At 46.9% G+C, this 243,793-nt stretch overlaps 1 protein-coding gene across 1 annotated transcript; it reads left to right on the forward strand.

The window, feature by feature from the left end:
• The first annotated feature begins 14,986 nt into the window (after positions 1-14,986).
• Positions 14,987-237,886, forward strand: PAPPA (pappalysin 1). Its single transcript, XM_070430787.1, has 22 exons — positions 14,987-15,809; positions 47,066-48,128; positions 69,052-69,197; positions 73,674-73,967; positions 81,265-81,457; positions 87,182-87,303; positions 94,812-95,310; positions 113,948-114,076; positions 119,305-119,396; positions 144,235-144,428; positions 174,685-174,798; positions 175,725-175,860; positions 177,956-178,169; positions 185,760-185,928; positions 186,159-186,342; positions 194,406-194,616; positions 195,517-195,688; positions 204,118-204,265; positions 209,023-209,132; positions 219,090-219,161; positions 221,965-222,063; positions 232,271-237,886. The coding sequence occupies exons 1-22, from the start codon at positions 15,398-15,400 to the stop codon at positions 232,376-232,378; spliced, it is 4,881 nt and encodes a 1,626-aa protein (XP_070286888.1). The 5' UTR covers positions 14,987-15,397; the 3' UTR covers positions 232,379-237,886.
• The last annotated feature ends 5,907 nt before the right edge of the window (positions 237,887-243,793 follow it).

Consider the following 243,793-nt stretch of genomic DNA (forward strand, 5'->3'; position numbering starts at 1 on the left):
TCTTTAAACAATAGCCAGAGTGATCCTTTAAAGAAACAAATCTCATAACATCGCCCCCTTATATAAAACCATTCATTATCTCCCACTGGTCTAAGGATCAAGTTCAAGCCTGCTGAATGTCTTATAAGGGCAGTTCTCCATCTTTTATATCATTGATTGTGCACATTACACTCTGGTCAGCCAAACCAACTGCATCTTTCAAATTGTCTAAGTCCTTCCACAGGACCTTTGCACATGCTGTTTCCTCTGTGTGCAAATGCCAGCTCTCTCCCTATCTGATTAAACATGTTTTCTTCCTCTTTGAAAATTTCCCTAACTTTTTCTTTCTTCCCCTTTCATCTAATTAGAATTAACCATTTATTTCTTTTTTGTTGTTTGTTTGTGCATATTTTATTTTCTTCTACTATTTTTTTCTTTATTGATTAAGGTATTATATGTGTGTCCTTATCCCCCCATTGCCTCCCCCCACACCCCACTCATGCCCTTACCCCCCTGTTGTCTGTTGAGGTACCATAGCACTCCACGTGCACCTGTATCAGAGCAGTTTGAACACTTTATTATACTCCTTTATTTGAGTTTGTTTTCCTCTCTAGTTTTTTGAGGGCAAAGACTGCATACCAGTCACCTGACATACAGTATTTTTAAAATAAGAAATTGAACCTGGACAGACTACCACATGGTATTGTTTAAAATCAGCAAATTTGATGACCATTCTTAAGCTCTTTTATTCTGTAAAGAAGTTCACAGCACTGAGTATTGAGCCAAAGATAAAATCAAGCAAATTTCAAAATTTACCCTCTTTCTTCAAGTAACTCCCAATCTCCGGACAGGAGCCTGCTAATTAGACTATGTAATTAGTGTCATCATGAAGACCTGAAGAATAATCAAGTGAGGTGAGATTTTTCATTTTCCCGTGCCATCTGGGGACATGGACAGCATGACTATCAAAAGCCACATCGTGCACAAAACATTTGTTCAGGCAAGAGATAGTCCATTGATGTATCTGTGTACTAAGGATGAGCTGCTGATCTTTAAGGAAATCTTGGCTCTCCCCACCGAGGTTCAGGGGGTGGTCAGTAGCCAGTGCTACCTTCCTCCTCTGCGGAAGCTGCAAGCCAGTGGTGGTCGGTCTCATCCTTCCCACGAGGGACGAGGGACATCACCATGAAATGGGAGGATTCAACAAGCATATTCAGTCTTGATGGGCTGCCATCTGGAGCTGTCAGACTTCTTTCCCCCAGGCAATAAAGGTGTTGTTTGAAGCTTATTAGTCCAGAAAAACAACAATAACAAAAGTATATAATTACCTCAAAAATGTATCTGGGTGGGGTGTGAGTTGCTGTTACATATGCATAACTTCCCCAGGAATATGAAGGGTATAATAGTCACTCTTCAAGGACAATGAATACTAATGAGTACTTGAAACACAGTGTGCTTATCTGGGTGGCAACCTGTTTCTCTGCATTGTGGAGATGTAGAACTCCTTGAGTTGGAAGCACCCAGAGCAAGGGAGCATCATTGCAGGGGTCCTGGAATTCCTGATAATGTCATTATCATGATTGACAGGCAGTGGGCTTATGCATTATCCTAACATTTCTAGGCTTTAAAAGTGTTTCATTCGTTCACATATCTGACCAAAAATATTCAGCTGAACTAGTGCCATCACAGGAATTGTGATAGAGTGGACTAGTGCTTTGGTAGGACTCGGGAGACCTGGGGTCTTGTTCCAGCAAAGGCCAGATGCAGTGGCTACCCCCCTATTTCTCCATTTTCCCGTCTCTAATATAGGGATGGGAGCTACTGGACAAGAAAAGCTTCTGTCTATTTCTGCCTTTCATGGCATCTTTGTTTCCATGGGCTTTACTAGCTCAACTGTATCTTTCTCTGCAATGACACTGTCATGGAATATTGTAAGAAAATCTTCAGAGAAAGTACATTAAACATCAAAATTTCCATACTGGTGAGATCAGAGATATATAGCCCTGAGCTCTGTGGCAAGTATAAGGAAGATACTATAATCAACCTTAGGAAGGTTCCATGCTCATCGTCACAGTCATAATGTCCCAAAAGTAATGACAGCCACATCAAGCAGGTCATAGAAAGTAACCTCAGAACTACTGTGGCCGTAAGGGATTAAACAAGCACACTAACTGTACTTAAGTGCACCAGTTGCCATTGTGATCTGGATCAAGAGTGTTAATGTTGATTTCCTGGCCAGCATGGCTTAGTAGTTGAGCATCAACCTATTCATCAAAGGTCACTGGTTCGATTCCCAGTCAGGGCACATGCCCAGGGTACAGGCTTGATCCATAGTGTGGGGCGTGCAGGTGGCAACCGATCAGTGATTCTCTCTCATCATTGATGTTTTTATATCTCTCACTCTCTCTCTCCCTCTCTCTCTCTCTCTCTCTCTCTCACTCACTCTCTTCCTTCCTCTCTGAAACAAATATATATATATATATATATATATATATATATATATATATATATATATTTTAAAAGAATGTTAATGTTGAGAATAATCCTATCTAGTTTTATATTATGATCAGAAAACTTTTAAATTCGTGCACAGCATCTCTTAGTGAGTAAAGAGAGCAAGATACCTGGGTTGAGTCCTCATTTGATAGATACAACCTGTGTGACTTGAGAGAGAGGCTGTGAAGTTCACAGCATGGCTTTCGGCATAGTGAGTGCTCAGGGCATGAGACCTGTGTGGTAGGCAGGAGGAGGAATAGTTAGACCAACGTCCCAACTGGCTCATTTACCTAGTCCGCTGTGGAGGCCGGTTGTTCTCACTCCTGAGCCCATGCTTCGTTTGTGTAATAAAATAAGAAAAGAGGACACAGAGAGAGGGGGTGGAAGGAGAGGGAGAAGTGAGGAAAGAAGAGGGAGGGAGGAAGGGAAGGATGGTAGGAGAGAAAAGAGGTAACAGAAGGAGGGAGGGAAAGAGGAAGAAGGAAAAGAGAAAGAAGAACAGAAGAAAGGAAGAAAGAAAGAGAGAAGGGAGGGCAGGAGGGAAGGTAAACAGAAAGAGGGAGGGAGGGAAAGAGGACGAAAGGATGGAAAAGAGAGAGAAAGGAAGAAAAGAAGAAAGGAAGAACAATAGAAAGAAAGGAAAAATGAAAGAAAGACAGGCTCAAGTTTAGTAGAATTCCTTGCCCGTTATCCTAAGTAAGCAGTGTTTCATTATTCAGATCTGAATGTCAGTACCTACTGCAAAAAGATTCATTATCATTATCAAACTATTATTTAGCCACCCTGGTAACGGGGTGGGGTGGGGTGGGAGGGAATACAAACAGGTATTTAAAGCAGAGTGTGTAGTCTGGGCAGGGAGTTTGGAAGCCATGCTAGTGGACAAAGCAAGTACACAAATCAAGTGTGCTTGCTAAGAGGTTGTCTCGTGCTTGCTAAGAGGTTGTCTCGCTTTCCTTTCCACTCGCCTGGCATAGCAGACACACATGATGTGGCAGAGAAAACGACAACTTGAAATCCAGCAATTAGACATTCATTTGCATCAAGTCTTAGCTTCTCAGGTTTCCTTCCTTAGTCCCCCAGGAGTCTAAAAATTTTTTAAAAAGAAAGAGAGGGAGAAAGAAAAAGTTCCAATGAAAATAAAGAATGTCATTTTTCTTTTCCCCTTATGAAATATAGTCTGAGGATGAATGAGTCCATTTGGATAGAGTGGGATCCCTTAGAACAAATATCTGTGGTTGGAATTGCTTCTTTAAAAGTTGTGTAACTCTGTCTATCGTTCCATGGGTTTCGAGCATTGGCAATAGGCTGGTGCAGCGTGAGATACAGACACCTAAAGCAGACAGCCACGTCTCTAAGCACGTACTCTGAGTCAGGTTCTGTGCCAGGGCCTTCAGTGCCCTATCTCATTTGTGCCTCGCATTAACACTGCAAAGTAGGTGATTTTAAGCCTGTTTATAGATAAGGAAACGGAGACCAACAGAGAGGTGAGGTAATTTGCCCAGCGGCATGCATCTAGTAAATAACAGAGCCAGAAATTCAACTCATGCTCCAAAGCCTGTGTCCAAGACACAAACCTTGTCCAGATCCTTACATCCTGCTTGGCCAGAAAGGGCATTGACGTAAGACTGCAAAGCCAAGGAGCTGCTCCTGTAAAGGCTGCTCCTTCGTATCATTTTAGAACCACATTCTGCTAAGTGAAGGAGGTATTGTTGTTTCCATTTTTCAGATGGTGAAACTGAGGTGCAGATGGATAGAGGAATTGTCAGAGGGATAACGGTGGGACAGCTGCTCAGGACGTCAATGAAGTTTTCCTCAGGAGTTGGTCTTGACATTGAGGTAATGGAGAAGTCTGGGTTTTTATTTTTCCTTTCTTATAACTAACTGTGGAAGCCCAAGGAGGGAGCAGTTAGGAGCAAAATTTCATTTTAGGAGCAAAAGTTCAGTGGTTTTGGCTGAAATTATCACACAACCTCCCATGAGTCAGTGAGCCTCTGAGTCTCAGGCTACCTGTCCAGAAAGTGTGACTAAGAAATGTGCTTATGTCCAATGGGTGTAGAAAAGATTTTATGAGTGAAAGCTAAACAAAGTGCATTGTCTTAGAAAGTACCCTAGAAATGTTACTTATTACATCATTACCATCATTGTCATCATCATCATGTGCTGTTGTCTAGCAGCAAAGGGAACCGTGTTAGCCAGTCAGGATGGGGTATGCTCGCGCATCAAGGTGCACACGAGGAATCCTAGGCTCAACCCTCTTGGCTGTTTCACCCTGGTTCCGTCACAGGACCCCTGAGCTTCATGCTCCTCATCCCTAAAGTGGAGCCAGTCGAGATACCTGCTGTCTCACCTGCCTTTCAGGGCGGTCCCAAATTTCAAATGAGATGATGGAAGAGAAAACCTCTTCACAAAATCTAAAGTGAGCTGTGCATAGAAAGCCTCTGTGCTGATAATTCATCTTTCAGTATTTTCTTCTTCTTTTCAATATCAAAATCCACACACAATATGCCTCCATTGTAAAAGGAGAAGCCAAGCAAGACAAAGTAAAAGTCCCCTGACTCCCTCTGTGTGCTTGCCCTGGGCTCCCCATCTTGTCCATCAGAGGTACCAAGTGTGTACCATTCCAACCCGCTTCTGTCACATTTGTTTTTGTTTTCGGTTTGTTCTGTTATTTTAGTTAATGTCTTGCCTTTCCAATGAGATATGTGGCTGAGTGGTTGAAGACTAGGTTCAGAACCCAAACTGCCTGAGTTTGAATTGTGGCTCCTTCATATTTTAACTGTGGATAAGCTGTTTAGTCTTTCTGGGTCTCACTGTCCTCCTTTGTGAAGCGAGGGCATTGATTATACCTAACTCAGGACTTTGTTGTGAGAATTGAAATGGGTAATGCAGCAAACAGGTAACCAGCCCCTGGCATCTGTGTTCCTCAATGTGTGTTCATTACTAGTATAGTTAGACAGGTAAGCTCATGAGGACATGGGCCATAGTTGAATCCTTGGCACTTAGCCCAATACCTCGTACCCAATGGGCACTAACAAATATTTCTTAAATTAGTAAGAGAACAGCATGCTCATTTTCATATTGGGAGGCTAAGGACTGTGGAAAGCTTAATAGAAAGGCGATTAAAATAAGAACTTGTACTAACTGAGCATCAACTCTGCACAGAGAAGTCCTGTGCTTAATGCATGCTGACTTATTTACTCCTCATGGAAACCCCAAAGGACAGGTGTTATTATCACTGTCCTTGCTTTACTGGTGAGGGAACTGGAACATGGACAGGGTAGGTCTCCTACACAGCCACATGGTCAGGATCAAACCCAGCCAGTGTGGGCCCAACATGAGCATTCTTCGTTCCTCTCCAGTCTTCAGAGGGTTTGTTAACTGGGTTAGCGTGAAGACCCTGAGTGACTTGGGCCAGTAATAACTACACAGTGTTTTCCCACTTACCTTTCTGGGCCGAAGTGCTTGCTCCTCTCCCCTCTGGGGGTAAAGTTAATGATGTGGGACATGAAGACAAGGTCATATTGCTTTTGAGAACATAGGAGCCCTGTGGCCCAGACAGTGTCAGAAAGATGTTGAGACCACTTGGTGGATTGAGAAGCCTGGCTGGCCAAAGAGCCACCTCTAAACTTAGAGCCCATTTGACTTCAAGAGGCAGCCCACCATTCTTAACTGTGCTAAGCAGTACTGTGGAATGACTCCAGGGTGCTGATGAGAACCAGGGAAGAACTGAGTGGGTGGGAGTCTTAGGAGTCACATCTTTCGGGGGGTTTAATTGGATTCCCGTTGGAATCAGGATGATGATGACCAGCCTTCTAAAATCAGAAGTGAATTATTCACATGGGTCATGTTCAGAATCATTTAACAACTGGTAGTTCCCAGTTACCACTCCACCAGGAAGAATATTGGCCCCAGAGAACAGAGTGAACAATGGCCCTACAGCACGGCCTTCCCAGAGCATATCTGCTGGCTACCAGTCCAGGAACTAGATAGTTTTCTCTCTCCAAAGAAAGGGACAGATTCTCAAAAGGAAAGGAAAAGGATTTGTTTAAGGCAACACAGGGATTTACTAGTAGTGGCAGAAGTAAAAACAGAACCTGCACTCTTGGCTCCTATAAGAGCCCCTCAATCAGCCTCATTTAACTCATGGTCCTTATTAACCACCACAGGAACAGATCCAGTTGGAAATTGGACATTTCTGGACATGACACCACACACACAGTAAAGTTAAACGTCTCCTTTTTTTGAGGAGCACAAGAGTTCTTCACATCTACCAGGGCCATGCTCAAAGGCTATTGTTGTTGCTATTATTATTAACTAGAGGCCTGGTGCATGAGACTCGTGCACTGGGGGAGGGGTCCCTTAGCCTGGTCTGCACTCTCTCACAGTCTGGGACCCCTCAGGGGATACCCCCCCTCAGGGGGGCATCGGGCCTAAGCTGGCAGTCAGACATCCCTCTCGTAGTCTGGGACACCTCGCTTCTTACCGCCTGCCTGCAGTGGAGGCGGGAGAGGCTCCCACCACCGCCACTGTGCTCGCCAGCCGGGAACCCCCTTGCTGCTTCTTACAGCAGCTGGGCTCGCCTTCTGGCTGAGTGGTGCTTTCTCTGTGGGAGCACACTGACCACCAGGGGCAGCTCCTGCATTGAGCGTCTGCCCCCTGGTGGTCAGTGTGCAGCACAGAGACCAGTCATTCTGCTGTTCTGTTGATTTGCATATTACGCTTTTATTATATAGGATTCACTATTTAAAGTTAGTGTTTTCATATGTCGTCCAAGTGAGTCTGCATCCTGTATTCTCCCAGAATTGAATGGCGTTCTCTATCAGTGTTCAGCAATTTGGTTGACCTCACTGTGGAGGGCTGACCACTGTTGGAGCCATGAGTGTCAGGATAAACTTGTGACACTGCACAATGAATCTCCAATTTTCTGGATGGAATTTTCAAATGTCTCATTGCTGTAGTTTATCCTAAAGCTTAAGAACGTAGGCTAATGCCCTGACAGGTTTGGCTCAGTGGATAGAGCGTTGGCCTGCGGACTGAAGGGTCCCGGGTTCAATTCCAGTCAAGGGCATGTACCTTGGTTGTGGGCACATCCCCAGTGCGGGGTGTGCAGGAGGCAGCTGGTCGATGTTTCTCTCGCATCGATGTTTCTAACTCTCTATCCCTCTCCCTTCCTCTCTGTAAAAAATCAATAAAATATATTTTTTTAAAAAAAGAACATAGGCTAAAACTCCTTTTTTAAAAAAATATATATTTTATTGATTTCTTTTTTTTTTTTTTTTTACAGAGAGGAAGGGAGAGGGATAGAGAGTTAGAAACATCGATGAGAGAGAAACATCGATCAGCTGCCTCCTGCACACTCCCTACTGGGGATGTGCCCGCAACCAAGGTACATGCCCTTGACCGGAATCGAACCTGGGACCCTTGAGTCCGCAGGCTGACGCTCTATCCACTAAGCCAAACCGGTTAGGGCTAAAACGCCTTTTCTTCTTTGGAAAATGGAAGTAATCATATTACCTGCCTCTTAGGGTTGCTATAAAGACTGCATGCTGCAATGTATAAGTACTCACCACACATAAGCAAACAATACATTTCAACTACCAGTGACAATGATGATAATTTGAGAGGGAAAAATTATGCTAGACAGCTAACCAAACCTGCCAGGCACAGAAATTGATAACTGATAAATAATTGTCAATTGAATAAATGAGTTATCACCATCTGCAATAAGAGCGACATCATAGCAGAAATAATATTGGTTTGGGAACTAGGAAACCAGGGAATTCTCACTTTGGAATGGTTTCGATGTGTGACTTTAGAAGAATCCCCTCCCCTCTGTGAGGCTTCAGCTGTAGGTTTAATAGGTTGTAAAGCTGTTTCTACTTTAAGAAATATATATGACAGTAGGCTGGTGCAGCACATACTAACATCATCCCCATGTGCCACGTAGGAAGGGTTATGTTCACATGACAAGGTAAGTAGCCACACAGGCTGTGCATGGGAGCTGGCTGCATGGCTTGAAGACAAGATGAGAGAGAGTTTCAGAGGATGGAGAGATTAACTCTGACTGGGGGAGGGCATGAGTAAGGTTTTCTGAAAGAGCCAGGACTTTCTTCAACTGGGTTTTAAGAATTCAAAGGACCCAAGCTAAGGTGAAATGAAAGAAACAGGGCATTATTCTGGAAGTTACACATAGCAAGGAGAAACAGAGGTCCCTAGGCATTCGCCAAGTGTTCACTGAGTTTCTGTTCAGCATGAACCATAGGGGGTTAATCCCATGGGGGATATCAAAAGGCAGAAGACTCAGTCTCACCTTCGAGAAGCTTAAGATCTGGCACAGAAAGGAAGACAAGGGCATAAATCCAACAATATAGGAGACCCAAACAAGCTAAATAATCCTCTGGGAATGATTTATTTTCATGTTTAATAAAGAATAATGTTATGGAGAAGGTGACATTTGCACTAGATTGGAAAAAAGCACAAAGGTTAGAGATTTGGTTTGGAGGTATATCTTCCAGCGAGGTGATTTGGGGTAAAGTGCTCCCTCTTTCTAAACTTGAATGTCCTTATCTTTTAAAACAAACAGAGCAAAACCAACCTAATCGAGTGGTTATAAGACTCTGTGCCCTCATATTCATACATGGCATACAGAAGGTGCTCAACAAGTCCTGTTATTCTTCATTGGCATAGACTGAGTTTCATCAGAAACCATTGCTGAATTCATTTCCCAGGGAAAGATCTTTTTGAAAGAATAATTAATTGCATATCTTCAGTCTCAGTTGATATAAAAAGTGGCCAACTGGACAGTGATTCTGCAATTTCTGGAGAGAAAAACAAACACTACAGAGTTGAAAGCATTGTCCATTATGCGACTCAAGGCCTCATCTCAAAAATGCCACAAGATACATTTGTCCTAGAATTAAGCGGAAGGGGTTATCAGATGTTTTATTTTCTGTTCAATAAAACAAGGCAAAAGGAATGAAGAGAATGCCCACCATTGCCCATTTCCATTTCCGATTTCTCACAAAGCTTCCTCTTCCACAAGATTAAGGAGATATGGTCCTGAGTCCAATTTAAAACAATAGAAAGATTAATAGTAGATTAGAGCCAGGCCAGCCAGGCAGTTAAAAATGGGAACTTTGGAGTGAGATAAACTTGGGTTCAAATGTGTCATAAAATCCAACTTTACTGAGCCTCATTCTTTAAAAAGTCTGTATAATGGGGATAAGAAAAACTACATATAGTTTTGAGGGTAAATGAAATAATGCAATAACCATTCAAGATGTTGTCTCATAATAAATTATAGCTAATTATTATTATTACTAAAGAGTAAAAATAAAAGTGATAAAACTATGTTTTTCTACAAATGAAAAAGTGCAGTGTCAAGCAACAGTCTTCATCCTTAACTAAAACTCTACGTTTAAGAAATGCCTGGGCACCTGAGGTGAACAAAATGACACTCTTTGGAATGAATCAAAGGACCAGGGTTGGAATCTAGAAGCTGCTGTTTCAGTTCCCTAGTCATAAGCCTGCAGGAAGACTAAGAAAGGACTCCAATTCATTCCAGAACCACCCACTTGTGGACACAAAAGGTTAAAAAAATACAGAGGAAGACAGCTGGAGCTCACCAGCTCCACCTCCAGCCAAAGCAATTCCTAAGCTGGAACCCCTAACCCTACCTCAGACAGTGTGGCCACCGGCTCTTTTCTTTATGGCTTTGTAGAACAGGCAATTATTAAATTACCAATTTAATTTTTTTTTCAGATGGAGAGTAGAGATGCTAAAATATTCTCAGGGCTGCAAATAAATTTATGTTTTACTATGAGTTAAGAAGATAGAAGGATATACAGAATACTGCTTAACAATTCAGATAGACTGAGTTCTAACCTACCTCCTAGTCTTGTGAAAAGTTAAAAACTGAGTACAGTATCTAACACATAGTAGGTGCTCAATACAGGTGGATCATTATTACTCTGGCACAATTTTTATAATTGACAACTCTACTACATGTGTTAAATTAATAGAATGAAACTACTGTTGGGAAGGAAGTAAAGAAGCCAGTGTTTAGTTAACACCCACTGACATATGTACTAGTCACTATGTAACATGGTGTCCATCGTCTCATTTAATCTCCCAGGTAACCCCATGACATCTATAAAAATGAAGAACAGCTATCAAAAAGGTTAAGGGATTCTTCCTAGCCCCGGAAGCTAGAACACATAGTGCTAGATCCAGATTGGCTGAGCTCTCCACTCTTTGTTTGGTCACTGTGATTCAGGGTGTTTAGATTTTTTTTTTCTCTCTTGTAAAATAGAATGATTACTGGACCTCCTCTGTAGGCTCCTTAGGAGGATTAAATGGGATCATTGCTATAAAAAGCATTTAAATATTGCTTGGAATACAGTGCATACTCAATAAATATAAGCTGTTATTAGGATCGTTATTTAGCAAAGATAGGCTTTTAATCCAAATTTCTTCTACTCCCAAGTTCACATTCTTTCTAGTGACTTTCAACTTGGGTAGCCAATGAACTTCAGTGTGTCTGTCTGGGTGTCCACAGATATATCACTTGGGAAAGGCTGGCAAAATTACGTATTTATTAAAAACCTAGTATGTTCAGAGCATTAAACATATTGGCACCACAGAAAAAACTAAAGAAGCAAAAAACATACATTTTTACGTCTATATAAATGCACACATATGTGTAGATCTATATATGTGTGCATTTATATATACATATTTAATTAAATTTAATGGTACTAAACCAGGAGCTATGTGCAAAGTGCTGGGCTAAGCATTTGGCTATACACAAGTATGAATGCAAGAGAATCTTTGTCCGCACAGAAAGGGGAGACAAGCAGGTGTGTAATTAAATGTTAATAGTTGGTTTGGGGGATGTGCCCAGAGAAATTCAGAGGAAGTTCTAGGACAGCCCAGATGAGGGAGCCCTTCAGGCTAGTGGAGGAGCGATGTGGTGGCAGAAGTGGCCCTTGAAGATCCTTGCCCTGGAAGGGTTCTAATCTTGGAGGAGAGACATAAACAGGACACAGAGAACAATGCAAGATCCGATATAATCAAGTTCCAGATCCTACCAGCCAGACAGTGCCTGCCTAGGAATTCTGAGATGAGACTAATCTTTCTGCCTTTGAGTAAGAAGCAGGCGGGGCTCTGGCTCTAAATGGAAGCTGGTGAAAGCACAGCAGGCCATAGTATTTAGATCCCTGTGAAGAAAGAGAGGGCACTCATTTATTGAGCACCTACTATGTGTCACAGCACACTATCCTCAGGACACATCCATAATAAGGCCACTAGACTTGCTTGCTGGAGGTCATAGGAACCCAGGGCAGGGTGACTCTGAAATGTGTACTTTGAACCTCCCTCCCTCACTCAAACCCTCCCCAAACTTTAAGACTCCACTAGGTGTTACTCTTTTAACTTCCACTAGATCCTGACCCCTTCCCTGGCAAAACATCTTGTTTTTATTTATTACCAAGTAATAAGAGTGGAGGGACAGAACTATTTTTATTCTAAAAAAGTAGTTTTTAGGACAAAAATCCCCAGGAAGAAGGGACTCCCTGGGGTGGGGGGAGGGTGAGAGGGAATTGACCAAGTATGATTAAATGGGAATTATTGTCACACTACAATAATCAAAAGCTCCATTCCACTTCATATTTGGAAGCGACCTTAGGAATCGTCAACTCCTGTTCTTTCATTTCATGTAAGAGCAAACTGAGGTCCAAGATCTCACACAGCCAAGTCTCCTCACTCTCAGATGACTGCTCCTTGACTACAGATAATGAAAGATCAAGGAAGGGAGCAAAAGAGGGTTAGCAGCATGTGACATATCCCTTATTACATACATGTAAGTAAGTAAGAATGCCATGCATAGGCCAATGATTACGGTGGATCATGAACCAAAGGTTACAATTTACCCAATCTGTCCACTCAGTCACAACCAAACACACACATACAGAATACATTCATACATAGATACATACATGCATAAAGTAAGAGTGGCTTCCAAGACAGGTGGGATAGAATAATAAATGGATATTCCATGAAAGACCAGTCCAAGGCTTTGGCAATTGCTCCCAAATACATTTAGGGACTGAGTCTAGCGGCTCCAGTAGCTCCAAGACGTGGATCTCTCTGTCCCTTCCTCTTTGTGCTGCCACACGACATCAATGAAAGCCTGGGCTCCCAGAATGTTGTTTGTCTTTAAGAACATAAGAAGCTCTTAGTCCTTGACAATGGCAGTAGGTTAAATGGTGTCTATATAGCATGTGTATGGTTGAAGAGCGTATTTTTTCCTCAAATTATATTGTGAAATGCCTATTCCCATTTTAAAGGTGAGAAAGTAAAGGGCTAGCGAAGCAACTCAGGGCATAGCACTGACATGCGTTGGAGTGAGTGGGGACTAAGAACTATAGCCCTCGTGTTCTGACTTCCTGGAAGAGTTGACAAAGCTCCAAACGTCTAGAAATATTCAAAATCATTGTATACAATGACTTAGAAGCCCCTGGAAGAAATAGAGTTTCCAAATGACTGCCACAATTGAAGTGAATTAGTAGGCATCTTCCAACTTCTATTGGGGAAAGAGAGGGATTTTGTGAGATATAATTTATGTAGTTCAATATAGGTTTTCTTTTTTCCTATTTTTTAAATTGAATGGCAACCTCATGGCTTTTCTAGATGACTTGGCGCTGCAGAAACTGAAAGATTTGCTTAGGCAAATTCCTTATCCATAGCACTTCTTTTCACCCAGTCTCTGGAAACACATGTAGAATAGGATGCCATTTTCATTTTATAACTGGAGAAACTGAGTTCAAACATTCTTGGCCCAGGACTATATGGCATGTTCCTTCCAAACCAAGATCTGAATCTGGGCTCTCCTGTTTTCAGAATGGTGTCATAATCCCTGCATGCTGCATTCTGGCTTTTATAGAGGGGATGTCTGACTCACTTGCTCATTCTACAACTCTGCAGAGTTTCACAACCACTTATTCTCCACTGGTGTTCCCTCTCCCTGAAGAGTAGGAATGAGCCCAGCTCTCAGATAGCATCTGGAGCAGCCCTGAGGACCAGAGCACATGGGGAGGAAAGTGGCACATTGGTGGAGTACATTTCACCCCCAGGCTTCCAGCATGCTATCCACATGCAAACCTCACACAGCATATTTTTATCACTATACATTATTTGAACAGACTGGTAATAATGTGTAATCCACCACTGCTAACTCATTTTGACTTATTATACACTTGGATGAAAAAAAAAGGAAAGAACCGTTTTGCCATAAGGGGGAGCTTTTGAGTTCTATAAAGAGGGGGAACAAGAAGAACAAAAATACATTACATCTATGTGCCAGTTCAAAACAGTCCTACAAAGCAGCACATTGGTCAGATCCTTACCTGGGACGTGAACAATGTTAGAGAACCTGAATTTCTCAGGTTGATTTTTTAAAAAAACAGGCAAATTAATATTTCATTCTCATTTTTCAATATTAAACTAAAATAATGTCTAACAACCAACAGAATATTTTTTGAGAGTATTCGGGAAAAGTGAGAGACCTGGCTGTGCTGAGTCCACAGCTTCTGAAAGGCAAATGCCTTGGAAAATGCCTTTCCTCGGGGTTTCTTGTTCCGAATCCAGGAGGGCAGCTTTTGGACCTGCTGAAGCCAGCAACACAGGGGCTCAGGGAAGAAGGGGGACTTTCATCATTGCATAACTTCAAGGGAATTCTGAGAAGGAGAAAGGGAGGGAAGGATAGGAAAGGCAAGAGAGAAGGGAAACGGGGAGAGGAAGAGGGAGAGAAAGGGGGAGAGAGAGAGAGAGAGAGAGAGAGAGAGAGAGAGAGAGAGAGAGAGAGAAGAGGAGAGGAGAGGAGAGTGAAAGGGAGAAACAGCATTTAAAAAAAAAAAATCTGAGAATCAAGTTTCAAGACTCTTTATGTGCTATAGCGAAGGATGAGGTTTACCAGCAAAGTGCAAAGGAGATCCTGAGAGAAGAGAGAGGTGTTTTGTTTTTTTTTTCCTCTCCCTCCAGGAGGGGGAAAAATAATGATGAGGAGGGGGGATGAAGGAGGGGACAAACGCAAGCAAACCAAAACAAAAACAGGAATGTGTGTGTGTTTTGAGCAGGAATGGGGAGAGTTGGGAGGACCATAAGGGGGTGTGTACAGAATTTCATTAAATTGTTACTTTAAGATTGTCTTCTTAAAAAAAAAAAAAAAAAAAGAGGGGGGGTGGAGAAGCGGGAGCGAAGGAAAGAGGCAAACGGCAAAGTAGAGGCAGGCTGCGTAGCTTGGCCTCTCCAAACTGATTGATTAGTCATGATCCCCGCAGTTTTAACAGGGACTCATTCAATTGGGAAGGTGGAGCGCTCGGGAGCAGATTAGCATACGCTTGTTTACTCATCTTCTGAGAGATTTCCCCCCCTTTCCTTTCATTTTGTGAAGAAGGAGGGAGGGGAGGGGGGACCGGTGGGGGGAGAAGGGGGCTGTGGCTTGTGTTATAAAGGACGCAAAAAATAAATAAATTAGAGCATCTTTTGGGGGGAGGGAATTCAGCGGAGCAGTGTCTTAGAGGAGCTTTTTTTTTTGGTAGAGCGAGAAATCATATAAAATAAAATGAAATAAAACAAGGAGGAAGGCAACCAGCTGTTAAGAGGGGGGATAGGGCAGATAAAGGAGCGGGGAGAGAAATTAATTGCCAACCAGGAGGAGTTGGGCTGTATTTTTCAAAGGTGGGGGTAGTGGAGCACACACCTTGAGGAGGAAAGCGAGAAAGAAAAGAAAAAAGCAAGTGAAAGGGGGGGCTCGCCCAAGAAGGGTGAAGAAGCGAAGAAAGTCGAGGCGCCGAGTCTCCCAAAGCTGGCAGCTCCCGGCGGCGGTGCAGGGGCGAAGGGGGGGCGGGGGGGACCGTCGGACATGCGGCTCTGGAGTTGGGTGCTGCGCCTGGGGCTGCTGAGCGCCGCGCTGGGCTGCGGGCTGGCCGAGCGCCCCCGCCGGGCCCGGAGAGACCCGCGGGCCAGCCGCCCCCCGCGCCCCGCCGCCGGCCCGGCCACCTGCGCCACCCGGGCGGCCCGCGGCCGCCGCGCCTCGCCGCCGCCGCCGCCGCCGGGCGGTGCCTGGGAAGCCGTGCGCGTCCCCCGGCGGCGGCAGCAGCGGGAGGCGAGGGGCGCCGCCGAGGAGCCGAGCCCGCCGAGCCGGGCGCTCTATTTCAGCGGGCGAGGCGAGCAGCTGCGCCTGCGGGCCGACCTCGAGCTGCCCCGGGACGCGTTCACGCTGCAAGTGTGGCTGCGAGCGGAGGGGGGCCAGAGATCTCCGGCGGTGATCACAGGTAAGCGAGGGCGCCCGGCGGGCGCTGCTCCGGCCCCGCGGCCCCAGGGGCGCGCGGTTGCCTGGGCGCGGGCGGCGGGCTGGTCCGGGGCGGACGGGTGTGTCTGTGCGGGAGCCGCCCATCCGGAGGCGCGGAGGCACCCTGAGCGAGCTGCCAGGCTCACTTTGCCCCATCTGAGGAATGGGTGCTCTCCAAAGGTGTTGCCACCTAAACCCCGGGGAGCATCGCAGGGAGCGCTCCTGGAGGTCCGGAGACCTGCGGCCAGTCAGTAAGAGCTGCTCCCTGGGAGCCTGGAGCACGGAAGCCTTTTTCGGGATGGTCCAAAGTGCTGTCTCTGTTTGGGATGGAGGGGAGGGTGACCCAATTGGGATGCATGTGAAAAGAGGCTAGGGGACCATTGCTTTCTTGGACTTTTTAATCGCGGTAACCCCCCTTCACTTGACCCGGTTATCCTGAAAGACTGCAAGGACGAGGTTGTTGTAATCTCCTGGATTTAGAAGTCCTTGAAGTGCCCCAAAGTTGCTCTCTGCTTGATCTCTGCCTCTGGGATTGACCCGCTTCCTCCCAGCCAAACAACACACACATACACACACACACACTCACTCACTCACTCACTCACTCACACAGAGCCATCCATGTCTTCGCTTTTAAAGCCTGTTGCCTGTCCCTCGGGGCTGGGGCAAGACCTTCCTCTCGCACACCCTGCCAGTCTTCCCGGACTTGGCTGCTGAACAGGGTGCTTTTCTCATTTGGGACTTTGAGTTCTCCCTCCTCACCCTCCCTCTCTGTCCCCTTCCCGGTTCCATAGCAAAGCCCAGAGTGAAACCGGACACTCTTGGAGGGTTGCAAACCTTAGAAAGGCTCCAACATCCATACCCTCACAAAATGAGTCTGTGGCAATGCCTTTAATAAAACCGGGGGACCGAGGTAGGGTGGCGCTGGAGGAGAGAAGGAAAGTTTTGCCTCTTCTGGCTGGGAGATTCCCTTCCTGCACAAACAGCCTTGCCAGGTCCTGGGACGTCTTAAAGCCAGAGAAGGGGTTCCCCCTTCGCTGCAGCCAGGAACGTGGGGAAGCGTTTTTGCGATCCCACCCCCGGACACACACTTTATTAGAAGGGAAAGCTCTAAGCTCTTTGGCAGCTCTGCTCCTTTCTGTCTTGGCGTGGAGTCCCTCCCAGGTAGCTCTGACTGTCCTGTTTACATGAAGCCCATTTCAGGGGACCCCAACTCAACTACTGTGCCAAGAATGTGCCCCTAAAGCTCCCATTCTCCTACTACCAAACCAAGAGCTAGAAAGTGATTTCTCCCCACACACACACATCTGACGTCATCGGATGCTATTTTTTTCCTCCTTTTTCCCCAGGAAGGAGAGGGAAAGTGAGCTCATTCACGTTCAGCCCCCAAGCCCTCGTCACCCAGTGCGGGGTGTAATATAGGGTAGAGGAGAGACGTTATTCATAATAATGATGATGATGATGATGGTAATTCAGGACTGCGGTATGTTTACTTCTCTCTGGGAACATCGGAGAAGCGTAGAGCCTGCTGCTTGGAGAGGATTTTTAAAAGATAAGAGGATCTATTTTTTTCCCCGTGTTTACCTGTCATAACCAGTGATTTGGAAGGCTTCCCTTCCAGAGGGGAGAGCCCAGGGTTATACAGGTATCATCACTGAAAAGGCAGTAAATGCATTTAAACATATATGTAACACCTGGGATTCCTCAGGAGCGTGCTTGCAATTGTAATTCAGACAAGGAGCCTCTATCCACACGCGTTCTCCTGTGCACTCCGTCACTCTCTCACACAAAGATTTGTGCAGTAAAATACTTTAATTGGATGGGGGACGCTAGGTTATTATTGCTTGTATAAAATGCCTGGTCCATTTTATGTGTGGAAATAACATTCCTCTCAAAAAGGAAAAAAAAAAGGCACTGCTGGAGCGTAGCACCAGAAAACCAGGAGCTTTTCTCCCGAGGATACTGGTGGATTTTTTCCCCTCCCCTAGTTGAGTCGGAGCCAGATTTGGCGGTGTGTAAACACCTGGCGCTGAGCCAGAAAAGACTCATTCTGTGTATCCTCCACACGGGAGAGACTGTCGGACGAAAAAGAACCTGCTTCTCCTTGAATTAAAAAGCAAACAAACAGAGGTTCTTTGCAGAAGCACTTTTCCAGCTTCTCCCTTCCTGTAAGTTTGGGCTGGGAGAGGCAGGGCCCAGGTGGGGCAGCGGGGATGCAGGTGCGGAGCCATCTCCTCCTGCTGCTGGAGACCTAGGGCCCAGTGTGCTGCCTGACCTCCGCTGGCTCCCTGAGGCTGGGCGTCGCCACTTTCCTAGGAATCCCTGGTCACCTATCTGGAGAGAGCAGGCATCTCTCAGCGGGACTGCGCTGCTATTTCAGGCAGAGGGTTGCTGCCTCGCTGTCAGGCCAGGCTGCCTTACATCATTCTTTTACTCTTTGCTGCAGGATTTGACTGGGTTTCGCAAAGGTCTAATTTTACGGTGCAGTTAACCGGGTCTGTCGTCTGGCAGAGGCAGGCCTTGCCGCTCCTGGTAGGCGGGCCACGCTCCCAGATCTGCCTGGGATGCTATTTCTGCCCCGGTTCCAACTTCACTGACACCAGTTCAGACAGGCGCATGGAGAGGCAGAGGGAAGGAGCAGTTTGCTTCTGAAGCTCAGAAAACATGCCTTGTATTTTCCCAAAAGGGAAGGAGAAAAAAAAACATATATATATATATGAAAACATATATATTAATAAATATAAAAGGAAAGGCTTGTGCCGGCAAAAACAAAGCTAAAGTTAGAAAGTGCAGGATTCTCCAGATGACCCCTGACAAGGAACGGACTTTAGGCTTGAGGAATTCTTTAGGCTACTGGGATCAGGGTGCTTGGAGGCGCCAGTTCTCTCTTTGGCTGAATAGGAAGGCAGAGATAGGAACAGAGGAAGGTTGTGTCCTGGATGACAGGTCTTCAGTGGCAGGAACTGGGATTTAATCCCAGGCATCCTGACTTCCCGGCCTCATCCCCTACACCATATCTCCTACACCATGGAGAGAACGTGTCTAATGAACACCATCACCTCTCACCCCTCACAGACCCACCACCCAGACACAGCCTTCAGGCATGGCGATTGAGGCTGTCTTTCAAGTCCTGGGGTGGGAGTTTTCTGATGCATCCCTTTGTTTTTGTACCATATCAGGCAGGATCCAGACCCTTGCCCCTCATCCCCAATTGCCCCCTCCCCCCCCTCACCGCCCCAGTGCCCTCCAGTTTGAAAGAGAAAGAAAATGAAAACAATGGGTTCAATTTGCTCCATTGAGCAGAGGCCCTGAGCAGCAGTTAATCTTGTTAAAGTTTCTCCTGACCTGTTAGATAAGTGAAATGTGGACCCCACAAGTGCTTCCCCTCCTCCCAGCCCACCCCATAGTGATCCAGAATCCCTGCTCAGAGGAGAAAGGGATTTACCTGAACCCCATCCAGCAATGCTGCCCCCGTCATGCTTTCTCCTTTCATTCTAAATGTTGGATTGAGTTTGCTGGCTACTCAGAAGTCTTTTTTGTCCCTCCCTTTTACAGTTCCCACTTACTACTACCCCCCCCCCCCCCCAAAAAGAATTCCTGCATTTTCCCAACTTGAGAAAGCTAGGTTCTAGGAGTCCGTACATTAATACTATTCTCCCTGGCATTTGTAGTCACGGGGTGTCTAGAATATTGCAATGGTTAGAAGCCCGGTTTAGTAGTCAGGTTACCTAAGTGGGAATCCACCTCTGCCCCTAACTGGCTGTGTGACCTTGGGCAAACTAGTTGACTCCTCTGGGCTTCAGCTTCCTCATGTACAAAGTTAGGATAGTTTGAGTATCTGTCATTAAATGAGCTCATATGTGAAATGTGCTCAGAACAGGATCTGGTGTATAGTAGGTGCTCAATAAACTTTGTTCTTGTTATTCAACACAATTTTCCAAAGATCTCGGTCTTGGTTTTGTGGACTAAGGACACTTAAAGGCAGGAAGGAAACCAGCAGTTCCTGGGTGCCTTCAAGGTGCCAGGCGCCGTGCTAAGTGCTTGCTTTGTGCCTGCACTTTTCATTCTCACAACCACCCTGGGAGGTGGGCATTGTTGGCTCCCTTTTACCAAGGAGGAAACAGTCCCACAGGCCATCAGCTGGTCAGAGCATAGATGTGAACTTGAGTACCGAGTGCCTGTTTCCTCTTCAGCAGTCTTTTCTGGAGCGAGAGGGAATGACTGCTGTGTGTTCTCCTTCCTCTCTGCCTCTCTGTGTGCTGATCATCACCTACAGATTAAAGAGGATAAAGAATAAGCATACATCTCGCCTGGAACCAGGGTTTGACCTAGCAGATCTGATTTTCATTTCAAGCCAAATTATCAGACAGACTGGGCTTGGACTTTCTGTTGACAATTGGATGCTGTGTGAATTAAATCAAGTCACTTCATCTCTCCATCCCTTGGTTTGCTCATCTGTGAAATGGGCATACTAAGATCGGGATATTGCAATAAAATAACTGTGTAGAAAGTACCTGGCACAGTTCCAGCTCACATTAGGGACTCAGTCAACAGTAGCTGCATCTGGTCAATAACCACATTCTCTTTCCAGTTTGCTAGTTTGGTCTTCAGAAAATGGGGCCTGTTTGTGCCCAGGTAGGGCTCCTCCTTGTGAGTTGCTGGGGAGTCTGTCTAGAGTGGACAATGTATCTTGAGGAAGAGTTAGACCCCCTCACATCCCTTCCTTGCACTTTGATTTCCTCTTCTGTGACCTACTTGGATGACCCCTTGGTGGAGAGAGCCAGAGGAGGTCCAGAAGCACTGGACCTGTAAGCAGGAAAAGCTGATAGCCTCCAGGGAAAGCCTGCACCCCCACCCACAGGAGCCAGACCGTGCTCACAGCGGAGTCCAGGTCACAGATCTACTGTCACATGCTTCTTGCTCCTTCCTCAGCTTCCACATTCCCCCAAGCAGCCATTCGCATGGACAGACAGGGGATGGAAGCTGCATCGCCATGGCCCCTCTGTACAGAGGAAGGCACGCTTGAGGTGGGAGGTGTGGGGCTCAGGAGTGTGGGCTGTGCCTGGTCAGCCCAGGCACAGACTGGGTCAGACAGCTCATTGTGCAGCAGGGAAACTGAAGACCAGGTTCATACAGGAGCTAAGAGTTAAACTATGTTCATAAGCCACCTCCTCTTGAGTGGGCCAGGGAGATCCTTTGGTCCAATAGTTTCTGTCCCCGGTAGCACTTGGCGTTACCAGCTTTTACAACCTCCCAATGCCCAGGCTGCCTCCCAGGGTTTCTGATGTCAGGGCGTGGGGTTGGCCTGGGCACTGGTGGTTTTCAAAGTCTTCTCAGGTGGTGTGGAAGGACCTCAGTGGGGAGAACCACAGATTCAGTGTGATGCCTCCCTACTCTGCAGATGAGGAAACTGAGGCCCAAAGGGGAAGTAGTGTTTTCTGCTTATGGAGCTGGTTAGTGGCTGAACCTTTAGAGAAATCAGCTGTCCTGATTCTGAATTGCCAAACACCAGGAAAGACCCTTCTTCTGGTCTTAGTTCCCCTGCTGAGCCCAAACCCCTAGGTGCCCTGGCCCTGACATTACCTGTTTCCAGAGCGATTGCTGTGTGTGAAGCCATGCCCTCCCCTTCTGGCGTTGCCTTTAAAGTGTGAACATGTGTGTACGGTGTAACACATTGAGTTTCATGCATCTGATTTTAAATGAATCTTCCCAAGTGCTTGGGAGGGGGAGCCCCTCAGAACAGGACCAGGGGATATTAAAAAGGGAAGCTCAGCACTGAGGCATTCCCACTTTGCCTGGGCTAGTCCTGCAGGAAGGGGTATGTTCCTGTTATTTCACCCTCCCCCCTCCCTCCTGCCCCACACACTCACACCTGTGATCACTGTGAAACCAGCACTAGCTGCAGGACTCAGATGAGAAAGAGAGATCCCAGGTGCCCCAGGTAGGAGGACTCCCTCTACATGCAGCTGTGCCTTGTCTACCCGTGGCCAAGGGCTCCGAAACGCAGCAAATGACTTTTCTCCCCTCACCTGCCACACACTCCTTCCCTCATTTTCTTTGCCTCAGCATTCCCTTACCTTTCTTCTTGATGCTCTGCGGGCTTTGCCTCATACCCCGACAAACTTACCGAAAATACTGAGAGCTGACCTGTGGACTTTGGCCCCTTGGCTCCTTGGAAGATCTAAAACTGGGAGTTGGGAGCTCTGAGTTCATGTCCTGCCTTGGCCTCCTCTGAACTGTGTGACCTGGGGCCTCTGACTCAGCCACTGGGGCCTCAGGGGAGAGGGATTCAGGTGTGGTTACACTCAGCATCCCTATTTCACGAGTTGCCACAGGAACCAGGTGAGGCATGGTGGCAGAAGCTGTTGGCCAAGGTCAGAACCCAATCCACATGTCAGCAATAGTAGGAGGAGCCAGAGGTGGGAGAGGTGAGGGATTTGTGGACTCAAGGTCATTCCTGCACAGGTGCCTTTATTTCATTATCCACACTGCAAATGATAAACAGCGTTAGCAAATCTTTTGTTACCTGTGACTTCACTGGAATCCTTTGATGTTGGGACTTCACAGGTCTGCTGAATCCTGCCATTTATTTACTGTGTGGTCTTGACAACTTAACTGCCCCTCGCTGGGCCTCAGTGATCTCAGAATGCACAACGAGGAGTAGGGATATAATAGAGATTTTCAAATTGTGCCCACAATTTTATGAACCCCCTGTGAAGGTCTGTCTTTCCCACCTTCCCCACACCTTATTCTGCTTAAATTGTGGGAATTTCAAGATTCCATTTAAGGGAATGTGCAGGTTGCTTAGTTGCAGAATTTGAGTGGATATGGACTGACATTAGGAATGATTGTGGCTTTTATTGGGGGTGATAATGATAATGTTATATATTTTTAAAGATCCTAATCTGTTAGAAATGCCTGTTAAAGTATTTATGGATAAAACGATGCTACATTTGTTTGGTTTGTTTAAAATTTTCCAGAAAAAAATAAATAGGGTGTTGGGATGAGGGAGGGTGTAGATCAGTGATGGTGAACCTATGACACATATGTCAGAGGTGACACGCGAACTCATTTTTTTGGTTGATTTTTCTTTGTTAAATGGCATTTAAATATATAAAATAAATGTCAAAAATATAAGTCTTTGTTTTACTATGGTTGCAAATATCAAAAAATTTCTATATGTGACACGGCACCAGAGTTAAGTTAGGGTTTTTCAGAATGCTGACACACCGAGCTCAAAAGGTTCGCCATCACTGGTGTAGATGAAAGAAGATTGGTAACCTGATGACATCGTTGAAACCAGGTTGCAGAGATGTCGGGCTTCAACACAGTTTTGCCAGACTCTGTGTGTGATTGGAGAGTTCCATCATTAAAAGTTTTAAAAATGAAAAGAGTTCAGAGCCACAGGAGGAGTTGAAGTCTTAGGTCCCTGTGTGTTCGGTGAGCTGCTAGTTTTTCAAATACAGAAGTGGCACTTTGAGAGGATTGAGGACTCTTCCAAGATCACACAGAGAATAACTGAAAGAACCCAGTCTGGGCTGCAGAATTTTAAGAGATGGACCATCCTGGGAAAGCTGAGGGGAAGGGGAGAAAGGCGGGGAGGGGAGCCTTTGGAAGGACGTGTAGAAGGGCTAAGTGGAGCCTTGCTGGGCACTGACAGGCTTTTGAGGGAGGAGAGTCATTGCTGTATGGAATTGCCCACACATTGTGAAAGGTGTAGCTTTCTTGGTTCTGTGCATAATAATCTCCTAGGATCTGCTAGCCATTGTGTCCATACAGAACATATTGTGATGGCTGTGCACGCATGCATGCGTGCGCACACGCACACACACACATAGACACACAAACACACACGTTCCCACAAACCTCTATTTTTCATGGCTGGCTCATTATTTCTCTCCATCTCCAGCAGCCTGAGGAGTCTCCTAGGACCATCTCAAGCCCTGGGGGAATGACCTGCAGTTGACTGATCTCAGCAAGTGCTGACACTACCAGGAAATGGGGAAGGGCCTGTGTTTACTGAGCAAGTATTTTGTGCTGGTTGATCATAGGACTCAGTCAGACGGCCTGGGTTTGATTTCCTGACTCTCCCACCTGCTAGTTGCATGACCTTGGGCAAGTTACATAATCTCTTCAAGCTTTACTTTTCCCAAGTGTAAAATTCGGATGGTACCGGCTCCCAATTCGTAGGCTTGTTTTGAAGATTAACTGGGCCTCCATGTGGAAAAATGCTTAGTAATGGGATCTTGACCATGGGTAAGCACCCAGTAAACGTTAACTCACGTTGGTATTACGTGTGTCCAGCCCTTTCCACACGTTATTTCAAATTCTCTCAACAGCTCTCAGAGTTAGACATGTTTCTCTCCTTTGGCAGAGCCAGGTACTGCCTTTCCCTCCCTGGCCACTCAGGAAGGATTCATTGTGATCATCTTAGCATAAAACAAAAAGTAAAAGGAAAGACAAACAGAAGAAACATTTGATTGTTTTATATTACAAAATATGAAACAGAGAAGGTAAGAAATAGACATAAAAACAAGAGACAGAGTAAAATGTAACCACCCCTTCCCAGCATTTGACAAGTATTTATTGAGTGACTGCTACATGCCAGGTGCAGTTTTAGGCCTCGAGTACAGAGCTGTGAACCTCAGAGGAGAATGCCCCTGCCTTTGGAAGGTAGGGTGGGGTGCAAGGGGAAAGGTGAAGACAGAGTATAAGTGAATGATAAACCATATCACACAATGTCAGGTGAATGCTTAAGAAGGAAAATAAAGCAGAGGAGGGATTCTAGGGAACGTGTGGGGCTTCCAGGAGGAGTGAGATTTAAACGGGGCTATGGGGAGGCTGTGCTGAGCAGTGGCATTGATGATGAGCCCTAAGGGCAGACCCATGGCCATCCAGAGAAGGCCACATGCACTGGAGAAGGAAGAGCAGTGCACTGGGAGCTCGGAGGTCCGTTCCAGACCATCAGTGCTTTGCTTGATGTGTGACTTTGGGCACTTCTCTGTATGTCTTGGGCCACTTTTCCTCATCTGAACCATTTGGGTAGCAAGGAGCTTGTCTTTGTCCTAGAGAACCTTCTAGCAGACATCTCCTAGGATTCGATAATCTAATCAGGGTTGTCCAAAAACAAAATTGCAAAGTTGGCATTAATTCCAAGTTTCCTCCCTTTCTCGGTGCATTTTCCTCCACTAGGTGGTGCCTGTGCCTGTCTCCCTCAGGGGCCAAGTGCCCACACACTTTCTGCTTCCTCTCCCCCAACATCACTCATTCTCAGAAAAGGACATGGCATTCCTTCTTGTTAAGGTATCAATGACTGGGAACAACTTAGAGTGTTACTCTTCCAGAGACATATATACTTTAATATCACCCCAAAAAACTTTGACTTGAAAAGCCAAGTACCAATGGGTAGAATTTCAGTCCAAGACTGACTGAAGACATTATTTAGGGGATATTGGTACTTCCCAATGGCTGGAAGCCATCTCACCAATAGTATTGCTAATAATAGCTGCCACAATGCAAAACTCTCACTGAGCAACTTTCCCTGTGATCACCTACTTGGCTAATGGTGAGAGTGCTCGAATTTCATAATTCTTACTATACAAAGGCCATTCCAGAGAAGTTTTTGGACATCAGAGTAGGGCACTGGCCTTTTAGTCTTGCTTATCATTTTAATCAGATCATTTTATGAATTAAAATAGTAAGAGTCTGGAGTCTGTAGCCATCTGTTAGCCTATTTTCCTTCTGGGAATCCCCAGTACTGTCATCCATGAAGGACCTCTTGTTCCCTCCAACCCCTTCCTTTCTCTCTTTCTTCCTACCCCTCAGACCTACTGCACTGACTTTGGCCATTACATTTTTTTCTTCAAACAACAAAGAAAACTTGTTTTTCAGTATTATTTACCACAAACCCAGGGCCCTGGAAGAGTAAGAGACATGACCCTGTTTAAATTTTAGAGAACTTGAGAAGGTCTCAGGTTCAAGTTCATTTGTATAAGACAGAAAGTCCAGTAGAGGGAGGTTGCAGCTTGGAATTTAAGTATGTGCATTGGGGGTAGCATGTGACTAAATGCAAAACCCTGTTTCAGCCTCTTTTGCCCTCAGGAAGTTAGTGGTTTAACCTGTATCTATCACCTTTGTAGTCAAGGCATTCCTGTATCTGTCCCATGTCCATTTTCCCTTAATTCCTAATTCATGTTGCTCTCTAAACATGAAATCTTGCAAGACTGAATAGGAGCAAATGTGTTTGTATGATATTGGATGTCTTTTGGCTACAAAAGCTGATGAGAAAATAGAGAAAGATACATTAACAAGCCAATCAGGAACAAGTAGGCCTTGCTTCAAGAAATGCAAAATATACAGACAAAACATAATACATATTTTTTTTTTCATGTATGTTCAGAGACTCAAGGTGTGTGAGAAACACTCATCTAAGCCATTCATTTCATAGATGAGGGTTGGTGACTAGCCCAGAGCAGTGACCAGGCTGGGTAAGTTCTTCTGTTTTCTGAGTGTGAGGCTAGAGCTAGGTCTACTTTTCTCCTCACTTTGCACCCAGTCCCATGGAGTAAATATCATCTGTCTGCTGATGTGCATCATTTATCTCCAGATTCTTCTGGACTCCAGACCAATTCATCCAGCTATCCACCAGGAATGTCAACATGCACTTCTAGCTCAGTCAGTTTTCCTCCAAATTCCTTGTGTCCCCATCTAGTGCCACCGACTGTGGCTATACCATCCACAACATTCAATCAGTCATCTGTTCCTGTCTGTCCTGCCTCCTTGACAACTTTATAGCCTTCTTTTCTCTTTCTAGCTTAGGCCCTCTGTGTCTCTAGCTTTAACTCTTTTCCTAGTAATGTGGTGCCCATTTCTATGAGCTTCAACCTCTGCACCCTTTCAACCTATCCTTCAATATCCAATAGGCAGATATTTCTAAAATGCAAATTTGACTCTGACTAGAGGTCCTTCAATATTATGGAATTATTTGCAGTACCCCAGATAACTTGGGCTTTTATTCCACATCATTTTCTTCGTTTGGTGTGCCTCCTATATCCCCATGCACCATTTTTCAGAACACCTAAGCCTCTACAGGATTCTGCTCAAGGTTCCCTTCTTCTGGGAAGCCCTCCCTGATTCTTCTCTAAGTAGAATTTGTTCCCCACCTCCCTTATCCATCTGCCTCCATTGTACCCTCTACACACATATATCAAAAGACCTGGATTTCTTTCTGTCACATTTAATTGTGTGCATATTTGAGATCATCTCCACTTCTTCACTGCCTAGCACAGTGCCTGGCTTTTAAAGGAATTGTATTTTTTAAATTTTTTTTCTCAATGAATGCATGACTGCAGAAGATAACCAGCTAAATATCTAATGATTCTGGAAGAAAGAGCTCAGGAACCTCAGGCATGGTGCATTACGTAACCAAAGCACATGACCTACCCCGTGCGTCACACTCAAAAACATTACACAGTGGTTAATTCCATTTCCCCTTGAGCAAAGAAGTCAGAAGGGAAAAGAAATCTGGTCTTCCAAAACAGAGCCAGGAGGGAGCAGTGTATTTAAATGCCTCCTCAACTCATATTTCGGCCTTTCTAATCCAAGCCACATTTTAGCCTTGTGTCTACCCTTCCCAGCCCCTCGCCTCTTTGCAAAGCATTTGTTCTGTGTGTGCACTGCAGCACATAATTTGAAGCTTCCCTCTCAGATTTCTCTCTCTGCCCTTATCAGCTTCTCATTGGGCCTCCAGTGTCCTGGCTTCATATCTTTTGCTTGGGTTTTCATCCATTTCCCTTCTTCTTGATGGGAGAGGGGGTCTTTCCGTCTGCTTCCCTTGATCTTGTGAGGCCTTGGGATGACCTCAGGATCTGGAATCCTCTATCCACTGTTTATATACCCTTGAGGGGGAGAGTACACATTTTCAGCCATAATAACAGTAATAAAAGCAGCTAGCTTATAATGAGCACTTACTATGTTCTGGCACTGTGCCGAGTGCTACACTTTGAATCCTTTGAATATGACTTAGAAAGTTATAGGACTCACTGAAGGCCCCACAGCTAAAGGTTAGTGGAACTGGGGTTCAAATCTAGGACATTGTAACTTTTCTCTATCCACAGGACCTACTGCATCACTTGGAATGCAGTAATTGTCCTGGAAATGATCCATGATGAGAGGATGAATTATGAATGAATGAATGAATGAATGGTGTGTCCAGTCACTAATGCACTTAGAGATTGTAGACTGAAAAGGGAAGGGATCAAGGGGGAGAGGATGGAAGGGAGGGAAAGATGGAGGAAAAATCTGAATGAATATTAAAAGAGATTGGCTAAGACATTTCTGATATGCAAAATTAATTTGCAGGTGACTTTTGAGCAAATAGACCATTTACTTCCATGAGAGCATTTCCCATCTTTAAGTAGTCTACTGGGAGATACACACATATTTCAAAGATGCTCTCTGCCAAAAATGTTTCCGGATTTCTCTTTTGAGAAATTCTGGGGTGTGTTCTCCAGAATATGCCCAATGGAGACACATTGTCACCCTCTGGGAGGTCCTGGGTACATTCTGGGCCAAATCCGAGATGCGTGTAGTGATTGTGCCGCATGAACTGTGGGGTCCTGAGTAGAGGAAGGAAGGGTGACAAGGCTGACGTGCCATATGCTCTCCCTGGAGCTGATCAAGCCTCAGTAGAGCCAGTACTGAGCTCTCATGATGACTTCTTCTCAGACCAGCCCCGCTGGGCTGATTAGGTATCATCTGCTAAAAACAAGCAAAAATAGAATTTTGTTCATCCCTCCCCCAAATTCTGAAGCTGGAATGATGGAGTCTGCTTTATCCAATCTGCTCAGTTTACAGATAGAGAAACTGAGGTCTGGCAAGTTAACTTGTCAAACTATGTTAAGTTGAGTAAACTTAATCAACAAATTGGCAGCAAAATTGAAACTAGAATTCAGGTTTTCGACTCTCAAATCAGCGCTCTTTCCACTGGATACCTTCGTTTTTCCTTCCAGTGTGGGATGACAGTGGCACTGGGGCATTCACGTTGCTGAGCTTACTAGAATCCATCATGCAGCTAGCTGTTCAGTTGCTTTTCTTAAGCACTTCTTACGTGCCAAACCTCTGCCCTCAGCATTCTGGGAGGTTCAGAATGGAAACATATTAGGAGAGGTAAATCACCTCCCTCCTCCCTTCCCTCTCTTCCTTCCTTCCTTCCATTTGTCCATCCATCCATTTGCCCATCTATCCATTTGCCCATTCATTTAATTAGATAGTTATTTTGAAGTCTTTGTGTATTATATATACATTGAGCTGCGATATGTGGATTAAATAGAACAGGTTACAGGTCCATCCCTGAGGAGCTCCCAGTCCTAGTGGCGGAAGCAGACTGGTAAACAGATACATGACATCATGGTAACTGCCCTAACTAAGCAATTAATCATGCCCTAGGCAAGCACAGAGGCAGATACTCTGTGTTTTTGAATACATCATGTTTTTATTATGGGGCCCAGAAAGTGCTTTGAGATTTCAGAGGCATAAAAGGTTGCTCCCACCTGGAAGGTAGGGGACTTATTCATGAACTAGGTGGCACGGGTATGTATGTAGAATGTGTGCCTTCCCTTTCCTATGGATACGTCATGCACATCATTTAAATTGTAGAGCCACAGGTCAAATGAGAACAATGAACACTTTTTGATTCATGTCTCAGCGGAGGACATTGGCCACAAGTAGCTTTTAGGAGTATGACACTAGGAAATGATTGGACAGTTAATCATCACCAGTTCAACAGCCCCTTGTTTCTCGCCTCATTGCATTTATCACTCTGTTGTGATTGTCTTTGAGCTTGTCTGTTTCTTCCCACTGTTGTCCAAGCTCCTCAGAAGCAAGGACCACTTCTGTCTTTGTCTCTGCTTTATTCCCAACATTAGCACATGGCCAGCCCTGTGGGTTGGTGCTCAGTAAACTTTGTGAAAAGATATTATGGGCCCTAGGAAGGGCCAAGCAGTGACGGCAAACATGTTATGAATGGCATTGCCCATTAGATATGGTCCTGGTCTCTCTGAGCTGACCATTACCTGTGTGTATTCTTACTGCTTCTCCCCATCACACTCTACCTCCCTTTCTCTCTGCTGAGCCAGTGTAACATTCTGTTGCTTCTGAGTCCTTCTCCCCATGGTTTTCTCTCAGCTTCTCCAATTCCGTCCCTAGAGAGCTGCTGCAGAGCCATGTGTGACAATGTGGGATGCTCCCCCTGCAACCTTCATCTGGGCCATGCAGACCTCCCAGAGGAAATGAGAGCAGCACGCTGGCACAAATCATGTCTTCTGTGCTCAGGGTACCTCCCAGGGCCTGGTATATTGCAGGGGTTCAACCAATGTGTGTGGGTGGATTTCTGGATGAAGAAATGATGTAAATTGATGGTGCCTCTCATCTAGTCTCCTCAGTTCACAGATGGAGCATCCCATGTCCAGAGGAGGCAAGGAAATTATCCCAAATTCCATCCCCAAATTAGGGACAGAAAAGGACTGCAGTCCAGTTGTCTATTTCTTCTATCTAGCCATATTGTCCTGGGATTTGGGATCAGATCTCTTAAATTTGGCCACAAAGATTTCAGAGCATTGGATCCTGTAGTTGGATAGGACCCACACTATCTTTTTTACAAGTGGGAAATCTGGAATCCAAAGGTGAGGGAAATGACAGTGACAATACCAAGGCAAAAACCTGCACATGTCTCCATCTGACCAACAAATAGATACTATGTGATGTGCCTAGCACCTTTAGAGATGTAGCAGTGAGCAGATAGAGCCGGTTCCTCCCTCATGGACTCTGAGTTCTTGTGGGAAGAGAAAGACAATAAATGAAGATGGAAGGTGGGAGTATAATGATTGAGAGGAGAGAGAAAGGATATAAACCATGGCATAGGATAAGTTCAGGATGTTGAAGGAGCAAGTATACAAGCCACTAGGAGATGTGTGTCTGGAGATGAAGGCATACTGGGTCATGGAATCTGCATTTTAATCTAGATAACCTAGGAAGTTATTAGAAAGTTTCAAACAAGGAAGTTACCAATTGTATCTGGTGTCGGTTTTCCAAAGATCACTCTGACCTCTAAGGGGAGGATATAAAATGTGAGGACAAGAGTAGAGTCTCAATCATACCATTATCATGGTGTGAATTGATTGCTGAGATTATTTTTGATATGACTTGGTATTTTGTTTAATATCATCACCATCTATTTCCTTGCCAAAGCCATTACCAACTGAAATAACCTGACTAGCACTAATACTTTAGATCAGTGGTTCTCAGCCTTCCTAATGCCGCGACCCTTTAATACAGTTCCTCATGTTGTGTTGACCCCCACCCATAAAATTATTTTTGTTGCTACTTCATAACTGTAATTTTGCTACTGATATGCAGGATGTATTTTCGTTGTTACAAATTGAACATAATTAAAGCATAGTGATTAATCACAAAAACAATATGTAATTATATATGTGTTTTCCGATGGTCTTAGGCTACCCCTGTGAAAGGGTCATTCAATCCCCAAAGGGGTCGTGACCCACAGGTTGAGAACCGCTGCTTTAGATCAATGGAGGAGAGGAGAATTCCCTTGGTCCAGGAGGACTTGAAGAGATTTATGAACCCCAAGACATTTACTGTAAAACTTTGAGGCTGTGCACATTTTTCTGGGGAGAAAGTCCAAAGTTTTCATCAGTTTCTTAAAGGGGTCTGTGGTCCCCAAATGATGACTTAAATGCTGAAAAGCAGGGGGCACGAGAGGTCATTTCCTGACGCCTGCTCCCAGCTCTAAAATCTGAACACTCTAGCAGGTCTGTGAAAATGAGAATGTTGATGCTGAATTGTCAGATCAGCCTGAGGAATTGCACTTTCCTTCATCTGTACCCTTGTTGGAGTAAATAGAATTTGGGACATTTTTTCCTCTAAGGACAAGTTAGTTTATTCCTTAGAAATATAATCTACAACTTTGTTTATTCAAACTCTGGTCTCTGAGTTTCTCTTCTGAGTTTTAAAATAGGGAAATTCACTTCAAATGTGGCCTGAGGTGGTCCTGACCATAATTATTCACTGTGGACTTTACCCATGAATCTCTGAGTCCAAATATCCATCCCATTTCCATCCATCCAACCATCCACCCACCTACCCTATCTCTCTCCCTCCCTTCCACCTTCCCTCCGCCTTCCCTGTCTCCCCCCTTTCTCCATCACTCCCATTCATCCATCCACCCATCCACCCATCCATCCATCCATCCATCCATCCATCCATCCTTTCATCTCTCCACCCTTCCATCACTCCATGCTGTCATCCATCTACCTGTCCATCCATGTAATCTTCTGTCTACCGGCTCTCTACTAGGGCCGGGAGCAAGAGTTGGAAGACTACAATGCTTGTTCTTATGCTACTGTGTGTCCTTGAAATAATCCCCTGAGGAACCTCCCCTGAACCATTTGCTTCTGCTAGAGCGCTAGTATGGAATCCCACTTCAGAAGTTGAACACTACTTTGAAAAAACGAAAGTGGTCCGCCTGCAGTTATATGATTACAAGTTTTTACAGTATGCTCTGAGTCTGAGTCTAGACCACTGGAGGCTCCTTTAACACACTCATATTTTAGTTCAATAGCAGCTTCTACCCTTGGGTCAGCAGGTGGTGGGAGGCCAATCGAGAAAGTGAAATAGAGGCAGGGCTCTCAGAGAAAGGGCAAGCTTTATGAAGAGAGCAGAGAAGGGAGCTCACAGCCACTTGGCTCATGGGACTCTGCCCATAACCCCCAAAACCCTTGAGAGCAATTCTAAGCCTTCATGATCCATGTGTGTCCTTGGATGCATGATGTAGCAGGAAGCCCTCATGGCATGAGGTTGTTTCAGTTTCTGAAGCATTTTCGACATGTACCTATCATATTCCCACTCGCCTTGTAAAACAAGCATTTTCATTTAATACAGTGAGGTCTTTGTATTCTCAACAACAAACACATGGTCTAAGACTCGCGGACACAACCTGTTTTTTTCTCCAACACCCTCCCACCCCCAACCCCAATCTGTCGGCCCTTACAAAGCCCAGTGTCAGCAGAAATATCTGTTTACAAACAAAGGCTCCAAGAGAACAGTACCAGGAGCTCAAACAGACCTCTCAAACATGCCCCCAGCTCCGTCCTTGGAGTCTTTGTGAACAGTGTGTATCGCTGGCAACAGCTTTCGTGGAAGGCTTCCTGCCTTTCCATCCTTCCATCTGTCTTCATGTCTGGCTTCCTCTGTCTCCCTCTACTTATTAAAACCGTGAGGAGCCTGGACGCCAGAGGCAGTCGGATGCTGGCCTGGGCCTCATGGATATCTGGAAAACAGAGCCCAGGCAGAGAGTTACTTAAAAACAACAAGATAGACTCAAACACACCCCGCCTGTAGTGTCATTTGAAGCAGAAGCTGATTGAAGAAGGATTATTAATTGGGTGCATGTAATAGTCACATGGTGACCATGCAGCTCTAGATTATTTTTCTAGGTTTATCAGCAACTGGAGAGATTCTTTCACCACCATCTTGAATTTGAATCTACTATAGCTCCCTATTACGTACACATGACAATGATAATAGTCAACACATTTGGCACGTAATATGTGCCAGGCACTGTTCTGAGTACAATGCATGCCTTGATTCTTTAATCCTCACAATGACCTCCTGAAATAGGTTCTATTATAACCCCAGTTTTCCAGATGACAGAATCAAGGTCCAGGAAAGTTCAATGACTTGCCCAAGGTCACAAAGCAAGTAAGTGGTAGAATTAGTCCCAGAGTCCACATTGTAACCATTCCTCCACAAAACTCTCCAGATCAGCTCAGAATGCCTTAGCTTCACATACAACTTTCTCCTTATACATTGTTTCCTACCATAGCTTTCCTGATTTCTTATTTCTCAATGTCAGCACTATTGATGTTTTGGAACAGGTAATTTTTGTCCTGGGAGTTTGCCCTGTGCACTAGAGGATGTTTAGCTGCCTGCATCCCTGGCCTCCACCCACTAAATGCATAGCAGGCCCTCTTCCATGGTGTTGCTGCTCAAAAGTGTCTGCAGAAACATCACCAAATGTGCCCTGGTTGAGCACCATTGACGTACATGGATTCTTCTGGTTAAGTAGAATTATCTGGTGTTCCTACAACATATACTCCCACCTTCATGCTTTTTCACATTTCGTTTCCCCCTTGACCGTGCAATGTCCTTGACGACCTCCCCATCAGTCTTCTCTAAAAGACTTCTAGTCTCTTAGTTACTCGACATCTTTTATAGCCAGAGAAGAAACACTAGTCTGTCTGGGTTACTGATCTGCCTGCTCTTATGCTTTTTTGTTTACAAAATGGTCCCTGATTACCAACTTTCCATTTAAAATCCCCTAAAGCTTCCACGGGAGTCTTGAGTTAACAGTGCAACTTATTCCATGTATTCAGCAGTTGTTTATTGGGGTCTGCCTTGTGTTAAGTCCCAAGCTGGGTGCTCAGAGTATGAGGTCAAAGAAGGACCAATCCCTGCAACTCAAGAGTTTATGTGATAGACTGTCCAAGCTGGGAAGGAATTTAAGAGTTCCACTCTCCACCTTCTCCTGGTTGAGTAGATAGGGAAACCAAGCCCCAGAATGTAGGTGATACTTGATCAAGGTCAACTAGAGACCTAGGGCGAGCTAGGTCATCCTCCATCTGTGGAATAATATTAAAATTCTGAAGTCCTAGTGAGCACCTAAATACCATTTTTCATCTGGAGCCTTTAAAGAGCTCCTTTGAATTGAGTCGCAACTCACAATTTTCTAGCAGATAGCAAAACAATAGAAAATTAATATCTGAGTAGCCTGTCAGCCCTCTCTCTTCAAAATTTTGCTTACATTCCACACTTTTTGTTACATCTTAATGACTGCAGATGGCCACTGAGCACTGGACAGGGAGTCTTAAGACATGAGTTCTGGTTCTTTAAGCTGTGTGACCCTATATATCAGAAGGTCATGAAATCCCCTGCCAGTGATCTCCACTGCCATGGGATCTCCTGAAAAACCACCAGTGACTCCCTGTTGCCTATGGAGTAGACTTCAGATACTTAGCCTCAGACAGCCCTTGCTATTTCATTTCCCTCTATTACTCTGTGTCCCCTCAGTTCCATCGAAAGCAGAGATCGCAGCTCTTGGCCTTGGCACATGCTTCACCTTCTGCTAGATCTTTGTCCATCGTCCCCCACCAAATTCCTGTTCCTCTTGCAAGGCTCGATTACTGAGTTGCTCATTCAGGAAAATTTCCCTGAGCCTCCCTGTCCCAATCAAGGAGCTCTGTTTGCTTGTACCTGTGCTAGAACTTACTCTATCATGCTTTATTTATTTATAATTACAATCTACCACTCAGCCTCACGTGGTCAGATTCCCTGGCTGGGCAGCATAATGTGGAAGTTAACACTAAGTCTTGAGTCTGATTGCCCGTGTTTGGAATCGACCTCTGTCACTTGCCAGGAGTTACTCAGGCTTGAGCCCATTACTGGAGCTTCTCTGAGCCTCAGTTTCCTCTGTAAAATGGAGATAATATCGATACTTCCTGCTTGGATTATTGGTGAAGGTTGCCTGAGCTAATCCAATGCAAAGGGCTTAGCACAGTGCCTGGTATGCAGTGAACGCTTGGCACCATCAGCCGTCCTTGCCCTCCCTGCACTGGAGAGTCATTCCGCATGGCACCAGCCCTGCGAGGCCAGAATCTGCCTGTCTGGCCGTGTCCCTTCCTTATCACCCTTTCTCATCTCTTGCCCTGAAAGGCTCACCCCTGGCTGTGTGGGCTACAATGAGGTGATGGCAGGCTCACCCGAGAGAGGAGCTTTTGTTTCCAGAGCTCAGCCCACACTGTCTAAGATGTGTTTTTACATAACTTGCTATGGTCCTGCATCAGTTATGAAATTGACATCATTTGGCTTGCCCACGTGGGAACCTTCCCCACCCCTCTGAGTGCCTTGTGTCAACTACAGGTGCTCAGTGCTCCCTCCTGATGCTGTTTTGTAGATGAGGGTCTGAGGTCCAAAGATGGACCCAAAGTTGACACATCCATTAGGCAAAGTTGGCCCAGTGCCTGAAATCCACAGTATTTTTAGGGGCCCATAAAAATGGCTTGATCTCTTTTAAAATCAGAAGAAAAAAGTTAATAATACTATATAAGTAATAATGAATCTAGCTTCCTGATTATATAAATCTTTATAGCAGGGCAGTCATAAAATACAATTATATTTATGAGGGAATGAAAAAGTGGCTAAGGCCCATGAAAGTCAGGATGAAGAGGCATTTTCCCCAAACCAATAGTACACAGTGATGAATCAAGGCAAAAGTTCAGAAATCTTTTTCCTACCTTTTCAAAAAAGTCCCTAGACGTCATTTCATTTTCACAGAAAGGAAAAGGGGACCAGAGAGAGGTGCCACTTGACTCAGGTCACAGGGCTCAATCATGCCAGCACTCAGCCAAGTTGTGCTTTCCTAACTCTTTGTCACTTAGTACTTGACACAAAAAGTGGCCATATGAAGAAGTAAGTATGCAACCAATTAAACAATTTTTGCTTATATTTATCCATAGAAAACCTAAGGCATTGGTTAAGCACTTGGCTTTGAAGTCAGAGAGCTGGGTTCTCATACTAGTTATGTTATAACAAATCAAATGGCCTTTGCCAAGTCAATGCAACACTCTGATTCTCAGTTTTCTCATCTATAAAATGGGACCAAAAGAACTCATATCAGAGTAGTTGTAATAATTCAGAGATGAAGCGTAGTAAGTTCTTTGGCCTTGTACATGGCATGCCACAGATGGCGGCTCTGTTTCTTTCTCTTTTTTTCTTTATTGATTAAGGTATTACATATGTGTCCTTACTGCCCTATTGCCCCCCATCCCCCTCTCTGGTGCCCTCACCCCTCTAGTGTCTATATCCATTGGTTATGCTGGCTTGCATACAAGTCCTTTGGTTGATCTCTCCCCCTTCCCCCCACCCTCCCCTGCCTTCCCTCTGAGGTTTGATGGTCTGATCTGTGCTTCTCTGTCTGTGGATCGGTTTTTGTTCATCAGTTTATTTTGTTTCATTATATTCCACAAATGAGTGAGATCATGTGATATTTATCTTTCCCTGACTGACTTATTTCGCTTAGCATAATGCTCTCCAGGTCCATCCATGCTGTTGCAAATGATAGGAGTTCCTTCCTTTTTACAGCACCATAGTATTCCATTGTGTAGATGTACCACAGTTTTCTTTCTCAGCAGGTTCATGTAGCTCTGAATGGCATTAGAACAAATCAGAGTAGTGATCCTAGGGATACTGTAAGGCAGCAGTTCTCAACCTGTGGGCCGCGAACCCTTTGGCAGTCGAACGACCCTTTCACAGGCATCGCCTAAGACCATCCTGCATATCAGATATTTACATTACAATTCATAACAGTAGCAACATTACAGTTATGAAGTGGCAATGAAAATAATTTTATGGTTGGGTCACAACATGAGGAACTGTATTTAAAGGGCCAGAAGGTTGAGAACTACTGCTGTAAGAAGATGGGTATGGTAATAATAGGCCATCCTAATTGCATAGTATCAACTCCCATTGTATGTACATTGTATCAACAGGACTGGCCCTAGAATTAGGGAATAGCAGGTCTCTTGCCAGAGAGCATAGCCTGTGTCTAGTCTAGTCTATACCTCGGACATCCAGCTAGGACCTGATACATAGATGCCCCATGAACATGTGTTGAATGAACCTGTGAATAAAGAAATGGATACATCAGGCAGGACTTGGGGCTTTTAATTTGGGGAATAGAAGAGGCAGGGGTGACTCCATCAAAAGCCTCAGACATTTCCAGGGCTTTCCTGAGGTCAAGGGCACAGAATAACTCTGTGGGTTCCTGAAGGTCAGATCCTGGGCCACTGAGTGGAAAAGAGAGGGGGGTGATTTGGGTTCACTCTAGTGAGGAATGCCTGAAGGTGCAAAGGCCTTCTTCAGACTGCAGGTGTTCTCTGGGTCTGGAAATATGAACAGATGCTTGTGGAGATGTGGCATAGGTGGTCCCAGCAGGAGGTCAGGGGTAAAGGAGATGATTAGATGACCTCAAAGGGAACCTCCAGCCCTGACTATGCCTGATTGCATGAATGAGGAGAAGGGCTGAGGCTGCTGTGAAGAGTGTGGACAGTAGGATGCACTGGTCCTCAGAAATTGCTGGGAAGTGGTATCTTTTTCTCTGAGGTTTGAAGAGTGAGCAGGGAGAGCTTATAGGTCCTGAAATCATCCAAATGACTAACATAGGCTGTCTTCTCCAGGGCAGCGCCAACGTCAGCCCCACACAGTGCGGGGGTCAGCTTTGTGCTATGGCAACATGTGAGAGTGAACAACAACAAAGCATGAATCCTGCCCCTCCTCTTTCATCTTTGTCTTTTTTTCCCTCTCCTCCCACTTTCTTTTTTTAAGTCAATATGCACCAATTTCACTGACAACATGAAAAAGTGAGCAGGGAACATGTCTCTATTTCAGAGGACAACGTCAGAAAGGATAAAGTTTAACAACACAAAAGAGGGAACAAAACAATTGGTTCTAATTCCGAGAAAAAGCAACAGACATTTATGATGAATATTAATAAAAAGTGTAGCTGACATTTGTCCCCTGCTCTGTGCATGGGTGTTTGCTATCTCTCACTAAATCCTGAAAATGGCACTATGCATTACGTACTGTTGTGATCAGTTTTCAGATGAGAAGACTGTGGGAGAGGGGGAGGGATTTTGCCCAAGGCTCCATAGCTAACAAAGGGCAGCCCTGGGATTCCAAGGAATCAGACTCCGCAGTACACATGCTTAACACTTGTTATATTGCCAATGACCCCGTGCCAAGTCCTGGTGTGTTCATTATCTCATTAGTTCTCTCTACAACCATGAGAGGTAGATAGTATCATCTTCATTTTAGAGAGCGATGAAGACTAATATGAGGAGAGGTGCCCCAACTTTCAAGTCGCATAGCTAGTGAATGATAGAGGCAGCATTTGAATGCGCATTTGTCGGTATATAAGACCCTGACCTTCCTGTGTCCACACACCCTGCTTGTGTAGAAGCAGAGAAAGCAGGTTGGAGCATTAAGAGCCAGAGGGAACCACAGGTGACCCTTGAGGCCTCAAGAACACTTTGCCATCCCAAGCATACCCTATGGGTCTGTGTATTAATAAAGCTTATGGGTTTTAGGAATCCTTGGGCATCCTCTGGTCAATCTCACCTGACATCTGGAAAGCCTTAAATAGTTTACCAGGAAATATGCAGCATGTCTCTCCCTCATCTCTGAAAGCAATCTATCATGCTTTCAGGATAAGACTTTTTAATCCCTGCTATACTTGTGGGAAAACTGAGGCTCAGGGAGTTGAATGAACTCATCCAAGGTCACACAGCTCGTAAACAAAGGTAAGCAGACTCATGGAGTTGGGGAGTTTCAGATACTGGTTCTCAACAAGCAGAGAACAGACACGCACGCCACTGCAGAGACTCTTCCTACTGCTCCACACAGTCCTGCACTGGGGAATGGACCCCACACATTCACTTGCATGGCCAACACAGAGGAGACACCTGAGCTAATCTTGACCTTGCGGATTACTCCAAAGGGTCTCTTTTGATGCTCCAGCCTCTCTTACACCAGGAGACAGGGATGTCCGGAGCTCAGAACAGTTTGGGATAAGCCTCCAGCCAGGTGTAATTTCTTTTAAGCCTCCTCCTTCCACTGAGCCCACAATCAATCCTCTGGGCCAGGGTGGGCCTGGAGGGCTGAGGATGCTGAGGAGCAGTCCCTCAGGTACTGAGAGGCCTGTCTCAGTGATGTCCCAGCCTTTCTGGGGCTGCCAAGTCCTCCAGGGTCCCCTTGGTAGTCCTCCCCCCGACTGTAGCAAATGTGGGGACCATGGGTACACTTAACCCAAATCTGTCTGTTTTAATCACTGTCCTCTGGACAGATAAAAGCTTTCCGTGGGATTGCTCTCTCAAGCATTGCTCTGTGGCTTTGATACCAGCCATTAAATCACAGAAGGGAAAACAAAACAAAACACAACAAGAGAGGGGCCAGCTCCAACTTTAGCTCTTAAATTTTTTAGCCTCCTGAGAGAAACCAGACTGTTGACCTAAATTCCCCCCTTTCATCCCCTCATCCTCTCAACTCTGCTTGTCTTTCCCCTCCAGAGGTCCCACAGAGAGTGGACACCCTTAAATTGGAGGGCCTGAAACTGCCTTCCTTCCCTCCCTCCCCCTCTTCCATGACCTTACATCTACCCACAGTGAGAACCAAAGTTGGGATGTCTGAAGAACCTGGGATATCAGAGTTACAGGAAGTCTGAGACAAACAGGACCCCTGTGGCCATCTGGTATACCCCTCCTGTCTCACAGGTGGGGACATGCGGGAGCTCAGAGAAGGGAGCTACTCTCATACCTGAGTGGTGGTGGAGCTGAGCAAAGAACCTTGACCTTGGGCTAGGAGTTGTTCCCATTGGAGAAAAGCATCTGGAGTGGAGCTCTGGCTTAGTGTCGGTCTGGTTTTGATGCCACCGCTGTCTAGCTGGGATGCTTGGGGATGGGCTGGAGTCACTTAGCTTTTCTACATCTCCATTTCCTTATCTGTCAAAGGGATGTCAGAAAAGCCCACTTCAGTGGGTCACTCTGAGCACTAAATAGGACTAAGACATCTGTGCTTAGTAGAGAGTCTGCTACATAGAGGCTTCTGTGATCCGGTTTTCTTTCCTCCCATCTCCACTCTCCCAATGAGAGAAAACATAAAATAATGTAAACTTGATACACATTGTCATCCTTTTGCTAATTGTCTTCCCTAGACAGTGATTGGAGAAAGTCAAATGTTATCCGAGCTAATTTGGTGCTGTGTTAACCCATCCTGGGGATATATTTGAGGGCAAAAAATGCAGGATGGAGGCATAGCTGAGGCCCCACTCCTCTGTGGTGGAACTGAACTTGAAAGGGGGAATCTTGAATTCCAGTCTTTCCTACTGCTTAGTGCTGTGTGACCTTGGGCAGGTGACCTCACCTATCTGATTGTCAGTTTTCTCACCTGTAAATAGCATCCATTATACAAGGTTACTATGAGGGTTATATGAGGCACCTGGGCACCGAGCACCTATCCACCTGCTCAACATACAGCAGGTGTTTCAGAAATACACACTGGAGCTGAAAAACAGAAGCACCTGGCCCCTGGGACCACTTCCTGTGCATGGTGACCACACATGGCAGTTTTTCATCTTCCTAATGCATCTTGCTCTGCTCACAATAGGAACTGAGTAGATTGAGGCAATGTATCCTAACCAGGCAGTAATTCTGATCCGGGCACCAGGCACTGGAAGATGGCATAGATCTTAGAGAAATTTTTGTGGGAGAGCTGAGAAAACTCACAAAATGATGGTGCTTTCCTTTTGTAGGGTTACCATAACAGTGATACAGACTGGGTGGCTTAAACTACGGAAATGTATTTTCTCACTATTCTAGAAGCTAGGCATCCCAGATCAGATGTCCAGGTGTTGGTTTCTCCTAAAGTCTCTCTCCTTGGCTTATAGACGGCCGTCGTTTCCCTGTGTCTTCACATGGCTTTCCTTCTTTGTGCATTTGTGTCCTAGTGTTCTCTTCTTCTAAGGACACCAGTCAGGTTGAGTTAGGGTCCACCCTATGCACCTATTTTAACTTGATTACCTCTGTAAAGACTCTCCAAATAAGGGCACATTTTGAGGTACTATGAGTTAGAACTTCAACTATAAATTTTGGGAGGACACAATTGAGCTCATAGCAAATGGACAGGCAGCCAAGAGTATGACAACTGAGAAAAAGAACATTTCAGTATCGACCAGGGGTGGGCAAACTTTTTGACTCGAGGGCCACAATGGGTTCTTAAACTGGACCGGAGGGCCGGAACAAAAGCATGGATGGAGTGTTTGTGTGAACTAATATAAATTCAAAGTAAACATCATTACATAAAAGGGTACGGTCTTTTTTTTTTTTAGTTTTATTCATTTCAAACAGGCCGGATCTGGCCCGAGGGCTGTAGTTTGCCCAGGGCTGGTATAGACCCTGTAAGTTGGGAGAAACCTGGGTCAGGCACCATCAGGCAAGGAGGCTAGTGCTGGAAATCCAGATGCTGAGGCATTCTTCATTCCAGAGAGACAACAGGTCCAGGAAAACCTCGGGTCCCCATAAAGTGGGGTGAGCCAAGAAGGACAGCTTAAGCACTAGTCAAAAAGGACCGTTGATTCTTAGTCAGTTTTGGAGGCCCAGGCTGAAGAATGACACGGACAGCAGCCTGCTGGCTTGTAGTTCAGTTCAACTTGCTTGTGTTGGCGCTGTGGGACTTATAGAAATATTTTTGGAGGGGCCGTGCCTTCAGACAGCCCACACTTGGCGCTTCAAGCAATGACGCGATTAAGAACCTGAGCCTAGGAATCCTGTGGGCCTCTATTCCAAACCGCGTTGCCCTGGACCAGCCTCTTCCCCTCCCTGAGCTTCGGTTTTCTCTGACAAAAGGAGCAATGCTGATAGTTTTGTTGTGAAGATTAAGTGAGAGAATTAATGTAGTGCACATGGTACTTAGAAAGGTCTAAATAAAGGGTTCGCTGCTCTTTAAAGAAGCCAGCAATAGAGAGGTGTCCCTCCCTCCCTTTATTTTTTACTTCTAATAACAAACTATGTGGTGCATCCACAAGGCACCAGGCTCTGTGCTAGGTGCTGGGCATTTCACAATGAACCAAGTAGACACACATGGATGAAACAGAGACATTGGGTGAGTGATTGAGAAGTATGAAAGATTCTTCTGTCCCTGGGGTGGAACACAGTGGTCAGACAGAGCTGCCCTGGGGTAATGTCTTTAAAATGTGACCTTAGAGGGTGACCCCGAAGCCCAGAGGAGTCTCCCAGTCCCGCCCAGGCCGAGTTTTGGGGAGACATCTCCAAGCCTGCTGCCATTGGACTTGCCCCTTCACTCAGGTCTTCACCTCTGGGGTGAGGCTTAGGGGGTGGATGAGAAGAAAGTGAGGCAGTGACCATCAGACTTCTAGGTGGGGATTAGAAGCCCTTTGCACAGTAAGCCTACCTGCAGGAAGCAAGGGACACATTAGAGAGGCCAGCTGACCAGGGGTCCAGGGACCAGTGATTACTGTGGGAGCTGAGGGCAAGCCCCCTTCCTGGGCTGGGCAGTGGGCCCCACATACCTCCTGGGCTGGGGAATGGGCTCTCTCCCACCTTCACTGTCTGCTTGTACGTGATAACAGCCTTGAGCAGCGTGTGCTAATTAGATGTGGATGTGCGCACAATCGCCCGAGGCTTCCATCTTGCCAGGTGGGCATGCATCCCCTGGGATCAACCTCCAGTACTACACAGATGGTGTCAGCCTCAGACCAATTCTCACCATCTTTCACCATCTCTATCTTCCTGGAGAACCATGGGGAGAACCCACGGGAGAAAGTGTCGGGTACACCTGTGTCCTCCAGAGAGCACTGTTCCATGCCCTGTGTGGAGATACACAGAGGCGAGGGGACCTAGGCACATTGGAATCAATCGGGAGTGACGAGGCATCCGGTTCAAAGCAATACAGTTTTGAGGACCTCTGCTTACAAGGAACCATTCTAACAGAACAAAAGAGCTCTTAAATCGTGGTGGGGGTGTCATCTCATATGAATCCCCTCCTTTTTCAGAGAAAGGAAATGAGGCCCAGCAGCATGGGGTGGGAATGGTGACTTCTCCCAGGCAAGTCCATCTAGCAAGCTGAGCCCAGATCTCTGGTTCCAGGGCCCTGGTCCTGGGCTGGTGATTCACAGTGTCGCCCCCCTACCCCCAGCCACTGAAATGTGACTACTGTTGATGAAGTTATTTTCATACAGAAATAAGTCACTGTCACCATTATATCCCCCATCCCATCCCTATTGGAGTCAGTGATTTCCTTTCGCCACTCACACTTCAGGTAAATATTTCCCTCTGAACTTCTGAAGCCACCGCTTCAAGGTTCTCATTTCCCTTAATGTGTTTCCTCCTGGTTCCATTGAAAACGCTCTCTCTGCCTCCTGGGGCTCAGCCACCTCTTAGTCCTGGCTCCGTGTGCTCAGTGTCACAGTCTGGCCTTTGCTTACTATTTCCTTCATCTCTCAACTGCACATAGAGGTGCCCTGAGCCATGGTCCCAAGCCAGGAAGGTTCTGAACTGAGGGCACCCTACAGATGTGTAAACATTTTACCTTGCTAACCCTGCTAGCCGCCTTCCAAAGGCAACAGGAAAACCAGGGACTGAGAGCCCCTGGCAAAATAAAAACCTGCAGAGACAGAAAGGGGGTGAGGGGGAGAAAGGATCCCGTTTCAGATGTTCATTTCCTCATTAGAAGAATTTTCTGTTCAAGTGTAGGGCCTTTGTGTTAACCAGGGAAGGAGGAGATGGTGAGTTTAGAGGTGAGTGGGGAACACAAGAGTGGGGGCTCTAGGAACCATTGTTCTCCTTGTTTCCCATAGTGGGGTAACTTATTCCAAATCTGGGGTCAGAGCCTTGGCTTGAGGGGTAGGGGCAGTGCTAGGCCCACTGGGATTTATGCTTTCTGAGTAGGCTTGCCAGGGGATTGCAGGAGGACTGGTGCTTTTTTGAGCCTTCATCGTACTTGCTCTTGGTACATGGTCAAGATGCCCTTAGGGCACCATCTCTCTCTGACCTTTCTGTGTTTTACTTCTTGTCATTTTCTACTTTTCGCCCTTGACATCATTTCCTAGACCCTCCAGCATCTGAAAAAGGAACTGCCATTTGGAGAGCCACCTTGTGCCATGTGTGGTGTTTCTGCTATGGCTTTTCAGTATGACCATATACTTAAAGAGAGTTACAGATGAGGGAAGTAAGATCCACAGAGGTGGAGGGATTGGGCCCAAATGTACAGCTAGTAATTGCTATCATCAGAATGACCCCGAGTCCAGAGGCCCTACTCTGCCTACCCTACCGAGAACACACGCTGTCTTCTGATCCTTTCTGTCCTCTAGCCGTGGAGACATAAACCAGTGCTTTTGATCCCACTAATCATTCATGTGCTCATTCATGAAACAATAAGTGCCTGCTCTAGGCAAAGCATGGAGTGAGCTGCTGACAGAACACAGATGACCCAGACAGAGTCTTCCATCTCAAAAAAAGCATCCAGTCTGGGGTGGGACAGGGTGTGGTAGGATGACTCGAAAACCAGAAAGCACGTGTCCAGATTCCTAAAAGTAAAATGAGTTCAGAGAAGAGAATGATCATTCCTTACAGGGCTATCAGAGAGAGCTTCTTGGAAGAGGTGGTTTCTGTTTTAGCCATTGGGAATCTTAGAATCACAGGTAAACAGAGACCAAGCGTGTGAGGGGAATCTTCATTCAAGACCTTTCTTTACCAGGTAGAGAACCAAGACCCAGAAGAGATAGTTGAGGCTTCACCAAGGTTGCTCAGCCTGTGAGAAAAGGTTGACTTTGGGAGGACATTCTGGCCATTTCCTGAAGAGCTGTCAGGCAAAGTGTGGGAGGAGAGGTACAGGTGAACTGCCTGGCGCCAAAACTGCCATCTGTGTCAGCAACTAATGGAGAGATTTACACAAATTCTAAGGCCCCAGTGCCCACAAAGGAGTAAAGACTGTGTGGACCTCCTTTATTGATTTTTCTGGAAGCTCTCCATGCTCATTTGATGAGTGCTAATGGTAGATGCACACTCAGTTAAAGTGACCACAACAATTTTCCAGCTAAAAGTAGGCCCTGTCCTAAATGAGCATCTTCTATTAATTCTTGCATCCCTCTCTTTATCCTCCCACCTGGCCTCAGGTGTCAGCCAACATTTAAAATATACTCTCACTTAGAAAGCCCTCTTCCCCACCCAGCAGCCTGTCTGTGCCATGGACACTGGGTATATTCCAGAAAGGCTGGGGAGAGGGGGTTGATGAGTGGAAAGATTAGATCCAGAGAGAATCTGGTAAGTGACTTCTTGGGGTTCCCAGAGTAAGTCTAGAGATGTCCTGGCTTAAAACTTTCCCAAACACCTGATGAAACTTGTGCCATCCCCAGGCAGATGGTGTGGTTCAGATCCCCAGTGGCATTGATGAGGGAGAGGAAGGTGCTGAGGACTGTGAGTCCCAGGGTCTGATGGATCCAAGATCTGCTTACCAACCAGTTGGCCTTAAACTTATCTCTTTATCTTCTTTCACTTCCATGTGCTCCTCTGTTAACTTCCATGTGCTCCGGGAGTATTACATAGATTAAAGGAATCAATGCACACATAGACCTTAGCATAATGCTTGACCTGCCACAGAGGCTTGGTAGATTGTACTTATTATTGTTAACTATTATGTAGTGGTCCCCAACACCTGCTTATGTAAGAGGCTGCTCGTTTTATTTTTTAAAATATTAACTTTCGTGTTAGAGGAGAACAAGCTGAATTGAGTCTCAGGAAATTGGTCCGTGACTCTGTGTAACCTGACAAATGCCTTCCACTCTCTGGGTCTCGAGACTCTAAGCTGTCAAGTGAAGGAGTTGAAAGTGGTGATCTCTGAAAACCTTTCCAGTTCAGCCGGTCAGCATTGCTGCCTTTCTTTGGCATAAGTGTCAGGTCTGGCCAGACTCCTGTTAGAGATAGAAACAATGGCGTTCCTTGTCCCCACCTCTGCAGGCCGGCTTTCCCAACAATTCACTACCACCGAGCACTGGATGGCTGGCTGCTCATGTCTGATGTGCACTCAAAGTTACGGCGACCGTAGGAGGAGCTGTCCTACTAACTGAACACCTTCTATTCATTATTATCTCCCTCTGTTTCTCCTCTGACCTCCCATATCATTTCATACTTAAAATACCCTGTTAATTAGAAAGTCCTCTTTCCCATAGAACAGCTTTGCAGAGTCAAAGGTTTTTGGATTTGAATGATCATTATTGGTGGTGTTGTCATTGTTTTCTGTAGCTCAGGTACCCATTCTTCAAACAGAAATGTTTCTCTGTGTGTTCCATATGCAAAACCAATTAAAGTGCATCCACTTGGGTTACAGTTATGGTGAGAAGCCCCCAACCCAACTCCCCTGTCCTCTCATTTTCTCTAGCCCTTGCCTTGGCCTGGGGGTGATCCCAGAGGCTCCAGTAGTAACTGCCAATTTGAAGACGGTTGGTCTAGGACATCCTGATAGAAGTTTTATCGCAACAAAATAACGTAACCCCCTTTCTTTCCATCTTTTATTTATTCATCTTTCTTTTTTGGGGCCACATAGGGCTGTATGACAAGTGTTCTTATACCTCACGTGACCGAGGATGGGTCGTGGGCATTCACACCATCAGTGACCAAGGCAACAGAGACCCACGCTACTTTTTCTCCTTGAAGACAGACCGGGCCCGGCAAGTGACCACCATCAATGCCCACCAAAGCTACCTCCCTGGCCAGTGGGTATTCCTAGCTGCCACCTACGATGGGCGGCTGATGAAGCTCTATGTGAATGGTGCCCAGGTGGCGACCTCTGGGGATCAGGTGGGTGGCATATTCAGCCCATTGACTCAGAAGTGTAAAGTGCTCATGTTGGGGGGCAGCACCCTGAATCACAACTACCGGGGCTACATCGAGCGCTTCAGTCTGTGGAAGGTGGCCAGGACCCAGCGGGAGGTCCTGCTGGACATGGAAACCCATGGCCTCCACACGCCTCTACCTCAGCTCCTCCTGCAGGAGAACTGGGACAATGTGAAGCGCACCTGGTCCCCCATGAAGGACGGCCACAGCCCCCAGGTGGAGTTCAGCGGTGCCCACAGCTTCCTGCTGGACACCACTTTGGAGCCCCCTCTGTGTGGGCAGACGTTGTGCGACAACGCGCAAGTCATTGCCAGCTATAACCAGCTGCCGCGCTTCCGCCGGCCCAAGGTGGTGCGCTACCGCGTGGTCAACCTCCATGACGACAGCCACGAGAACCCCACGGTGAGCCGCCAGCAAATCGAGCTCCAGCACCAGCAGCTGGCCGAGGCCTTCCAGCCCTACAACATCTCCTGGGAGCTGGAGGTGCTAGAGGTGAGCAACTCCTCCCTGCGCCACCGCCTCATCCTGGCCAACTGCGACATCAGCAAGATCGGGGACGAGAACTGCGACCCGGAGTGCAACCACACGCTGACCGGCCATGACGGTGGGGACTGCCGCCACCTGCGCCACCCCGCCTTCATGAAGAAGCAGCAGAATGGGGTGTGTGACATGGACTGTAACTACGAACGGTTCAACTTCGACGGCGGGGAGTGTTGTGACCCCGACATCACAGATGTCACCCAGACATGCTTCGATCCTGACTCTCCACACAGGTAAGACCCGCTGGGCAGGTGGTGATGCCCAGCTGAGAGCTGAGCTTCCCCCATTTTATAGGCATGTGCCCTGAGGCCCCTGGGAGTCCTGGGAATTTTCCAGCTCACACGGCAGCCTTGTGACTGAGACCAGGCTGTTACTCATGTGATCTTGGGGACCACATCGAGCATCATCCATTACAAAAATGTGTTGACTGCCTACTCTGGGATAAGAAGGAACGGTCAGGACCCTGTCTTCTCAAAGAGCTCACAGTCTAAATTGGGTGGCATGAGCTGGGTACAAACAGCTGTTGAAGCGTACGTGGTAGAGTGGGCTAGAGTTGTGCTGTCTGTCCAGCCACCTGTGACTATTCACATGTAAATTAAAATGAAATAAAACTGAAAATACAGTTCCTAAGCCTCACTAGCTGCATTTCAAGTACACAGCTGTATGGGGCTCCCGTACTGGACAGAACGGTGTGGTCGGTTGGGCAGTGTGAATAAAGCCAGGGTCAGATCTCTGTGGTACTATTTCCTCACTTGGTGACCTCTTGGAAGCCACTTCCTCATCTGTGCAATGGGAATAATTATGGTGCTCACTCTGCTGAGCTGCTCTGAGGACTGAGAGAGGGCATGCAGGGGTGGGCAAAAGTAGGATCACAGTTGTTTGGAAAAAGCATGCAGGCTGTGGTCATAATAACACAAGAATCAGCTGTGTTTCACATACTCACAACCGTAAACCTCCTGTGCCCACCCTTGCATAAAGCATCATTTCTTGTAGTGGCTAGCAGGTAATATGCACTCATTGAGTGTATCTGTCATTCTTTGTATGATAAAGGGAGCAGGTGCTGTGGTCCGGGAGTGCCATGGGACATCACAGAGAAGACTCACTTGCAGCATGAGTGTTTGGGAAAGGTGCAGGTACAACTTGCACATCAGAGACTGGGCTGGGGGAGAAAGGAGGGCCCTTGGGGAGAGCCACTTCTTCCTGTCCTGCTGAGAAGAGGGTAGAAGAAGCGTCTTCTATCTAATGCCCCCTTAGCCTCTACCTTATGCTACCAACTCTCACCAGGAACGCAAAGGAGAAACCCAAAGGTGAACCCCTGGGTGATTTATATTCTACGTGAGACCAGGAAGAACTAGTTTCAAGCCAGAGAAACAGTCAGCATCCACTCTCCGATGTCCCAGATTTGGGCTGAACTTTTCCATTCTGTCCACACACAGGACCCTGGACCTGCTGATAGCCTGGGTGCATTTGCAGACCTTGGCAGGTTTTCTGCTGACTCCCCTCTTTATGTCTCTCTCCAAAGAGCAAGGGCCGCCCATGTACAGACAGAATATCTATGTGCAAAGGAATGACGATGACTGGCAGCAAGCCAGAGAGCAAGTCAGCTCAGCCTCCTGGCACCAGGAGGGCCCTGGACTCTCACCTTGGCTCAACACATGAGCAAGCCCATGTGGGAAGCAGCCGTGGTGTGTGGCCAGTTCCTTCCAGGTCATGATGCCCTTTCATCTCTGCTCTCATTTGGGCTTTGACAGAATTTGGCAAGGAAGACAAGACAGAGGTTAGTTAGCATTTGCATTTGATGGACAGGAAAAGAGAGGAATTTCAAGAGTGAAATGACTTGGTCAAGGTCATGGGTCAGGAAAGTCATTTGGTTAATTCACAAATGCAAGTCTTCCAAGATTAATGCAGTGTATGCTCTGCTGAGCTAGACTCCCAGAGGTTACCAGTGTACCCAGGCAGAGTGGGCATGGGGAAGAGCAAAGGGCCAGAAATAGGTAGAAGTTATTCACCCATTCATTCATTCATTCATCCATCCATTCTTGCATCCATTCTTGCATCTATGCAGCACATGTTTATTTAGCACCTACCAAGTCCCAAGAAGGTGGGTAGCCTGAACCCTCTTTTCCTGAAGGAAATTCAGGATTCAGAATGGTGAAGGGATTGACTCAAGTTCACTCAGCTACTCAATGGAGAGCTTGGATTTGAACTCAGATCCATGGACTCCAAAGCTCCCACTGAAGGAGGGTATTTTTAAGTCCAAGGAACAGTAAGTGACAGAGTTAAAGGACAGAGTTGGCAGGCAGGACAGCTTCTCTAAAGCCTTGGGAGAAAACTGTTGAGTGGGATTGGGTCAGGACTGAGGGCAGCCAGCCTTTGTGGAGGGCACACTGTGCTGGTGTCAGGGACCGTGGGGCTCCAGGTCCCAGATACCTCACCATCAGCAGGCAGAATTGGCAGGCTCCAGTGGCCTCCTCTTTCCTAAGTCATGGGACTGCATGCCCAGCATGCCTGTGAGTGGTCCTATGCCAGTGCTGTGACCACTCCCACCAGGGCCTGTTTCTTTGCTGGCTCAGAAAGTCGTGTGCCCTCGATGAGCCCCTCCGGGGCACAGCTATCTCCTGGCAGGTTGGGGGTGACAGCATTCTGGCGGAATCAGGTCTCCTGTGTGCAGAGAGAAACCTGTGGAAGTTTGTAGAGAAATTTTTACTTTGTGACTTTTCAAAACAGAGGTGGGCAGAAGAAATGACAGAAGGAAAGAAGGAAGGAAGACAGGCACCTGTGATACAGTGAAAATTAGATTGACATTATGTAGATAATTTATAATAAAGAGCTCAACTTAATTCTTGCCCAAAGTGATTCATTCTCATTCCCTCTCTTCTTTCTTCTCTCTTCTCTCTTCTCTCTTCTCTCTCTCTCTCTCTTTCCATATATATATACAAAATATTTCAGTTGCTTCTTCTCAATCTATAGTGAAGGGCCAGGTTTTGTTTTTTCTATATGCTACAAAACATACCTTTGTAATATACAGCAAAAGTGAATTGATATAAAATGAAATACCACAAGCATGGTGAAGCAGCGTCTGAGTTCTGTACATGTATCTAAGGGCTCACTCCCCATTTCTGTACTCAGTGTGCGATAGACTGGTGAGAAATAGTTGGTCCATTGCCTACTCTGAGTAGCCCCAATGAAATTTCATCATTGTGACAATTTATGTAGCGATTCTCCTGAGTAAAATAAGATCCACCCATAATGCAGCTGGGCACATTGGCAGACTCCATCAGAGAAGTACAATGTCTTTCAACACATTTAAACACACTTGTTATCTAATAGTCCTTGGGTCCCTGTGTTATAGGAGAGCATCCAGCCCTAGCAGATCTGGGGCTGCAGACTCAGAAACATCCTCTATAGAGGGAACTGAAGGCCAAGGCTCACATGGCCTCTTAGTGGTCATGTGGGGGTTAAGGGGGCTGTAGATCCCTGCATCCTGGTTATCTGCAGTGCACAGCTCCCCAGCGCTGCCCAGACATCCTTGCAGCCACAGAGAACTGCTCCTTGCCTTCTGTTGTCACTCTCTTCTTCCCAACTGCTCTAGAGAGCTTGGGATTACGAAGTGCTGAGAGAGTGGGTCTGGAGGAGAACTGGATAATGGCCTTGGGTTTCCTTGAGCCACACCAGCAGCGAGTTTTCTTATTAAGAGGCCATGATAAGCACAGCCACCTGAGGATGAGCACAAAGAAGGGGACTGGGACAGTGAGGGGACCAGGAGCCGTGTCATGTAACCATTTGAAGATGTTTGGCCTGGATAAGAAAATTCTCACAAGGACCACAGGCCTATGACACATGCACTTCAAGTATCAGAAGCCATGTTCCGTGGAAAATGGCGCATAATTATTCCGTATGGTTTCTAAGCCATGGATGGTACTGGAGTGTTTCAATCACAGGAGGCAGTGTTGAACTGAGTAACAGGCAAGGCCTTTTCTTATGAGAATGTTCCTTCCAGGGGAGTAATTCTCTGCAGGTGAGTGAGCTCCCCATCACCTGAGGCATGCACACGGAGGCTATAGCCAGGGTTATGGCAAATGGTGGAGAAGGTGGCCTCGATGGTCTTGGGGTTGAGTACTACACAGCCCAACTTTATGCTTATATCTTATTCCAAGTCATTTTAGGGAACCACATGGTGAGTGTTTCTGTCCTCTAAACAGGCATTTATTGGGCACATCTCCCTTTGCCAGCCTCTCTGCTATTCACTAGGGACGTTGGCAGCAATGGAGGCATATTCCTCACCATTGAAGGGCCTCCACTTTATTGAGGGAGTCATATTCAAACCTAAGACATTCTGAGCTATGGTTTTAGTGACAGACAGTGGCAGGAGACCCAGGAAGCAGAGATTGATTCTGTCTCGAGAAAACAAGGCAAGTCAGTAGAGCAGGCCTGATTTGAACAGGCATCGGGCAGCACGCTGAGAGGTAGAGATGCAGTCTGCATCAGTCAGAGGGTCCTGGCAGGAACCAGATTTCAAACAGAATAATTCAGGAGAGTTGAAGGAGGAGCTATTTTGAAGGAGAGGCTATTTACAACAGTATTGGTTATTTACAACAGTGTAGGACAACCAGCAAGGCCAGGGCTGTCACATTGGGGAGCTATTTCCATCCTTGGCCTGTAGGGTCAGGAGGAGGGAGTGGGCTCTGGAACCTAAAGAGAGTGGCTGCGTGGAGAGGGCTTTCTGGCAGCAGCCGTGACTCTGGGTAGAGAGGAGTGCCAGCCTGCCGCACTCTGGCCAGAAGGGCATCAGAAGAGGAGATTCTTCATGTTGTTTGCCTGTGCCTTCCAGTCTCCAGCCAGTGCTTTCCGTTGGGGAGCCAGACTGGGGATCACAAGGCAAAGGAATCTGTTTATGCAACTCAGAGAGGCCAGCCTCGCAAGGGCGCAGGGCAGGGTGGAGAGGTAGGGGAGAGGATGTGGATGAGTGGACAGAACACATCCAGAACACCGGGAAGGCCAGCCCATGCGGAAGGTACAGCGTGAGCAAGTGGGAGGGGAGAAGTTGGTGAGGAAGGACTTGGAGAATAAGAAGTCATGCAGTGTGGCTCAGGTCCAGGCCATAAGCAGAGAAGGGTTCTTCTCGGGGAAAACTCTACTATCACACTAAGTCCTTCCTCCTTGCCTCATTTCCTTACTTTATGTTCTTTCCTTCCTTTCTTCCTTCATTTTCTTTTTATTTCTTTCCTTCCTCCCCCACCCCTCTTCTTCTCTTTTCTTAATAGATAGTGTTGAACGTCCCTTTTGTGCCCGTCCTGTCCCACCCCTGCCCTTTTGGAGCTCAGCATCTAGTGCAGCAGTCACCAACCTTTCGGACCTCACAGACCGCCAGTTGGTGACCGCTGATCTAGTGGGTGAGACAGGCAGGTAAAGGTGCCGTTGCAATCACTGGTGTGAGAGAAGGATCCCACGTTGGCCAGGAGGAGCAGTATGTGTGAGCAGGAGAAGTCTTTCTCTCAGACTCGGCAGTTAGAGAAAGACATTCCGGTGAACCTTGGCATTCTCTGCTGTGGTGGACATGAGCCAGGAGGGTAGAGCTTCATCTGTAGCCACTAGAAATGTCCACAAACAAGTTAGAATGCACTTCACATGCCTTTTAACAAATAAAATGGAAAACCTGGGTGTTAATAGAAATCCCCAGTAGCAGGAAATCATGGGTCAGGTGACACTTTGGGCTGTAGGCATCCCAGTGCCAGAGGATATTGCAACAAATCCATCACATTCCTGGTGGGACCCCTCCAGTCTGCAGGCTATGACTCCATCAGGTGAACTTTACCTTTGTCCATGAGTATGTTTTCATGTGGAATTGGACACAGAGGAAAAAAGGGGGTTTCCCTTATATACTGGTGGCTTGTAGGGAACCATTATGTTTTCTCTTTTTGTTTATTATTTTTTTTCATGTAATGAGGGTATTCCCTGTATCCATGTTGTTATTATTTTTGGACCCAGATTCCTGCTGTACATTGCTGGAAATCTTGGAAAAGGGTACAATAAGCCTTAAGACAGTCTCCTTTTTAATATATATATTGATTTCAGAGAGGAAGGGGGAGAGAAAGAGATAGAAACATCAGTGATAAGAGAGACTCATTGATCAACTGCCTCCTGCACACCCTACCCTAGGGATTGAACCTGCAGCCCGGACATGTGCCCTGACCAGGAATCGAACCATAACCTCCTGGTTCATAGGTTGATTCTCAACCATTGAGCCACGCTGGCTGGGTGAGGCAGCTTCCTTGACTCCTCTGCTGGTATCTGTAGACCCCTCAGCCTCTCCCCCTGCCATTCAATGTTTCGTCTTCACTCACTGGGTCTCACTTCTTTGCTGGGATGACTGCATGGGACATATACTTCCTTCCTCCAAGTTCTTTCAAAATCTGGAAAAGTTGCATGGGACCAGGAGCTCTCAAGCTGAAGATCCAGTCCCCTCTTGCTATAGACGAGGAGACTGAGCAGGCAGAGGTGCGGCACTGACCCAGCCTCACGGCGAGAGTGCAGCTGAGTTGAGAGCAAGACCCCGAGTCCCGTCTCCAGGTCCCCAGGCACTTCACCCCCCTGCATTGTCCTGGTGTCTTAGAAGCTGGCAATCTGAAACTAGGAAAAATTCTATTTGGAATGGTCATGTTCTTACCCATCATCCGTATTTTGTTAAGACACTTGAGTAAACAGGGCGCTGTGATAAATGCCCCGGGGAGCCACGATGTAATCTCTGTCCTGAAGGCGCTTGTAAGCTGTGGTTTAATGACCTTTGTTACTGTCACTCCAGACACGGCCAGGCGGCAGATGATTAATTTCCAGATGAACCACACAGACGATAAGGCTTACGTGCGCCCTGAGAAAAGACAGGCTCACTGTGGTTTGGAGAACTTTGGAAAGTTTTCTGGTGGAGAAGCATCTAGTTGGCTTTGTAGTGCTATAGAAGAGGTGGGTGAGTCCTGGCCAGTTTTGCTCAGTGGATAGACCGCTGGTCCACAGACTGAAGGGCCCGGGTTCGATTCCAATCAAGATCACATACCTCAGTTGCAGGCTCTATCCCGGGTGTGCTGATCAGTGTGTCTCTCTCACATTGATATTTTTCTCTTTCTGTCTCTCCCCCTCCTTCCACTCTCTCTAAAAATCAGTGGAAAAATATCCTCTGTGAGGATTAAATAAATAAATAAATAAATAAATAAAAAGAGGTGGGGAAGAGCAAAGAGATCGAGGCAGGAAGGTGTGGGGAGGGACTGCAGATAGGTAGATACCATGATTTGTTCTTCAGGTCGTAGAGCCCGGAGAACCTGACTTACAGGATGCAGGAAGAATTGAGGGGAGATAGATTCTAGGCCTGGCTCGGCAGCTCCTTAGCTATGCAATTTTGGGCAGGTCTCTTAATCTCCTCGTGCCTCCGTTTTCACCTCTGTCAAAAGGGAATAATAGCAATATCTGACCGCCTGGATGGCATGATTGCCTTGAGGGTCACATAAAATAATATCCCACAAAGAGTTCTGGGAAGTTAACCAGTGTACAGATGAAAGAGGCCCTGGTTATTTTTTCAGCAACTTTTTTTCATTCTTTTCCAGAAATCATGTAAGAGAAATGGCTTGGAATTTTATAATCAGAATATCAGAGTTTATTTAACATGACTAATATTCATTAAAGCAATAACAGGAGTCAGGCTTAGTGGAGGGGAAAAAGGCTGCATGCTGGAGACTGATCAGGGTTTGAATCTTGCTCCCATTCTTGATCCATGGCCTGACCTCGGCCCATTTCTCAGGGAGAGTCGCTGGCTTGTCATCTCAAGAAGTGGGTGAGAGTGGCTCTCCTGGGACATGTCAGGAAACTTAAATGCAGTCCTTTGTGTGAAGCGCCTGGCACAGCATCTGGCGCATAGTAGGTGCTGGCGCAAGCTTCCTCCCTTCTGGATTGCACACATGGATCTCTCGTCAGCATTGTTTTTTTGGAGATGCCGTCCAGCAGCTTCATAAAACACGCCTAAATGGAACCACTACACACACTGAGGGCATGTGCCCAGATTACTTTCATTCTTAAAATACTATTTGTTTTTTGTTTTTAGGACTGTCCACAGAACTGACGTTTTTAAATAAAAACCACAAAAGTTATATCGATCTCATTGGGCTTGCACACTAGTTTATCTTGAAACTGACCCAAATGTCTAACTATGTTAGGGGATGTATTTCTGCATGGACTAATCCCAGGCACTATTAGGGGATTGGTTAGAATGGGTTGACATTCCAATTTGGTTGAAGTTCCTAGATTTTCCAGCCATCTCCAGCCCCCATACCTGCCTGGTCCAAACACACAGGCCCAGGCCACTGATGCACATGGTCTTGTTTTCTCTGGTTCCGTCTGGGCTCCCCTTGAGCTTGTCTTCTGAACAAAGTGCACCTTTGCTCACAGGTCCTATCTGTGACCCTGGTGTGCCTGTGACCTTGGTCTTTGAGAGTAGAATAGAGGGGTGAATGGAAAGTAACAGAAGAACTGCACGTGGCCCCTAAATTGAGGTTAATAAGGAGCTCAGCATAGTGACCAGTGAGAAGCTTCGGAGGACCAGTCATCTAGCAAATCCATAAGACTACTGGTTTCAGAGACAGAGCATATTTGAACTAGCTCCCTTAACATTCCTATGACATTGAACAAGTATCTTCCTTTATCGAAGACTCAGTAGCCTCCTGTAAAAATTGGGATGATAGTAACACATGTGAAGGTTTAGAGCAGCGGTTCTCAACCTGTGGGTTGAGACCCCTTTGGGGGTCGAACGACCCTTTCACAGGGGTCGCCTAAGACCATCGGAAAACACATATATAATTACACATTGTTTTTGTGATTAATCACCATGCTTTAATTATGTTCAATTGGTAACAATGAAATTGGGGGTCACCACAACATGAGGAACTGTATTAAAGGGTCGTGGCATTAGGAAGGTCGAGAACCACTGGTTTAGAGAATTCAGTGAAATAATATACAGTCCTTAGCAAACTCTCAAAATAGCAGTGCTGGTTAGTTTGGGGATTTTCCATCTCCAGGAAATCTTCTGACCTCTTACATACATGTCTCTTCATCTCCAGCCCCCCTTGATCCTGAGCCCCTCACCAGAGCCTCAGGACTGGCAAGGAACTTGGAGAAGACCGGGTCACTCTTTACCACCATGGGCCCCTTTTATTCTCAGTCCTTGCAAATTCCATTTTTTGAAAGCGTTTCTTTACCCCCAAAGCTCTGCACATATTAAAGGCTAATGTATCTATTTTCTCAAGAGATAAGCAGCACACCACACAAGTTAATGCCTTTCCAACAAAAGGCAAACGCATGGCTGGGATCTGAGGAAGGGGCTGGCTGAGTAATTCACGCTTGTCCTAGGGAAGGGGGGAGGGGGCCTAAGGGTGGGGAGATGCCCTAACCCCCTCAGGCCCACACTGAGCAGGGAAGGGATGGAGTGAGCCATATCCTGGCCGAGGCTCTTGCTGCTGCACACTCTGTCTTTCAGTTACTGATGCAAGTTGGAATCCTTTTTTGGGAACTCGCCAGGGAGGCCCCCCAACTTGCGGGGATCTGAGGTATCTCCCCTTTCACCCCTTTCCTCTATGTGTGTGTCCACGTCTGGCTCCCGGATGGATGGGAGCACTGGGTGCCCCTTTGAGGGCCTCGGCGGGAAGCGGTGGGGTTTTTCCATCTGGGTCGGGCATAGTCAGCACTCTCATTTTCCTCTCTACATCCACTGGTGACACTGACCACTCATGACAGCCTCGGCGCTCGGTCACATGCCCTCCCAGGTTGGGAACAAAGCAGAGGGGGTGTGAGGGAGGATTGAGAGGACAGACAGCAGGACCTTTTATGTGCATGAACCACATGTCCCTACATGGATCACAGCTCAGCTTATCTTCAAAACTCATCATTGGCTTATTGTCCACCTCCTGAGAGAATCCCCACACCCCCACACTCACTTTCTGAAAACATAAAACTAGTGTTTGCACAGCAGGGGGTGTTGCTTACAGGTTTGTTGGCGCAAGTCAAATAGCTTCTATTTCCCCATTGTTTGGCGGGGCCTTTTCTGTCTTTCTCCTTCCCTCTCTGCTTCTCTTAGGTTTTGCCCTGTTCTAGAGGTTGTTTGGGTGGTCTGGTGGTGAAGGGTGGAGGTGAGGGCACTATTGCCTCCATTTCAAGCTTCTGATGTTTGTGATCGCAGCCTTTCCTGGGTTCAGTCAGCCAGCCGCAGCTCTTAGCCTTGAGCTTGACTTCTGATTACTGACCTATTTTTATGGCCACAGAGGACAAGGGTGACTATAACTCCAAAAAGCATGAAGCATCTCAGAATCATACAGAGGTTGGAAGAGAGACACAAGAGAGAGCTCTTTTCCTGAGAATTCGTGCTATCAACAAAAAACCCAGTCTGCCTGTGGCTTGGCAATACCTTAGGAAGGAAGTGACTAGATATTGCCAGTAACTTCCTAGCCATCAGGGAGTAGCTTACTTCTTTTACTCCCAATTCTTCATCTGTAAAGTGGGTAGATTTGGGTAGAATATTTCCCAGATCTCTTCCTGTACAGACATTTTCAAATCAGACACTGTCATCCTGGTTCCAGGCTTGTGGGGGAGCTTAATATTGAAAAGATACCATCCAGGGAGGTAAGAGACGGGCTTGTCTCCCAGGGATTTGCCAGCCCCTATATCTTAATGGAGTGTAATGTGTTCAGAATAGCAATGAAGGAACAAATATGCTCTGTGACAAGTTAAAAAAAATCCTACTCCTTTGACTCAAGTGCCAGCGGTGGCCTAATGATGGTACCCCACCTCAGGCAGTCTGTGTACCCGCTCCTTTACTTACTCGAGGCCCCCAGGCCCTGAATGTGGCATCCTTGTTCCAAAAATCAGTTTGAATTTAATTCTCCTTTAGACAGCCTGACCTATAGTGTCATGCTTTTCCCAGCATCGTTTCCCCATACTCGAGCTCTGACTGTCACAAGACCCCATGAGACCTATCTCTTTTCTAACCCCGGGAGAAACCCAAATTTAGGGAAGTTCCTAGACTTGTTCGAGGTCATCCAGAGAGGTCTACATTTACTGTAAGGACTATGTAGTTCTAACTTTAGATCATTCTGTGATTTGCCTAAGGTTAGATGATTGGTATGGGGCCACGGTGCAGACTGAAAATCTAGAGGTTGCCATATTGATGATGATGTTGTAATTCTTGCTCTATTCTTCCCAAACATAATATTGTTCAGTCACTCTTCACATCTGTTCCATGGTTTTCATGGCTAACAAGTAGAGCCAAACTACACAGTCTACCTAGAACATTGCGGCTGCCACTGCTTATGAAATAGAGGTGATTTGTCTTAATTTAATTGTGCTCCAAGTGCAAGACAAACCGCAGGGCTGTCGGTGAGCTGTGTGTGTATTCTGCTCACTGTGGTCAGTGTATGGTTTATCAACTGTGGTTTTGATCCTCCAAGAGGCAAGTGAGGTGGTGAGAAGAGGCAGTTGGGGGCCCTGGAACTGTTGTGCAAGCAATAATTTGACGTGAGATCATCACATGGCTGTTCTGGTACTTTCAACACACCACCCCACTTCAGTTGTTGCTTCTTCGTACTTATCAGGGTATTCTTATTGCTTAATGGTTTCCTTGAAAATAAGTAAATTCTGAGAACCTGAGGCTATAAAACAAAGATTATGGTATCCCATGCAGAGATCTTAGGAAGTGGCGGATCACTTCACTCTGCGTGTATGTGCACCTACTATGTGCAGGTACAGTGCTAGGAGCTGGAATACAACAATGAACATTTCACAAGATAGTTGTGATTCTACCCTCATGGAATTCCCTGTAGGTAGGTCAGTAGCTCATTGGATCCATGCTTTATGGAGAGGTTCAAGGTGCTGAGGAAACACAGCAAATGGGTACTTGACTTGTTAGGGGTCAAAGTCACTTCCAGTCTGAGTCATGTTCACCAAGGGGTGTCACCAAGCTTGCCAGGAACCAGGTGTTCTGACACTCGACCTTCTGCTCCAGCCTCTCCAGAAGCCACTTCCAAAAAGGCAAATGAGAAAAATAGGAGCTGAATAGTTCCTAGTGAAAGGTATTAATTTTAAATGAGTGTCCTTTATTCCAAGATAATTTTATTCTTTTCTTTGGAGGGCCACTCCAGTATCCTTTATTTTATTCTACAAGAGACATCATACATGCTGGTGTGTGTGTGGGGCGGGGGGGGGGGGGGGGGATCATCTTCAAATGCTTTATTTATTTGTCAAAGTTAAAAATCACTATTTCCACCTCAATTTCTAAAAATGATCTAGAGGTCTAAGAGTCGGCACCTTCCTCTCCTCCCAACCGAATCCTCAAGATTCTGATCCCACCCAAGTCCTGGGCTTGGCATGATCATGCCCCGCAGTGAGCCACAGACAGTGATGTTCCCAAGAGTTGACCTTCCATTTGACTCAGCAGAGGGCACATCCCCGAGAGACAACACTCCTAAAAGGCCAGCAGTGGGGCAGGAGAGCATTGATGTATAGAATCTGAGACCGGTAAGGCGAAGTGTCCAGTGGACCGAGTCAGAACCCAGACCCTCATTCACCTCCCTCCCACCCCCACTCAGCATTGAATTGTCCCCCATGTGTAAATACTCTCCTACTCCTACTTCGATGTTCCCAGGGTATCTCCACAAGCCACTGCCAATTCCTACTTCTCCATTTCTTCTCTCCTCCAGTCTACCTTCCATGTTCCCCCAGAAAGGAAAGAAAGCTGTTTGGGAAACATGAACCAGGTCGTTTTTATCTTTATAACATCTGCCAGGGTCTGCTTAGAGCTTTCTGGACACTCCATCCTCCATGACCTGCTGTACAAGAACCTTCCCAGTGTGGCCCTTGCTGGCGCCTACAGCCTCATCTTAGGGAGTTGCTCCCCTGTCCCCAACTTTGCAGCCACCACAGAGGACTTGCAGAACCTCACTCTCCTCACACTCTTGCATGCCACTTGGCTTCTGGAGCTTCAGCCCTTTTCCTGGTCCCCCACACTCGGTCGGACCTCCAATCAGTGTTTATTTTCCATGTAAAAACCTCACTGGAATCTTACCCACCTTCAGAGAGGAGTCATTGCTCGGTGCTTCCATCACGTTCAGCACCCCTTCTACTGTAGCACACAGAAGATAAGAGACTCACAGTGAAGGATGTGGCCCGTCATAGCCAACAAACAGGGGTCACATCCCACCTCTGACATCTGTGAGTGGGAGCAGGGACTTTGGAAAAATGGTGTCACCTCACTGAGCCCTGGTTCTTCCTTTATAAACTGGGAATATCCACACCTAAAACATAGAGCTCTTATAATGCTTCAAATAAATAATGTAAAAAAGTACTTTAGCAGTTCCAGGGTCTAGTCGACTCCCCAAATGGTAGTTTTTATTAGTATTATCACATTATGTTGTGATCATCTGATTTGTCCCACTTCGTTCATAAAACTGCTAACTCTACAATGTGGAATTTGTTTGTATGCCCAGCTTCTACCTTAAAGCATGGTATTTGGTAGCATCTCGGTAAATTCTGGTGAAGGAAAGAGGAAAAGACTAAATGAATGATATGCAGGGATGAAGGGAGCTGGTAGGAAGGAGGAAAGGAAGGCTCACAGGAAAGGAGGGAGGGCAGGAGGGAAGAGGAGAGTAATGAAACCATGAGTAATTCAATAAATTAATAAAAGAATAATCATTTTTTCAATTGCTCTTTTTTGTGTGTTTTTTAAATTTAATATATTTTTATTGATTTCAGAGAGGAAGGGAGAGGAAGAGAGAGATAGAAACATCAATGATGAGAGAGAATTATTGATTGGCTTCCTCCTGTACACCCCCTACTAGGGATTGAGCCCACAACCCGGGCATGTGCCTTGACCAGGAATCGAACCATGACCTCCTGGTTCATAGGTCGACACTGAACCACTGAGTAACACTGGCTGTGCTTTCAATTGATCTTGGATTGGTGCTGTTACATTTTTTTTAGACTATGTGTCAAGCTTCTACAAAAAAGCTATTATTTTGGAAACCAATCATTCAGAATTCCTAGAATTTAATAAACTCTCCACGCACCCCCCCCCCCCCTTTTGCCTCTCCTTACAGACAAGAGAGGCATATTTAAGCATTTCTGACAATGAAAATAAGCAGGAGAATAAAGTCCAGATCATTAGGGCCCTTGGGATAAAAGTACAAAATCCAGGTTTTAGAACTGGTCACCGCTTGGAGAAAGCTTATAATTTGGAATGAGGGATATGGACGCAATAAACATTCTGAGGTTTATCTTGCTTTAATGACTTGTCTCGAGTGGCTTTGATCTTTACGTTTGATAATCACTTTCAAATGGCCTAGTGTGTTCTGAAAGTGGAGGAATGGGTCACGGACTTGAGATCCTCCCTGGAAATGACAGGCTGCATCAGGATTTGGAAATAGGCGATGTTCACAACACTCGTTCTGTTAGCTGTAGAAACAGGGCACCTGCCTGCGAGGAAGATAAACACATCGGTCCAGTGATAGGAACCAGGGTTCACTGAGGAAAGGACACCACAGGCCTTGGGATGAAGGCCTGTTCTCTCTAGCTCCTTGAGTGAGCTAAAAAGAGAATTGGGCATCATGGGGCCTCTCCATGGGGTAGGCACCCTTCTAGGTACTTTCGTATGTATTGCTTCCTTGAGTTTTTATATTCCCCTCTCTAGGTTGCATGTGAGCATCACCATTTTATAGATGAGAAAATTATGGTTCAAGAGAGTTGAGTCCCTTCTCTAAGGCCACACAGTCCCTTACGTAGGAGAGGGAGCATTTGAACCCTTGTCCGTCTCTCTCTCTTAAGGTGTGGCTTTATCTCTAGCAATCTGCTGCTTTTTTCTTTAACCTGAAAGAACTGTCCCCAGCCTCCAGCTTGGAATTCGCCCACTCTCAGCCAACTGAGGGCATCAGCACATGGCCGGCACCATTCCTGTAACCTACCTGCACTGATCAAGTGCCCAGGGGACAGCCCCGTGGCATGGCACTTCTCAAAGGTCTCCTTGGTGGCTCTCTCTTCTGCAGTGGGAAGTCAGTTTGCTTTTAGTGGGAATAGAACCTGAGGTGGGTCCGTCTTGACCTCGGCTCCCTGTGAGCCATACCACTGACCAACCATCTTTAAAATGTGAGAGCCCGTGTATTATGTTTCCAGAGTTGGAAAAACTTGAGTTTTCCGTGATTTATTTAAGGGATTTGTTGTTGTTCTGCATTCTGAATATAGTTCCCTTTTGCTTCTCTTTCAGCCAAACAGGCCCTGACAGCTCTCTCATTGAGATTATTACTGAGTTGTACCATCTCAGCCAGTGCATTTAGGAAATATGTTGTTGGCACTCACCAGTGAATGAGATGCATAAAGAAAATATTCTAATGACAGTTGAGTTGAGAGAGCTTTGATCTCCCTCCAGAACTGCTCTCATGGCTTTGAAATGCGGCTCTGGCAGAGGGGTACAGTCTGGGTGCCTTGGCACTGTGGGCTGGGCCCCTTGAAACCGACATTCCAGGGGACCTGCAACCTTCCCAGTGTGGTTCAGGTGCACGGCTGTGTGGGAAGAAAGGAGGCATCTCTCTTGAGAGGCTCAGGGGGAGGATCCAAGTTAGGAGGGACTTTCCAATTTAGCTCAACATTTCCCAAACTGTCTTGATTATGCTATTATTTGGGTTTGGGGTAAAAGCAGGGGTGGGGTGGGGTAGGGGAAGGGATTATGGTCCAATATGTTCGGGAACACCTCATACACTATCTGACTGACTCTTCATTTTGCATATTAAAGGCTCTGCAAATTCTTGCAATTAAGAAATATATGTATTTAGCCTCATTTAACAGAGCATGTCCTAAACCCATTTGACTCGGATACGTTTTTCCTTTAGACGTGCATCTAGTTCATGTGGGTTCAGCCTTCTTCAGACTGGGATTTGAAAAGCACTGAGCTAACTCACGTGCTCACAGAGCAGATGGTGAGCCTGCGCTACAGACTGGGCCTCAGAGTGTGGCAGCAACAGGCCTGGAGTTCAGGCAACGCAGGTTCTGCAGGAGGCCGCACTCCCTCCCTGCCCAACTTCCCAAGCCATGCTCTCCTGCAGGGACCTGTGTTCCCCCCGCCAGGAAAGGATGACTTCACCCATTGGTGCTGCCACCCAGCCTAGCGAATAGAGGCTTGTCCTTAGACCCTTCTGTGACCCTTGGGCAAGTTGGTGCATTTTCCTGAGCCTTGGGCCTCTCCTCCTGTTTTGAGATTATGCAATTTAAGAGAGGTGCTCAATAACTGCCAATCATTGGTAGCACACTCTCTCTCTCTCTCTTTGGAAGGGAAAGTTTAGGAGACACAGAGGGGATAAAGCTTTGGCTCCACCTGCTTCATGCTCATAGCCTGATGGGGAAGACAGGTGCTCACACTGTGAAGATAACACAAAGGAGGTTGATAATAGAATCACCAGAATACAAAGTCGGGGCCGGAGGCTCTGAGAAGGGGGGCATTATTTGCAGCTAGAGATGATGATGACGATTTTGGTGTTGCTAATAATTATCATTGGAATAATAATAACGATGCAATGAAAATAGCCAAGGTTAACTAATGAGTGCCTTCTATGGGCCAGGCCCTGTGTGAGGAACTTCCCCCGCTGTGCCTCTAGTCCTTCGGACAACCCTGTTAGGTGGACAGCATTATTCCATGTTACAGGTGTGTGGTCCTGAGTGGGTCCATGGAGCACATCCCCTGTATGCTGAACTTAGCGTGGAGGCTTGGGTTTTGGAAAGCTGAGACTCAGGAAAAGAGATTGTGGGGCAGAGGAGGGTAAATGGTGGACATGCTCAGGGAATGGGTATAATTGGGGAAAACCAGAGGTTCTCAGGTGAGGAAATAATGAGAACTTGAGTGGAAGGTTGTGGGAGGAAGAAAAAGGTTGGATGGTGGGGATGAGACACTGAAAGCCGAGAGTGAGGGAGCCACCCAGAGGCCGACTGTCAGTTCAGGTGTTGTCCAGAAGCAGAAAATAGGAGACCAGGACTTGGAGGAGAGTGCCAGCCAGGACTGAGCTGAGCTGCCTTCTTTAATGCTACTGCATCCCTGGGCGCTAACTGAGACTCAGAGAGGTAAAGCAGCCATGGACATAGCTCTGGCCGTCCGACTTGAATAGTATTGCCTTATAAATTAACAAACACACAGAGTTTTTGTATTTGGATTGATTTTTTTCCTGGGCTAATGGTGATTTTAAAAAAAATTACCAATTTATCTTATACACTCAGGGCCAACCTTCCCACAGTGGCAAAATGGAAAGATATGTGGCCATGAGCAGGTCCTTGTCCTTTTCTCATCCTCAGTCCCTGTAGACTCTCGTGGTCCTGCTCAATTTGACCTTCTGTGATTTCTCCTCCACCCATTGACTGAAAGGAATACACAGTATCTTAAAGAGATGGGAGGAAGCAGGTGGATACCCACATGAACTCCTGTCCCCAAGATTTTCCCCTGATACTTTTGGGAGACACCCAGCAAGGCTCCGAATTGGTGGGAAGACCTTAGCAAGTAGAGGAAGACTTTCAGCCCCAGAGCTCTTTTCCTTTGGGTGAGTCCCCCCAAAAGAGATGGAGAGAAGAGAGGCTAGTGAGGCTAGGAGCCAGGATGGCTACTGTAGGTTCTTTCTCTTTTGGGAAACAGAGGCTTCTCAAAGTATGAAAAAAAGAAAACCGACAGACAAGCAAGGGAATAACTCCAACATCCCACATCTCTGCCTTGGGCCAGAATGAATGCCACCCCCTAAAAAGATTGCTTCTGCAATTACAACTGAATAAACAACCAATTAAAATGTCTCCCCTAGCCCTACCCCTTCTCTTCCCCCTCTCTCTCTGAAGCTTTCTCAGCCTAGAGCCATGGGGCGAAGAGGTGACTTTCTCTAATAACATTTGTGTTCTCTGCCAGAGAGAACACTTGATGGAAGTGGACAAATCAATTATAAAATAATAAATAATGTGGAAAGGGCTGATCCAAGAAAACCTCAGCTTCTCTGTGTTTTCATTCTCCTCCCACACACGGTTTCCCTCTCCACCGTGGCCCGCAGTACCCTTGGAAGTGAGGGCGAGGCTGTGGGAAGTGTTGGCCACATCTAGAGTTGCCCTTGGCCTTGTCACTCTGTGATCTCCAAACCCCTGTTACTTCATCTATAAGATGGGGGTAAATAATGGGAATAGCTAAACACTCACTTCTTCATGCCAGGTATTCTAAGCCCTTTACACTTTCTTTTTAATGTCCCAAATCCTCTGAACAATTAATTCTATGAGATAGGTACTATTTTTGTTTTTGTGTTTTGTGAATAAAGGAACTGGTGTGCAGGGAGTCAAGTAAATTGCTCAGTTAAGATAATTGACCCAAATGTCAAGTGAAAGAGCTGGATTCATAGCCAGGGCTCTGGCTTGGGACGGAGCCATCTTGCCTACTCTGTGGCATCACATGTGCACAGAGATGGAACAGCATGTGGAGGTGGCATACAGCAAGTGCTTAATAAGTGTTGGTTTTCGTTCTTTGATCACAGAACAGCCTGGTTTGAACTCCTTATGAGGTTCCAGGCCAAGAAGCTGAGGATGGGACCTTGGGAGGAAAAGGGCACAATAGCAAGGCTTTGCATCAATATCTGAACTTGTGTGGCTGTCTTTGAAATTGGCCACCTCAACCATGTTCAGGCCCACGTAGATGCAACCTCTCCTGGCCCTGCCTGTGTCTACAATCCAAGTTAACCAGTTATTTGAAGAGCTGTGAAGATTATGGTTACATGAGTATTTGGTTTTATGAACTCTTGATGATGTGGGTAGATAGGAGGGCACTCGAGGTCTCGACATCTCTTATTCCCATCGGAGTAGAGGTGTAAGGTCATGACCCACAGAAATGCTCTGTGAAGCATCCAGTGTATTGATATGGAAACAGGGGTCTCATAGCAAGGAAGTGCTGAAACAGACTGTGACCTAAATATTTTGGCTGTTTTCTTTCCCAGTGTTAATTCAACTCCAACCATATGTACTGAGTGCTTCTCAGGTGTCAATTCCTGTGCTGAGGACTCAGTAAACAGAGATGAGTAAGGTGCATCCCCTGCCCTCCAGGGAGCCACAAAGAGTGGCAGATATAGACAGTGGTAGTGATTATTTGGAATGGTGTTAGAGTGCCTACAAATAGGCGGTGGATGAGTACAAAGATGGTAAAGAAGGTGGGGGTGATGTGGAAATCAGGGAGGTCTTCCTGGAGGAGAGGTCCCAGAATGGACTTTGGATTTGTTCATCAGAGTCCCTGTTAGAGGGAACGGCATGAGTAAAGGCACTGGGGCTGAAGCTTCATGGTGATGCCAGTGCACAGTGGGGGATTCAAGAGAGGGGACTGAGAGAGATGAGGCCAGAAGTGGAGACAGATTCTTGCAGGCCATGCTGGGAGCTTGGACTTTACTCTCATATTGGAAGGCCCTTCCAAGACAAAGGAACCATCATTATGTGCTCTACATGCCAGACCCTGTGCCAACCCCCTAGGAGAGACAACATTGTGAAAAAGGAAAACACTTTTTTAAAAATACATTTCATTGGTTTTTTACAGAGAGGAAGGGAGAAGGATAGAGAGTTAGAAACATCGATGAGAGAGAAACATCCATCAGCTGCCTCCTGCACACCCCCTACTGGGGATGTGCCCACAACCAAGGTACATGCCCTTGACCAGAATCGAACCTGGGACCCTTCAGTCCGCAGGCCGACACTCTATCCACTGAGCCAAACCAGCCAGGGCAGGAAAACACTTTTAACTGACTGTGTGACCTTACAAAGATATGAAGGTTCTTTAAACCTCTATCTTCTCCTCTGGAAAACGGGGATAATGCTGCCCACCTTGGTATAAATAAGTCTATGAAAGGAGATAATCCATGTAAATTCAGGCCAACAAACATCAAATATCATTATTCCTGGACTTTATCTCGCCTACTACTTCAAGCTGCCTGCCTGCTTACTTATTTATGTTTTTATTCATTTATTTATCAATGAATCACTGGATTCCTTTCCAGCCTTCCTCAAGAAGTGATTATCAGCTGCTCACAAGATCCCTAAAATACATGATGACAAATATAACATAGGAGCTGGAAGAGACACTGTGAGCAGAGAGCAGGATGCCTCTCTTTGTTCAGGGATGAGTGTGAATAATGTTTCTGTGGCTGATCCCCTGCTTTAGCCTTTCTGTCTTGATGGGAGAGTCTTCCTCTGCAAGGGAAGACATCTTAATACTGAGCACCTATGATGTGCCAGTTTCTCTCCAAAGACCATTTCTTTCTCTCTCCAACATGTGTTTGTCCCAAGTATTAAAGAGTTGACAGTTGTACTATGGGGAATTAAGGGGAGTTAATTCACTTTCCAGATATGTCAGGCTAAGCAGCGACCTCAAATACAATATCCTTCTGTAGTCTATTGTACAGACAAAGACATAGAGGCTTGCAGAATGCAGAATCATGTGATACAGGAGACAGCATGATGCCCCAGTCAAAGGATTATGTTCTTCCAAGCTAGACAGAATTGACCCTGAAACCCAGTTCTGCAGCTTTGGACAACCTGTTTAATAACATTGGGACACATGTTGCTTATCTTGAAAACCAAGTAACAGTGCCTCCTGGCAGGGTTGGTATAGAGATGCAAAGAAGGCTTCCTAGCACAGCTCCGTATATACCAAATGAATGGGCCAAGGTCCATAGTGAATGAGGAAAGAGAAGAAGCCAAGACTAGAAAATATGTTCGCTCTTCCATGGTCTGTGTTCTTGATCTGTACGTACTCACATTGTGTGGCCCTGTCACTAGTCAGTATAGCTGAGTCCTTAGGGACACAGATGTGGACCTTAGATAAATCTCAGTTCTGAACTGAACTCTGCTGGTTGTAAGCTGAGCAACCTTATCGAGCCTTACATGCTTAGGGATATAATTTTCTTATCTATAAAATGGGGCCATATCAGTTACCTTACAATATGTATTGAAAGAAGTCAATGAGGTGATGTCTATAAAGTGCTTAGCAAAGTGCCTGACACATAGTTGCTCTTACTGAATGAGCATTACCTGTTATGTGAAGAGTCACGTTTTTGAATGGTGATGACAGCCAAGGTTCTTTTTCTATTACAGAGCGTACTTGGATGTTAATGAACTGAAGAACATTCTTAGACTGGATGGAACTACACACCTCAATATCTTCTTTGCAAACTCCTCGGAGGAGGAATTGGCAGGAGTAGCCACTTGGCCATGGGACAAGGAGGCCCTAATGCCCTTAGGTGAGAATTAGAAACGTCTCCAGGAGGGAGTTGGATTAGCACAGGAATACATTTACTAGTGGTGATGGCGATCCTGATGGTGGTGGTGGTATGGGGATGGTGAACAATTTACTTTTCACTTTTTAAATTTACAAAACTCTTGAGCATTCCTTGTATCTTGTCAACCACTAAAATGCTCTGAAGAAAATAATACAACAGTATTCACCCTGTTTACCAGTGAGGAAACTGAGATTTAGAGAGTGAGTGGGGGCTTACCCAAGGTCACACACGTCAGTGGCAGAGCCATGTTTTGAATTCAGATTTATTAACTCCGTTCATCGATTGCTTTCAGTGTCCCCTGCCTCTCTGCCTCTTCGTTCATGCAAATATCTCCTCAGCCTTGTAACCACATTGTGCTGGCACAGCCAAACATGGGTTGGCTTGAAAGCCACCAGAGGCAAGAGAAAGCGAGTTTGTAAGAACTCCTTGTTCCTTCATGTTCCACCCACCAACACCAGGAACTCTTCTTACATTCAAATTATGCATGTCCATAAACAAGATATATGTTTATACACATCAATACCAAAGTCAGAAATGACAATGGTTTCTGAACCACGCACTGTGAGCAAACATTGGAGTTAGTCGATTTTTTAAATTTTTTTCCCATGCTCTCTTCCAGTTCACAGATATACACAGACGTGCATTTTTAACTTGTGCATATTTGAAATCATAGCATAAATGCAATTTTGTGTTCTTTTTTTCACAGAATGTTATGCTATCTACATTTTTCCATGTTGCAGCAATCTTCGTAATTACTTCCCACCCCACTTTTTCTCATTTAACATCACACACATCTTTCTGGGTTATTTCCATCTCTCTAAAGATGCCATTTGTAATGGCCACATGACACTCCATTGAATGAGGGCACTGCAGTGTCTTTAACCGTTTCCTTTTGGTGGAATATTCCCATTATTTCCACCAGTGAGTAGTGATGACTCAGTGAGTGTCTTCATCAGAAAATGCCCAGTCTCAGCAGAGTGACTGTGCTGGATGTTTCCTCAGGCTGCCTAGGCTCCCAGGGATAGACCCACAGTCCAGTAGCTGCATTTACACTATCTTGGAGATGAAGGACTCTGTAACTTCAAATAATGATGTTGTGCTGAATTAAACTCTAGACTTAGTTTGCTCTAGACAGCTCCCATTTTCCAGTTGTTTTTAAAAGAACGAAACCACTGTGTGTGCGTGTGTGTGTGTGTGTGTGTGTACATGTGTATGATGATGTAAATAGAAATAGATAAAAAATAAATATTAGTGATTTTTAACTGGGGAGGGGTGGATTTTATCTCCTAGGAGACACTTGGCAATGTCTAGAGATATTTTTGGTTGTTAAAATGGGGGGATGCTACTGGCATCTAGTGGGTAGAGGCCAGTGATGCTGCTAAATCTCCTGCAAAAGCCACAGAAAGGAATTATCTAGTCCCAAATGCAATAGTGTTGAGAAACCCGGAGGTTGGTGATGGGTAGACAGACAGGTGGATTCACAGACAGACAGAGAGGTATTGGGCAGAAGAGAGATTGGAACTTCGGCAAACTTGGGCATGATCAGCTTATACCACATGCTTCGTATGATGTCTGGGAATCGTGCTGGTCCAGAGCCAAAATCCATAGTTGTTCTCAGCAGGGAACAGATTCAGTAGGATGGCCTTAGGCAGGTCTCTTGCTTTTCCCAGATTCAGTTTCTTCAGATTTTAAATGAACAGGTTAGGCTAGATGGTGGCCTCCAAGGACCCTTCTCAGTGCTGAAATTTTGTGCTATTGGAAAAGCAACGAAAAAGGCCATGAGCAGTCTTAAAAGGGTTGAACAGCAGACTTCTAAAGTTAGAGAAAAGTACTCCTGATATTCCACGAATTTCAGAGACTGGCTCAGGACCAGGAGTACAGAAGGCTATAAATCCATAGCATGTTATAGTATTTCAGGATGATGTCAGGCTCCAGCTATTTCACCTTTTAAGAGAAGCAATGAAACAGGACTCGGGCCCTGTGCTATCGCTCTGTGCAAAGCGGTGCGCTGGCGGGAATGATTTAGAACAAGCAGAGCCCACCTGGACAGTAAGTCTGCAATCCTGTCCTTATCCTTGAAAGATACCTGTGGGGTCCTCTTCCCATTACCTCAGTGTCGAAGTTCCTGGAGAGACGGAGTCATTGACACTATTGTGGCTGTTTCTTTTAGAACTCCCCAGAGAGGCAAGGTCACTTTCCCAAGATCATACAGCCAATATGAAGCAAATGGAGGATTGAAACCCATGTCAGGCTAACTCCAGCTGTCCTTCAGGCTACCACCTCCCTGTTTTGAGAGAGATTGATCATAAGCAAGTTCTCTGAAGTAGCCCCAATCAAACCCCATTTATTAGAAATTATACACACACACACACACACACACACACACACTCCTGCTAGTTACACCATGATCCCTGGAAAAAGTCTTGGGTGGGAAGGGGATTATGTTTTGTATTATGATCGGCATAAAATAATTGAGAGAGATTTCCTGTCTCAGTTTCTCTTCCTCCCTGCCTTTGCCTGCCCCTTCTCACATACACACATGCACACACCCCCATCCCCACAGCCCTCTCATACATCTTTATCTTTGGGTTTGAAGAAGGCCCTGAGCAGTTCAGAATAGACCCCACCAGCCCCATGACTGAGCGAGCTCGCCCTCCCGACAGTTCAATCTGAGATAAATCTCCTGCTCGCCAGCACCAGGCCTGCCAGGACAGATCAAGGCTCTGCCCTCTTACCGTTCTTGCGTAAGATGCTGCTCTGCACTTAAAGTTACTACTTAGAGGAAGCTCAGACCTGAATTTTAACCTTCCCTTATACACACTCAGATAAAGTTTACGTATCTTTCTGCTAGTCTGCATGGGTTTCTCCAGTGCCTGAAATGAACATAGAAGGATGCTGCCCATTGATTCTATGAGACCTTTCATTTGTCTCGCCAAGCAAAGCAATGCTATCTTCTAAGACACACCGTGTGGACTATTGTTCCTCAAACTAGACCAGTGATGGCCAACCTTTTGAGCTCGGCGTGTCAGCATTTTGAAAAACCCTAACTTAACTTTGATGCCGTGTCACATATAGAAATTTTTTGATACTTGCAACCATAGTAAAACAAAGGTTTATATTTTTGATATTTATTTTATATATTTAAATGCCATTTAACAAAGAAAAATCAACCAACAAAATGAGTTCACGTGTCACCTCTGACATGCGTGTCATAGGTTCACCATCACTGAGTTAGACAGTGAGTAAGGCACTCATTGTTATGTCAGATGCTATACTAGCTGCTTACGTGTGATTAGACTTGGCAAAACTTCTTTTGTGGGGTCAGCATTCAGCAAATATTAACACACATTTAAGGAGATGCCATACTGTGGTTCCTGAGGTAGGCATCCACTGTAGAACTCAGATGAAGAGCCCTCACTTTGGATTCCAGGGATCAGGGTTCAGATGTTAGCTCCACACTGACTAGCTCCTGACCATGGGTCAGTCGCTTCCCTTCTCTGGGAATCAGTGCCTGTCTCATCTGGCTGGGAATGACTGTTATTAGACACAAGAAACACTCAGCAGCTGGCCTAAGGAGACATCATAATGCTCAAGAAATATTGGCTTTGCCGAAACCGGTTTGGCTCAGTGGATAGAACGTCGGCCTGCGGACTGAAAGGTCCCAGGTTCGATTTCGGTCAAGGGCATGTACCTGGGTTGCGGGCACATCCTCAGTGGGAGATGTGCAGGAGGCAGCTGATCGATGTTTCTCTCTCATCGATGTTTCTAACTCTCTATCTCTCTCCCTTCCTCTCTGTAAAAAAATCAATAAAAAATATATTTAAAAAAAAAAAAAAAGAAAGAAAGAAATATTGGCTTTATGGTCACTGTTATAATGACAAGTGCAACACAGTGCTCGCCTTCACGAACGTTCACTCACAGAGATGAGAGAGAAAAAGGAATGGGACTCAGAGATGGTCATTGACTTGCTCAAGGTCACAGAGTTAGTGCAGGCAGAATGAGCCCTGAAACCAAGGGGTCTCACCTTGAGGGCTTCATTTAAGCAGAAGCACGTAGAATACTTATCAACCTGGGTGTGACTTACTTCCTAAGAAAGAAATTGCAGCAGAAATATTTACCAGCCCAGAAATCAGAGGCCTTGCATTTGAATCATGCAGTCTCTTTTAAGTAGTTGGAGATCACTGTGGGTAAGTTGCCTCACTTCTGTAGGCATTGGTGTTTCCATCTGGAAAATGAAGGGATTGCAAAAATGACTTTTGAGACTCCTTACTACTGAATCAGTGATTCATATTACAAGTCACAACAGCGCCCAGGCAGTAGGAGGCATAGGGTGGAAAAGCCCGTGGGTACTTTGGGCAGCACCCCATTGATTGGGGGATTCCTAAACCAGGAAGCAAAGTGTCCAGCTTGCCTCATGCTCTGGTTTTCCCCTTGCAGGTGGCATCGTCCTGAACCCATCTGTCTATGGCATTCCTGGGCACACCCACACCATGATCCACGAGATCGGGCACAGCCTGGGCCTCTATCACATCTTTCGAGGCATCTCAGAAATACAGTCTTGCAGTGACCCCTGCATGGAGACGGAGCCCTCCTTTGAGACGGGAGACCTCTGCAGTGACACCAACCCAGCCCCCAAATACAAGTTCTGTGGTGACCCAGGGCCAGGAAACGACACCTGTGGCTTTCACAGCTTCTTCGACACTCCTTACAACAACTTCATGAGCTATGCAGGTAGGGCCCCATCTCGGCGGGATGCCTGGGACTATTCAGCAGATAGGGGCTCCAGTCCTGACTCAGCCTATCTTTGAGCAAGCTGCTTACCTACCACTGCTAACACATCTTCCCGACAATTCCTCATCCCAGGCCATCCGGATAATACTCCTCCCGGTGAACATTTCTACTGCAACTTCTTCCTTAGAAAGTAATTCACTCCCGGGTTTATAAGTATTCTATGTGCTTCTGCTTAAAAGAAACCCTCCAAGGTCAGACCCCTTGGTTTCAGTGCTCAGTCTGCCTTCACTAACTCTATGACCTTGAGAACCTCGAGTGTCCATGGGTGATGCTGCATTTGAAAGCCCCTCAGGAAGACGCACATTGGAAAGCCCGCGGGCTGGTACTCAGGACACCTGAGTAGAGGCCTGGCTCTGCCACTCACTCACCTGGTGCCTTTCAGCCCATCCCATCTCCTCTCTTTTCTCCAGAAAATGGGTTCTTTAGACTGTCTCTAAGGTCCCTCTTTGTTTTTCAGCTATATTTTTCTCAGCTCGTGGTTTTTGAACATTTAAAAAAAAAAAACCACCATAAAACTGTCACACCCTCCTTTACTATTTTATTACCTAAAAAAAGGAATGCTTTTAGTTTTGTAAGTACATAATGATTACATGAGATCGATACGTCTTTTTTCTAAGCACACGTGTCCTATCAAAACCCTTTAGTAACAGTATTACAGATTCATTCCTTGGGTTCTAGGATGCCCACACTTCCTTTTAGCATCTGTGAAGACCAGCTCTAGCCCTTGTAACATCTTTAGCAAATTAGAACAAGGCACCCCCTTCCTCAGAGTATAACAGCCCTCACTGCTGGCCCCTTTAAGCAACAGCCCTATGTAAGGCAAGAGCTACAAAATTACACAAATTCTATTATAATATTCAACTTAGGGCCTCTTTTCCCACTAGAACAAGGGAATTCTTTGAAGGTGCAGATTGTCTCTAATCCATCACTGTATTCCTAGCACCCAGAACAGGGCCTGTGTGCTTAATAAATGCTTATTAGGAAGAAAGGGAGGGAGGGAGCCATGGACATAAGGAAGTGAATAAATCCTCTTATAATAGGCCTATAAAATTGATGCTTATCAATAACAGTATTTCTACTTATAGGAAAGGTTATTGTCCATAAAGGACTTTAGAGTAGATGCCATCTTATTTCATTCTCACCAAAAATCTAAAGGGTAGGAACTATCCACATTTTACAGATGACAGTTCTGGGATGCACTGACGTTATGTGCCCCAGGTCATACATCTGACTGCAAGCACTTCTTCCCTTCTACAATGGTGCCACTCTTCACCAGAGACCCAGATGATGGCAGAGAGGGGAACTGAGAAACCTGGGTGGTTTTCCACCCTGCTCCACAGAGAGGCGTCAGGGACTGCCCTGGGTGGGGCTCTAGGCCTCTATTTCCACTTGAACCAGGGAAGACCTCCAAGTGTGTTTCATTTCTGTTGGCGTTATGCTTTGGATTACATGTAGAAAGATGACTTTGCTATTAACACGCAATGAGTTAGATGATTCCCAGGGGTCTTCCTGTTTTCCCATTTGGGCTGATGACCTCTGGGGGTCTCAGGTTCATACAGTCCAAACCTGAGGTCTCTCTAAGACAGCGGTTCTCAACCTGTGGGTCGCGACCCCTTTGGTGGTCGAACAACCCTTTCACAGGGGTCGCCTAAGACCATCCTGCATATCAGATATTTACATTACGATTCATAACAGTAGCAACATTACAGTTATGAAGTAGCAACAAAAAATAACTTTATGGTTGGGTCACAACATGAGGAACTGTATTTAAAGGACCAGAAGGTTGAGAACCACTGCTCTAAGAGATAGTCCCCACCTGGGCACCATAAAGAGTCTTTAGGTTTCGTTCTCTGAAAAGACCAGAGTGCTGGGTATTTCCTCAAAAGCAGATTCCCACTGGGTTCCACTCCCAGCCCAGCGGACATCCCACATCCAGTGCCCTGTCCCCTCACACAGCCCTGCTTACGGTCCATTTCTGCGGCACCTTTCCTCGGCCAGCACAACGCACATGGAAAATAAACAATAACATGAGTTTGGAAGTTTGCCGGCCTCTTAGGAGCCTAGGAGCTGCCACTAGCTATCAGACCCCCATAAACCAAATCTCTTTTTGTTCCCCTTTGTACAGATCTAAAGGGTGATTGATTTACTGTTGTTTTTCTAAAGGAACCCCTCAGCTCAGTGACCCATTAACAGCAGAACTAATTCACTGAGCTACGATAACAAACTTACACCCGCAAAAGCATATTCAAGGCAACCACGAGCTTTGAAATGTTTGTTTTCCTTAGGATCTCTGATAGATGAGGTGACAAAAGCAGCTGGATGAAGTTCAAAATACAGAGCAGGCTCGGGTTCTCAGGGCCTGGAGAGCAGGAGAGCGGTGCTGAGGGCCCTTGCAGTCCAGGCGAGAGGGTGGAGCCCCTTGGGATCAACTTCTTGGAGTCCTGCCTTCCCGGTGCTTCTTCCTCAGGCCGGGTCACTAGCAGGGTGAGGAGTCTAGGGCAGCGCCATCTGCAGAACGTTCTGCAGAGAAGGACGTGTTCTGTGTCTGTGCTGCCCAGGATGCTAGCCCTTAGTGAGACCGAGGAACTGAATTCTCAATCTTAAGTAATTGTGATTCATTTCAGTTGACATAACCATGCCAGGCTGGTGGCTACCGTATTGATCGGCACAGGTCTTCACTGATGATTGAGTGTCTGTGACAGGCCAGACACTGTGTGAAACACTTCATAGGTTTCTCTCACAGAACTTTCCAAATGACCCGATGAGGTCAGGGCTGTTATTATTGCACCCATTTTACAGATGCAGAGAATGTGGTTTAGGGAGTGTCGGTAGCTGGCCTGGAGTCACACAGCAAAACCAAGACAAGCTTTTCTCACTGGAAGGTTATCAATCAGTAATTACCTGGCTGTTTCTGATACTAGGTGAGGCTGAGAGGGTCCCAGTTGCTCAGATCAAGCTGGCACCAGGCAGGTGACGGGGAGAACCTAGTTGAGCAAAAGGAGTAAGGTCATATTGCCCTGGGCAGATAGGAAGGCAGCAGCCTGGACCCTCCTTCCTGAAGATAACAGGCCTAGGGGCCCACCAAGCTCCAGGACGCCCCCCACCCCCCGCCCCTGCTCCCAGAGTGTGGTAACCAGCCTTCTCCAACCTATGGGAGCCACTGTCTTGTCACCATCTTCCTCCATGTCAGGGCCCTTAATGGGCCATATGCTTTGCCCAGCCGCCCCATATCTAAAGAATATATCCTGAGGAAATAAATCAGTTAATGTGTTTAAAGATTTAATCAGAAGAATGTTCTTAGCAAGGTTCATTCTCCGAATATTAATTAGGCATTTACTATCTGCCAGGTGTAGAAGAAAAATGCTTATATGTGTGAAAAATGAGAAACAGCTTACAAGTCCGAAGGGAATGGATTGCTGAAATAAATCACAAGGCATCTGCAGGATGTACACTATGCGGCCACTAGGAGAGTGGCGGAGTGGTTCAGAGGGTGAAGTTCGGGGCATGGGACCGGACTAGAATCCTCCACGCACCAGCCTTTGAGCCAAGCAAGTTACTTCTCCTCTCCGAGCCTCGGTTGATTCATGGAGACCATGGAGAATAGTCACACCTTGCGTGATAGGTGTCATCATATAGGTGACAGGCATAGTATCATAGCTAGTGCTCAGTCCATGCCAGTTAGTGGGTCATTTATGAGTTATTTAATGTGAAAACAGTCACACAGTCACAGAGTCTTATGTATAGAGTAAGGTGTGTGTGTGTGTGCATGTGTGTATATGTTTGTGCTGAGAAATTTACATATTCATATCCATACACACATACGTATACCTGTAGACTAAATATTAATTCTGTTATCTCTAGGTAATGAGTTTAGGGTGACATTTATTTCTTTGTAACTCTTTTTTTACCATATGACAAATGTTCTGCAGTGAATATCTGTAACTTTCATATTCCTTTATTATTATTACTGTCATTATCATTATTGTTAAAACAACATACAGGGAGGGGCTTTTACAAAAGGCAACTCAGTTATCCATGCACTAGACCTGGGTCAGCTTGCTAAATGCCTTCTTCAGCTTTAGGGGGAAGGTGCTCTCATTATTCCCTATTATCCAGTGGGTGAAAATGAGGCTGGCAGGGGTCAGCATTTGCCCACCTTTCCGCAGGAAGTGGAGGAGCTGCACCCAGGCCCTGCACCTCCGTGCTCAGTGGCTCCCCGCCGCAGATGGAAACCAAGTTCCTTAGCAAACTCAGGGCACTCCATCAACATCGTGGGACTGGTGCAGGCTCCCAGCAGAATGCCAGCCCCAAATTCCTTTCCACTAGGGAACATGGTGGGGACAGAAGAACAAGATGTGCCGGTTGGTCCTGAGACCAGGGTAAAGTGGCTACAGATGTCAGGCGGGGAGGCACGTGGTGGTGGGAAGCTAGACATGAGCTAATTGAGACAGAGCATTTGTGATAAACAGAACCCTTTGGTACCTCACCCAGGATTCTGATAGCAGCTCCATCTCTAAGTTATGCACCCAAGACAGACTTTCTTTTCTGACTTCAACTTTAAATTGCAGAGGCATTTCAGTTTCCCTACCAGGTTCTATTTTTCAAATTCTCTTTTTTACTGACAGGCATGGAAATGACTAATTTTTATGTTATAAAAGGTAAATATTCTTCTTTTGGGTTACAAGAAACAAATCAGAGTGTATAGAGAAAAACTGCATTTCTCCATTCATCTTGACTAATGCTTTGTGTGCTTCTGCTCAAGGATGTGCACAACTCCATGGGGTGGGACTGATTTAAATAGCCCTCGTTTATACATCAGGATCCGAGATTTAAAGTTACTTCCTTTATTTGGAAATGATTGATTTGTATTCTGTTCTATGCTTAGGCGTAAGTTACACAGCTGTTTCCTTATTAATAGAGAGATGTGCTATTTCTAATATATTTACTATGCTAAATAACGCTTTAAAAAGTCCTGTATATATATTTACCCATATATGTTCGTGAATATATACCTATTGAATTCCTAAATGTGATATTGCTAGATCAAAGAGGACTATTTTACATTCTGTTTATTTCCTGCTCTAAGTTTTCTAATACATGTATGCATGTGCATGCACACGCACACACACACACACACACACACACAGGCACCCGATCATGTGGCAGTGAGCATGTACTAAGCATTTGTCATGCTTCTTGGTGCTCCACTCCCCTTACTCTTAGCTATGTTCTGAGATCAGCACTTAACCACCCACTCTACAGATGGGGAACTGAGGCACTGAGTGCATGAATGACTTGCCCATTTGACTCCAGATCCCACATGCGTTAATCTAACTATGCAGACATACTGCCTTAGCCCTCATGCCCTTCTCCTGCCTCTAGCTTATCCAGTGGCTTTCCCACAGCTTCCAGGATGAACGGCAAAGCTCTTAGTAACAAAGAAAATTGTACCCAATGATCTGGCCCTTCTCAGACTGAGATGTTTGAACTCTGTTCTCCAGGCAGTAGGGAGCCATAGAATGTTTGGTTTCCAAGGAGAAATCAGGACGTGAGAGAGATTTGCGCTAGTCATGCTTTTACAGAACTTGCTAAGGGACATCAGGCTCTTCTGCTTCCTTCAGGTTGTGAAAGACTTCCCCAGGGGCTGAAAAGGAGACTGTCACAAATTACTAAGGAGATCAGAGGCAGCTTCTGTGTATACCCTCCGTGCACCCCTGCCCTTTCCCCAAGCTGGATTCTCAAGGTCACGTCCAACTACCCAGCACCTGCCCAAACTTATTTTCTGTTTGTTTGATAAGAGAAGTGAGCTTATGCTGCAGGATTCCCAGTGGTGGGTTTATTTTAAGATCTGGCGAGCCCGTGCTCCTCCGGCTGGGGCCCAGCTGCGGAAACCCTGACCAGGCGGACACCTCTGGGAAGTGGTGTTTTTGGAAACCAAGCCAAAACAGTGCCTGGCCCTGCCCATGGGGCAGCTGAATAAAGCTGTTGAAGGAAGAGACAGGAGGCAAGCTTCTTCCTTGGGGGCTGAGTCTCGGGTCACCGCCTGCAGTCCACATCTTAGAGAAGGGAGAAGAGGATTGAAGGTCATTGCATCAAAAGACATTTAAGGGATTGTATTCCAGCCCCCTAGGCTCAGCTCCCATTTATCAAGCACCTGCAGGATGCTTTCCCCAAACAAAGTCTCACTTATGCTCAGAAAGAAGTTCTCATATTGATTAGAAGCCTGACCGTGGAGTCGAGATTGCCTGGGTTCGAATCCCAGATTTGTCTCAAGCTAATAATGGGAGAGCTCAATGCACTGTGCCTGGATCATACATGATAAGTGTCCCCATGTCAGTACTGTGCAGAACCTGTCATTGTCCTCATGTTCCCAGCAAGCAAACTATGACTCTGTGGTCTTGCAGCTCTGTCCCCTGCAGTCCCTCCGATTTTTTCCCCAGCCTTAGCCATGCAGTCTGATTGACCTCAAGTACCTCCTCCTTCAGAAGCCTCCCTGGCTCACTCTCCTTTCCCAACATGCTTCCTCCTTCTGTTCATTGGTGGTCACATGGCTTCACAGACTTTAGCAGCCTCATAACAACCTTGACTCATACAACTAACTGACCTTCACTTTAGCACTAGATGGGTGGCTCCTCCAGGGCAGGGGTGTTCCACGTTTCACCTTTCTGTGGCCCTTGGCACAGAGCAGAGAATATGTAATAGATGCTCAGAAGGTTTGCTTGAAGGACTCTCACTCCATCAGTGAATAGCAGAATGAATGAATGAGTGGATCAATGCATGTGAAGGAAAGAGTGAAGGCACAAGTGAGTGCATAAAGGAACAAGTGAATGAGTAAACAAACAAGTAAATGAATTAATGAATGAAGACAGTGAATAAATGGTGAGGGAGGGAGCAGATAAGGAAATGTGTTACATACAGACCAGTGCATTTGGGGCTCAGGGAAAGCAGCTTGTCCTGCCCTTGTCCTTAGCCATGACCTCTGGGCTATTCCCTGTCCGTCTCAGATGTGCTTTTTCAGTCCTGTCCACCCTCCCGTTCCTCCTGTTCCCCCTCACCTGTCTCCAGAAGTGATGACTACACTAATTTGTTCACAGACCATTAACTCTTGAGTGCTGGAAGAGGCCGGCTCTGAGTTGGCAAGGGCTGGGGTGCTGGCTCTCAGGCCTCCAGGAGACATCATCCTTCTGCATGCCCGCCTGTGCAGCCAAGTTCTTATCTCCCCCTTTGCCCCTTGCAGACGACGACTGCACCGACTCCTTCACGCCCAATCAAGTCGCCAGAATGCACTGCTACCTGGACCTGGTGTACCAGGGCTGGCAGCCCTCCAAGAAGCCGGCGCCGGTCGCCCTGGCTCCCCAGATTGTGGGCCACACGACTGACTCCGTGACGCTGGAGTGGTTTCCACCCATCGATGGCCACTTCTTTGAAAGGTGAGCATGGCCCGTGAAGTGTTGATTCCGCTTGCTCTCTCCTGCCAAGAAGAGGGAAACTTGGAAGGGAAGCGAAACTGGGAGGGAGCTTTGGCTGTGTTCTTTGTCTTTGCCCTCCGTCCGCGGGCGCCCCGGCACCTAACACAGTGACTGGTCCATAGAGGCACAGGATACATTTGAGGGTCAAGGAATAAATGAATGATGGCTAATATAAATTAATAAATAATAAAACATATTTTACATGAATGGAGTGAATGTTTAGCTTTATTTTAGCATTAAAAACCTGAAACCTTTATTAGAATCGCCTCTGGGATAGAGGTGCTGGTCTCATCTCCAAGAGCTCAGGACTTGAAATTGGCAAACACCTTTGTAGACATGTTATATGTGAAGGTGTGTGTAAGTTTATGTGTATATTCATACACATGCATATGTATAATGTAGATAGACATGTGCATATATCTCCACCTAGTATGCAATCTTAGACTGTGAGCAGTGTTTCTTTGTAGAATGAAAGGTAGAATTGTTGGGAGATCAGGAATGATAAGCTGAATCACAGAGTACCTCGTGCTGCTCCCCTGTCTTTCATTTTCTAGCTGTGTGGCCTTGGGCAAGTCACTCTCCCTCCCTGAGCCGTATTCTGCTCCCCTGAAAAGTGGGTCTCATGAGGCCTCAGTGCCTGAGGTGGAGACCCTCTCTCAGAGTGCCTTTCAGCATTGAGACCCACTGAGAACCTCTGGCTTCAGGGGCCTGGATTTTAGAGGGTCATGAAAACAGGCTACGATGTTCACATGTTGACATCTGTTTTGGAACTTAGCTATAATTTAGGACAGATTAGTATATCACAGCTCACCCCCGCCCCCTAGCTCTTCTTGGGGATGTTTAGCCAATTATGATGATAGCCTGGATGATGTGGGAAACAATAACCAGCTAATCATTAATTCCTATTACTCTGTGGTTGTGGTGACCTATCCAGTGCTTATTCTGTGTCGGATTCTGTACTGAATTCTTTGTATACAGTGTCTCATTCTATCTTCCCAGCCACTCTGTAAAAGAGAGATCATCTTCCCTATCTGCCAGGCAAGAAGGGAACTGGAGCTCAAAGAGGCTGGGAGATTTGACCAGAAGCCCATAGAAGGTGGTAGGAGTTGGAGTCCAGCTCCCATTTGACAGTGCCTGGTCTCAGACTCCCATGTGTGTTAATTAAATCCTTACAAAGCCCAAATTATAAAGGAGGTAGGTGTGTGTGTGCGTGTGTGTGTGTGTGTGTGTGTGCATTGTGTGTGTATGTATATAAAAAATATATTAGATCATGGCACCACATTAAATTGGGGCTCTAATTTTCCATCCTGCCATCAGTCCCTGAATCTAGACCCTTCATTCGGCAGCGGGGGGATGTGACCACAGGGGAGGAAAGGCACCCCCTATCCTCTGCAGAAACCCCTCCCCCTGCCACCCTCACTGGGAGCTCAGTGCTGGGTTTGGGAAACCTCATGTGACACTTCAGAGCAGGCTTTCCAGCAGCCCATGGATTTATTTATTTTTTCTGTGGCAATGAGAAGTATCAGGCTTTTGGTCCAGCCTTGGCCTCACTTCCACTTAAAAATGGAAGTTTTGTAAATGAAGCTTCCTGTGTATGTATTCAATTTGTATTTCATAAAGCAGTTATTGTCCATTAAATAAATACCATCTGATTGTTGGAAACCTATTGGAGGGTTAATTGTTGTGTAATGAGATATGGCTCTATTTCACAGTGCCCTCCGCTTCAATCAATATGTTTTTAATAACCAATAGTCAGTTGGTACTTGAGGCTCATACAATAGCAATTCTGTTCAGTCTAAGATTTCATAACGGAGTTATCATATGTTAAATTAAAACTGACATTTTAGAAACATGTCTAATTAGGGTTAACAGCTACGTAGATCATAGTCTATGGCTGAAGGAAGTCAGTCCACAGTTCAATAAATTGTCGTAAAGAAATGGAACTATGTATGTCACTTTCTCATACACACAGTTTATATTCCAAAAATTGGCTTAGTTTGAAATACACAGTCTTTGATGTCAGGTTGTGTGTATTCCGTCCCAGCCTCACCACTCTAGTCTGTGGGCCCTTGGGCAAGCGATCGCACCTCTCAGATTCTCTCTGGCCCTCTGATTTTCCATAAAAAGGTGCTAATCATGCCCTCTACACCTGGCATTTTGGGGGAATTTCAACAAGATGACCTCTGTGATATGCCCAGCATACACATTCTATGTTCAACAAATAGCAGCTCTCATATTGTACAAAGTTTTTCAGAGCTGCTTAGCTACTTGAAATGTTCTTTCCCTGCACCATCTCTGGTGTTTTCCGCTACATCCATCAATGCCAACCTCTCGCCCCTGGCCATCCTCATGTCCTCCTGCTGTTCCTCACATCTGTGGTCTCAGAGAATACAAGTGCTTTCCTTAAAACAACATGTTCAGATCCTCCCACAGCCTGTGTCCTCACACATGGGCAACTGAATAAATAATTCAAGGCCACCCCCCAGCTTTCCTAACTTCTTTATTTCTATCTGTCTTGCAAACATGTGTTGACTGGCTGGTTTTAGTTATCTGAACAATTGGCTGTGGCATATTAGGAAAAGCACTGAACTGGGAACCAGGAGATCGGGGTCTGAAGGCTTTGGGATCTTATCCATGCCTTCTTCCTCAGCCTGTGTTCCAATCTTGAAGCCGAAGGCTACTAGCCTTTCTCACCAGCATTCTTCTCCCAGATCCTAGAACACAGACAATCACTTGAGTGACTATTTTCTCAAATCTCCCAAGGATGTTGCATGGCTAGTACCATTCTAGATGCACAAGAGAGAAGTTACTCCATTATGTACAGTGGATGCCTGAGTGAATCACTGTCCAAATAAGACTTTATACAGTAATGGAAATACTCTATAACCTGCCCTGTTGATATGGTAGCCATTAGCCAACTATGACCATGGAGCACTTGAAATGTGATGGCAGGTGGGATAGAGGAACTGGGTTTCTAAATTTGTTAAATTTTAATTGGTTTAAATGTAAATAGCCACATGTAGCTGGTGGCTGCCATATTAGACAGCATAGACTTGGAGCTTAAGCACTGACTCTCAAGGTACCCAGATATGAAAGGGGGATCTCTTTCAGCATTAGTGTCCTATATTTCTATGATTTTAGTGTGTGTGTGTGTGTGTGTGTGTGTGTGTGTGTGTGTGTATCTGTAGACACAGATATATGAAAATCAAATAAATGCCAAAGGTAAGAAACACGCATATACACTCCCTGGATGAATAGGACACTGCCTGATTTTGGTAAAGGCCACAAAAACTCTATGGCTTTCCAAGCTATGACCTTAGGATGATTACTTTGTACTCATGAACCTTAGTTTCCTAATCTGTAAAATGGGAACATTACATCTAATATCCTGATCCTTCAGTGGCCAGTGTCTAGAACTTGTACAGCACTAGCCATCAGATGCTGTTCAATGACATCCATTGAATGTATAGGTTAAACAATGAATGAACATGTGAATCGATGGTTGAATATGAAGGAATATACTTCGTGGAGCTCTGTGAAAACAAGGCACATTGCTGTCGGGTATATGATGGTTTATTCATCATCGAAGTATTTATTGGAAACCTAGGATGTGCCAAAAACTCAATGAAGTGTAGGTGACTATATAAATATAATCCAGAAAAAAAAAATGAAGAAACAGAAAGAAAGACTCATTGTCCATTTAGGTCAGTGTGGTACCTGATTGTGGTACCTGATTCCATCCCGGGACATTTGTAATCTCATTGTCATCAGAGGCATTCACGTGACGCAGAACTGCTCTGCATGGACTGTGGTCACTGTAACGGAACTCTGCCCCCTCCATAGTGGTGCTGAGCAAGTCTCTCTCTCTTCAGTCCTCATTCGTTTCCTATAAGTTTATTTGTATAATTGTTATTATTGCTAGTCCACATTCAGAATATATAGAAAATTCATAAAACCAGAAGGAATAAAAATAGGGGATCATCCTGTATTCCACCACCTGGAAATTACTTCCAGTAATATCTTGCCATGTTAAGTTTATTTGAACATTGAAATGCTGGCTATAAATTCAGTTTTGAATATGACTTCAGTTGGCTGTAGATTCAGCTTGGAATATACCTTTTTCACTTAACATTATAGTTTACATTTTCCATGAAATTCCATCATCTTTATAAATATTTTTGGAATAACTACTTACCATTTCATTGAGCAAATTAACCTTAGGTTATTTAATCATTTTCCTATCTCTGAATATTTAGTGTGCTTTTAAACTTCCTATATGACTGTATAAAAATATAACCTATATGTATGGTTTTAAAACCATACATATGTATGTATAAAACCTGTATGTATGGTTTTATATTTTCAGTGATGAAGCTGAGGATGTAAATTCTGAAATTTGAAGAACTAGGCTACGTTAGTCAGGAATCTTAGCAACATGTCTAAATGACTAGTATTTACCAATCCACCCATCTATCCATCCATCCACCCAACTACACTTGTTGACCACTATATAAACAGATAAGCAGGGGCATGGCTTGCTCAGATTTAGGTTTGGGGGTGAGCTCCCTGGCATCCGTGGGGAGGAGGAATGGGGAGCACCAGCAAACTGGCGTCCACAGCACGCTCTTCCATACCATATGAGCTCAGAAGCTACAGAGGTTCCCTGTAAAGGGAAACCCTAAGGCTCCCCCATTGTGTTCTTGCAGGAAGCCAAAGGATGGACCTTCTAGGAATGACGAAAGAGCTATTGGCAGGATCATTACATTTTGAGAAATAATGGGTCGGGCTGGCACATTTCTTGGCATCTTTCTTCCCTTTCCAGTTCCTTTGCAGTGGTCGCTCAGATTTGTGGAGTTTTGGGTCCACCCTAGTACATGAGGGCTCATCTCTCTCCCCTCCTGGCAACTGCCTCTGAAACATTTGCCAAGTCTGGAGAACAAGTAGGATCCCAGAGGCTGTTGTGACTAAAGGGAATTTGGATCCAGATACAAGACAGTAGACAGTAGGGGAAGCCATCATCATATTCCACTTCTGGGGCTGGTCCTTCTGAGGGATTGGCTTGCCCCTTGGAAAGCTGCTAAAAAGAATGAGATGGCATGGCAAGGAAACTGCTTGTGAGTGTTTAACCAAGGGGTGACTCATCCATTCCCAGAATGTCAGGGCTGGAAGGTTCTCTGGTTATCTTCTAGTTCAGCCCACTCATTTTTCAGACGGAGGAACTAAACCATGCCTTCTTCCTATTTAATATCTGGGACGCAGGATGGTGCCTGGCACATGGTAGGTACCTGATAAATATTGGTAAGAGGATAAAATTTGAAGTCAAATGGGGCAACCAATTTTCTCACAACTACACATCAGGTTCTCAGTGGAGGTTTGGATGGCTGATGGAGTTACGACTCTGCAGATCGTGAGTGTGTCTTTGGCCTGTTGAATCTGTGCTGCTTGAAGTTAAAGAAGTGTATCTATCATCAGAATGGAAACGACTTAGGCCCCTACAAGGTCCTTAGTGGGGCCTAAGGAGGAATTTCAGTCACAGTCATATCCTGGAAGCTTTGGCATACATAGTCAGGAAAGGGGGGTAACATAGAATAGTTGTGTCCTCCATTGCCTTTGGCCTAGGGGAGTCAGGGGCTTATTCAACTGTTCCTAAGTCAGTGCGTTTTCCTTCTCTCCTTGGCCTCCTAGAGAATTGGGATCAGCATGTGACCTTTGCCTGGAAGGGAGGATCCTGGTGCAGTATGCCTTCAACGCCTCCTCCCCGATGCCCTGTGGCCCATCCGGACACTGGAGTCCCCGGGAAGCAGAAGGTGAGCCAGCCTGGAAGCTCACTGACAGGTTGGGTGTGAGAAGAACAACTCTTTTGGTCCATCTGGAGTGTTACGATTCCAATGATCTTTTCTACATACCATCTCCTTAGATCTTAGATTGCCCTGCAAGGCCAGTATTTTTAAGTTGTAACATGTTTGTCCTTTGTTCCAGCTTGATTGAGATGTAATTGACATAAAACATTGTGTAAGTTTCAGGTGTACGGCATGATTTGATACATGTATATTACAAAGTGATCACCGCAATAAGGTTGGTTACTGCATGCATCACCTCACCTACTTTACCTTTTATGGTGCCAGAACATTGAAGAGCTACTCTCAACAACAGTAGAGTGTCGCTAACTGTAGTCACCATGCTGCAGATGGGAACCTCAGAACCTTTTCATTTTCCAACTGGAAGTTCATACCCTTTGCCCAACATGAAGGCCAATGTACATGCCTTCATTTAGCATGTGTCCTTTGAGTATCTGCCTTGCCCTACGTATATCATCCTGCTTTACATATAAGGAAACAAAGGCACTGAGATATTAAATAAGTGCCAAGGCCACACACCTGACAAAGACATACAGGTATGCATCTATATTTATCTCCAGACTCTGACAGGCTGCAGGTACACATATAAGGTCACCTGAGGATCAATACACATGTGGGGGCTTCAAGACATCAGTATCTTTGATTCTTTCTTACTTATTTCTGGGAATATCCAGGGCATTATCACATGTGTCATGACTTTTCCTTTCAGTTTCCCCTTTTTGAGATCCATTGATCTGCAAGACCCTTGAAGGAAGCATCTCACGGTTGCCCTGTTATGGGCTCCACCCATGATCAGACCCTTCCCTGCTTAGGGGGAGTCTCCCAAGCCTCCCAGTGGCTAGTGATCTCTATGTTCCCATACAGTATCCTTCGCTGCCAGATTAGCTTGGTTTTCCATAAAAATTAAGAATGCCTTTTGCTCAATGTTTTGTTACACTGTGTCTCTGAAGGAAGGCTGCTTGGAACTGAGACTCTGGGACTATTGTCTATTCCATTTCCTTCTGCTGTATCTGTTGCCTAGGGCTCAGCTCTAGTTGCTTAAGGCAGGCTGAGAGACAGGGACCCGCTATTCTCTTCTCAGGCAGTGCCTCGGCCTCCCTCACAGACTTACACTGAGAACACCCTCACACCCAGTCCCGTTGCTCCATGCAGGTCAGCTCAGGCCAGCAGTCCCTGGGTGGGGACACCCATCCCTCAGAGGGAGCTGAATCTGGTTCCTCATTGAGGTTCAGTGAGAACGCCTCTGTCTTCCTCTATATTTTTAGAAAGAAGGTTGAAAAGAAAAAGGCAGAGGGATCAGAGAGGCAAGTGAAGGAGAAAAATGACAACACTACACTTAATCTTCTGAAGTAGCTTAAAATAAAAACGAGAGTCAAACTCGGGAACTCTAAACAAGCCCATCTGGAATGTGAAGCGAAAGGGATTCTGGAGAAACCCTCAGCTCACCCTTGCGGAGTCACAGGCCCTCAGGCGTGGAAGGGATGCTTGGGGGTCACCCAGCGGGGTTCTCACCTGGTGCAGGAAGCCCCGGCGCCCTCCCTCACGGAGGCTGTCCTCACACCAGGCTGTTCTTGCACCAGTATTTCTTGGCCTTCCTGTTCTAGCTCCATTGGTTAGAAAGTCCTTCCTGAAATGGGCAGTCGGGACATTTCCCCCCAAACCTAATCCATGTTGGGTTCTCACAGGAGAAAGTGTATGTCTCTGGCCAGACAGCACTTTCTGTGCCCACAGAGAGTAAACCAGTCTCATCTATAACCATGGCAGGGCCTATATGGCAGGCTCTGGGCGGGCACGTGGGCAAGGCTGAGCCAACCGTAATAGCGGAGAGTCAGAGAAGTAGATGGACAATCACCATCAGAGGTGGTGAGACCTGTGCTAATAGAAGTAGGGAGCTCTGGGGGGGGCAGGAAAAAGGGGAGCTCCCCCAGAACCGGAGACTCAGGCTTCCTGGGAAATGTCACCGTACCAGCAAGCAAGATGCATTGGAGAACGTGAAAGACATTTGGTATCCTTGAATCCATGGTTTCCACCTGGGATCTGAAGGCTTAGGTCATTAGGGTTCCTCAAAGTCTACAATGATTTTCATAATAATACATGACATGGTTTACCTTTTTCACTCTCACTTTCTCCTGAGAGTGTCGTAGCGCTTCCCGGCAGCTCCGTGGAATGTGATGTTATTACTGCTCTGATAGCCCGTGGAACACATGCTTGTGTGTTCTTTAAAGTTTCTCAGCTTTAATTGATGGTACGGTAACTGCTAACGGACATGACCCACCTGAATGAGAGCTCTGCAGTGAGGCTAGAAGAGCTTAAATGGATTTAAAACACAAAGAGCAAGGTGTGGAGTAGGGAGAGGTGGGGCTGGGTGAGGTATATACCGACCGGACGAGGAGTGGTTCCGGTTTTTGCCAAGGGCAGGAAGGAGACACCACGTGCCCTGGCAAGGGCCTGGGATCCAGTGAGGTACACATTTTATAAAGATTGCTGGGTTCCTCTGGAGCAGAGCGTGGGGTCCTGGGGAGCATGGTGGAGGAAAGGGAACGGCCCATGGGTGGTGCAGGAATCCAGGAGAAGTGCGGTGGTGGCCGGATGAGGTCGGTGGTAGGGAGAATGGAGAGAGGTCAGTGAGAGATGTTTGGGAGGTAGGGTCAGCCAGACTCTTTCCTGCCACTTCTTTGGCTAAAATCATCTTGATTTGTTCTACCATTTGTGAGAATGAAATAATTTCCAGACATCCCCACACACCTCCATATAGCCCAACTGTTGATTGGTTCCGGCTGTTCCTGGTTTGTCTCTGACCCTCTTAAAGCCTGACATGCAGAAATGGGTTCACTGGAAACGCCAAGCCCCCTGGTTCCCTGAGCTGACTCCGGCCTGCAAGGAACCCCAGCAACTCTGGGGTTTCCTTCAGGATACGTAAATCCAGTGCAGGTAGGCCAGGGAAAGACACTGTGCTTTTTTTAGAGCATCCCATCACAGGCTCTGTGATCCTTTGGCTCAGACTCTTTTTAATATCCTTGAAGAAATAAACTTTTCCATGAGCCAAACTCTGTAATTTATTTCTTACTCATTTTCATCCTATTTATCTTTGCGTGTTTAAGTTTGTGGACTTCCCAAACTAACAGAAAACTCTGAAACCCATGAGCGATGCCAGCCGTATCTTTGGGATTGGGGAAAGAGCAGGGGGTCAGGGTGGAGCGGGGTAGAGGACTGACCTTGGCTCCAACCTGTCCATCAACATGCTCTGTGCCCGTGAGTGAGCCACGGAGCTTCTTTGAAGATAGCGTCCTATCCACAGAATGAATGCGCTTTCCAGCTCCAACATTCCAAGCAGTTGTAATTCATTTATTTTAAATCCATATGAACAAGACAGAAGGTTCCTCATTTAAACATATTTATTGAATATCTAACGTGTTATCAACTCCATTCTTTGAACTTCAGGTAAACACAGTCACAGGAATTCTTGCCTTTGCCCACAGAAAGTGGTTGTAGTCAAAAGAAACCCCATTTTCCTATCTCTTTAGCAAAAACTATATTTCATAGATAAATTTCTTCTGAGGTATTCAAGACCACACTACATTTGTAGCCCAGGAGTTAACTAGCCAGATCTGACGGCCTGAAATCCCATTAAGATCACTTATGCAAGCGTATAATACATTACAAGCCTTGGGTTTTCTATGAGAGATTAACACATGGCACTGTTTTCTTTTTATTTGCATGAGTCTTTCCCCCTTTTTCTGCCTAGAATATTTCAGGTGCACTGAAGTATTCATCTGGAAAAAACTTGGCTCCAAGTTTTTATAACCATATTTGTGTCAACAGCTGCAGTGTATATGCACATAAATATAGAATAGATGTCTGTATAGATCTTCATAAGTGTAAATTTAAATCAGCATAACTATGTATAAATATAATTTACACACATATTTGGCCTCACTCCTAGTGGCCAGCTTATATAAACATGTGACTTTTCATTTAGTCACCATATACATAAAAGGCTATATATTAATAATGAAGTAACGATACCTCTGTGCTTTTCTCCCTCCCCCTCCCCCTTTCCCTCTCTCCCTCTATTCCTCCCTCCCTCCTGTCCTTTCTTCATTCCTAAGTTTATTTCCGTGTCTCAGCTTTTCTCCCTGCTTCACCACCATACATGCAATCAACTTTCCCATCTGTGTGCATTTTTCTCCTTAGGACTCAGGTTTTTCCTCATCTGCTGTGATGTTCTCTTTCTCCAAGGCACAGCTATGCATTCATTGCTGCTTTAGGACAGACGTCTGCTAACTGACCACTAGAATGGAAGCTCCATGAGGGCAGAGACCATGTCTTTAGAAACCTGCTTTCTCTGGGACTAGCCAACCCTGACACAAACCAGGCTCTCATCAATTAATCTTTGAATACATGGATGGATGGATGGATGGATGGATGGATGGATGGATGGATGGATAGGTGGCTGGAAAGATGGATGAATGGATGGATAGATGGGTGCATGGATAGATGAATGGATGTGTGGATGGATGGGTAAACAGGTGGATGGATGGGTGGATGGGTGAAAAATGGATAAATAGTATCTATCTCTAAAAAGTGGTTTTCCCAAAAGACAACTTTCATTTGTTTGATTAAAATCCTTCAGTAGCTCCCATCTCTCTCAATATGAAGTCCATTCCCTTAAAGTGACATGTGAGACCCTTCGTCACCTGGATTCTACTTACCTTGCCAGCCTGACCACTTGCTGCTCTCCTGTTGCTCTCAAAACCATAGTCATCTGGACGCACATTCTCTATCCACTGTTCTCTTGGTTTGGAATGCTGCCCCATCTTGAGCTTTTCCTTGTTAATTCCTCCTTACTTGTGAGAACAGAGCATATATATATGTGTGTGTGTGTGTGTGTGTGTGTGTGTGCGCGCGCGCGTGAGTGCGCGCACGCATCTATTAAATATTTGATCCCATGTGAGCTTCACAGAAACCCTCTGAGGTAGTATTACAGTAGGTGACACAATGTGAAGCTGGATAGCTGATATTTTAACCCAATTTTCATGGCTTCAAAGCTTGGCATGTTGCCCACACTGACAGTTATCTCAGAATATTCTACTCCCCATCAGGGAATTACTTAACCATCGGAGTCTCAGTTTCCTCTTTTTTAAAATGAGTTTCATAAGACCTGCGTCATACACTTATTGTCAGGATGCAAAGAGCTGAGGCATGTAACGTGCTTGGCACCATTCCTGGCACATAGAAGGTGATCAATTCATGAAGCATGGTGTTATCAAAGGGATTGCTGCTTTGGTGATGGGTTGGACTCAGGGACGCTTGAGGCTCTTTTTGACTTCTAAAAGTTTGTCTCTGATAACTAGACAAGCAGAAACCTTGCTAAGATTTCTATTTCTAACACACTTGGGCATAATAAATGACCACGCTCACCTTTCTCTCCTTTGGAAAAGCATTTGGCCCCTCTGTTGATTAACAAGAAACCAGAGAGAAAGCCTGAGCCAAACAGATTTGTCATCTTTGCTCTCCTGTGGCTCCCCACCACTGACGGTGGTTTTCTCTATGGAAGGGAGAAAGACTGCTCCATCCCTTGCCAATTCCAGGAGAAGGCCCATGGAGTGAGTGGAATGTTCACCTGGCACTCACCCTCCCGCAGCAGGCTCCTGTAGTCCATGGGCATTCACTTCTTCCTTAACTTTATCAAGAGAGAAGATTCTTTCTGTAACATATATGTACTAAGTATTCACTATGTTCACTATCTTTGGACCAGGCCCTGTTTTAAGCAAAGGCTGTATTGTATTGAGTGAAACAGAGCTACAAAAATGATAAGGATTCTGCAGGATTTTGGTGATGAGCAGGTGAATTAATTAATGTCTATGGAATGTGCTTCATATATATATTAAAATGCTACCCTCAATAAAGTTTTTTGAATGAATAAGTGACATATGTGTGCTAACAACCCACAAAGTCAAGAGAATCAGGAACTCAGTGGGATGGAGGGGAGATGGCAAGAAAGGCTTCAGCGTAGGTGGTGCCTTTGACGTAAATGACTGATTGCTTCTAGCCAGCATTTGCTGCAACAGATGAATGAACCTAGCCAAGGAAGAGTGGAGGAAATCTTAGAGCTGTGTCCATCTCTTCTTGCTCTCATGTGTTATATTTAAAAAGGTTTTTATGCATTTTCCTTGTTCCCCTCTTTCTGCTCTTTTTCTCTTCTCTTCTCCATTCCCACCTGGTGTTTTCTCACTTGGTGGCAAGACACAAGGAGATTGAAGGCATGTACAGCCTTCACTGGAATGGCTTCTCCACCCCAGATGACTTTCTGTTTTTCATATCGTGGTGATTCCTGTTACGCTGTAACAGCATCCCCACCCTCCACCAACCACTGATGCTAAAGGGAGGAAAATGTGACAGAACAGCTTAAAGTCCTCCATCCTACCCTCACTAACTGATCTATATCTCTTGCTACACTCCCTTAAACAAATAAGAGCCAATCACTACATTTTGAGCCCTGATTGCTATTCTCAGCTGAGCAAAGGAGAGCTCTGTGAGGGTCTAGGACTAATGATCTCAGTGGAGAAAAATTCAGAAGTCTATGCAGTCTGAGATCACTGGGGATGAGGCATTGTCTCCAAGAGGAAAGAGCAGAAGAATCCCTCCTTCCTTCTCCTAGCTCCTCACCCAGCCCTCCCCTTTTTGAATCAGACTGGTCAGAGCATGGAGAAACTCAGTGGTATGGGATGACCTCATATAGAGAAGGGGAGGAGGAGAGATAAGATGGCTCCAGGGATGCCTTCCAGCTCTGTTGTTTATGGTTCTAGACAGTTTCCTCCCAGAATCCTCAGTCCAAGGGGCAGAAGCTATCTGCACTCATCTCCTCTTTGCTGAAGGTTTCTGACCCTTCTGTCATGCTAAGCAGCCTGCATCAAAGGCAACACCATGAGGAACCTAGTTTATTTTAGTGCCCCCTGCATCCAGTAGTGAAAACAATGAGTATGAACTTCCAGAAGAGCCAACACCTGCTTCCAGTGCTGACCTTTACACTTTAAGCTGTGAGACTAGGGTCATTTCACTCTAGATCTGCTCACCTCTGAAATGAGTTAAACAAGTTTATGGGACGTAGTAGGAGTTTGATAAATATGTGTCCCTTTCTTCTTTCCATCCTAGCCACAAAGCCTACATGTGGCAGATTAGGAAGGAAATTTTGGGCATTAATTAAATAGTAAGACACTTATTTGAATATAGTCTTGACCAAGTGTCTGGTGATGCACATAAGATCTCTGTGGCAGTCACGGGGATGAGCTGGACGTGAGACAGATAGCTGATTCACCAAAACACTGAGAATCTTCCCTTTCTTTTTCCCTCCACCTGAGTTCTAGTCAGGCCAACCTCTTCTGAGGTCTGCAGGACACTCCAAGGATCAGACTGAAGGTCTGTCAAAAACTCATATCCTCATCTCTTCTCCATAGGCCATCCAGATGTTGAACAACCCTGTAAGTCCAGTGTCCGCACCTGGAGCCCAAATTCAGCTGTCAACCCACACACGGTCCCGCCAGCCTGCCCTGAGCCACAAGGCTGCTACCTTGAACTGGAATTTCACTATCCTTTGGTTCCTGAGTCTCTGACGGTCTGGGTGACCTTTGTCTCCACTGACTGGGACTCTAGTGGGGCTGTCAATGACATCAAACTGTTGACTACCACGGGGAAGAACATCTCCCTGGGCCCTCAGAACGTATTCTGCGATGTTCCACTGACCATCAAACTCCGGGATGTGGGCGAGGAGGTATATGGCATTCAGATCTACACGTTGGATGAGCACCTGGAGATTGATGCTGCCATGTTGACCTCCATTGCAGACAGCCCACTCTGCCTAGCGTGTAAGCCCCTGCAGTACAAAGTGGTCCGGGACCCTCCTCTCCAGGTGGACGTGGCCTCCATCCTGCATCTCAATAGAAGATTCACAGACATGTAAGTGCACTTTCTGGATAAGGAGAGGACCAAGTGGGTGGGGTGTGGAAGGAAAAAGAGAGTCGAAGAGGCCTGGATTCAAAGAAGGTTCATCACAGCCAGACTCACTTCTAGGGCTTTATAATGTGGCATTGTGTATAGAATTGTCTTAACAAGGCAGAACTGATACGGTGGGAAGAGAAAGGATAAGGAACGAGGAGACTTGAATTTTGCTGATAGCTCCAAGTGTGACTCTAAGCATCCCAGTCTTTCGGAAACTTGGTTTTCCCAACAGTTGGATGGGATTAGCAGTAAGGAAGTCATTTATTACTAATGAAAGTAGAATAATTGAAGTTTGATGATGATTTCTTTTCTGTGTTACACTGAAGAATATTCATGCATTCTGGTTGCTTCTTCAGTGTGTGAGATGAAGGTGAAGTTGGCTGGGAATTGACCATGTTCCTGGGTATTTCTATGAGAATTTTAATGGAAGGCAAACATCACCAGTCATGGTCCTTGATTTGTTTTCTTTTTTTTGAAGTGGAGCACTGGTCCAAACCCATTTAATTCATACGTGCCCTTGCAGATCTAGGTCTCCATAATTCTTGTGGATAGCCAGTGCTTTTATACAACTTAGTGTTTCTCCTGAATATAGTATATATCTCAAGCTTCCTCTCTAGTACACCTTCTTCAAACATCCTCAGGATTTATATTTTACACAAGAGGTCACGTTATAATGAAGTCATTCGTGTTTTTCCTGTGTGCCAAACAATGGTCTAAGGTGTTTACATCTTTTACTTGTTTCATCCTCTCTACATCCACAGCCCTATTATCCTGCTCCTTTTACAAAGAAGAAAACAGCAGCTTAGAGACGTGAAGTAATGTGTCCAGAATCGCACGGTTAGGAAGTGGTGAGATCAGGATTGGCATTCCACCTTGACTCCCAAGCCAGAGCACTCAGCCATTGTTCAGTTAATGATATGATTCCAACTTCTGCTTTAACCTCACCAATGAGGGAGCCTTGGCCACCTAATTTGAGTACCAAGACTCGATGAAGTCAATCAGCAAACATTTGTTGAATGTTTATGACATGCGATGGATGTTGGTAGGGAACACTTTGAGTCTTGGAAAGAACAATAGCTCAGGAGTCAGGCGCCTTGTGTTTGGTTCCAGCCAGTCCACTTACTGACGAAAGATAAATCAGTCAGTTTCGTTGAGCCTCAATTTCCTCCTCTGTGTGATGAAAATGTTGAAGTCCTTGGTTTCTATGGGTCTTTTGTGGCTTTTTCTTTGATTGTAAGATGATATAAGAGACAATCTGTGCTCTGTCTACTTGAAAATATTTATGAAGCCAATCATTAATAGAAACCAAGTTCTGGAGGAAACTTTTAATCTTTTTAAGAGTCAGAACCACTTTCAAACTCTTTACCAGCACTTCCTTTTACATGCCAGCAATTAACGTGCACATCACAAGCAAACCCTTGCCCATTCATTGACTCAGAGATGAAGAACATCTGTTTAAGAACTCAGAGGGAGCACTTGGTTTGTGTTTGGGAATGGACTTAAAATGTAAAGAATCATCCTGCCTTGAAAAGATTCCATAACCCCGTCTCTGCCATCTCCTCACTTGTCTAGAGTAGTAAAAGCTCCATAAATATGCATCCATTTAAAATTTCTTTACAAAACAATGGGGGTAATAAATAATAGATGTCTTAAAACCTCAGTTTAAATACGGCTTTCATTTTTTGCCTCAAATTGTGAGCAAGGGAGAGCTGACACGGGTGCTAAGTGTGGAATGGTGGAAGTTAGACTGAAGAAGTGAAAGCACCTGAGTTCTATCTACTTTCAGCGAAGTCACTAACCCGCTCTGTGATCTTAGTCTAGTCACTTACTTTTTCTGGTCTTCAGAGGCCTCCTCTACAAGGAGGAGCTTGCACTAGATTATTCGTGTTCAGACTCGGTTGCACAGCATGAAAACTTGAGAAATTTTTAAATTGCTCACTATCCAGGCCCACGTTCTTGTGCGCCATTTGTTCTTTCATTCACTCAACAAATACTTCTCTCATCCCTAATGGGTGACAAGAACAAGGGCTACCCCAAGGTGTTCGCTGGCCTTTCTCTTTGCTTTCTTGAGTCCCAAGGAATTTACTGGAGAACTGGGCTGGGCTGGGCTTCCTGACGTGAATGTTCTCTGAGACTCTGAACAAAGTAAAACATCATTCCAAGTCAACCTACCATTTCAACTCCGTTATCTCTTAGTAATGCAAGTTCTGAACTCCAACACAAATACCTCTGTGTGTCTCTGCATGTGTGTGTATTTGGCTGCTTTCACATTTTTTCCATATCAAATAAATTGGCTCATGGACAAGTTCTATATAAAGACTGTTTTGGAAAAAAAGAGGAGAGAGAGGAAAAAATGCCTTTTATTTTCCTTCCCCGACTCAACCCATTACATGATCCCCTTTGACCTTTGTCTTCATTTTTTTCTCTCAGCAAAAATATTTATTCTTTCTGTTATCTATCCTGGAGATAGTTTCCCAAGGTATGACATTGATGGAGGGAAGGGCTTCTGGGCTTACCCATGGATGCTTCCAGTAGACTGATTACTTTTGGCCAGGATGAGGAAGAAATGCAGAACATCTCCCTTAAGTGGAAACCCCTACATTGAATGAGAAGTGACACTAGCAGAGGAAAAGAGGACCAGCGCCAACTCTGCTACTAATTTGCCATCTGACATTAAGACACATTGCGTCACTTATTTAGGCTTCAATTTCCCTGTGTGTAAAATTGGGGGAAAACACATTATGCAATTCTGTGTGGATAGATGTTGTTCTTAGGTGACAGGTGACTCATTTACCCTCTTTTTTATTTTTATTTTTTTAATTTATTTTTTATTTTTTTTTTAAGTAAAAGGGATTCGGCAGAGATTGTCTATAAGATCAGTACCTGGAGTGGACCTGACTGGTTCCAATGCCCTAGTGAAATGTGTGGTGTGTGGACAATAATCATGCTAATAATAATAATGACTATTTACTGAATACTCACCGTCTAAGTGCCTTACAAATATTTATGAGGCAGGTGAAGCTCAGAGAAAAATCTAGAGCTCAGAAAATGTACTCATCCAGCCTACCACCGCTGGCAATGGCAGAGCTGGTCTCATTCCAAATTCCCCTTTCTCAACCACAACGCCTCCTGCTGTAATAACGCAGAGGCAGACCTCTAAAGCTCAGACACGCATCCAAGCTGGCTGAAGTTCAATGTTCAGCAAGTAGAAGACATGCTTACAACTCGCAGGCCTTTAGCCCACAGTCCATTCCTGTGACCCAGTCTTGGAGCCCAGCAACACAAGTTACACAGCCAGTTCTTCATGCGTGTGGCTGGGAACAAAGAAGGGAGGCTTCTGTTTCTCAACTTGACTGTCATCTTGACTTGCTTTGACTTGCTCCTGCACCGGGCACCGTGCTGCTTGGGTCTGTATGAAATCTTCAGATTTCTCTAAGAAGTAAAAACTTGACAAAACTAAGCCCTTTTTTTTTTTGGCTTTGGGTAAGTCAGGTGTAAGGCAAAGCAGGAACAGTGAATAGCAGCTCACTATCATTTATCTATTCATCTGCCCATCCATTCACCATCAATTGATTCAGCAAATAGTTACGGGTGTCTATCACCATGGAACTAGGAATAGAGTCCTGATCTCTGGCCTCATGAGCACACAGTTGAAAGGGGGAAATAGGTAAGGAATCCAGTGATTATACTGCAGCATGAAAGATGCTATAGTGTGTGGAGTACAAGGAAAACATAGGAAGGGTATCTAACCCAGTTTGAGGTAGTTAAAAAAGGTTTCTTGGAAGAAGTGCTGTATAAGCTAAGAACTGATGGATGAGTAAGAGTTGATCCTTGAAGAGACTTGCCACAATTCCATGATTTAAACCAAGTGGATGCTCAGCAAACATTGGTAAATGAATGAAAGAACAAATAAATGAATGAAACAACATACTATATTTCATAGCAAAAGTGGTTGTTCAATTTCAGAACAAATGTAGAGTTTTGAGGAAGGGAAATGTAATAATCTGGACTATTGATCACTTTGGTTCTTAAATCTACTTCTTTTTAACTGCTGTATAGTATTCCCTATTAGGAGTAACTGTACTCCTAATGCTAGGCAATGAGTATTTCACACATTTTTCTATTGCAATCAAATGCTGCAGCAAGAGCTCTTGTATTAACCTCCTTATGGGCATATGTGAGCATTTTTCCAGGCTGATGCTGAGAAGTGGAACTGCTGGGTTATAAACCATCACCTTTTTCATTTCAGTGAATACAACCGATGGCTTTCTGAGAGAGTGACCGAGCTCATATTCCAACAGCAGTTGGTAGTGGGACCTTATGTTCTGCATTGTCACTACGATTTGACAAAATGAAAGTGCTTTGTCTCTGGGCATTTGATGTTCTCATTGATGTTCTTGTGATGAACATCTTGAGTAAGCATCTTTCAATTATTTTAACATCTCCTCTTATGTAACTTGCTAAGAATATCTTTCATTTATGTTTGGTTGTTCATCTCTTTATACCTTGGTTTTGCCATCTGTTAAATTAGGATTTTAATGCCCCCCCACCCAAGGACAGAGGCGCAGCATCAGTAGTGAGAGCTGTTTCTCCAAGCCCGGATACCTCTGCTCCTACCCAGGCTGGCAGAGTATAGAGTCAGCACAATCTTACTCTATTTCTGGAAGCTGGGCATCATCCACCTGTAACTCCCTCTCCTCAGTCTGAGGCCAAGTACCTCTCAGGATGAAATACGGGTTCTGAGAACATTCGGGTTTTGCAAAATCAACAGATCTCCAGATTCAGCAGCAGCCATAGAAGTGCTGACTGTCTCCAAGTACCTTCACGATTTTGAAAGTGTGAAGCATCCATTTGATGCTAGCACCACTGAAATCATTTATCCTAAAAATGTCTCTGTATCAGTCTGATGCACCGCCGAACTTTATAGCAAGTGGGCCATTACAGATGTTGAATAAGACACAGAAGAGAAATGATAGACCTGAGGCTCTGTTGATAAATTCTTTCTCTCTTTCTTCCTCTCTCTCTTTCTCTTTTCCTCCCTCCCTCCCTCCCTCCCTCCCTCCCTCCCTTCCTTCCTTCCTTCCTTCCTTTCTGTAACAAGTCATTACAACGTGTCAGTCTTATTGCTGGTACTGTAATTCTGAATCTTACAATTGGATAGGGAAGCTGAACTGAAAAATATCCCAAGTAAAAAATATTATTACAAACTAAAGATTGTCATTACAAGAGGTTATAAAGAGTATACTCTCCCCTTAAAGGAAGGGGGAATGGCCCTTATTATATAGTTTGGATTTATATTTATTATTCATTAGGAAATAGAGGTCTAAGCCAATCAGATTTGTGTTTTTATAAAATTGCTCCAGGTGCTCTTTGAAGAAAGGATTGAGGAAGAGTAGAAATTGGGGGTTATTGCTAAAGTCCAAACCAGAGGTTATGATCATTTGCATAGAGAAGTGGATGAATTGGAGACATGTCAGAGGTGGAATCCACAGGGCTTGGTGATGTATTGGATGCAAAGGTTTTAAGATGGAGCTGTCCAGTGACTCCGTTTCTGGTTTGAGCATTTGGAATGAGGTTATTTCCTGAAATGGAGGAATAGCTTTTACTGTAGTATTTGATTCGAGGGTTTTTCAAGAGTTTCTTTGGATAAATAACAATGAGTTCGTGAAATCAGGTTGCAGTGTGTCCTGGTGTCACCTACTTCTTTGTTCTTTTTCTGTTTGTCCGGGGTTAAGTAGGTTGGACTGGACTTGGTTGTGTAGCTCCAATTCCTGATTTTTAAGAAAACAAACAAATGAATAGGAAAGAGAAGGAAAATAACAACCGTCAGAGTAATTACAGATGTGGGAAGAATGGAGGAATTTATCTCACACTGGGCATTGGCAAGACGAGCGGACAAAATCCATTCAGTCTGTGCTCAGAGATGATGAGAATCTTGAGGACAGGGCTCCATGAGTTCATGTTGTGTCTGTTGAAACAGAAACCTCAGGCATTTACTTCAGAGATGCTGAGTTCTGAATCAGGAATCTGGCTCCCAGGCCAGCACACGACTGCCTTGCAGTGGGACCCTGACCGGGTGCCTCCACAGTGTGAGCCTCAAATCCTTCCCCTGAGAAAAGTGGGTGCTGATGCCTTTCCATACAGTCTCACAAGGGGTGTCCTGAACAACTGTAATGAGATCACAGGCTTGTGGGGACGTGATGCTGTCTGGGAAACTGCAGTTTTAAATGTTTATGATTCTTTCTGTTGTTTGGTTTTCATGTGGCTTATTCCTGGCCATGGCCAGGCTGGAGAGTATGTGTGAAAGGTAAACACACGGACACGCACAGACACACACGTGAGACTGTTTCCTGTGAAACTCTAACTGGGTTGCTATGGTTCGGTGTTGGGTTAGAAGGAATAAAAGATAAATCGCACTTTAATCGCTGCAGCTGAACCAAAGGGGGAAAAAAAAGAGGAAACCCACCAAAATGCTGGCCCTGGATCAGGAGACCTGATTTCCAGGCCTGCTCTGAAATGTTGCTGTGTCCCTGACCTGTGACTCTCCTCGGTGGGCCCAAGGCCCCTTCAGGAACAGGAAGGCACAGGTAGCTGACCCTAAGGGACATTGCCAGGGCTGACATTCCGTTCAGACCACTGAGGGAGTCTAATTCTGCAAGGGTGGAGGCAGCAGGTGCCATGTCACACTGGCAACAAGTCTGGACTGCGCTCAGAGACTGGCCCCTGTACAGACAGCCTCCCAGGCTCACCGGATAGCTCGGAGCTCCTCCCTGACATGCTCTCTCTCTCTCTCAGGGCTTATCAAGCTCTCCCTTTGTGACAGTTCCAAACGTATTGCTGCATTTTTCTGGTTGAGTGGCATTTTGATTAGAGGTGGTGACTAGGTAGTATCTGCCACCTTATCCTCAGCTTCTTCGGCAAGGCCAGGCATCAAGTAGGTGGCCAATAAATTGAGGTAAATAAATGCATGCATGCCTGAATGAATGACTAAGTAAACTCTGTGGCAGATCAATAGCTAGCAGAAATCCATGATGATACAGATGATACCTGGTATATTTGAAGCTTTTCTTTAACTTCTAAGATGGTTTAGTTACCAGAAAATCAAAAGAACAAAAGAGAGCCGGGCCGGTGTAGCTCAGCAGTTGAGTGTCAACCCAGGAACCAAGAGCTCACCGGTTGGATTCCCAGTCAGGGCACTGCCTGGGTTGCTGGCTCAGTCCCCAGTGAGGGTGTGCAGGAGGCAGCCGATGGATGATGTTTCTCTCTCATCTTGTCGATGTTTCTATCTCTCCATACCTCTCCCTCCCTCCCTCCCTCTCTCTCTCTCTCTCTCTCTCTCTCTCTCTCTTTATATATATATATATATACACATACACACACACACACACACACACACATACACACATATATATATTAAAAAGGACAAAAGAGAAGTGAGACAATGCTGCCAAAACTGAGATAAGAGATGATGGTGCTGGTGAAGGGTAGTAAAGGTGAGAGCATGGAGGGAAGGGAGTGGGGCTGAGCCAGACTAATGGGTTGGAAATACTTGATGCCTGAGCAGAGGGAAGGGGCAGGTGAGTGGGCGTGGAAGATGCCTGTGTCACTGGCATCCCTGAAACTGAGAATGTGAAGGTAGAGGCACGTTTGGGTTGGGATGAGAGGAAGAAGATGAGTGCAGAAGTGCCTTGCCATCGGCAGCCCATGAGTCAGTGGCTGGCACGCAATCACACTTCCCTTGAAACCATAACATTCCCTCCCTCCATGGAGCTGTGGGAGCAGTCGAGGTAAGCTTGAGGTGTGTGCGCACATGAATGCGTGTGTGCAAAGGTGTGTGTGTATTGGGGTGGGGGGGCAGACAGGACCTGTGAGACCACTTGTTTTCTTTATCCACTGATGCTCAAAATATAGTCCAGTGTTTTGCAAAGGTCCCTCGGGGCATCGCGGGGTTAATCTTCCATGGCACTAATACCTATAACATTACAAGGTACAGGCTTTGTTTTCTACCCAGGATTAATCATTCACTCATGGGCTTTAATACAAGCCAGACACCACCTCACTGCGCCTCATGCAGAATGCCAGTCCCCCTTCCATGCTAATGCCGCTTTCACAGCCTTGTTTTCAAGGTGGGAAGGAGGGTTTTCTTTGCCCCAGTTTCAATATCCTGTAAACTAAAAGGTTTGGAAATTTCCACCAAGGATGTTCGTCAAAAATACCAGGAAAGCTGGACTTTGACTTTAATTTTCTATGACTTGTAGCAATTTATTCCCTTTCTCCATGTCCAGTATCCATCCCATGATGAGAAACTTGGGATGAGTGATATCTGAAGCCATTGAGCTCTGTTTCTTCATGTTCATGTTTTCTTGTTGAGCTCAGCTCCTTGAATACAAACTCCGTCTCCAGAAGCTGCATTATGAGGTGCTCCAACCTCCTACTTTCTAGGAATTAAATGGAAAAACTCTCAAATCTGGAAGGAGCATTGAAGCCCAGAGAGGGGAGGCCACTTCCTCAGAGCCACACAGCCCTTTAATGGCAGAACAGGTCATTGAACCTGGGGTTCCTGACTCCCCATCCAAGTGCTCCTTCCCCCACAGAACCAAGTGCTGGAGCGTGGCCAGGCCTTGGGACTCAGGTTTGAGTTCGGCTCTCTCCAATTGTGGAGAAGTCTCTGTTGGAAGCCCCAAGTACAATCGCAGAGGACTGACATCAGTAACGTCATGGCAGCTGGTGCTGGGGAGGGGGCTGGTATAGGAAATGAGAGCACACATTTGGCCAAGCTCAGGGTCCACGTGACCCTCCGAGAGCCCTCATTTCAAAACAAACTCAACCTTTTAGGTTCAAGTTCTCTCTCCCGTCAGAAACGTGACTTCCTGCTTCTAAGAAGCAAAGCTTACAAAAGAGCTCAGAAGACCTCGCAGACATCAAATAGCTCTTACAAAATAGCGTTTTGATGAGTTAAGTGTAAATGAATCAGAAACATAAGGATTACATTTTCCCCAAGTGCACATGGGTTTCAAATTTGAGGGGAAATGGAGTTTGCTAACTGCACTCCGGCTTTCACCGAACCCAAAGCATTCATTCCTGGGGCTGGTGGGGGGGAGAGGGGAGAGAGAAGAAAGAGAAGCCCAGCCCCCAAATGGTTTTAGATGTGGTGCCAAATTTGAAAACGCTGTTGGGCTCGCCCTTTGCCAGTAATAAAATTGCTGGCCACCCAGAGAGGCCACAGGGAGGAGAAAGGAGATTGCTTTCCCCACTGGCCCCTGGTCTCAACAACTGTGTTCAGTTAGTGCCGCTCAATCACCAGCTGTCACTGGGTCCCAGCACCGGACTTGCTGGCCCCCAATTGGCCTCGATTTTCACACTGTGCCGCATGCCTTGTTTACCTCCAATGGGATACAGCATTCGGGCTCCCAGAGGCCTTGGCGACCGGTCAGCTAGTCACAAGCCCCTGCTCTGTAGTCAAGAGACCTGTCCATCACCAGCAGGGGTGTTTGGGGAAACTGTCACACATCGCCTTTGGTTGCATTCAGGAAAAACAAGAGTCCCTTGTAGATCTTTTCCACTCTCCTTCCCTTAATGCTCTCCAGGTGTGGCGTTTCCCCCAAACTGGGAAATGTCTTTCCTTCCCATCTCTGCCGGACTCCACAGCCAGTTAAGTCTCAGGACTGCTGTTACCTTATCCCCGGATTTGAAGCTCTGGATTTTTTTTTTTTTTATAATTTCCACATTGTCCCTCTATTCTTTCCCTGGTATTTTATTTCATTGCACCAAGAAAGTAGAAAATCATTTCAATTGGTGGTAAAAGATGATTAAAACAAAATAACAAAGGCCTTGGCTGCAAACTGTTAGTTTCATTAAATTTGCTACTGTGTTTTAAATTGGTACCAGGGCAAATCTTTGGACAACTCTGTCAAAGGCTGCTGGAATTAATCAGTCGCATGTATACATTTGCTCCTGCCTGAGCCTTGCACAGAAGGAGGGCAGCATTGCCCATGTGCAAAGAAAGAGTTTTGTGTTACCTGTGTGAAGAGGGCCGGACCCCACTCCCATTGGGAGGGATCCGAATGCCCAGGGGAGTCTCAGATCCCTGTCATCCCATTCTTCATCCGTTTAATCCAGACCATGAGTTGGAGCTCATAGTGGTCACCAGAAGGAATAAGCAGTTGGGTATTGCAAGACCATAGTCCATTTTCCCCAAGATTCTTTCATGGCAACGATACCTCAGCATCACAGCTTTGCTTTACTAAAGGAGCATGTGTGGTGGAAAGCGCTGCTGTCTGCTGGATGGGGACCTGGAAGGAGGGATCTCTGGGAGTGGAGGGAGCCCAGCCTGTCTGAAGACGTGGGTGCTGGTTCAGTATCTCAGCCACAGTAGCACATGTAATTGTGATTTCTACAACTGGAGGTGGGGTGGGGGCTTTAGGAAGGCATTGTGTCTGGTGTGGCTCTCCATCACTCGGGGACTCAGCATCTTACCTCAGAGCCTTCTGCCATCTATGCACACTCTAACCTGACCATCTAGGAAGACTTTAGCACTTCTTTTGGATCCTCCTGATGTTCAGTCTAATGGGACTTGCTTTATCTAAAAAGGTTTACCTGTGTCCTGTTTTGAGCTGTTCCTACTGCTCAGAATGCCATACATGCAATTTATGTCTTCAGACATTTTCCCATGTGCACTGTCTCAAACTTTAATCCGTTCAACAGATATTGCTGGAAGCCTATTCTATGTCTGTCAGGCACTGTGCTAGGCACAGATGTATAGCAAAGAAAGTCAGACATGTTCTCTGTCCTTGAAGCACTTAACATACATCAGAGATCAGACATTCAGCATCTTAGGGTGTCCCAAAATTCATGCAAGAAGTAATTTTGATAGAAAATACAGGTTTATAATTAAAAATTGTAAATATTTTATTGATTCATAAGGTATACAGTATAGGGTTATGTATGGAATAGCACATCGGGTAAATGGCCTCCACGGCTTTGCTGGCACATACACAAAGCCGTGATCTTCATTGATCTTCATTGTCCCTGCTCCTGGGCCATAATTGGTACTTGGTAATGCTTATCAAATTGAAGGGATTAAAATCAAAGGACAACAGATATTAGAATCTGATTAAATGAACCAAGTAAAATTAGGCTTTTATTTTTTGTTGTTGTTAATGCTCACGCAAAATTCAAATCTTGCGTGAATTTTGGGACACCCTATAATTGCAACTAAGTATGCTGAGTTTTATAATGAAGTATGGGGTGCTAAGGACACCTGTTTCGACAGGAATCAACCTAACCCAGGTGTCAGAACTCTCCCTAAGCCTTTCTCATCCTTCTAACCTCTCTTTGGTCTTCCTCTCTTTTGGAGCTCTTCAAACTCTACCCTGTTTTACAACCATGCTGCATTTGACTTATCCTCCTGTTTGCCTTTGAACTGTTTTAGACCAACGATGGTATCTTCTTCATCTTTGGGATGACTCTTACCCGAAACTCCATATATACATAGGGTGTCCCCCCAAAATGTATACCCACTTGAACAGCTGGTAGCTTAAATGACGTTTCTTTCTTTTCAGATTTAACCCATTGAAATAAATGACAGCCAACATTTTGTGGGGACACCCTGTGTATAAAAAATATTTTAATACCTTAATAAATAAATAAATAAATAAATAAAACATTTAATGACACAAGGAAAGCGAGGTCCAGAGAGAAGAACTGATTCATCCCAAATCACAGCCCAATTTAATGGGAGAACTATAAACATTTTCCTTGACACGTGGTCCAGGTGGCATCCATAGCAATGCCAGAAATTCCTCCCCAAAGGCGTATGATACTCTGTATCCAAGTGCTTCACAGCCACCCTCCCTCAATGAAAATTGAGACCAGAGTACCTCTCAGTCTGAAACAGAAGTAAAGTGTTCTCTTAAGAATTCAGGTTGAATAAAGAAAAAAATTTTAAAGCGCCACGTGAATAGAGAGGGAAAAAAAATAAAAGAAGTCAGGGTGATCCACAGATGAAGTTGGAATTGAGGGTATCATTATCACATGCAGGAAAACCGGGGTGTAGTTAACCTTAATGTATGAATGGTAAGAATTAAATCCTTTTGAGAAAACGACAGGACTCCAGAGTCCCTCAGCGGGGAAGGCTATTTTGTTGTAAGTTTTAGATCTCTGTAAATGAAATAGAATATGAAAACATCTAGCCTAGTGCCAAAACGCAGTAGGCACTCAGTTCATCCCTGCATCTTCCAGCCCACGAGGTTATATTTGGTCTCCCTTTCCACCTTTCCCCCTAAACCAGGTATCTCTGCTGCTACCAAAATGGTCTTCCGGGAAACAAACATGACGATGTCCTTGCCATGCAAGCCCGTTCCCTTCTCCTTCTAATGACCTGGCTTCTCCTTAGCTTTCTCGAGTCAGGCCACTTGTCAGAGTCTCCTCCTCAGCCCGGGTCCCGGGCTCCCACAGCCCCTACCCTTGTCGACTGTGCCAAAGCCATCCATTGCCAAGCATTTTCTTCCCCACAAGCCTATGAGCATCCGAAAGGCAGGACCATATTTTGTGGCTCACCGAGTCCCAGAAACCCAAGAGAAGCTGGGATGACTCGGTGAATGCTATTTGGGTGAATGAATGGATGAACGAATGAAATGAGATACATAGATTTATCCAGGATTTGAAAAAGTGGTCAAAGCCATCAATATAATTAGGTAGCATAGAGCAAACTAGCTGGATTTGATGATTCTACATGTACTCTTTTTTTCACGTACTCTAAAAATGAGGTTATAGGAACAGGTTTGTGATCTTATATTCATGGAAAATTGCATGTGAGCATGTTTATACATAAAATTATACATGAATGGATGGGTGGCCAGAATGTTCTTGGTAATAGCCACAAGGCGATGGAATTTGTGACCATTTTGCTTTATTTTAAGTTTTTTCACATCGTGCTCTAAGTGGTTTACACAGGCATGGGTGATCTTGATGGTTAGAAAAATAATAATAAAGCAAGTGTGATAATGCACTGTCACTTCTCAACTGAGGAAAAAGGTCATCCTAAAGATATGTTAGAACTGAAGCTGTTTTTCTCTAAAATGCTACATAAATAAAATACAATTTAGTTGGAATAGCAGCTTCCTAAAAGACTTTAGGGCTATGAAGGGGCACTTGCCTTCTCCTCACAGAGTTTTTGCATTCTGTGTGCTTATCCGAGGAGTCAGCTCAGTGTCATGGAAAGGTCAAGGGTTCTAGCATGAAAACGCATAGTTTATATTCTGTTTTATAGCTAATATCTCCATGACCTTGGGCAGATTACTGAACTACCCTGAACACCATGCAAATGATTTCTACCTGTCAGGTTTATATTAAACATAGTATGTACAATTTGGTGGACTAACCTACAAATATTTCCAATACTAACATCTATTGGGAAGTTCTAGATCAACCATAACTGATGTAACTAGCATCCTTTCAAATGCATAGGTGAGATCAGAAAAACATGTTGCCAGGGGCAAGAAATAAAACAGAACTGAGAACTAGGCAGGTAAGCGCTCCGCACCTCACATTTTATTGATGCAGTGCCATGAGTCTTGGCAACTGGGTGGACAAGAAATATAAACAAAAAATCTGAGAATTGAAAAACTATCATTCTTCTCCTCTGTAACAGACTACATAGTAACAGTAATAAAAATCAACAAATTCTTAGACCTAATAAAACAGTCTATGAGGACTTCTAAGTAGAATATCCATTTATAAAACTCAATTACTTTTATCAGCCCCAAAATATGATAGTACAAATATATACTGTACATGCATGTATGTGTGCAGATAGCTAGATATGTAGACAGATTCAAGCTACCATTTACAACAGCACTGACATCTATAAAATGCTTAGAGTCAGGAATATATTTCCTAATAAAAAAATCATCACAAGTTTTATGAAGAAAGCTTTAAACTTTACTGGAACCGTAAATGATGACCTAAATAAATAAATAAATAAAGTGTGTGTATAAATGGGAGCATGCAGTGGGACAAAGATCTCTTTTCTCTTCAAATACATCTATAAAGTCAATGAAATTAGAATCATAATCTTAACAGGCAGTTTAAAAATGAAACTTAAAATTCACATTAAAGAGCAAAGAGGTCTCCTTAGCATAGATCTGTAGTATAAATCAAGACTTGGACTTCTGTAAAAGTATGGAAGTTAAAATAGACTGTGATGGATACAATTTAAAAAAAAAATTGACCAATGAACCAAGATAAGCCATAAACAAACCTGTCTAAATCCTGAGTGACATATGGCGAGGGAGGCGTTAAAACTCGGTAGTGAAAGAATTAAGTACTCCAGACGTAATGCTGGGCAAATGGTTCATCCGTATCTGGAGGGGGCAAGGTGGGGGGGGGGGGGGGGGAAAGAGGGGAATAGTCCTAACTTACATCATTTTAAAAACTACATTGCACATTATTGAAGCCATACATGTGAAAATAAATACCTTAAAACTATTCAAAGGAAATAGAGGAGACTATTTTACGACCTTTGAGTGAAGAAACATTAATTCAAAAAGACATGAAAAGCACAAATCATGAAGGAAATGATTTAAAATTCTCTATAAAGCAGCATAAACAAAACGATAAGAGTCACAACCCAAATGATTAAATGATAATGATAGCAATAATAGAAACAACCTAGGTATCTATCAAGAGACGAATGGCCAAATAAAGTGTGGCATGTTCATGCAGTAAATTTAAAATGGCACTCTGAATCCTGTGAAAGAAATCAGAAATGATAATAATAATCATGTTTCAGGTGAAGTGGTAAAATTTTAGCTCCAAACATAGTACTGGCAGGGAATTTCCGGCTTGCTGATCCCATCACCAAATGAGAAGATTTGGGGTTGGAGGATGGCTTTGGATCAAGATATTCTCATGGTATTGGCAAGACCAGAAAAGGGAGCCATAGAGGCAGGAGGGCAAGCCAGCAGCTGCTGCAGCCATCAAGGTTGACATGTTGGAGGCGGCTGGGATGCAGAGGGGATGACATACTAGTAGAAGCTGTGGGTGGGAAGAATTGACAAGGCCTGGGGTCTGCCTGGGTGTGGGAGGCATGGAGGGAAAGGAGTTCGAGTGACAGTGTAAGACTTTCCAGATGGTTTTAGGAGCAGCTGAAAGGAACAACTTGAAATAAACGTCCTACTTTTCAACCAACTATGAAATAGATCCTAACCTCCAGCAAAGCCTTCAGAAGCCATGAGCTGGTCCTGAGAGAATTCTGTTCTACCTGGATCCCTGAGAAAAGAGACCTTGTCCAGCATTCATTTTGGCTTTTTAAAAAAAATCTTTATTGTTGAAAGTATTACATGTCCCCTTTTTCCCCCACATTGACTTCTTCTAGTTCTCCCCCTATCCGCCTCCCCTCCCCACTCCAGGCTTTCACCATCCTATTGTCTATGTCCATGGGTTGTGTGGGGAAGGGTGTGTGGCTGGGAAGAGATCATTTTGACTTTAACTTGGAGAAAATGTCATTTTATCACAAGACTTCTTCAGTGGGAGAACATAATCTCTTTAATAAGCTGTACCCTGATACCCACTCCCTACCTTTTTATGAAGGGAGTGGCCTAGGCTTCTATGTTCCTCACTGAAAACAACCCCAGGCTTCTGTGAGATAGTGAAACATGAGCCATGCGTGCGCTGTTGGAAGAAGGAGGGTTATTCAGGTTTCTCTACCACTCACGTGTACCATGTAATGCTAGTGGGTAAGGAGGAGGACCGTGGATGGAAGTTACTGGGAGACAGATTTTGGCCCAGGGAAAAATTTGACAAACCTGGGATCCAGAATTTTCAGACGTTGAAATCACCACCTGAAGAGAAAGCAAGCTGCAGGCAGGCACTGAGGGTGTTCTAGCCAAATGACATGACAGACTATCCATCAAACTATGAAACATGTGATAGATGATGGCCCCATCTTCATGGGTTTACCTAATAACCAAGGTTATAGGTAGTTACCTTTCCATCCATCCCGTCTAGTAAAGAAAATACAGCGGAACTGCAGTGACTGAGAATGTGGATAATTAACAGTCATGGGTTAACATATGTTAACTTTATCATAGGCAGAGCACATATGTGCTTTATATGTGTTCTCATAGTCAGTCTGTAAGAAAACACTGTGACTAATGTGAAGTAGGTTCGGACAGAGAAACTCCTGCCTGTGACACAGGAGTAGATGATGAAGTGAGGATGGACACACATTCGCCTGCCTGAGAGTCGTATTTATTGAGAAGGAGGAGGAAGAGGGGAGGAGGAAGACATTAACAAATGTTATTGCAGTGTCTTAAATATTATCAGCCATAAATCATTTGTGACACCCACCTCCAAATGCAACACAGTGTCGAGAAGTGCTTTTCACACTCACATGTCCCATTTTCACAGAAGGGTCCCATTTGCTTCAGAGAGTGACCATGTGCCCCCAGTGGCCTGAGATGTAGCACAAAGAAAATGTATACCGTAACATGGTTATATTTGCTTAATATAAAATGGGCCTCCATATTTTAGAGCAGTGGTTCTCAACTTTCTGGCCCTTTAAATACAGTTCCTCATGTTGTGACCCAACCATAAAATTATTTTCGTTGCTACGTCATAACTGTAATGTTGCTCCTGTTATGAATCGTAATGTAAATATCTGATATGCAGGATGGTCTTAGGCCACCTCTGTGAAAGGGTCGTTCGACCACCAAAGGGGTCGCGACCCACAGGTGAGAACCGCTGTTTTAGAGCAAAATGAATGAAGGTACTGTAGAATGTATGTCATTTTTATGTTGCGCCTTCATGTATTCCCTGGGAAAAGCCATCTTTCTCCCAGCACACTATTCCAGTTTTAGAAGCAGCATCAGAAGAAGTATACATTCACTAGTGTAGAGGTGGATAAAATATTGACTAAAGTAAAAGAAAAAAAGGAAGTATATAATTATATCGACAATTTAGCATGCCAGAGGTTTACAAGGCAACAGTTACTTATACACTCACCCATAAAATAGCTCAGGATCTTTACGCATTGCACCTGCTTAGTCTTCATTGACAGAATACTAATGGAATCCCCAGGAACTTCTGGTCTACCCACAATATTACTGTCTGCTCCAGCACTGCTAACACAAGTTCTCTTTCAGGTGATAAGCTCAACATTCTTAGGAAGGCTATGTTCCTCACCACAGGTTTTAATGCTCATATACTCCAGCTCATCGTTGTTGTGTTGTGAGTCAGGAGACATTGTCCGTCCATTTCCCCTACACCTGTTATCTCACTGGCCTTATCCAAGCAGCTCCAACCCTAACAACAGCTGAAACAACAGATGGGCAGGAGAACTTGAGATTTTTTAACGTTGCCTTCTTGTTTATGAAATCCCCCCCAACTCTGGAATCTGATAGGAATTCTCTTCATTATCATTTTGTGTGTGTGTGTTTCCCCCCATGGCACATTGTTATTATTAATAAGTAAATAATTGATGCTGAGGGAAATGAAAGAAAGGAATAACATCTTCCTTTGACAGTGGTGGAGGAGGAGATGGGGATGGGGATTTGTTCATCTGGAATTGATGTCAAGATGTCTGTGCCTCAGAGGATAACTGACAGTAGCCAGGATCTTTTGATGGCAGGATGAATTCAAGCGGGAAGTCTCAAGGGCTCACTAAGGGAGGGAGGTGATCTGGTGTGAGGGTGAGTATGAGGACGTCAAAATAGGCCTTGAACTAGGAGGCGTTGAGAACAGAGGAGAGATGCAATGGAGGGCAGTTGGAAATCTGGCAGGAACCAGTGCTTGGAATGCCAATGCCTAGTCGGGATCCCTCCTTGCAAGAGATGAGATTATTCAAACAGGCCTGAGCTAGGGATTACAGAAGCAGAACACAGATGTCATGTAATGACATGTGCTTGTAAGTGGGATGCCTAACCTCTCTATGCCTCAGATTCATCATTTATATGTAAAATGAAGATGAAAATACTACAGCACATATAAGGTGGTTTTGATTCTCAAATGAGAAAATACGTGGAAAGCGCTTAGCCCCAGGCCTGACATTCCATTAATGGATGCCGTGATTATCGTTATTATTTTGGTCAGGAGGGAGCGACATAGGGAGGCGGGAGGGAGAGAATTATAAGGAAAGGACTAACGCGCCTGTAATGCGTTTCTGCTCATATCTCAGAATAGTGCAGAAGGATCAGACAATGCCCACCTCTGGCGTTGTCTTTTCCCGCCTCTGTAGGCCTTTGCTTATCCCATTGACTTTTCCTGGATGGCAGTTTCCCACATGTTCATTATACACACCCTCTGATTCTTACCCACCAGGGTTATTGTAAAGTTTAGCTCAACAACAAAAAATATCTAGTAATATTCATGGGCATCTGTCCACTGATGCTCATTATTGTTGCTGTGCATTTTAGTGTAACCCATCATGAGTGGAAGAATGCCTTCACCACAGCAGACAATAAAAAATACTGGTTAACGGAATGTGCATGTATTTCAAAAAATAAGCAAGAATTAGAATGTACGCACGGGGGTCAGTGTTGTCTGTCCCCCTCCCCACACTGTCTGTATAGCTCATCATCATCTGTGCATTTTCCAGGGACCTCAGTCTTGGCAGTGTGTACCAGTACTGGGTCATCACCATTTCCGGAAGTGAGGAAGGCGAGCCATCGCCTGCTGCTGTATACACCCATGGAAGTGGGTACTGTGGCGACGGCATCATCCAGAAGTAAGTAGATCTCACTAAAGAAAGGGGAAGGGTGGTGCTCATTAGGCCCAGAGATGCTCAGGATGCTGAACAGAAGAACTTACAGGTGCTCTTCTATGTGTGATCTGCGAGTTAGCTCCGATCCCCAGCAGCCTATCCGTTTGTCTGCAGCGGTTTGCTGCTCTCAGAAGAAAAATAATGATACATTTCGGAGCACATACATTTCTCAAGTATGCAATTGATCTGTAATTTTGACAGAGCGGCCATCACGCACTGACTGCCAGTATGCTCTTGTCCTTAGTGGACAGATGCATGCCACAGGGATTCTTATATTCTCTCCCATCCCAGCCCACATTGAGCTAGCAGGTCACAGTGCATCTGGGTCAACGCACTTTTACATTTTTTGCTGGTTACCAGTTACATCTGTTAAAATTGCATATTTATTTGTTATTCTGTTGCATTTTATTATATCAACACTTTACAAAAGGGGTCAAAGGCCCCCCAAAATACCAAAATATTCCAACTCACTGTAATGTTGAAACCATAAATCCAGGACAGTACTCCAGAGTGAACACTGAATGTGAGCATATGTACCGAGTACATGGAGGCAAAGTAGTAAGTGTAAAGATTCCCCACCAGCAGCCAAAGAGGAAAAGTGTGATCAGAAAATACAAAGCTGGATGTCTAAAACATGGATTTAATTGGATATCAGGCCATCCTTGCCCTTGTCCACGGGGCAAGATGTTATGCAACCACAAAATAGGGGCAGGAAGCTATCAAGACTTTTGCATTGTTTTAAAAAAAGTAAACCTTTGAGTTTTTTCCTTCAGAAAAAGTACCAAAAAAATGTTTTTCTAGCACAAAATCAAATAGGTTTGTCTCTAGGAGTGGAGAAGAGACCAAAAAGCATCGACAATTAACTTCCTTACTGGTAAAATTGTATTTTCTATTGCTAACCTAGTTGCAAGTCACACTCTTGCTAATACTCTTAAAAGTATGGCAAATATGCCCGGCCAGCATAGCTCAGTGGTTGAGCGTTGACCTATGAACCAGAAGTCACAGTTCAATTCCCAGTCAGGGCACATGCCTGGGTTGCAGACTTGATCCCCAGTGTGGGATGTGCAGGAGGCAGCTGATCAACGGTTCTCTCTCATCATTGATGTTTCTCTCTTTCCCTCTCTTTTCCTCTCTGAAGTCAATAAAAGTATATTTTAAAAACTATTGGCAGATTTAATGATACACATTATGTGTGGAGATGGCAAAACAAGCTATCGGCAAAATTCCTTCATTAAATGGCACTGCTGGGTGTCCCATAATATCTGTGCGACATGCAACTGCAATGACTGTTTCTGCAGGGGGAGGGGCTGTAAAGAATTTATTTCACAGTTGAATGAAGCCACTGATGTGCAGAACGTGCATCCGCTCATAGGCGTAGCACACATACGAAAGAGAAGCGCTGGATGGCTATTTCCTTCAGTTCATCATTGACACCAGTGCTGGAGGGGCAGAGCAATTGAATTTGGCACTGAGGATTTCATAGTATGTAATGTGAACTGGAAACCTGCAGCAGGATGAAAGGACCGGCTTGGAGCACAGCAAGATTGACACAGTTATGCAAGTAAAGAGTTTGCACATGAATAGCCCTCCACACAGACCTCAGTTATTGGCCAGCAAGGGCCTAGGGCAGCATTGAAGGGAATAGTGAATGCTGTGAATAAGATCAGAGGCGGGCAGTGAGGTACACCTTTTCATCTTAATGTGCAAAAAGATGCTCATGTGAGCAAGATTTTGTGCCTCACACAGCTCAACACACTGAAGCGTACTGGCTGTCACAAGGAAGGTGCTAATGCAAGTTTTTGAAAGAAGGGATGACATATTAAAACAAATGTTGACACTGATAAGGCCAGTAGTGATTCTTTACACCAGTGGTTCTCAACCTTGGCTGCACATTAGAATCACCTGGGAATCTTGTTAAAATCCTGATTTCTGGGCCTCATCATTAGTAACAAAGAAACAGAATTTCCCTCCGGTGATTCTAATGTGCAGCCAAGGTCGAGAACCACTGCTTTACACTATTTCCAGTGGTTTGCTGAGTGCGATGTCTCAGGAATATCTATGGATATAAGGAGTCTTTGGTATTGAATTAAGGTGCAGACCGCCGGATTGCCAAGAATTGGACTCTTTAAGCATAGAAGATAAAGCTCCACATGTGTCCGAGGATGTGTTTAAGGTCCACACCCAGATGCAACCACCAGGCATGAAGATATGGTTTCCAGTGCTTGATGCACTAAAATAGGGCAGGGGAGCCATCGCTGTTCTCTCCCGTCTTAAGACATCAGCCTCCAGCTCTGGTGCACATGCTGTCCAGTGGAACGCTGAGCAGCTGCGCAAGGCGGTCCCCGGGGAAAGTGCCCCATCATTTGTGGGTCCAGGATAGAGCAGCAGATCCAGAATCTCCAGCAAACACTTGCGGTCATTGCTGCAAACCCATAATTGTGATTTGGGATTTTCTAATTTAGCACAAAGAATAAAAAAGGAAACTCACTTGATGTGGAATCAGATCTCCAACTCAGTCTCTCCATTTCGGAGCCCGCTATAGATGCATTGGTAAAACACTGCAAACAATGGCATTCTTCCAGTTGATCTAGAAATGGATTGTTGTAGTATTCATTTAAAGAATATTCTTAACAGCGTTTTTTAGTGTTTTTACCTAGAATTGGTATCCTGCATAGACATCAAGTACGTGTTGAGTTACCTGCCGTTACCTAATAATTGTTGACAGGTTTTGTAGAAACTGAACAGAGCTAGTGAACATGAACAGTTTCCTAAGCAAAACCAACAAACACACAAAAACCATAACTTTGAAGTAAAGGAGGGATGGCATCTTAACTAATTGGATTTTTCAGGGGATGATACATGTTATTTGCTGTGTGTGTGTGTGTGTGTGTAAGAAAATGGTTGAAAACACTGGATGAATATCATGACAATGATAATAATATTCATAAACATTAGCTGAGCCTCTACTATGCACGAGGCACTGTGCTACTTAGCCATCTCCTTGGGTTCTTCCAACAACCATATTACATAGATCCTTTTACTATACTTTACGAAAGAGACAACTAACACACAAAGATTGAAGTGGTTTTCTCAGCCGTATAGAGCCAGTAAGGAGCAGAACCAAGACATGAACCAGGGCCCAGGTTTTCATGTAGATTCACCATTGCCTTGTTGCGTGACCAACAATTGTGCAAAACTAACAAGTAAAGGAGTAGCTACATGCTTTCTGCTATGTCCAAGGCACAGTGCCAGACATCGGGCTGCTAGGATGACAAAGACTGCACTTCCTTTGGCATCTTAAAGCCGAGGATAGGGGCCTCTCAAGTGACAGGATAGGGCAGACAGTGTGACAAGTGCTGTGATAGATTGAGCCTGGTGTCGTTGGTCACAGAGAAGACAGCCTCCCACTCCAGCCTGTGAGGTCAGGGAAGGTTTTTCAGAACTTCTCTATCTAATGATAGATCTTTCATGCCTAGAAGATATTTGTGGTGACCCTAATTTTATGCTTAAACCAATAGAACACACTGTTTGGGTGGTGAGGGAAGGCGGTTGAGAAGTATTCTTTGTGGCTTAGGGAACCCAGCCCAGGTTTTAAAAAAAAATCTCTCCCCAGATAACCCATGAAATAGCTAAGGAGCACAAGGCCATCCCCAGTTTCCAACGTGCGAGACTCCGTGGCGGAGATTGGAACAGGGGCCCGGCTTGGGATTTGGGCTGCTGCTTTGCTCCTGGGTGTGCAGACAGGAGAGAGCCTCGGTGGCTCTTTGGAAATCAGTTCAATGCCCTGGCCATCTTCAGGATTGATTACAAGGCACCATCCTGCTATGCTGACACCTCTTAAAAGCAACAAACATTTCCCAGTATTAATTGCCCTGGTGAAGGCAGAAGTCTGAGGACTCCTTCATGCTGTGATAGGGCCCAGCTGGTCTCCAGGGAGGGAGGGGCGGACAGCTGCCACACACTTTGCAGAGACCTCCCAGGACAGAGTGGGAACGGGCTGTGATCCCCTGAGCATCTACTGTGTGTCACACACCGTGCCAGTCACTTGCCATCACATCTCATTCTTACACGCACTCTAAGGAGTAAGTATAATTACCTCCATTTTAACCAGTGAGAAAATGGAGCATCGGCATCTAGAATAGTACCTTCCAGTGGATTTTTTTGCAATGATGGAAATCTCTTCTGTGCTGTCCAACACAGTAACCACTAGCTACATCCAACTACTAAGGACTCGAACCATAGCAACTGTGACTGAGCCAGAGCATTTTCAGTTATTTTGCATGTTCATTGGTTTACATTGTCCAAGATAGAAGGATCAGACAGATCCAGTGACTTGTTGGAGATCACACAGCCAGTTTGGACCATGGGAGTCAAAACCCAAGATTTCTATTTCTCAGAGGATGGGAATTTTTTTTTAAATCAGCAGTTCATTGAATCTTTCCGTTTTTATTCCTCCAGTTCATTGAATCTCTTTGTTATTATTCCTCTCTTTTCTCCTAGGTCCATTTCCAAGAGCATTGCTCATTTTCTTTCCATCCTAACCTCTGCAGAATCATCCTCAGGTGGTGAAAACAATTCCTAAAATAAACAAGAGGAGGCATTTTTATTTCCTAGAAGCATAGTTAGTTCCACAGGCCTAGGCATTCTTGATGCCAGCAGACAACACACCTATGGAGAAGGCAAAATTTTCTGATAAAAGGAAACCCAGCTTGAGCATGTGAAGGGAAAAAAAATCTTGACCTTTAAGAGCATTGGGAAAGTGGGGAGAGGGTGGACACGGGGCATAGTGAACACAACATTTATATTTTAGAAATGCCAAAATGTTCTTTAAATCCATCGTTTTAAAGTGGCAGTGACATTTTCTGGACACAGTGCAGCAAGGTCTGTTCATTCATTTGTTCATTCATCCATATCTTACTCCCATCTGACTTGCTGACTTAGCTGATTGAGATCTCAGAGAATGTGTTTGAAACAGAAATTTTGTTGTCATCAGAAACAAAAAATAAGGCAAATGGCATGGGATCCGACAGATGTACACCTTTTAAGCATCTCATCTTGATGATGAAGAAACAGAGACTTACACAGGGAAAGGGACTTGCCTGAGGCCTGGGTTGCAGGGGACTTTGCCACATCCACATCCTGCTGTAGTTTTGAAGCTGATGAGATCCCTTTCTCTCCTATGTGTTCTGCAGAGGCCAAGGTGAAGAATGCGATGACATGAATAAGATCAATGGTGATGGCTGCTCCCTGTTCTGCCGACAGGAAGTTTCCTTCAATTGCATTGGTAAGTCTTTGTCATTTCCCTGGGCCTGGCTAGGGATGAACAGTGAGGAATCCTTGACCAGTTACAGTAACAGCAATAGTTGTGACTGAATGAAGTTTCACTCCCTTATATTGCAAATATGTATTGAGTGCCTCCTATGGGCCAGGCACTGTTTTAGGCACCAGGAAATACAGCAATGGAAACAAAGGGCAAGTACATCCCTGCCCTGGGTAGCGTAAGTTCTCATAGAGGACAGAGGTGACTGGGAACTCTGTTGACCTAACTTCACCTTACACACAGTATTGCTCTTCTTCACACCAGCTGTCCAGGATGGTTAGTAGTATAGATTTTTAAGGCTTTTATTCCTGCTGTAGAGATGAGAAACATCAAAAGCCAGAGAGATTATAAACCTTGCCCAGAATCGTACAGGTCAGGAGTGATTTGAGACAAAACCAGGACTTGGACCTCATTTTGTCTGATTCTTAGGCATGTGCTCAGTCCATTTGGCTACACAACCTCCCTCTAGGATCCAGGGACCACCGGCCCCTTTCTCCCCACCCTCTCCCACCAGCACATTGCCAGCCTTGGGCATTTTTCTGACTCGAGGAAGAGGGAACAGCAGACCAGCCTGTGTTTAGAAAGCAAAGGTCCTTTTCCCACCTTCCCTAGGCCTCCTCTTGGAGTCTGGCTGATCTTGTTGTTTCAGCCCCACTTGGGAGGCCCTGGCCAGCCTGGGGCTGGTAAACAGACAGGGGTTGGGGGGCAGGGATGGAATTTTGAGCTGGCCCAGATGAGATCATACTTCCTTTAAGATGCAAATCGATACCTGAAGATCAAAGGTCCCCAGGCTAATCCCCTGGGCTGGAGGTGAAAACTAATCACAAATCATTTGCAAGTACAAAAGACAGAGGTGCTCTATCTGAGGAGGGCAGGGGCAGCTGTGGGGGGAATGGAAACAGTGCTGGGAAGATTTCTCACTGAAAGGCAATTTTCTAGGACGAAAGGGGAGGAAATGTCATGGGGTCCTCACAGTTGCAGTGCATTCCGGTGCATTTAGACCTTCTCCTGGTAAATTGTGAGCTCCCTGAGGTAAATAATATAAGTTACCTTTTATTCCAGTCGCAGCACACATTTATTGAGCACCTACTATCTCCTTAGCACCAAGTAGGGGCCCAGCAGCACCATAGAGGGGTCCCACTACTGCTTGTGGATAGAAGGAAGGAAAGTTGTGGAGGGAGGGAGGACAGGAGAGTTTCTAGCCAAGACCTTGGGTTTTTAAATGGCAGAAGGTGGTATGTTTTTTTCCTTCTCCTCCATTGGTTTCAGTTTGTCGGGATGTATAAAAGCCTGATGTTAGCCGAGTGGTGGGGTGGAAGGAGCCTTGGACTAAAATGAAGAAAACCAGGCTCTGGTCCTAGCTGTGGTGAGAACTTGCTGGATAATGCTGACCAAATTGCTTTCTTAGCCTGGGCCTCAGTTTACCTTCTGTAACTTGAAAGGATTGAGTGAGGTGGTTTTTAAGAGTTTTGACTGCTCTTCCCTTGTGTGATTTTCAAGGTGTGTGATTATTATTTCTCATAGTCACAAGCTCTACCCTAACCAAATCCTCACCTTTGCTGTCATCCTCATGACACCCAACATGACTCTCAGGTCATGCTGGGAAGTAGCTACCTATTTTACTTGCACTAAGTTGGCATGTGATTCAAGTGCTTCTGGGAGAAAGGTAGGATGTGGGAAGGTAGGATATGGTACCCTAAAGGGATGCTTGGGTTCTGACATCATGTTCTATGCTGCTTGAGCACTAGGCAACCATAAACAAAAATAAGTAGCCCTTACAGGAGAAGCTTCTTGTCCATGGAAAGGGTCTGCATAATACCTTCCATGGGCCAAAGTCGGCCAACTGCTTACATGTGTAAATAAAGCCTTACTGGAACACAGCACACCCTTCCTTTACATATTGTCTGCTGTGCTTTCCTGCTACAGCAGCAGAATTTGGTGGTTGCAACAGAGACCTATGGGCCAAAAGGCCTACACTATTTACTATCCAGCCCTTTACAGACCACATCTGCTGACCCCTGGTTTATGGATTTGGAGTCTTTGATGCTCTTGGTGGTGGGAGTCTGGTGCAGAGAGGAAGTGAAAATTAGGACATGGTTCATCATTTCTCAGAAAAAGAACCGAATTGAAAGCATACAGTGGTGGGGCCTGGGAACCTCTGTTAGAAATAGCACTGGACAGCGAGTCCAGCCCCAGCTTGCCATACGTCCTTGGGCCTCACTTCCCCGCCTATACTTTGGACAAAATAGCTGGTGTGGACTAGATCAATGATTTGCACACGGCATTAACGGAAATGCTTCAGAGGAAAGGCGTGATGATGAGAAAGTTTGTAAGAGAATGAGATTTGGACCCTAATAGATCCATTTTTATACTGACATTTTCTACTAGATTCCGCCTATTCTGCCGCTGATGGATGATAGTTATTGAACATCTATAATAATAAAAGCATAATATGCTAATTAGACTGGACGTCCTTCCGGACGACCTTCTGGACGAAGCCGGGGCTGTGAGGGAAGCCCAGGTCCTGGGTGCTGGAGGGAAGCCCGGGTCCCGGGTGCCAGAGGGAAGCTGGTGCCGGCAGCCAGGAGAAGGAAGGCCTACTCTTACACAAATTTTGTGCATCAGGCCTCTAGTCTATTATATATCAAGCATATTTATAAACTGACTCTCATAACAATTCCATTAGTGTCCTGCTTTTACAAAAGAGGAAGTTGAGGCACGGGGAAGTGAACTAAGGAGAGGCAGTTAAATGGTAGAACTGGGGACTCAAACCCAGAGAGCCTGACTCCAGAGCTCATGGTGGTAAACTACTTGCAAAATAGTAGCTCTTGGTCTTGTGGGGCTCCCGGGGTGAATGGGGAACATAGTGTTGCAGGACAGTTCATGGGGTACATAACGGAAGGGCATACAAAACTGTCGGGTGTGGGTGGTGTCCAGGGAAGGTTCCCTGTTGCCCCTGTATGTTGAGTGTGGCTTGTGCTACAGGAAAGATCTCCAATATGCCCCCCGCCCTCACCATTTATTATTAGAGAAACTCACAGAGACACAGGGCATCCCAAGAAGAAAAGGGTTCTATCTACCCAGAGATCTCAGCTCCCAGGAACTATATTCCAAGGACAAACTCCACATCTTTAATCTAGAAAACCATCTTCCTCTAAGAAAAGCAGTGCAAGAATCGACATGCATCTTTGGCTCCCCAGAGATCCAGCTCTAATGAGTCAGAGAAAGGGGGCTGGAGCGTGGGAGGCTTTGCCAAGGTGGACATTGTTCGCATCATTACATTTGTCAAGACAGTGGTCAAGATAGTGGCCCACAGAACTGGCTTGAGTGAGACTGGCTTGGCTCATACCATAGTTTAGACATGGGGCCTTGGCTAAGCTTCAATGTTCTCATCCAGAAAATGGTAAAAATCCTGGGACTCAACTGTGGCAGTTATTTACCAATTTGTAGATAGTTCTTATTTGACTCCCTTCCCTAGGTTTAGAAAAGAACTCTTTGTTGTAATGATAATGAGGCAGAGTCCAACCACCACGACCAAAGTTGAAAACACAAGCATCTCCCAGCCCCCCTTGTAGCTGAGTGTGGGCACAAGACTTGCACTCTCCTCCTGACCCCCAATCAGACACCAACCCAAGACTTTGAATCAGAAGACAGAGTGACCCTACAGAAACCATTTTGATAAAAGATGGTGGCAGTGGCCACACCCCCTGCATTTCCAAAGTACCAACGACAGCATCCAGCATTAGGGATGAAGGTTCTGTGTGTAACAGCAGCTCTGAGATGTCTTCGCAAGACCAGTCATCGGACCTCATCTTGAGCTTGGAATTGGGCTTCAGAGCCTGCAAGGCTAGCTCTCCAGCCCTCCCAGAGAGTCTTCCATAAGTATCCAATGTTCTCTGAATAGAGTGTGCTTGTTTGCTTGTTTTGCTGAAGTTAGCCAAGTTGGTTTCTGTTGTCACTTAGAATCCTGACCAAAAATTGTTGTCATAAGATACTATGAGTTTTAGCCCTATTCTTAGCAAGTTAGACCTGCTTGATGCACATTAACTATTACTTTTCTCAGTGTGTGTGTGGGGGGAGGGGAGCTGGGGAGTATGTTTGTGTGTATCAGCAACAACCACTATTTATCGATACCCATGAAGTGTCATGCACCTTTGTATAATGTGAACCGATGTGAGGTCTCTGGTATCCAGATGCAAGATCTTAGACCTACAGTGATGTTTTAACTTGCCCAAGGTCACACAGCTCATAGAGAAGGGGATCCTCTCTCCAGATGAAGTGGAGAGCCTTTGCCTTTTCTACTCTGCACTCTGCCTCCCCATCTGAGGGACTTCCTTCCTTCTCTCCTTTTTCTATTTTTTGGCACTGACCATTTAGTAGGCGAATGTTTTCCCTGGGTTTGGTACCACCCCCACCCATGTGAGGGGGTGCCAGATTTATGGTGGCGTTTGCATTCACTTTTCAGAAGCCCACACATCCAGGAGTATTCCCAGGGTGCCGATATGTTATTATGCAACAGCCTGGGATGTCCCTGTCCCACTTTCCCACCCCCAGGACCCTCGTCCCCCTTGCAACATGGCAAGTTGCTTGTTAAGAGGAATACCACCCACAAGACCTCTTGGGCAATGCATGCTATATCCTGGCAATGTGGAAACTATCTCGTCTCCCCCCTTCCTTTAAAATATAACATACACCAGGCCTGAGATGTCAGTTAAAAAATGTGGTATCAGTAAAATGATAACGCCCCCCCACCCAGCAGGCACTGGCTGGAGGCATTGTTCGGCAGCGTGGGGATTCTGTCTCTAAGCTCTGAGTCATGAGCTACAGACAGGCTGCTGATAGCAGCTGGAGGAGGGAAGGCAGTGGTCAAATTAGTGGGACAAAATGAGAAGCATCACCAAAGGGGTTACACTTAGTAACATATCTCGAGCCACTGCTGGAAATGAGCTACCTTCTGCGACGACAGTGAGTCCATGAGGGGAGCTGTACTGGTGGGGGCCCCTTTCCTCCCGTCCTGTGTCCGTCAGGAGAGCTGGGTGCAGGTCCCCATTTAGACTCGGAAGCCTCAGAGCCTCAGTTTCTCTCTTTGTGAAACGAAAGCAGTTGGGCTGAGGGCCCGAAGGCTGCTCTTCCTCTCGGACACAGATTGTCCAACACCTGAAGGCGTGGGGGTTTCCAGTTCTGCCTGACGCTGGTATATAGTTAAGAAAACAAAGCACAGGGACCCCCCATGCTGTCGTTCCCAGATGTGCACATCCACTGGACGTCTCTTTTTCTCGCTCATTCCCTGCCACTAGCATTACATTGTCTCTGGTCCTCACGGAGCATCCCCTGCCCAGTCCTACTGCAGGGGCCAATAACTCAGTTATCTGCAAGGCAGATAAGGGAGAGGCGGAGGGGTCCATTCGCCTCCCAGCAGTCACTGGGAGGGGCGCAGGTCACCCAGCCTCGTGGCCCCTCTGTCAGGCCGCCCTGGCCTGATCCTAGCCAAGTGCAGAAAGGAAAACAAAAAGATGAATGGCCTCCTCTTCTTGGTGAATGTTCTGATGAGCCTTTAGAACAACAGTGACTAAAAGGGAAACAGCATCTGGGAGGGGAAGGGAGAGGGGGAGGGGGAGGAGGAATGGGCTCTGCCGGGAGTCACAGTTATTGTTATTTTTCTTTCTAACAACATGAAATCGGTACAGATGACCCACCTCTCACCTTACCAAAAAAAATGAAAAATGAAAAATTTTAAAACAAAACAAAATAAAACTTCTCCTGGCCTGTATTCCTTCAGCCCTCCTGCTGTAGAAGGCATAGTAACTTTCGCCAAAATGCCTTCTTGAAATAAAGCTTCCCTTGGGTGGAAGACAGACCTTTAAAAGAAGAAAAGAGAAATACTAGTGGTCGTGGTGGTGATGAAGGTGATCATGGTGCTGTCAGCTAGGAGAGGTGGCATGCTTAGCACTGGCATGATGACCTATGGCTTAAGGATTAATGATGGATTAAGATGGATATGGGTATTCACCCATGTGGATTCTGGGTGAAACGTCTGGCCCAGACACTTTTTATTTGTGCCTCAGACTTATCATCAGTAAAATGGGCTAATAATAGTTTCTACTTTTTACAGTTGTTTTGAGAATGAAATGAGGTTATATAGGTAAAGCATTTAAAAACAGCAATACCTGGTAAATCTTACATATGTGTTTGCTACCACTGCTATAATTAATGTTATTAGTATAGTTAATAACGGGTTGTAGTAATCCTCCCAGGAACCCTGGATAAATGATATTATTATTTCAGTTTCGCAGAGGAAAGAAACTGAGGTTCAGAGAGGTTAAGTAACTTGCCCAAGGTCTCATAGCTAGAAATAGCAGAGGTGCGATTCACAGTCCCTAGGCAGACCTGCACACTTACCATGAAGTCGCTGTATTTATGAGGCACGCAACTGTATCAGCCTTTGTATTAAGAGCCCCTTTTTAAAGTGATTTTATTCAGCCTCCCAGCCGCTCTGTGTAATCAGAATAATAATGCCCATTTGGCCGGTGAGACCAGTGAGGCACTGAGAGATGAAGTGAATTGCCTTAAGTAAAGCAGCCAGCTAAGTCATAGGAGGCTTCAATCCCATCTGCCTTTATTTATTTATTTATTTTTGTCATTGTTATCATCCCATTTTACTGAGGAGGAAACTAAGGTTCAGAGAGGCTTGACCAACTGTCCAATGTACCAGTGACCATCTGCCTGCCTTTAAAGACCTTGTCAATATCCAGAGGAACCCCTCCTCCCCCCCAAAAAAAAACCCCAACTTCTTGAGAGCCTCCTTTTCCCTGTTTCTGCTTTGGTGCCATTGACTCACAGCAGGAAGCGAAAGTGAATGCACATGTCCTTCCTGTGCCTGTTTCATGAGTCATGAAAACGACAACCTTCCGTTATTACCACCCCATAAATGTTCCACTGCACAGAGCCCGTGCCCTCGACATAAGGCCAATCTGGGTTTGGGGCTGTATTTTCGTTTTTAACAGCTCACTCTCCTGTGACAGTAGCCGTGTTGTTTTTTAGCATAAGGGGAAGCTGTCACTTAGGGGAGTGTGTTAGAGACAGGAGCCTGAGCTCAAATACCTATTGGTTACTTCTGGGTCGTCTTGGTCATCTCCCGTCCTCCGTCTGAGTCTCAGCCTTCTCTTCTGAAAAATGGACATCATTTTCACACACCGTCTCTCTGTTGAGAGAAAGGAGGAAATAAGGTCTGTAGCGTGTTTAGCACAATGCATGGCAGTTAGTGAACATTCAAAAACACGCGTCAGTGCCACTTCATCTTTCCTTTTCTCAAGTCCCATCTCACCTGCAAGTGATGCAAAGGTGCCAATCCATCTCTGGCAAAAATGGTCCTGAACCGGGCCCTGCCATCAGCACGTGGTAGTACCTTATGCAAAGTGACTAGAAAGGGATGGCGGTGAGCTGGAGGAGCTCTAGGGACCCTTTCAGCTCTGACTTCTAGAATTTAAATCCCAGATCATTATTGTTTTTAAACTGTGCATTTTAAAAGAAATGAGGGCTTGGGGAGGAGAAAGGAATTCCTTTAACCCAGAGGGTCAAAGGGGGTCAGCAAGGGGACAAAGGCGCAGGAAAAGGAGGCGATGGGGTGGAAGGCTGCCATGCGGGCCGGACCAAAGATCTGAAGTCCTCTACCGGGAGGTCTGATGGATGCATTCAAACACCCTGGAGTCAGCACCGGTTAGGATCAAGCCTGCCTTCAGCCTCAGACCACAGTTTACCACCTCCTTTGGAAACCCGGGAGGCCTACCCCACAGAGAGGCCGGGCTGGAATGAAAAGAAACAGGAGGGCCTCTGAGGCCAGAAGGGAGCAATTCTAGCCCTGGGCCCGGCAGCTTCCTGACTCTCAGGGAGGGGTCAGGCACGGAGGCCTTGGAGCTTGCCTGAATTCGAGGAATAGGGATCAAACTTTGATGTGTGTCTTTGAAAGGCAGCCCTCGTCCAAGGCAGGTGAATCTGGGTAGCCAGGAACAAGGGCTTCTTTGTGGCATTGCAAGCGACCAGAAGCCTGCCTGCTCATGCCTGTGCCTGGCTGTGCCTCTCTGCAGTCCTGACCTAGGAGCCGGGGACAGGGGAGAGGCCCGGGGGCCAAGTGTCCCTGTGGGCCTTTCAGTAGGTCCTGGCTCTATGTTCTTTCTTGGGGACCATGTTCGGCTGGAAGAGACATTTAATATTCATGAGCGTGATCTCCACTTGAAGGGAATGTCCTGAGGGAAAGTGAAATATTAAGCAAGTGAGGGATATAGACCTAATTGCCTCCTCTTTTCTTTTTGGAGAAAAGTAATGTGCTTAAAATAAGATGATGGATAGGCAGCCGGGATGGTGTGAAAACCCCACTGCCCTCGCCTGCAGAATAAATCAGCTTCGTGCTCTCACTCACACAGAGAACCAGACAGAAGGCAGTGCAACTTGGCTGCCGGGTCACACCAGGTCACCCGTTCCCAGACCATAGATGCCTGCTGTGTGCCCGGCACTGTGCTAGCTGCAAGGAAACCAGCAGTGAACCAGGGAGACCAGAGAGGCCAGGGATATGACACTAGTCATTACTGAAAACAATCGTTGAGAATGCCCCTGCATGGACATATCGGAGGTGTGTAAGTGCAGGTCCTCCTTCCTATTTGAGGGGTCAGGAAAGGCCTCCTTGAAGACACGACATTTAACCTGTGACTTGAAGGCTAACTAGGAAGTGGACAAATTAGGGAGCAGTGGGGCAGGGGATGGAGTGAGGACTGCAAGAAGGTCAGACCGTTAAACCCTCCAGGCAGGAAAGAGCTTTGGAAGAGGTCAAAGAAAGTCAGCATGGCCAGATGGCAGGGAAGGAGAGAGAGCAGGGGCGGGACCCTGGCAGACTCTGACCCTTCAGGGCCTTGAAGGCCATGGCCAGGCTGTTGCTCATGGCATGGAAGGAGAAAAAGGCAGCTCCCACGTGTGCATTCTGTCCTCAGTGCCAAGCCCTGTCGGCCAGTGCATGTTTGCATAGAGCAGGCATCTGAAAGCTACTTACTGTCCCAGCCAAACCCTACCTGCTGCCTGTTTGGGTAGATGCAGTTGCTTGAAAGAGAACTATTCCCCTTGATTCAGATATTTGCCGCTACAAAGACAGAGTGGAGCAGCTCCAACAGAGGTCTTGGATGGCCCCCATGAAGCCAGCACATTTATTGTCTGGCCCTGTACAGAAAGAGTTGCTACCCAACTGCTGGTAAGGATGCGTGAGTACCTAGTGGGTGAAAGAATGTCCAGTTAGGGAGCCATCGAGGCAGAGGGGAGAGAGGTGAGGGTATCACCCCATCCGTCTCACCCCTGGGCCTGGAGCAGCACAGCTATAATTGTGTTGGCCACCACATTTTCCATGGACACATCCGTTTTCCTCATTCATGAGAAAAGATGTCATCGTGTCCATCCTTGGGTCCCCAGTCAGTGTCTGGCGTCCTGAATCAAATGACCCTTTGAGGCAGAAAAGAGTGGCCAGGAGCCTGGGCAGCACCCTGATTTCCCCTGGAGAACCTCTACTCCCTTGTCTCATTTCACGCTCACAGCACCCCTGCCAACCACTTTCCAGATGACACAACAGAGCCCCCAAATGTTTAAGTGACTTTTGAGAAAGTGGCCTCCATTCAGAAACTGTTTGTTGAGCTGGGAAACCACCACAAGAGAAAAACACTTTGGTGACGGCAACGTCCCATGCTGGGCCCACAGCCACGGAAATCTCCTCCCTTGATCTTTCTGAGGGAGGCTGCAGAAAGGTGGGGATTGTCCCCTGAATTTTACACCAGGAGAAACTGAGGCTCAAACGGGTGAAATGACTTGTTCAAAGCAGGTGATTATTAAGTAGCAGAGCTGGGATTTGAACCAAGATCTGCCTAACTCCAAAACTGTAAGAGCCGCATCCTCCTCCAAATTAGCAGACCTTCGGAACAAGTGGGAGTGATGAGATGTGCATATAGATCACCACCCTCCCCACCTCATCATCCCAAACAGTAGTCAGAATAGCAGAAATAGCTTGCTATTAATTTAATTGACTTAATCACTTTTTTCCTATCAACTCCTCTGATTAATTGCGTTGACCTTATGAGGTAGTTTTAATATTATGGCTACTTTATAAATTAAGAAAAAGCACAGAGATGTTAAGTAATTTACTCAAGGCTCCCCAGGAAAAGGATTCGGCTCTGGGATCTGGCTCTTAGGCCCTCGGGCTGAGCTACGAAACTTATGCTACCTCTTGATCATTATTGTTATCTAATTTTTTAAGTGTACTTTCCAGAGCTGAACAGCCTACCAGCAAACAGAAAATGAGAAGGGACAACAATAGACTGTGCAAAAGGAATCTCCACATAAAAAGATCCCAGGGTCTCTTTAAGAAACACTATCTGGAGTGTTTGTTTACAGATCATTAACTACTTAACAGAGGGAGAAACTAAAGGCCCCTTTTTCCTGGCTGCTACTGATTAAATACCAAGGGGAAATTAAGATAAAGCAAATCTGAAATTATAATAATTTTAAGGGTTTTCAATTTTAATTCGCCAGAAAGATAAAATAGTCCATGCCCTGCCTGTGCAGCCCTGCTCACAACCACCAGAATTGCCTTCTCTGCCCTCTGCCCTCAGCGTTGGGGTCTTGCAAAGACAGCTGAGACCAGTCTCACTCCTCTGTCTGCATGGAGCACCTGCGGCATATGAAGTCAGGCGCCAGGCAGGGTGTGGGTGGGAGTGACAAGCAGGAGCCAAAACCCTTCCTCGGAGGACTGCAGAGGACAGTGGTCAGTGAGGATGTGCAGGGATTGGTGGGGCCGCCCCAGTAGGCATAGTAACGCCCCAGGTGGAGTTGGGAGAGTTGGTGGCAGCTTCCTAGGCAGCTGGGCTCAGTAAGACCAAGAGCAGGGCCTGCTGCTGTAAGGTCCTAATATCAGGACATGATAGGAGCAGTGCTTGTCTTTTGGGCTTTTAAAAATGTGTTTATATTGATTTGTTTAGACTCAGAGGGATTGAGAGATAGAAACATCTATGAGAGAGAAACATCATTAGCCGGCTGCCTCCTGCATGACCCCTACTGGGGAGTTGAGCCTGCACCCAGGCATGTGCCCTGACCTAGAATTGAACCAGCAACCTCCTGGTTCATGGGTCAATACTCAGCCACTGAGCCACACCAGCCGGGCAAGGGGCAATGTTTTAAGACCCACCTCCCCCTAGTGGGATGCTCTTCAAGGGCCCACAAAGTACTCCTGGAAACTGACCTGAAGGGACTTCAGAGTGGTTTTGTCTTTCAACACCAGTTGGAAACAGGGCGGGTGTCTTATACACGGAAAAATACGGTAAATCTAAATTCCTTACTATGGCATCAGGCATCAAGACTGGAGTGGTCTGATCTAGTCAGATGTACCTTGGGCTTCAGAATCTTCTGGGCTTTGCACCTATGACTCTGCCTCAAGCTTCCTTTCATTTGCTCTCAGAGTTCCCCTGCCTGGGGTGTGTCCCCACCAGTTCCTCCTCCTCAGAGATTCAACCCAGGTGTTAGCCCTAAAGCAGCGGTTCTCAACCTGTGGTTGCGACCCCTTTGGGGGTCGAACAACCCTTTCACAGGGGTCGCCTAAGACCATCGGAAAACACATATATAATTACATGTTGTTTTTGTGATTAATCACTATGCTTTCATTATGTTCAATTTGTAACAATGAAATTGGGGGTCACCACAACATGAGGAACTCTATTAAAGGGTCGCGGCATTAGGAAGGTTGAGAAACACTGCCCTAAAGGAAGCCTTCTGATGCTGGGTAAGGTTGAGTTGGGGTTAGTGGGGTTCCTTCCTGCTCTCACAGCATCTTGTGCCTCAGAGCAAAATGCTGTCAGTCAGTCAATTCCTTACTTGCGCTGTTCACTAGACTCTGAGCTCTCTGCATGCTGAGACCCAGTTAATTCCTCTGATTCCTAGGATTTAGTCCAGGACCTTGTAAATAATTTGTGGCTCCATAAGTACAGACTATGAGTGAGGGAAGTGAAAGGGCGAGGGCTCTGCCCTCTATCTTGCCTGTATCCTCCATGTTGGGGCCACGTGCGGCCTTCTTCCCGGAAGCCCAGGCCTCTGCTGGCCATGCCCGGGATTTTAAACTAACCAATGACAATCAAGGGAAGTGTGCGCCATAGATATGACCACATCCTGTGTAACAAGGCCCGGCTTGCGCCTGGCCAATCGGCGGAGCGCGGTCCTTTCTCCTCCCCTTACTCCGACCCCCCCCTACATAACCGGTCTCTGGGCAGGGTTGGCTCTCTTGGCCACTTGGCTAGCTGATGTGTCGGTGGGTCTGGTGGATGGAGAGCTCAAGCTAGCTTGAAATACAGATTCTTATGCTTTTGCATTGGATTGGCTGGCTCCCTGATGTGGTTTCTTGGGAATCTTGAAATCTGGGCATAACAGGAAGTATGTATTTTAAAAGGGTTGTTTCTTAAGAGTAACTTTCTTAAATTTTATTTATCAGGCAACAAAGTGTAGTAGAGCTTTGTTGACCTTTAGGGTCCGATGGACCTGTCTGAATCACTGACTTTCCACTTCACAGTGGTCCTCTCTACACGAAGTCAGCGCTGGGCTGCTTGTGTTCAGATCCCAGCTCTGCCACTAAAGGGGGGTGGTGGGGGGGGGTTAGTCAGATTGTACCTTCCTGTGAAGGAAAGACTGGCTCCAATGGCAAGGCTCCTTTATCTCCGTACTGACTGTGGTCATAACTCTTTAATGAGGTCCAAACATTTTACAACTTCAGGAGAAGGGGTGGATAGAAGCAGTGACTTTGGTGGTTACTTAAATCCCCCCCCTCCCCAGAACTCTCCGATAACCCCAAATCCAACTGCTTTCAAAACGAAGTCCGAAGTCCAGGTCCAGCTAGCTTCCTCTTGGGAACCAGCCTAGTTAACTAGCAGCTGGAAAGGACTGCAGGTAGGCCACCCCCCAGGCAGAGAATTCAAAAGGAAGTGGATGGCTGTGTAAATAACACTGCTTGAAGGGGCATTTAAGCAGAGGCTCTTTGTTAAGGAAATTGATGGCTTTGTAAGTACTGCCTCTGAAGGGAGTACTTTAGTGGAAGGTTCCTGAGCTCCCCTGGTAAATTCCCTAATGGACTGTGGGCCAGGAGTCTGGGCCCCCACATACTCCATCACTTGCCAACAAAAACCTTGGATTCTACTTTTAAAAATTGAAAAAGGTTATGGAGCCTGTGTAGTTTAACTGGCACAAGGTAGCTGAGACAGATTGCTTCCTTTAGGGAGAGGGAGACGTGGATCTTCCCCAGAACCTTTGTTCCTGCGAGGCACCTTGCTAGGTATTTTCTAGGCAGCTTCTCATTCCATTCTCCTGAGGTCTGCAAAGACATCAGGTCACCAGCTTGCTGAAGAGGGAACTGGGGCTCGGAGATGAAGTGGGCTGCTCATGGACACCCCGTTAATTGGTGGAGAGCAGGGATGTGACAGCAGACCCCAGAGCCCCCCAAGTACCACAGAATGGTAGGGCATCGTGGAGAATCAGATCAGAGGTCTCATTAGATCCCCCTCGGTATCCACATTCTCACAAAGGACATGGATTAGGCAACGTGGTGGATGTAAGGGAGTGGGTTTTGGAATCAGATGAATAAGGATTTGGGTTTTGCTGTATGAAACTCTTTAAAGACCATTTCCCTTGTCTGTGAAATGGGGATAACACCACCAAACACAAAGGATTCTTCTGGAATTAAAGGACATTGCCTATTTAAAAGCATTTAACACAGTGCCTAACAGGAACCACACCATCCAATTATTCATTTAGCAAATATACTTATTACATAGTGGCTATAATTTTAATTGGGAAATTAGATGATGCTATGGAGAACAGAGAGAGGGACAACCGGCCCTTCTGGGGTGGATTGCCGGAGAGATTTTCCAGAGGAGTGTCTCGGTAAGACTGGATGAAAGGATGGTTGGAGGCTCAACTTAGGAAAAGCAAGGCTAGAAACATTGGGGAAGCTTCTGCAAAGGTGGGGAGGGGAGGAAGAATCTGGGACACCCAGGAAGTGGACAGGATTTCAGCCTGCCTGGAGCTGGGACAAGAGCATGAGAGAAAGCAAAGAGCAGGCTGTGGAAGCAGGCAGGGACCAGATGATTTCTTGACGCCATTGAGCCTCAGAAAACATTGAATGAACAACTATCTTCTGAGGTAGCCTGTTGCATTTTCACACCAACTGTAGTTTGTTAGAAGAGCTTCTACTGTGTCCCCTGGGAGCCTTCAGTTCCTTAGGTTCAGTGTTTCCATACCTCTGTGGACATCTCTTCATGAGGCTGCCTAGCTTGGGCCCCAGCAGTCACCAGTGGCTTCGAATTGGTCTGCCCAGCCATCTCCAGGGCCAGAGGAGACTTCCCTGACCTCCATTCTGGCACCTGCAGCCAGCAATGCCATCTGCAATCTCACACTCTTGTTTGGGCAAACATCTTCTCCAGTTGGTGGAAACTTATTGCAGAGAGACCACAAATCCTAGGAACTTTTTCTGAACATGAATAGTGATGCCCACCCTTATCATCTCTGATCAGAATACAGGGGTTTTGATGGATCTAAAATGTTCCAAGATAACTCTTAAGATTTAGAATCAATTTTCCCCTCCTTTCCTTTCTTCCTACTTTTCTTCCTTTGCCCTTTCTCCCTCCCTTCCTCCTTTCTCTCCTTCCCATTCTTTATTCCTTATTGGGAAGAGAGAGACATATGCTCACATTTCTGTAAGAACAAAACTCAGTGTAACACTATCAATCAAAGAGCACATCGATTCAGATGAACACAAAATCCTTTTAAAAGGACAGAAGAGTAGCCGGTCTGTCATGTAAGACAAAGAAAACTTACCTGAGTGCAGTGCACTCCTGCCCAGTGACTCGGCTTCTCTCTTCCGAGCATCACCAACTTGGAGAAGGAGGACACCGTGGCTCCAATGTCTCATCCTGTGGACTCACAGGAACCATATTGCAGGAGGATAGTCTTCCTGGATGCCCACACTGATCAGAGCTCAGGGTGGGAGGTTTCTTGCACCACACTGTGGTCACCTTAGTCACCATCAGCTATGCCAGACAGGGTTGATGGGCGTGGTTTTCACATGGGGCCCTGATTTGGCCTCGATTCCTTGGTTACTGCTAACATAGCATCTCATTGCTCAAAAGTCTCTCTTCTCTGGAACCTTGAGGATGTCTTAAGAGACAGATGGGCAGCTTGTTTCACTGAATTGAAGAACAGATACGATGTGTGTACACACTGACTTTTACTTGAAAGCACTGTTTTTCTCATGCTCATCTGCATGTATTTCTCACAGACCAACTTTTGTTTGACATTGCATTATTTCCAATGTTTATAAAATGAGCCTTAGTCAGTCAACCCAAACCTTGGGCCTATAATAATTAACGGTGCAGCATTCAATGAGTCACTTAACCTCTCTGAATCTCAGTTGTGATACTTTAAACTGAAGCATGAGGATGAGATAATTTCTAAAACTCTTGCAGCACTAAAACCATCAATTATTCATTCATTCATTCAGCAAATATTTTCAGATTGTCTTCCATGTCCTGGATTTGGAATGCAATAGTGAGCAAAGCAGCCTACCCTTTAGCTCTCCCAGGGCTGCTCTTCTGTTTCAGAAAGAATGCAATGATCAATTAAACTCTTGAAGAAGCAATATAATGTTGTGTAGGAAATAAAATAGACTGGGGGGGGGGGGGAGGTAGCGGGTGACTGCAGTGAAAATAGCGTGGTTAGAAAAGGTCTCACCAGGCAGGTGATGGTTGAGTTGAGACCTAAACAATGAATTAAAAAAAGCCATTTGACGATTTGGGAGATGAGTTCTAAATTGTAGCTGTGATAAAAATATGTGAAAACAACAACATGTGTGAGTATGTTCCATAGCATTATTTTACTTGATCATTACAGCCACTTTCTGAAATGGGTAGGAAAAGTGATTTTGTCATTTTATCAGACAAGAATGAAACCCAGAATGATGATGATGTGTGTTGCCCAGTACGGGAGAGTAAGTTAGTGACAGAGATGAGCTTCAAATTTTGATTTCCTGTCCCTAATTTCATCTGCTTTTCCTTATAGTTCTCTTCTGTGTTTCTCTGAATGGTTTCACCTGCACCCTTCTCAGTCTTCATTTTGCTGATCACATTTTTCCATCTCCAGACCAAAAACAACAACAACAACATTACTTTAATGATTAATAGAAAAAATGTATCAAGTACCAAATATGTAGTAGAGTGACTTCATTGAAGGAGATCTTAAATTAAAGGTAGCTGATTTAACTTTCTCAGTCTACAGAAGGGGGAAGTGCAGCCCAGAGAGGGAAGTGTCTTGTCCCCAGCCTTAGGGAGAATAGAGGACATCTACTCTAGACTCCCGTTCTCTTGACCATGCTATTGCTATTGAAACAGGGTCCCATTCTTTATTCTTTCTTTCTATCTTTTTTTAACCTATTGATGTGTTTATTTCTTTGGGGTTGATGAAATCACAATAAAACCACTGACATTCTGTTTGTAGTTTGCTACCTTTCATCACTCTGTCACTTTCACATACTCTTCTGCATATGAATGTTTCAGGTGGCTTTTCTCCACTTATTATTAGCGTATATTACCCAAGACAAATCTCATTGTATTTCCTGTTCATACTTTTAAAGGCCTTTGCATCCTAGATATTACTCTTCCTCTTGTCTATGCTTAGAACGCTAGGCGTATTTCGCGGCCACAGTAGAATCCATTGTGGTACTGACATTTATCCCCTCTTACCTATCAGGAGATAGAACTGAACCCAAAAGAGACCCGGCTAAAACCCATTCAGGGCTTTGAACATTCATTTCTATTGAATGTATTGTCATTTATTAGGATCACTATCTTTGCTTACAATCTTTTTAGGCCATTCAAATAACTGTACTAAATTCAAGGTGATGTAAATGCATTTTTATGCATTTTCAAGTTCCAATTCATAAGACCATCAGATCTCTTTATTAAATTTCAGTTTAGTATGCACCACATTTTTTACCTAGATATTTCATTTCTTTGCAAATTCAGTTAAGAAAAAAAAAAATTAGGACAGATGGTGAGTCACGATGTCTCACAGGAAAAAAAATATTATGGGGTGGTTTAGATAGAATTGCATATTTTTTTCTCTTAATATGTGCTTGTATTTGTATTATGATCTCATTCTAATTAATATTTTTATAAAAATCTTTGTGTAGCAGACTGCTGAAACAGATTCAAATCAGGTTTGAGATATCTTCAATATAATCAATAACAGAGATTCTGAAACTCCAAAAGAACTTTGTTAATTCATTATTTACTGAATACCTGCTTTGAGATTGACATTGTCCTAAGTATTGGGGATATAAATAGAGGTAAGATTGGAGCCAGCTCAGAAATATCTCACAATCCTGTACATTTTCATTCATTCATCCATTCATAAATATTAGTCACAATATGGCAAGGCAGAGCTCTTGATCCTAAAGAAAGAGGTGCACTTTGAGACATACTCCCATAAATCTTATCATAAATAAAACTTCATTTTAGATAGTGAATAATACTACAAAGGAAATAAAATACAGTGGTGTGCTGCTCTCTAATGGGGTGGGGAATAGGATGTGAGCTTACTGTAAGTAGACGGGGTTATTATTTGAGGAAGTACTATTTGAATTGAGCCTTAAATGATTAAAAGGAAGAGAGTGTGAGAAAATCCAAGAAAAAAGTATTCCAGTAAAGTGAGTAACATGTGCAAGTTCCTGAAGCAATAACAAGTTTGGCTTGTTTAGGGAACAGATTCTTGTTGAATGGATGCACTTATGGATGAACAAATAAATGAATGGAACCTAGTGAGCAAGAGGATAGTGACAGGAGACATTCAGAGAAAGTAGGGACTCATAGGCCATGTTACAGATTTTGATTTTGTTCCATGTGACATGGGAAGCCATTGAGGTGCTTTAGGTAGGAAAGTGGTCTGATATAGTTTATGTTTTTAAAGGACCACTGTAGCTGCACTCTAGGGGAGGGAAGATTGGGAATCAGACATAGAAAAAGCTGATTAAATGAGCAGTACCTCAGTGATCATGGCTTGGATTAGGGTGCTGGTAATGGAGCAAAAGTAGATTTTTGGAATTTTCTGAGATGAAAGTCTATAAGATGTAATTTTTTTGGTTTTGGTGAGTTGGCTAAAAAAATAGGAGTGATGATTCAGAAGGTTTTAGTTTAGCCTTTGTTGAGCAATGTTGTCATTTACTAAGAGGAAGAAGAAAGGAATGTGGGGAGAAACCATTACTTCTGTTTCAGACATGTTGATTTTGTGATGACTTTAAACAGATATTTAAGTAGAGATGTCATTGTTGGGACTCAGAGAAGAGGTCATATCTAAAGAAATGTTTGAGTCATTAGTGCATAAATGTTCTAAAATCTGTACTTAAGACTTAGGATTAGATGAGAGGATGTAGATAGATAAGAAAAAGAGGGCCTAAGCTCTAACCCTGAAACATGGCAACATTTAGTAAAGAGTTAGGGAAGCAGAAGACATGAATCTGTGTGGGAAGAGCTGGGAACCAGAAGGGATAGGATGGCATGGCACCATGGCATCTGAGAGAATACCTCAAGGAAAAGGCATTTCTTTATATACTTCAAGATTCTTTGTGTTAGCAATGTTGAGGTCAATGGTGATCTTGACAAGATTGGTTTGGGTGGAGTGGTGAGTACAGAAACTCAATTGAAGAGAACTAAAGAGTGAATTCCAGGAGATAAAGGGGATAAGTTTAGATAATTCAGTAAACTTTACTGTGAATCATAGAAAGAGAAATGTTACGTAGGAGACAGTGGTACGGTGACGTGGGATGATGCCACTTAAAAAAAATGTGGGTTTTTTAAATATAATTTAATTTTTAAAATTAAAAGTATTTATGTAGGCAATGTCCTGTTTTGCTGGTTTGGAAGGAGAACATAATCATGGAGGAAATAGAGGGAATTGGTTTGTGCTGGACAAATAGGGATGCAGAAGATTGATATATGAGGCTTCATGACCTGAAGATGCTGGAAGTAAATCTTGATGGAAGACTCAAAGGTGGAAAGTAGCCTTTCAGGCTAAGGAACTAAGGGTAGAAGCTCTGAGGTGTGAATCCTGGGGAGGAACTGTGTGCATCTGAGAGTGAAGGCATGATTGGAAATGAGCCTAGGTAGGAACATTGGAGCTGGGCGACAAAAGGGCATGAGTAGCAGGTGGGGAAGTTCAGATTTTGCAGGAGTCAATTGAGTATTGTAAACATGATCAGATTTACGTTTTAGATTAAAGGCTCATCATAGGCTGCTCTGTGAGGAGGGACTGAAGTGGGGAGGCCTTCAAGCCAGTGGTGTCAGGGCCAAGAGGACAGAGGACAAGGCTACCCCCGGAGGGTGCTTTTCATGGCAGGCCTGAGAGTGGAGTGGAGTGGTAGCGTGAGACTACATCCAAATTCACCCTTCTTTTCCTGGTGCTTTTGGGTTGCTGGATGGTGCCTGGTTGTCACAGTGAAACACAAGAAGGAATTTCTGGCCCACTTTGGTATGTGGCCAACCCTTGAAGGAACCAGAAACCGACTTCAGCTCCTCGGGTTCAGTTGACCTCATCAGCATCTGAAGCTGGTTAGTGGATTCATGGTTCTGTAGGAGCCCTTGGCCACCCCGTCGTCTGTACCCTGGACAGGCTGATCTGGTTGAGAATGTTAAGGACAAACGCCAGTTTGAATAGACTTAAATGAGGTCAGCAGTGTAGGTGTCTCATGAAGCTTTTTAAGGCTTGGCAATGCAAAGTCTCGATATTTCTGTTCCAGAGGAAACATTTGCCAGTGGAGCCACCTCCCAGGCTTTCCTTTTGCAAACCTTCAGGGGTTAAGCACTGTAGTTTTCCCTGTTCCAAGGAGCTATTATTTGGACAAAGATCATGCATATTTTGGTCTTTTCTTATTGTTGTTTGGATGAATTGTTATGTGGCATGAAGCATGTTGTGGTTGGATCCATCCCTAAACAAACAGCTGAACTTAAAAAATACTATTTTTTTTCCCGGTGCTTAAAAAATAGAAAAAAAAATAGTAATCATTGGACTAAAAGAGACTATCCCAATGCCAGTCAGTCACTGTTCCCTCTGGAAATAGAAACAGATGCGAATTTCTCCAAAGCTGACCCATCTTCATGAATAGGAAGTTTAGAAAGACAGGTAAATCTATCCACCCTTAGGAAGGTAGCCTATCAAAGAGTCTGTGTTCAAATTCTTTGCTTCCTCCTTGAATCCTAATCCAAATCCATCTCCTCTTACTTAAAACTCTCATCTCCCCATCTGCAGAGAGTTGTTTTGTTTTGTTTTTTTCTCAATGGGCTGTAGACTTGGTAAACTCCCAGTAGCTTCTCAGACTAGTTATATTTAGTTCACACTAGTGGCTGTTCTGAAAAGAGAAATCAGAGATTCCACAAAATAATATTGAAACTTGGTAAAGAGTCAAACATGATTTTGTTGCCAGAATTGTATACTGAAAGCCCAGTCTGATGTGTCTGTCCACTTACAGAGTCCATTGGCCTATAGAAAGAGCACTGCATTGTGAGTTCAAAACCCATCAGTCTAGTCCTTTGTCTACTGGAAATTCCTCTGAAGGCTTTCATAAGTCACCACAACATACGAACCTCGGCTTCCCTCATGTAAAATGAAACCATTGCTTTCAGCTCCAAGGTCATCATCATCATTATAGACCAGTTATTGATCATCTGTTATGATCAAGCCATCTGAGCATCATACTAAACAGTCAGTCATTCAACCATTATTCAGAGGAGGAAACCAAGGTTCAGAAATTCTAAGTGATATGCCCAAAGTCAAATTAATAGTAAATGGAACCTCTGCTAAGCAAAGTCAGGTCTACACCTCACTGCCTCAAAGACTGTGAGCCTTACAGGTAACAACACACCTCTCTTGGTCAGGAGAATCTTCAAGGTCTCCCCATCTCTAAAGGATAATGTTCAAATTCCTTAACAGGGCATTGCAGTCCTTCCTCAGTCTGGCTTCAGATCAGCTTTTCAATGTCTCGGCTCCAGGATCCATTGAACTCCCTGAACTGTGACCTTGCCAGACATACACACACACAAGGATCAAGATGCAGTTATGCTCTTCCCTGAACATGGACAAATTCTTTAGATCCTCCAAGATGCTGCCCCCAAAGCATCTTCTCAGGAAGCCATCCCCCATTTTTCCAAGTAGTGGTGATCCCCCTGCAGGAGAGGAGTCCTGTCGGATTCATTTGTGTATCCCCAGTGCCAGCGCAGTCACCGAGCAGATACTCAGAAACTACTGGTGAAGTGCAGTGATAGTCCTCACCAGTTTTCCTCTGAGGATAAGGATCTATCTTGCTGGGGATGATAACATCCCTCCCTCCTAAAATCTCTTAAGACTGGGCACTGGGCCATTAAGACCTGTATCACTTTCCCATCTCTTAAATCTATTATGGTAGTTGATCATACCCAGCCCTTTATTGAGGCAGTCTAAAGGGGAATCTTGTCTCCAGTTTATATATGGGGAAACTGAGGAACAGAGAGATGAACTAACATGCTAATATTACCCGGTAACCAGGGGCAGATCAGGAGGTTGAATCCAGGGTTTCTGAATTCAAGGATGAGACCTTTTAACAATAGCTTGAATGCCAATGTTTGCTGATACATCAAGGTAAACTCGTCTCATTTCCCTGAAGCGTGGCTTTCTGAGTTTTCAGATAGGGGTGACGATCTATGTCTGTCTCAGTGTCCCTTGGACATGCCTCGGGAATGCAGAGGCATGCATTTCAGCTCCATGGTGCAGGCCCACAGAAATTGAAGATTACGTAATGTGAAGCAGCATCAGCTGTGTCTGTCCACTTACAGAGTCCATTGGCCTCAGGCTCTTGGAGCTGAGCTCATTGCTTCCAAAAGGAAAAGAAAGTGTCTTTCAAGTAAAAGCTGAACCATGGAAGACAGACGTGGCAATGCCCCCCAGCCACATCAAGACTCCTCACTGGATAGAGCAGATTTCTAAACCTGTCACCAAATGAAAGGGACTGAATCTGAATTGAGGGGTTCCCTCATGTCAGGAGAGGATGAGCTGGGAACCAGCCTGTCCCTGCAACCTCCTGTAAGCTAGTTGCCACTGGTGTCTCAATAACTTTCCCTTCCCCCTAACACCCAGTGTAAAAATTTTTTTTCAAAGAGCACAGCATTTAAACTATATTTGGACAAGAGTATATGCGTCAGAGGTGCCAAATTTTAGTTACTCATTCGTTCAACAGATACTTACTGAGAGTCTAATAGGTTTTCACAGTACCCCTCCCAATGGGATGTGTTATTATCAATGCTACCTAGCTACTACATGGAAGGCAGGCAGCAAGGTGATCATTTAGCTTCAAACTCTTTTCACTACAATCTGCTCCCCTCCCAGCATAAAGCATTTAAGAAGCACTAAGTAAATTGTAATGAAAACAAGAAGGCCAGTCTTGTTCTCTTGTTTTGTTGTCACTACCTTTGTTTTTCCTGGCCACACATTTGTATTCTATTCCTCACCATGTTCCCTTCAGTGCATGAGGCATGGGAGTAGGAATGGAGAGAGAATTCCCCAGATGAAGGTGGGCAGATGTAGCTGAAGGGCCCCTGGGACTCTGGCAAGAAAAATGAATAGCAGAGTCCAAGGATGTTATTCAAAAAAAGGGGCTCAGAGTAGCTTTGTCAGCAAGATCTTAGGGCAGAAACCAGGCATCTTTCCACTCCCCTCTCTCTTCTTCTTCTCTTTAGCTCTATCTCCTATCTCTCTTTTAACTCTGTCTATATCAATCTGTCTATATTAATTATCTGTTTATTTAGGTACTTATTTACCCACCTATATCTATCTCTTTCTCTCCTCCATTCCCAGTTTCCGCTGATTCTAGGCAGACATCTATTAAGGTCTTAAGCATAATCAGGAAGAAATTAGCTTTCATGAGAACTCCAACTCTAGCCCCAACTCCTGACACTCTGAGGTCTCTTTGATGGGGGGAATAAATTGTCTTCTTAAAGAATAGACCTTCTACAATCTTACGTTACTGGTCTTCATATTATAAGAGGAGTAAGGTGTTACCAAGAGTCAGGTAACCCTATGACCGTATCTACAGGAGGCTGTGCAGTCATTATTCTGTAGATACCACACAAAGAAACCCTTCTGCTAGGTGTCAAAGGCCAGGCTTCTTCTTCTAGCTCTTTGAACACCTCACCTGCTGGGGCTCTCAGAGTTCCAATAGATAAAATGGGAGAGGCACTGGCATTGTACATACCATCTCAGGAAATCACTGCAACCACACAAGATAAGTATTATCTCCATTCCTTTTTGGAGGAGGGAAATGAAGTTCAGAGAAGACAGGTTATTTTGTTTCAGTCTTACACAACTTATATATGGCAGAGTTAGCATTGGAAACTGGCTTTACCTGATGCCAAAACCTATCCTCTTTGCAATTCCCTGTCTTGAGTTGCTAATGAGTGAAGTCTGCATTGATGGCTGGTCATTCTTGGATTGGGCCTGGGCTTTATTCTTTGTGAGTTGGCCACACTGACCAGGACACTGGAGCTCCAGAGAAGTGCTGAGCCTGTGTTCGTCCCTCACTTGAACTGCCAGGCATGCTAGTGGTCACTGGAGTCCGCACTGGCTCCGACCCATCCTCAAATAATTGAATTGTAATGAATTGATTTATTCTGGCTCTTTCTATAGTATTTCACTATGTAAACTGCGAAATAAACAAGGGATTTTGGAGCTTGGAAGGGGCTCAACATTCTGCTGCCCCTGAATTCACAGACTCCTTTTTCAGATAGTCAGCATCCTAGAAATCCCAGCCTTATTTCTGCTTGACCCGGGCGTTTTCTGTTACGGGGAAGGCTTCTTGAAGGTGTTGTAGGCGAGTGCTGACTTCATAAGCTGATTCAGTTCCGTCAGTTAGAAATAAAGTCACCCCTTAGGAGATGAAGCCCATTATTGCAGAATGGGCAAGGCTTGGTTGGCTTACTTGAAATGCCCAAGGTATCTAACTAGCCCTTAAAACCTAGAGAATTAGATAGGAAGGGCTCCTAGCATCCCAGTGGTCTAACGCCCTTCTCTATAGTAAGTATAATCGAGGCCAGAGAGGAAGAGTCCTGTCTAAAGTAACAGAGCAATTTAGTTACCGAGCTGGGACTGGAGTCGTTCTGTGACATCAGGTAATGTCCCTAGATCCTGGAAAGGGAAAACCTGAGTTCGAAACCAGGATCTGGCATTAACACACTGTGTGACCTGGGGCAGATTATTAATGATGCGTGAGATCTCATTTTCCTGATCTGAAAGACTAACATGATAATTAAAATAACAATGCCTCCCTCACCAGCTTGCTGTGGGCTCACTTGGGGTAATGAAGGTGGACATGTTTGTGAGTTTGTGTGTGTGTGTGTGTGTGTGTGTGTGTGTGTGTAGTAAAAAACACGTAAGATCTACCCTCTTAAAATGTTAGGTGTACAGTACAGGATTATTAACACAGTATATGTCCTTTCGTGACTGGCTTATGTCATTTATGATAATGCCCTTCATGTCCACTCCGGTTTTCACATATGGCAGGATTTCCTTTTTTTTGAAGGCTGAATAATGATCTGTTGTGATGATCAGTGATGGGCTTTAACAGTGCTGACGATTCTTCTGGTCCAGTTCCACAGTTGCTACTGATGGCTGAGACCAAAGGACCAATATCTCTCTCTGTTCTCCCCCTTCCCTGTCTCTCCTGCAGATGAACCCAGCCGGTGCTATTTCCACGATGGTGATGGGGTATGTGAGGAGTTTGAACAAAAAACCAGCATCAAGGACTGTGGTGTCTACACGCCCCAAGGGTTCCTAGATCAGTGGGCATCCAATGCTTCAGTTTCCCATCAAGACCAGCAATGCCCAGGCTGGGTCATCATTGGCCAGCCGGCAGCATCCCAGGTAAGACGCCAGCCATGTGTGGCATTTCCTGCCCATATTCTGAATCTCCACTCTGTCCCTCAGAGCTTCCCGCCTCGAAGGTAGTGTCATTGGATGTGGCCATGTGACCATAACTCTAGCCAAATGTAATTCCAGAGCCTCAAGAGTACCATTTCTCTGGGATTAGACGTTGAGTAGCTAAGCACAGGGAAGGAACATCAGGGTAATGACTGTCCTCCTATGTCTCTACCTGTTATAATTCACATTTAGGAAAGAATTCCATTTTGGACATACCACTGGAATTCAGTGGGGAAGAACACATTCTTTCGGGGGAGTCCCACAATTTATTGTGTGTGTGTGTGGGGGGGGGGGGGGTGGGTACTCCTTGAACACTCTCCTGTGAATTTGCTGTGTGGCCTTGGACCAGTCTCCTCACCTCTCTGGCCCCCATATTTCCCCATCTTTAAATTAGAGAGTAGATCAGCTTGATCTCCAAGGACCTTCCCAACTCTAAAAAGCTGTGACTCATTCCCCAGTCCCCTAATGCACTATTTACGTTCCAGGGTTCTTCCCCAAAGGACTCTCCGCTCAGTTGAGGGACTAAGAGTGTTGGGGCCACCAGAGCTTATGTGATTCTAGGGATGGCTGTGCTGTCCCCGGAGCCCCCTTTCCAATTATCCTGCTGAGCAAGCACCTGCCTTCTTCCGAGACTCCCATTTCCCAGAGACACGACTCAGTGCTTCTGACCGCCTGGCCCAGTGGCGGCCTCTGAGGCCAGCTTGCCGCCTGGCCTTGTAGATGAGTCATTATACTGTTTCCCTGATTCAGGGTCAGGGGGATAGACCTGATTTCTAGATAAAAGAGAGATGTGACCTTCTTCTGGGGCCCAGTAAAAAACCATTGGATGAGGTACAAGATGGGTACATTCACTTACCTATTTTATAGTGTTTATCTGATCATTTCTCATTTACCCATTTGCTTATGTTTACATTTATTAGATTCCCTATTTCTTCCTTTGCATTTGTTCATGACTGCCCTGAGGAGAGTGTGTGGAGAGAAATGGGAGCACGGTATTCCCTGATGCTTCTCATGGACAGTGCCCGCCTGGTGAATGAATGAATGGGTAAATGAATGAATGTCTAGGCCTCATCCTACCCCTGTGCCATCTCTGTACTTGAGGAACTTATGTTTGGCTAAACCCAATTGCACAAACTCTAGTAATCTGTTCGTGTGTCTGGCTCCCCCATTAGGCTGCTGGTACTTTCATAACTGTTTTGAGTTTTAGTTATCTCTGTCCCCTTCTTCAAGTACAGGATCCAGATAAGACTAGCTGCTCAGGAAATGTGTGTTTAATTGATTATAGATTCACACACATGCACACACACTCATACGTGTACACATTGCTACATACGATGAACAACACTAAGAGACAATGTTCAAGAACCACATCTGTATGACAGAGAACATCCTGCTCAGGGTTGGCAGGGCTGGCTGGCAATAGAGCCAGGAATTCCAAATTCAGCACAGGCAACCCTTCCTAGAAATGTCTCAAAAACATCATTCAAACAAGGGAATTATTAACACACTCAGACTCTCACATGAGCAAGAAGTGAGGTAGCAGCTGTGCTTAAAAATCACACAAAGGTTATTGCTACTATTGTGAGAAGAGGAGAGAAAGACTTTTCCAGTCTTAGCGTTTGAAAGGGACTTCATGGGGCAATTATTCCACTTTGGTAAGGAGCGGGCTGTCAGGAATTATGGGCAATTATGTCTTCCTAAACAAAAATCCAATTTAAAAAAATCATTATCAATACTACAAAGAGGAGATGAGAAAACAAAATCATCCTATTGAATTATTCATTGCAACCAATTTTATTTTAATGAAATCGACTAGGTTCCATTACTCTGGGCTTGGACATAATCTTTGTTACAAGGAGACTTCAGCTGTAACTAAATTTGCCATAATGAGTTCAACTCACTGGAGAATACCGGGTCAGGGAGGGTGTGTATGTGCAGGCTGGGTACAGGGTCAGGCAGGGCGGTCTGGAGGGCTGTTGAACAGTCTCCTGAAGTCCCCCTCAGAAAGCAAATGCCTAAAAATCATTCACACACTGCACCCCCATCGTGCGCACACACACACATGTGCACACACACACATAGCCTATGTAATACTGAGTAAGGGTGTTTGTGGAGTGGAAACTAGCTCCCTTCTGATAGCACAGCAGAGGGGGACGAGGTATAACCATGGCGCTCATTATCTTGTGCTGTGGTTAGGGGAGGCTGGTAGCTAATTCTCACTCTGTCAGGGACTCCAGTGAAGAAGTTGATGGCTTGAGAGAAGGAGTTGGGAAGTACTTAGATGCACCTTCCCCCTACACAATTAAGCCCTTCTCTCTCTCTCTCTCTCTCTCTCTCTCTCTCTCTCTCTCACACACACACACACACACGCATACATGTACACACAAAAACACGTAAACATTCCTACAAAAATAGGCAGTGTAGGGGCAGGATTCCAGAGAGTAGGAACCAAAGTAGACACAGGAGAGTAGTGGAGGGGACCGGGGGTCTCCAGGTCCACCAGCCACCATACTGGACACTCATACATCTCATAGCCTATCCCCTTGCCATTCCTCAAGCTAAGAAGTATTGCCCATCTTGGAGAAACGGAGAGGCGGAGTGGCTTCCCCAAGGTCCCATAGCCCATACGTGGAGAATCTAGGATTGGAAGGATGTCATGGAAGATGATAGCAGAAGCTTGGGAATATGTATGTGATCATGTTCAGAAGTTGAAAGTAACTGGATCCCTGGCAGTACCCCTGGGAAACAAGCAGAAAGAGTCATTAGGTGGACAGATCGTAAAGTTGCTGTCACTGTACAGACCCTGTGAGGTATGTGAAATCTCTGCCTGACTCATGGGCACTACCCACAGTTTTGAGTTCAGGCTGCTTCCACTCCCTGTCCCGAGGGTCCTATTCCCTGGCCCCTTGGTGCTCATTGGGATGTCTATGAACTTGGGCAGTGATGAAATGACTATGGTTGTTTCCATTTTAGCTTTATAAACCCGTTTTGTCCTACTCTGTCTTCCCCTGATGCTATAAAAATGAGAAATACAAGTGTCTATTGAAGTCATGTGCTTGGCCCTATGCTGGAGTCTGTGGAAGAAACAAAAAAAGGGGGGAAAAGACCCAACTTCTGGCCTTGTCCGTGTACAAGACTTAGGCACGAGAATTCTCTGGGGAGGACAAGCCCTGTCCGAGTAAGTTGGCAGGGTTTCACCGTGACTGCTAGAAAGAAGAAACAGTCATTGTGCTATAGGAGTCCAGAAAATTGATTAAAACTTGATTTTTTTTATTTTGTATAAGCTCTCCACTTTAACAGTTTCAGATCTCTCTCATCCATTCTCCTCATGCAAGATCCCCAAATTTGGTTAGGACTAAGTTACTCCATCCTGAACATTTAGTTTTATATTCAAATGTTACCAGAAGTATCAAAACTTCCTGGTTGTGCAAATTGGGCTGAACATCCTATAATAAGAGACATTCTTTGGATATTTTGGCCATGTACCTTCCTGGCCCAGCTGGAATTCAAGAAGTCCCTGAAACAGAACAAACATGGAAATCAACCCAGAGAATCCAGTTTTCTCTGTTCTGGGAACCTCAGAAATGGATTGATTTAAAGGTGCTTTTTGCAAAGATCCCATCTTGTTCTTATTTTGTCTCCATGTTTCACATTTCTCTAGTACTTTATACCAAAGGCAGCCCAAACGAGATGTAGCTATTCCTTTATCCTGCCCCCACCCCCAGCATTTCTACCAAAGCCAGTTTCCTCTTTTCCAAGCAGGCACCTCCCTCCTCCCACAATGGCCTAGGGAAAGTGTGGAAACACCAAACAGTCAGGAATGTGCAGTGTTCTCCCAGGAATCATGGACCTTCCCTCAGCCAACCAGTTCACTTGGTTAATCCTTTAAGGCTAAGACTTAGGCTAAGCAGATCCAGGGCAGTAGTTTCAGAGTCAGGGTAAAGAAAACCTTGAGATCAAGGTCGGATGGCCTTGTGCGGTAGAGAGGCCCCCACCAGGAGGTTTCCAACTGAGCTGGTGATGGAACAGGAGATGCCTGTGTTGGAGACCTAATCATCTCCACTTCCTTTGCAGTTGGGTCTCTGACTTCCTATTTTATTGTATCAACCCCTTAGTGGGTACATCCCCTGGGTCCTTTGACAATTCGCTTTGTTTCTTGGCATGCCTATAATACTTCGTGCCTCTGTTAGAATACAAATCATGATTTGTCTTGTGTTGTAGCAATTTTTTATTAATTCATTTATTTGCTTGATCAAACAGAAGTCTATTTGAACTCTGCACTGAGACCTGTGGGCAGGTAGAGAGCATGGGCGCTAATGGGTGAAGAGGAAGCAATGCAGATGTGGCTTTGCCCTCCTCGCTTCTCTTCTTCCTTGGGAACCTGGAGTAAATGACTCCTTTGGGAACCTCAGTTTCCTCCTCCAGAAACAGGAAATGATACCCTCTACCTGGTGGAGATTAAGGGAGCAAATCAGCAAAAACATGTAGCCCTGGGTGTGTTTTTTCCACTTAGTGTGGGTAGGGCCAAGGTTAATTTCCTCTCTCAATCATGTTAGGCTCCCCTAACACCCTCGCCCAAAGGCTGGCCACAGTGACCCACCCAGTACAGCTCAGTCAACACTGGGTTGAGTTCAACACAGTTGTGTTAGCAAATGCTCACTGCAGCCTCAGGACTGTGCCAGGCATTTTGAGAGACTGCAAAGAAGTTCTGGCCTTTCTGCTGCCCTCATAGAGCTCACCGTTTCATCAGAGGGTGTGTCCATCCAAATCCCAGCCAAGACCCAGGAGTGTGAGAGTCGGAGGGAGTTACCCCGAGGAAGCCACACTGTTATGGGCTTACTCAGTCTGCAGGGGCGAGAGCCAGCATGCAGGAAAGGAAAAGTCCTGTGCCCACTTTCAGAAGATCCTGAACAAATTATAAAAATAACATCCAGTTTCTCCAGGCTCTGCATCCATTTTTCTGAATCCTCCAACAAAAATAGGAATTGCTGTTCTCGCATGACAGGTTGGGTCAGTGAGGCTCTGAGAGCTGGGTGATGGACTATGGGGTCACCCTCGCAGGCCTGAACCAGGGTGCACGCCACTGGTTCATATGGACTGACCTGCAGGACCAGGCAGCTCACGCCCGCTTCAGTAACTGACACAGGAGAATAAGCTGAGGGAGCCAGTGCCTTCGCTTCTCTGCTTGTGGAGGGTGCATTCAGGGAACACCAAGAAAGGGGGGTCCCTCTCCAGTCCCCCCAAATTTCCCTGCTGTTTCTGCCATGCTGCGTAGATCACCACCTGTAGGCTCTCATTCTTTAAGGTTAAGTGTTGCCCTCTTCAAGAGGCATTTAAAATGTGTCCCTGAAAATATGGGAGAAACAGAGGAAAAGTTTGAAGCTCTCAGCCCGAGTGTAAAAGATCCCTTTCATTTGGGATGTATGTCTGACTATTTCTGGGTTCTGGGAGAAAAAGTAGGAAAAGCACACACAGAACACTTGCAGAGGGAAGAGGAAACTTCGCTCCATTTACAAGTTTTTCACAAGTCAATGCAAAATAAAGGGAAAGTCAAGAGACATGAGCTAGAAAGGTGTATGGGGACATCCTTCAGGTGCTGGAACTTAGACTTCATCCGGAATGTGATGGGGAGCTTTTCAGCAGACGGCTAGCAATTGGGTACTCATTTGAGGAAGGCAGTGACATCTCCGGGATACCTCCTGTATGCCAGACCCTATCCTAGGGTGTAAAACAGAACTTTTACTTCCCCTCTCTCATCGTGAAGAAACTGAGTCTCAGAGAGATGAGCCCCCGTCACCTATGGCGCTCTTTCTCCTACTTCCTTTTCTTAGCCCACACTACTGGTATACATCGTAAAAGCCTCTCTCAGAAATCTTGCATGGGTAAGCAATTCTCCGATGCTGGTTAGATGATGTTATTTGCAAAGGGCAGAGAGAAACCTTGGACTCACACCCAGTGCTGAGGTCACTTTGAAGGGTTGTCCCTTCCCCATGTGCGTCTTCAGCGAAGCATGCGGCTCTTCTCACTAGTGACTTGGGACCGCATCTGCCCATGGTGGAGGGAGGAGGAGGGGCGAAGGGAACACACAGAAATGTCAGAGAAGATTCCAAGAAGTTTTCTCCAATACCCAAGGGATCTGCTTTCTCCTGGTGGTTTCTGAAAAATGTTTCAAGAGCACATGTGCAAGTCATCTGAGGAGACAGAACAGAAAGTCCATGGTCTGTTACAGCCTGTCCTGTTGGTGTGGGGCACCCAGAAGTTCTCCAGGAGAGTTACAAACAAACAGTGTTTGGGTCAGAAAGGAGCCCCCTGAGCTGGTCCCTACAACTACCTTGAACTTGTCAGGGAGCCTTGGGCTAGGAGGGACTTTAAGTCCATCACATTTTTCAGGATCCCCGCAAAGGCCTCTCCTCCCCACCCTCTCTTGCTCCCTCTGCCTGCATTCATTCACACTTTCAGTGCCTCCAAGTGCCAGGCACCATGAGTGGCCTTGGAAACTTGCAGTGATGAAAGTTTTCAAGAGAAAAACGAGATTGAGGACCAGATAAACCTAATTCTCAGGCCTGGAGTCTACCACTTACTAGCTGACCCCTTTGGGCAAGCTGAGCCAGTTGTCTTTGTCCCTGCCCAACTCCTTATCCATAAAATAGGAGCATGACTTCCATATGGCAGGTGCTTGGCCAGGATGTCATTTTCCTTCTGATAGCCACTGAAAATTTTTTTAAAGGAGTGCTTCTTGCTGCCAATGAAGTTACTGCAACTGAGAGACCCAATTAGGAACAATTGAGGTTTTATTTTATTTTTTTAAGAAATACTCTTTTGGTTATAGAAATCAAAGCAGAGAGAGACTTTTTTAAGAGTCTCTTGGTCTCCCTTCACTTATTAAGATTTGACTTCGATTAAACAACTTCCTTAAACCCCTTCATCTCCTAGCTGTTAGGAAATCGTCCTGATATTTGGATTCAAAAGCAGTGTAATCTCATAGTGGACTTACTACGTCCAAAGCATCACTTGGAGCATTGGGTAGAGGTTGAGATGAATGACTTAGCCACTGCCCTCCAGCCGTCTGTCTTGTCTATGGAGGACAGGGGACACTGGAATAGGGCCTTCTAATAAGAAGAGACAGATGTTGGCCAGCTGCTGTTATGCGTGGACAGTGGAGTTCACCTCAGGGGAAGTACATGGAAGGGGAAGGGTGAGCCTGAGTAGAAGCCGGGCCTAGCAGGCCTCATTATGTGGCAAACAGGTATCGATGGCGCAGGGCAGGCCTGGGTGGAGGAGCCCATCTTCATCTCTCACCTGCCATTGGCTCCTGACTCGAAGCCCGAGAACAAGCAAGGCTCTGTGGTCTCGGGCGTACCCAGCACTGCCAGCCCACGCCACCGCCCCTCTGGGAAGACTCCTTGGCCTTTGTCTCGCCTCTTCCTCAGGCCTAACCCACTACCCCTGCACCGTCTCTGTGCTCCACGTCTCCTTGCCCTATCATGGGACTCAGCACCAGGCCCTTCCTCCCATCCCTGTCATTCACCCAGGCTCCCTCAAGACCCTTCTCCATTCTTGCCTTTCATCTCTTCTCTTCTTCCCTAAATTATCATTGTTGCTTTAAGTGGGGGCAGTGGTGTTTAGCCAGCCTGGCCTTTGCTGTATAATTTGGTTTCATGTTCGGTACCCAAGAAACATGTGAACAATGTAAACAGTGTCCGCTCTCCGAGGCTGGGATGCACTCAGGAAGCAGGAGCCAGTCGAGCTTGCTGAGCCCGCTGCTCGGGGATTCGGTTCTGTCCCCGGAACCTCATGCTCATGCCTCTACATCTGAAAGGAAACTTTCTCAAGCCAGGCCCCGAGGAGGGGTTCTGGGGGGAGTTGGGGTTTGGCTGTGCACAAGATTTTTTGTTTTTGTTTGTGTATGTGTTTGTTTGTGTTTGTTTTTCATGGCCCTGACCCCCACTCTGCACTCCCCAATCTTTTTAAATTAGCCTGGATGTGTTATCGATAGAACCAGACCCAAAAGGGCCTTCTGCCCTCTCTCCCAAGCCAGCCCTGGGTTTCCTCAGACTCCTAATTCGTCAGCCAAATCCAAGTGCCCGGAGGCCCCTGGGTACATGTGTGCATGTTCCTTTTCCACAGAGTGATGGACCCAGACAGGCAGTGAGAGAGGGCCCTGCCCAGAGGCCTGCTTCCCTGGGCTGCTGCCCACTCTGGGACCCTCTCCCAAACTGGACCCATCTGTGCAGTTGGAGAAAGGGGACCCTTGGCTGACGTCTGCATTTCTCTCCATCCTGGAACAGGTGATCTTAAATATACATACTCTTAAATATACATAGATTCAGGAGCGATCTGGTTTGCTGGCAGGATGTCGGCTTCAGGAATATGGATGCGACCTGACTGATACCCAGGTCCAGGTCTGCGGTGCAGCTGCCGGGGGGCAAGAGGTCCAGGGACTGAATATCAGTTCAGTGCAGTGAGGGAGGAGATACACTGCCATGCAGCAGGGAGCTGTGGGTGGGAGTTTAATGCCCCGGAGCAGGCAGGGCATGTCACTGAGAGCCCAGGCTCCACACCAGCTGTGTTCTGCACCTGCACGGTCCTGTAGAGGAGCTTCTAGCCACCTGTTACGTTGAACCCATGAAATATGGCTCATGAGACTGAGAACCTGAACTTTTAATTAATTTACATTTAAATAACCACATGGAGATGGTGGGCTTCCCATTGGATAGGAAGAGTGGATCACATTCTCCAGCGTGGATCACATCCCAGTGCTGCCACTTACAGTGAGATCGCAGGCAAGGTACTTTGCCTCTCTGGTCCTCAGACTCCTCATCTGTAAAATGGGAAAATTAAGTGGGAATTTTTGTGGGGATTCCAGCAAAGAGCACCCATGAAACAGTTGGAACAGTGCTTGGTACAGACCTGGTATCTAAAGTCATTCAGTTCAGTTGTTTCATGAAATCCTCATAACCAATCTATGTCATAGGAATTATGTTCCCATTTCACAGATGGGGAAGCAAAGGTTCACACAAGGTTCCCTACTCCAAGTAGTAGAACAGGAGTAAATTTAGTTCTTTTAGCCCCATAGCCCATGCACTTTCTAGTGTACCACACCACCTCTCTTAACATAATTTTTTAATTTATTTATTTTTTTTATTATTTTTAAAAAAACATTATAGTAAGTATTACAAAGGGTATTACATATGTGTCCTTCCCCCACCCCCCGCCCTTGACAATCCCCTGGCCTCCCTTACCCCCCACTGTCTTATGTCCATTAGTTATGCTTATATGCATGCATACAAGTCCTTCGGTTGATCTCTTACTCCCCTCCCTTCTGCCACCCAACCCTCTCTGGCCTTCCCACTGCAGTTTGACAATCAGTTTGAGGCAGCTCTGCCTCTGCATCTATTATTGTTCAAAAGTTTGTAATGGTCTTTATTATCCATGAATGAGTGAGATCATGTGGTATTTTTCCTTCATTGACTGGCTTATTTCACTTAGCATAATGCTCTCCAGTTCCATCCATGCTGTTGCAAATGGTAAGAGTTCCTTCTTTTTTACAGCAGCATAGTATTCCATCATGTAGATGTACCACGGTTTTCTAATCCATTCATCTACTGATGGGCACTTAGGCTGTTTCCAGATCTTAGCTGTGGTGAATTGTGCTGCTATGAATATATGGGTGCACATATCCTTTCTTATTGGTGTTTCTGGTTTCTTGGGATATATTCTTAGAAGTGGGATCACAGGGTCAAATGGGAGTTCCATTTCCAGCTTTTTGAGGAAACTCCATACTGTCTTCCATAGTGGCTGCACCAGTCTGCATTCCCACCAGCAGTGCACAAGTGTTCCTTTTTCTCCACATCCTCTCCAGCACTTGTTGTTTGTTGATTTGTTGATGATAGCCATTCTGACAGGTGTGAGATGGTACCTCATTGTTGTTTTGATTTGCATCTCTCGGATGATTAGTGACTTTGAGCATGTTTTTATATGTCTCTTGGCTTTCTGAATGTCCTCTCTTGAAAGGTGTCTATTTAGATCCTTTGCCCATTTTTTGATTGGATTGTTTATCTTCTTTTTGTTAAGTTGTATGAGTGCCCTATAAATTTTGGAGATTAGGCCCTTATCAGATATGACGTTGGCAAATATGTTTTCCCACGCAGTGGGTTTTCTTGTTGTTTTGTTGATAGTTTCTTTTGCTGTGCAGAAGCTTTTTATTTTGATGTAGTCCCATTTGTTCATTTTCTCTTTAGTTTCAACTGCCCTAGGAGCTGTATCAGTGAAGAAATTGCTTTGGCATATGTCTGAGATTTTGTTGCCTTTGGATTCTTCTAGAATTTTTATGGTTTCCTGTCGTACATTTAAGTCCTTTATCCATTTTGAGTTTATTCTTGTGTATGGTGTAAGTTGGTGGTCTAGTTTCATTTTCTTGCATATATCTGTCCAATTTTCCCAACACCATTTATTGAAGAGACTTTCTTGGCTCCATTGTATGTTCTTGCCTCCTTTGTCAAATATTGATTGAGCATATTGGGTTGGGCTAATTTCTGGACTCTCTATTCTATTCCACTGATCTATATGTCTGTTCTTGTGCCAGTACCAGGCAGTTTTGAGAACAGTGGCTTTGTAATACAGCTTGATATCTGGCATTGAGATCCCACCTACTTTGTTCTTTCTCAGGATCGCCGCAGCTATTCGGGGTCTTTTTTTTATTCCAGATGAATTTTTGGAGAGTTCGTTCTAGATCTTTGAAGTAGGCCATTGGTATTTTAATGGGAAGTGCATTGAATTTATAGATTGCTTTGGGTAGTATGGACATTTTGATGATGTTGATTCTACCAATCCAAGAACATGGTATGTTCTTCCATCTCTTTATGTCTTCCTCTATCTCTTTTTTCAACGTCCTGTAGTTTTCTGAGTAGAGGTCTTTAACCTCTTTAGTTAAGTTTATTCCTAGGTATCTTAATTTTTTTGGTGCGATGGTAAATGGGATTGTTTTTCTAATCTCTCTTTCTGAAAGTTCACTATTGGTGTATAGAAATGCCTCAGATTTCTTGGGGTTAATTTTGTATCCTACTACATTGCCAAATTCATGTATTAAGTCTAGTAGTTTTTTGATGGAGTCTCTAGGGTTTTGTATGTATAATATCATGTCGTCTGCAAATAAGGACAGTTTTACTTCCTCTTTTCCAATTTGGATGCCTTTTATTTCTTCTTCTTGTCTAATTGCAATGGCTAATACTTCCAGGACTATGTTGAACAGGAGTGGTGAGAGTGGGCATCCCTGTCTTGTTCCTGTTCTTAGGGGAAATGGTGTTAGTTTTTGTCCATTGAGTATGATGTTGGCTGTGGGCCTGTCATATATGGCTTTTATTATGTTGAGGTATGATCCTTCTATTCCCACCTTGCTGAGAGTTTTTATCAAAAATGGGTGTTGGATTTTGTCAAATGCTTTTTCTGCATCAATTGATATGACCATGTCGTTTTTTTCTTTCAATTTGTTTATGTGATGTACCACATTTATTGATTTACGGATGTTGTACCATCCTTGCATTCCTGGGATAAATCCTACTTGGTCATGGTGTATGATCCTTCTGATGTACTGTTGGATCCGATTTGCTAAGATTTTGTTGAGGATTTTGGCATCTATGTTCATGAGGGATATTGGCCTGTAATTCTCTTTCATTGTGTTGTCTTTACCTGGTTTTGGTATTAGGGTGATGCTGGCTTCATAGAATGAGCTTGGAAGTGTTCCTTCCTCTTGAATTTTTTGTAGTGGTCTGAGGAGGATAGGTTTTAGTTCTTCCTTGAAAGTTTGGTAAAACTCCCCTGAGAAGCCATCTAGTCCTGGGCTTTTGTTTGCTGGGAGCTTTTTGATGACTGCTTCAATTTCTTCCATAGTTATTGGCCTATTGAGATTTTTAGATTCTTCCTGATTGAGTTTTGGAATGTTGTATTTTTCTAGGAATTTGTCCATTTCCTCCAGGTTGTCTAGTTTGTTGGAGTAGAGTTGTCCGTAGTATTGTTTAACAATCATTTGTATTTCTGTGGGGTCTGTTGTTATTTCGCCTCTATCGTTTCTGATTTGGTTTATTTGGCACCTCTCTCTTTGCTTCTTGGTGAGCCTGGCTAGAGGTTTGTCAATCTTGTTTATCCTTTCAAAGAACCAGCTCTTGGTTTCATTGATTTTCTGTATTGTTTTTTTGGTCTCTATGTCATTTATTTCTGCTCTAATCTTTATTATCTCCTTCCTTCTGCTCACTCTGGGGTTTTCTTGTTGCTCTCTTTCTAATTCTTTGAGTTGAAGAGTTAGATGATTTACTATCATTTTTTCTTGTTTTTTGAGATAGGCCTGCAGAGCTATAAACTTCCCTCTCAGGACTGCTTTCATTGTGTCCCATAGGTTTTGGATTGTTGTGTTTTCATTGTCATTAGTGTCCAGGATGTTTTTAATTTCTTCTTTGATGTCATCGGTAACCCAATCAATATTTAATAACATGCTATTCAGCTTCCAAGTGTTTGAGTATTTTGGGTTGTTTTTATTGTAGTTTATTTCTAACATTATGCCATCGTGGTCTGAGAAGAAGCTTTTTATGATTTCAATCTTCTTGAATTTGTGGAGACTTTGCTTGTGACCCAATATGTGGTCTATTTTTGAATATGTCCCATGAGCACCTGAGAGGAATGTATATTCCGCAGCTTTGGGGTGAAGTGTTCTGAAGATGTCAATTAAGTCCATCTGGTCTAGTGAGTCATTTAGGATTGCTGTTTCTTTGCTGATTGTTTGTCTAGCGGACTTATCCAGTGATGTCAGTGGTGTATTAAAGTCCCCTACTATGATTATATTGTTGTCGATCTCTCCTTTGATATCTTCCAGGAGTTTTTTTATGAATTTGGGTGCTCCTGCATTGGGTGCATATATGTTTACCAGGGTTATATCTTCTTGTTGTATTGATCCCTTTAGTATTATGAAGTGGCCTTCCTTATCTCTGGTTATGGCCTTCACTTTGAGATGTATTTTGTCCGATATAAGTATTGCTACCCCAGCTTTCTTTTCCTTTCCATTTGCGTGAAAGATATTTTTCCATCCCTTCACTTTCAGTCTGTGTGAGTTCCTTCTAATGAGGTGGGTCTCTTGTAGACAGCAGATGTATGGGTCATGTTTTTTTATCCATTCAGCCATTCGATGTCTTTTGGTTGGAGCATTTAGTCCATTTACATTTAAAGTTATTATTGAAAGGTACTTGTTTGTAGCCATTTCTTTTTTTGCGTGTGGCTGTTTTCTTTCTGAGCTTGTTATTTCTTCTTTTTACACCAGTCCCTTTAGCATTTCTTGCATGGCTGGCTTGGTGGTGATAAACTCCCTTAGCCTTTTTTTGTCTGTGAAGCTTCTTATTTCCCCTTCAATTTTGAATGATAGCCTTGCTGGGTAGAGTATTCTTGGATTCAGTCCTTTGCTTTGCATCACTTTGTAGATTTCCATCCATTCTTTTCTGGCCTGATGTGTTTCTGTTGAGAAATCATTTGATAATCTAATGGGAGATCCCTTGTATGTAACTTTCCGTCTCTCTCTTGCAGCCTGTAAGATTCTCTCTTTGTCCTGAACATTTGCCATGGTAATTATGATGTGTCTTGGTGTGGGTCTTTTCGGGTTCACCTTGTTTGGGACTCTCTGGGCTTGTGTGACTTTTTTCTTCCCCACCTCAGGGAAGTTTTCTGATATTATTTCTTCGAATAGATTTTCTAATCCATGTTCATCTTTCTGTTGTTCTGGCACCCCTATTATTCGTATGTTGTTTCGTTTCATGTTGTCCCAAGGCTCCCTTAGGCTCTCCTCCTGTCTTTTAATTTTTTTCTCCATTTGCAGTACAGTTTGAGTGTGTTTTGCTTCCTTGTCTTCTAATTCACTAATTCGGTCCTCTGCTTCTCCCAGTCTACTGTTGATACTTTCAATGGTGTTTTTTATTGCGGCTATGTCGCTCTTCATTTCTTCTTGGGACTTACTTAAGTTGTTGATTTTTTCATCTGTTTCTTCTAGCTTCTTGCATAAGTTGTTGATTTTTTCATCTGTTTTCTTCTTGCTTCTTGCACATCCGGTGCATGTACTCTAGGACCCTTATTCGGAATTCTTTTTCCGTCATGTTGCATATCTCTGTCTCACTTAGCTGCTTTTCTGGCGAGTCCTCCTTCTCTTTCCTTTGGGGGTTTCTTTGTCTACCCATGTTTGATCTCACTGACATATCTAGTTGTTGAGTCGTTCAGTGGCTGCTCCCTGGGTGGCAGTGGCTGCTCCCTGGGTGGCAGTGGCTCCTCGGACTGTGGTTGCTCCTTGGGCGGTTGTGTTAGCAGCGGCTCCTCCATTGATAGCAGGGCCTCTGGTGGGTGCTGTTCACAGCTGTGGTGGCTCTTCTGGCTGGTGGAGGGAGGCTTCACACACAGCAACTGTTCCCCAGACAGAGCGTGTGGTAATCAGGAGGCCGCTGTTGCTTGAATCTGCTTTCCGTGGAGGGAAGCAGGTCTCCTTTGAGTTCATGTAGTTGCGCTGCTTGAGAGCCGTTGCCTCTGGGTTAGTAGCCGATCTCTGGATGTGGATAACAGCTACTCAAGATGGCGCGGTCTCGCCGCTGAGCTGGCGCACAGGGGGAGGTTTCAGCCTCAATCTCTAACCATCCCCATTTTCTAGGAGTTCTCTGTCTTTCCTGGCTGCAGACTGTCTCTCAGCTGAATCTCCTCTGTTTGTTCGGGTCCGGTTCAGGGGGTTCCTGCCGACCTGGGCCGACGCCACCAGTTCCAAATAAAGAGTCCAGAGCCCCACGGACACCACGGCGAGCACTAGCAGCAGCCGGAAGCGCCGCCGCAGCAGCTTCCTCTCTTAACATTTAAAAAATAATAACAATACTTCTCTTTCCCAGAGTGAGATAGGACACACTCATCTTTTGGTGTTACGATGTCTTATGTCCTTTAAGTCTGCCTATGTGCTCAATGGGTGGTTTTTGCCTCTGGAGTACATTTTCCATAATTCACAACAAACATGGTCTCAGTGATCTCTTGCCTGTGGAGCTTTCTATATGGTTCCCCATGGCCTATAAAACCCACAGCCTCTGCAAACTGGGCCTTGCGTGATCTCTACCAGCTTTTCCTCACAGTCTGCTGCCTTATGGATGCATTCTAGGCCTTGGGGGTTCCATTTCTCCTGCCCAGAGCATCCATCATTCAGTACTCCACCTCTTTTTTTTAATGTTTTAAAATTTAATTAAAAGTATATATTTTCTACATTCACTATTATTTTGTATTAGCTTTAGGCGTCAGCATAGTGGTTAGACAATCCTATAGTTTATAGTTCCCCTGGTATTACCAGGACCCACCTGGCACCCTACATGGTGATTACAGCTTCTCCACCTCGATTAACTATCCGCCCAGGTCCAGCGCAGATGGCACCTCTGCCTGTGGTTTCCTCTGACTGCCCGCGCTGCGATGTGCTACCCTCGCTCTCTGACAATACCTGTCCCTTCTGAATCCCCCAGCGGCCCAGCGCGCAGGCTGCCTCTTCCTTTGCATTTGCCTGTGTTCATGGCTTTCTGTGCCAAATGGCCTGTGACAGTTAAGGACTGGGCTCCATCTTCTCCCTTTAGGTATTTCCAGTGCTCAGCATAGGGCTGGCCACATGCAGAATACTCGGAGAATGTTTATGATCCATTGAATGACACTGTTGGGAACAGCCCCTGCTGAGCGATGCCTCCTTTATGATTGGCTTAAACATACAAATAAGTGTCTCTAAATGATTTTCTTATGTGCCAGGTGACATCCCCTTGTTCCTAAAATAGGTGACCAGAGTGAGTAGCGCCTTAAGTCCCCTGATGTGTCCCCTACATTCCAGACGAGGCGTGTGCCACCGTGTGAGTCGGGGGGAGATGTCCTGAAGGCCCATCCTGACCACAGCCCCGAATTCTCAGTGCCTCCATGATCGCCCGCCACTCCGAAATGTTATCTGTCCAAAGGCAGGGATTTTATGTTGTTGTTCTTCTGTGTTCACTGCCGTGAATTTCAGCATCAAGAATAGGGGATGGCACATAGCAGGCATGCGATGACTATTTATGACTACGCCTGCATTTTGCACTGTGACAGTTTTGCACAGAAAGTAGGAAACTGGGCCTCAGGACTAATGCCCTAACCCTTGCCTCTTATTCTGGGAAAGATTGGGGTCTCGGGAATGTCCCCACAACTAGAGTCCTACAGAGATGGATAGAAACGGAGCGGGCTGTCTTTCTGGCTTGAGACATTGTGGTTTACCCTCGGAGTGGTCTCCCAGGGGGAGGCCCAGCCCAGGAGGGTGTGAAAGTGCAAAAAAGGGAAGAAGGCAGGAAGGAGAAGAGAAGAGGAAAACAGAAATTCGGAGAGAGGAAAAGGAATGACTAAGCAGTAATAAATGACAGCAATGACAGTAACATAATTGTGATGACAAGTGCTGATGATCATGACAGGAGCAGTGTGAATGGCCCGGCTGCCAGAGCAGTTACTTCGCGACTCCACCCAGCGTTTCACACAGGTAGCGGCTAACTTGCACTGGTTTCCAGAGGAGTGCATCAAGACTCACAAAGGTTGACTAACTCACCCAGGCTTCTGCAGCTGGCCCAGGGGTGGGACAGGGAAATCTAGAATTTGAACCCAAAACTGTGGTCCTTGAGAGCCAGGAAGAAAGAAGTAGGGAGGGATGGAGGAGGGACATGCTCATTGTATGTGTCTAGTGTGTGGGGCTGTGTCTGAGACTTGCGTGTGCTCATCTTACACAGATCCTCCAGGGCAGGCACCATCCTCTGCCTCATTGGCAGTGGAGGAATTAGGGCTTTATGAAGGATTCAAGGTCACACTGAGAGTCAATGGCAGAAGCTTAGATTTCAGTCCACATTCCTTGGACTGGGAAGTGTGTGTGACTTCCACTGCTCGAAGGAAGGTTCAGGAAAGCGGCAGGGCTAGGGGTTGTTGAAGAGTTCATGTTGGGGACCCAAGGTCATGCTGCAGTTGTGCCCAGAGACCTCATCTCAGAACAGCTGCTTCTGCACCCTGCATTTGTGCAGATGTGGGCTGCCCGGGTCAAGGGCCCCGCTGGGGAAAAGATTCTCTGTCTCTCACAGGAATCTGCAGAGGAGGTGGTGGACACATAAGTCAGACATCTCCATTGGGCATTTGGTGGGCAAAGCCCCCAGTTTGCATGTCATGATCACCACCCCTGCTTCTGAATTCTGGAGGGGCAGGCCGGAGGGAAACATCACCCTGTCCTCAGGAATGAGAGCCCTTGTGTGAGCTGGCAGGCCAGCAGATGCTGGGAAAGCATCAGCCATCCCCGTCCTTCTGTTGCCTGCATATGTCCAGGCGTTACATCCTTTGGCACTTCCTCCAAGGAGAGGTCACGCTGGAGGCAGCGCTGACAAGAGCACTGTCTGCTCCTCTAAAGCAGAGAGGAGGGAGTCAATAGCTCTGTGGGTTTTCGGCCTTTGCTCACTGGAGTTATAGGTGGGGATCAGAGACCCTGAGAGCTCAGTGAGAATCAGGGCCGGTGAGTGCTGCATGGCCCTCCTGGCATTGAGTGGGGTCCCGGCAGGTACAGTGACTCCTCTTCTATCCTGGATACAAGGCAGAACACACAGATCTGAATGCGGCAGCTGGTGAAGACAGGAAAGGGGGAGAAGGGAGGAAAACCAAAACAACCAAGCCCTGGTTTCAGGAACTTGAGGCAGTCTTGTTCTTTTAACACAGAGATGCTTTTCAGTGAAAAATCACTCCCCTGACCTGTCTTCAAAAGGCCAGTGTGGTCAAGACTGCTGTTAACTGCCACTGGGCTATTTCTAACTGAGGGTTTCGGTGACCAGGCAGGCCCACAGCTGGGATACGGTCACTGCTTTCTTGACTCACCCACGAGTATCTCAGGGCTCTGAGAGAAAGGCCAGGAAGGCTGGAGGCTCCTGAAGACACTCTGCTCCGCTTTGCACGGCTCCGAGCTGAGTGGTGGTTCCCAAGTTTCAGTGCTTTGCCCCAGAGTTGGCTGCGTTTCCCAAGTCCACTCTGGAGCCAGTAGAGAGGGCATTTCGGATTCAGACTGGTTGGGTTTGTGTTCTTGGTCTGAGGTGGTTTTGGAGTGAGGGGTTTAGAGCAGCCAGAAGTGCCTGTTCCTGCTCTGGAATCACCGTACCTTATTCTGGTCTAGAACTGGACCGTCTCAGGCTCCGCCTACTTCTCTAGACCTGGCAATGCCTCTGGGCTCTGAAATAAAGATCCTGATCCCGGTGCTTCCGGCTGGCTGTGCCCCAGGGCTTTCCCGCAGTGCAGGCAGTGTCTCTGAGTTCTCATCTAGTGTCGAGTGAATATTCTGGAGTGAATATTCTGGTCAGAGCTAACAGCGCCCTTTTGATCTAATCTGGAGTCTACACTGCTTTTCTATGCTGATCTAGAATAATGAAATGGCATGAGTTGCTTTCAGTATCAGTGTTTTAGAAACGGGAAGATTTGGAAGCACAGAAAGTTAGCCATGTGTTTTTTTAAAAAATGTGCTCAGAAATCTGTTTGCAGCAAGATTCTGCACCTTGAACTTTATCCTTCATGCCTCTGCTGTTGACATCATTGGGGAAACAGGCTGGTCATGGCTCAGCTGTGGCCCAGCTTCCCTTCTCCTGCCTCTCTCTCTCCAGCCCCTGCTCTCCAGGGCCCACTTGATATAAGTCTGCATTTCAGACCCGGCCCTCAGGCCGAGATTGCCGGGGCCAGTCCCTCCTCTGCACCCCTTGAACCCAGAACCTGCTGTGCTGTTCTAGGAGTGTTTGCTGGACCTTCCACCCAGTTCCCTCTATGGCTTTGGGAGCTCTTCAGGAGAAGGGATTTTTTACCTTTCTCCCCCCCCCCCCCCCGCCCCCCCCCCCCTGCCCCGGGATCCATTTTCTCATGTAGACCGTGGGGAATAAAGGACCCAACACATAATCAGTGCTACATCAGTGTATATTGAAGGAGTGAATGTATGAATTAATGAATGCATAAGAGAGAAATATGGGCTTTGTCTGGGAAAAAATAACCGGAGACTTCCAAAATGAAAGACAGATCTCTGGGAGCTCCCAAACCTCTGCCTCTCACCCCTTAGGAATTTCAGGAAGGTCCCACCACCCACTCTCCCAACCCTGTCAGCATGTCGCTGTTGGAGAAGGCACGGCTGCCATGAAGTCACCCACGGACCATCTGGCTGGGGATCCCGTGTTCCTCTTCTGCTACAGGGATTACGTAAGCTGGACAGCAGCCTCCAGATGTTAGCAGTTTCTGCTCATTGTACCCTCCCTTTTCAGCAACAATAATAATAATTAAAACAAACACAGGCCCCGTCCCCCACCCGCACCCCTGAGATTACAAACAGGTGGGCCCAGATGGCCTTCCCTCTCCAAAGGCCTCCTAGTCTCCTAGTCTCTAAGCAGAACAGCTGACCCTGGGCAAGGCCTGCCCCGCACAGAGCGGAAAAGCCAGGCCCCAGCGAGGGAACCTGGCCATGTCATGAGAAGTCCCTACACTGGTCCTTCCCTCTCCCTGGCTCCCACCCCCAAAGCCGTGGCCTCCAACTTAAATGGATGTATTTTGGAGGACGAGGTGGCTTAAGAGATTAGTAATGAGATCCCAAGTCTTTCACTGCTGGGTCAGGAGTTCAGCGCGGGCCTGGGTGACTGGTGAATGGCATAATTACAGAGGCTGGAGCAGGCCCGCCAGGGCCCCTGCGAAACGAGCCTGCCGGGCCTTTCAAGGGAGGAGTTGTCAGCAGCACAAAAGCTGACGACCACCGCATCCAACACTAATCACTCTCCCTTGTTGGAGGATTTACTAGCTGGAGCCCCTGCCCAGCACCTCCTCAAAACTGGTGTCTGGGTTTCGGTGATGGGCGCAGCCACATCGGGAGAGACTGCCCAGCCCATGGGATGGAATTCTGGAAACTAACCTTTCATAAAATGCAAATTGGTGACCAGTGCCATCCTTTTAGTCATTACTACCACTGCTATCGTGGTGATTTCTTCCTCTCCCTTGGCCTCAGTTTCCCCATCTGGAATGGGATCCTAGGAGTCTCCCCTTCACAATGATGTAAGGATGGAGTTAGTGGAGGTGAAAGCAGAGGGGTGCTCATCACTGTCACCTCAGTATGATCACCATTTACACTGTGTTGGCCTCAGTTTCCTCATCTGTATAATAGGGGACAGGCAGGGGTCAGACCCAGACAGGCATGGCTTTGGCACACTCTTTACCCCCCTGCCTCACAAGAATGTGAGCATCTGCCCTTGGAGCACAGGTGCTGGCCATAGTGGCTGGTTTAAATGATGGCACAGAAAATATGTTGGGTTTGCCACCTGTCAGAGGTGCTCTGTCAGGCCTCTTGCATAAACTTTCCCCTTTGAAGAAGGTTGGGGTGTCCAATCTCTGTCCCCTAGAAATCCAAAGCCTCTGTCTGTGAAATTAAGCAATTTCAGGAGCAGTCACAGTCCCCAAGAATCAGTTCTATGATTCCGAACCATCTCTCTTCTAAGACGCCGTTTCCCCTCCTGTACAGATGTTAGCACTCTGTAGAACAGTGATGCTTGGCATGATCTCTTCACTCCATTCCCTTTTTCTGCATGATCATTGGATCAGGTCAGGAGTGTACACCCCAAAGCATAGGATTTCAGACCTGTGGGAAGGTGCAGGCCTGGAGGATATTAGACTCCTAAGGCATGTGAAATGCCTCATAGGTTATGGACAGACCCAGAGGGAAATGAGGTGCTAATCACCCCAGAGCTGAGCTCCAAGGCTGGAGGGCATGGATGCCAAGTTATCTTATCTGGAAGTGTCTCCTGGTGGAGGCCCAGGTCTGCTGCTATTTCCAGAACTCGGGGTGGGAGGAGGTGCCATTGCTCTGGCCACACACTGGCCCTCTGTGCAGGAAATGCCTCTTTGCTTGATTGTCAGTGCACGTCAAATAATAAATCCCAGGACTGAAAGAAAGGCAGTCCACCCTCCCCTCCCCTCCTGTCTCTTTAAGGCAGGCATCAAAGAGGAAGGCTGCTCTGGAAGCCTGGGGAGGTGATCATTGTTTCTAAGAGTCTGTGCAAGAAAGCCTGGTGTCTCTGTCTCCTCTCCCTGTCTCTCCCTGTCTCTCATTTTCTTTCTTTCTTTCTTTTTTTTTTTTTGGTTAATCCTCACCCAAGGATATTTTTCCATTGATTTTTTTTTTTTTTAGAGAGAGTGGAAGGAAGGGCGAGAAATAGAGAGAGAAACATCGATGTGAAAGAGAAACATCAATTGGTTACCTCCCACATGTGACCAGGGATCATGCCTATAACCGAGATACGTGTCCTTGACCGGAATTGAAGCTGGGGCCCTTCAGTCCTAGGGCCAATGCTCTATTCACTGAGCAAAACCAGCCAGGGCTCATTCTTTCATTTTCTTTCTCATTTCTTTTCTCTTCTCTTCTCTTCTCTTCTCTTCTCTTCTCTTCTCTTCTCTTCTCTTCTCTTCTCTCTCTCTGTCTTTCTCTCTCTCTCTCTGTCTTTCTCTCTCTCTCTCTCTCTTCCTCTCTCTCTCTCTCTCTCTCTCTCCATCTCCATTGTTATCAAGTGTGTAAAAAGAAGGTTGGAGAAGGGGATTGAAGGTGTGTGTGTGTGTGTGTGTGCGTGTGTGTTGTGTTCTGTGTCTTTTAACCCTCAGTGTTGCCCTTTAAGTTGTCTATGTTAAGGGGGTCAGTTTGGAATAAGGGGCAAAGGAGAGAGGTCAGGGTGGACTTAAGAGTGGGGAGAAGAAGAACTCGGGTTGGGGAGGATGACAGGACGCTGCAGACAGAGAGAGAGGCCTGAACCTGGAGTGGGAGCTTGGGTTGCATGGATCATACACGCATCATTTGCGATGAGGCATGGAAGCCCTTGTTGGAAAGTGACATATAGCAAAGGATCAATAACATTATTATGATTGTTAGTTCATCTTTTAAATTCCACTCATACTTGCTTAGTGCCTCCTTTAGGCCTTCCTCTGCTAGTTATGCTGAAGGAGCAATAAGCAAGAACCCGTTCTTTTTCTCAGGGAGCTAACAGCAAGCTCAAGGATTGCAAATGGGTTCATTTCCTGGGCCACGCCTGACCAATCACACGCGCTCGTGGTAGCCTTTGTTGAGATGGATTCAGAGGCCTGTAGGCGGGGAAGAGCATGCCCGGTTTATTAATGCCCTCTGTCCTGAGATGGGGGAATGCTGACACCCGGCACCACAAGTTGGCTCCACTGGTCCAGTGGGCTCAGGGGCTGTTCCACTTCCTGTTAGCTATCACCCTCAGTTTCCCACCTGGGAAGTAGTGTGACTAATACCTTTCCCATAGGGCTGTTTGAAGGATTCAGTGAGACAATGGTACCCAACAGGTTCTGTGGTGTAGAACACTAGTGAGAGAAATGACTGTGAATACCAGTTCCTAGTGTCATCATCGTATTTAATGCACATCAACTCCATGTGAGGCTTGGGGGTAGCCAGGTCTGGCTGAGGAGCCTGTCAGTCCTCCTGCCTGAATCCTGGGTCTCCCACTGACTTCCCTGAACCACAGGGTCGATACCATCTCTGCACATTGGTCTAGGTCTGGAGAGACCCGGGCTTCTGGGTCAGATCCGTCATCCTGAACCATGTGGATCACCTTGGAAAAGCCACACCAGTTCAATGTAGGCAAGTCCTGTGAGCCTCACCCAGTGACACCAGTGCAAAGGAAAGAGAAATCAGGCCCAGGCACTGACCTTGAAGCTCACACACAGAGACAGGTGGACACACGGGAAATGCAAGTGCATTACACAGAGGGCATGAGCAAGAGTTATGGGGAAGTCCAGCCCCTGGGTAGGAAGTGTGAACTTGGAGTCCAGCTACTCTAACTCCTAAGCCATGGGGGAGCAAGGCCTTCCAAACCTCAGAGTGCTTGTATCTAACGTGGGGACAGAAATGTTTACTCCTCAGGGTTATTAGGAGGTAGGAGGACTGGATGAGAGGATTTCATGGCAAGCAGTCTTCCTAGTTGGCCATCTTTAAGAGTGGATGCCCTTTCCCTCCCCCACGGGAGCGCCGAGGAGGGAGCAGCATGTTCTGTAAGGAACAGCCAAGCTGGCTGCACAGAGGTGGCTTTATTTCACCTGGGCCACCACTTCGTGTTTCTGTGTCCCAAGGCCCTTCACAGCCAGGGTTTGACGGCTGCCTCCCAGCAGGCATCCCCCCTGCAGTCATCATATCCAGAACTCAGCTCCTCTTGCAACCTTGCAATTCTTGGGAAAATAAGTTGGCACTGGACCCGAGAGCCTGAGGTGAAAATGTGGCCCGAGTAGAAATATTGGGAAACACTGCCTGGTGTTTGTGTGCATGTGCGTGCGTGTGAGCATTCACATGTATTATTATTGTCAGCAAGGACCCCCCACTCGTCCCTCCCTATTCCTTTTCCTCTTTTTTTTTTCTATGAGGCCCATTCCCAAGTACCTTTGGGTTGAAAGAGGAAATTGGAGAGGATGGACTAGAGGTTTGACAAGCACTTCCTCCCTCCTGTGATTGACAAAAGGGCATGTAAATCCGTAAAAGAGAAATCCAATGGAAACCTCATGGCATCTCCCCTGTGTGGGAAAATACCAGCTCTCCGGCTCCCGTTTTCCCGTCTTTGTGTACGTCGTGTGTGGGTGGAAGATAAACTGGATTTAAAAATCCTCTTGAAAGCAAGACATCGTTAACTCCTCTAATTGAAAGCAGTCTTCGCAAAGGAGTGGGTTTGGCGGCGGGTGCTGGAGATAGTGGCTAGCAGAGCATGGAGTGGACTAGAGTCGAAGGTCCTGGGGACACGGAGGCCTCTGCTTCTGTCATCCTGGGCACCCCAGGCACCACCAGGCGTCCCAGCCCATCCCAGAGGAGCTTACGGCGTCCTTTCAAGGGATGTCTCTCCCCTCCACACTGGGCTCTGTTCCCACCTATTGGATGCGATGGCTGGAATCACATCTCTGAGGACCATCCTAGCTCAAACATCCATTGATCTCAGAGCTCTGGAGAGGATCTCCCAGCTCTTCTGCAGCACAAATGAAGAGAAAACAAAACAAAACAGAAAACGCATTGCTGGAATGGGTGCTGTGAACTGTTACGCTACTCCTCCAGGTGCCTTAGGCAGAAAAGGTGGCTGGGAAATGAGTATCAGAGTATCAGAGTCCTGGGCCCGTAGGCGGGTCCAGAGGCCAACAGGAGGGGATATTGCACTGCAGGGTCAGTACTTTCCTCGGCCAAAGGCACTAGGAAGAGGCTGGAAATCAGCTGGCCACACGTGAGCACTGAACACCCTTTGGGGGTTCCTCTTACTCCATCCTCTACAAGTGGGAGCAATGAGTGTCAGAAGTAAGCGAAGCAACTGAGTCAGTTCTAGGAGGCAGGTCCCTTGCCTGGCCATCCTGGGCTCTCACAGCCACATGGCCCAGCCCAGGGCAGATAGACAAGGGCCTGCTTGGGTCCAATGAATTAGCACCTACTCAGGAGCCCAGGTGGAGGCAACAAGGAGAAATCCCAAGTCCATCCTCCATAACAGCCCTGAGAGCTATGGAGGCAGGCCTTTTGCAAGCTGGCCTCTTCAGTGAAGAGTGTGGGCTGAGCTGACACCTGGATTTGAGTCCTGGTTCTACCAATCAGTTGTGTGACCTTAGGCATATTGCCAGGCCTCAGTGTCCTTGTCCATAAAACGGTATCACAATAGTGCCCTACCTCACAATGTTGTGCTGAGGACTGCATGCTTGAGTGCATATAGAGTCCTTACAACAGTGCCCGGCATAGAACAGGCATGCAGTTAGGCTCCTGCGGCTCTGCTATTGTCACTATGTTGTTACTCTTGTTCCCTCGGCAACTGTGGCATCCCATGTGGTGGGCAATCTCCTAAGATTTCTTGGAAGGTAACTCAAGTTCTCACCTTAGAAGTCTTCAGAGTTTAAAGGGATAAGACTGGGCTCTAAACAACTGTAATCCAACTGTGACATGTGCCGTGCAGTGTTGCTGACTGTAGACACAGCGTTGCACAGCCGACCCGTAGAACATCTTGCTTAACTGAAACTTCATGCCCAGGATCAGTCACTCCCTTTCCCCTCCCCCAGCCACTAGCCACCACCATTCCACTCTTTGATTCTGTGACTTTGACTGTTTTAGATACCTCGTAGAAGGGAAATCATGTAGCATTTGCCCTTTGGTGATTGCCTTATTTCATGTAGCATAATGTCCTCAAGGTTAATTCATATTGCCTCAAATGGCAGGATTTCCTTCTGTTTTGAGGCTGAATACTATTCCATTGAATGTGTATACCACATTTTGCTTATCAACTTATCTGTTATACGGTGCCTGGGCCAGACGTTCCCCACCCCTGTTTTAGGGGAACCTGAAGCCTGGAGGCTGCAGATATTTCTGTGTGCCCTGAGATAGTGAGCGATGTGAAGGGAGGGATCAGATCTTGTTCATACTGGCAGGACACAGAGATTAAAAAAGTTACTATGTTCAACCCCCTGACATCTCTGGGCCTGGGGGGCGGGGTGGAACCCTTGGCGTCCTCAGAAAGATTTGCACGTGTGAGAGTAGAGAACCTAAGGGGAAGCGGATGGTTCTGCACCAGTTTCCACACAGATGCACTTTGGAAGGGGAAGAAGGTCGGGAGAGATTGGGAAGGTCACTGGAACCAGTGACGCTGATGAAACTGGACAAAGGGAGATGACGGGTGAAGAGGAATGTGGGGTGTTGGAGAGAGAACTTGGGTTCACAGGAGTGTGTGATGTGCCTCTCCTGCTTGTTCCCTCGCAGAATGTTCAGTAAAATCTACATGGCTCAGTCATGCTTTATGACATTGGATTTGCTTTTGGAGGGGAAGGTGCAAAAAAGGGGGTGGAGGAAAACAGAGCATCCCCATAGAATTCATTACCTTGAGATCACACCTGTATCCTTAGTGACCACCTAGGATACAAGTGTGGCCATGGGCACGGGCAAGGCTCTCTTCCTCTTCGGGCTCCGGAGTCCAGTGTGCCACGCACCTCCATAACGGGCAGCTGAGTGAGCAGAGGCACGCCAGGTCCGTCAAAGCAGGAGCTGTGAGTGTCTGCTCCCCTGCGGCAGCCTCCCCCACCTCCTAGGAACCTAGATGGCTTTAAGATCAACTGGGGCTTTGAGGATTTATTCATTCCTCTCTGATCTGCCTTGACTGACCCTGGTCAGGATCCCAGCCAGCCTGAAACAAACCCAACCCTGAATAGGAAAACAGGAGAAGAAAATAACAGCAGCACCTTCTTCTAAAGCCCAGTCTAGCACTGATAGGGCTGCCGAGATAAGAGGAAATTGTATTGAAACAAGACTTCTCTGACTGGGAATGCTTTAGATGCAGAGATAAGCCCCCGACACCTCCCAACACACACACACACACACACACACACGCACACACACACACACACCAGCCCTCCGGAGATGTGCCCCACCACACTCTGCTGGGGGACAGGCAGCTAAGACCACAAGGGGAAAGAATTCCAAAATGATACATGTCGAATTGCTGGCCTGGACTCCGAATGCCATAGATAGTTTATGCAAAGTCTCACACTGTTGTAAAATGTAACACAATCCACTGGCAGGCCTGCCTAAGTTTGGTCCCAGTTGTTTTTTGAGAAAAATAAATAAACTTGAAAATGTCTTCCATCCCATGAATGTGACTGTTTTTTAACCGTGGTCCCTTCGGTGTTAGGCTCCTAGAGATCTGAATGCCTGAAGCTCCTAGAAGCCATCACTTAATCCCTGGGACTTGACTCTCTGTAAGAAGTTACCTGTGACAGTCAGGAAACCAATACTGCATTTCCAGGACCCACTGATGCCTCGGGAGCCGTGAGGGAAACTTTGGCGACGAACATGTTTCAATAATTTTCAGTATTTTTAAAGCATTAAAGCTCTTTTTGTAAATGAAACTTTTAAGGCGGCTTGATATCTAAAACAGATGATGCTCAGATGATGGCCTGGTTGAAATGGTGGAGCAGAAACTAAGTAGCCCCCCCCAATCCTGAACCCCAGGCTGACACCTCCAGGGAACCCTAGGAATTCATAGGTGATACCTTGAAAACCTATGACACCATCCAGTATTCAACTGTGAAAGATAAACCCCAGGTTCAAAGGGGTGAGATAACTAGTCCTAGTCCACAAATATACATCAAATGTTGGGGAGCCTGGACCAGAACCAAGTCTCCCTAATCCAATAGCCAGCTCACCATTGCAAAGCTCTTGAGTGACAATGTGATTCTCCAAAGTTGGTTAAGCAACTTTCTTCCTTTCTCTGAGGTCTCAAGGATGAATTGATGAAGATGTTGACGTTAAGAGAAATCAGATGAAGGGTCTAGTGAACTCCCGGTATTATCTTTGCAACTTTTCTTACTCCAAAACAAAAAGGTTATATTTTTTTAAAGATATAACCTTTTTTTTATTAGTTTCAGAGAGGAAGGGAGAGGGAGAGAGAGAAACATCAATGATGAGAGAGAATCACTGATAGGCTGCTTCCTGCACGCCCCCTACTGGGGATCGAGCCTGCAACCTGGGCATGTGCCCTTGACTGGAATCGAACCTGGGATCCTTCAGTTCGCAGGCTGACGCTCTATCCACTGAGCCAAACCAGCTAGGGCAAAACAAAAAGAAGATAAACAATCCAATCAAAAAATGGGCAAAGGATCTAAATAGACACCTTTCAAAAGAGGACATTCAGAAAGCCAAGAGACATATGAAAACATGCTCAAAGTCACTAATCATCCGAGAGATGCAAATCAAAACAACAATGAGGTACCATCTCACACCTGTCAGAATGGCCATCATCAACAAATCAACAAACGACAAGTGCTGGAGAGGATGTGGAGAAAAAGGAACACTTGTGCACTGCTGGTGGGAATGCAGACTGGTGCAGCCACTATGGAAGGCAGTATGGAGGTTCCTCAAAAAATTGGAAATGGAACTCCCATTTGACCCTGTGATCCCACTTCTAGGAATATATCCCAAGAAACCAGAAACACCAATCAGAAAGGATATATGTACCCAGATGTTCATAGCAGCACAATTCACCATAGCTAAGATCTGGAAACAGCCTAAGTGCCCATCAGTAGATGAATGGATTAAAAAAACTGTGGTACATCTACACGATGGAATACTATGCTGCTGTTAAAAAGAAGGAACTCTTACCATTTGCAACAGCATGGATGGAACTGGAGAGCATTATGCTAAGTGAAACAAGCCAGTCAATGAAGGAAAAATACCACATGATCTCACTCTTTCATGGATAATTAAGACCATTACAAACTTTTGAACAATAATAAATACAGTGGCAGAGCTGCCTCAAACTGATTGTCGGACTGCAGTGGGAAGGCCAGGGAGGGTTGGGGGACAGGAGGGAGGGGAGTAAGAGATCAACCGAAGGACTTGTATGCACCCATATAACCATAACTAATGGACATAAGACACTGGGGGGTAAGGGAGGGCAGGGGCTTGTCAAGGGCGGGGGGGAAAAAAAAGGACACTTATGTAATACCCTTTGTAATACTTTAAGCGAAAAATAAAATAAAATTAAAAAAATGTTATTTTTTTTAAAAAGCATTAATGTTTGCAATTATAGATTACAGTGCAGCCAAGTATTTTTATCTTGCCTCTGATTAGTGAATTTGGTGTAGAACTTCTCCACTCCATTTTTTAATTCTTCTGTTCTCATCTATATGAATCCCTGGGTATAATCTTGTTTTGTGTGATTTTTATAAATGGTATCAAAATGTACTGACCACTTAGGTCTTGTTCTTTTTAATCTACTCAGTGTTATGTTTTTGCGATCTTTCCAAGTTGATGTCTGTGAACTCACAAGTAGGGCTTCCATTTTCCTTGGCCAGGACCCATACTAAGCAGGTGTTAAATATTGTTAGCATCATCCCTGTACATGAATATCATTCAGTCCTCTTCATATACTTTTGCTCATAGAATCCCATCACATAAATATATCATTTTAGGCATCCCTTCCCTAACAGATGAACAGACAAACTATTTCCAATCTGTTGCTACTGTAGATATTGATGGAATGGATATCCTTCATCCTTGAATATCTTGATCCTCTCCAGGTCAGCGTTACTTCTTAGATGAGCAGACTGATATCTGCAGAAGTGGAAAGACAAACCTAAATTCCTAGGGAGGTTTGGAGAGAGGAGCCACTTTCAAGCTCAGAGGAAAAGCACTAATTTGGGATGATCTGCTCATGTTCTGACCAATCACAAGAACAGCTCAGCTCTTTCTGTCCTTCTCCATCATAGCCCTCCCCTGCTCTGCAGTTTACAGTTATGTGTGTCTATGCGATTACTTGATGAGTATCTGTACACATTGCCACTCCTGAGCTCCTCACCATCTGTCTTGTCCACTTGTTGTCTCACAGTGCTTGATAAAGAGCAGTGACTCAATAAATATTATCTGAATGTATGAATGAACCAATGAATGAAGTGACATGTGGATACACACAAAGCCCCTAAGTTTGAAGAATTCTGCTGGTCTACACCTTTGTGTTTCTTTTAACACCAATTTGGTATATCTGTCATTGAGAATGAATGCGTGTGTATGTGTGGATATATGTTTACCTATATGCATATGAAGTGGTGGAGCTGATTTTCTTTGGGGAAAGCAAATGTTCATACTATCGCAGTCTTGCTCTGTTGTATGTAGCCCTGAGCACAGTTTACAGATTTATTCTGAAGTGTGCTCTGCTTGGTGTTCAAGAGTCTACGAGATCCAACCCTGTAGCCCGTCTTTTCTACCACTTTCCCCCAGTGCAGATACCAGGCAGCTTACCACCGCTTAACCCTTCTGGATGTCTGCTGTCCTCTGAGCCCGAGCCTCTGCGTCTGTTCCCTTTACCTGCCATGCCCTTCCCCTTATCTCTACCCTGTTCATACCCAAATCAAATACCAACTCCTCTAGGATGTGTGCTCCCATAAGAATTACTCTGTCAACCCTACCATCAGTGGCATTGAGGGTTTCCTCCTCTGTGTGAGAATATGGGCTCTCGGGGTGGACTCTTGCTTGTCTCTTCATCTCTGATTCTTCCTGCAAATGCCAAGGACAAAATACATAGATAGCAAAGGTTTATCGATTTGAATTTAAGTCAATCTCTGCCACTCTCTACAACACTTGTGTTTCTTTCTCTTTTCCCAGGTGTGTCGGACCAAGGTGATTGATCTCAGTGAAGGCATCTCCCAACACGCCTGGTATCCTTGCACCATCAGCTACCCCTACTCCCAGCTGACCCAGACCACGTTCTGGCTCCGGGTAAGCCAGTGCTTGAAGAGCCCTGGATGCTCCAGCAGCCCCAGGAAGCTCTGCCTCCCACAACCCTTTCTTAGGATGGTTTGTCTATCCATTGAGGATGCTCATTGTAAGGACAGGGGACAAAACACTGATCGGTGAGATGCTCCTGGAAATGGAATCCCTTAATTGCTTGTGAAATACCCCCCATTCTTGTCTTGGCAGAATTTGGATACTTTTGTCTGCCTGAAACCTCCTATTCGTTGTTCAAGACTTTTAAAAATTGTCTTCTCTTCCCTAAAGTCTGTACTGATCTCCCCAAGAGAAAAGTGGCTGTTCTCTCTCCTCTAGTCCTGTACATGGTTGGTTGGTCAGCTGTTGATGGCACTTGTCACATGGTGCCATCCCCCTAAGGACTGTGGATTGCACTGAATTTTGATTTGCATGTCATTGACCTATATTGAACCTCATAGTCTGGAGAAGTGCATGGGCCATGTCTTATTTAGCTTTGTCTCCTCAGTGGTGCCTAGTACAGAGGTTAGCATGGAGGAATGACAAACAGTAACAATACCATTTTTTGTGGTTTTAGTATGTGCCAAACACTTTTCTCCCATCACCTTATTGAGCCTAACAGCCACCCTGTGATATGGGTGTTCACTTTATCCATCACTTGAGGTGAGGGACCGCAGGCCTAGAGCAGCACAGCCAGCACTGATGGACAGGCGCATCTCGGAGGGAGCAGAGCCGAGATCGGAGCAGAGTTTCTGATCTCAGAGCCTGTGCTGTTCACTGGGAGGCTCCACTGCCCCTCTCTTCCCGTTACAGAGCCACAAGGAGTAACCCAGTTCCTGAAACAGGAGGTTCTCTGAGACCCCCTCGCCCCATCCTGTGGCTGCTTCCCCACCAGGGGGAGGGGCATGCCTGACTCTCTGATGTCATGTGTGTTTCAGGCATACTTTTCTCAGCCAATGGTTGCTGCAGCTGTTATTGTCCACCTGGTGACCGATGGGACCTACTATGGGGACCAAAAGCAGGAAACCATCAGCGTCCAGCTGCTTGACACCAAAGAGCAGAGCCACGATCTAGGTGAGCATGTCCCCTCGGGCCTGGCTGGCTCTGGGTGCCTGGTTCCACCTTTGCCCAGCGTGATCCTGAGGGTTGGCTGAGAAGGCCTCTTCCTTCCCCTCTCCTCTTCCTCGTTCTCTCACTGGCATTCTCATTGCCGTCAAGTCAGGATGTGCTTGTGGGTCTAGAGAAGCCTGACTGACAGGTTCAGGGGTGAGGGATCAGTGTGGAAGTCCTCCCTTCAGTGGCTGCCTCCTGCCAGCCACCTGTAACTCAGCATCCCCGATGGTCCTCCAAAGGCCCAGGGAAGGAACCTGCGTAAGGCCCTTTCCCACTGTCTGCATCAGCACCTGAGGCCCAGGGAGCCCAGGCCGCAGAGCAGCGGCTCTTTACCCTGTAGCCAGAGGTGCTGGGAATGACCCCAAAGTGCCAGCCGTGTGTCCAGTGTGAGCTCCAGACTTTCCCATGGGAGTAAGATCAGGAACATCCGATGCAGGTCTGGGAAGGCATTGGAGGAGTCAGTCAGAACATGGGCTGCAGTTGGCACTTGTGCCACCTGCCTCAGCATACCCACAGGAGCCATGGGCATAGAGCTGATGGAATCCATCATAGAATCCATCCCCGCACTCACGTGCCTGGAAAATGGGAGCCGTTTTCTCCACCTCTCTGTGCCTCATTAAGAGCTCTGGGGCAATGATGCCATTGCACAGTCAGAGCGATGTGGGGAAATAAGTGAGGCTTGAGACTGTAGGGCCGTGCCTAGGACGACACCTGCCCCCAGGAAGTGCTGTTACCTGCTCCCACATTTCCGACACAGCCATCCCGGGTGGGTGGAATCCCGGGCCAGCACCACAGTCCAGGTATCAAAGCCATGCCCACACACTCCAGAGGGAGCTCATTTCAAAGACCCCGAGATTGAAAACCGGCGACAGGTCATTCCGGGGTCAAGCAGCAGTCCAGGGAGCAGCGAGGGCTTTTCGGTTTTCTGTTGATGTTTACTTATTTAGTTAGTTTCAAAGGCAAGGGGGAACATCCTAATAAGGAATAGAAAGAAAACCCCTCTGGACTTATCTGGATTCCTGGTAAATTTCCCTAAGTGGGAAGTAAATATTTTCATAGCTGTCCTGGCAGAGCGCACCACGGCCGGGCTCTGAGCGGAGGGTTTCAGCGGAGCGGGGCAGGTCTGGTTCCCAGGGAGCTCTTACGTCCTGCTACCTGATGCCAGGGACTTCCACGTGCCACTGTCCCTCCTGCCAGCCCGTCCTCCATCCTCAGCACCCTAACTTCCCCTTCAGATGCTTCCCAGCTCTAAGAGAATGGACCACCAAAGGGAGAGAGGCATCATGCCCCCACCTAGCAGGCCTGCCCGGCGTGGTTGGGATCATTCCATTTTCTAGATACTGAAACTGAGTGTTGGGGTTTATTGGAGTCACATAATAAGGAAGTGGCTAAAGCAAGACTTGAACCAAGTTCCACCAACGCCAAAGCCACTTTGTTTCACCCACTGCATCCCGCCCATCACTCCCCTCTTCTGTATGCACACCTCTGCCTGCCCTCCTGAACCTGGGGACCTGTTCCCGGTTCTTTTGAGGGCTCTGGAGTGAGGCAAGCTTGCATGCTACTTGGACTGTATGTCACTGGCTGCTCTGTGGCCCTCTGGAAGGCCACTTCCTGCCCAGGGTTCCCAGTCTCCTGTCCACAGGATGGTTACAGAGGCCCTCACCTAGTACCACCGCAATGGCCTGTAGTGGTGAAATTGTTTCTGGGAAGGCAGCCTGAACACTGGCAGTTCCGACCAGCAGGCCCCAGTGCAATGTGGGAGGTGGGGGAGGTTGGGCAGAGGGGTGGCCCTTTGGGGGAGGAGAGGGCCGTGGGCGCTAGGTGAAGGGAAGGCTTAGGGGGCAGGGAGGCAAGGGGGTTGGAAAGATTTGGAACCAAGAGAAAAAGGCAGACAAAGAAACTTTCAATCAAACTCAAAATCCCCACCGGCCACCCAATGGTGCTTTTGTGCAGGGACATGAAAGGGTCTGGGGGCTTGGGGAAGGGCCGGTTGGGGAGGGCGTGACTGGCCTTGAGTAATGAGCCTGGCCCCCCGGCCCTCTGTCTCCCCTGACAGGCCTCCACGTCCTGAGCTGCAGGAACAATCCCCTGATTATCCCTGTGGTCCATGACCTCAGCCAGCCCTTCTACCACAGCCAGGCGGTGCGAGTGAGCTTCAGCTCACCCCTGCTCGCCATCTCGGGGGTGGCCCTCCGCTCCTTCGACGGCTTTGACCCCGTCACCCTGAGCAGCTGCCAGAGAGGGGAGACCTACAGCTCTGCCGAGCAGAGGTAAGGCACCCTGGGTCTGCCCACCCTGCCATTGCGTAGCCAAGTGGAGATGGAGGAATTCTGGAATGGGGTGGCCGTGTGTATTGCCATAAAAATCTCTGTGCATCTCCCTCCTCCATCTCGTGGGCTCTGGGCAGCACTGCCTCTGGGCCTGGTGTCCAGGGGTGGGGAGGTCTGTAGGCTGGGTGGTGGAAAGAGGGCCTCCTTTGCTGGCGTTCAGTCCCAGTGGCTTGCAGGGCGACCCTGGGACATCGCTTTCTCTCTCTGGGCCTCAACATCCTCATTTGAACAGAGAGAGGGTGGTGGGTTCGCTGGCTTTCAGCTCTGAAGTGCTGGAATATCCTGCTTCCTGAGTAGCACAGATAGGAAGCATAACTCTCTGAAATATAGGGGGAGAGAGGAGGACTGTTATTTGTCTCATCCCAGTTCGCTGCGTATTTCAGTGACGGTTGAACTCTCTGTCTTCTCTAAGCCGGGCTCCTGAGATCCCCCCGGTGGTCTAGGAGCCTGACTCTGAGCTGCATAACATCACCCGCTCGGTGCCTTTGACCTGGCGTCTGTTCTTGAACCTGGTTTAGGGCTAAGAGGGGAAGGTGTTTCCTGGACACCTTCTGGTGATCATCTTACTGGATCTGAATCTACCCTTCCTGACTGTGTGTCCACGTATAAGTCGCTTTGCTTTTCTAAGTCGCAGTTTTCTGTTTTGGAGTAAACGGGTGATAACATCTACCCCATAGGTTGGTCGTGAGGGTTAAACAGTGTGCTGTAGGTGAAGGTGTTCTTGCAAATTGCTAGGCACCGTGCAAAGCTAGTGCATTAATAAAGGACATTTATCTCCCTGTGACAGTGGTGCTTTTCAGCCCAGAATCCTGCACAGAATCCTCAGAGGAGGGCGGAAGGAGCCTCGGAGATGATCTAGCACGTAGAGGTGTCTGCACTTCTGTACCGTCTAGAATTCCAGGGCCCCAAGAGGGGAAGGACTGGTCCAGAGTCACACAGCATCACTCATGTTTGTTTAATGAGATCCAGAAGGAGAAAGAGAGAGTTGGGGTCTCGGTAGGCTCCCCCAGAGTGAGGCCCTCTGAAGGGCGATGCAGCCCTACCCTGTGTACCTGGGAGCGAGGAGCGGAAATAGGGGTGGGAGGGCGACAGGGGCCTTTCCCACGGCCCTGCTGCTGCAGGGGACACACAAGGTGGTTGCAACACCCACAGTGCTCTGCACCCACTGTCTCTCGCCTCTTGTGCAAAGTCTGTTGCAATCCTTTGGAGGCCAAAGAGCTCCTTAAATATCACTCATTGTTGCATTTCACCCTGAGAGGGCTTTGTCCTCCCCGGCTCCCCAGACTATAAAAATAAGTTAATTCTCAGAACTCAGAGAAACATTGCGGATGGAAAATGCAAATCCATCAACTCGGCCACAATGCTCTCCATCGTCACCCAGACACCGCACCGCCCGCAAGTGCACTGAGGCCGGCACTGACGACTTTGAGTTCTTAATTGGCAAGTCCTGTGCCCCAAGTAAACAGTCAGGAGAGTTTAACCTCGGAAACAAGTCAACTGATAAGTGCCTGTTGGATCCTCTGACTTGTGGAGGGACATCGAACTTGGGCAGAGCGTTGTCTCTGTCTGGTTATGTGACCTTAAACCAGTCACCCCTTCTTTCTGGACCTCAGTTTCCCCATCTGCAAAATGATAATGGGTTGGATGTTCTCTGTGGTTCTTTCCCATTCTAAAAGTCTGTGGTCCCCAAGAGCTGAGAGGGGCGAGAGGGAAGAGGAAGGGACTGACACTTATGATTGTATTATCTTATTTCATTATCACCTCTGTCCTGGGAGGTGTGGAGGCAGTGAGGGAGTCAAGGCCATCAAGGTGGTCAGAGGCCAAACCCTGCTTTGTCTGTCCCTAAAAGCCACGCTCTGCCCACCGGAGCCAGGAACATCTGTGGGAGAGAAGAGGACTTTTCACAGCTGCTCACCTGCGAGCATTTGGACAGTGAGCCAGTCAGGTGCTGGGGACACAGCTCTGAGGCCTCTGCCGGCTTGGCCTGGGCTGGGACCGGGTTGGGGCAGGCAGAGCGCCCAGGACTGAGGCCTAGGGGATGCAGGGCCCTCCTGAATGCCTGGCTGGGGTGTGGGAGGACAGGCAGGACTGTGCAAATGTGCAAATGCGTTCAAACAAACAAACGAGGAGGAAAGAAAAGAAAAATAAGCAACAACTGGAAAAAGCCATGGGGTGGTTTCCTGCATTCTCAAAGCACCAAGGTAAATAGCATCGGTTTTTATAGATTTCAGCTTGTGGTACACACATCCCACTTTACTCCAGGCTCTCCCCAGGTAGAGAAAGGCGCTGTTTCTCCCCGCCCCTCCCTACACCCAGCTCTACCACCCCTCCCCTTCCTCCTCCCCATCTGCTTTTTCTTGCTTTCTCTCCTTGCACCCCCTCCTCTCCGTCTCCCTCCCCTCTCTCCTCTCTCCCCCTGTTTTTCCTCCTCATTTGCTTTCTCTTCCCCTGAGAGCAGCATGATACCTAGTGGGCTGCCTCAGGAGCAGCATCATACTCCACATCCATTCAGGTGCTGTGTTCTGACTGAGACTCGGGGGTCGTCCCCAGTCCCTTGCAGTCCTAGGAATAAACACAGGGGTCCAAGAAAACAGGATCTCGTTTCAAAGGAGAGGTCCAGTTGTGGAATTCTGGCCAAACCCCAGCTCCACACAGAGTTAGGGGAAGGGGGAAAGATGGGGGGTTGCATAGTGATTGTGGTGGGGGAGTTAAGAGGCCTTTTCAATGGAAAAGCAACAATCATGAATTCAGGCTCCAGTGTGTCTGTCTCTCTCTCTCTCTCTCTCTCACACACACACACACACACACACACACACACATACACACCGCCTCTATCTATCCTATGGCTCTAAGCAGAGATTGAGCAGTTTATTATAAAATTCAGTGGGTCATGTATGTAGACAAATAACTTTCTTCCCTCCTTTCCCTCCTCCATTCTTCCTTCCTTCTCTCCCTCCCTCTCTTCCTTCCTTCCATTTTCCTTCTTTCCTTCCCTTCTCCCCCCAGCACACCCCCCTTTTTTTCTCATCTTCCTCCTCTACCGCAAGCTCTTCCCACAGTCTCCATGCCAGCCCGTTGGGGAGAGGCAGCTGGAGAGAACTAACTTAAGGTCAGCTTCTTCCTGTGCTCATATGCGCTCCTTCCATCAAGGGTGGATTGGCGGTCGGAGCAGGTGGTGGGTGTCCACAGGCTGGAACCCAGAGTTCCTGGGGGCTGTGCGCTGATAGGAGCCCATGCGTGGAATGTCCTCCCAGGTGAATGTGTAGGGATTCATATGTAAAATTTGGAGCTCAGAATGAAGCTGCCCATGCGGAGACCACAGGCCTCAGGTTGCTGTCCACGGGCTCAGCAACTTCTCAGCACCTCTCAGAACACCTGCCGGGGTCGCTGGTCCGGGGGACACCCCGCACACAAAGTGCAGGGCCCGCCGTGTGTGCATCCGCACTGTGCTGGGACTCCCGGGCCTCTCCAGAACGCTGTCCAGCTTCACCCCTCAGTGCCCATCAGGTCCTGCTCTCCCACGTCCTTGTCAGTCCCTGGGATCAAGTCTACTCTCTCCCCTTCCAAGGGCTCCGCAGTGACAGAACCTCGGTTGTTTTTCCCTCATAAAACCGTGACCCCTGACAGTTGGGGGCTCTAAGAGCTCCTCTGTTTTGCTCTCTCATCTGAGAATGGGACAGCTACGGTCCAGGCAAGAGAAGTGAGCGACTCAACGTCACCCAGACAGTAGGGGCAGAGCCGGCATTTGGATCCAGTTTTCCGGATCCAGGACAGAGATCTTTCCTCCTCATCAGAGGTTTCAACACTGCTGTCCCTCCGGCCAGACTAGGCCCAGGCCTCGGTCCCACAGGCAGCCCGGGACTGGAGTGCACGGCTGCCTCGGCTGGGCATGTGCCCTCCGCTGGGCACACCCAGCTCACCGTGCCCTCACCTGTCCACAGAACCTCTGCTCTGTCCCACCACATCCCTTGCTTCCAGAATTCCAGGATCCGGCCCGCAGCCTCCTGCTGGGGGAGCTGCGTCCGTCTTTGTCTCGCTGCCCACGTGCCCTGCAGCCGTGGTGCCAGAGCCTTTCCCTTCACTCCCTCCAGGGTCACGCATGCTGTTGTGTTGTGTTGTTTTGCTTTGTTTTTGTTTTGCTGTCCCCATATGAACAACCCACAATGCTTTATAAACAACCTGCTGTTATTATCTCCACCTCCCCATGGCATGATTGCAGCTAAGTGGCAGGCCACAGGGGTAAGCCAGGAGTCCAGGGCACAGAGCCAGGAGAGGAGCCCTCACCGCCCTTTAACTTCTTTTCCGGTTGCAGCGTGACCCAAGTGTCCCCTGTTATGCATGATTAGGGCCCTTTCAAGTGGTGGTGGGGGCAGCGGCTGGGGGCTTGGCTGTCAGATCACCTAAGGTTTCACCTCTACATGGAACTTGAGTCTATAAATAAATGAGTGAAAATATAGATAAGAAAATTCATAAATATCTGATTCTCTCTGCACCTGGGGCCGGGGGGAGTTCCCCAACTTTTCCCAGATGTGAGCATTTCATCCATACATTACCTGTACTCCTTCCCCCGCCCTTCCCATCCGCCACACTCCTCCCTTCTGGGAAGTGTCTTCCTTTTTCCTTTTTAAATTATTTTTATTGACCGCCCATCAGAGGTATTAAATTGTTCCCCCATTTTTTTTTAAATGAAGCCAGAGGCTTTCCTTTTGTTTTGTTTTTCTTGTTTTAATTTTTGTTTTGTGTTTCAGAAATGACAGGGCTGTGTCGGGGAGTCAATTATTTGGGAGGGCCAGTTGGGGTCATGTTTATCATTTTTGGACAATGTGTTCCCATAACTCTTTCCAGCTCACTGGAAAGCAGAGGGAGAGACAGGGGCTTTGGGGACAGACAGACAGATCCACACGAATCCTGTCTACACAGAGTACGTTTGGACGAGCAGTTTAAATTCTCTTCACTCCCCTCTTCTTGAAGATGGAATGAAAATACCACCTCAATTAGGCTTGTGTATTACTGTTCTTTGACACATGTTCTCTGTCCTGAAACACCCAGGTGACAGGAGTCTGACCTGTCCCCTCCGTTGCTATCTCCCCGTGTGGAACAGTGTCTGGGGTGGGTCTGCTGCATAGATGAATGAGTGGCTGACAGGTCACCCTGCTGACAGTCTTGAGATAGAACATTTTATTAGCTCCATTTTACAGAGAGGGAAACTGAGGCTCAGGGGTTATGACCTTTCCACGGTCAGACAACTGATAAAAACGGCAGAACTGGGGTAGAGCCCAGATTTGCCCACTTGCTAAGCCCCGTGCTCTTTCTATTCTAGAAAATCAAGTTTTCCAGCTTATCCTTTTCCTGCAAAGAATATTAACGTGCCCAGAACGGAGGAGGGTGCTGCTGGTTCCTTCATGGCCCCACAGCCCAGAGAAGCCCTTGTCTCTCAATGGGAGCCCGGGAAGTCCTGGGAGTGCAGAGAGAACATGATCTGTGAGGCAGAGGTGGAAGACCAGCTTGGAAACTGGTGGCTCCCTGAGTGAATCTAGTTGAATTGGAACCATGTGGCTCTTTCCCCAGCCCTTACACAATGTGAGCAGATGCACTGTTTGGTGTCGAAGCCCTTGTGTTATCTTCACAGTTCCAGTTTCTTCCAGGTCTCCCCTTGGCGCAAGGCCGAGGCTGCCAGGAGCAGGGAGGAGGGCGGGGAGTCGGAACCTCTCAGCAAGTGTCGGGGAACCCCGCCAGCCCTGCGATTATTTCCGAGGGGGGTTCTGTGGGGAGCGCAAAGCCCACGTTAGTGTGGGGGCTGACACCTAAGTCAGATGCTTGCCCCTCCCCAGGTGTTTCACAAAGTGAATTTGAACAAAAGAGGTGAATTTTGGTGATGTGCTTTGGAGACTTTAGCTTCTCGCTCCCGCACCCCACATTTTTCTCACCACCCTTCTGGGCAGGGGAGGGAGTGTGGTGGTGAGTAGTCAGGAGTGTGGTCTGAGTCGGGCAAAAAGGACAGACATCAGGGATTTCCTCTTAAGCTGGTTTGACCATCAATTGCCTACTGTCTCCTGGATAAAAACAGGAAAATAAACAGCCTGAGGCTCTGGATACAAATCTCGCTCTCTGTGCACAGCGTGCCTGCCAGGCTCTGGGGCAGATGGTCAGAGAGGCAAAGGTGGGAGAGAAGTGCCCCAAGAAGCTTTCGCTGCTAGGAATCATGTCAGCCTCCAAGAAATAAATGCTTAGGAGCTATAGGAAGACACTGCCGCCACTCACTTCTCCCTAGTTAGGGAATGTCTGCCACATGCAAGGCATTTCTCTTGCCAATGTGAAGTGCACCCAGATGAAACAGGCGTTATCTCTACCCTCAGGGCAGTTCTAGTCCAGGTGTGGGGAGACGTTACCCACGAGGACTTTGGGGCCACACATCTGGGCAGGAACTGAAGTAACTGAATCTCACTGGTCCCTGGTTTTTCTGACTGTGAAATGAATAACACTGAGCTCATGGGGGTGTTGTGAGGATGGAGTGAGCTCACGTATGTGAGCAATCAGGGACTAGGCATTCCTGTTCCTGCCTGTCGGGGCTGTAGCAGGAGGGGAAAGGTCACCAGGCACAGGGATGTCACATCATTCCTGTCTGCATCCTTAAGGATGAGCACATGTTCTACACTGCTGGGCGCCCAGGGCCTGTGCTGTCAGCGCCTGAGGCAGGCGCCTTGGGGTTAGAGAAAGGAGCAGGATGCCTGCATGGAGCTCACCTGGGACACAGGTGAAGTGTCCTATGGAAATGCATGTACCGGGGACCTGAGAAATGGGGGAATTGGAATTGGCAGGAAGGTTGCAACAGCAGCAGCAAAAGACACGAGGCATGACCTCCGGACAGCTTTCCCAACAATTCATAAATCACTGTACAGTTATACAGGGCTGCTCCGTCCAACACCTCAGTGGAGTCTCATGGCCATGTGGGTTGGCCGAATCTGAGAATACACTGGAGGGACATCAGAAAGGTGATGTACCTTGCTCAAAGGTACGCAGCTTCTAGGGAACAGAGCGCAGATGTACTGCTATCATTAGCTACCATTTATTGAGTGCTTTTGGTGCCAGGAATTCTGCTCTGTGCTTTCCCTGAACCATGGAATCTAATTCTCACAACGACCCTTGGGAGTCAGTACTACCATCAGACATAAAGAGGCTTCCATTCAACTCGGTGTCTGGCAGATAAGAAACACAGCGAATACTTGCTATACTGGAATGATCCCCATTTTATAGATGGGAAAACTGAGGCTTTGCAAGGTTGGAAGCATAATAACTTATAAAGCTCTCAAAGATTTGAACCCTGGTTTGTCTGTTTCCATACGTGACCACTGCCTCCAGAGTCTTCCTCACCTAGGCCAGCTCCTTCCTCCCCTCCATCTCCTCCTCCTCTCCCTAGGCTCGGCCTCCTGACATTTTAGAGAGGTAGGCCATGGGCCTTTATCTTGCAGCTGCAGTGCCCAGGTCCTGCAGGGAAGCTCCCTCTGACCTTCTGGTTTCTTCCCTCTGCAGCTGTGTGCACTTCGCATGTGAGGCCACTGACTGTCCAGAGCTGGCCGTGGAGAACGCCTCTCTCAACTGCTCCAGCAGCGACCGCTATCATGGTGCCCAGTGCACTGTGAGCTGCCGGACGGGCTATGTGCTCCAGATACAGAGGGATGACGAGCTGATCAAGAGCCAGGTGTGTGCAGGTGCTGGGCCCGCAGCTCCTCTCCACCTGGAAAGGCTGACTGGGTGCTAAATATGCTCCCTGCTGGATCTCCAGCATTTAAAACGGTGCTGCCACATAGTAGATGCTCAGTAAACATGGGGTGATTGACAAGGCTCTGAGCTGTTGCCTGAGAGAAGGGTGTGTCCCCATATCTGGGACGCCCTCTGCCACCACTCACTGTGTTCACCTCTGCCTTCCAGACGGGACCCAGCGTCACAGTGACCTGCACCGAGGGCAAGTGGAATAAGCAGGTGGCGTGTGAGCCCGTGGACTGTGGCGTCCCGGACCAACATCACGTCTATGCTGCCTCCTTCTCCTGCCTCGAGGGCACCACCTTTGGCAGCAAATGCTCCTTCCAGTGTCGCCACCCAGCGCAGTTGAAAGGTACAGAAGGCCCTCTGGCTGGGCTCGCCCTGCTTCCTGGGTGGGAAGCCCAGTGGCCGCTTCTGCTTCCAGGCTCCCCTCCTGGGTCTCAGACACCAGGCCTTGGGTGGATTTTATCCATCTCCTGATTTCTCTCCACCAAGTGCACTGATGTAAACATCCCTGTTGGGCAGTTAAGGGAAAATCAAGGTGTGGACAAGTATGGCAATGGAATCCCCTCTAAGATCTTGCAAGTTTTGTAAAAATAAAGGGAAAGAGGGAGGAAAAGATGATTCAGAGAGTAACATCTGGAAGGGATGTGACTAGTGCTCTGGATATGGTGAGGGCCCAGTAAGCCTAAGAGGTCAGTATTAGTACTATTCCCACTGTCACAGAGGAGGAAATTGTCCAAGGCCACCTCATTTATGGCGGGATTCACTTTGGAGCCCAGGTCTCATCTTTCTCCAGAGCCAACTGCCACCCTTAGGAAAGGCCGGCTGGGGAGAGGAGCGGGTGCAGGAGGAGGCGATTACTGGCCTCTTCTGGGCTGGATAAGACATCATCAGGCAACCTGAAGAAGAGGCCATGTTTGGAAGGAGTGAGAGGCTGGGTGTCCTAGGATTAAAAGGGCTCTTCGAGCTCATAGGAATAACCGATGATTGGGAAGATGGGAAACTGAGGTCCAGCGAGAGGAAGGAAGGAATTTGTGCAAAATCACAGAGCAGGTTAGCCGCATTATTAGGATACATGCTCTTGGCTTCCAGCCGAGTGTTGGATTTGACATTGTACCCAGTCCTCCGAGGGGCCAGGACCCTCTCCTTTGCTTGGTTTATTGGAGGAAACATTGCCCCTTTATCAGAGGCCATTTGGGATCCATCTGTAGAGGGTGCGAGAGTAGACTTCTGTGGGGTATGAGGGCTTGGAGGGAGATCTATAAATTCTCTTAAACTTAGATATAATGTGTACTATTAAGTCTCAGGCATTTTGACGATCAGAGAGGGTCAATCGTTTCCCCAAATTTTCAAGGGGATACCTAGCTTCAAAAGACTAGTGGACTTGAGTGCTTGGAAGGCAGTGGCCATGTGTGTAATTCCTTTGAGCATTGCTGTCAGCGAACCCAGGGCCTGTACACAGTGAGACTCCATAAAGTACATTGAGTGGATGGCTGGATGAATTGATGACGGTAACACCACAGAAAATATTTAAGCATGAATGAAAGACACAGCATTCTCACTAAACTGCCCCAAATGAAAAGCAGGGAACGTTTTGAAGATGAATTCCTTAGGTCCCCTCATTTTTAACCCAAGAAGACTTGAATCAAAAAGCTATAGACAGTTCTTTTGAGTACTAAGAAGATTTGACCTGAGAAAGGTGACAAGACCAGTAGAAATGGTAAACCTCTGTCATTCAGGCTGCCTGAGCCCTTCTCTTGGCCCCATTTGCCCAGATGTGGGGTAGATTCCTAACTTCCGGCTGGGAAATCACACATGTCAATCAGAGGCTCCTGGGGATGGGAGGTGCATACATTGTCATTGATTAGTGGTTCTCAACCTTCCTAATGCCACGACCCTTTAATACAGTTCCTCACGTTGTGGTGACCCCCAATTTCATTGTTACAAATTGAACATAATGAAAGCATAGTGATTAATCACAAAAACAATATGTAATTATATATGTGTTTTCCGATGGTCTTAGGCGACCTCTGTGAAAGGGTCATTCGACCCCCAAAAGGGTCTCGACCCACAGGTTGAGAACCGCTGGTCATTGATCATTATATCCCTCATTGTGGCTAATGATAATTCTTCATCAAAGGGATTCAGACCCACCTGCTGTTGCGTCTGTGCTGACATGGGAGGGGCAGGGGCTGTGCTGTGCACATGAGGCCCCAGAAAGGCCATTGTGTTGATCGTGGTGGATCCCGACTTTGCCCTTCCCTTCAGAATGCAGAGAAGCATCTCCCCAGTGGCCACACTGACCCACTAGGACCCATGGTCACTTAGCATCAGCTGGTGCTGAAACTCCAGGGGTGACCCTCTGCTTGGAGCTGCTGGCAGCAAGGCCAGGCAGAGGCCCTGCCATCTCTCTCTTTAGCTTGCTCATGTCTCATGGGGTAAAGAGTTGATCTGATCAACTTCCCCCCATTATTTTGTTTGCTTCCCTTTCTTCCCTCCCTCCATTTGTTGTTCCTTTCCCTGCAATATAGTTAAAGCAAAGAGAGCATTGGCTTTAGAATTAAATGGACCAGGATTCTAGGGGGTTCTGTTCCAATTGTTTGATCTTAGGTGAGCAGTTTCCCATTGCTCAGCTCAATACCCTCATTTGTAAAATAGGCTAAAGAGTGCCCAGCAAAGGGCCAGGTTGGGGAGTGAAAGAGGTAGCAGGTATAAAATGCCAGAGCAGAGAACGTGCTTGGGAAATACTCATCTTCTCCAAGAGTCACCCTTGTGAGGACTTGTGCAGAGGCTGCCCCCTCTCCTCTCTGTCCCGGGGGACTGAGTCCTGACAGCTGGACAACAGGCTCCACCCTCCTTGCTTCTCCCAGGACCTGGAGGTGAGTGTCCCGGGAAGCACAGCTACCACCCAGGACAAGCAGCCAAGTGCACCTGGGAATCTGTGTGACACAGGTAGCACCACACACCCACTTGCCCCTTATGTTCCAGGTGAATTTTTCTTGCCGTTCACTGAGATTCCAAGCTCTCTTCAAGATGTGTGCCACCTATCCCAGGAGCCCACACCTTAGAATCACTGTGCCAAGGTCCTACCTTTATCCAATTAACACTAGACAGACAGTATCATACTCACAGAACCTACAGAAATGCATGAGGGGAAAAATATTCTCAAGTTAAAAAAACACAAAACTTCAAAATCAAAATCATGAGTGCTTTATGGAATGGCTAAAACTGCAACATAATTTACATCACCTCAACTCAACTAGGTTGGGTACACTTGAAACTGACTATGGAGTGGGGTGTCTACAGTGAGCGTGCCCTTATCCTACAAAACTCTTTTTAAAAGACTTGCTTTCTGTTCTGGCTCTTGTTGCCTTTTCTATCCCAGTTTTGCCTCTCTAACCTCAGATTTAAAAGTTGGTCTATCCACCAGTTTCTGTAAGATACCCCATGATACCATCGAGCACCTTGACGGGACTGAGTTGGTTGGACAGGGAGACTGGCCACGCCCTACAGTGCCCAGCATTAACCTTCTCGCCTGCTCTCAGCTCTTTGATCCACGCCTTGCCCTCTCCCTTCAGAATCCTGCCACAGCTTCCCTCCCTCTAGGAATTCCAAATTCTCTCTCCTTTCTCGGGCAAAGACCCTTCCATCTTTTTCTGAAGCAGATAGCCAGGCTTTGGAGGGTTCAGCTTTATCCCATGGTTCTCATCTGGCACCTTCCCACAATCCAGGTCACCTCTTAAGAGGAACTTTCCTACACTTCCTAAGATGTTTAATTTTAATCACCCTAGTATTCTGAAGAGAGCAGAGTCGAGGGTGTCGTGGGTCCACACCACGACTGTGCTCTTTGTCCTTCTTCTGCTGCTTCTACTGTGACTTCTGTTTCTTACCAAGAAAAATAAAACAATCTCTTCCCAATGCCACCAGCACCAGCCTTTGGCTAACACAGCTGACTGCATGTTTATTTGTCCTCACTAGCTGCAGTTTTCTCAAAACAATACAGTAGCCAGTATATGGCCTTTCACATCCTAAAATGTTCGAGCTGGGTAAGAATTCAAAGAAGCAGTGGTCTAGGGCCAAATAGGTTAGTTGACTAGTTCAAGGTCACAGGTAGATTCATAATACTTCATGCACTTAACCAATGGAGATTGAAGACCTACTGTGTGCTTGGCACTAGCTATGTTCCAGAAATAAAAGAATGAAGAGGGTGTATTCCCTGCCCTTAGGATGGGCCGTACCAACACCATGTATGTACCATGAACCTGACCTTGGATCTCCCAGCCCTCCTTCCTTGAATATGCTCTAGGTTAATTTTAATCTCAAAGGCACTTCCAGAGAGATTTGGTCTTCTGCATATTCTTTTTAATCCTATCTAATAAAAGACAAAAAGGGTAATTGACCGTACCTTCACTATGCTTCCCATTGGCTAATCAGCAAGATATGCAAATTAACCACCACACAGCTGAAGCGAGCAGGAGGTTTGCTTGCTCCAGTGATGGAGGAAACCAAGGTTCCCCGCCTGCCGCGGCCCAGCTCTAAGCTCCGAAAGCAACAAAGTTTCAATTATAGAAGCTAAACCCCAGATACCTGTTTTCAGCCGGCCGTGGCCACAGAGCCAGCTCTCAGTTCCAGTGACGGCAACAAAGTTTCAATTATAGAAGGTAAATAAATCCCAGAATAAAAAAAAGAAAGAAAAAAAGGAGAGGCTGGGAGCTTCAGTTGCCGGCCAGCCTGAAAACGGCCCTCAGCCCCTTACCCAGGCTGGCCAGGCACCCAAGCGGGACCCCCACCCTGATCTGGGACACCCTTCAGGGCAAACAAGCCGGCCCCCACCCGTGCACCAGGCCTCTATCCTATATAATAAAAGGGTAATATGCACACTGACCCTAACAGCAGAAAGACTGGGAATGACTGGTCACTATGACACACACTGACCACCACAGGGGGCAGACGCTCAATGCAGGAGCTGCCCTCTGGTGGTCAGTGCGCTCCCACATGGGGGAGCTCTACTCAGCCACAAGCCAGGCTGATGGCTGCCAGTACAGCGGTGGTGGTGGGAGCCTCTCCTGCCTCCTCAGCAGTGCTAAGGATGTCCGACTGCAGCTTAGGTCTGCTCCCCACTGGCAAGTGGACATCCCCCGAGGGCTGCTGGGCTGCCAGAGGGATGTCTGATTGCCAGCTTAGGCCCAATCCCCTGGGGAGCAGGCCTAAGCCAGCAGGTGGTCATCCCCCGAGGGGTCCCAGACTGTGAGAGGGCACAGGCCAGGCTGAGGGACCCCTCCCCCCCCCCCCCCCGAGTGCACAAATTTTTGTGCACCAGGCCTCTAGTAAAATAATAAAAACACATCGCCTTTGACACTGTTTATAATTACTTTAATACTCATTAGAGATTGAAACTTCCTCAGGCACATTTGTAGATAGGCCAAGCAAATTTCTATCCTCTTGACTTTAAATGATGAACAGAGGAAGGTCAGGGTCACAGAAGTGTTTGGAAGCCAATCTCTGACATCAGCACTCTTCCCCCTGCAGGGAAAGCCAGGCTTCACACAGTGTCCTTCACACAGTGTCCTTCACCCAGTGACCTTCACGCAGTGCCCTTCATGCAGTGTCCTTCACAGTGTCCTTTACCCAGTGTCCTTCACACAGTGTCCTTCACCCAGTGTCCTTCACAGTGTCCTTTACCCAGTGTCCTTCACACAGTGTCCTTCACCCAGTGTCCTTCACACAGCGTCCTTCACGCAGTGTCCTTTACCCAGTGTCCTTCACGCAGTGTCTTCACCCAGTGTCTTCACCCAGTGTTTTTCAGCTAGTGTTGCCCTAGGGATCTCAGGCAGGGGAAGGAGAAAGGGAGGTGTGGAAGTGAGGGTAGCATCAGGGGTCTCTTCTGAAGCCAGTTACTGCTGTGGGCAGCCAGCGCTCATCGTTCTGAGGAGCGAGGGTAGAATATTCCCTCTGCAGCTCTGGAAGCCAGCCTGTGAATCCACCACCTCCATCCCTGGTTGAGTGCTACTTACAGGGTCCTTGACACCTTAGGACTGTGAACTTGCCCTGCGTGCAGGCAGAACACCCACCCATGCCCATGAGAAAGGGCCTCTGCATAGATACAGGTACAGTAAACACCCTTCAAAGTAGAGAGGTCAGGGCCCAGGGATGCAGGCAGGGCATGTGCAGCCTGTGTCATACCCTACTTTTTTCAAAGCCACATGCACAGGAGCGGCCGCAGCTGAGCATGGAAACACCAATGCCGCACAGCCCCGTGTCTGCCTCTCCTGGGCTGTGTTTGATGTGGGTGGGGGCATGTCCATGGTCCTGAATCACCAGGCCCTGCTTTAGTGGGCTTCTTCCTTTGACCATGGTGCAGAGTTAACGCCTGTTTACCCTGTCCCAGAATTCACATTCCTGGTTTGCATTTTTTCTCTTCTGATTAACATTTTGCAGTTTTGTGTTATCTTGGCCACAAAGGAACCACACCATCCATTTCACAATTTTGATTTGCATAGCAGATGTGGGATACTGTTAAGAGTCCCAACACTTTCTTCACAGATATTTTATCCTCCTTGGGGAATACAGAGAGGGTGCTCTCCGCAGATCTTTGATAACACCTCTTCCTCCCAAGCTTTTGCTATGTGTGGGCACCCCACACCACAGCCCCAAGCACAGAGGCAATGCAGGAAGCCCAATGAATCCTCCTTCCATACCCCTCATGCCTTTTAGTTAATGTAGAAAAAGCTGTGGTTTGTTTTTGCAGCATCACAGTTTATCGACGTGGGGTCCTCTGGGGTTTACAGACACTAAATTATCTGTGCTCACCAGATGATTCACACTGACAATGACAGGAAGGAGGGGAGCAGAGGAGCCTGCATACAATTGCACAGGACTCTCTCTTCCTCCTCCCTGCTTGCTTTCTCTCATAGGGCTCAATGCTTTCATCACACCAGAAAAGTTACTTCTGGTATAACTTACGGTGTTCCTCCCCATCCAAGGAGAGTATAAGCTCCCAGAGGGCAGGGTTTGAGGCTTCTTTTTTAAGTTGTGTCCACTGCTCTGTTGGTAGCTGGCATATAGTGAGCACTATGTAGATGCTTATTGAATAAATGAAAGCTTCTGTGCAATTCACAGAGTCCTTTCAGATCTAATGCAGGCAGAGGGTTAGGAGGGAGAAAAGGGAGGGAGGGAGGGAGGAAATAAGGAGTTTGATACCATTTTCTGGACACTTTTCATAAATGTTGTTTCATTGTATCTTCTCATCACCAGGAAGGGCAGGAGCAATTGTTTTCTCTCTGTAGATGGGACATTGGGGTTTGCCTCTCAGAATAGCTAATAAGGGCTCTGCTGAGCGTATAGGGCCAACTTCCCATTAAAAACAATAACCATCTTGTAGTGACACAACATTGGTTTTGAAGGGCAGTTTCACTAACTGTGAGAACTTACTTAGGTCACTTCCCTCTCCGAGTCTCTGTTTCCAAATAGGAAGTGTCAGACTAGGAGCAGTGCTTAAGAACACAGGAGATTACACATCAGAGCGGTCGGCACGTAGTAACCTCAGCTCAGACCCTGTCACTCCGCCCTCCCCCCTTCAGATCAGACCTTCCGACCTCCAAATCCCAGAGCCTCGGTGCTCCCCGCCCTGCTGTCAACACTGTTCAGTAATACCCCAGAGGAGGAGAGTGTGATTGAGAAACCCAAGTGCTGGGTCCATCTCTAATTGTCCTGAGGAGGCTTGGGGCAGGCTGTGCTGATAATATACGACCTGGCAGGGAGATGCTGGACTCCCCGGTTTCACTTTTATTTGCAACATCTTCATCCGGCCAGCTTCCGGGTGGCCGTAAGCACGGCAGGCAGAGCTGGCACGGGCTGCGGGGGGTGTGCTGCTCTCCCGCCTGCTCTGGCAGAACATCAGGAACATTGGGGACGGAGAGAGTCAGACCTTCAGATCCCATGATGCTGTCACTACCAGGCACAAGGGGAGCGGGATGAACAGGGCGCAGGGCCCGGTGCGGAGCCGCAGCTCAAGGTCACGTGGCACACTGGGTCAAAGCCCTCAGAAGACTCGGCAGGAGCTTACTCTGCCAGTTATTAGGAGGCAAAGCCTTCCAACCCTGGGCTCAGAGGTCCACCTGGCAAAGCAAAGCGGCGGGGAGGTCTCTTTCCTGTGCAGAAAAAAGGTCCAGGAGTGGCAGTCAGGAGCTTTGAATCTCAATTCACGGTGGACACGGATAAGTCACCCCCCAAGCGGGGCTCCTTCTGAGCGGCTCTCTCCATCTCCCAAGGTTCCCGGTTGTAAGTGTAAGGGTCTGGCATTACACGTGGAAGACCCTCTGGTTCTTCACGTTGTCATAAGTCCAGGCAGCCCATGAATTAGCTTGACTGTCAGACCCCCATCGGCTAACCCTGCCTGTCTGTTGTTTCCAGGCAACAACAGCCTCCTGACCTGCATGGAGGATGGGCTGTGGTCCTTCCCGGAGGCCCTGTGCGAGCTCATGTGTCTGGCTCCGCCCCCGGTGCCCAATGCAGACCTACAGACCGCCAGGTGCCGAGAGAACAAGCACAAGGTGGGCTCTTTCTGCAAGTACAAGTGCAAGCCTGGATACCATGTGCCCGGCGCCTCTCGGAAGTCAAAGAAGTAAGTGGGGCAGGTTCTGGGGAGCAGCAGAGCTGAGTCTGCTGTCTGATTAGAAGCAAGGGTTCCTTTCTTTGCTGGAGGCAAAACCCCTTCTGTGTTATGGGAATCTTGAAGGACATTGTGAATACCTGCCTACTGGCTGTGTGACTTCATGCAAGTGACTTCCCTTCTCTGGGCCTCTATTTTTCAACAAGAAGATGAAGGCGATAATAAGAGTTCCCCATAGGATGGTGGGCAGAATAAATGAGGATGTGTATGTAAAGTGCTTGCCACATGTCTGGCACATAGTAATTGTTCAATAAATGGTGGGTTTAACGTCATCAGTGGCAGCACCAATCAGAGAGCTCGGGAAGGAAGGGAGGAGACGGGGACTAGTAAGGCTTGGATTTTCTTTTCCTTTTTTTAAACTAATTTTAATTTTAATTTTAATTTTAATTTTAATTTTTTTTTAATCCTCACCAGAGGATATGCTTTTTTCATTGATTTGAGACGGGTGGTGGGTGTGAAGAGAGAGAAACATAGATCAGTTACCTCTCATATGTGCCCCAATGAAGATCAAACTCACCACCTAGGCATGTGCCCTGACTGGGAATTGAACCCATGACCTTTTGGTGCAAGGGACAATATGCCAAGCAACTAAACCACCCAGCCGGGCTTGGATTTTATTTCAGTTCATATGTATCTATGACAAAATCTGAAACTCCAGCTCATTCCTGTTAAAGGAGTTCTATGGATGAATTTTCCTTAATCCCTACACACGCCCCCTCTCAAGCCCACAGGACAGGTAGGGAACCAGGAGTGGAAACGTAGCTGGCCTCAGAGACACCTGGGAGTTTGGGTAGAGCATGGCTCTAGCGATTTGGTCCTTGAGATGCCTCTTCTTTTATCTCTTCCCTGAAGGCGCGCCTTCAAGACTCAGTGCACCCAAGACGGCAGCTGGCAGGCGGGAGCCTGTGTTCCTGTGACATGTGACCCGCCTCCACCGAAGTTCCACGGGCTCTACCAGTGCACAGACGGCTTCCAGTTCAACAGCGAGTGTCGGATCAGGTGTGAAGACAGCGATGCCGCCCAGGTAAGACTCCTTGACCTTAAGATCAATACTCGGGTCCACCTCCTGTCTGCTTACTCAAAACCAGCCTGTAGTTCAAGAACCACTTCCTCCAGGGGACTCTGTCCAGATGCCAGGTGTGTGCAGTAGCAGCATCACCAGTGCAGAGGTTAAGAAATTGGATTCGAATGCTCTCTGTAACCTCTCTGAGCCTTGTTTTCTTCCCTGCAATGCCATATTGTATTTGTTCTGAGATCCTTAGCTCTGAAAATACTTTAGTATTGGAACCCTGACGAAGGAAATCATATATGCAATCCCAGCGTATGAATTTGATCAAAGTGAAGTGACTCTAATAGGAGTGACCAAGGCTGTTTGGCCAACTGTCTGCCACCATCATCATGACATTGGTCCCTGAAGTATTTAAAGTCAGAAGACTCTTCAAGCATAAAGAGAAAGGGAACCATATTTAGACTAAAGGTGCAGTTTTGAGAAAACTTCAGAAAAAAGAAGAGAAGGAGATGGCAGGGATTGGATTTTATTTAGTCCACTTGTAATCGAGAGGAAGTCCAACAGCCTGCTGGCCTCTGCTGGAGTTCTGTGAATTAATTGCCCTTAATCCTTCCACATACCTCCCCTACACCCCCCAGGAAGACAGGTAGGGAGTCAAGAATGGGAAAGAAATGAGAGGCCAAGCTAGCTCCAAAGAAGACCGAAGTCTATAAGGAATTCCACCTTCATAGACCCAACCTGTTAGGGCCGAACCTCAAGCCCCGCGTCTCCCAGGCGTGCAAGGGTATTCATCCAGGTGAGACCAGTGTCCTGCCACCTGGGCCCAGTGCAGGTTCCACCTCCAGCCGGTCCTCACGAGTCTTTATTGTTGGCCACCAAATACCAGGCACTGCCAAACCACCATCCTCCCCTCCGCCAAGCCATTACCAAGCCCAACCCATTCTCCCTCCAAGACATCCTAAGTCCTCCTCTATCTCCAGTGCCTCCACCATAACGTAGGCCACCACCACCTCTTTCCTGGGCCACCAGGAAGCTCCCTGGTTACCTCCCTGTGCCTGTGCCCTGGCCTCTCCACGGTTCCTCCACATTTCAGACAGAGTGGTTTGTTTGGAGCATAAATCTGATCATGACGGCTCCCCTGCTTAAAGGCTGGTGAACCAGCAACTCCCATTTCCCTCAGGATTCAACCCTAACTCCTCAGGGTGGCATTCAAGACCTTTCCTCTATCACCAGTAAGAATGACCTCCCCTCCGCCATCTCTCACCCTTTCCAGCTGCCTCACTAACTACCTTCGACGATTCAGCTCAGGACCCCCTCCTCCAGGGACCCTGCCTTGATGTCCCTCGCACTGCTGGGCTCAATGCCCTTCTCAGGGTCCTCCTTCACAGCACTGGACACACTGCACTGAAATCCATGTTATGCTCCCACCTCACCTCCCCGCCCCACCTCCCACCCCAGGCTGGGAAATGTTTTCAGCACTGGGGACAGTGCCAGGCACCTAGTAGGGGCTTGGGAAATGACAGGGCAGAGCAGAGAGCTGCTGGGAACATCCAGGCCAATCACCTCATTTTCCAGTTCAGAGAACTGAGACTCAGAGAAGTCACTCAACCACCCAAGGTGACACGGCGGGGGTCAGTAGAGTCAGAATCAGAACCCAGGTCCCCCCAACTGTGGACGGACTGAATTGAGTAGGCACTCCCTGAAGATCCTTGGTAGTGTCCACTGAGGGATGTGTGTGCCGAGTGGTTCCCATCCTTGACTTCCAGGGAAGCAGAAGCCGGGGCTGGCACAGGCTAAGGCCAGAGATTACCACGGCCTCACGCAGGCCGATCAACTTCCCTCTCGCTCCCTTACATAAAACTGTTGCTGACCGTTACCCCGACTACTGAGCCAAATAATATTCTGGCCACGGTCATGTTATCAAACTGAAACCCAGTCTGCCTGGGGCTTGCCAAGTACCTTTCATGGCCAGTTTGTACTTAAAGGAGAGAGAAATGTAGATGTATCAGACGACTCAAGCAGTTCAGTTTGGCAGCAGGCGGAGAGGCTAGACGCAAAGGAGCAGGGTATGGCTTGTCGGCTCAAAGAATGAGGGAGCGCCTGCCAAATGGGCTCCTAATACAATTGACGTTTCTGGTTTGTACTGCAAATGAATTTCCTCTGCCCTCAGCCCCGGGGACTGGGAGCCAAATCTAGTATTCACCTCAGATCCCCTCTTGCTGCCTGTAAACGCGCAGAAACATACGGCCCGGAGCATCTTAAACCCAATAGCTTGTACGAGCAGGAATTCTTGGCCTTCCAAACGAGTTCAGACCCTGGCGGAGAGGATGGGGGCTGTCGTAGGGGAGATGCGTGTTCGCTCTCCCACTGCTACAAGAGCAAATTAACAAGTAAACCCTCCACTTGGTTGGTTCATTGGGAGCCAGGATGATGCCAGGCCTGGTGTCAGAGTTTGGATCCTGGCTCCACCACTTTACTAGCGGGGTGGCTTGGGCAAGTTATTTAACTCGCTAAGCTTCAGTTTCCTCAGACACAACATGCGGGTGGGGTCCATGAAAGCAGTGTATGTCTACAAGTATCCCCTGAAATGGTGCCGCACACCTGTGGCCCCTACCCAGCAGCCCTGGGTGTGGTGCAAGTGAACCAGACCACCTGTGAGGTCACGTCTAGTGAGGATGATTCCCGATGCTCCAAGTGGGCTCTTGCAGGAGCTAAACACAAAGGCAATGGCTGCAAAGTTACCCCAGAAAGTCAGAGACGGAGCGTCCAGCATGCGTGAGGCCAGGGTGTGTGGGGGGTGGGAGGGGGAGATCAGTGGAACCACAGGGAGACCTGACCTCTCGCTCAATAAATCTGTAGACGATATGGATCCTCTAGACCAGCGCTGCCTGGCCACACTGTGATGGTGAACGCTCATAGCCGCGCTGGGCAGTATGGTGGCCACTAGCCACGTGTGGCTGTGGAGCACTGAAATGTGACTGAGCAACGAAATATGACGTCGTATATAGTTTTAAATGTAAACAGCCCACACTTGTGTAGTGGCTACCCTATTGGACCGTTTGTTCTAGAATGAATCTTTGTAAACCAAGACAAAGAACCTTCCTAATAACAGCTTTCTCGTTGTTAAGTGTTCCCTGGATGCCAAACCAGTGTTGCAGGATTTCTCTTATTTTGACAACTCACTCTAAACCTTTGAAAAAGACACAAGATGCCCATTGGCCAGATGAGGAAGGAAGGTTAGGAGGCTCGGTGCTTGCGAGAGGCGGTAGTGTTGACCGATGCTCGGCCCAGAGGTTGCCAGGGCAGTCAGGTAGCAAAGGCAGGGTCCGTGGGTTCGTCCCCAGGGGACTGGCGAGAAGCCTAATCGTCTCAGCACTAATCCCGAGCAGGTGCTCCTGAGCTGTCTGAGGTGAGGATTCAGGCTCAGTTGTTGTTTGTAGGTAATTCGGGGCGTGGGCCATCTCGGCGTGGGGACGGGGTCTCTGGGAGGTGCAGGGGAGGAAAAGCCTGAAGGGATTTTGTGTACAAAGTTATTACTTGATGGTGGTTTTCGGCAACTCAGCAGGGGCAAGAGAGGGCGCATGGGAGTGGGATCCACATGCCCTCGGTTCCTCCCGTGGGTCGCAGAGGGGGGCTGTAGAAGCCTTTCTGCCACCAGTGGCGTGCCACTGCCTTGACGGGTTCTGCTGTGGACACAGCATAGCTCTTGGGTACAGTGCCCCCGCAGGCAGGGGCCACGTCCAGTCTCAGGGTCGTCCAGTGCTTGCCCACACACCCGGGCTTCCTGGAGGAAGTCGGAAACATCACCCATGTGATGTGAGCAGTGGGCGGGATCTCAGAGTTTCTCCCATTCCATCCACTTATTCTATCAATGGTACCACTGGAGCTCAGAGAGCAGAAGGGACTTAGGCAAGTCACCCAGCAGGTTATCGGCTGAATCAGGTCTTAAAGCCTCAGATCTCCTAACCAAGTCATCACACAAGCCACGTTTTCCTGCCCAGGCTGCACCTCGCTTGCAGGAAGTGAATACACGTGACTGGGAACAGAGACCAGTAATTAACAGCAGCTGCAATTTATTGAGCATCTGCTCCACACCAGTTGCTGGGCTAATACTTGCAGTGGTTCTCAACCTTGGCTGCACATTAGAATCACCTGGGAATCTTTTTAAAATCCTGATTTCTGGGCCTCATCCTCCAGAAATTGTTTCTTTGTTACTAATGTTGTGGCCCCACCCCATAACAAATTGTTCCCTGCCCTCTCCTGTAGCTCTCCGCCACCTGTAGGACATGTTGTCACTGTTAGGGGTGGGGCCACAACATTAGTAACAAAGAAACAAAATTTCCAGAGGATAAGGCCCAGAAATCAGGATTTTAAAAAGGTTCCCAGGTGATTCTAATGTGCAGCCAAGGTTGAGAACCACTGGCTTAGAGAGACGACTGCGTTTAAGCCCCATGACATCTGGCATTGCTGTCCCATTTCACAGACCAGGGACCTGGGGTTCAGTGAGGTCAGGTGCTTTGCCTGACTTTATACAACCTGGATGTGATAGAACTGGGGTTCCTGTGGGCAGCACAGGCTGCCTCCAGAGCTTAACTATTTCAATCCTGCACTGCACTTCCTGGTTCTGCCTTGCCCTGATGCAGCCACATTTCTCTCTGCAATTATTTTATTTGTATTTCTACTAAATAGAAGAAGTTTAATTCTCCATCTCCCTCCCCTCCCTTTCCTCTCCTCTCCACGCTGGTAAATTCACAGACACACACAGTCAAGAGACCTCGCCCCAGCATTGGCATCTACAGGACTGGCCACATCACTTCTCCATTCTTGCTGCTGGCATTTCTAAAACATGAGTGATGGTTGGTTGATTCTGAAGTACCCTTAGAGACAGTATAGCAGAGTGGTTAAGAGTCTTAGCTAACTCTTAGCCTGAATTGTGTGCCAAGCTCTAAAAGCTTCACTTAGGCTGCCCAGCCGGCATGGCTCAGTGGTTGTGTCAACCTATGAACCAGGAGGTCACAGTTCAATTCCTGGTCAGGGGCACATGCCCGGGTTGGGGATTCCATCCCCAGTGTGTGGCATACAGGAAGCAGCCAATCAATGATTCTCTCTCATCATTGCTGCTTCTCTGTCTCCTTATCTGTGGCCCTGCAACCCAGGTATGTGCCCTTGACCAGGAATCAAACCTAGGACTGGTCTGTGGCTGATGCTGTAATCACTGAGCCACACTGGCCAGGATGCAATGCTTTTTCTTGCAGATATATACGCTGGCTCAGAGAGGCAGACTTGCTGAGGGACGCTTAACCCTCTTGAGGATTTCACCTTAGTGTGAAAAATGGTGCATTCAGAGCCAGGTGCTCCAGTGGTCTCTGGTCTTCCATATTGGATGCACAGTCAGGTCTTCTGCGGTCCAACTCACATCAAGGACCTACTCCGAGGATCTTCAGCAGGTGGTAGGCAAGCCCTGAGTGCCCCAAGATCTAGTCCTAGAGGAGGGTTTGAACATCCAGAGAGGCTCCAGAAAGTCTGCTGTGCAGAGGGCGCATCAAAGGTGTGGTGGTAGGAAGCAAGAGAAGTGTGCTGGAGGGGCCAGGCGACCAGGAGACCAGAAGGAAGGACATGCACGTAGCAAGAAGTGGGGCTGGACCTGTTGTCTGGGTTCTGCCGTGGAAACCCGGGACTGCCAGCCTGGGAGCATGTCCGGTGTGGAAGGCGAAGGCATCTTAGCAGAAGGAGTCTTCTTAAAGCAGATTTAGTCAGCAGCACAGCGTGCCAGATGAGCTGGGCAGGAGAGAGAGACTGGAGGCAGCAAGACCAGTGCCTTCATGCTCCCGCCTTTTATGGTGGAGCCTTCCCAGTTTGAAATTCCCCGAGCAGATTCCAGCGAGTTCTGATACATTCTCTGTTGCAAACTGAGCTCCCCAGCCAGCTCTGGCCCACGTAGTGCTGAGGTCTGCAGCCCTGCAGGGGCTGGAGGCCAAGTGCATCATAGCCTCGGGCCAAGGCTCCAGGAAATTGGGGTCAATTTCCTACTCCCCTGGGGGCCCAGCAGAATCATGGGGCCCGGAGCCTGGGGCTCTGGGAGGGAGAGTTGGGGTTCTCTGGAAGCCTCTTAAACTTCCCCTGAGCTCACACAGAACATCTCTGGGTGGACTGTGTAAGTCGGCCCGGGGCTACATGGTGGGGATGGGCCACCCTTCACCCACGGACACAGAGATTCCCAACGCCATTGGCCCCTCCTCGTGCTGGCCCAGGAGAGGCCCAGAGAGGGCCCCCCTTTCTCTTCTGAATCTTGTCTCCTTGCAGCTGTTTTCCCAGATGGGAGCTTCAGCCTGTATTAGCCCTTCCAAAGATTTTATTTGTTTCCTTGGCATGCACTCATTCATTCATCCCCTCATTTCTTCATTCACTCACCTACTCATTGATTTCCTCATCCATGTGTTGATTTTTCTTCATTTAATAGCCAAGTTCATTCCATAACTCTACCTATTCACTCCACCTTTTGTTAACAAACAGGTCTTGAGTGAATAGAAGAAATATCCTTTGAGTGATGAATGAGTGAATGGAATGGCCAGGACCTATTAAAGGTTGCAGAAGGCCCTGCGGCTGCACAGGTGAATAGGGCACCTTCCTAGACCTTGGGGAGCTCATCATCTAGGCACAACGGGTGATGCGTGTCAGAGACCGTAAGGCAGTGTGCTCTGCACAATCAGGAGGCATTAAGACAATGGCTTGTGCCAGATGATGATTGTGGGCAGGAGGGGATAGGAAACAGCAGACAGAAGGGGCAGTGAGCACAGAGCATGGCCGTGTGATTCAGCTTACAGTAATGCAGTCAATTTAAACGAAAGTTCAAGGTTGGTGATGGTGCTGCAGGGAGCAAGGAGCAGGAGAATGAGGAGAGTTAAGGCTGGGGCGCTCTGGGGTTGGACACGGGCCGTTCCACAGGTTGGTGCCCTGGTGAGCATGATTAGCACCTCTACCTCATGTACTTTCTCTCCTCATGACCTTGAAAGAGGGAGAGGATACATAGCTTGTTCTCAGGCAGATGGACCCCTGGGCAGAAACCACCCACGGTTCTCTGTTTCCATGGGGTGGAGTCCAAACATAAGCTGACATTTAAGGCCTCACACCTTATTGGCCTTACCAGCTCAATCTTCCCCCATTTTCTTTCTTGGGTCACAAGGCTGGTGGGGGTGGGGTAGGGACTCTCTGCTGCTAAATATACGTCCTTGCATTTGCACATGGCCTTTAGCCTTCTAGAAATGTCCTCCCATCCCTGTGCTGCCTGTGATTTTATGCATCCTTAAAGACTTATTTCCATATATCACCTCCTCTATGAAGCCTTCCCTGCTTACCCTTGCACAACTGGTGATTGTCCCCGTGTACTCACAGCACTGTGACCGAGCACAGTCACACTGACATGGCTGGCTGCTCACACCACTGTCTTTTCTTCCCCGGCTCAGTGGGACCAGATACTGGCTCGCTTTACTTTTGGGCCCCACAGAGCTGGGAACAGAATGGGCACTAAGAGGTGGTCCTTGAATTCAGAGGCAGTTCTGAGGTTTCTACAGAGCTGGACTCCCGTTAGAACCTTGGACACAGAACGGGGTTTGCAGGAAGGCCTGTGTCTGCAAGCTGCGTTTGCCTCCGCGGTGCAGAAGATGGAGGAACTGAGTATTGTTTATTTTAAAGACTCTAGGGAGGGCACAGGTCAAAGCATCCCCATGCCAGCTTCTTGGTACCTTCATTGCTGGAATGAATGGAATGGATGATGAGGAAAGAAGGAAGGAAGGAGGGAGGGAAGGGAGGGAGAGAAGGGGGGGAAGGAAGGGAGGGAGGGAAGGAAGGGAGGGAGGGTGGGAGGGAAGGAAGGAAGGAAGGAGGGAGGGAGAGAGGGAGGGAGGGAGAGAGGGAGGGAGGGAGGGAGGGAGGGAGGGGCAAGAGAAAGCTTCCCAGCTGGGCCCAGGCAGCGCCGCAAGCAAATGGCAGAGGCCTGGCATGGGGTGTTCTCTCACTGCCTGAGAGGAAGCAAGCTCTGGTGTGTCCCTGCCTCCTCACAAACAGTCCCGGGCCCATGCTCTCACTCATCGTATGGGCTGGGGTGCACTGGGGCCCCTGCCTTCTCAGTTAATAAAAACAACCAACAAAACAAATCTCTCTGATTGAAATCTCTGCAGGGACACTGAGCCAGGACTTAGGGAGCCTGGGAGTTAGGCTCTCTGAGAAGCTTTGGCCAGTTCAGACATGGAAAGGGATTTGCAGAAAGGGCCCACACTGAGCCCTCCTCAGTTTCCCCGTCTGTAGAATGGAGGTATTACCAGTGGAGGTATTACCAATGCAGTCGGTGCCACCAGTGCTAACAAATTGCTCTGGTTTCCTTTTTTCCTTGAGAAGCTTCGGTGGAGGGTGGTGTCTTGGTCTGACTGTGTTTCCGTGGTGCTCAGGGCCGGGGGAGCAACGTCATCCACTGCCGGAAAGACGGAACCTGGAGCGGCTCCTTCCACCTCTGCCGGGAGATGCAAGGCCAGTGCTCGGCCCCGAACCAGCTCAACAGCAACCTCAAACTGCAGTGTCCTGAAGGCTACGCCATAGGTAGGACGGGTGCATGCGGGCAGCGTGGGAGGGGCGAGAGCTCCGGAGAGGCCAGGCTGGTGCCTCACTGGGTAGCTGGGTGCCTCTGCCCTGTGGGGCCCTGGGGAAATGGGAGCCGGATGCAACCAGGCTCCTTCCTCCTGGAGAGAGTTGGGGCGGGGATGCGGTGGTTGGGGAGTGTGTATAGCAGGCTCACCTACACAGGGCTCTGAAAGAGCTTGTTGGGCATGAAATGATATTGCAGACAGAGGAACCATGTGGCAGGGGGAGGGAGATGAGAAGGCAATAGTGGTTCAGTGTGGCTGCCTTTATTATTAATCTTAACATTTGCATAAGTAATCACTCATGAGCGTCTACATGGGCCAGCACTTAGAGGCGTTATGTCCTGTCCTCTCAGTAACCTTCAACAACTGAGCAAATGGAGGCTTAAAGGGAGAACAGAACCTGCTCCAAAGCCCAAGTTCTTTCCATGGCGTCTCAGTTGCCTCCGAAATGAGGATAAACAAATAGCAGCTTCAAAATACCATTTGCAATAGGCCAGTGTGCAAAGTGCTCGCAGTGAGGGAGGCAACCTGGGCTTTGATGCCAGGCATTGGCCGGGTGGGAACCAGGAATCTGGACAGACACATTAATCACCGTCCCGAAGCTTTCTGGGGAACGGGGTGTGCATGGAGCCGGAGCTCAGCCGAGGACAGTGCTGCTGACCTTTTGGGCGGATTCCCTAATTGACCATGATGAAAAGCCCAGGGAATTGAATGTCCTTTCTCATGGCCAGTGTGATTTGTGGGACAATCACCCGGCATGTCTGGAGCAGAAGGTTATCTGTGCACACACTCCCTCCCCAGCACGCAGAGCCAGCCTGTTCTGCACCCAGCAAGATGAGTGACCACTTCCTGAGAGCAGAGGTGGGCAGGGCCTGAGCACCCTGCTGGAGATGGACGCAGCCTCAGAGCCCAGAAGTCTGCATCTAAACCTAGAGGAGAAACCAGCGCTCCTTCCTATATTCAGCCCTGCTCCTGCACGGTTGCCCTCTGAGACAATTCAGAAGGCACTTTAAGATCCTACAGAGCCATGGTCCAAAGGGCCTTGACACAAGGCTTGCACAGAGGTGGGATCTCATAGGGCTTGCCAATGTGGACATTCTAGAATGTGGGGCAACAGGTGAGCAACAGCGAGTCTGTTGGCTGCTCCTTCCCAAGGCCAGTGCTCCTCCCGTCACTGCTGATGGATGTGCACAGCTCTGGACCGTACGTCTGTGATGCCGTCCCTACCCCCAACTTAGGATATGCAGTGAACATTCAGTCACACTCACGACTGGCAGTAAGCAAAACACTGATTGAGTTACTTTATTTTTAAAAAAAAAAAAAAAAAAACCTATAAAAACAGACTTTATGTCTACACCCACTGGCGCATTCAAATATATTCATACACGCATAAATAAACACCAGCACACATGTTTGGGAATGAAACGTAGACCCAAACACACACACACATCCTTCAGTAAACTCATGCCCAGCACGTACACATCAGCCAAATACCACACGAACACAGCACCCACACAAACACAGCCACACAGGCACACGGAGCTCAAGCTCACACGTGACATATCAGAACACACACACGTTACAGGCACAACCACCTCTTAGGCCCCAAACGTATCAAACACACAGAAAGATGCACAAAAGGCAAACAGAGCTCACACCACCATGCACACCGATACATCTCCTGCCCACCTTGTGCATATGCTGCATTCCCATATCACAGCCACACGCAAATGAGCCGCAGGGGCTGGCTCTGCTGCCCTCAGCACAGTCTAGCGGTGGGCGGAGGTGGCAGCAGCATCCCCTTCACCCATGAGCTTCCTCATGATCAGAGCCAAAAGGGAAGGAAGTCTGTCTGACCTTGGGACCTGAATCTCCTTCCCTCCCCTGCAGCCCATGCTCCCACTGCCCACAGATGCCCTTGATGAATGGGTAGGTCACCCAGGGAGGTGGGGGCACACAGGGGAGCCTAGCCAGGAGAAGCAACGGGGGACACTGAGTGAGAAGGAAGAGGCAGGGCAGGGTCCCTGCTGGACACCAGCTCCTCTCCTCACCTCCTGGGCTCCAGCTCCCTCTCCCTCCTCACCTCCTGGGCACCAGCTCCCTCTCCCTCCTCACCTCCTGGGGACCAGCTCCCTCTCCCTCCTCACCTCCTGGGGACCAGCTCCCTCTCCCTCCTCACCTCTGAAGGCCCCTCAGACATCATCCATCCCAGGTGGAGCCCCTCCCTGGGGAGAGCCCACCTCTCTAAGGAGAGGGACTTCATCAAAAGCCTTGTAAAGGGGTGAGGTCTGTGTGGGACTTGGGGGCTGGAGGGCACATCTGGGGCCGCCCAGAGCCAGCCCCCCCAGCAGGACAGGGAGACTCTGGCAGTGAGGAGCTCATGGCTACTGCCACCAAAGCTGCCACCTTCCTCCTCCTTGGGAAAGGAGAGGCAGGCAGGGGCCTGGTGAGATCACTGCTCTGTGATGATGCCAATTAGGGCTCATATATCACAACACAGCAGCCTGGTCTCCAAGCCCAGAGCTGCCCAAGCATGCGGGAGGGGAGTGCAGAGAAGAGAGCACAGAGAAGAGGAAGTAAGACAGGCAGCAGCACAGGGCGGCCACTGCCTCCTGTGTTGACCATAATTTTTCCTTTCTCCCCTCTTGGGATAAGGCAGCTTTGGTCTGTGTCTCAGAGGCTGCCCCTTCTTTTTTGAGAAGCATTTTATCCTGGAAGCTTGGCGTCGTCCTTGCTCTCTAGAAACTCCAGGATGGATCTCATGACACCCATCCAGCTCTGAGCTTCCCCCACTGCCCAGCCAGTGTCCCCTTTATTCTCATCACTCGTCTTTGACTGTTCGCATTCCCCCCATTGCTTTCTTCTCCTCTGGCCCTTTACCCGCCTCTGTCCCCTTCCACTGCCTCCCTTCCTCTTCCTCTATGAGGCTCCATTATTTCCATCGCTGGGCTTGGAAGTCAGAGAGACAGCGGTTCTCATTCATGGTCCTGGACTGCCAGCTCTGTAACCTGAGCTCTGGGCACCTGTGAAAGGGGCATGAGGGCACCTCTCTTAGGGGCTGGATGTGCAGAAGGAGCAACCTCTGAAAGGCACCCGCAAGGCAGGTCACTCCCCCTTCTGGGCTCAGCATCCTGGTGCGTAAAGTGAGGAGGTTCTAACCTGTTCTGCACCTGCCACCCACGCTCGCCTCTTCTTCACCCCCCATGCCTCTTCCACTGAAGGGAGGACAAGCTGCAACAGGAGTTCACGGGATAAACTATGCATGCATGAGAAGTGTGTATGCGCACACGTCCATATGTATGTGTGTATGCATGTGTACAGGGTGGGACAAGTAGGGTTTCGTTTTTTAATATGTTTATTATTGATTTCAGAGAGGAAGGGAGAGGGAGAGAGATAGAAACATCAATGAAGAGAGAAAATCATTGATTGGCTGCCTCCTGCATGCTCCCTACTGGGGATCAAGCCCACAACCCAGGCATGTGCCCTGACCGGGAATCGAACTGTAACCATCTGGTTTATAGGTTGACAATCACTGAGCCATGATGGACTTGAAACACAGAGTTTATTCATTCATGCACCCATTCACACACTCACTTCCTTCTTCATAAGATACCTAAGCCCCTATTCCTCATTCACTCCTTGTGTCATGTATTCATTCACTTACTCATTTCTTCTCCATCTATGCGCTCATTGCCTCAACGTCTCTTTCATTCATGTCATAAGTCCTTATCGAGTGGCTGCCATCTGCCATGCACAGTGTGCTGACCTTGTGGAGCTTACAATCCCACAGGGTAGAGAGATACTGACAGATGTTAAAAGTCACCAAGCCAACCAGAAGGGGTAGTGACACATGCGGGTACTGTGACGGGGGTTTGGCCAGTCAGGAAAGCACAGAGGTCTCCTCTAAGCAGGCTGGGGGTCTGAAGGGTCCTGGTAAGGCACCATTTGAAGAAGAGTAGAAGCCATGAATGCAAGTCCTGTGCCAAGAAAAAGCCTGGGGCTGCAATCACCGCTCACTCGGTGGTGCTTATTAGCAATCCCTGTGTGTTAGGCAGCAGGTTAGGCTCAGGGATGAACCTACCTTGTCCCTGCCCTCTCGGGGCATCTCTGTAACTGTGGAAGGGAGACACAGGGGGTAGGGCCAACCCTGGAGTGAGACTCCTGACTGCTGAACACTGCTCCCTCCGCTGCACACATGGGGCGGGCTTCTTGGAGGACATGACCTTGGCCTTGAAGACAGTAGGACTTGCCTGTGAGAAGGCAGATGGCGGGATGATTCAGGGGGAGAGAATGAGAGTAGGACAGAGGAAAGGATGTGTGGGGCTCAGAGGGAAAGCCAGGCGCAGGTCAGTTGAACTAAACAAAAGTGTGAAGGTAGTTAGTGGGAGATGAGACCATGAAGGCCGGGGAAGGGGGTTGGACCTTGCCCTGGATATGGGGAACCTTGGAAAAGTCTTCAAGCAAAGGAGGAACAAGACCAAACTGGGCTCAGGGTCGATGCAAATGGCAGTGGGTGCCAGCTGAACTGGAGACGAGAGAACAGTCAGGGAGATGAGGGGCAGCCCTGCTGGGGAGTTCCCCCCTCCCACTGCCCTCAGGGTGGGCAGCCCAGTCCACTGGGGGCCAGAGAGCGGCAGGGCCCACTCTGGGGAGAGCAGCCCTGGCGTTAGGAGACTGGGGCTAAGTGGCCAGCTCACACTCTGCTTCCCACAGGGTCTGAGTGTGCCGCCACCTGCCTGGACCACAACAGCGAGCCCATTATCCTGCCCACGAACGTGACTGTCCGTGACATCCCTCACTGGCTGAACCCCACGCGGGTGCAGGTAAGTGACAAGGGCTGCCTACCTGGGCCTAAGGGGAGGAAAATGCCCTTGTCGAACATTTGCGTTGCCTGGGTGCTGCACTCCTTGCTTTACCTGTGTTACACTGTCACATGGCCACACCTCTCTGTCACAATCACTCTCCAGTCCTTAAATATTTAATACTCTGTTGGGTACTGTGCTTAGGACCTATGCTTTCCTGTCCCACTGAATCTGATGACAGCCTAGGGGACTGATGTTTCTAGTTACAGAAGAGGAAACCTGGACACAAACGCATGAGTAGAGAGCACAGAGTCGGGTCACACACGCACTCATGAGAGAGGTGCTGTCGGGCTTCTCAGTGTGAGCTCTTGGAAGCCTTCTACATGCCACAGCCTAGATTTCTGGCATCTTCCCTGTGCTTTCCTCATTTGGTGGAAAGCAATTAATATGCGATGTGGGAAACCAGTAACACCTACAGTTTGTGAAGCACTTACTATGTTCATGTGCCCAGTCCTGGCACACAGACTGCATTTAAACCTTGGAATGGTTTTGTGGTGCAGGGTGGGCAGCACTCTGCCTTCTCGGCCGTGGACCCTGAGATCTCCGGAGCGACAGCTCGAACCCAAGCCTGAGCCACATGCTCTGCTCTACTCAAGGTGCCAGGCTGGCTTGCCCAGCCAGACCTTGGAAGCCCCACCTCCTGACAGCCAATGGCATTGCCCATTTCCTTTGGGGGCTGGCCACCCCCACTTCCTTTATGTGATCAGTCAGGGGCCCTCAGAGCTGATGTGGGGGCCGCTCTTGTCCTCCAGGGCAGCACGCATTCCAGGCCACAGGAACCGGCTCTGGGCACCGCCCTTGCCCTGGAGAAAGTGGGAGGCAGAGGCTCTGGGGTGCAAGGCTGAGGTTCAGCTCTGTCTCTGGCCCAGCCTCCTGCCTGGGTGCTGGGAGGCCTCCAGTCTGCCCACCTGCAGATCGTGCCCCAGATAGCTGGGAAGAACCTGATACCAGGTGTCCTGTTTCTCAAAGGAGAGGAGGGCAGGATTGTGAGGGCTTACTCAGCACTCTGGGCCTATGGACCTGGCCAGCCCCCCTCTGCTGCCCCGTGCCCCCCAGCATTGTCCTCCCCTCCCTTCCCCTCCTCTTCCTCTTCTGCTGCTCTCTGTGCCATCTCCAACTTTATCTCCCTTTCCTGCCTGTTTTCCCTGTGTCTCTCTTGCCTCTCCTGACAGGACTGTTACCTCACTCTGCCTCCCCCGCCCTCTTTCCCTCCATGTCCACCCCCTCTGTCTCCCTGGTCTCTGTCTTCCTGCCTCTGACTCTCCCACGCACCCACCAGGCAGCCCTGTTTCCCTCAGCTCGCACTCCTCCAGCCCTTTTCTCCACTGGCCATGCCTTTCGCCATCCCTCACCCAGGGTCACACAGGAGCAGAGCCTGGACCATGATCTCAGCTCCTTCCCTCCGTGCCTCCCTCTCGCTCCTACCCTGACTCCCACATAGTGCAAACCCAGGGGACCACTCACACCTGGGACCCTGGGACCGCGGGGCTCCTTTGCCTGGCCCAGACCATGGTGCCTTGGCCCAGCTTCCACTCAGGCCTTTGCTCCGCACCCTCCCCACCCCAGGTGAATTCCCACCCCTCCCTCTGAGAGCCCGGGGCACTAAAGAGTTCAGTTATAATTCACTGTGAAATAAATCCAGGGATTTGAAAGCCTGCAAGCCCCCTCCCCATTTGCCCACCCGCTGCCTGCCTGCCCCAGCCCCCACCCGGTTCCCTGGTCGGCCGGCCTTTATTGATGCCGGCCTACCAAGAGAGCCATAACGAGGTTCAGACCTCCACCGGTCTCCAGAGGCCTCATTATCCAGGAGGAAAAAAATGTGGTAGAAAAAGGGAGGAGGGTGAAGGGCAGAGATTGATGATTTCCAGGAATACGGCAGAAAGCTGGCCTCCGCTGCACACTTGCCCCTTGTGTGGCGAGAGCTGCAGAAATAGAGCTGCTGGTGCGGGAGGCACCAGGCCGGAGCAGGCCCTGGACAGCTCTGCCTTCTGCGGGTCTGCCTCCCAGGACCAGCGTGAGGTAGATGGTCGGGGCAAGGGTCTACCCCCACTCCTGTCACCTTTGTCCCAGGGTAAGAAAGTGAGAGGCTAGAACTGACAGTTCATGGACGCCTACTGTGCATTTTCACCTCAAACTCCAACTCACACACACATATGCACACACACTCCCCTATGAGGTAGGTAGTAGTCTCTGTTTTTCCAGTGGAGGAAATGGAGTCTCAGAGATGGAAGCCTCATGCCTAAGAGGAAGTGAACGGGGACCCATGTCAGTTTGATGCTGCAGCTTATTCAAGCTACCCATGCAGCCTATCTTGAATGTACAGTAATAATAAAGGCAAAATGTTTACTGACCTCTTACCAGGGATATGCTGGTAAACGGTTAGCAATGCCCCCTTACCCCCCCCCCACCCCCCCCGAAATGAACTCTGATTTGTAGCATTTGCCACTTACTGTGGTGTAAATATTCCCACCGTGGCAAATATCAAGTTTTCCAAGTTACTGTCACTGCACACAAAGTTAGGAAGAGAGAAAACTCACTGTTGCCTCTTGTGAGCCCAGGCAGGCCAGTTGCAGCCCGCCACTTGTGCTCAGTACATGACGGGCTCAGTTCTAAGCACCCACTGGCATATAAGGAGAGAATGAGGACTACTTAGATGAGTACAGTATCACCACTGACATCATGTGCTACCACAGCAGTGACCTTTGTGAAGGTAGGCCCGTGGTCATCTTATTTACCATGATACGCCCTGCAGTGCCTAGCTCACAGTAGGTGCTCACTAAATATTTATGGTTGCTGAGTGAGGTGACCAAGGCCTAGTTCAAGCCCAGGAACCTTCTTGCTATATGTCCTTGGACAAATTGTATCACTTTTTAGGCCACGGTCTCCCCATCTGTGAAATGAGAGAGGCTGAGATCAAAGAGCCACAAACTCAAACATATGCAGGATCCAGGCAGGTGGGCTGAATGGGTGAAGCAGGTCAAACACCATTTTTTTATGTTGAATACTTATGTACTAGTATACGTTTCATAATAGCAGTAGTATTTACTATAAATATTTCAGACTTAGAGGAAATATAGCAAACCCTCACGTACATACTACCCAACTTAACAAAGAGGACTTTCAGATACAGTTGAGGTTCTTTACTCCTAATTGAGCTATAGCTTACATGGTCATCTTAAGCATACGGCATGGTAAGTGTTTATATTTGTGTCCACTCGTGAAACCAGTACCCAAGTCGGGATGGGGACATTTCCAGCTCCCCAGAGTCCTCCCCTCTCCATGCCAGGCAGTGCCCCTACCACCAAAGTAATCCCTGTTGGTTTTATTTATTTTTTAATTGGTATATAATTGGCATATAAGATTATGTTAGTTTCAGTTGTACTAAAATATTTTAGTTTGACTTTCTTTAAGAACAAAACACTCTATCCCTTTATTTTTTTAAAGTACTCCCCCGTGGGAGTTCCTCCCAGACTCCCCTCTCCTCTCCCTACCCCGCACACACAGGTAGGTACATACACGTGCACTTTGAAAGTAATAGGGAAACTAAGAAATCTTCTTCCAACCTAATAAATGAGACAATACAATACAAAACTCGAGGACAGATAGAAGTGTCGTTTGGGCTGAATGCTGGAGAGACTACAGGGAATGGTGGGGACTGTGGTGAACTGAGGATACCAGGCTGCTTCCAAAGGGGGCGGCTCTAGCCAAGTGTGGCAAGCTGGAAATATGGGCTTGGGGTGGCCAGATTTTCCATTTTTTCTTCAGTCTTTAAAATATGAAGTCTCTCGGGGTTTTTTACATATTGGCAAATAATTTTGACTTCTGTTAAGGACTTCATGTGCCAAACCAAACGTTTCTGTGGGTTGTGTAGCCTGGAAGCTGTTGGCTCGCAACCTCTGAAGGAGATAGACTCTTCTGGCCCGGGGTACCTAGAATTTAGGGTTCAGGCTCTGCCGCCAGCTCCTCAGGAGCACCTCCTGTCTGCCCAGCACTTCCTCTCGCCCAGAGGAGCTGGAGAGTTTCCCAGGAGAAAATGCTGCTCACAACCTCAGCTGCTTATAATCCCTCTGGGTCAGTGGTTCTCAACCTTGGCTGCACATTAGAATCACCTGGGAATCTTTTTAAAATCCTGATTTCTGGGCCTCATCCTCCGGAAATTTTGTTTCTTTGTTACTAATGTTGTGGCCCCACCCCATCACAAAGAAACAGAATTTCCGGAGGATGAGGCCCAGAAATCAGGATTTTAAAAAGATTCCCAGGTGATTGTAATGTGCAGCCAGGGTTGAGAACCACTGCTCTAGGTAGATGGGGCCTTGGATTTTATAATGGCTTCTGAGAAAAGGGTGGAAGGAGGAAAGAGAGGGAAAGAGGAAGATAGGGCCAGAGGGAGGGAATTGACAGAAAAAAGAAATCAGCATTTATTGAATATCTATGATATGTAGGCACTGCTTATTAGGCAATTTCATATGTGCCAACTCATTTTGTCTCAATCACACGCCAGTGAGATACATATTATCACCATTTAATAGATGAAGACGCTGAAGTTCTGAGAAATTGCCATTGCCCCATTCATGTAACTAATGTGTCTGAATCAGAATTTGAACCCAAGGCTAATTCTCCTGTATGCGTCCTGCAAGGCAACCACCTTGTTATGCGTACGTTTATGATTTATGTTATAAATGCAAACCTTGCAACAAACGATACAGAATTCATTCCTTGAAGAGAAGACAGCACCGTGGAAAATCCTGCCAGGTGTCCAAAGGTCAGAGGTGGAATGGTTCAGAGTGCATATCAATGTATAGAAGAGCTATCCTGAGTCATGGAGGGGAAGCCCACAGATGGAGAGATGTATCCAGACTCCAGCGATTCCTCATTACTCATAGACATAATGATACAGTCACTCATCTGATCATTTGTTCATTCACTCGTTCAAAGCCACTGATTGCGTACCTCCATTGAAATGTCAGGTATTCTTCAGATTCAAGGGATATGGGGTAGAAAATGCCTAGGCTTTCAAAAAGCTTACCCACTTGATAACAAAAGGAAAATACACAGTTTTTCATTTTTTTCTAAAGTTAAATGATACAGTTCACTCACAGAAGGTCCCATAAACCAAGGAGAAGCCCAGGAGAAAAGACAGCATATCTTAGAAAATATCAGGAGGGTTGTGGGATCTGAGCTCAGAATGAGGAGGCTCAGTGTATTTTCTTATATGTCTGGTTCCGCCTGGGGCCCGTCTTTTAGACACTCTGCCCGCTCCCGTGTTTGTTTCAAAGCCTCTCCACCTTTTTGAACCTTGGTCTTACTCAAAAGAGTAAGCCACTTTATGTTTGCAGCTTTGGGGGTTAGGGGAATCTGAAGGAGAGTGTGGTATTCAAAGTATAGACCTGGAATCAGATAGATGTGGGTTCAATTCCTGACTGCCATCATCTATGTGTATGATTTGGGGCAACTTGCTTAACTTCTCTGTGCTTCAGTTTCCTCTTGTGTAAACCAGATTCAAAATTAGTACCTATCTTATAGTTATGATAAGAATTAAAAAGATGAAAGTTCTGAGCATAGGTCTTGGACCACAATATTTATGTAATAGAGGACTTTGTGTTGATAAGGGTCTGGATAATGATGGTGGGGTTGGCAATGATGAAGATGATAGCAGTGGTGGTGGTAGTGTGACAGTAGTAGTTTTGGTGTTATTGGTGACAGTGGTGGTGCTGGTGCTGGTGAAGGTGATGGTGATAATTCAAGTGGTGGTATTGATGGTGTTGGTGGTGGTGGTGAGGGTGGAGATGATGATATTATGGTTGGTGGTGTTGATGGTGGTGGTGATGATGATAGGGTTGGTGGTGGTGGAGATAGTGGTGGTGGTGAGGATGGAGGTGATGATAGTGGGGTTGATGATTACGGTGGTGGTAGTGAGGGTGTAGGTGATGATGATAGGGTTGGTGGTGATGGTAGTGGTGGTGAGGGTGGAGGTGATGATGTTGGGGTTGGTGTTGTTAATGGTGGGGGTGGTAGTGAGGGTGGAGGTGAGGGTAGAGGTGATGATGGTAGGGTTGATGGTGGTGATGAGGGTCGTGGTAGTGAGGGTGGAGGTGATGATAGTGGAGTTGGTGGTGATGGTGGTGGTGGGGATGAGGGTAGAGATGATGATGGTAGGGTTGGTGGTGGTAGTGGTGGTGGTGGAGGTGATGATAGTGCTGGTGTTACTGACAGTGATGATGGTGGTGGTGGCATTGATGCTGGTGGTCATTGCAGCTAGGAAGACAGTTTATTCTTCCTATGTACCAAGGCAGGAAATGAAAGCTGCCTTACAAAACCTGGTCTGAAAGGACTCTGATGGGACTAGCGGTCTCACTGGCATCAAGGGGAGCAAAGCTGACATTTGAGGGGCCCCACTGGGATCTCACAACTTGTGATGTAAACAGCCCAGCCTTTCCTTCATCTCCTGCTGCTTGTCCCCTTTCCCAGCTCTCCTTGCATACAGAGGGGCCCTGTAGTGAGACAGGTGGGGCATGCAGCTCTGAGGAATAGTGGAAACTCCGAACACCTTGGAAAGATAAATAGGCTCATGCAGATGGTATAAAAGTCCTTTTTCTGAACTCATGTCAGGTAAACCTCAACTGACAGAAACATGTACAACCACACCAAGACACTCCTACGGACGGATTAAATTAGCTCCCAAATAAGCAAGGGGAGGGATGGGCATCAAATCCCTAGTGAATCCTAACCCCGCTGTTTCTACTACTTCAACCATTACCGAGTGCCCCTCGAACATCCTGTATTTTGGCTGGGAACAGACACGCCAGCCCAGAAATGAAAGTCTGGTTAAAGTTTCTCAGAGAATGAAAGCAGGTTATTCTCTCTACTTCTAGCCCCATAGCTGGGAATCGGAGGGCACGAAAGTAGCTGAGCTGAAAGGGAGGAACATGGGGGGCACTCACATTCCTTCACTTGGTCAACACGTATGTGTTTGCTATGCTCCATGCCTTGTCCTGGGGAGAGACAGAGAGGTCTCAAACCCAGGCTCTGCCCTTAAGAATTTTAAGTAATCAGTCCTAGGTTAACCATTTCCATATTATTTATCTCAGTGTGTCATCACAACAAGCCTCTGACACTTTCAGTGCCCATTTAACAGATGGGAGAACCAAGTCTCCAAGAGGAAATTTACAGAGCAATTTTAAGTCAGAATTGCAACCACGCCTGTCATACCTCAGCACCCAAGGTCCTTCCCATATATTGCTTTGCATATATCTATTGGGAGAAGGCAATAGAGGCAGTAGGGAGCCAGATAGATTTCACATTTCAAGACTGCTGGCAGATTTTCAAAGTAGGCTGTTTGTCCAAGATCTTTAATTCATTCTACACTAAACTGGTTCTCTAAACTAGACACTGTGGTAGGCATAGTAAATGTCCTGATGCTCTAGGTCAGTGGTCGGCAAACTCATTAGTCAACAGAGCCAAATATCAACAGTACTACGATTGAAATTTCTTCTGAGAGCCAAATTTTTTAAACTTAAACTATATAGGTAGGTACATTGTTAGTAACTTAATTAGAGTACTCCTAAGGCTTAGGAAGAGCCATACTCAAGGAGCCAAAGAGCCGCAGTTTGCCTATCATGGCTCTAGGTCTAGGACAGTGGTCGGCAAACTGCAGCTCGGCAAACCACGGCTTGCAAGCCAAATGCGGCTCTTTGGCCCCTTGAGTGTGGCTCTTCCACAAAATACTGGCTCTTCCACAAAATACCGACTTCTGCGCATGGGCCACAAAGTTTCAATCGCACTGTACGTGTGCACCCGCATGTGGTATTTTGTGGAAGAGCCGCACTCAAAGGGCCAAAGAGCCTCATGTGGCTCGCAAGCTGCGGTTTGCTGACCACGGGTCTAGGAGAAGGGGGAAGACGAGAAAATACAGTCCATCGACAAAATCATCTCTATCCTGAGATGGATCTGTTCATTCATTTATAACATAAATACTTCCTAGGCTTCCTCCATGTGCCAGGCACCATCCTAGGACTGGGAGATCCAAGGTGAACCAGAGATGCAGTGTGGTAGAGGAGAAAGGCGCCCATCCCAGTCTCAGCCAGATCTCGGAGTCATGTGACCTCAGTTCCGAGCTCACCAAGAAACCTAACTACTATTTGGGTTCCAGATAGGTCTGCCCTCAGGGAGAGAATGAACCAGTCACATGGCTTTTCCACATTCTGACCATGTGACTGTTTCTTTTTTAAAATATATTTTTATTGATTTCAGAGGGAGAGGGAGAGAGAAATATCAATAAGAATCATTGATCAGTTGCCTGCTGCATACCCCCTACTGGGGATTAAGTCCACGACCTTAGCATGTGCCCTGACCTGGAATTCAACCATCAATAGGTCAACCCTCAACCACTGATCCCCACTGACTGGGCTATTTCTTAATTAAAATTTATCAACTGGCTCTCAGCCAGGAGAGCAAGCCCCAATCATATAGACTTCCGTGGCTGGCTCCTGAAACAGTTACTTCTCACTACAAATCTAAGCATTTGCCTCCAGGTCATTTTTATCTCATTTTTTACTTTTTAAAAGAAATCATTGTTAATCTGAAATGGAAAACAGTCATTTATTGTAGACTGGAGAAGGGAGCTTCTAGGATGGTTACATTAGCCCCATTCCTGATGCTATTTTATTTCCCTAGTTTTATCTTTCTTTTTTCACCTACTTTAAAAATTATCCTCATGTTGGATGTTATGCTATGAGCTGCCTTAAATTATTTCCAAAGCGACTGCTAGGTTTCAAATCCTGGTTTCTCCACATCACCTCTATGGAGCCTAGGGAATTATTGTCCTTATGACCTGAGAGTAATGCCCACCTCACTGCCTGGCAAGAAAGAAATAAGATCATACATAAAGCAGTTAGTACCGTGCATGCACTCCATGCATTTTAGTTGTCATTATCATAACAGCAATTGTTATTCAAGGAGGCTATAAATAAATACACATATGCATACCTGTCAGCTCTGCCTGAGGGTGGGAGAGGGGAGAGCAGCACAGAGGCAGGGAGTCTGTAGCAGAAAGTTCAGAGATAACGAAAGATTCTCCAGTTGAAAAGATGAGGACAAGCTGTTTGGGGAAGGAGAGCAGCAGGAACAAAGTCACAGGGATAAAGAAGGGAAGTGTGGGCCACCTCAGGGAAGTGTGAGCAGGCCCATATGGCAGGGCAGCCAGTGGAAGCCCGAAGGGTTCTCTGTCTCCACAGGTTCCGAATCCAAGGTTAGTTCGTTCATCCTCCAGCTCTCACACAGCATTGTGGACCAGAATCACTGGGAGGCTGGTTTTTAAAATGGACAGTCCCAAGCCCTGAACCTCAGAGGTTTGGATTTATTAGATGCAAAGCGGCCCCAAAGTATGTGCCTTTTTAAAGAGTTCCCACAGTGGCCCTGGGCAGTGGTCCTCAGTGTCCACATTCTCCCTGCTCCACACTATTCCCCACATACACACACATATAGTTATATGCACACACACGGACATGCACACACTTGTACACACATACCACTCTCTTTCTCTCTCTCCCTCCCTCCCTCGTCTTTCTCACTCTTCCTCCTTCCTCCCACCTTACCCCCAACTCTGTCCATGGGTCAAAGATGAGCCACAAATTTTCTGAAAGGCCTTTCCAATCTTGTCTCCATCCCTCAGTTCTGCTTCTTGTCAGCCCTATTCCTGCCAGGGAAATACAGGCTCAGGACACCTACAGCGAACACAAGAGTTACTTTAATCTTATGGCTCCTGCTATTGCGAGTACCTGGGCAGTTTCTCCATGTAATTCCTAAGGGGAGGTCAGAACTTGGAAGATCCAGAAAGAGGTGGGGTGGTGGAATGTGGTGCCAGCAAAGACATGCTCCCTCCCGGAACCAAACCCATCTGACCCGTCTCTGTCTCTACAGAGAGTCGTCTGCACGGCTGGCCTCAAGTGGTACCCTCACCCTGCTGTGATCCACTGTGTCAAAGGCTGTGAGGTGAGTCCCCGGAAATGACCCTACTGTTACTAATGTTATCGTTGTGTTAATCATGGCTACCATTTACTGTACCTGCTAAATGTTGTAAATATCCCTTTAACTGGCCTCCTGGCCAGAAATCAGCAATCCTATTCTACAGCTGCTGGAATTGAGGCACAGAGATACCAACAAACATACTCAAAAATATGTTTACTGGGTAACAGAACCAGGATTCCGAGCTGGGTTGTTCTGCCTCCTAATCCTGCATTCAGCATAATAGTGCGTTTCTGAGTGAGGGTGGCAGGGAGGCCATATTGATTTGGCATCTGTAATATGCCGGGGTTTTACCAGCATGTTCACATTTAACCTTCACAGAACCATGTGAGGCAGGTGTTTTCCATTCCTACTTTATGGTGAGCATCTTACAGGTCACGTCCTTCTGCCATATGCGTGTCACTCACTTGCTCTTCAACCCCTTAGACCCAGCCACTGAGCTGAAATATGGTTAATGGATAACAGAACCAGGATGCTCTCTGACCCTTCCATTCGGAGTCACAGCCATGCCCTGGGACTTGGCACCACGGAGCTCTGTGTCTGTGTATCAGGGACAAGCTTGGGGAGGGCAGGGGATGTCACCTGTGTTCTCAAGAGGGGCTTTTCGTAAAACTAGAAGACGCGTCTGTGTGCCCCATGCCCTGTGGTTCTGCTCAGCTGGTGGTGAAGAGACCCCGCATCCCATCCAGGTTGATGTCCAAATCTCCGTGGTCCCCCAGAGCCCACTCAGGAAAAGGCAGCTGGAAAGGACTGGACTGTGCTCTAGAAAACGTTGTATTCGATGAAATTCTTAGAATGTCAGAACCAGAAATGCTCTTCTAGGTGACCTAAACCTGACCTTTTAATCTAAAGATGGGGAACGGAGACCTAGACAGTGGGTGGTTGGGCTAAATTGTGATAGAATGCCCCAACTGGAAGGGTGCTTAGTGTGTCTCATCCTGTTCTTTTGTTGTATAAACTGGACATTGTGGCCGGAGAGGGGATGGACTGGTCCAAGTGGCACAGCATAACAGACACAGAGCCAGACATGAGCCCAGGGCTCCTGGCTTCCATTCGGGTGCTCTTTCTTTCCCAGTAGGTCACCTCCTACCCTTGAACCATCCCCTGCCCTGTGTCACAAGACAGTCCCTGAGTCACACATTTTTGTCTATGTATTGGCTATCTTCTCCTGTGGCACTGGAGCCTTTAAGAACCCCATTCTCCCAAGAGTCAGCACGGGACAGCAACACCAAGGCCACGGCCACATGGTTGTTGCTTCTTCCCATCTCCCTGGATCAGTCCAGCATTTCGGGCAAAGGGAGCTTGGGTTACCTGGGCACGCGTCCTGCTGAGTCGGCGGTCTGGGCCACCAGTGTGACAGCAGAATTCGATCCCTCCTTTGACTCAGCACTGGGGCCTGCGAGACCCTCACCTGTCAGGCTCTGAGCCCTGCCAGTGATGCTTATCGCCCTTGCCCTTGCAGGTGCCCCTCGTCTCCTTTCTTCCTGAGCTTAGCGCCAATAGGTGGCCTCTTGTCTGGGGCAGAAAAAGATACTTAGAAGAGATACAAAGGCTGGGTCTAGGGAGGGGGCATCCACCTGGAGGGTGTAGAGGTAGCCAAGATCCAGAAAGGGTTTGAGACACTGTGCCCCCAGCCCTCTACCCCAAGCTGTGTCCAAAGTGGTCATTCACTCGCTCAGTCATCAGCCTCACTGAGTGCCTATTATGTGCCCGACACAACTCTTGGTTCTGAGAATAAAATGATCTCAGCCAAGTGAGAACAGTCACTGTGCTCCCTGGTTCACCTGTGGAGTCTTTTTGCCCTCCATCTATCCATGCATCCATTCAGCCATGTGTGTGCCTCCATCGTCCATCATTTTACTAAGTGAACACTCAAGGAACACATACAAAAGTTTTGCTCAAATTTCCAGGCATTTTGCTGGGAAATAGGGGCAATACCAATGGATGACACACACTCCTGTCCATAAGGAACTCACAGAACAGTAAAGGAAGCAGACAGGAAACCACAGGAGGGCAGAACATCTTGGGGGTGTCAGGGAAGGCATTTTAGAGGGATCATGTTGGAGCTGGATCTTGAAGAATGAATTGCTTCCATTGTTGGAAGTAGCAGCATGAGAAATACTAGACGGGAGAAAGCTCTAAGTAGCAGATCTTTGCACATGCCCCTTTATCTGGAAATTCTCCCTTCTCCATCCCTATCTGATTAACTCCCACTCATCTCCCAATCTCAGCCAAAAGGTCCTTTCCTCAGGGACACCTTCATGAAGTTCTCTGATTAGGCCAACTCCTTCGACTCTACTCAAAAGGTCTCATGGACCTTTCTCCCATAGCCCCTCTCCATGTTGAGATTGGCCAGTTAGAGAGTGGCTCTTCAGGCAGTTCACACTCAGTTTCGTAATATATTTGCATATATTTTATTATAAATTGTTTTTAAATTACCTCCTACCAGTAAAAGTGGGGCAAGGGGACTCAACTTGGCTTATCATTTCTTCAAGTAAAATGAGCCCCCTTCTTTAGGAAGATGTAAGACATACAGGAGTGTGTCTCCCAGGGCAACCATACTTTAATTGGGAAAAACTTGGCTACATAAGACTCTTTATACATGTAGAAGTGTTGACTTGTCCAAGGGGGTGTTGAGATCTGAAGCCAGGAAGCGGTTTGGGAGAAGATGAGAGACAGCTAAATGATTACAGACCTGTGCCTGCCACCCCCACCCTTGCTTTAGGATGCTAACAAGGCACCTTTCCTTCCTGCCTCTCTCCTCCTATAGCCCTTCATGGGAGACAATTACTGTGATGCCATCAACAACAGAGCCTTCTGCAACTACGACGGTGGGGACTGCTGCACGTCCACGGTGAAGACCAAAAAGGTAGGCAGTACCCTCCTCCCCAGCAGCCCAGCTTACTGGGCCAGGATGACCCCTACCTGTTGGACAACCCATTGTTCTGGTTGTGCCAGCGCTTGCCTACAAGCTGTATTGTATTGTATCATATCGTCTTGTGTTTTTTTATCCTTTTAGCCAGTAGTGGAACTAATGTCAATGTGCTTGGACCCTGAGCGAGGTTTGGAGGCTCATGGATGATTTTTGCAGATGTGGTCCCTTACCCTGAAAGCTTTGACAAGTGAAAGTGTAATACATACTTTTAAAGGGAAGGACAGGGTGTTGTGGAGGCTCAGGCTAGAGGTGGAGAAGGCTCTGCAGGAGGCTCACATTCGATGCTGCATTTTGAGGGTTGAGGGGAAGGAGTAAGGGTGGTGACCAGGGAAATGGCGTAAGAGACAGAGAATGCCATGAGAAGTCCTGCAGAGAACATGCCCTTCTGGGGTGATGGCTGAGGTCGAGGGGAAGAGAGAAGACGGGACATTCCCAACAAGGTCCGTCATGGCCGTCAAGCATCATAACCTCTCTTGCTGTTCACACCTGTACAATAGTCTTGGTTGTGATTCTCTTCCTTTGAGCAGCAGGAGTGATTCAAGTGTTCATAGTAAAACTGAAACATTGGGCTGAAGTATGTATCAATCACTCACAGAGGGTGGCCATGCCCACCTTCCTCCTGGCCAGAGCTGGGACCAGAGTTTGGGCCCAGCCAAGAGCTGGGAGAACGGTGGTCCACCTGGGCCACTGAGTTGAGAATTATTCTTGTGATCATTGAGACAATAGGAAACAATCTCTATTTTATACTCATCTACAATCTGAGCTGAAAAATCACCTGATCTCAGATGTCATTTGATCTACTCGTTCTTTCTTCCTTTCCCACCCATGTTATACATTAATTGTGGCTTTTGGTGTGTTAAAAAGGCTCCCTTCTCCCACTTTAAACTGTCCTTCCTGTTAGCCAAGGCTCTGGAATGCAGGTGGCCAGGCTTCCTTCCTGCAGGGAGATGCAATTTCATTGTGCACCTGGGAACCAGCATGGCCCGCGCCCTGCACACGCCTCCCTTGCGAAGCTCACAGCCTGTGAAGGCCAGGAGACATGAGGCAGTGAGGAACACGACAGGCATTTAATCACCTGGTGGGTGAGGCAGTGAAGGAGAGGTATGGGACCTCACGGCGAACAGTGTGCCCGTCAGCATCTCCCTGGGGAGGTGATGTTTGTGTTGAGACCTGGACTGGGAGTGTCCGGGTGAGGGTGCACAGGTTGGGGCAGGCTGTGAGAACTGTGTGTGATGTGTGGATTGTAGCCTGGAGGCCTCTCTTACTGTGCACACGGCTCAAACTTAGTGATCAGCTGTTAGGAAGAGATTGGAACTTTCTTCAGATGCGAGATTCCTGGAGGTGTTTCTTCTGGAGAAGACAGGGGTCCCGAATTAAAGTCATTCTTCCTCTCTCAGTTTGACTTCTACATAAACTCCAACTTCTTGAAAACTTTCTACTTTCTCTTGTAAACACCCATCTACTCCCTGCAATAAACTGGCTTCTAGAAATGAGAGGTGGAGAAAATATATAAGAAGATAAAATACCCCTAAATGAGCTGCCGAATATGCCAGACACAGTCAGACACTTGTCCTCCGTCACCTTCTTTAACCCTCATTTCAGCCCGGCAGGGTGCTATTCGCCCCGTCGCACAGGTGAACCAGTTTTGGCTCCAAGTACCTGCGGGACTCGCTTGAGTTCACTTGGCCATGAGCGCCGAGGCTCCCATTCCAACCCAGTTCTGTCTGACTCACAAGCCCAGCTTTCTCCCGCATGGGCTGAGTCTCCAAAGAGGAAAGCAGGTGGGGATAGGGCCGTGTCCTCAGAGCACCCGGGCATGACCTTCTCCATTCCAGTTGCAGACAGTTCACTGTCAACCCAGACTGCCAAGGAACCTTGGGTGTGGGACCCCTCCCCTTGGCAAGGTGGAAGCCACTTTTCCCAGCAGCAAAGACCGGGTGGGGAGTAGCGGAGGCTCCCAGCCTTGCCAGTCATCCCTGACGCCCCAGACAGGAGTTTCCCCGAGTGGAAAAACTTCCTGCTTTCTGTCTCCAGTTTCCACAGCAGGAAGCCTCCGAGAGCAGGAGAGGGGCCAGATTCCTTCCTCTCCTCCCCTCCCTACCCTTACCTGGTGGTCCCACCTGAACTCTTGGCCCCGGACACATATCAGGGGACATTCCCTGACTAAGCACCCAGACTGGCACTCAGAAACTCGTGGAGTGGGCAGACTTGCTTCCTGCACCTTTCCAAGTACAGCAATGCCATTAATTGAGTACACGTATGTCTTGGCCATGGGTTGGAATCTCTGTGCATAATACCATCCTTAGACCCCAGGACCACTCAACCACATAGACAGCTGAGGCTCAGAGAGGTGGGATCATCTGTACGAGGTGACAGAACTTATTAGGATTTCGCCTTTCCCGACTACAAACAAATAATGTAGCTGCTATTTGTCGAAAGCTTGCTATTTGCCAAGCATGGCGCTAACTGCTTTCACATGTGTCAATTCATTTTGTCGGCACAGTAGCCCGTTGTAGGTGTTGCCTTTGTGTCCTCGTTTCACAGATAATGCAGCTCAGGCTTAGGAGGTTAGGCCATGCAGCCAGGAAGTGGTACAGCTGAGATGCGACCCCAGTGACTCCTCACCACACAGCCCTGCCTCTGGACCTCTCGCTGCTCTGGGCTTGCACTTGCCCTTCCCTGGTGGGTGGGCTTCTTGCTTCTCAGTCCTCCTGGACTGAGTCCAGGGTATGAACTTCGGGCTCAGGGTTCAGTGCTCAGTACCTTCTCCCAGACTTCCTTCTTGCCAACTCTCCACCTAACCCTCTCCCCAGTCCCCAGGGCTGGGGCCTCCCAGTCACTTGGCCCAGAAGGATGTCTGTCTGCTCCCTCCATCCTTCCTCCCTTGTTTGTCTCTGCAGACACCAGCTGTTTCCCACATCTGCCTTGTGTGACCTGGGCCCTGCTGACAGACAAGAGCAAGACAGTGCAGGAAACTCGGTCTGACAGGGGTGACCAGTTTCTCACCCAAACACCTGTCTGCAGCGCGAGGCAGACAGGAAGGGGCGGGACTCAGCTTCCCAGCGTGTCAGTGTATTATTTTCCTGGTGGAGCCTAAAGTCTCCAATACAGAGCAGATTTCCAGAGCGGTTGCTTCAGCAGTTTCCCCTCATAACAACAGCAACAAGTATTCCTTCATAATTGCAGTCATTCTAAGTAACCACACGTGGAGCCATAACAGAGGGGGAATCACCTTATTGTATCGGTACACCCAGGCTGCCTAAGGTGTGGTGGCCTGGGACCACCATCCTGGTCATGTTTCAGGCAACTGCGAGACTGACTCTAGGAGATGCCTGGGAAGGGGGGTGCAGTCCCAGGCTGCACTTAGCTCTGTGCCCTTGGGCAGGCTGGTTCACCCCAGCTTTTTATTTCTTGATATTTGGATTAGATTCATGTCTCAGTATATTCTACATGGCCTCCTGCATGGTTGTTCCTTTGGCTGAGAACCTTCTTCTCCATTCCTCCTCATGACTCCCCCACACCTCCTGCAGGTCTTTTTGCCTGAGTGCCATGTTCTCAAGGAGCCCCGCCCTGGCCACCCACCTTTTATCACCCCTGGCACTCCCACACCCAATTGCCTTGGCTTCCACTCCTTTTTCCTTCCGTGACACTTAGCACGTTGGCACGTACTATAAAACGTATGCATTATTGATTATCTGGTAACCCCTGCCCTTCTTGCTGCTAGAATGAAAACTCCAGGAGGGCAAGAGCATGCATTTGATTTGATTCCTGATGAACCCCAGGTTCTGATGCTGTGTGATAACACTGGGCTAGGCCATGAGCAAGACGGACTGGGACTCAGCCATGCTGAGCTCGCGTCTTGTGAACTTGTGGTGGGCACTGAGAGTATCGTCCCTGCTCATGGAGACACCGCAGGTGAGGGGAATCAGAAAGCTTCCAGAGAGGGCAACACCAGAGCAGACAGGAAAGGTGCAGGAGGTCTTCCCCAGTTCAGAAAAGTAGGGGGATGACCAGACACAAAGATGAGAGAGAAGGGGGCTTCTGGCCAAGGGCATGGTCTGTGCAAAAACCCAGACGTAGGAGAGAGCACGAAGGGAAGTATGGTTCCTTGCATGTGGTGGGAGCACAGGGCAAGCAGGGAATGGGCAAGACATGAGCCTAGAGGGATGGGCAAGACTGATATAGGCCAAGCAGGGAATTTGAGTTTTATCCAGAGAGCCATGGGGGTAGTCAATGATTTTAAACACTGAATCAGCCTAGAAGGTTCTAGAAGGCTTCCTGGAAGAGGTGACGGATGTGCCTAGCTTGGAAGGTTTGTAAGGATAACAGGCATATGGCTAAACAGATTAGACTAATCCCCCCCGTCCAAAAATCACTAGCTTCTGGAACGCTATGATTTCTTCATCTGGGGTGTAGGTCTTTTTCATGTGGATGAATTAGACACTCACTTTAGCTTTTCCATCCTGAAAAGTTAGTATCATCATAACCATTGTCAATACTATCATCACTACCATTATCACCACATCATCAACACTACCACCAATACCAAGATCACCATTGCCATCATCATCGAGCACATAGTGCATGCCCTGCACTATGCTAAATGCTTTACCTGAATTTTATACTTTATCCAAAATCCTGTGTGGCAGGACTGCTGTGACCTCTGAACGCCCCCAGACGGGAAGTTGCTTGTTTGATAACATACACTTAGTCAGTAAAAGGGTGAGAAATCAAACCCATGTCTCCTTTGGGTCTAGGCTGGTGCTTTTCTCTGCTTTACCACACTTTTCCTCCATTTTATCCTCCACTTATTCACATTGAAACCACCCTCTGATGCTGTGTGCCTCCACCAGGCACGAATCATGCTACTACCCCCAAGGAGCTTGCAGGGGAGTCCTCAGACTCAACATCCCCCCATAGTCTCCTTGGTCTCCTTAAATCTTTCCATCAACACTATGAATGCCCTGACGCCCAGAGTGGCCACGTGACCTGCCCAAGTCCCACAGTGGGCGGTGGACAGACAGGGCTATCTGACCTTCAGTCCCGGGTGCCTCTCACTCCTCTGACTGCACACTTGCTACTGGGGACCTCCCTGCGGAGTCTCCGTCCAAATCCAGCCCCTGCCTGTCTCCCAGCCTCAGAGGAGACCTGCGGCCAGGGCCTTGTGGTACATTTTCTCAGCCTGCATCCCTGAGCCGCTCACACACGTGGGTGGAGGTGTCGGCCCAGGCAGCTCACCCAGAGGAAGAAACCCCTGTGCCTGAGCGACATCCTCAGCCCAGAGGGAAAAAGGAGAGAATCCTGGCCTTTAGTCATTGACCTGGGCTTGTTGACAGAACGCCAGAGTGGGCGGCCCAGCATTTATGGGGCAGCCTATCCACACGGCACTAGGTGTCCCAGATGTAAACTGGCCACTGCAGGGCTTGTGCCTTGCGTGGTAGGCTTTCTTAGGAGGCCATGTGGGGGAGAAGGCGGGCAGCTACTGGGGGAGGCAGGGGCCTAGGGTTTCTGCTGAGCACTGACTTTATCAGGATGAGACTCGGGATGCCCCAGTTTCTTCCTCTGAAAAGGGGACCCTGACTCCCACTCTGCCTGCCATTTGGGGGACAGGAGGGAGGAATGGTTACAAACAGGGATGCAGAACCCAGGCTGCCTGCCAGCCAGTGATTCACCTCTTGGCATCTGAGTTTCCTCCGCGCTGTAGGACAGGGATGGTCAGAATAGCTGCCTTAGTAGGGCTGTTGGGAAGGGTGAGTGCAGTAGTGCACATTGTGTTGACTGAGGGCCAGACATGTAAGGGAGAAGGGGCTATTGTCTATCTGGCAAAGCAGTAGTCGATGGCCACGTGGTGAGGCAGGCACCTCGCCCTGACTCACTCGCTGAAAACTCAGTGTTTGAGTGGGTTTGGAATCCGCATCATCTACTAATCGATGGGCTGTGAAGCCCAGGGCGGCTGTGTTTTGTTGTAAACATTCTGAGGCTTCTATTTTCTCATCTGTAAGATGGGCAGCTAATAATGACAGCCTCATGAGGTGGTGTGGGGTCCGCATGCTAGCATGTGGCAATCATCTGCAAGTGGAAGGCCCTCAGGAAATGCTAACGTGCATGTGTGTGTGCACCCACGTGTGTGTGTGTGTGTGTGTGTGTAAAGTGGTGGTCACTGCTATGAAACTGTACGAATGTGTGTGCATGCGTGTATGTGCATGTGCTTTCATGCATGTGTGCGTGTGCATGTGTGTAAAGTGTTCACTGCTGTGGACCTGCACACATGGGCTTCCCCAGTCTCATCCAGGTCAGGCTCAGGAGCACCTGGGAGGGTGGGGGACTGGCCATCGCCTCTCTTCTCTTCCCAGGTGTAGGCTCTTGATCAGGAGGGCACTTGTGCAGAGAGAGCTCAGGACAGGCAGTTCTCACAGAGGAGTGCAAAGTGCAGGAAGAGGGGACAAGGCACTGGGCGTCTGCACTAGGCACCTGCAAGCTAGTTTGGAGGCAACGTTATTTCATTACTCCTTTCCAGAATCTTGCGAGGTGTTTATGAAGACCCTCATCTTACAGATGGCGGGGGGAGTCCACAGGGTGCCAAGGACTCTCCAAAGCCATGCAGGGCCCACCCCAAGCTGGGCTTGTCTGCTCCCAAACTCCTTGGAGGGCTCAGTAAACGCAGCCGCACCTCAGCATGTGGTGGAGACGAGGAGCTGCCTGTCTGCAGACCTGCCCCTGAGAGCAGACCTTCTAGACTCGGCTGTGTTCTGTGTGGGGTTCCTTCCTTAGGTGCCAGACACATTTCTTTGGGAAAATGCTGAAACGGCCTGGGCTGACCCGGGAGGAGAGAGAACGGTCACTCACACCCACAGAGCCAGGGTGACCAGACCGGCCTGAGAAACCAGCTGGAGGCAGGGTCCTGGAACCCGATGGCCGAGGAGAAGCTGGTGGAACTGGGGGTGGCAGGACGGGGAGCACGCAAGGAGCGTGTGCAGAATGTGCATCCCTAGGTACTTTCTGCCCAGGAGTTGCCTTCTGTCTTTCTCAGACTGAGGACTTTCAGAGAGACAGAAAGGTCCAGACCATTAACATCCAATCTTAACGTAAGATAGGGAAGGGCACCCAGACAGCGAGGGCAAGAGCAGAGGCTGCCTGGCCCGTGTGCTGCCTAGATATTTATCCGTGCATCCCTCTGTCCCTCCATACCTGGGTTCACAGAACACCTGATCTCTCTATATAAAGACTCAGTTCAAAGCAGACATGATCCCTGCCTCGACTGAGCTGGCGTACAAGTGAGAAGTGCTTCAGTAACAAGGAGCATGGAGACAGGGTGCTGGGAGATGGGATGGAGGTCAGGGTGCCATTGGTCAGGGTAGTGAGGGGGGGAGATGAGACCTGCAGAGTGAATGAGCTGCCAGGGGAGAGAGCAGGGTGGAGGGCCATTAATGGCTAAAGACTTAGAAGTGGGAAAGCACTCAGAGGATTTGAGGAACCAGTCCATAAATAAACAAGCCGCAGGAGTGTGGGGAAGAAGGGGGACAGGTGAGGTGTAAGAAGTGTTGGAGAGCAAGTCCTGCAAGGCCTTGACCTCGTGGTAAGGACTTTGAGTCTTAGTTGAAGAGATAGTACCTGTTGAGTTTTTGCTTGTGTGAGGTGAGGCAGGATGCATGAGAGAGAAACCAGACTGAAACGGTCCCTCGTGGGTCGTAGTGCCCGATGGGCAAGAGTTATGGAGAGAATTGTGCAGGAGACATTAGAGGTAACTGGATCATTGTAACGTTAGGATGTGGGCAAGGGCACCAGAAGGGGACAGATAAAGGGATGGGTGAGTTGAGGACAAAGAGGCTGCCCAAGTCTGGGAGGCGGGAGACGGGGGGCAATAGGCAGGAAAGGTGTCACAGACGGTGAAATTGGAGCTGGTGGGAAATCTGAGTCAGCACACGTGTATTTAGCATTAAGCATCTCCTGAGTGTTAGGCCATGTGCTGGGGCTTTTGCATATTTCTTCTTGTTTGATCCTCACAACCATGTGAAATATGGTGCTTTTTTAATCGCACTCTTACAGATGTAGAAACTCAGGGTTATGGCAGTGAAGGGCTTTTCCCCAAATGGCTCAGCAAGAATGGGGTCTGAGGGTGCCCACCCAGGCCTCTGAGCTCCCACGATGGAACTCTCCCCACTCACCGTCAGTTAGACTTGGTCTTGGCTCTGCCTCAGTTTCCTCACTTGGACTAGAGGGTTTTTCTTTGTCTTTTCCCATTCTAACACTCTTGCTTCTCCTGGAGGCGAAGCGGTTGTGGGAGGATATTCTAGATTGGAAGGCACAGCCTGCATGAGGGCATGGAGGTTGGGAGAAAAGCAGGGAACAGCAGGGAGTTGTGAGCAGAAAGACACTGCATGGAGAGGCAGCTGTGAGAAGGCCCCCCCAGCGCCAAGCACCTGCGGGTGTCAGTTGACTAGGGAAACAGGTACGCTGGCTATGGGTGCAGAGGAGGAGTCAGGGAGAAGAAGTGAGCATACACTCCCTCGTTCTATGGATTAGGCCTTGGAAAACAAGAATGAACAGGACAGACACGGCTCCTGACTCACCAAGTGAGAGGGAGGAGGAAAGCTATATATGTGCATAAATAGGTATATGGTTGAACTCTGAGCATATGTCAAGCACTGTGTGGTAGGTGGTTTTTGTCACTTACTTCACTCATCCCTCACCACAGCCTCAGGGACACGTATGCTTTCACTGTTTCCATTTAATGAATGAGTTACCTAAGATGCAGAGAAATTGTCACATGCCCCAGGTCACACTGTTAGATGACAGAGCTGCTGGGGCTGATACCTCAATCTTCCTGCTCATCCTTACATTTGGACATGGAGAGAGGTTTGGAGGAAGGGAGGGAGGATGGGCCAAGAGGCAGAGAGAAAAGAGTTAGCTACACAGAATGAGTCCACAAGCTAGAGAGTCACAGCTCTCTGAGGCTCTGTGAGCACTTGGAGACCCTGCCCAGGCAGGAGGCGAATGAGGTCACTAAATCCATCTGCGCAGATGGGGGACCCTCTGGGGAAAGTGCGATGTGAATGTCATGATGCAATGAGGTGAAATCCACTTGGCTCGTGCTAGCCCAGCTTGGGCTCAGGCAGGGGCTGCACGGTGCTCTTAGGAAAGACAGATCGCTGGCTGCATGGGGAAGACGTTCGCTCGGCTGGGCTCTGTCTCTGTTTCTAGAAAGGAAGGCGGCCCAAGGTCACAGAGCACGTGAGGGGATGGCGCGGGAACTGACACTAGGGCCTCTCACTGTTTCTTTTTAAAAATTTTTTCGAATCATTATTTCTTCTTTTCCTCAGGTTCTATAATATCTACATACAGTAAATCATTGTATGCCTCTCACTTTTCTTTTGCTAAAATCTGTTCCCTAGGCCCTTCAACCAAATGTTATGCAAAATCTCTATGTGAAATGTCCCCAACAGGATCTCAGGTGCCCTGGCTCTGGACTTGCTGAGAGGAGCTTTTGTGGCTTGCATCCTTGCCTCCCAAAATGGAAATGCCCAATCCGTGCAGAGAGCTGTGTTTTCTTAAAAGACTCTCTCCCGTCCTTCATCTCACCAATCACCTCGACAGTCCTACCAGATATTCCATTTCACAGTTCTCTGAACAGCTCTGGGACAGTGCATTACAATTCTTCACCCACGGTTTCATTCAGCCCAAAAGGTCATAGTGCAAGTCAGTCTCATCATATCACTTCTACAGCTACGCACCTGAGGGTGAAGGAGAGGTGGCTCGTCCTACTGGAAATGCAAGATTTGCCATTTATTACTTTGGGGGGATGCCTGCCCATTTCTGAGCCTTCGTTTCTCCACCTGTGAAATGGTGACTGTTTTTGTATCTGTCTTACAGAGTTGTCAAAGGATTTGATGTTTCCGTATTTGCAAAGTATTTTGCACATTGCCTGACCCATGGTAAATGCCACCGGAAAGGAAAGCTGCTAGGATAACAACGTTGGTGATCTTGATACAAGCTATCATAGGGCTAGAAGGAAGCAAAGTCAGGACTCAAACTTGAATCTGCTATCCCCCCAATCCAGCGATTGTCCCCTGAGCTGCCTCTCTGAAAAGTATTCCTTGAGACCCAAACACCTGGTTCACCTCCCCTCTCTTTCTCTCCGCAGGTCACTCCCTTCCCTATGTCCTGTGACCTACAAGGTGACTGTGCTTGTCGGGACCCCCAGGCCCGAGAACACAGCCGGAAAGACCTCCGGGGATACAGCCACGGCTAAGGAAGGACAAGGAGTTAAGAATTCCCAGCGCCAGGACCCGCATCCCTTTGGTATTGATTTCACAGTGAGCTGCTCCACGGAATGGCCTCTCCACACCAGGGATCCTTAGCATCCAACCGGTCTGCCTTTAATTTCACCCAGGAAGGACTCATAGTGGGGGCGCACGAAGCAAGTCTCGCCATGTTAAGTAATGGCATGGAATCCCACCCCACAGTCTTAGATGGATCACATGCACAGCATGCAGTCCCAGAGCCTCCTAAAACTCTAACCATTTGTCACATGACCGCAGCGAGAAACATGCTCTGTGCCCAGGAATGTGCACATCTGTGGTTAGTACACATGCATGCATACACACCCATACAAACATCTGTGTGAGGGCAGTTTTGGAGACTGAGCAGAGAGAGACTGGAACAAAGTCAATCTTTCCTTTCCCAAGCTCCCAGCCAACACTGTCCTTGGGAGAAAGAGTTGCAGAAACTGCTAAGGCCGAGTATTGAGATGCCAAGATAGTTCACACCCTGAGGCCTGGAATATGTAGGGCGTGCGCAGTGGTACAGTCCTTTGGGATCGAAAGTGAAATGGTCTCTGATCACCTACCTTCTAGGAAAGTAGGGCCCAGGGAGAAAGAATCCAAAGTGTACGAAGCCCCCCAATTTTTCCCGCTGCCATGGGGGACTTACCCCAACTCCAGGGTTTAAGGCCAAGCTGGAAATGGCTTAAGATTGCAATGTCAAGGTATTATAAGAGCCCCCTGCTTGAGGCATGAGGTCATAATATCCCTCCGGAACCCATCCATTCCCCAAATCTTGCCTTGGGACCACATTTGCTGCTACTTTTCCTGCTGCTCTATCCTATACATTGAGTAACCCAAGATGATAGGACTAGGTTAGGAAAAACCCCACACAACCAAACAGTCTGCCTTAAACGTGACCCACATTTCCCCATAGCTCCTCACTCCCTAGTCCTCCTGCAAGAGAAACCCCTCCTTGGCCTCCCATGGAGAGAAGCGTGGTCCTCTGTGGGTGGGCTTCTCACCCTGGAAGGGAGTGGGAACCCTCAGCGAGAGTGCAGAATGTCTAAGCCAGTGTTAGGTTTTATAATCAAGTGGAACAGTGTTATGTTTCTGTGATGCTAGAGTCATCCGGGGACTGTTAGAGTTGTAAGGACTCTTGAGTTATGCTCCTTCACCGAGCCTTCCTGCCCGTCCAGGCTACAGCGGGTTTTGGTCCTGAAGACCTCGAGGTGGCCTTGAGCATCATCTTGGATGTGATCAGTCTCAACTGTGTTCCAGGGGCCACCAGAGGGAAGTCCAAGGGCGCCAGCCTCGGTCCCCAGCAACCCAGAATGGTCATGATGTTTCCCATAGTCTTCCATCTGCCAGTGCTCCCGTCCACACCTGGGGGTGGGCAACCCTTCCGTCTCTCCCACATTCCACCTCCAAAAGTGCAGAGTAAGTCAGTCAGACCCCCGTAGGAGCCCCCCCCTCCCCCTTTGGGGCCCTCTTTGCCTCTTTTCAGCCAGTTTCCATCCACTCCTTTTGAGGAATATGAGGAGAGATGAATACAGAAGAAGGTGGAGAGAATGGTTAAGCTTGACATAATTTCTGACACCTGGAACTGAGAAAGTGAGGCGATGGGAAGGTCTAAATTAGACATAGCCCATAAAGATTGTTATAAATCAAGTCCTCTCAAGTTTAGAGAAGACAACCAACAAAACCACAGTCTAGCATGGGAGTGGAACATGCCAGGCATGTGCGCTGAGCCACACATTCCTGCTTCTGAGGCAGGCATTGTTAGTTACAGCGCTTCCTCCCATGAGGACCAGCAAGAGCTTCAGAAAGCTCCTTTATCACTCCCAACAGCAATTGCCTGCTGATCAAGGATGCTTGAAAAGACATTTATTGGCCATCATCTGTGGTCTGTGATATTAAAAAAAAATATATCAAGGTGCTTTTTGCACAGGTGCCCACAAATAAGGATACAGTGCTTAGAATTTTGTGTGGTTCGCACTACATTACCAACTCTGAGACGGAGTTCCAGAGTGAAGAGGCTGCCACCGTTGTTAAGGCCAGGCTCAAATCCTTTCTGTTTCTTCCTTACAAACTCCTATTTTCATTCAGGACATTTTTTTCTATAATTACCAGGGCCAGTTATTAGCAAAATAACAATTATAACAGAAGACTTCATCCCGCTCTGTACCCCTCTCCAGTGCCTAAGAGCTCTTCCCAACGCTCGAGGCCCCGCTCTTGCTCTGAGTTATCACCCCATGAGGTATTGGGTTGAAGATATGAACTAAGAAAAATAACTTTGTTAGCCCTCCCCGATGCTTTATGACACCAGTAAGTAATGCAAAAAGCCTTGGAGACCCCAAGACAACATGACGAATGGACCTTACCAGCTTCCCTTAAATGGACCCCCATCCTCTTTCTTCCTTTCCCTCTTCCCCTTGTCTGTCCCCACCTTCTCCAGCTGAGTAGAGTTTCCTGAAGGCTGCCTTCTGTCTCCAGATGGAGTCGAGCCCTCTGAGCAAACTTCCACCCGGTCTCCTTACCATCATTCAAACCTGTCACTCGCAAATTCCCTTTTGCCAAGGCCATTGGGCAAGAGAGGCTACTGGATTGGTGGCCGGCCTCGTGTCCACAAGGGAGGTGTAACCAATAGGCCCTCCTCCCACCTTGGTGGAGTTGGGTCTGCTCTATTCATGCAGTGCACTGACACCCAGTTTCATTTTCTTTCTGGGAATAAACTCATCATCGTCGTCTCATTTTCCCATCATCTCCTGTTTAGGTAAAGGGAGTACTCCCAGGAGGAAGCCCTGTTGTCTGTCAGCACTTGGGGGTCCTGTGTCTACAGAAGGATTAGCCTATTAGCAGCAAGGAAGGAGATGAGGTAGCCAGCTCTCCAAGCCCTCTCTTGGGAAGCCTTATCAAGCCACAACCCTGCCTGCCTACCCAGAGGACTTGCATTACCCCACCCCCATTGTCACCCCCACCCCAGATTCGGTGCCAACCACCTCTTAGGGGAAGACTGTCCTTGAGAAGCCTGTTTCGGTGGCTGATGGGTGTGATGGATGGGAGAGACCAGTGTTCATGCAGAGCAGGGCTTTGAGGATGGAGGGTGTCAGCTGCTGCTCCTGGCTGCAGCCGGTTGCGTCGCTGCCTAGACAGTGCTCTTGGTCTCAGTCCCACCTGGCCAACGCGTAAATGCTGTTTGTGGAAAATTATTCTTTGAGACAGATTTCAGCTACCTCCCTTCCAGGTGTGAGTTAACTTGGTTGCAACTGTCCATTTGTTATAGGTCTTACCTGTGTTAGAGAGAAGGAAGGAAAGGAAGGAGGGAAGAAAGAAAGGAAATCATATTTTCAAGTGATCAGTTTTGAGGTTTTGGGTGGTGTGATTTTTTTTCTGGAACTACTTCAAGTGCAGAATAGAAATTGATGGTGACAAAACTGTACAGATAGAAATTAATAGAAGACAAGGAGATTAAAAGGAAATACATATGCATGATTAAAAATAAGATTTTTTTTAAAAAACACACAACTATTTTTGTGCTTCCTAAAGAAATTTGTTTTTTTCTACAGACTGAGTAGGTAGACACAAGCATAAAGATTTCCCTACAGGAGGCATAGAGTGGGATGTATAACCCTGCTATTTTCTGTATGTTGTGCTAGATCCAGGAAATCGGGCAACTTCCCCCTTGATGTGGAGTTGTTGTTTGGGAGGCGATTGATCTCTTTGGTGGCAATGTGTGTTCATAGGGAGTGAGAGGGCTGGCAATTGGTTTTACCAGATATTAAGGGGACATATTGTGTCGTGCTTCTCACACTATAAAACGTGTGTCCCGACCAGTAGCATTGGGCTTTCTGCACTTAGGACTACACTGCACAGTCCACTGGGCTACACTCTGCTACCTAACCCAACAGGTAATCCCCACGGTTTCTGAGAAACAAAACAAAATAAACCCAGCAAACAACACACATAAAAGCTCAATGAAATGAGAGCCTGTTCTTTTTAAACCCATTCACATTTTGCCAAATTCCTACCCACTGTTGGATCCATAAAGGAAATGTTGAATAGCCACACAGGAATTATGTCCCTAGAATAAGAACCTAGACATCTTGACTCCAGGCAGCAAGCAGTTTGCTTAGTGATCTTGAACAAGTCATCAATTCGCCTCTCCATTTGCCTCAGTTTCTCCAGCTGCAAAATGGGGATAATACTACTTAACCTACCTCACCATGAGAGGCCGGGGGATTGGGAGGCCCTGAGGTTCTACTCGGGCCATAGCGATCTGAGAGCCAAGGCTACACACACAATCCATGGGCTCCCTCAAGAGAGGTGGGGGCCCACGGGCCTTTCAGGGACGACAGTGAGTGGGCGTTTGATACTCCAGGGGATAAAGCCGGAGTTTGTGTGAAGAGGGAGGCTTGTGTTAGGGAATATTTCATCCTTAGGTAAATTGGACTTTCCCCCCTTATCCTGGCCTTGACAAGTTCTATCATTTGATTCAAAGCCAATTACTTCCTGCAAAGTAAAAGCCAGTGTACTGCTTCCTCTCCGATACTCCCAGGCCATTTCCTACTCTATAGAGGAAGGGAGGCCCTCAAGGCTCTTCTTCCCCAGCGTTTGGTTAGAAGACCTGGCTTTCTGAGTGCAAACCCTTCGGGGCTTCTCAAACTAGACACCAGCAGTCAGCGAGGAGGACTTGGAACAATTACTGAGTTGCTTTTCGGGGTCTCTATAATCAATAACCTGTCCACAGATACCTATCTATATAAAGATATTATATATAAATATAAATTTACATATATATGCACATGTATATATAGTTGTACATATATGTGTGTATATATATACTTAAATGTAATATTTACAAAATAAAACTGTGATCTCGTCTAGAGAAAATGTATTCATATTACAAACTGCTCTTCCATATTTATGTACCATATTATATCTTTTTATTATTGTTATAATTATTATGGGTATTTCTAATCATGATGATGTTGAAAATCTGTTTGGCACCTTCTGGAAACTACCAAAAAAATAATTCTCCATCGAAGTGCTTAAAAATCTATTCTCATGAGAATTCTACTGGCCTACTATGAAAAAGGAAAAAAAAATCTAAACACCGGAACCAAAACACGATTCCAATCCTTTTTCTGTACCTCACGCGCATAAATTTGCTGCTCCTATTTTGGGTTTTATTTTTTTTTCCTGTTCATGTGTTTTTATGGATCTAAGTTAAGTCTTTTAGCAATATATAAAAAATGTAAATAGTAAACTTTATTTATTAAGAATGTCATCTTTTTTAATTTATATTTACACAATTGTTCATCTAATTTATTTTTTTCTATACGGTTTTAAATACTCAGACATATTTTGCTGTTCATGGTATTTTTATCCTGTTCTTGTGGATTCGTTTTTCCATACTGTTTTCTCTGGTCTCAATTACAGGTTGGATCTCACAAAAAAACTAATGTCAAAGACAGAAATATTTTGCCACTGTTGATTACTATACTTTAAAGTTCTATATTATGAAAATATATAATAGCTTGTATGCTTCAGTTTGGAGTGGTGTGTTTTTTGTCTGCTGCGGAAACCTAATGGCAGGAAACCAGTGGCAGCATGAATCTAGGACACACCCCATCTTCTGCACAAACACTTCCAGGAGAGCATCTCCATTTTGCATATGCAAACATGAAAACCATTCTCACGTCTTATAGGAAAGTTCAGTTTTCAGGGACTAAACTAATGTCACCTCCAGCCATGCCTGCCCTGGGAATGCCCTCTTCAATAATATATGCCAGCACGTTCAGTCTTCTCATTTTTTCCCTTCGTCATGAAACACACAGTCATCCCGTTCATACCACAAACCTGCAGCCGACACCGATGTTTTGCTGTTTCCGAGCTGCCTATGGGATTTCTCTCTCTTTTTTAAATCTTGTCACTACCTTAGTAGCTGTGTGATCTTTGGAAAGTTACTTAGGTGCTTTAAGAATTAGTTTCCTCGCCTGTAAAATGGTAATAATAAAAGTCCCCACTTAAGGAGGTTGTTGCTAGAGTAAGATAAATATACGAAGTGACTAAAATGCGGCAGATACTACATTAACTCTTGGCTATGATTATTATGAGACAAGGGCTGCTTATGACACGTATTAACAATACACTCATTTTCTTCCGAGATCGGCTTGTTTTTTATAAGAATGAAAACAAGATGCACTAAAGCACTCATTCACACAGGCACTGCCATGCAGTGGGGTTCCTGGCACTGCATTCTGAGCTGGTGGTTGGCAGCACAACCAGAGGACGGGTCAAACGTGATACCTGAAATGCTAAACTCTGCACAAAAGGGCAGTTTGGGAATATCAGTGCGAATGACAAAAGGCACGGGTAGGGGAGCCATCACAGGTGTTTTGGCCTCTTTGCAAACACAACCCACCTAGAGACACGAGGGAGGGCACCAAATAAAATGAAGGTCATTGGGAGAATCTGCCAGATCACTGGTTATTTCCCAAATAAGATAAATGATTAAAGTTCCATTCACTTCTCTTGAATTCACTGTGAAGACTGACACTAAATTTAAAGAATAGCTTCATGAAAAGAGGCACATCTTTCCCGAATAGAAAGATTAAGTGACCAAGTCTTAATGTGGTTTTGTGTGCACCCTGGTTTTATCTGCAGAGACCAGAAGTCACGGGGCAAAGAGATTTCTCTCGGAGGCTATGAGACATTCCTACCGGTGTCTTTTCCACGCACACACACACCAACACATACTCCGTGATGGAGAAGTTCACTGGGCTTTAGTGGCTTTGACTTCTCACTATCAAACAGGCAGAAACAGTCAGCATATAGATCTATATGTCACCCAAGGTTTTAGAATTTGTCTAACCATAGTATTTTAAAGTCTTTTTACAAAAATAAGTAAAAGGGTAGAGGCAGCTTTCTATCATGCGATCTGGCACTGGTAAACCCAATTCTCAGATGCCAAGAATAAGAACCTAGGACAAAGCATGGCCCTCGAACCAACAGCCCCGGAGACACTTTGCTTCCTCAAATGACTGTTTTAAACCCTCTAAAGCAGCAGTTTCTCAACCTGTGGGTCGAGACCCCTTTGGGGGTTGAACGACCCTTTCACAGGGGTCACCTAAGACCATCGGAAAACACATATAATTACATATTGTTTTTGTGATTAATCACTATGCTTTAATTATGTTCAATTTGTAACAATGAAATTGGGGGTCACCACAACATGAGGAACTGTATTAAAGGGTCTCGGCATTAGGAAGGTTGAGAACCACTGCAAAGGGATGAGGTCTGAGTTAGGGATCAAGGGAACCAGACTCAAGAGCCACCTGCCTCTTGTGTATCTCTTCTAAGACAGGATTCAGTGATGTGAAAAAGGCAGGTGATAGGTTTATCGCAAAACTGACTAACAGGCCAATGCACTCACAAAGGATATGGAGAGGGTCACAGTGGACCAGGGAAAGAGTGGGGAGGTCATCCTGGGCCGGTGAGCCATGCTGAGGGTACCGGGCATTATCGTAGCAGCAATGGGGAGCTGTGGAATGGCTCCCCCCCCCCCACATGATCAGATTTGCGGTTGAGAAAGATCCCTTAGATGGCAGTGTGAAGGAGAACGCTGAGGGAGGGAGGAGCAGATGGAGGGAGTGAGAGGACAAGGTGTGGACCAGGGAAGAAATGGTGGCTATCTGGATGACAAAGGTAACAGTGGGTGGGCAGACGATGTTTCCCCTTCTATTCGATGGTGAGACTGGACAGAATGAGTTGCAGTGTGTCACATTCTGCGATTCTAGAAAGTCCTTGTACGCCCCTGCTAGTGACTGATTTTAGATTCCTTTTTAAAAAATTAATAGACTATTTTTCAGAGAAGTTTTGGGTTTACAGAACAATGAGCAGACAGTAGGGTTCAAATTGGATTTCCTTTTACATAATAAACTATGGGGATGGGGCATCTAACTATTTTCTAAGGTGAGCTAGCAGGAAAACATACAAACACAGTTGTTTTTATCATGTGTGTGATATCAAGTCATCTTCCTGCTGAGAGGAAAGCTCTGGGGAAGGAGTCAGGATGGGCTTAGGGGGGCCCTGGGAGCCTCATCATTTACATGCTGCACCTGTTTGAATTCCAGGGGCCTTGTTTATGGCATGGGCTTTATCATTTCTGTCCTAAATGGGCCCCAAAACACTATCATTTAAATACTCCAGGGATGGCAATTACTTCAACTTAATCTCGACACAGACTGACGGGTGGTGATTGCAGTGCTGGGTTGAGAAAGGTTTTCATAATACGGCCGGGCTCCGGGGAAAAGAGGAATGTGACCTTGCGCAAGTCATCGCGGAGCTCACTTCTCCATGCGGAGCCGCCGGGGTGGAGAGGGAAAGGACGTGGCTGTGTCCATGTTCCACTTGCTTTTTGGATTTGGTACAACTGCTTTCTTGGTGGCCCTCCCTGGCCAGCACGCTCTCTCCTTGACCAGGACTAGAGATTTAGTCACCTTCACGCTGTTCTGAGCCCCTCGGACAAGTGACCCATCTGCACTATGTTGCAAAGGGAGCACTTTTGACACAGTTGCAGAATGTCCACCAGCAGGTGAATGATAAACAGACGGTGGTCCACTCAAACAAAGGGCTATTATTCAGCCATGAAAAGGGATAAAGAGTATTGATGTACGTGGCAAAGTAGATGAACCTCTGAGACATTCTGCTAAGTGAAAGAGGCCAGACATAAAAGGTTACATGTCATATGATTCCATGTATATGAAATATCCACAATAAATAAACCCATATAAAGGGTGCAGACTGTGCAGACGGTGGGGTCCTACTGTGTGGCTCCCGCCAGGAGCCCATCAGGTCTTCGCATGGGAAAGGAGCAGTGCATCCTCCCAGAACCTTGCACCACAGAGAACACATTCCTCTCCAGGATTACAAGCACCTCAGAGTAACACGGACCGCATGTTAGAAGGGAAGTGACCAGACGTCCCATTTCCTCCTGAAACACAGACACAAGGCGTCTATCCGTCCATACTTCTGTGTGCATGCATGCGAGACACACACACACACACACACACACGCGCGCGCGCCAGGAAGGCGCAATTCCCAAGGACCCATTTCAAAACCTCTTTCCAAGGATCCAGAGAGAACTTGGTTTCCAGACGTTCAGTGCACCGTCCAAGGCCTAAACCCAAACCTTGATATTTCTTGCCCACCAGGGGAATGGCTTTCTGTCGAGTTGTTACAAATTTTTCTCTGTGTTGATATTTTCAAAATATTTTCCACGAAGCTCCCTGCCAAAACCTTTCATCTCAGACATCTGCAACTCTCCTGGAACTCATGTGAACACATACAAAGCATCGGTTGTTGGGACTCCACTCACCTGTACGTTTCAAGTTGGGTTCAGAGCCTAAGATTTGTAAACAGGCTCAGCTCTCAAGAACACAGCTGCCCCCACGTTCTAGCTAGCCTACCCCCCAGTGGATTCTTCCTACCCCCCTCACTGGGATGCTGCCTACCTCGAGAGACTTATCTTTTGCCATGATCCCTGCACCACCACCTACCCGACCCTTCAGTTCCCGTAGCATTCCACATTCTCTCAGATCTGAGCTTGGAAGTCAGGGTGCCCTTCACCTGGAACACCCTCCCTTAACTATGTAAAGCTCACACCCGTTCATTTTTGAGGTCCCAGCTCAGATAAGCCTATTAACAATTATTATTATTATAGCTTTCATTGACTGTAGGCTTGTTATGTACCTGACATGAAACAAAATACTTTGCAGGCACTTCTTTAATAGACACAACAACCCATAGAAATAGAGATAATTATTGGTTTCCTCATTTTATAAAGGAGGAAACTGAAGCATGAAATGTCCAATAACTTTCCCAAGGTCACATGACTACGAAGGGGTGAAATGTGAATTTGAACCCAGGTGATCTGACCCTGAATCTCCAAACACAACGAGGCCGTATGATGCTCCTCGAAGCCTTTTCCAGGCTCAGCCTCGCCTGGCAGGCCTGAGAGCTCCGAACAGCCCTGATTTCTTCCACAACGGCCTTAGCCATCCCACACTCCTTCCATTCCTCAAACACACACAGAATCTGCTTTTCATTCAACTGCTACCCTGAAGATCATAGTAGGTCTTCTGTGATTGTTTGAGGAAGATATGAATACATTTGGACAGAGTCTGAGTTAAATACCATTCATAGAGAAAATACATGCCGATCCAATTAGTGGTATAAACTCCAGGCTGTGACTAAACCAATCACGGGAACAAAAGTTTTCAGCATTTCGGTAAAGTCTGCCAACATAAAAATCATGTCAATTACGAATCTTTTTCATTTATCCATCGAAGAAGGAGCCCCAAAGGCCTCCGATGCTAAGGCTTAACCAAGATGAGCATGTGGTTAGAAATACAAAAATCTGATTTTTTTAAAAAATCAGTAATTCCAACACTTAGCACGTCCCTGTGGCCTACGTCTGGATAAACAGAGTCATAGATGGATAAGAGTTGGTTAATTGAGGGCAAAGCTACGTTTAAAATTTTGATGCAAAGTAGAGAAGTGGGCAAATAGAAGGACATCCGAGCACCTGAGAGGGGGTTGGTGTAACCAGGACTAACTAGTAAGTTTCAGTGGGAAGACAGGTCTCAGCCTTCATAGGCTCAGAGAGGAGCCAGTGCCAACCCCTCTGACTCTGAACCTGCAACTCTGGCAAGAAAATGAGGTGGCTTCCTCCATTGACCTGCTCTCCCTCTCTTGACACCTCCAGGCTCTGAATGAGAGGAATGTCGGTTACTAGGCTACCAGCTAGTTCACAGAGCTGATGACTGGTGGAAGTCCTAGGCTTAGACTTCCTCATTGTGTAACCAGGGTCGCCCAGACCTCTGACCTCTGAACCATCACCTAAGTCGGTCAGAAATTTGGTGCCATTATTTTCAATTTTCCCGGGTTTTCTGGCAAAGCCATAAACTTTCTTCTTCCCCATCTAAAGCTGGCCATTCTCTCTTCTTACTTTCTCCTGCTTTCTGCGTTCCTTCTTTGAGTTTTGCCCCAGGGCAATGGACAGAGAAAGCCATAAACCGAGGACAGCAGCCCTCCTGCTACCAGATGATACATAGAAATCCCATTGCACTGAAGCTACTGCCCAGACGCCATCACCAGCCACACGGCTCGGAATGATCGCCTGGCACTGGCCCATGCAGTGACCATCCAGCCACACGCCACCACTGAGCACTTGAAACCTGGTCTGTTTGAGATGTGCTGGATGTGAAAATACACACAGCATTTCAAAGACTTTCTACCAAAAAATAATGTGAAGTCTCACTAACAATTGTTTATATTGATCACACGTTGAAAAGATAATATTTTGGATATTTGGGGTTAAGTTCAGCATATCACTAAAT

Source organism: Myotis yumanensis, unplaced genomic scaffold (genome assembly GCF_028538775.1).
Source record: "Myotis yumanensis isolate MYYU_CA2020_CCGP unplaced genomic scaffold, mMyoYum1.0.hap1 SCAF_12, whole genome shotgun sequence".
In the NCBI taxonomy this organism is placed as follows: Eukaryota; Metazoa; Chordata; class Mammalia; order Chiroptera; family Vespertilionidae; genus Myotis; species Myotis yumanensis.

Coding starts and splice junctions, on each gene's coding strand:
- PAPPA (XM_070430787.1), top strand. CDS start 15,398: ATGCGGCTCTGGAGTTGGGTGCTGCGCCTGGGGCTGCTGAGCGCCGCG. Junction 73,968..81,264: donor CAACTTCATGAGCTATGCAG/GTAGGGCCCCAT, acceptor TGCCCCTTGCAG/ACGACGACTGCACCGACTCC. Junction 119,397..144,234: donor AGTTTCCTTCAATTGCATTG/GTAAGTCTTTGT, acceptor TCTCTCCTGCAG/ATGAACCCAGCCGGTGCTAT.